Here is a 288358-nt window from a genome sequence, read left to right as displayed (position 1 = left end):
GATGCAGAAATACTTTGCACACTGCCTCTAAGTTAAGCCTGACTGCTTTTGCCAAGCTACCAGAGGGTGAGCAAAGGTTAATTTAGGGTTTGCCTGTGCCTAACGTGGGATATTGGCTGCATCTTGAATAAGCGTAGCTCTCCAGTCAACCAACCACCCAATCTCTAACAGGTTCTGTATATACAACATAATTTCAAAGCATCATATGCAAGTAGGAGCTGGATAATTCAGTTATACTGAGCAAATAAATATTTTGACAACATTGAATGAACACCTACTATGTAATTGTGAGAAATTGGGTTGTTGGTTGAGTGGGGTCTTGAAGCAACAGCCACAATCTCTGTCAGGGTGAACCACTCTAAATTAACCTGTGGTTAACCCTATGGTAGATTGGCACAAAACTAACTTAGAGGCAATGCGTAATGTATGGATGCAGCACACAAACAGTAATAATTTACAAACAACAGAATATAGCTCCCACACCAATTTAGAATAAATTTGAATACAATATTTGACACTAAATTATAAAAATCCAAGTGGAAACTGAGTTATGAATTTTTAAAGTTTAAGGTAAAAACTAGCACCGAAAAGATCAAAGCGCCAACTGCAGGAGACTGGGTTAAAGTCATAAAATATAGCCGACCGTGATGAAGTGTGGGTTGGCTACAAAAAGTAGATTGGGCCCAGTTGGCGCTTACCTTCAGAATTGGAAGGAATTTGGAAGAAAATGTTCTGGGAAGGTAAAGTTCAGAAGGGCAAGGCAGAAGGCGGTGTCGAGAAAGAGATGCTGTCCTCAGAGATCTGCTGGATGAAGCCAAGGTCAAGACTTCTTTGTTTGGACTTAGTCACTTTTTGGGAATTTGAAAACCCCCAGCAGGATGAGGTTGGAGATTGTAGCCAATGAGAGTTCCATGAGGACAAATACCCCTTTGGTGAAGGACTGCTGAACAGATTTGCTTCTGTGAAAAGAATGTAGCAGGAGCTGCTGTTATGTCAGGCCGACTGGCGATTCACCTTGGGTGGATATACGGGCAGGTTGATCCTGGTCTCCACTCGGTTCTCAGATCAGTTTTCAGCCAAAAAAGTCCCAAGTTTTGAATTTTGGCTATCCGGGCACCTTTAGTCCTAACATCACCAAGAGTCCAGAGCTACAAGGCCACCACTTGGGTAGTTAGGACTTATTCAGGCTGGGTCCAGATGCAGGTTGCAGATGGTTGGAGCCTTCTCTGTCCCTGAGGCTTTAATGAAGATGCTGTCCAACTAGCTTTGGAGTCACTCTGGTAATCCTGGATTCAGCAGTAGAAAAGGGCTCCAACTGCACAGCAGGCCTCAGAGGATTTAATGCAGATTTCAAGCAGCAAAGCATTCCTTCCAGGTGCAGCAATGCAATCTTCTGATGAATTCAGCAGGCCACAGCAGCAGACAGTCCTCTGAGGGTCCTTCCACAGGTCCAAAAAGTGAACTGAAGAGTGGGTCTGAGGTGCCTTTTTAGGTCGAGCGTTAGCGTTCGGCCTCCTGTATACTTTTAAGTATACTATACTGTGAGTTCCAGCATTTTCATTTGCTAGTTGGAGTGTCCTTCAAAAATCCTTGCTTGCTAGTGGTCAGTTCTGCCTCTTTGTCCTGCCTTTTTTCACTTTGGCAGCATTTGCTTGTTTCACTTCAACACTGTGGGTACTTGTTCAGTCCCTCCTCCCCACGAGCTTCCTTTGCAAACACAATAAAAACAGAGGCGGGCTTTTCCAGGGCCAGCTTGCTCTTCACTCACTGTTTTTTTAATGTTGTGTAAACATGATTCTGTTTCTCGTGCATATTTTTAAAAGGTCACAGTAAAACACAATCCATGTGTTTATGCGAGTTGAGCTGTAAAGCTTACATTTGCTTCGCTTCAAACAAGGCTGTAAATCAAGCTGTCACATTTTCTCTCTGTGGAGCTAGTGTGCCTGCATGCAGACCCTGGTGGTGGGAGAGAGGGCGGATGCCCGCTTGTTTCTTTTGTGTCTCTCCGCGCTCATGGTGGCCATGGCACTTTGAATCGGCTCGCGCTGCCGTCCCCCAGCACCTCGCGCCCGTTCCGAAGTTTCCTGTTTGTGTCTGCTTAGCCCCATCTCCCCTCCCATTCCGTTGCTTGTTATTTATACCCACTCTCTTTAAATGCAACTTGCTTCTGTACACTTTCAGTCACTGTAGACCTGTTATCACTCTCCTGAAAGTGTTTTTCCTCCATAACTAGTAGGAGCACCCAATATCTCTCTGAGTCATTCACGGAGAAGAGGCTGTATTTTCAAATATGGGGGCCATATAAGCTGAATGGGTGTTACGAGTATCGACAGCTCATAGGTAAGTCCATTCCGACAATAAGCAACATTGAGATCACACTACATCACTTTACAGCGCATTGGAATACACATGTGTTCTGCAGATGACAGGCACCGATCTTGCAGTGGCGCCTCCTGGGACTTTTAGTCCAGCCCTTTCTATTTCCAAAAGATTTTAATTCTGGCACGCTTTGTGTGACGCTATCGGCTTCTCTGGAAGTTCCTGTAGGTTCGCGTTTGTAACCGGTGGCAGTGTCATCATTCATAGGCTGTATCAGGTCAGTCTTTTTTCCACACCACCATGTGTGTCATGCTCTGTTTTTAATGTTAGATTCTTTTTTCGGTCGTGCACCCCAAATACATCTTTCACAATCTTTATCGGGGTCCCAGTCTCATCAGCCTACGTCGTTCTTACCAGAGGCCCGCGCCTTCCTGTGGCCTCCTTCTGCATCTTAGTGACTATTTTCATAACCTGACAGAGGGCTGGCCTTGCACCCAGAGTCATGCCCTGCTCCCCGCAGACTATGTGTTACGTAGTGTCTGCTGTTGGGAGGAACGTGACGAGTGTCAATTCTTTTTGCAACCTGCCACCGTCCCCTCTGTGTGGCTTCTGGTCTCTTTCTTGTTAGCCATTTCGCTCAGTTGACTCTTTGAAAGTTGTTTTGTGGCGTGCACTGGGCAGCCTTCATGTGCCTCGCCTCGGTTGTACTTTGTTTCAGTCTATTATGTTATTTTACAACCACCAGGACACTTTCTCCACCTTGTACCTTTGGATGCTTCATTGTCTTATTGCACATGCTTACCTGTCCTTATCACCAAATAAAATCCTCGTTTTACCAAACACAGTTTCTGTTGTGTTGTTTCTCACCTATAATTAAAGCATAGCCATTAGTTGATTAGGCGGCTAAAGATACTCTTTTACGGTGGTCTCATCTGGGACAGCAGAGAATTTTGGGCAGTGATGTAAAAATTCATGACTCGGTTTCAGGGCAAAAGCGGATCAGTTTGTGGAAGTCAAGCAGTATTACAAAGTAAACATTGGACACAGATACGGGTCAAACTACATTTGTGTTTTTGGTTTGTTCCCAGTGGTAATTCCTCACTCTAGGCCCTTTAGACAGTGCTGCAGCTGTGACTCTTGTCACAGTGGAAAATCCTCATTCTACGTCTTCTAGACAATGAGCAGCTGCTTCTCTGTTCCCATCGGTAACTCCCTCATTCTAAGTCCTCTGGGCAGTACTGCAGCTGTGTGTCTGTTTCTAGTGGTAATTCTCCATTCTTTGTCCCCTAGACAGTGCTGCGGCTGCTTCTCTGGTCCCATTGGTAATTCCTCCATTCTAAGTCCTCTAGACAGTTCTGCAGCTGTGTCTCTGTTCATCCATCCACTACACTTCAAACCAAAACACATAGGTAAAAACATTGTCATTTACAGTGCCAATAGCTCTGACTCTCACAAATGCGAGACCTATTGCATTGCAAATGCTTGTTTATACCTGTTGCCTCCTTTAAAGCAGAAGAGGTTTTTAGAGAATTCCAATTGAAGTACTTGAATTTTCCTGACTGGCTCCAAGCCGGCTGCATGAACAATCCAGGGCTGCTAAGTCCTTTGTGTGAAGGCAGAACACAGCCTGTTCAGCTGTAAGTGGGACTGTGTTCAGCTCCTCCTCTCCATACTGCAGTTGATGGCCCATCAACCACACCAAATCCCTCTATTGTGTGGCTGTTTGGGACAAATAAAAAAGTCTACCTGTCAGCTATACCCAGTCACAGGAAAAGGCTGCAGGCACCAGGAAGGAAAATACCAACTTTGAAAGTGGCATTTTCAAAATTGTGACTTAAAATCTGACTTTACCATTAAAGCTGATTTTTAATTTCAATTTCTCAGACACCAAATGTGAAATGCTCACCTGTTCCCAATCAAAAGCTAGCACTAATTAAATATAATAAGGCAACCCAATGTTATCCTATGGGAGAGGTAGGCCTCACAATAGTGAAAAACGAATTTAGGAGTCCAACCTTTTAATTATATACACCATGCCCTATGAGCTACATAGGGCCTACATCAAGGATGACTTATATGTAATAGTAGGGGAGTTTAAAGCTTGGCAAGGGGGTTCTAGTGCTAAGTTAAATTGGCAATTTAAAACTGCATTCAGGCTGAAATGGCATACCTGGCACATGTTTTAAGGTGCTACTTAGGTGGGTGGCAAAATAAGTGCTGCAGGTCCATGGCATGAGCTCTTCTTGGACTCACATTGGTTCTTCATTTGTAGGTTGAACGTAAGCGTACGACCTCTTGTAAACTTTTAAGTATACTTCTTCTGTGGGCTTCTAGCTATTTCATTTGTTAGTTTCGGTGTCATTTAAAAATCCTTGCAAGCTAGTGGTCAGTCATTGCTCTTTGTCCCTCCTTCTTCTGTGTGGGAGCAGGGACCAACTACTCTGTAATTATGATTTGTCCTGCTTATCTGGTCTGAAGGGGACATTTTTTTTTACTTTGTTTCCTGCTCCTGTCCAAGGAAGCTTCCTTTTTCATTTGCAGAACATTCTTCCTCTGAGCTTACCTGTAAACAAGGCTATAAATCAGGCTGTTATTTTGATCACATTTAGGCCCTCATTGCAACCCTGGTGGTAAATCCCGCTTACCATCGTGCTGACGGCTGTCAAGATACCGTGGCCGCCGTGGAAATCCGCTACAGGTATTACGACCCACATCTAGAAATCCGCCACAATACAGACACCCACACAAGTCCGCCACACCAAAGGTCCGTGATAAACTGGATATAGCAAAACCCACACCGTCACACCAACAGAACTACGCCCACACTATCACGACCCACGAATCAACACGGCGGTTTGTCAACCGCGGTAATCCATTGGCGGTACACACCACCACGCTCAAAATACACACACAATAACAAAGCAACACCACAATGGACAATTCAAACTACACACACCTGATACCCATACACACACCACACCCACACACCACTATAAAACACACACACATTACCCACAACCCCTTACAACGACATGTTCGGAAGAAGCCCAGAGAGAGAGAATAGCAAACACAACACCAGCATCCACAGGCACACAACACCATCACTCATACAACATCCATGCACCTCAAACAACACACACCAACACATCCCCCCACACATCACAACAGACAGCACCTCACACATCACCCACACTACATCATAGCACCTCAAAAACACCCCAGGTTCTCTGAGGAGGAGCTCAGGGCCATGGCGGAGGAAATCATCCGGGTAGAGCGACAGCTATTCGGATCACAGGTGCAGCAGACATCCATTGCAAGGAGATGGAGCTATGGCGGATAATTGTCGACAGGGTCAACGCAGTGGGACAGCATCGAAGAACCAGGGATGACATCAGGAAGAGGTGGAACGACCTATGGGGGAAGGTGTGTTCCGTGGTATCCAGACACCAGGTAGCAGTACAGAGGACTGGCAGTGGACCCCCACCTCCTCCGCCACAACTAACAACATGGGAGGAGCAGGTCTTGGCAATAATGCATCCTGAGGGCCTTGCAGGAGTAGCAGGAGGACTGGACTCTGGTAAGTCATATCTTTACTACTATATCCCCCATCCCTACCTGCATGCCATCACAAACTCATACCCCTACCCTCACACCCATCACGCCAACACCCCACAGATACCCCACTATCACAACCCACACATCCCAATCCCAAGGCCTGCATGTCACACCAATGCATGGACATCCATCACCAAAGCATGTCCATTACAGATACTCAGAGAGGTCCCAAATCACCATTCACACGAGGCCAAAGACAATTAGCCAACCACAGGAGTAGAAGTTAACTCACACATTGGACCAGAGGGCACACACAGATTCAATAACTATGCATTTACCCCCCAACAGGACTCCTACCCAATGTCACGGGACAGGAGGTGCCAGACATATCCAGTCCCCCCACAGAAGAGGCCCACAGTGATGACAGCAGCTCTGCACGCCTGGATCTAGAGGGCCAGCCCGGCCCATCAGGGACCTCAGGACAGTCGGTTCCCCTGCCACTGTCACAAACAACCACAGAACCTCCTCCCTTAGGAAACACCCCCACAGCACCCACCCAGCGGGCCCATGCCACTGTCCCCAGGACACGTCAAGCAGCAGTGTGTCCACCACTACAGGGACACCAGACAAACCCACTAACCCAAGACAATCAGGGACCTGGGGTCAGTGGGCACACGGTTCAGGGGACAGAGGCACAGGACAACAGGGAAGCTGGGAGGACTGCTGTGCGACGGGGGAAGACAGGCCCAGGGAACCCACTCTCTACGAGGCACTCTCCAACATCATGGGAACATACCATCATTCCCAGGAGACCATGGGCACGGTACTGGCCAAGTTTCAGGAGACCAAGCAGCTGCAGAAGGAACACTACCTGGGGATCAGGGAGGACTTGAAGTTCATTAACAATACCCCGGTCACTACTGCAGGGGTGCTGGCAGACACGACCAACACAAGAGGGACACAGTGGCACACCAACGGGTCCCTGACACTAGCCTGAACGATGAACAGCCCTCCACCTCCGCCAGCGCCAGTGGACAGGTGGTCCTACCTCAGGAACAACAGGCCACCAGCACTCCACCCTCTGCAGAAGGAGAACCACCCAGCAAACGGTCCCTGCGATCCAGGCACAAGACAGAGAACATTGCCAAGACACCCATCAGGAAATAGGACTCTCCTGATAGTCACTCTTCTGTCCCACTCTGTTACCCTGTCCACTTTCAACTGCCATTACTCCACTTCCTATGCCCCCTTAGAGAATGCACCTGTGATGCCAATAGACTGGACTCTACCATGGACATTCCTCCACCATCACCCCAGCCCACTGCACAGCCCCCTCCACTTATTAGCACAGAAATAAACACCCTTGAATCACAAATCAATCTGGAGTCAGTCTGTACTTTCACAAATGTGTTATTGCAAACGTTCAGAAAAATAGCAATGTCAATGTTCATTTTCACATACCAATGTTAGACAGTTGTTGGGCAGCAGTAAACATAGCAGAAGGCAGAAAGGGGTACACAGATCTGTAAAATGGAAAGCCAAAGTGAACTGTCAGGGTCCATACACAGAGGCATAAATGCAGAATCATGCAATGTCCTACAGTAGTCTGGTATGAGAGGAGCAGTGCCATTCTCTTACCTGTGTCTCACTGGAAGTATTGCATGATGATGTTGTTTTGGTTGTCAATATCTTCTTCTTCTGCATCCTCTTCTTTACTGTCCACAGGCTCCACAGCTGCCACAAGACCAACATCAGGCCCATCCTCCTGCAGTAAAGGCACATGGCGTCGCAAAGCCAGGTTGTGCAACATACAGCATGCCACGATGATCTGGCACACCTTCTTGGGTGAGTAGTATAGGGAGCCACATGTCAGATGGAGGCACCGGAACCTGGCCTTCAGGAGGCCGAAAGTACGCTCAATTTTCCTCCTAGTCCACCCATGTGCCTCATTGTAGCGTTCCTCTGCCCTTGTCCTGGTATTCCTCACTAGGGTCAGTAGTCATGACAGGTTGGGGGTAACCAGAGTCACCTGCAAATATAGAGGGACAACTGTGAGACATACACTAACCATGAGGGACTCTACCATAGCCAGACACCTATGTAATCTGTGTTGGGACCTTGGGCTCACCTATTAGCCACACCCGTGCCTCTGGAGTTGGCCCATCACATAAGAGATGCTGCTATTCCTCGAAATGTAATCGTCATGCACTGAGCCAGGATACTTGGCATTCACATGGGAGATGTACTGGTCTGCCAAACACACCATCTGCACGTTCATTGAATGGTAGCTTTTGCGGTTTCCGTACACCTGTTCATTCCTGCGGGGGGAGGGGAGGACAAATGTCACATATGTACCATCAATGGCACCAATGATGTTGGGGATTTGTCCCAGGGCATAGAAGTCACCTTTCACTATGGGCAAATCCTCCACCTGGGGGAATACGATGTAGCTGCGCATGTGTTTCAGCAGGGCAGACAGCACTCTGGACAACACGTTAGAGAACATTGGCCGTGACATCCCTGATGCCATGGCCACTGTTGTTTGAAAGGACCCACTGGCCAGGAAATGGAGTACTGACAGGACCTGCACTAGAGGGGGGATTCCTGTGGGATGGCGGATAGCTGACATCAGTTCTGGCTCCAACTGGGCACACAGTTCATGGATTGTGGCACAATCAAGTCTGTAGGTGATGATGATGTGTCTGTCTTCCACTGTCGACAGGTCCACCAGGGGTCTGTATACCGGAGGATGATGTCATCTCATCATCTGCCCCAGTGGACGTGGCCTATGGAGGAGAAGGGTGAGCAGAGGGCCATACACCACATAAGTTTCACAAGGGTGTTTATAACAAATGTGATGTAATCTGTGTTTAGCGCTGTATGTCCGTATTCCTGCACAAAACTGCTGTGACGCAGTTAGTTGGCCTGCCATGTGGCCACCTGAAATGATGGCTGCCCGAACTGTAAGGAGGGACAAGGGGAAATGAGGTAACTGCGCTGGCGTTGTACACCGTCGCAGTAGGCGGATGAAGACCGCAGCGCAATTCAGCATTGGTTATCATTGGGCCCTATGGGTTCCAGGAGCCAATGACAATGAGCGCCGGCAGTGACGGTACAGCGCCCACCAGAAGAAGGGTATTTGGTGTGCCATCGCCAAGGAAGTGCAGACCCTGGGGGTCTACTATAGACGGAGCACCCACTGCCGCAAAAGATGGGAGGACCTGCGCCCCTGGACCAAGAAGACGACGGAGGCCCAACGTGGAAGGGGTGCCCATCGCACCATGACCCCCATGATGTACCGGATCCTGGCAGCGGCATATCCAGAGTTGGATGGGCGCTTGAGGGCATCACAGCAGCCACAAGGTGGTGAGTACTGTCTCATGCAGCTGACTCTGCGCGCTTCATGAGGTTTCTGGGTGTGGGAAGAGGGCTGTGGGTTCCCCTAGGGCGGGGCAAGCGTGCCAAGGTAGATCCATTGTTAGGCAAGCTCAGTGCCAGTCCAACCCCAAAAGTGGTAGTGGCCCTCTACACCTAGTCAGGCTCCTGTGGGTTCCAGGTGTGCATCAAATGGGTATAGGCACAGTCCACCATGGGCATGTGATTTTCCCCTGACCTGTGCATGGCCTAGTGCATAGGGCTGCTCCCTGTGTGTTGTGTCCGCCAACGGTGGTGTTGTTGCAGGCATTGACCATGTCTCTCCTCTGTCTCCCCCCCCATTTTGTTTTGTCACCCTGTCCTTGTGTGCATTAGCATCATCTGGCGGAGGAGCAGTGGCATCGGAGCAGGAGTGAGCTGCAACCCACATGGGCCTGGAGGGTGAATATACGGAGTCAGAAGGCAACAGTAGGACAGAGGGCGAGGGGAGCTCCATGACGGGGACAGGAGGAGACACCAGCGACAGCGACTCCTCCTCTGATGGGAGCTTCCTTGCGGTGGCAGGCACCTCTGTGCCCACCACAACAACAGGTACAGCCGCCACCCCCCCTACCAGCACCGCCCTCCCAGCAGCCCCTCATCGAGTTTCCCATACCTGCTCACCCAGGAGGGGGGGCTTCTCCTTCATTCCAGGCCCCCCAGGCCCTGCACCAGTCAGCCCTGCTGCCCTCAGTGAGGAGACTATTGACCTCCTGAGATCCCTCACTGTTGGGCAAGCAGCCATTTTGAATGCCATCCAGGGTGTCGAGAGGCAGTTGCAGCAAACAAATGCATACATGGAGGGCATTCGTTCCGGCGTGGCGGCCCAACAGAGAGCATTTCAGGCTCTGGCCTCAGCACTGATGGCAGCCATTGTCCCTGTGTCCAGCCTTCCCCCTCCAACTTCCACTACCCAGACCCAATCCCCTCTACCTCATCCTACCCCAAGCACACCATCAGACCAGCATGCACACTCATCAGCACACAAAAGTGGCTCAGGCAAACATAAGCACCACACATCCCACAGGTACTCACACAAGCACAGACACACCAACATCCACTGCCTCCACTATCTCCCCCTCCTCCATGTCCTCCACCTCCCTCCCAGTCTCATCTCCACTCACATCTGCATGCACTACATCCTCAGCCACTACCTCCATCACCAGCACGCCCATCACCACACACCGCTCACGTGCAATCACCACCCCCACTACCATTCACACGTCCCCTGTGTCCTCTCCCAGTGTGTCTGTGAGCCCTCCTCCCAAAGTACACAAACGCCTCACACACACACTCAATAGCCATCCACCTCACAACAACCTCCAGCCCATGCACCCTCACCTAAATTTAGCAGACGTACACCTCCTACAACCACTACCTCTTCCTCCACTCCCAAACCCCCTCCATCTTCCCGTCCTAGTGTGTCTCAAAAACTTTTCCTCGCTAACTTTGACCTCTTCCCTACACTCCCCGTCCTTCCCCAGGGCCAGGATGTCCAGATCCCAGCCCAGCACCTCAGCCACGACATCCTCCAGCCCTGTGGTCCCTGAAAGTCCTGGAACATCGTGGGCCGCACCCATCAGAGATCACCCTATTCCACCACCTGCCAAGGTGAAGAAGGGGACAACATGCCGTAAGGACATGCCGCACCAACCAAGCAGCAAGGCCTCCTCCAAGACACAAGAGGATAGTGCCAAGGTCCCAGCAGCGACTGCCAAGGTGGGGAAGGGAAACAAGGCTAAAGGGAAGACAGCTCAGGGCACGGAGCCTCAGGATGAGGGACTGGTGACACCCCTTCTGCAAGTCAGAACAGCAACCTGTACTATGGTGGACACCGCCACAACCACCTCCACCTGCACCGCCACCTGCACCGCCACCTGCACCACCACCTGCACCGCCACCTGCACGCCTGCTGCCTCTGCTCCAGTCCCCAGCATCATTCCCAGTGGGCAGCTGCCCGAGGAAGCAGGAGACATCTTGGTGTCTCCCTCCACAGGTGCTGACAGATGCACCACCGCCAGCATGTCCGCTGCTGACACTGCTGCAACCACCGCCACCTGCCCCGCGATGTACTCAGACTGTGCCACCACAGCCGACATGGACATCATCCCCAGTGGGCAGTCGTCCGATGCTGCAGGAGATGTCCAGGACTCTGCACAGCGTACATGAGGCACCACAACCAGCACTGGCAGTACCAGCAGTTGGCAGGCTGAGTTGCCACAGGGTGGAGTGTGTCTCTGCCTCCATGGAGTATCATGCTACCTGTTCCCAGGAAATCTCGTGGCTCTGACACCCATGTGCGTGAATGGGAACTGCCACACACCATGTGAAGCACTCTGGGCACAAAGCCCCCTCCAGAACCAGTGGAGAACAGCATCCACTCACCCAGTTCTTGGCAGGATGAAGCACTCTGGGCACTAAGCTCCCTCCAGAACCAGTGGAGAACAGCATCCACTCACCCAGTCCTTGGCAGGATGAAGCACGCGGGGCACTAAGCCCCCTCCAGAACCAGTGGAGAACAGCATCCATTCACCCAGTCCTTGGCAGGATGAAGCACTCTGGGTACTAAGCCCCCTCCAGAACCAGTGGAGAACAGCATCCACTACCCCAGTCCTTGGCAGGATGAAGCACACTGGGCACTAAGCCCTCTCCATAACCAGTGGAGAACAGCAGCCACTCACCCAGTCCTTGGCAGGATGAAGCACTCTGGGCACTAAGCCCCCTCCAGGACCAGTGGAGAAAAGGATCCACTAAAGAGACTGTGACTTTGCACTCCCAGGACCAATCAGTGGGCAAACCACCCACTTGAGAGACTTGTGAGACTGTGGCTTTGCACTCCCCAGGACCAAGCAGTGGGCAAACCACCCACTTGAGAGACTTGTGAGACTGTGGCTTTGCACTCCCCTGGACCAAACAGTGGCAAAACCACCCACTTGAGAGACTTGTGAGACTGTGGCTTTGCACTCCCCAGGACCAATCAGTGGGCAAACCACCCACTTGAGAGTCTTATGAGACTGTGGCTTTGCACTCCCCAGGACCAAACAGTGGGCAAACCACCCACTCGAGAGACTGTGGCTTTGCACTCCCCAGGACCAATCAGTGGGCAAACCACCCACTTGAGAGACTTTTAAGACTGTGGCTTTGCACTCCCCAGGACCAATCAGTGGGCAAACCACCCACTTGAGAGACTTGTGAGACTATGGCTTTGCACTCCCTAGGACCAAACAGTGGGCATGGAGTCCCCTCGTGGAGCAGTGGAGTTGTCCCTTCATCCGGCTGAGGTGCCCCCGTCCCCTTCCCCCTGAGGTGCCTGTTTTTATTCGACCTGATGCCCCAGCAGTGTTCTCTCCGTCTAGAGGCAGGTATCATGTATGAGCTTCGCCCATGCACTTTGGGACCACTGGTCCACGGACAATGAATGGATGACTATCCGGACCTGTGCAGTTGCGGTACATATTTGCATATACTGATCTGTTACGGACCTGTTTCCATATCTGAATTTTAGATGATTACACTCGTTACAATCATTTCCTTTTGTCCTTGCGTTCTTCCAGAGGGTTACCGGGTGTATTTGTAATGTTGCAGCATGTATTTGTGTGTATGGTGTTGTCGGTGAGGGTGGGGGTATTGCATGTTGCGTGTGTATGTCACTCTCTTTTTCCTCCCCCCACCCCTGTGTACTAGGTGCAGTACTCACCGTGGTCGTCGCCACCGTCTTTGCTGCTCCTGGTAGAAGAGGAAGTAAACCAACATTGGTAGCACCTGTAACTCAGGCTCCATGGTGTCCTGGTTCCTCATCTTTGGTTGTCGAGTGGTGAGTGGTTTCCGTTCCAAGTCCTGTTTCCGCTGTGCTTTTGATGGTGTTGGTACCGCCCCAGAAAAGGTGGCGGATTGGTGCCTTGTAATGCAGTGGGCAGTACATTGTCTTCCGCCTGTCTGTTGGTGGTAACCGCTGCGGTGTTTGTTGCTACCGCCATGGCGGTCGGAGTGTTAAAGTGGCTGTCTCTGTTGGCGGTTTCCGCCATGGTCGTGATTCAATTTTTTTTTACCGCCGGCCTGTTGTTGGTATTACCGCCGCTTTAACACCGACCGCCAGGGTTGTAATGAGGGCCTTAGTCTTTGGAGGTTCTCTGCACCCTCTCTCTGCTGCCTGGCTCCCGCCCTTCCCTGGCTTGGATTTCTTTTACCAAGTGTGTCTGCCTGTGTGCTGAGAGCAAGGGCAGAGGATCGCTTTAATTGCTTATAGCCTAGGCACCCAGCTCTACCAGGGCTCCGCAATCCTTAGACACAGTACCCACTTCTGCTCCATATTGGGATCCCACTCATAGCTCCATCAGTGCACCTCAGTTCACACACTCCAAGCTCTCAGCCGTGCCAGTGCCAGGAACCCCACACACACTGTCTGCCACAGCACCTTTTTCTTGCAGTCAGTACACTCTGCTTCTCCAGTACTGGGTCCTCCGGCGCAGCTCCATCAGTGCGCCACAGTTCACACCCTCCAAGCCCTCAGCCGTGCTACTGCCAGGAACCCCACAGATGCTGCCTGACAGAGCGTCTCAGTTCTTTCAGTCAGTACACTCTGCTGCTTCAGTACTGGGACCTTGGGCACAGATCCATCAGTGCACCGAGGTTCACACAAACCAAGCCCTCAGCCGTGCCAGTGCCAGGAACCCCACACACGCTGTCTGCCAGAGCACCTCAGTTCTTGGAGTCAGTACACACTACTGTTCCAGTACTTGGACCTCGGGCGCAGCTCCATCAGTGCACCTCAGTTCACTCACTACAAGCCGTGCCAGTGCCAGAACCCCACACATGCGACCGCCAAAGCACCTCAGTTCTTACAATCAATAAGGGATTCCTCGCATCTGTGGTTCAGAGGCAATCCCACTCCCATACTGGTCCCCACTCGCAGCTTCAAGAGGGCACCTCCAGGCTAACACTCGGCAACACTGGCACGCCAATACTAGGTTCCGCACATAGCTCCATTAACATACCTCACATGACCTTGGGTGCCTGTTACTGTTCCAGCCTGCAGCCCACATACAACTCTGTCAGTGCACCTGAACCCAAACCTGCAGCGCTCCATTATTCCAATACCTGGAATTACATGGCCCTCCATTTCTCATTCCTCAACCGCTGCCTTTCTGGTATTCCAGTACTGGGCCGGGACAGAGCTCTCGCTATACCCCCAACCCTGATCTGAAGCGCCCCAATATTACTGTATTGGGTACACATACAACTCTGCTAATGCCCCTCCTGCTGTTCTGCAGTGGACCCTGCTGTTCCACACTCTGACTTCTGTTTGAGGATGTTGGGGGGGCCAATTAAATTTATTCTTAGATGCCATCTTTTATTGGGAGGGTCTGTTTCACCTATCTCACTCTATTTTTTCTTAATGTTTTCTTTCTCCCCCAATTTTCTCTTTCTAGCTCTTAAAATTCACATGTTAACAGTTTTGTTCTTTCTTTCAGCTGTTTATTTCTACTCCTCTCCTTTTTATTTCCCTCTTTCTCTTGCTGCCTCCCTTCAAAATCGCAAAAACTTGGTTATTTCTTTCCTTGTTTCGTTCCTCTTTTTTTTCTTCATCAGGCGTTCATTCTTTCACTATGTCTTTCTCTTCCCTTCATTCTTTCTTTGTCTTTTTTATTTGCTCTTTCCTTTGACTTGGTATGCATCCTTTCAATTTTTTTTTAGATCTTTCTTCCTTCCTTTCTCTGGTGTTTTTATCTGTCATTTCACATTTTACTATAAATCCCTCTCTTTCCCCCTCTGTGTGTGGAAGCCACAAGTTACTTGTAGGGAACTGAAGTGTCAAAGCGGTTTTCCCATTCTCTGTCTGTTGGAAATGTGTCAGTACATAAATGCCCTGGTTCTTTCACTGCTTGTTTCTCTTACCATCTCTCTTTTTTCTCTAATGTTCATTTTTCTCTTTTTTTCACACTTCTTTCATTATTTTTTCCTCTTTATCTTTCGTTCGCTAGCTTTCTCTCCTTTTTTTGTCTCACGTTTTCTCCATTTCTTCTCTTAGTTGTGTTTTCATTTTCTCGTTCTTTCTTTCCCTTCTTTCTTTTATTTCTTTGTGACCCCTTCTCTTTTTTCCTGTTGTCTGTTTTATTTCTTTCACTTATCTTTTTCTGCCCCATCCGCTTTCTCTCCTGAGGCCTAGTTATCAATGGAGCAACAGATGCACTGGCACTGGGGCCCAGAAACCAATGTACCTCACTCAACTCTAATTACTGCTGTATTTTCCTACTGAAATATCAATCAACCATTTTCCTTTCTTACTCCAGGGCCCCATTACTACGCCACTTGTCCTCTCCACCTTTACTGCCAATTCCATCTTTCCTTTCCCTCTGACAAAAGTTTATTTCTGATAAAGGTTTATATGATAATTGTATATGTTTTAAGATAGACGAAGAAGGTAAATGGAAGTGCTTTAGTTAAATGCTGGGCCACTTGAATTATATGGCAGGAAAAGATGAAATTATGAGGCAGGGTTTACCAATTTATGTGGCAAGAAAAGTCCAGTTATGAATTTACAATGCCAATAGATAGAACTCAAAAAAATGCAAGACGTATTGCATTGCAAATGCTTATTAGCTTTATTTTTGCTCAGCTTTGTATTTTACATTTTACACGTTTTAGCTGATGTCGCTCTTAGCTGTTCAATTTTACACATTGAGGCTTGCACAATAGTATTCCAAGAATAGATTTTACATGTTGCTTGTTTCCAGCAAGCCTTTCTCGACATGTAATCTGTACACTCTGTTCAACGCTAAGCATAGCCTGTTTTGAGACAGCTTCTAATATTAAGTCGTATCATTGCACCAGAGCTGTGCCTCTAATACAGTGTGGCTTTGGTTACATAATATGTACACAAAAAGAGAGCAATGGGAGTGTTTGCTAGCCCACACCGCCTCCCTATAGAAATTATATCATCACTAATGGTGTGGGGTAGTAGGAACTGAAGGTCAGACTAGGTCAGTCTTTTTTCAGTGGTGTTGGTAAGGTCACTGTAAATCCTCAGGTCGGGAAGTCATTGCTGGAAAAATGTCCAAGCTAAGGGGTGCTGTGTTGCCTACAGGGGGATGGGGGATTTCCCTTACGGACTAGGTGGTCTCACACACATAATAGTGTCTTGCTTCATCATATGACCACCTAGCCCCACCCAAGTAAGATGATACTACTTGGGCGAACTCAACCTCGTGGTTAAAAGAACCCGAGGAGTGCTAAAATTAAACTGGCTGGATAGTTACATTGATCCAGAAGGGGTGAATACTAAAATTACCAAGCATGTCGCCAATAGCTTCTGCTAATTTTAATGAAGGTGCATGCTGGTAAACCTAAAACTAAAGGGGAAAGGCTCATTGGAGAGTAATGTCTCTTGGAGTCTAAAAGAAAAAGTGGATGACCAACATGTTTCTGCCCTCACTCAGTGCTGGTAGGTCAGGGGCATTCGTCAGGGTCGGAGCACATGCAGTAAGTGGGGTGCTCAAAAAGTGAAAAATTAAAAAAATGTATATGGCCTACCTGAACGGGTAGTTCACAGTGGGGTAGGCCTGTAGTAGATAAGAATAAATGCATCAATAGATCCGCCACTATTAGTTCAGAAGATATATGAGGTGAAAAACGTGGCAAACCACTGCAAAGCACACAGCACAATGTGAACAATTCGTGTCAGGCACTCACACACACATGCAAGTGTGACTTACCCCAGGGTAAGGGGCAATCTACCTCTGGTCTGGCTAGTGCCGGGGGGGTTTTCCCTTGTAGTCACACTCTGGGGAGATAAAGGGTTTAGGAAGGATACAGATGAAGGGTCATAAAATGAAGAGAATGAAGAAAGAAAGCGCAAGACTAAAGGGAAAAATAATAGACCACGAGTGGGAAAAATAAACCACGAGTGGGAAATATAGAAGAGAACGAAGCTTAAGCCAGGGGAAAGGCAAGTGGGAAAAGAGAGGAAAGGAAGAAGGAAGGGAGGGGAAAGAGAAAAAGGGGTAAAAAGGAGAAAAGAAGGAAGAAAGAAGGAAGGGAAGGAAAAGGAAAAAGAAAAAGAGGAAAGAAAAGGGGGAGAAGAAAAAAAGGGGAAAGAAAGAAAAAAAGGGGGAAAAAGAAAGAGAAAAAGAAGGGGTAAGAAGGGGAACAAAGGGCTGCTACAGGGAGGGGAAACAGGGAAATAAAAGGAAAAATAGAAAAAAAATAGAAAAAAATGGCCCCCAAGGGGGCCACACTTACCACTCCAAAGGGAGTACCAAGGGGGGTTACCTACATGCCGGAGCCAGGACGCTCTGGTACTGACTGCATGGTTGGTCTAGAAGATATGTCGACCAAGAGCCAATCGGCGGGGGGCTCCGGGCGGAATCTAATTAAGAAAAAATCATCAGGTGTGACGGGCGTCCTAGTTACGGGACCACGCCCTGGATCCGGCCGCACCCCCTCGGGGGCTGTGCCGGTGTGAAATGCTTTAATACGCCGCCCGATCGTTGAATTGGGCCATCAGTATTGGAACCGCGGGACCGTTGTGCTAGAGAGGCCCGCGGGGTGGATTGTGCCCAGCATTATAGAAGTAACGTGTTTGGAGAGGGCGCCTGCACCGCAATGCGGTTTGCAAAAGCGGTGAGCGCCCTGTGATGACACGTCGTGAGGAGCGCGGCGCGTCCTATGGGCGCACAGGACTCTGGGAATTAGAGTCCCGTGATGCAGTTGTACGGCGTCCGATAGGACTATATGGTACAAGGGGGGTGAAAAAAGGGAAAAGGACAGGGAGGGCACACAGTAGAAAGGGGGGAAAAAAAGGAAAGGAAAGGAGGGGGGGGGAGAAGAAAAGAAGAATACTGGCAAGAAAAGAAAAAGAGAGAGGGAAAAGAAAAGGGGTGGGGGGTTGGGATTTTGGGAAGAGAGGGTGAAAGGACCGAAAGAAGAGAAAAGAGGAAGGAGAGCCAAAGAAAACAGTCGGAAGAGGAAAGGGAGAAAACACGAGAAAGAAGAAAAGAGAAAGAAGATACAATAGAAGGCCTCCACAGGCCTATAAGGGAAAAAGAGGGCAGAAAGAAAAGGAGGGGGAAACAGAGGGGGGCAGGGGAAAGAGGAGGTGGAGAGCACAGGGCAGAGGAGGAGGGAGAACTCATAATAGGGAGAGAGAAAAAAAGGGGGGGCAAAGGGAAGCTGGAGCTAGGATACGGATATGAGGATAAGGAAAGGAAAAGGTGTGAGAGATGAGAGACAATAGCTTCAATGGCAAGGGTTATGAAAATAACTCTGAAATAGATGGACGCTACCCAGGTCAGAGATAGTGACATGGGGTATTGGTAGTGAGATCCCCGATGGGACCTTAGGAGGATTCTCGCATGGGAAAGGGTCGCTGTGGTCTTAGTTCTCATCTTAGAGCTGACCACTGTATATTATCGTTCAATCCTCTAATGTCCGTTTGCAACCTCCATATCCACCTTTGTTCATACAATAAAAGTTTTTGTGTGGCATTAGTTGCTGTTGATTTTAGTTGGTCCAGCACTACCCATTGCATGTGATCAGGGTGGTGATTGCTGGACACATAATGCTCGGTGAGTCTTGTGGCATCTCTCTTGCATCGGATGGTGCTCCTATGCTCGCAGATGCGTGTACCCACTCTTCTTGTCGTCATCCCAATGTATCTTTTATCACAAGGGCATGTGATCATATACACCACGTTTTTGCTGTTGCAGTTCGTGAGTTGTCTAAGTTCCCAGGGTGTCCGAAGTCCCACATCAAGTGTAAGAGTTTTTTTGGTAAATGCGCAGACACTGCAGCTGCCACATGGAAAGTGGCCTTTAGCGGGAGGAAGGTCCCAGAGTGTCCTTTGTTTGTTCGGGGTGAGGTTTACCCGCGGGCGGGTGTGTACAATCATGTCCCGGATACTTGTAGCTTTTCTATAAGCATTCATTGGGGTTTGAAAGGGAAGACCCCCAGATGTGAGGATTTTCCAGTCTTCATTGAGTATCTTTTTTATCACATTGGACGCTGGGTTGAATGTAGTCACACAGATCAAGGGGTCTTTCTTGCTTGTTCTGCTGCTGGGATGCAGCAAAATTTCCCTAGGGCTCACACGAGCACGTTTGTCAGCCCTCCTCAGTAGATGGTCTGGGTACCCTCTGGCTCGAAGTTTGCTTGTGAGCTGCTGGGCATGCTTCTTGTAGTCCGTTAGTTCGGTACAATTTCGCCGAAGGCGGAGATACTGACCTACTGGGAGGTTTTCCCTGAGGGAGCGTGGGTGGAAGCTCTGGAACTGCAGGAGAGTGTTTCGGTCAGTAGGTTTATAAAAAACCTCTGTTATCAAGGAGCCATTTTTTTCGGATATTACTAGGTCAAGAAAGGAGACAGCTGGGTCACCCAGTGTGGCTGTAAATCTCAGAAAGGGGTTCAGGGTGTTTAACCAAGTGATGAAGGAGGTTGCTTCTTCCCTTGTACCTCTCCAGATAATCAGGATGTCATCGATGTATCTTTTCCATAACCTGATCTGGTTGAAGTACGGGTTCTCTTCAGTGAGAACCATTTCTTTCTCAAAGTGATCTACATATAGACATGCTAAGCTAGGTGCGAAAGTGCTCCCCATCGAAGTGCCTTGGATCTGTAAAAAGAAGTTCTTATCGAATTCGAAGAAATTCCTGGTGAGGGCTAAATGGGCTAAGTCCAGGATGAACTCTGGGGGGGTGATGTAATTCCATACACCCCTGTTCAGAAGGTCACTTATCACTTCCAAGGTTGCCTCCTGTGGAATGTTGGTATATAGTGATTCTACATCCAGTGTCATGAGATGTTCTTTGTCTTTGTCAAAATCTAGGGTATCGATAAGGGAGAGCACGTCTGTTGAATCTTTTAGGTATGTGGGAATTTGTTTCACGAATGGTTGGAGGAACCAGTCGCAAAATTGGGATAGTGGTTCCAGGATGGAGCCAATCCCAGAGACAATTGGTCTTCCCGGGGGTGGATGTTTATTTTTGTGGATTTTCGGCAAAATATAGAAGTATGGGGTTTTGTGGTTGGGTTGGATGAGGAAGGCGGCCTCATGTTTGGTGATCCAACCGTTGTTCAAACCCTTCTCGATCAGGAAAGCGATCTCTTCTCTGACCTCCCCTGTCGGGTCCCTTGATAGTCTCTTATAGTGATGGTCATTGTTAAGTAAACGCAGACATTCAGTATTGTACATTACTGTGGACATTATCACTATTGCACCGCCCTTATCCGCTGGTTTAATAGTGATGGAAGAGTCATTGCTCAGGTTGTGGAGGGCTGTAAGTTCTTCGGTGCTAATGTTGTGGAAGATCTCCCTTTGTGTGTTCTGGAGGTCATCGATCTTCCTGCTCACTGATTTTTCGAATGCCAGAACTTCAGGTGGCATCAGTTGGGAGGAGGGAGTGAACCTCGATTTGGGACGTAACCCGGTGTTCCTTTCTCATTCTGTATTGGGTTCGGGGTTCATGAGGAAAAAGATTCTTAGCCTAATCTTGCGAAAAAATTCTGCCAGTTCTATCCTCAGTTTGAAGATGTCGAGTTTTGGGGTAGGGACAAAACCCAGACCTTTTTCTAGGGCTTGGAGTTCGTTGTTACTTAATACTCTTGGACTTAGGTTCACAACGGTAGTGGACCCCTTATTTATGCCCTGCTTGTGCTGGGTGATTCGTCGTCCGTTGGTCCTTCCATCAGGTTCCAACTGACTCCTTTCTTCCTGCCCCTTCCCCGTCCGGGGCCTCTCCCAAAAAAAGGAACATTGGGATAGGACCAGGTGGTTTGTGGCTGGGGATATATAGGGTCTTGGAACTGGTTTGGTGGCCCATAGGGGGAGGGCCAAGCCCAGGGAGGCATATTAAGTAGCGGGGGCGGAGGGCCTGTATATTGTGTGGGCCAATTATTCCGAATATTCCCCCTCCTGCCCCGTCTAGGCCGTGTTGTCTGTGTGCGGCCGGCGTCGGAGTCTGAGCTAGAGTAGCCCCCGGAAGATGTATCGGAGGGCAAAGAGGATTGGACTGCGAAGTCTTCCCTTGAGTAGGGATGTACCCTCTCAAGGGAGAACTTGTCTAAGTCTTTCTGAAATTTGGCAATTTTCCGGTGGGTCAAATACTCTTTAAACTCACTAATGGTCTTGTTAGTTTCCTCTAGTTTCTTCTTAAACGCTGCGACCGTTAGTCCAGTTTTTAGGTTACTTTCTGCCGCTTTGATTTGAAGTACTAGAGCATCTGATAGTCTGGTGGCTGTCTTGATGATTAGAATTAGCCAATCGCGTGTGCATTTCCAGGCTATCAGAGACCAGTCCTTCCTAAATTCTTTGTCCTCTAGGAAGATACGTGGTTCAGTGGTGATAATCAGACCATTTGGTGCAGCATTTTTTCTCAAATATTCGGTTAGGACAGCCCCGTGTAATATTGTTTTCACTTGTGTCCTCTTTAGTTCTATCAGAGTGTCCCAATCCCCTAGTTGGGCTATTGTCTTGGAAAGTGAGGAATCTCCTAAAAGTGAAGGTGCAGCGAGGATGGCCTGAAGCTCCTCCTCGCTAAAGGCAAGCCCTTCAGCCATATTCAAGAAGGGAAGTGAGGATTTCTAATGATCCTGTGCATATGTCGCAGGGTTTAGAAAATAAGTAAATGAAGCTCTCACAGCTAGCTGCTGCGCTCACTATATGTACACAAAAAGAGAGCAATGGGAGTGTTTGCTAGCCCACACCGCCTCCCTATAGAAATTATATCATCACTAATGGTGTGGGGTAGTAGGAACTGAAGGTCAGACTAGGTCAGTCTTTTTTCAGTGGTGTTGGTAAGGTCACTGTAAATCCTCAGGTCGGGAAGTCATTGCTGGAAAAATGTCCAAGCTAAGGGGTGCTGTGTTGCCTACAGGGGGATGGGGATTTCCCTTACGGACTAGGTGGTCTCACACACATAATAGTGTCTTGCTTCATCATATGACCACCTAGCCCCACCCAAGTAAGATGATACTACTTGGGCGGACTCAACCTCGTGGTTAAAAGAACCCGAGGGAGTGCTAAAATTAAACTGGCTGGATAGTTACATTGATCCAGAAGGGGTGAATACTAAAATTACCAAGCATGTCGCCAATAGCTTCTGCTAATTTTAATGAAGGTGCATGCTGGTAAACCTAAAACTAAAGGGGAAAGGCTTGTTGGAGAGTAATGTCTCTTGGAGTCTAAAAGAAAAAGTGGATGACCAACATGTTTCTGCCCTCACTCAGTGCTGGTAGGTCAGGGGCATTCGTCAGGGTCGGAGCACACGCAGTAAGTGGGGTGCTCAAAAAGTGAAAAATTTAAAAAATGTATATGGCCTACCTGAACGGGTAGTTCACAGTGGGGTAGGCCTGTAGTAGATAAGAATAAATGCATCAATAGATCCGCCACTATTAGTTCAGAAGATATATGAGGTGAAAAACGTGGCAAACCACTGCAAAGCACACAGCACAATGTGAACAATTCGTGTCAGGCACTCACACACACATGCAAGTGTGACTTACCCCAGGGTAAGGGGCAATCTACCTCTGGTCTGGCTAGTGCCGGGGGGGTTTTCCCTTGTAGTCACACTCTGGGGAGATAAAGGGTTTAGGAAGGATACAGATGAAGGGTCATAAAATGAAGGGAATGAAGAAAGAAAGCGCAAGACTAAAGGGAAAAATAATAAACCACGAGTGGGAAAAATAAACCACGAGTGGGAAATATAGAAGAGAACGAAGCTTAAGCCAGGGGAAAGGCAAGTGGGAAAAGAGAGGAAAGGAAGAAGGAAGGGAGGGGAAAGAGAAAAAGGGGTAAAAAGGAGAAAAGAAGGAAGAAAGAAGGAAGGGAAGGAAAAGGAAAAAGAAAAAGAGGAAAGAAAAGGGGGAGAAGAAAAAAAGGGGAAAGAAAGAAAAAAAGGGGGAAAAAGAAAGAGAAAAAGAAGGGGTTAGAAGGGGAACAAAGGGCTGCTACAGGGAGGGGAAACAGGGAAATAAAAGGAAAAATAGAAAAAAAATAGAAAAAAATGGCCCCCAAGGGGGCCACACTTACCACTCCAAAAGGAATACCAAGGGGGGTTACCTACATGCCGGAGCCAGGCCGCTCTGGTACTGACTGCATGGTTGGTCTAGAATATATGTGGACCAAGAGCCAATCGGCGGGGGGCTCCGGGCGGAATCTAATTAAGAAAAAATCATCAGGTGTGACGGGCGTCCTAGTTACGGGACCACGCCCTGGATCCGGCCGCACCCCCTCGGGGGCTGTGCCGGTGTGAAATGCTTTAATACGCCACCCGATCGTTGAATTGGGCCATCAGTATTGGAACCGCGGGACCGTTGTGCTAGAGAGGCCCGCGGGGTGGATTGTGCCCAGCATTATAGAAGTAACGTGTTTGGAGAGGGCGCCTGCACCGCAATGCGGTTTGCAAAAGCGGTGAGCGCCCTGTGATGACGCGTCGTGAGGAGCGCGGCGCGTCCTACGGGCGCACGGGACTCTGGGAATTAGAGTCCCGTGATGCAGTTGTACGGCGTCCAATAGGACTATATGGTACAAGGGGGGTGAAAAAAGGGAAAAGGAAAGGGAGGGCACACAGTAGAAAGGGGGGAAAAAAAGGAAAGGAAAGGAGGGGGGGGAGAAGAAAAGAAGAATACTGGCAAGAAAAGAAAAAGAGAGAGGGAAAAGAAAAGGGGGGGGGGGGTTGGGGTTTTGGGAAGAGAGGGTGAAAGGACCGAAAGAAGAGAAAAGAGGAAGGAGAGCCAAAGAAAACAGTCGGAAGAGGAAAGGGAGAAAACACGAGAAAGAAGAAAAGAGAAAGAAGATACAATAGAAGGCCTCCACAGGCCTATAAGGGAAAAAGAGGGCAGAAAGAAAAGGAGGGGGAAACAGAGGGGGGCAGGGGAAAGAGGAGGTGGAGAGCACAGGGCAGAGGAGGAGGGAGAACTCATAATTGGGAGAGAGAAAAAAAGGGGGGGCAAAGGGAAGCTGGAGCTAGGATACGGATATGAGGATAAGGAAAGGAAAAGGTGTGAGAGATGAGAGACAATAGCTTCAATGGCAAGGGTTATGAAAATAACTCTGAAATAGATGGACGCTACCCAGGTCAGAGATAGTGACATGGGGTATTGGTAGTGAGATCCCCGATGGGACCTTAGGAGGATTCTCGCATGGGAAAGGGTCGCTGTGGTCTTAGTTCTCATCTTAGAGCTGACCACTGTATATTATCGTTCAATCCTCTAATGTCCGTTTGCAACCTCCATATCCACCTTTGTTCATACAATAAAAGTTTTTGTGTGGCATTAGTTGCTGTTGATTTTAGTTGGTCCAGCACTACCCATTGCATGTGATCAGGGTGGTGATTGCTGGACACATAATGCTCGGTGAGTCTTGTGGCATCTCTCTTGCATCGGATGGTGCTCCTATGCTCGCAGATGCGTGTACCCACTCTTCTTGTCGTCATCCCAATGTATCTTTTATCACAAGGGCATGTGATCATATACACCACGTTTTTGCTGTTGCAGTTCGTGAGTTGTCTAAGTTCCCAGGGTGTCCGAAGTCCCACATCAAGTGTAAGAGTTTTTTTGGTAAATGCGCAGACACTGCAGCTGCCACATGGAAAGTGGCCTTTAGCGGGAGGAAGGTCCCAGAGTGTCCTTTGTTTGTTCGGGGTGAGGTTTACCCGCGGGCGGGTGTGTACAATCATGTCCCGGATACTTGTAGCTTTTCTATAAGCATTCATTGGGGTTTGAAAGGGAAGACCCCCAGATGTGAGGATTTTCCAGTCTTCATTGAGTATCTTTTTTATCACATTGGACGCTGGGTTGAATGTAGTCACACAGATCAAGGGGTCTTTCTTGCTTGTTCTGCTGCTGGGATGCAGCAAAATTTCCCTAGGGCTCACACGAGCACGTTTGTCAGCCCTCCTCAGTAGATGGTCTGGGTACCCTCTGGCTCGAAGTTTGCTTGTGAGCTGCTGGGCATGCTTCTTGTAGTCCGTTAGTTCGGTACAATTTCGCCGAAGGTGGAGATACTGACCTACTGGGAGGTTTTCCCTGAGGGAGCGTGGGTGGAAGCTCTGGAACTGCAGGAGAGTGTTTCGGTCAGTAGGTTTATAAAAAACCTCTGTTATCAAGGAGCCATTTTTTTCGGATATTACTAGGTCAAGAAAGGAGACAGCTGGGTCACCCAGTGTGGCTGTAAATCTCAGAAAGGGGTTCAGGGTGTTTAACCAAGTGATGAAGGAGGTTGCTTCTTCCCTTGTACCTCTCCAGATAATCAGGATGTCATCGATGTATCTTTTCCATAACCTGATCTGGTTGAAGTACGGGTTCTCTTCAGTGAGAACCATTTCTTTCCCAAAGTGATCTACATATAGACATGCTAAGCTAGGTGCGAAAGTGCTCCCCATCGAAGTGCCTTGGATCTGTAAAAAGAAGTTCTTATCGAATTCGAAGAAATTCCTGGTGAGGGCTAAATGGGCTAAGTCCAGGATGAACTCTGGGGGGGTGATGTAATTCCATACACCCCTGTTCAGAAGGTCACTTATCACTTCCAAGGTTGCCTCCTGTGGAATGTTGGTATATAGTGATTCTACATCCAGTGTCATGAGATGTTCTTTGTCTTTGTCAAAATCTAGGGTATCGATAAGGGAGAGCACGTCTGTTGTATCTTTTAGGTATGTGGGAATTTGTTTCACGAATGGTTGGAGGAACCAGTCGCAAAATTGGGATAGTAGTTCCAGGATGGAGCCAATCCCAGAGACAATTGGTCTTCCCGGGGGTGGATGTTTATTTTTGTGGATTTTCGGCAAAATATAGAAGTATGGGGTTTTGTGGTTGGGTTGGATGAGGAAGGCGGCCTCATGTTTGGTGATCCAACCGTTGTTCAAACCCTTCTCGATCAGGAAAGCGATCTCTTCTCTGACCTCCCCTGTCGGGTCCCTTGATAGTCTCTTATAGTGATGGTCATTGTTTAGTAAACGTAGACATTCAGTATTGTACATTACTGTGGACATTATCACTATTGCACCGCCCTTATCCGCTGGTTTAATGGTGATGGAAGAGTCATTGCTCAGGTTGTGGAGGGCTGTAAGTTCTTCGGTGCTAATGTTGTGGAAGATCTCCCTTTGTGCGTTCTGGAGGTCATCGATCTTCCTGCTCACTGATTTTTCGAATGCCAGAACTTCAGGTGGCATCCGTTGGGAGGAGGGAGTGAACCTCGATTTGGGACGTAACCCGGTGTTCCTTTCTCGTTCTGTATTGGGTTCGGGGTTCATGAGGAAAAAGATTCTTAGCCTAATCTTGCGAAAAAATTCTGCCAGTTCTATCCTCAGTTTGAAGATGTCGAGTTTTGGGGTAGGGACAAAACTCAGACCTTTTTCTAGGGCTTGGAGTTCGTTGTTACTTAATACTCTTGGACTTAGGTTCACAACGGTAGTGGACCCCTTATTTATGCCCTGCTTGTGCTGGGTGATTCGTCGTCCGTTGGTCCTTCCTTCAGGTTCCAACTGACTCCTTTCTTCCTGCCCCTTCCCCGTCCGGGGCCTCTCCCAAAAAAAGGAACATTGGGATAGGACCAGGTGGTTTGTCTACTTGAGTCTACTCAAGGGAAGACTTCGCAGTCCAATCCTCTTTTCCCTCCGATACATCTTCCGGGGGCTACTCTAGCTCAGACTCCGACGCCGGCCGCACACAGACAACACGGCCTAGATGGGGCAGGAGGGGGAATATTCGGAATAATTGGCCCACACAATATACAGGCCCTCCGCCCCCGCTACTTAATATGCCTCCCTGGGCTTGGCCCTCCCCCTATGGGCCACCAAACCAGTTCCAAGCCCCTATATATCCCCAGCCACAAACCACCTGGTCCTATCCCAATGTTCCTTTTTTTGGGAGAGGCCCCGGACGGGGAAGGGGCAGGAAGAAAGGAGTCAGTTGGAACCTGAAGGAAGGACCAACGGACGACGAATCACCCAGCACAAGTAGGGCATAAATAAGGGGTCCACTACCGTTGTGAACCTAAGTCCAAGAGTATTAAGTAACAACGAACTCCAAGCCCTAGAAAAAGGTCTGGCTTTTGTCCCTACCCCAAAACTCGACATCTTCAAACTGAGGATAGAACTGGCAGAATTTTTTCGCAAGATTAGGCTAAGAATCTTTTTCCTCATGAACCCCGAACCCAATACAGAACGAGAAAGGAACACCGGGTTACGTCCCAAATCGAGGTTCACTCCCTCCTCCCAACTGATGCCACCTGAAGTTCTGGCATTCGAAAAATCAGTGAGCAGGAAGATCGATGACCTCCAGAACACACAAAGGGAGAACTTCCACAACATTAGCACCGAAGAACTTACAGCCCTCCACAACCTGAGCAATGACTCTTCCATCACCATTAAACCAGTGGATAAGGGCGGTGCAATAGTGATAATGTCCACAGTAATGTACAATACTGAATGTCTACGTTTACTAAACAATGACCATCACTATAAGAGACTATCAAGGGACCCGACAGGGGAGGTCAGAGAAGAGATCGCTTTCCTGATCGAGAAGGGTTTGAACAACGGTTGGATCACCAAACATGAGGCTGCCTTCCTCATCCAACCCAACCACAAAACCCCATACTTCTATATTTTGCCGAAAATCCACAAAAATAAACATCCACCCCCGGGAAGACCAATTGTCTCTGGGATTGGCTCCATCCTGGAACCACTATCCCAATTTTTGCGACTGGTTCCTCCAACCATTCATGAAACAAATTCCCACATACCTAAAAGATACAACAGACGTGCTCTCCCTTATCGATACCCTAGATTTTGACAAAGACAAAGAACATCTCATGACACTGGATGTAGAATCACTATATACCAACATTCCACAGGAGGCAACCTTGGAAGTGATAAGTGACCTTCTGAACAGGGGTGTATGGAATTACATCACCCCCCCAGAGTTCATCCTGGACTTAGCCCATTTAGCCCTCACCAGGAATTTCTTCGAATTCGATAAGAACTTCTTTTTACAGATCCAAGGCACTTCGATGGGGAGCACTTTCGCACCTAGCTTAGCATGTCTATATGTAGATCACTTTGAGAAAGAAATGGTTCTCACTGAAGAGAACCCGTACTTCAACCAGATCAGGTTATGGAAAAGATACATCGATGACATCCTGATTATCTGGAGAGGTACAAGGGAAGAAGCAACCTCCTTCATCACTTGGTTAAACACCCTGAACCCCTTTCTGAGATTTACAGCCACACTGGGTGACCCAGCTGTCTCCTTTCTTGACCTAGTAATATCCGAAAAAAATGGCTCCTTGATAACAGAGGTTTTTTATAAACCTACTGACCGAAACACTCTCCTGCAGTTCCAGAGCTTCCACCCACGCTCCCTCAGGGAAAACCTCCCAGTAGGTCAGTATCTCCGCCTTCGGCGAAATTGTACCGAACTAACGGACTACAAGAAGCATGCCCAGCAGCTCACAAGCAAACTTCGAGCCAGAGGGTACCCAGACCATCTACTGAGGAGGGCTGACAAACGTGCTCGTGTGAGCCCTAGGGAAATTTTGCTGCATCCCAGCAGCAGAACCAGCAAGAAAGACCCCTTGATCTGTGTGACTACATTCAACCCAGCGTCCAATGTGATAAAAAAGATACTCAATGAAGACTGGAAAATCCTCACATCTGGGGGTCTTCCCTTTCAAACCCCAATGAATGCTTATAGAAAAGCTACAAGTATCCGGGACATGATTGTACACACCCGCCCGCGGGTAAACCTCACCCCGAACAAACAAAGGACACTCTGGGACCTTCCTCCCGCTAAAGGCCACTTTCCATGTGGCAGCTGCAGTGTCTGCGCATTTACCAAAAAAACTCTTACACTTGATGTGGGACTTCGGACACCCTGGGAACTTAGACAACTCACGAACTGCAACAGCAAAAACGTGGTGTATATGATCACATGCCCTTGTGATAAAAGATACATTGGGATGACGACAAGAAGAGTGGGTACACGCATCTGCGAGCATAGGAGCACCATCCGATGCAAGAGAGATGCCACAAGACTCACCGAGCATTATGTGTCCAGCAATCACCACCCTGATCACATGCAATGGGTAGTGCTGGACCAACTAAAATCAACAGCAACTAATGCCACACAAAAACTTTTATTGTATGAACAAAGGTGGATATGGAGGTTGCAAACGGACATTAGAGGATTGAACGATAATATACAGTGGTCAGCTCTAAGATGAGAACTAAGACCACAGCGACCCTTTCCCATGCAAGAATCCTCCTAAGGTCCCATCGGGGATCTCACTACCAATACCCCATGTCACTATCTCTGACCTAGGTAGCGTCCATCTATTTCAGAGTTATTTTCATAACCCTTGCCATTTAAGCTATTGTCTCTCATCTCTCACACCTTTTCCTTTCCTTATCCTCATATCCGTATCCTAGCTCCAGCTTCCCTTTGCCCCCCTTTTTTTCTCTCTCCCTATTATGAGTTCTCCCTCCTCCTCTGCCCTGTGCTCTCCACCTCCTCTTTCCCCTGCCCCCCTCTGTTTCCCCCTCCTTTTCTTTCTGCCCTCTTTTTCCCTTATAGGCCTGTGGAGGCCTTCTATTGTATCTTCTTTCTCTTTTCTTCTTTCTCGTGTTTTCTCCCTTTCCTCTTCCGACTGTTTTCTTTGGCTCTCCTTCCTCTTTTCTCTTCTTTCGGTCCTTTCACCCTCTCTTCCCAAAACCCCAACCCCCCCCCCCCCTTTTCTTTTCCCTCTCTCTTTTTCTTTTCTTGCCAGTATTCTTCTTTTCTTCTCCCCCCCCCTCCTTTCCTTTCCTTTTTTTCCCCCCTTTCTACTGTGTGCCCTCCCTTTCCTTTTCCCTTTTTTCACCCCCTTGTACCATATAGTCCTATCGGACGCCGTACAACTGCATCACGGGACTCTAATTCCCAGAGTCCCGTGCGCCCGTAGGCCGCGCCGCGCTCCTCACGACGCGTCATCACAGGGCGCTCACCGCTTTTGCAAACCGCATTGCGGTGCAGGCGCCCTCTCCAAACACGTTACTTCTATAATGCTGGGCACAATCCACCCCTCGGACCTCTCTAGCACAACGGTCCCGCGGTTCCAATACTGATGGCCCAATTCAACGATCGGGCGGCGTATTAAAGCATTTCACACCGGCACAGCCCCCGAGGGGGTGCGGCCGGATCCAGGGCGTGGTCCCGTAACTAGGACGCCCGTCACACCTGATGATTTTATCTTAATTAGATTCCGCCCGGAGCCCCCCGCCGATTGGCTCTTGGTCCACATATATTCTAGACCAACAATGCAGTCAGTACCAGAGCGGCCTGGCTCCGGCATGTAGGTAACCCCCCTTGGTATTCCCTTTGGAGTGGAAAGTGTGGCCCCCTTGGGGGCCATTTTTTTCTATTTTTTTTCTATTTTTCCTTTTATTTCCCTGTTTCCCCTCCCTGTAGCAGCCCTTTGTTCCCCTTCTTACCCCTTCTTTTTCTCTTTCTTTTTCCCCCTTTTTTTCTTTCTTTCCCCTTTTTCTTTTTTTTTTTTTTTCTTCTCCCCCTTTTCTTTCCTCTTTTTCTTTTTCCTTTTCCTTCCCTTCCTTCTTTCTTCCTTCTTTTCTCCTTTTTACCCCTTTTTCTCTTTCCCCTCCCTTCCTTCTTCCTTTCCTCTCTTTTCCCACTTGCCTTTCCCCTGGCTTAAGCTTCGTTCTCTTCTATATTTCCCACTCGTGGTTTATTTTTCCCACTCGTGGTTTATTATTTTTCCCTTTAGTCTTGCGCTTTCTTTCTTCATTCTCTTCATTTTATGACCCTTCATCTGTATCCTTCCTAAACCCTTTATCTCCCCAGAGTGTGACTACAAGGGAAAACCCCCCCGGCACTAGCCAGACCAGAGGTAGATTGCCCCTTACCCTGGGGTAAGTCACACTTGCATGTGTGTGTGAGTGCCTGACACGAATTGTTCACATTGTGCTGTGTGCTTTGCAGTGGTTTGCCACGTTTTTCACCTCATATATCTTCTGAACTAATAGTGGCGGATCTATTGATGCATTTATTCTTATCTACTACAGGCCTACCCCACTGTGAACTACCCGTTCAGGTAGGCCATATACATTTTTTTAATTTTTCACTTTTTGAGCACCCCACTTACTGCGTGTGCTCCGACCCTGACGAATGCCCCTGACCTACCAGCACTGAGTGAGGGCAGAAACATGTTGGTCATCCACTTTTTCTTTTAGACTCCAAGAGACATTACTCTCCAACGAGCCTTTCCCCTTTAGTTTTAGGTTTACCAGCATGCACCTTCATTAAAATTAGCAGAAGCTATTGGCGACATGCTTGGTAATTTTAGTATTCACCCCTTCTGGATCAATGTAACTATCCAGCCAGTTTAATTTTAGCACTCCCTCAGGTTCTTTTAACCACAAGGTTGAGTCCGCCCAAGTAGTATCATCTTACTTGGGTGGGGCTAGGTGGTCATATGATGAAGCAAGACACTATTATGTGTGTGAGACCACCTAGTCCGTAAGGGAAATCCCCCATCAACCTGTAGGCAACACAGCACCCCTTAGCTTGGACATTTTTCCAGCAATGACTTCCCGACCTGAGGATTTACAGTGACCTTACCAACACCACTGAAAAAAGACTGACCTAGTCTGACCTTCAGTTCCTACTACCCCACACCATTAGTGATGATATAATTTCTATAGGGAGGCGGTGTGGGCTAGCAAACACTCCCATTGCTCTCTTTTTGTGTACATATAGCGAGCGCAGCAGCCAGCTGTGAGAGCTTCATTTACTCATTTTCTAAACCCTGCGACATATGCACAGGATCATTAGAAATCCTCACTTCCCTTCTTGAATATGGCTGAAGGGCTTGCCTTTAGCGAGGAGGAGCTTCAGGCCATCCTCGCTGCACCTTCACTTTTAGGAGATTCCTCACTTTCCAAGACAATAGCCCGACTAGGGGATTGGGACACTCTGATAGAACTAAAGAGGACACAAGTGAAAACAATATTACACGCGGCTGTCCTAACCGAATATTTGAGAAAAAATGCTGCACCAAATGGTCTGATTATCACCACTGAACCACGTATCTTCCTAGAGGACAAAGAATTTAGGAAGGACTGGTCTCTGATAGCCTGGAAATGGACACGCGATTGGCTAATTCTAATCATCAAGACAGCCACCAGACTATCAGATGCTCTAGTACTTCAAATCAAAGCGGCAGAAAGTAACCTAAAAACTGGACTAACGGTCGCAGCGTTTAAGAAGAAACTAGAGGAAACTAACAAGACCATTAGTGAGTTTAAAGAGTATTTGACCCACCGGAAAATTGCCAAATTTCAGAAAGACTTAGACAAGTTCTCCCTTGAGAGGGTACATCCCTAAGCAAGGGAAGACTTCGCAGTCCAATCCTCTTTGCCCTCCGATACATCTTCCGGGGGCTACTCTAGCTCAGACTCCGACGCCGGCCGCACACAGACAACACGGCCTAGACGGGGCAGGAGGGGGAATATTCGGAATAATTGGCCCACACAATATACAGGCCCTCCGCCCCCGCTACTTAATATGCCTCCCTGGGCTTGGCCCTCCCCCTATGGGCCACCAAACCAGTTCCAAGCCCCTATATATCCCCAGCCACAAACCACCTGGTCCTATCCCAATGTTCCTTTTTTTGGGAGAGGCCCCGGACGGGGAAGGGGAAGGGGCAGGAAGAAAGGAGTCAGTTGGAACCTGAAGGAAGGACCAACGGACGACGAATCACCCAGCACAAGCAGGGCATAAATAAGGGGTCCACTACCGTTGTGAACCTAAGTCCAAGAGTATTAAGTAACAACGAACTCCAAGCCCTAGAAAAAGGTCTGGCTTTTGTCCCTACCCCAAAACTCGACATCTTCAAACTGAGGATAGAACTGGCAGAATTTTTTCGCAAGATTAGGCTAAGAATCTTTTTCCTCATGAACCCCGAACCCAATACAGAACGAGAAAGGAACACCGGGTTACGTCCCAAATCGAGGTTCACTCCCTCCTCACAACTGATGCCACCTGAAGTTCTGGCATTCGAAAAATCAGTGAGCAGCAAGATCGATGACCTCCAGAACACACAAAGGGAGATCTTCCACAACATTAGCACCGAAGAACTTACAGCCCTCCACAACCTGAGCAATGACTCTTCCATCACCATTAAACCAGCGGATAAGGGCGGTGCAATAGTGATAATGTCCACAGTAATGTACAATACTGAATGTCTACGTTTACTAAACAATGACCATCACTATAAGAGACTATCAAGGGACCCGACAGGGGAGGTCAGAGAAGAGATCGCTTTCCTGATCGAGAAGGGTTTGAACAACGGTTGGATCACCAAACATGAGGCCGCCTTCCTCATCCAACCCAACCACAAAACCCCATACTTCTATATTTTGCCGAAAATCCACAAAAATAAACATCCACCCCCGGGAAGACCAATTGTCTCTGGGATTGGCTCCATCCTGGAACCACTATCCCAATTTTGCGACTGGTTCCTCCAACCATTCGTGAAACAAATTCCCACATACCTAAAAGATACAACAGACGTGCTCTCCCTTATCGATACCCTAGATTTTGACAAAGACAAAGAACATCTCATGACACTGGATGTAGAATCACTATATACCAACATTCCACAGGAGGCAACCTTGGAAGTGATAAGTGACCTTCTGAACAGGGGTGTATGGAATTACATCACCCCCCCAGAGTTCATCCTGGACTTAGCCCATTTAGCCCTCACCAGGAATTTCTTCGAATTCGATAAGAACTTCTTTTTACAGATCCAAGGCACTTCGATGGGGAGCACTTTCGCACCTAGCTTAGCATGTCTATATGTAGATCACTTTGAGAAAGAAATGGTTCTCACTGAAGAGAACCCGTACTTCAACCAGATCAGGTTATGGAAAAGATACATCGATGACATCCTGATTATCTGGAGAGGTACAAGGGAAGAAGCAACCTCCTTCATCACTTGGTTAAACACCCTGAACCCCTTTCTGAGATTTACAGCCACACTGGGTGACCCAGCTGTCTCCTTTCTTGACCTAGTAATATCCGAAAAAAATGGCTCCTTGATAACAGAGGTTTTTTATAAACCTACTGACCGAAACACTCTCCTGCAGTTCCAGAGCTTCCACCCACGCTCCCTCAGGGAAAACCTCCCAGTAGGTCAGTATCTCCGCCTTCGGCGAAATTGTACCGAACTAACGGACTACAAGAAGCATGCCCAGCAGCTCACAAGCAAACTTCGAGCCAGAGGGTACCCAGACCATCTACTGAGGAGGGCTGACAAACGTGCTCGTGTGAGCCCTAGGGAAATTTTGCTGCATCCCAGCAGCAGAACCAGCAAGAAAGACCCCTTGATCTGTGTGACTACATTCAACCCAGCGTCCAATGTGATAAAAAAGATACTCAATGAAGACTGGAAAATCCTCACATCTGGGGGTCTTCCCTTTCAAACCCCAATGAATGCTTATAGAAAAGCTACAAGTATCCGGGACAGGATTGTACACACCCGCCCGCGGGTAAACCTCACCCCGAACAAACAAAGGACACTCTGGGACCTTCCTCCCGCTAAAGGCCACTTTCCATGTGGCAGCTGCAGTGTCTGCGCATTTACCAAAAAAACTCTTACACTTGATGTGGGACTTCGGACACCCTGGGAACTTAGACAACTCACGAACTGCAACAGCAAAAACGTGGTGTATATGATCACATGCCCTTGTGATAAAAGATACATTGGGATGACGACAAGAAGAGTGGGTACACGCATCTGCGAGCATAGGAGCACCATCCGATGCAAGAGAGATGCCACAAGACTCACCGAGCATTATGTGTCCAGCAATCACCACCCTGATCACATGCAATGGGTAGTGCTGGACCAACTAAAAACAACAGCAACTAATGCCACACAAAAACTTTTATTGTATGAACAAAGGTGGATATGGAGGTTGCAAACGGACATTAGAGGATTGAACGATAATATACAGTGGTCAGCTCTAAGATGAGAACTAAGACCACAGCGACCCTTTCCCATGCGAGAATCCTCCTAAGGTCCCATCGGGGATCTCACTACCAATACCCCATGTCACTATCTCTGACCTGGGTAGCGTCCATCTATTTCAGAGTTATTTTCATAACCCTTGCCATTGAAGCTATTGTCTCTCATCTCTCACACCTTTTCCTTTCCTTATCCTCATATCCGTATCCTAGCTCCAGCTTCCCTTTGCCCCCCTTTTTTTCTCTCTCCCTATTATGAGTTCTCCCTCCTCCTCTGCCCTGTGCTCTCCACCTCCTCTTTCCCCTGCCCCCCTCTGTTTCCCCCTCCTTTTCTTTCTGCCCTCTTTTTCCCTTATAGGCCTGTGGAGGCCTTCTATTGTATCTTCTTTCTCTTTTCTTCTTTCTCGTGTTTTCTCCCTTTCCTCTTCCGACTGTTTTCTTTGGCTCTCCTTCCTCTTTTCTCTTCTTTCGGTCCTTTCACCCTCTCTTCCCAAAACCCCAACCCCCCCCCCCTTTTCTTTTCCCTCTCTCTTTTTCTTTTCTTGCCAGTATTCTTCTTTTCTTCTCCCCCCCCTCCTTTCCTTTCCTTTTTTTCCCCCCTTTCTACTGTGTGCCCTCCCTTTCCTTTTCCCTTTTTTCACCCCCCTTGTACCATATAGTCCTATCGGACGCCGTACAACTGCATCACGGGACTCTAATTCCCAGAGTCCCGTGCGCCCGTAGGACGCGCCGCGCTCCTCACGACGCGTCATCACAGGGCGCTCACCGCTTTTGCAAACCGCATTGCGGTGCAGGCGCCCTCTCCAAACACGTTACTTCTATAATGCTGGGCACAATCCACCCCGCGGGCCTCTCTAGCACAACGGTCCCGCGGTTCCAATACTGATGGCCCAATTCAACGATCGGGCGGCGTATTAAAGCATTTCACACCGGCACAGCCCCCGAGGGGGTGCGGCCGGATCCAGGGCGTGGTCCCGTAACTAGGACGCCCGTCACACCTGATGATTTTTTCTTAATTAGATTCCGCCCGGAGCCCCCCGCCGATTGGCTCTTGGTCCACATATATTCTAGACCAACCATGCAGTCAGTACCAGAGCGGCCTGGCTCCGGCATGTAGGTAACCCCCCTTGGTATTCCCTTTGGAGTGGTAAGTGTGGCCCTTTGTTCCCCTTCTTACCCCTTCTTTTTCTCTTTCTTTTTCCCCCTTTTTTTTTCTTTCTTTCCCCTTTTTTTCTTCTCCCCCTTTTCTTTCCTCTTTTTCTTTTTCCTTTTCCTTCCCTTCCTTCTTTCTTCCTTCTTTTCTCCTTTTTACCCCTTTTTCTCTTTCCCCTCCCTTCCTTCTTCCTTTCCTCTCTTTTCCCACTTGCCTTTCCCCTGGCTTAAGCTTCGTTCTCTTCTATATTTCCCACTCGTGGTTTATTTTTTCCACTTGTGGTTTATTATTTTTCCCTTTAGTCTTGCGCTTTCTTTCTTCATTCTCTTCATTTTATGACCCTTCATCTGTATCCTTCCTAAACCCTTTATCTCCCCAGAGTGTGACTACAAGGGAAAACCCCCCCGGCACTAGCCAGACCAGAGGTAGATTGCCCCTTACCCTGGGGTAAGTCACACTTGCATGTGTGTGTGAGTGCCTGACACGAATTGTTCACATTGTGCTGTGTGCTTTGCAGTGGTTTGCCACGTTTTTCACCTCATATATCTTCTGAACTAATAGTGGCGGATCTATTGATGCATTTATTCTTATCTACTACAGGCCTACCCCACTGTGAACTACCCGTTCAGGTAGGCCATATAATTTTTTTTAATTTTTCACTTTTTGAGCACCCCACTTACTGCGTGTGCTCCGACCCTGACGAATGCCCCTGACCTACCAGCACTGAGTGAGGGCAGAAACATGTTGGTCATCCACTTTTTCTTTTAGACTCCAAGAGACATTACTCTCCAACGAGCCTTTCCCCTTTAGTTTTAGGTTTACCAGCATGCACCTTCATTAAAATTAGCAGAAGCTATTGGCGACATGCTTGGTAATTTTAGTATTCACCCCTTCTGGATCAATGTAACTATCCAGCCAGTTTAATTTTAGCACTCCCTCGGGTTCTTTTAACCACGAGGTTGAGTCCGCCCAAGTAGTATCATCTTACTTGGGTGGGGCTAGGTGGTCATATGATGAAGCAAGACACTATTATGTGTGTGAGACCACCTAGTCCGTAAGGGAAATCCCCCATCCCCCTGTAGGCAACACAGCACCCCTTAGCTTGGACATTTTTCCAGCAATGACTTCCCGACCTGAGGATTTACAGTGACCTTACCAACACCACTGAAAAAAGCTTTGGTTACATAAACCATGCACTGACCAAGAAGGGGCAGAGGAGCACTCCAGCCCTAAGCATCTTGGGATGAATGCTGTGTTTGATATATAGCTCTGCTGACACAGATCTTTAAGTTTCCAGACAAGGATTGTCAGCTGCACTACAGGCTAATTTACTGGTTTAGTTCTCCAGGTATGGGGGGCAGGATAATCTCTTAGATTGGGTGAAGGCAGAGGGTCTGTTCAGTATACTCTCAGTATAGGGCTAGTGATAGGTAGAAATATCTAGAAATCATTTGCTATGGTTGGACTGTTTATTCTTTTCACCGTGTTCACAAGACTGGTAATGTTGCTTTGTTTCATCTGCCTAATTATCGTAGCTCATTCTCTCTGTGCAAGACTACGACTGTTTCAATAAATGTATTGAACACTTATCTCAGATCTCTCTTGTTTTTTGCGTGGACATGTATGAGTGAGGCAACAAAATGGTAAAATATGTTTCAACGATTCCCTGGGGATTAGAGTGTCATGTTCAGGTTGCCACAACTACCTTCCACTCCAGCAAGTTTAGGGGTTTGAGGTGAGGCACTATGAGCTACCCATGATTTGGCCCCACAGCTTCTGATGGTTTGGATGGACTCAGCCACCGCATTCTGAAATTCTGTCATCCTAATACTCAGTCCTATTGTTTTAGTAGGAACAGTATATGACCCACTGCATTTAATTTACACATCTGGGTTTATAATATACCACTCAAAAGGGACTTGTAAGTAAATTATTTATGCCAATCAGGTGTTAGCCAGTTTTGCCATGTTTAAAGGAGAGAGCACAAGCACTTTAGCACTTGTTAACAGTGGTTAAGTTCAGAGAGTCATAGAGCCAACCATGCACCCTGTCCTATGGGCTACCTAGGGCTAACCTTAGGGATGACGTATATGCCATAAAAGGGGAGTGGTCCTATATCCAGGTCAAGCAGCAGTTTAAAACTGCATTCAGGCTGCTATGTCATACCTGGGACTCCAACTTTCACTGAATGTTAAGTCACTGGGATTCACCCAGCACACCAACTTCACACTCAAGGAACACACTACTATAAAACCAAATGACAGCCTAGTACCAGCTCGCTCTTTTACAGAAAAGGAAAGTGTTTCTTCCAGGAAGCAACTTCTGAACTGCCATTCAAGCCCTCATACTAAGGCATTTGTATAATCATAACGTTCTGCTCTCTGGCCTCCCAGACTCCACACTGGCCCCCCTTAAAGGTATCCTACATGTCTCAGTATGTCTCATTCAGAGCGTGAAGAAATATGATCACATCACCACCATCCTTACGAAACTCCGGCTCCCCTTGCTGCCCTGCACCATCTTCAAACCCACTTAAAGCCATCACAACTAGCAACCTGTTTATTTTGCAGACATGCCCAGCATCTCTGATGGTTCGTGGCACACCTACAGCCAGGGTACCATCAAAATGCAGACTGAGAAATGTAAAAAAGAAAAAAAGAAGGCAACAGGCTTTTCCCATCTACGCACCCAGGATCTGTAACAATATCACTGCATCCATCAGGACCACCGCAACACTGTCCAGCTAAAAAGTACCCAAAAACATTAATGTATTTTCCCCACCTAAGGCTTTCACTATGCTAGCACCACTGGTACAGCAACATCTTCCAACAGAATTTAATAGAGGCAGGCACTTAAAATAACACCTTATAGGAAATAATGTTTTTCTGACTTCTTAACCCCTTCGCTGCCAGGCCTTTTCCCCCTCAGGTGCCAGACCTTTTTTAGGCTACTTGGGGCAGTTTGCGCTTAGACCCTCATAACTTGTTGTCTGCACAAGCTAACCATGCTAAATTTGTATCATTTTTTCCCAACATCCTAGGGATTCTAGAGGTACCCAGAGTTTGTGGGTTCCCCTGGAGGAGACCAAGAAATTAGCCAAAATACAGCAAAAAAAAATTTCTAAAAGCAAAATGGGAAAAAGGGCTGTCAAAGAAGGCTTGTGTGTTTTTTCCCTGAAAATGACATCAACAAAGGGTTTGCAGTGCTAAAATTACCATCTTCCCAGCTTTCAGGAACAGACAGACTTCCATCAGAAAACCACATTTTCAGCACAATGTTGGCATTTTACTGAGACATATCCCATTTTTACTATTTTTTGTGCTTTTATCCTCCTTCCAGTTAGTGACAGAAATGGATGTGAAACTAATGCTGGATCCCGGACAGCTAAACATTTCTACAAAGTAGACTATGGGGGTCATTCTAACCCTGGCGGTCCAAGACCGCCAGGGCTAAAATGACGGGGGCACCGGCATTCTGACCGCGGCGGTTTGACCGCGGTCAGAAGTGGAAAACCGGCGGTCTCCCGCCAGTTTTCCGCTGCCCATTTGAATCCTCCATGGCGGCGCAGCGAGCTGCGCCGCCATGGGGATTCTGACAGCCCATACCGCCATCCTGTGGCGGTATGGGTTGTCGTGGGGCCCCCGTAAGAGGGCCCCACAAAGAATTTCACTGTCTGCATTGCAGACAGTGAAATTTGCGATGGGTGCCACTGCACCCGTCGCACCTTCCCACTCCGCCGGCTCCATTCGGAGCCGGCGTCCTCGTGGGAAGGTAGTTTTGCACTGGGCTGGCGGGCGGCCTTTTGGCGGTCGCCCGCCAGCCCAGTGCAAAACCCAGAATACCCTCAGCGTTCTTCCGACCGCGAAGCGGTATTTTGGAGGGGGAAGTCTGGCTTAGAATCACCCCCTAAATTCTTAATTCAGCAAGGGGTAATTTCTGTAGATACTAAAAGGTTTTCCTGCAGAAAATAACAGCTGAAATAAAACAATATTGAAATTGAGGTGAAACAAACAGCCATTTCTCTCCACGTTTTAATCTGTAACTTTTTCCTCTGATGTCAGATTTTCAAAAGCAATATACCATTACATCTGCTGGACTATTCTGGTTGTGGGGATATATAGGGCTTTTAGGTTCATCAAGACTCCTAGGTACCCAGAGACAATAAAGGAGTTGCACCTTCCAATGGGTTTTCATTGTATTCCGGGAATACAGTAATTAATTTGCTGAAATATAAAGAGTGAAAAATAAGTATCAAGGAAACCTTTGTATTTCCAAAATGGGCACAAGATAAGGTGTTGAGAAGCAGTGGTTATTTGCACATTTCTAAAATCCGGGGTCCCCATACTAACATGTGAATTACAGGGCATTTCTCAAATAGACGTCTTTTTTACACACTGTCTTACATTTTGGAAGGAAAAAATGTAGAGAAAGACAAGGGACAATAACACTTGTTCTTCTATTCTGTGTTCCTCCAAGTGTCCTGGTAAAATGGTACCTCACTTGCATGGGTAGGACTAATGCCCGCAACAAGAAACACAACGTGGATACGTCACATTTTTACAATCAAATCTGACGTGTTTTTTGGAAAGTGCCTAGCTGTGGATTTTGTCTTCTAGCTCAGTCGGCACCTAGGGAAACCTACCAAACCTGTGCATTATTTTACAAATAGACACCTAGGGGAATCCAGGATGGGGAGACTTGTGCGGCTCTCACCAGGTTCTGTTACCCAGAATCCTTTGCAAACCTCATAATTTGTCCCCAAAAAAACTTTTCCCTCACATTTGGGTGATAGAAAGTTTTGCAATATGAGTGGAGCCACAAATTTCTTTCCACCCAGCATTCCCCCAAATCCCCCAATAACAATAGTACCTCACTTGTATGGGTAGGCCTAGTGCCCGCGACAGGAAATGCCCCGAAACACAACATGGGCACATCACACTTTCCCAAAGAAAACTGACCTGTTTTTTGCAAAGTGCCTAGCTGTGGATTTTGGCCTCTTGCTCAGCCGGCACCTAGGAAAACCTACCAAACCTGTGCATTTTTGAAAAACAAACCATAGGGGAACCCAGGATGGGGTGACTTGTGGTGCTCTCACAAGGTTCTGTTCCCCAGAATCATTTGCAAACCTCAAAATTTGGCCAAAAAAACACTTTTTCCTCACATTTCGGTGATAGAAAGGTCTGGAATCTAAGAGGAGCCACAAATTTCCTTCCACCCAGCATTCCCCAAAGTCTCCCGATAAAAATGGTACCTCACTTGTGTGGGTAAGCCTAGTGCCGGAGACAAGAAATGCCCCAAAACACTATGCGGACACATCAAAATTATCAAATACAAAACTGTCTCTTTTTACGAGGAGGGGGCACCTACATTTTTGGTCCTGGTCTCAGCAGCCATCTAGGGAAACTTACCAAACCCCAACATTTCTGAAAACTAGACACCCGAGGGAGTCCAGGGAGGTGTGACTTGCGTGGATTCCCCAGTGTTTTTTTACCCAGAATCTTTAGCAAACCTCACATTTAGCTAAAACATCAAAAATTTCCAGCATTTCTGGGTAGGATCACTGCACCGCCACAAATTTCTTACCACCCAACGTTCCCCTCAGTCTCCCGGTAAAAATGATACCTCACTTGTGTAGGTGGGCCAAGTGCATGTAACAGGGAAGAGCCAAAAGCATGTTGAAAATGAGGGGGGACCAATACGGGTCCAAAAGGGCAGTTTGAGAAAAAAAGTTTTTAGGCTGACAAGTGGGGCAGAATTTTTATCGGCATAGATGCAACACGGCTGGGTGGTAGAAATTTTGTGGGTTCCTGCAGATTCTGGAAGATTCCATCACAAATATGTGGGAAAAATGTGTGATTTCAAGCAAAGTTGGAGGTTTTCAGGACATTGTGGGTAAGAAAATGGTGCGGGGGCATGTGAAGCACACCACCCTGGACTCACCCAGATGTTTAGTTTTCAAATGTGTGTAGGTCTCGTAGATTTTAATAGACGGCAGCGTCCCAAAGTCGAAAAAGTGCAGCCCTCACCATTCCAAGTGGGACGATTTTGAGAGTTAGACAAGCTCGCATGGCCCAAATGTAAAACCAAAACCCAAAAAATTCAAATGTCCTCTTGCTTGATGTGGGGTAAGATGTTTTTGTGTGTGTGGGGAGAGCTGAAAGACTGTTACCCCCTTCTGTGGGGCCATACCCATGCCCATACTGGTTGGTAGCCACCAGCCCACTATTGTTTATTTTATTTTTTTAATTCCCTGGCATCTAGTAGGCTTTCTGCACCCCACCCGCGGTGAGTGGATCGGAACAACTTTGTCCCCATTTATTTGGGGTGGGGGTATGGCTATACCCCCACCCTCTTTTTTTAAAATAAATCTTCCCTTGTCTCTGGTAGCCTCTCTGCCCCCCTTGGGGTCAAATGGGCTTTACAAAAATAGGCCGATCTGCCCCAGTGGGTGCAGAAAAAGCCTAATAAACAAATTGCCCCCTGGGGAGTGACCCTTGCCTAAGGGGTTGCTCCCCTTAACAATATAAACAAAACAAAAATCCCTGGTGTCTAGTAGCTTCTGCCCCCGGGGGCAGATCGACTTAATTAATATAGGCTGATCTGACCCAAAGAGGGCAGAAAAGGCCTAATAATAAATTGCCCCCATTGGAGAGCGACCCTTGCCAAAGGGGTCACTCCCCTTATGCCATTTAAAAAAAAAAAAAACTCCCTGGTGTCTAGTGGCATTCCTCATAGTGGCATAGACACTCATAACTAGTGGCACGGATAAAACCCTAATGGGTGTCTGGGCAATCCGCAACAGTTAGTGTGCAGATGATTGGGAACCGGAAGATTAACTCGGATCCCAGGTGACATGGACGTTGAAGAGATAAATAGAATGTCAAACAAGGATAGAAACAGCGCAATGCCTGGTGTGAGGGAGATATATCATGAATGTTGAAGGAATCTGTTAGATAGTAGAAGTTTAACTTCTTTTTTGAAAATGGAAGAGCCAGCGCAGCAGACATTAGAACTACAGAACCAGGCTCTAGCCTCGGCAAGGGCTCCACATCATGTAATCTCCCTGTGCCTACAAAATGAAGATGACTTTGTGTAAATGTCATATTTACCATCATAAGCTATGTCTCTTCCTTCTAGGAAATAAAGCGTGGAGGGCACGGTAGGTTGCATGCAATGTCTCACTGCCAATGAAGAGCTTTGTGTTTAATCTCCTGAATAAAAGCAAAGACCAAGGTTTGCAGTAAACGTGATATATAGACTAATTCTCTTTATTTAGGGATTACTTGCATGACTTTTTATGGGCCATGGGTTCATATATGTACTGGGTTTAAAGAAGCTGTATGTCATCAGTCAGCTAGTGCCCTAGTAAGAGTTCATTCATGGCAATGGAACACAGTCAGCAAATATTACATATCAAATCCCTTTATTCTTGCCTGTTGGGCTAGCTTTGCCTTACTCCTGAGCTAATATAGCTATTCTCAAACACATTTCTGTCTTGAAAGTACAGCAGCCCATAGGTATACACACTAACAGAACAGTTTTCAGCATGAAAATCGTTGTATAGAAGTAAACAGATTTCCCCTCATTTATGCCAGACAAACCCGGACCAAGCTTTGATGTAGACCACGCTTTGATGTAAAACTTGTTCCAGTTATGTTAATAGGTCAGACTTTGCATCAAAACCTATGGGTGTTTGCACTGATCCACCCCTCGACAGCAGCCCCATCATGCAAAGCAAAGGAGCACATATTGTTTTTTGGATGAGAAAAGGGGTTCTTTCCCAAACAAAACACCTTTTGCACTGGATAGTAAATACCATGCACTTGTTTGCATCCCTTTGCATCACTAAAAATCCTTAGTAGATCTAAACCGTTGTCTTTCTTGCCAACCACCATCACCTGCAGACCGATGAGTACTTAAATAGGAAACTCTTTGCAGCCTGGGCATAATGACTATTAGTCTCTATGCAGGCGCTTCCTGTTGGTGCCTTAGGTCAAGCATTTCTCAATATTGTGCTCATGTTAATGTCTGGTTACATATGTCAATTTGAAAGTGGCAGATGTGGGGATGTGTCAAATCTGCGTAGTGTCAGGGCGCAGACGTAAGCGGTAAAGCTTACTCTGTTCTCAGGAATATTACCAGTAGGCCAACTCAATAATGAGGTTATCATGGGGTTATATTTCAGGACAGAGTCGTTTCTAAGCACATATCTGTTTTCCTGAAATAGCTATGCATTATTTACACTACAAAAGTGAATTTTCCTCCACCCCTCCAGGAATAAGAAGGCTTGTTGATACTGCACGAGGGCTCTGCCAAAATCACAGCTGATTGTGTACTAGGCACGTGCATATTTGCTTCAGTTACATTTGGGGAGTGTGATCTCAAATTTCCCAACATAAAAAGCAGTGGGATGTTGAGTGGATGGGTGAGATGATCAAGGTTCGAGATGGACTGCATGGCAAACAGGGTCAGTACTGGTTGGCATTAAGTGGCACAGTGGGCGAAAAACGATGGTTTAGAATGCTACCCCGAGCACCACAGGTTAGACTGTTTGGAAGGGGTTTGCCTACCTGTATTATATCTGAAACCTGAGACTGGCACAACTTCAAAGCCTACTGCTGCTGATAATTTTAAACATGAATTTATAAGCATTAATTGCTCTTCCCTCAATGACAATGCCATCATTCAATAAGCCCCGTATGTACCAATCTTGTAAGAATGTTTGGATTTGTGTCTGTGTGGGATCATGATCTAGAATCTGGTAACACACTGTATCCAATAGCTGGTGTCTAGCTTCAATCAAGTAGTCGTCCACATTTTGTAATACTACATTACCATCATTGTCTGCCTCTTTAATGATGATGTCATGGCGATTGTATAGTGTCCTCATGGCCATGCGCTCATATGGAGAAATATTCTTTGGCAAGAATGTTGCTATCTTGATATATTTTTGGTACCCTCTTTCGAGATCATGGAGAACCGCCTGTTGAAAGACATCAGTACTATTCCCTGGTGTCAATTGGGGGCAGAAAATGGATTTGGGTTTCATATTAGTGATATTTGTGGACCCTGTGTCAATTTCAAGTTCTACAGCTGTGTCTAGTTGGGAACTATGATCAACTTCCATTTCTGATAGATTAGAAAATATGTTGATACCCTAAAGGTCTTGTAGGGACACATATGTCAATTGTGTCTTGGGGTACTCCGGATTTTTTTGAGGTTTGTCATAGAAAAAGGCACATAATTTCCATATGCATATAAATTTGAATACATTGAATACATTGATCTGGGTTTTGGTCATGTCCCATGTTGCCGTAGAGCAAAAAGACATGCACTGTGCTGTTTCCTTACTGGGATACTGACGTTTGATATGCGTAACTGGACCAATATGGATTTCAATCTATTATGTTAACTTTTAACCTTGATATATATTCTGTGCCTGGCTGGTAACCTAATATTTTCTCTTTTTGGACCGACGTGCCATACCATGATAGGCCTATGACGGCCTGTTCTCTTTTTTTCCCTTGCCTTTTTCCTTCCTTTCCTTTTTCCCTCAATATCTTTCCTTTCTTTTGTTCACCCCTCCCCTCCCCTTGGTCTACGTCTTCTTCTTCATTCCTCCTCTCGCTGTGTTTTTTTTACTATGGTTCTTCTTTCTATCATATATGAATTTCTGATTACCTGTTTATCTTTCCTTTTCACTTATCTCAACATTTGTATATTCTTTGTATATATGTGTATTTTCACTGTGTTAGTATTATGGGTTTGGTTTCATTTTCATGTTTGATTTATTGGTACTACATGCCAGTACCGCATGATTATATATGTCGCTCCTGATCACTATAACTGGAGGACATCACTGAATCGGGGCCCTGGGTTTCTAAACCGCAGGAGCCATTGGACCTAGATCATTGTCAGTTTGGTCAGCTACCCTGGGGTTGCGGACACTTACCAAAAATGGTGACTGATGGGATACCATATGGGTGCCTAGGAATTTGGCTATAACCTACATAACTCCATCTGCTTCCCATATATTCCTTTCTGTGGACCCAGGGAAATGGCCCACTTGCTGACATGATACTGACTCTCACGCTTTTGAGTACCCATAAATGTCCATTTTACACATCCTCAAGGTTCTGCGTCGAATACACTAACCTCATCATTGCACTATATCCCTTAGTCCGCCATCTCACTCTACGCTACCTACATCACGGTCTGCAATTTAAACTTGACCAAATACTTATCTCACTTCACGCAGAGGTCATCCTACTATTCATCTGGAAGCCAGAGGAAAACCTTACCCCTGTACTACATGAGATGACACATTTTGCTACACTATCTGACCTTCGGATCAGCTGGTCCAAGTCCTAGCTATTTCCTATTACCCCTGCTACAGGGCATACTCCATGTGAGTACCCACGGACCTGGTGCAAGGACTCAGTTAAATATCTAGGTATCATAAAACATACAGACAAAAACCGAGTGCTACAACTCAACTATGGTCCTGCTGTATACATGATGTAGACATAAATTGATAGGTGGATCCGATTGCCACTGTGAATGGATGGCAGGATTGCAATTATTAACATGGTGGTACTTCCCCACTTTCTTTATCTATTTCTCCACATACCAATAACTCTCAACAACTCGTTCTTTCTTATTCAACGTGGCCTACTATTTAAACTTTTTTGGCCTGGCTGGAGACCACATATAAGTTGGGACACATTAGTGCTCCCCTATGAAAAAGGCAGATTTGGGGTCCCCCATCTTCAGCTTTACTATCTAGCCGCCCAATGTCAATACGATCATCATTGGTATCATGCTCGGCTTCTGTATGCCAAACCTGAGATAGACCTTGGTGTCTCTTATCCTCTATCCTACGAAAAGGGATTCCCCTTGACCCTAAGGCCATTCAAATATTGTCTACCACCTTCTGGGCATGGAGGAATGTCTCCTGGGCGGTATCCTCCTTTATTCACCATCTATGAGGTTGGCTGACAACCCGTGCCTTCCTATTACTTGTAAGACTTTAGTGAAATACATCCTATCAAGATATGGTCTTAACACGTTTGATGACCTTGTTCCAGACAGCCATGCACTACAGCACACCAAAGTCACGTTGCAGTGATCCCACACACATGGATTATTTCATTCTGCATAGTGTCCATGCCATATTAAGGTCCATCGTACCTACATACCCGATTGCTCCAGACGAAATTTCCACCACTGACACTAGTCATCACCGACTCAGACGGTATACGGCTGGCATCCAAAATATATTGAACCTGTATAGCAAAGCTACCAACTTATGATGACAAACTCAGATCAGATTGGGAACGTGGCCTAGGGAGGACCATCACAGATAAGATACAGGTGGCATGTTGTACTCGAACCAGATTGGTGTCTCCTAACCATCGACATAAGCTTATTCAAATAAAATGTTTATGACATGCCTACATTTCCCCTGCTGATCAACACAAATATGATCAAACGTCTACCTCAAACTGTCCTAAATGTCATACTCCTGAAGTGGATTTCATCCATATGGCTTGGATCCTCTGGGGCTGTTCAGCACCAAAATGATCCCAAATACTTGAAATAGAAGTCAACATAGACCCACTGCCAGCTCTGATGGGCTATACCCTAGACCTGCCTAAAAGCACCAGGTGATTTGTCCCCATTGCTCTCCTGCTGGCTAAGCGAGAGGTTGCATTCGTTGGAGTTGACTCCCCCCCTCCACGGCCAAATGGCTCACCAGCATGGCATATTGCAACACCATTAGTGAACTATATGCATCCCTACAACCCCCGAAATACAGGGCCAGAGTTATCGGGCACCAGCTGCGCTCCTGTGTACTGGTCACTGCCCCCAAGTCTCAAGGGTCTTGTGCCGACCGGCAGAACCCCTGCCACCTACCTGAGGTGCTAAATATTGCTTTACCCCAGGCCACATGCCGAGTATACTATCCTTACTTCATACTTCAGTAGAACCAGCACTAGGCACATATAGACTGGCTTCTCGCTTGTACATCTTATCTGCATCATCCCTAACTTGCACTCATGGGAAAGAAAAAAACACCTCGCTGACCTACATGTACAATGATACAGACATTACAGTGATGCGATTATCTTCAGTCACCAATCAAGTAGTGATTTATCCCTTTTAGAAATTTTGATTATATCATCGGTGTGGAACTTGCTTAACTTTCATAGTGCAGAAGGTGTACATGGACTGACCTTTGTCATTACTGTTGACTTAAAGTATGATGTTGATTACGCTCCTTATTGTTGATATTGCTCTATTGTGTGACTCTGTACTTACCTCCCTCTTGGCAAAAATGAATCTCAACAGTTTTTTCAACAACAAAAGCAGCAGATTTATAAGCAATCTAAAAGACATCTTACTGTTTAAGAGACCAAAAAGCTCATGATGTAAATTCTAAAGCTCAAATGAACAAAGAGGACAAATGCATAAATTATACGGAAGACTCATCTGTTGGGGTGGAAAAGTTCCCTGCATGACAATGGATGTGCACTGCTGCCCTAAATGTCGACATTACTGATGTCTGGATCCCCAATGATGATTTTGTTGTCATAGGCAAACACGACTCATGCGTGTGTTCCATAACAGACCTGTCTCACAGATTGCAGTCTTGTTGGACGAGGAGGGGTGCCCAAAGTGCTACCCTCGTAGTGGTAGAAAGCTACTGCCTTCATCAAGAGCTCAGAAGCATGACCACGCTAGTAGTCCATCAGTAACACTGCAATCCCCAACAAATTTGCCTCAGCTGCCTGACTCTGAAACTAGGCTGTGAAATTCCATCAAACAAAAACACATTGTGATATTAAGAATCAGACAAGCACCTTTGAGCACCACACACTCATGCAAAGGCCAGATTCACCTATTTACAGATGTACATGACATAGACACAGGGGAAATAGACTTCCTTTCCGAAAAGGAAATACATAGATCCCAACTCTATGTGCTTTTATTTCAGCTGTTTTCCAGTTAAATACTTTTTCTGTCTCTGTTTAGTTTTTGTAAGCATTGTTCTTCCTTCGGTTGTTCAAAAGATACTTTGCACAAGACACAAAGGGCCTTATTGAGAACACGCTGGACGGGTTACTCCATCACAACAGTGACAGATATCCTGTCCACCAAAATCTAAATCCCACAGAAAATAATGGAATTTAGATTTTGGGGGACATGATATCTGTCACCATTGTGATCCATCAGCTGAGTTCTAAATCAGGCCCAGAGTCACTAAAGTTTATGTTAGGTCATCAATGGATATGATTACAACACAGCTTTGTTTCAAATGCAAGCTGTTAGCTGATGTTGCATCTGTCCTACCAGGGTGACAAATACAGTTTTTAAAAATGAAGGACACAGAGAGAACATCATGTCTACCCCAGACATGCAGAACATTGTTGTGATGGCAGAGGCACACCGGCCCTCACAAGCCTCGAAAAATCATAAAACTGTTACCAGTCCTGCAGGCCTATTAACCTGAAAATCTACTCAACCTAACTGTAATGTATCTGACCTTGGTTTCAAAATGTGTGATTCTAGGCCATGGGTACTCGCAAACATTTTCCCAGGGGCCAAAAAGGTTGGTCTGTGACGTGCATGGGGGCCGCATTGATGTCAGGGCGGTGGCAATCAGGTGGGGTGACTGGGGGATTGGTGGCAAGGTAGGTGTAGGGGAAGCAAAGGATATACATCTAGTGTGTGAAATAAACAACGGGAAACCAGAAAACCTGGAATTAATCCCGGCTTACCCACTTTTCCAAATTTTGTGATCCTAGGCAATTGTTTAGTGTCACTTTCCCTCCTTTTTCTGCATTATCACATTTAAGATGACGTCGAAATACATGATTCATGGTGTGCGCTGCACAAAACCTGCTTCTATGTTTGATTTAATAAACTATAATGTTGTTTATGTTTGATAGGAACCCAGGCCACCCATAAAGTACACATACCAAGTGACTTGCCTCTTTAATTTACTATTGGTGGTGTTCTCAGGGTAAGGGAAATAATTAATGTTTCCAAATTAATGGTGGAAAACTATCACTTTAAAATGAATACATTTCAATGCACTGATCAAATAAATTGTACTAAGGCAAAAAGGTACTGCATGTTAACTAAATACACTTAATTTTGAAGAGACTGTTTTAGTTTTACACTTATGCTGCAAGATGTCTTTAAAAATGAAGGCGTTTCTAAAGTTAAGTGCAGGAGTCCCTAGTTACTTCCTTTCTTTAACACCAATTAAGTTTGAAATAAATGATTGTGTGTGTATTTAATATTTTTGTTAGTGGGAGTAGGGCAAACAGCTGCCCAGTGCACCTGTTGCCCCAGGGGCCGCATGTAAAGGTCAGAGGGGCACCATGAGGCCCGCAGCCTCACTTTAAAATCCCTGTTCTAGGCCAATATTTTATTTTACAGAGCTGCCTTTTTCTTCATTATCACATATGAGAGCTCCTTCAAATTTGCAAGTTCATAATTTCTGCCCCCCAAAAAACTCCTTTGTTCAGTTTAATAGACTAAACTTTTGCTGAATGTTTAATAAAGATCCAGCTTGCATATATGGTAAAAATGACCCGAGACTTTCCTCTTAGTTCATGAATAGCATTGCCATCAGGAAGGGGGAAAGAATGTTTCTCAGATTATGACCTCACTTGCAATAAGTATTTTACCAAAGCATGATGTGATAGCACACTGTCACTTATAAAAAGCACAGTTTTCATTTAATGGGCCACACACTTTCCCACTTAGACGCAGTTTCACTGATAAAAGTATATAAGGTATAGAAAATAACCTCTTAGCCACAAAATGTATAATTTGCTCATCAGCCAAGCAAAGTGTTCGGATTTGTTTTAATCCTATTAAAAGCTTTATTTCATCAAACAGTTACATAAAATGTGCTTTCATAACTACTGAAATATATTTCGAAATGTTTGTACAGTTCAACTAAAAGCACAGAGCCACCAGAGTGTTACAAAAGTGACTCTCTGGCGGCAAGGGCCTTGTAAATCTAGCCCTTAAATGCATCTTTGTTGCTCATGGACTTTCTCGGTGAATAGAACACCTGTTCTTGGCAGCTCCCAAGTAGAGGCTAAAAATAAGTTGCTCTGATAAAATCTGACTCATCATAAGGAGTGGGCAAGTAGACTTCTGGAAGCCTGCGTGACCTGCTGAATACAACAATCGTTCAATCCCTTTAGCTCCATAAGCAGGATAACTAATGTTCGAGCGGACATCTACTTCAGCCAGATGACAAAACCTCCAGGCCCTACATTCAGAATAACCTGTTTGAGAAGACAACCCGGTCACCTTGTAGGGTAGCACATTTCTGAGAATCTCAGCAGACAAATACTTTAGCCTGCACTTGTATAATTTTAAATTGTGACCCCTCTTTTCCAGCCAGAAAGTCACTCCAATCCTTAACAGAAACTTGCCTCACCGTAGCCCTGGTATCCAGTTTCAGTTGAAAGCAAGTAATCACAGTCGCATTTTAGTTCCTGCCATTTTTCTACTTTCGGTTTGCCTTGAAGGGTAGGCTCAGAGAGAAGCTATAAAATGACTGACAAAGAATGCACAGCTCTGAGTGCGGCTATCTTTACTTACCAGTCCGGCGGCTTGTTAGGTGACCGATCAACATTACCCAGCAGAAAGGTAACGTATCCGTGTCATCGCTCTACCACAGGCCAACTCCTGCAAGAAGATGTCGAATGGATGCTGCGTGTTAAAGAAAGCAAGGGACCACTGCGGGCTCTCGTGCTGATTCCCTAAGCCCTGTGGTTTCTAGATTCATTAGGGGCAAAGCAAGGTGTCCTAGGCTGCTGCGACAGGGGAGGGAGCCTAGCGTGATCTCTTTGGCTAAGAGAATACAGTGAACTGCTCTGATCCGATTGATGAAAATACCTGTGCCAGAGACACCTATCAAGGCTTACATTTTATAATGACTCCTCTGCTCATTTTGTGCCCACAGGTGGGAACACAGTTTTCTTTGACAGAAAGTGAGGATGCCCTTGGGAGTGCAGGATACCAACATTTCTCAGTTCTGTTCTCGACTAGCTAGAAGCATTGAAAAGGCTGTAGGACCAAACGTGCTATTGGAGACTCCTGTATTCCAAATTGATTCCAGATAGGATCCTGAAACTTTACAGTGCTGGAATTCCTGCCTCTAACTAACGGCAAATGCTTTGTCTCATGGCCTTCTACAACCAATTGATTTTCCTCACGTGTCCACTTTATATAAGTACTGTTTAGCCGTCACTCTCTTGTGGCTCAGATAACAATAACTAAAACTTCAGTCAGGTGAATGTGGGTACACTTGACTGTGTTGTTTCACCTTATTTAGTCCCTAATAAACATCTGATGCTCCTGACATAGTTGATTAGGTGCTGACGTTTAAACTTTCTCAACAGGCTGCTCTCTACCAATCCCACCATTGATACATCGATGCAGCCTTCAATCAATGGCTACATTGCAAAAGTGGTATGCATGTGTGATGAGTTGTGAAGGTTCAGAGGTCCATAAGAGCATTCTGTTCCTTACGTAGAAGGATTGAGGTGCATGCATCACTCACAAGCATTTCCACTGTGAGGTCCTGCAATTCTCATATTATATGGCTTTCAAGGTTGTTTGTCAGAACCTCTGCCCTATCTGGCACTTGCTGGCCTTAATAGTCAGACCTGCTTGCTGCATGGCCTGAAGCACTTCCCTCTCTCCCAAGTGGAACTATACACAGCTATATTATCCAGATATGCTGCACTGAACTTCTCCAACCCAGACAGGACTCTGTTCACCAAAGGTTGGAAGGTGGCAGTGGCATTCTTTAAACCAAAGGGCATTACTTTAAACTGGTAATGGCCCTCGGGTGTGAGATTGCTGACCTCTCCTTTGCTTCTACAGTGAGGGTAATCTGCCAGTATCCTGAGGTCAAATCAAATGTACTCAGATATCTAGCAGCCCCTAACCTATCAATAAGTTCATCAGCTGTAGGTATAGGGTGAGCATCAGTCTTTCTGACTGCATTCAATCCACTGTAGTCCACACAGAACCTTAATCCCTTCTTTCCCCCCTGGGGATTAGGTTTGGGCACCAGCACCACTGGATTGGCCCATGGGATGCCAGAGGGCTCAATTACCCCCAAATCCAGCATCTTAGCTACCTCAGCCTTAATGCTGTCTCTGACATGTTCAGACAACCTGGACAGTTTATTTTTGACAGGTGGGCTGTCACCAGTGTCAGTGTGGTGCACACACAAATCAGTGACACCTGGGGTCAAAGAGAACAGACCAGCAAACTGCCCCAGCACCTGCTTGCAGTCTCTGTGGTGTTGGTCTGCTAATTTGGGAGAGAGTACCACTCCCTCCACTGATCCATCTTGCATAACACTGGAGAGGAGGTCCGGCACTGGCGCAGTTTCCTCCGCTCCTCCCTCATCTGTAACCAATAACATGGTCATGTCTCCCTTATCATGGTAGGGTTTCAATCTATTGACATGCAGGACCCTTTGAGGGCTCCTGGGGGTGTTAAGGTCTACCAGATAGGTAACCTCGCCCTTCTTTTCAATGATTGGATAGGGCCCAGTCCACTTGTCATGGAGGGCCCTAGGAGCTACAGGCTCCAACACCCATACCAATTGTCCTGGAGTATACTCAGGCATTGCAGCATTCTGAACATACCAGTGTGTCATGAGCTCCCGTGTAGCCTCCAGTTTCCTGCTTGCATTCATTCCACATTGCCTTCAGATAGCTGGACAGGAAGTTTGTGCCCCTATCTGAAACAACCTCTTTGGGAAACCTACTCTGGTGAACACACCAAGCAGGGCCCTAGCCATCACAGGGGCAGCTACTGTTCTGAGAGGTATTGCCTCAGGATATCTTGTGGCATGATCCACTACCTTCAAGATATACTTATTCCCTGAGGCAGTAGGTAGTTCTAGGGGACCAACAATGTCCACCCCCACCCTCCCAAACAGGGTCCCAACCACTGGCAGTGGTATCAAGGGAGCCTTGGGCTTGCCCCCTGTCTTGCCACTAGCCTGACAGGTGACACAGGAGCTACACAACTCCTTTAGCTTCTGAAACATATGAGACCAATAGAAAAGGTTCACCAACCGGTTCCAAGTCTTGCTCTGCCCCAAATGCCCTGCCAAGGGAATACCATGACTCAAAGTCAGGATGAACTGTCTGTACTGCTGGAGCACCACCAACCTCCTGGTGGCCCCCTCCCTGAGGTTTCTGGCCTTAGTATAGAGCAGCCAATCTTCCCAATAGATCCTGTGACATCCACTGCTATCCTCTTTCTCTCGCTTTAAGGCAATCAGCCTCAAGCCCTCAAGGTTGGGACCATCTCTCTGCCCCTGACAAAACTCCTCTCAGGAGGGTCCACTGGCTCCTGTCAGTTCTGCCATGTCTGACCAATCTGGTAGGGATAGAGTCCGATCCTCAGAGGTCAGATCCTCCCCATCAGGGTCAGATTCTTCCTGTACTTCTGGAGTTCCCTGGTCTGGCTCCCCAGACCCAGCACCCTTGTCCATGGAGCCTTGGCCCTTTGTTCCAGGGTCCATGTGTCCAGCATTTTCCTTCTGAGCTGTCTGTGACCTGGTCACAGCACATACCCACTCAGGAGCTCCAATATTCTCATATGGAGCCCTCTCTCCACTTCTGACCACTCAGATGCTTCGAGTTCATTTCCCAGTAAACACTGTACTGGGAGGGCAGATGACACATCTACTTTCTTAGGACCTGTCACACCTCCCCACTCCAAATCCAACTTAGCCATTGGATAGAGTTTGGTCCTGCTATCTGCATAGCTCACCTGGTGAAACTCACCAGGTAGCATTTGCTCTTGAGACACCATTGTATCTCTCACATGGCTCATGTGTCTCTCGGAGCCTCAACCTCAGTCCCATTGATGTTAAGCCTCTCCCTGTAATTGTCTATGCTTGGTGGTAATGTGGCTAGGGTTGCAGGATCCACCCCACCAAAGGATACTAAAGTTGCCTCTGCCACTTCCCTACCCCTCTCTGGGGCACTCTCCACCCCCAGACTTACACTAGCAATCCCTGGGGACTGTCCAACAGTGGAGGGCTTCTTTGTGCAGATAGCATGTCCTCTCTTGTGCCCTGGCTGACCATAGTCAAAGCACTTTCCCACCTTTGAGGAATCAAAGAAACTACCCTTCTTTCCCTGATACCCCGTCCGTTGAAGTTGGATTGGCTCGGAGCCCCCCCTCCTTTCTCAGGTTTTTGTGGGTCTGTGGAGGACTCCTTCTGTTTTTTACCTTCTTTCCCCTGGGAAGGGACCTGTCCTCCTTTCTTCTGGTCAGCCCCCCTGGCGCTGATTGGAAACACTGGTTCTGGCCCACTCATCAGCTGCCTTGACTAGTTCCCTAGGACTAGACCGCTTAGAGTCTACTAGATAATGGCGTAACCTCTCCAGTACACAATGAGTCAAAATGTGTTCCTTCAAAAACAAACTATACAATCCGGCATAAGTGCTCACTTTGTTACCAACAATCCAGCCTTCTAGTGCCCTCTCTGAGGTGTCCAAAAATCCACCCAAGACTGTGTACTCATTTTCTGGGTGTCCCTGAACTTCACCCTGTACTGCTCTGGGGTCAAAACAAATTTCTCAACTAAACATCTCCTCATGTGGGTATAGGATTTAGCCTCCTCCCCTGCAGGGTCAAGAGCCTGTCTCTCCCAGCTACTGGAATCAGTTCCCACAAGAGTGAACCCCACTGCTTGGGGTGGGCCCACAACATCTCAAGGGCCCTTTCAAATGTAGTTATCCATTTGTCAATGTCGTCCCCCTCTATGTACCTGGGTAAAATTCCCTTAGGAAGCTTGGAATCAAACACCCCACCCCTGCGCACCTCAACATCTTCTTCATTGTCACTGCCACCATTTCTCTTTCTTTATTTCTCCTCCCACTGATCCTTAGCTAACTCTAGTTTCTTCTGCTCCAAAGCTATTAAAGCTAATTGGGCCCCAAGCTGTCTCTCTGCAAGGGCTGCAAGGGACAGTGGTGGTTCCTGACTAGGGGCCCCTGTCCTCCTCCCACCATCTGAAGTGACAGACTTGGTACTGGAAGCAATGAAATCTCTAGCCTCCTCATTCTCCTCTGTGATGCAGTTGGAGGGGGCCACTTCCCCCTCCCTTGCCCTCTCTGGGGCTGCTGGCCCAGGCCTTCATGGAACTCACCAACACTGCCTTTCTAATCTTGGTAGTAGCAGGTAGCTCCCTAGCCTTACACAAAACCCTAAGCTCAGTCACATTGAGTTTAATCAATTTAGCCATGTCCAGCTCATTGTATCCCTAGTTTTGGGTCACAACAACTATCAGTCAGTCTTAGAACACATTTTGAAAAATCAAAACAATGGATTAAAAAACAGCTTAGTTTAATTTAAAAAATTCAAACATCAAAAGTTTTGTTCTAAGGCAATCTAGCAGATTTTACTGATCTCAACTTAAACACTGTATGGTGTAACTTGAACACAAGTCCTCATCCACACAGCTGAACACCAAAATGTTGGAAAGAGGGTTATTGGCAGTGGTAAGTATGAACCTACCTGGCAATAAGGCCACTAGCCACATATAGGTTCAGTAAAGGTCTCAGTAAATTAGCCCCTTGCTCAAACCTTGGTAGCTGTAACCGAGCAGGCAGGCCTAACGTAGGAGACAAGAGTGCAAAGCTTTCAAAAACACCAATACAGTAAATAAGTGAGACAAAACACACCATAAAAATCCCACACCAATTTATAAAAATAGGTTATATTTTTATGAGTACGCTCCATACTTCAGGAGGTGTTTTCCTGCAGTCCTCCTGGCAGGTACAAAAGATCCAAAACACAAATCCAAGGGTCTGGAATCTCCTGGTTGGTCCTTGGACCCGGAGATATGGATTTTGTAAAGAATAAACACTTCCTAGTGCTTAGAAACACAAAGCGACAACTTTACCAAAATTCTCTAAACTTCTCCAATCTTGAGCAGGTGTTTCCTGAAGTCCTCCTTGCAGGTACAGAGGGTCCAAAACACAAATCCAAGGGTCGGAATCTCCTGGATGGTCCTTGGAAAGTTGGACCAAAATTCCCACAGTTCACCTGGCCAGATTCTTAAAAGTCCACTGGATGCACTCCAGGCTGGGGACTCTTGCTGGGGATGATGCAGGTGAAGATGTGTTAACATGTAGCTGCAGAGAGTCCACTCCTGAGCCCTTTTTGAAGCAAGGCACCGTCCCAAGGGTTGTAGTACCAGATTGTACAGCAGGCATAGTTCACTCAGAAGTGCAGGCCAAGGGTGCGAAACGAGATTCCAGCAGGGCAGTCCTTCTTTCTCTTGTAGTTTCAGGCAGCAGATCTGAGACACTCTGCACCTCTCACATATTTATTCCCAGCTTCTGGACATCAGGAAGGGGGGCATCCAACCAATAGAATGCAGAGTGACGCCCAGATGCATGACCACTTCCTCCAAAGTGTGGCATATTCCTGTCCCAGAAAGCACCATTCTTCCAAAATCCATGATGTCTGAAATTCCAGCAGAGCAGTAAGAGCTGACTAAATGTGGCTCATTTCCATAGTTCTCCTCCTCCTAATACCTGCAAATTCCTTCCTTAATCCTGGTATCTGGCTGAGGGGTCCGGACAGTGGGGGTTAGGTGGTGTGGCATTCTCTCCTGTCTTTTTCTCCTTTGAGGCTGTATGTTTTATTACCCCTCCCCCTGCTCTGGCATTCCTCTGTAGCCCCTGAGCTGCCCTTCATCAGATAGGCTGTCCCCAGGACAGCCACTTATCACTTAATCAAGCAGCTCTGCTAATCCTGTTAGCACTGACCAATCAGAGGGGACCTTCAGAAGGCTGGATTTTGGCTTACAGAAAGAAAAGCCTTATAACTTATTTTCTGTACAAGTTGTGATAAATTCACCAATGTCAAATTGCTGGATTTATCAAAACAAATCTTTAAAGTCCTCAAATGACTTTCTGCACTTTTCCTAACTATTATTACCATGAAATACAATATAGCAATGATAGCCTCGAAGGGCAATATCTATAATAGGGAAAAAATGAAATTATCAGATTTCCCTAATCAGGGTCTATAAACATCTTTTATAAGGCCCCTGCTTATAGTTACATGACCTCCCTCCCCTTAGGGGAGACCCTGGTGGCACCTAATATGTGGCAATAAGGTAGATCATCACAATTAAAGTGCCCACAGCACCTAAGTCGAATTGGGACACCATTTCCATTTAAATGCAGTCTGCAGAGTCAGGCTGCATTTAAAAATGGCAGAAACCCCCCAGCAGTGCCCACATGCAAAGGGCAGCAATTCTCCTGGGCCTCTACTTACATGCCGTATTATGTACTAGGGTCTTATAGGTAGTTGGCACCCCCTTGTCACATTATGTACTAGGGACTTATAGGGGCTGTCATGAAAATGGTAGGAATTTAACTTTTAAAGACAGGTTGCAAGGCAGGCCTGCATTTAAAAGGACAGGAAGCACACAGCAGTGCACACATGCAAGTGCGGAAATCCTGCTGGGCCTCCAAATCCCCATGCCCTAATTTATACTAGTGGCTTATAGGCAGATTGTACACCCTTGCCCTATTATATACTAGGGACTAACAGGGTCTGTCAGGACAATTGGAAGGGTACCCTAATACCTGGTGTACTCCACTACATGTGTGTGTTTTAACAATGCACAGTCAAAGTCAGTTATCATCAGCACCAGTCAGCAATAAAAAATGGGGGTGAACAGGGCAAAAAGATGACTTTGTAACAGTGTCGGCAACCCGACCCCTCACCCACCTAGATGGGCTGGAGTAACTCTCACTCCAGGGTGGGAAGGTGAAAGCACCACCCCCAGATGCAGTGCGGGAGTAAGGGAAGGGCTTTTTTCATGCAGAAAAAATATTTTACCCACTGAGAATGACATTTAGGGACATATTTACAGGCCCCTAGGACCACCTTGCGCAGCCCTAGTGTAATTTTTTGTTTACACTTAGTCGGTATTTAAGAGGCCTTTCTCATGCACCATATTTACAAAGTGGTGCAATGCTTGCATTGCATCACTTTGTAAACCCTTGCGCCACATTATGCCTACAGTAGGCCTAATGTATGCAAGGAGGGTGTTCCGACACAGGAAGACCTGAAAAAATGGGGCAGTGAAATATACAACATTTCACTGCACCATTTTTCCTTCATTTGTAACGCCTGCCCAGAGCCCCAATTTAAATCAATGGGGCCTCACTGTGCTTTGCTGCACTCACGTCAACATTTTCGACGCTAGTACAGCTAAGTGCCACAATAGCATCAAAATGCTGATGCTATTGTCCTAATGACCGTTGTGGTGCACCGTGTTGTAAACCGTTAGGTGGAACAGAGGCGATGCATGAAAAGCGGCGGATTGGGACCTATGTGCCACTTTCTTGTAAATACGTCCCTTAATGTGCAGAGTCGATCCTCTTTTCTCCTACGTTGAGCTCTCCACTATGGAGAACTCTGCACAGTGAGAATATGAGGCTACAGGAAACGTCCCCCGATTCTCCCAGGAGTATGCCTGCGGACCTATTTCTGGCACAACTTCCCAGGTGTATTCCAGTGAATGTTGGAAAATAGCAAATAGTAAGAAAAACAATTTTTGTGGGTTTCTTTGCAAAAAAGGCCTTTTGTGTTTAATGTCATTAAAAGCCTTGGCAGGAAAGCGAACATCACTGTTCCACCCACCAAACCCAAGAGATTCACTAGATTCTCCACAAATTCCCTACACAATGGGTGCCTTGCATCTGCATCAAGCATTTGAAACTAAGCCCATATAAGTGGAGAGTGCACTGGGCATTAAAGACCAAACCTGTGAATTGGTCGCCGCACTGAGCAGCTGAAGCAAAACCTTCACACAATATGCTGTTCATGCTTCCATGCACAAGCAAGCTACACTGAGAACGTGAGGCTAAACTGGTATATGCGGATGCCGCAGTTGTGTGTATCAGGCTGCACATGGCCATGCCATGGTTCCACTTGGCTCAAGGACGTTCTGAAATGCATGAAGAAGATGAAATGGTCATTTCAGGCTATGCTGACTTGTCACTGGTTGCAGGGCTCTAGGGGATTTTTTTTGCAGACCAGGACATTTTTTATCCCTCATTGTCCTCCACTGTAAAGTTCAGGGAGTTGGTTAGAGGGAAAGGTTCAAATAATTCCCCCCACCTCCATCTCTCCCGGTTTTTATGCCCGTGTACTGACAGATCCAATCCAATTTTTTTAGGATCTCCAAAGACGTTGTAAGTGATTCATTTACATTAACATATCCAATGGGAAAAGCCTGAACGTCTGACTTAAATTCCATGCTTTTAGGTGAAATTTGACTACAATATTTCCAAACACACTGCAGTGATTCCGTTCTGCGTGCAATATTAGACAAGAACCCTCTTCCAGACTGACTTGTTCACTTGGCAAAGGTCCTGGTCTACGTGGCAGTTTGTTTGAGACCTTGGGGTGGATTGCCAATTCAGAAGCTGGAGTGAGCTATACCAAGAGGCGGGAATGTTAACAAAGCAATGCCGATATTAGAATCTTTATAAATATTACATTTGATTCATGGGTGTTTGTTAAATTCACAGAGTAATTTGCTCCACTACCTCCAATTTAGGAACCAATAAGAATGATTTACTAGTGTAAATTATCCTTATGAATTCGTAAAACATGTATTTATTTGCACTTGTACATTGACTTACCCATGTGTAATATTACACCGGTGTATCGTCAGTTTAAATGGGCGGGAACTGGGTGCTCTTGAGCTGGAATGACTTGCAAAGCACCCACAAACCTTACTTTTTCAAACACATTTGCTTCTGATTGGAGGTTCAAACTCTGGATATGTTTGGAGACTGGCTCCTATCATGGGCAGCAGGAATACATTTTTGCACAAGGGGGAAATGTGGGGAACATCACCTAAAGTCGTGGGGTAGTAGAGGAAAACATCTTCCCTCTGTGTTTTAAGTTAGTGCATGCGGTAGCGCTTTTATGCATGCGCACATTTACACGTTCAGACTTTCAGAAATGCAGCACTACTGCTGGGAAACTGCAGGCGTCAGTGCTTATTGGGAGTACCTGTAGAATGTTTTGTGAAAAGAATTGGAAATAAAAAAATATATCTCCTGCAAATGTAGGTGTAAACTTATAGGAGTACATTTATGTTTTTTTTATAGATTCGTAGCTTGAATGTTCAGTACATTTGCAAGATTTTCTCATCAAATTACCTGATGCCCAAATGATGCAAGATAATAAAATGATGGGTTTATTACTTTTCTAGGACTAGCTCTTCTCTTAGAATAGGCATCCCCCTCCCGATTCTCCTGCTCAAATCGCTGACGCAACGCCTATCCTGGTAATGGGAGAGAGGTGGCATTCCTACGCTATGGTGCTTATTAAAGTTTTTGCACAAGAGTTAAAATTGTCAGTCACACAGTTATAGCTCACTTGGGCAGATTTCAATGTTATCATGAAATAACTTCTTTGGCCATCATCCTAAACGGACTGGTAAACCTTGGCTGAGGGTCAACCCCTATGTTATGATTACAGCTATTTAGCAGACTACTGGTTCCTTTTGGGTGGTACTATTCAACTAATCTAACTTAATCTAACATTTTAGAAACACTATTTTGAAAACTAGGCCATACCTAAAGTGAGTGTCCCTTTAGCACTAGGGTGGTTTCAAGAGGACCACTCTACTGTAGACCATTCCTTGGTCCCTTGAGCTATGGCTCTGAGGTCCATTTAAGTAGATGGTAAACTTTGCTGCTGCTTTGTAGTCATGCAGTACACTATCGATTTGGTCGACCGGAATTTGGTTTGGAATAAACCATTACAATATGAAATTCCTCCCCCCTCCTAATGATGCTGCAGATTTTGCACTCTGACAACTAGGTTCAGGTCAATTATGGCGACAATAGTATACTTACATCTAGGATTCTTGTGGAAAATGGGCTTGAAGAAGCCAAAGGACATTCCTCATCCATTATTTTCCAAATATAACGTATCACATCCTTTTGATGTGCCCGTTTCGCCTTAGTGTGAGTACTCTGGAATTTGAAATAGCTCTTGCAGTTTACATAAACAGATCCAGAAGAAGATCTCCTCAAATGGGCCTTTGTTAGATTGTCAGATTGTTAGATGAATTTTGTTGTTTTTAAGATCCTTTTATGGAATTGTCGTTTTTATATGTATTTCTATGGGAACCGTGCTTTAGAAATAAATACATAAACTCGTACATAAATAAGAATAATATGAAACTTAACTTTTAACTTTTATCTTCGCATTTGTAGTTTTTGTTGCTATATATATATATATATATATATATATATATATATATATATACATTTTTATATTTACATTATCAACTCTCCCAGCAAACACGTTGAATGTTGCCAATTAATTTATTTTAGAAGGGGTAGAAAATGTATCACAGTTCAATTATAATTTGTTCTTCCGCGTTACCTACTTTATGAACATACATATAAAGTTTGCAGTGCTGTGCGGGTGGGTATTTTACAAAAATACAAAATTAAGGAACGCCCATCTACCCAGGGAATGCAAGTAACTGAGCCTTGGAAAAGGCAGCAGCAGAGGAAGGAAACAATGTCAAAACCTGTCTATGAATCTCAATATGTCTGTAACTGGGTGCCTGTATCCCCTTAATTACTGGAGGATACCCATGCAGAATGAAAGTGAGTGGCTGCCACCTTAAACGCACCTAGGAACATCTGACTTCAAAACCACAGATTAAACGTAGAACAATGGAAGGCCATAAGCATTTTGTCCTGGAACATTGCTGGAGCCAAAAGTAACATCACATAGGGCTTCACTGTTAGAAATGGGGTCTCTGGTTGGTAGTCAGTTTGCACTCTGTCCAAGCAGGGACCCTCACTCTAGTCAGGGCAATGGAGAAACACACTTAGATAACCCCTGTTTACCCTCTTGGTAGCTTGGCACAAGCAGTCAGGCTTATCTCAGAAGCAATGTGTAAAGTATTTGTACCAACACGCACAGTAATACAGTGAATACACAACTTTATGGACACCACATTAGTTTTGAAAAATAGGTATTATTTATCAAAACCAAACAAGACCACAACAACAAAAATCCAACATGCACAAGTCAAGATATTAATTTTCAAAATACTAAGGGCCTGATTACAACTTTGGAGGAGGTGTTAATCCGTCCCAAATGTGACGGATATACCACCAGCCGTATTACGAGTTCCATAGGATATAATGGACTCGTAATACGGCTGGTGGTAAATCCGTCACTTTACCGTCACTTTTGGGACGGATTAACACCTCCTCCAAAGTTGTAATCAGGCCCTAAGAGTCTTACTCCTTGGAAAACAATGCAAACGTTGACTCCCTGGTTTGTGTAAAAAATAAAGCAGCACGGGTGGGCGTGCATCAGAAAAGTCAGCGATGCGTCGATTCCTTACTCGCAAGTGAGGCCGTGCGCTGTCTCTTTTCTGGTTGGGTATGCGATGCATCGGTTTCTCCCTCGCAAGAGAGTGATGCGTCACTTTCCGGGCAGTGCACCTCGGAGTCGCGTTGACTTGGATGCCCAGGGTCGATGCGTGAGAAAATCCAATTGCACTGTGTTAGAAAGACAAGTTGGGTGGGGTTTGTGTTGTTATCAGCAGCCGCAAGCGGGTGTTGTGTTGTTTCTCCAAGCACAATGCATCGATCTCCCAGCCTCAATGCAGGTGGAGCGTCGATTTCAGCCACAAAGTAGGTGACGCTTCGTTTATCTGCCGCGTTGCAGGTGGTGCATCAAATATTTGCCCGCAAAGAGTTCTGTGCGTGGATTTCAGCTCTTGTTCTGCCATCTTTACCATTCAAGGTCCCAGGGACTAGATAGGGTACCACTTGGCAGGGCAGGAGTATCAGCACAGAGTCCAGGTGCTGGCAGAGGAAGTCTTTGGTGGCCCTGAGACTTCAAAACAGGAGGCAAGCTCAGTTCAAGCCCCTGGATATTCATCTTCAAGCAGGAATGCACAACCAAGTCCAATCTTTGTCTCCTTTCACAGGCAGAAGCAGCAATTGAAGGATATCCCAACAAAGCACTGTCACAGGCAGGTTATCGCATCTCCTCAGCTCTTCAGCTCTTCTCCTTGGTAGAGGTTCCTCTTGGTTCCAGAAGTGATCTAAAAATCTGGGGTTTTGGGTCCGCTACTTACACCCCTTTCTTCCTTCGAAGTAGGCAGACTTCAAAGGAAAGTCTCTGTTGTTTATAAGATCATGCCTTGCCCAGGCCAGGCCCCAGACACACACAAGGGGGTTGGAGACTGCATTGTGTGAGGGCAGGCACATCCCATTCAGGTGTAAGTGACCACTCATCCCTCCACTCTAGCTCAGATGTCTCATCAGGATATGCAGGCTACACCCCAGCTGACTTTGTGTCACTGTCTAGAGGAGATTCACAAACAGCCCAACTGTCAGTCTGACCCAGACAGGGAATCCACAGACAAGCAGAGTCACAGAATGGTTAAAGCAAGAAAATGTCCACTTTCTAAAAGTGGCATTTTCAAACTAAGGGACATATTTATACTCTGTTTGCGCCGAATGTGCGTCAAAAATTTTGACGCACAATCGGCGCAAACCCTACCCCATATTTATACTTTGACGTCCGACCCCGCGGGCGCCAAAGTTCCACCATGTGCGTCATTTTTTGGAAGGGGGAACCAGCCTTGTGTTAATTATATGCAAGGTAGGCGTTCCCTTCCAAAAAATGACTTTAAGGCCTGTGCCCCATATTTATACTCTGACGTCATTTTGACGCACAGGAGGGGGCAGGCCTTAAAAAACAGCGCCCATCCTGATGGGCGCCGTTTTTTAACGCCTGGGTCAGGGCAGGCGTTAAGGGACCTGTGGGCTCAGAAGGAGCCCAGAGGTGCCCTCCCATGCCCCCAGGGACACCCCCTGCCACCCTTGCCCACTCCAGGAGGACACCCAAGCATGGAGGGACCCATCCCAGGGAAGTTGAGGTAAGTTGGGGTAAGTATTTTTTTTCGTTTTTTTTTGTGGCATAGGGGGGCCTGATTTGGGCCCCCCTACATGCCACTATGCCCAATGACCATGCCCAGGGGACATAAGTCCCCTGGGCATGGCCATTGGGCAAGGGGACATGACTCCTGTCTTTGCTAAGACAGGAGTCATGTCAATGGAGGTTGGGCGTAAAAAAAAATGGCGCAAATCGGGTTGAGGCCTAAATTTTGCCTCAGACCTGACTTGCCCCATTTTTTGACGCCCAACCTCCATTTTCCCCTACGCCGGCGCTGCCTGGTGTGAGTCATTTTTTTTGACGCACACCAGTCCGCAGCGCCGGCTAACGTCATTCAATAAATAAGGTGCCCGCATGGCGCTTTGGAATGGCGTTAGCCGGTGGTAAAATTTTTGACGCACAACTGCGTTGGCGCAGTTGTGCGTCAAAAAGTATAAATATGGGCCAAACAATCTAAAAACCAACCTCACTAACAGATGTATTTCAAATTGTGAGTTCAAAGACCCCAAACTCCAAATTTCTGTCTGCTCTCAAAGGGAAACTAAAATGTAAGAATATTTTAAGGCAGTCCCCATGTTAACCTATGAGAAAGATAGACCTTGCAACAGTGAAAAACAAATTTGGCAGTATTTCACTTTTAGGACATGTAAACTCATCAGTACATGTCCCACCTTTAACATAAACTGCACCCTACCTTAGGGGTGCCTTACATGTAAAAAAGGGGAAGGTTTGGGCCTGGCAAGTGGGTACACTTGCCAGATCGAATTGGCAGTTTAAAACTGCACACACAGACAATGCAGTGGCAGGTCTGAGCCGTGTTTACAGGGCTACTATTGTGGGTGGCACAACCAGTGCTGCAGGCCCACTAGTAGCGTTTGATTTACAGGCCCTGGGCACCTCTAGTGCACTTTACTAGGGACTTACTAGGAAATCAAATATACCAATCACGGAAGAACCAATTACACATGCACTTTACACAGGAGCACTTGCGCTGTAGCACTGGTCAGAAGTCGTAAAGTGCCCAGAGTACCCAAAACAGCAAAAACAGAGTCCAGCACACAGTCAAAACATGGGAAGCAGAGACAAAAAAGACAGGGGAGACCACACCAAGGATGCCAGGTCTAACATTCACATTATCAACCAACTGCAACTACGATTTAATTGAATTGCAAGAAACATGGCTTATTGTTCCCATTCACCTAGGGGGTTGCACACTACATCACATCACTGCTTGGAAACCAAATATATCTGGCAGACCGAGTGGAGGCCTAGCAATCTACGTATCGACGGCGCGTTTTGCAACTACAGAGCAATTAGCATTTTCGACTGACGGACTGCAGGCCATCAAATTCAATTTTGCAGACAATTATCGAGCACCGGCCTTTGTTATATTCAATGTTTACGCCCACCCACACAGGGTGCGGAAAGCCCTACTTTTTAAGAAACCTCTGCACGTGAACGCGGAAACAAGGTATGCCCACCCTTGGGATATTCTAGTGACGGATCATTTCAACACTATATAGTTAATCTATACGTCAGACCACGACGAGCAGCTGGCTGCAGAAAAGGCTTTATGGTCAGTCCAGCCCCAAGCCCCTCAGCCACGGAAGCAATCAGACGGCCTGGGCAGGAAACTGGTTGGTACATTGAAGCATCTGGGCATGAGGGTCCTTAATGGGAGAATCATAGATGATACACCACCAAGTTTCTCTCATTATAGCTTGAAGGTGGGTTCAACAATAGACTACACAGTTGTAAACCTTGCTTTGTGGCCTCAATTGAGGTAATTCAAAATTGAAACCACCCTCCAAAGTGAACACTCATGTCAACATGTAGAGCGGAACCTGAATGCCCCAAGATACATGTCAGTCTTGGTAACTCTCAGTAGTCTTGGATCCATCAACTTAAAGCGCCTGTCTTGGTCACAAAACTTACTCCCCAAGATAAGTATCAAGATACCAGCCCTGTACCAATCTACAATATCCTTGCATGCTTCAGCAGTGGAAGTGTGGACAACCTTTCTAATTGCATTATCTTCCCTCAGTTCTTCTCCGAGACCCGTGGTGATGCAAACGCTGCTAGAGTCCCTAAGCCTGTCGATAAAAATCATAAAGTTGAGAAGGAAGTTTCTGAATGAATTTAGAAAAATCAAGAAATCAAATGTTACAGCATCCATGTGCGAAACAATTAAGGAAAAATTACAAATCCCTGATATGGCTTGAAAGCAAAAAGGAGGAGGACAACTATTGGTCAAAACTGCTCTTTAACTCAAAACCAGCTAATTCCAGGGCCTTTTGGGCAATGGTTAACGACATCGATCAGAAGATAAGAGTTATCAACTGTTCATCTATCCCTGAGGAAAAATGGGTAAATCACTTGGCCAACATTAAAGGTGCAAACAAGTTATTGCTACGGCTGCCAGAATTACATAGGTTACAACGCTGAAGCAGTAATGTTAGCGATCAAGAAGGGATGTAGTGTAGGTGTGCCTGGCCCCAATGGCCTACCTCAGGCAGTATTTAAGATAGACCCAGAATACTGGTCCATGCCACTTGAAATCCTTTTCACAGAAGTAGAACCGGGCAGAATAATACCACACACCTGGAGAGGTTCTATTGTTAATCCAATATTTAAAGGGGGCGACTGAGCAAATCCAGCTAACTACAGATTGATCGCCCTAATTGACACAGAGGCAAAGTACTTTGCCTCTCTGAGTACACTTGCCAGGTCAAGTTACCTCTCTGATTCTAGATGACCTGCTTGCTTGGTCTAACTCTAACAATGTAGTACCTCTGAACCAAACCAGCTTCCGGAAGGGGCATGGGACCAGGATAAACATATTACCACTAGGCGACATTGCTAATAAACATGGATGCAGATTAGGTTAGCTGACGGTACAAAACTGACAAGAAGGATTCCAACTCATATTGGTGTGCAACACAGGTGTGTTTTGGCCCGCACCTGTTTAATCTCCTCATGGCTGATCTTTTCACTAAACTGAATGCGTCCAGCTCACACTCCTCGAAGTTGGGAACTTTGACTATATCCCACCTCTCATATGCAGATGACATAGTCTTATTGAGCCACACAAAAGTGGGTCTACTGTGGTTAGTTAACACCTTGGCCAATTTTACAGCAACAAATAAATTAGAAATCAACAATAACAAGTCGAAAACTATGTCCATGGGGTGTACCTTCACCACTGCACTCAATCTTAGATTAGGCAACATAGTATTGGAAGAGATCAGTCATTACAGATATCTGGGCCTTAACATAGATAACAAACTGAACTTTGCAGTGCAAAAACAACATATCACACAGAAATTCAATGCGTTGACATTTGCCTTTTGCTCCCTGGCTAGGAAGCTGAATGGGCCTTCGTACAAACCCCTATTGTCTGTCATGTCTGTGAAACTTTTACCAGCCATAACTTATGGAAGTGCAGGCTTACACGGAAAAGACGCTTTAATTCTTGACTGGTAACAAATAAAAGTCTATAAACACGTTTTTCGTCTCTCCCATACTGCTTCTCCTTCACACGTTAGGCTAGAATTTGGTCTCAAACACCTAGACAGAAAATTCCATACGATTAAGACCTGGCATAAAATCAGGGGGACTAAAACAAGCTGTTTAGTTGCAGCCTTATGGAACTCTGTAGCTAAATACCCAAAGTACGCATACAATGGGTTTCTGCAATGCTCCCTGCAAGAGACTCAAACAACACACTTATGGGACTCTAATATGTCGCACACCTCATTCTGCTGTGCATTAAATAGGGAAGTTAGGCTGTAATCCTTGGTGACAACAAGCATAAGTTTGTTGGCCGATCGCATGCATGGATCGATCTGCACAATTATACCAATCTAGTGCCAGTACAGTATTTATTCTCAACGTTTCCAGTGCACTTGAAACGTCAGTGCAATTGGGCTCCTTGCCGTCTCTAGTGGACCAACCAACATGCAAGAATAGGGGTGGGAAGTTATGCAGGCTATGAGACGCCGGAACAGAGGATATGGTTCATCAACTTTGCATCTGTCCGGCTTTAAGAGAAGCACGTTGCCAACTGTTAAAACCTGTTTTTGTTATGACGCACACAAAGCACTTCACAACACCGGACCAACCTACCTGAACAGCAGACTCAGCTTCTACACCCCCATCCGGCAACTCCGCTCCGCCAACCTCGCCCTCGCCTCCATCCCCTGCATCCGGCGCAGATCCTCCAGCTGCAGATCTTTCTTTTACCTCACCGCCAAGACCTGGAACACCCTCCCGTCTGACCTAAGACAGATCCAGGACCTGCTCACCTTCAGAAGACACCTCAAGACCTGGCTCTTCGAGCAGTAGCAGCACCCCCCTCCCCAGCGCCTTGAAACCCTCACGGGTATGTAGTGTGCTTAATAAATAGACTGATTGACTGATTGATTAATGAGTGGGATTCGCTCCTGTTGGCCGGCAGTTATGAAAGTGTTTGACCTGTCTGAGCCGCATATATTTTGTATACTGGTGAACTTTTTAAGCCTGCAAGCGAAATACCTAACTGGCTGTACATGACTTTCCTAGCCCCCTCTCTTAGATTCCACTGGGCTTTATAATGCTGTTAATGTCAATCACAGAAACTCGATACAGACTCGACAATATTACATTTTAAATTATTTTATTATATTATGAAGACTTAATGATCTCCTCTGCATAAATTGCACTATTTTAGAGAAGCTATGAGAATTTTATGCCTAAACGAATTCCAACTGTACAGCTTTATAACGTCAATAGATGCACACTTGATTTTTCAATGGGTCTAAATCTTGTGGCACGTTAAAACAATTATATACTTATAATAGTGTTAATGGATTACGTAAAGTACTATGAAGAGAGTTTATGAAATCATGTTCCCCCTCTATTTGCACCTTATTTCCTAATGAACTAAAATCTTATAGCACTTTAAGGGGACTTGATATTTACAATAGTTATAACGGTTTTATGTAAAGTGGCAAGTATATGTGTTTTAAGTATGTATCTTGAATGAGACTATGCATTATGTGTCCTGGTTGCTTCCCCACCTTCCTCACATTTTTGCCATCATCTTAATTAATCATTCAAATAAAGGCTTACTACTGCATCCATCTACCTTCATCATCTGTCTTGTGTGAGTCTACAACCAATCCACATTTTTGGGCAACAAGAGTCACTACCCCTTATTTCTTGTTAGGTGCTGGAGAACATAGGGATCCACTAAACCAGTTTTTCTCAAATTACGCTAACTCTTTAGGACCAAGTTTGGTTTCTTGTAATAAGATAACATCAGCTTTGAGTTTATATAGATAGTTTTCAATTTGTTTTGCGTTTAACTGGATTATTGAGCCCTTTAACATTTATCAAGATCACCTTTAAATTCTCATCAATGAGCATAATTTAAGGAGTGCTTTATGAGACGTGGCACCTGGAATGAGGACCTTGATTGTCTATGCTACTGGAAATATTGCCAAACTGTCTATAACTAGTACTAAATCTAACTATGATTGTGCCCACGTCTCCTGAAAGCAAAAACAAATCAGGTAAGCTGGCTAGGATTTTCTTGTGCTGAACTGTTTCCCACTATAGGGTCATTCTTACCTTCAGTGACAGATATTGTGGCAACTAAGACACTAAAAATGATGTTGCAACTCGCTTTTGTCTTTACTACCTCCTGCACTATCCAAAGCAGTCAGACTCCATTTCCAGGTGTACTACAACCTGAGTCTTGAGGTAGGTTTTGTCTAACAGAGTAACTGTTGGGGGAGAAAAGATGCAGGATCATGCCAATGCCCATAATGTGTAATTGATCCCCTTTATCCATGATACAATTGGGAATACCAAGAGATCAAAATTCAACCTCTGTTGTCGGGAGGGTTTTTGTATTGATTTGCGTTGGTAAGCTGTACACATATATGAAGTAATTAACTTTAGGGTTAATTGTTCTATGAACAAGTTCTGTGTAGAAGGACTCACTATTGTGATACATCTCAAAATGGTGTAGCAATTTAAAGTGCCATGTCCCAGGCACAACGCTCATTAACCAGAGTATAAAAATGAATTATTTGTGCTCTTGCAGGCTAAGCTACAGGCAAACTGTGGGGTACTCTTACCCTGCCAGCCAAAGCTACTCTTACTATCCACAATAATTACACTTTTGTGTTGATGTTTTTATCACATACTAAGTATTCGTGTGTTAGACCTGACATGCCTTAGGGTGGTCACCCCTAACGTTTTGCCTGCCTCCCTCCACTTTTTGGACCCTGTTTTGCTGGCTTTTAGACTCTGCGCACTTTACCACTGCTAACCAGTGCTAAAGTGCATATGCTCTCTTCCTTTTTAAACATGGTAACTTTGGATCATACCTGATTGGACTATTTAATCTACTTATAAGTCCCTAGTAATGTGCACTACATGTGCCTAGGGCCTGTAGATTAAATGCTACTAGTGGACCTGCAGCCCTGGTTGTGCCACCCACTTAAGTAGCCCCCTTAACCTTGTCTCAGGCTTGCCATTGCAAGGCCTGTGTGTGCAGTTTCACTGCCACCTCGACTTGGCATTTAAAAGTACTTGCCAAGCCTAGAGCTCCCCTTTTTCTACATATAAGTCACCCTTAATGTGTGCCCTAGGTAACCCCTAGAGCAGGGTGCTGTGTAGGTAAAAGGCAGGACATGTACCTGTGTAGTTATATGTCCTGGTAGTGTAAAACTCCTAAATTCGTTTTTACACTACTGTGAGGCCTGCTCCCTTCATAGGCTAACATTGGGGCTGCCCTCATACACTGTTGAAGTGGCAGCTGCTGATCTGAAAGGAGCAGGAAGGTCATATTTAGTATGGCCAGAATGGTAATACAAAATCCTGCTGACTGGTGAAGTCGGATTTAATATTACTATTCTAGAAATGCCACTTTTAGAAAGTGAGCATTTCTTTGCACTTAAATCTTTCTGTGCCTTACAATCCACGTCTGGCTGGGCTTGGTTGACAGCTCCTTGTGCATTCACTCAGACACACCCCAAACACAGGGTACTCAGCCTCACTTGCATACATCTGCATTTTGAATGGGTCTTCCTGGGCTGGGAGGGTGGAGGGCCTGCTCTCACACAAAGGACTGCCACACCCCCTACTGGGACCCTGGCAGACAGGATCGAACTGAAAGGGGACCTGGTGCACTTCTTAGCCACTCTTTAAATTCTCCCCCACTTCAAAGGCACATTTGGGTATAAAACAGGGCCTCTGCCCTACCTCATCAGACACTTGCTGGAGAAGAAACCTGAACCAGAAACTACATCCTGCCAAGAAGAACTGCCTGGCTGCTCAAAGGACTCACCTGTCTGCTTTCTACAAAGGACTGCTGTCTTGCTGTTGCCCTGCTGCCTTGCTGAACTCTTGTCTGGCTGTGAAAGTGCTCTCCAAGGGCTTGGATAGAGCTTGCCTCCTGTTCCCTGAAGTCTCAGGACCAAAAAGACTTCTCTTTTTCACTTGGATGCTCCGTGCACCGAAAATTTCGACGCACAGCTTGTTCCGGGGCGAGAAAAACGCCGCACACCGACGCTGACCGACGCGACGCTCTTGGGACGACCGAAAATCCGACGCACGGCTTCGCAAGGACAATGCCACCCGACCTCTAGAGGAGAAATCGACGTGACGCCTGCCGTGAGATCGTAATTTCGACGCGCAGCCCCGCAGACCGACGTCTAGAAGAGAAATCGACGCGACGCCTGCCGTGAGATCGTAATTTCGACGCGCAGCCCCGCAGACCGACGCGCAGCCGGAGAACAAGCAGGAAAATCCACACACAGACCCGGGACATCTGGTAATCCCCGCAATCCACAGAAAGAGACTGTCCGCGCGCCGGAAAACGACGCACGACTTCCCCGCGTGGAAAATAACGACACAAGTCTGTGTGTGCTGGGGAGAAATCGACGCGCACACCCTTTTTCCACGCACCTCTTCCTTTGTGGCCCTCTGAGGAGATTTTTCCACTCTAAACCAGGTACCTGTGCTTGAAAGAGACTTTGTTTATATTCTAAAGACTTAAGACACTTTATATCACTTTTCAGTGATATCTCTACAATTTCCCATTGCAACTTTATTCTTTTTTGACCTACAATTATCCTGATAAATATTATATATTTTTCTAAACACTGTGTGGTGTATTTTTGTGGTGCTATATGGTGGTATTGTATGATTTATTGCACAAATACTTTACACATTGCCTTCTAAGTTAAGCCTGACTGCTCGTGCCAAGCTACCAGAGGGTGGGCACAGGATAATCTTGGATTGTGTGTGACTTACCCTGACTAGAGTGAGGGCTTTTGCTTGGACAGGGGGTAACCTGACTGCCAACCAAAAAACCCATTTCTAACATCGTGTCATTACACATCTGACCAGTCTACCTACTCCATAACATTGTGCAGCACAACTTCTGGGTCTCCCAGATCTAAGCTGGGAATGATGTACAACAATTGTTACCCACCACATACAGAATCATTTTGTAAACTGATATAGGAATACTTTAATTTTGACTTCCTCACAGCATTCTTCAGGGCTGCCAAACGTCATTTTTAAAGTATTACATCTAAGAGTTTACTCCTTGGGCAACATTGGGGTTTTAAGACCTCAGATGCAAACCCTCTGTTCTCAAGGTCAATATACTAGGCCCGAATGATTGCTTCCACTATACCCCTACATATCAACCATCTGAGAAATTCTGAGGTGCAATTTACTTGCTGGGTGTCTTGGCCTTGGTATTGAATCTGTTTAACCAAACAGATTAGTCCTCAATTCTTCCTTGAATGTTGTCATAGAACGGGAGGGTATGTGAAATTGTGTTGTTGGTTGAAAGGGTATGAGTCTTTCTCCATCAGCAGCCGCAATTTCTGTCAGGGTGAACCACAAAATGTCACTAAATCAACCTGTGCCTAACTCTCAGGTAGCTAGGCACAAAAGCAATCAGGCTTAACTTAGAGGCAATGTGTAAAGTATTTATGCAGCGCAAAAAATTTTAAAGTGAAAACACAGCACAAGAAAAATCCCACACCAATTTAGATTTAGAAAAATTAAGAAACATGTAATAAATTATTTCACACCAAAACAACAAACCTCCAATAGGCAGAACCCGAGAAAATGCCATTTTAAATATTTACAGTAGCACAAAGTGCCACTCGCGGTTATCTGTTCATGTGAAAGTCACAAGCTCAGGCCAACTGCGATGGAGCATTGGCCGCATACAGAGGCCAGGTTAGTCCCGCTGAAAAAGTTACCATCTAAAGTCCAGCGTGAAGAGCTCAGTTTGGGATGGAGGAGGCAGCGGGGAGCAGGTATGGTCATTGCTGTCATGCATTGATTCTGTTGGGCGACACAGATGGCCATTGCTGATGGCGATTGCTGGAGCTTCGCATTGGCAGTCACCCTGGCTCTCGTTGTTGTAGCATGAAGTTGCTTTCTCATTGCTGGTTGTCACTGGCGGTCGCTGTAGCATGAAGAGTCAGGTTCACCAGAGCTTTGCATTGGCAGTTGACAAAGACGACAAGATCTTAGCACAAATGGGCCCCCCCAGCATTCTTAAGGGCTGCCAAACGTAATTTTTAAAGTGTTACATCTAAGAGTTTACTCCTTGGGCAACATTGGGGTTTTAAGACCTCAGATGCAAACCCTCTGTTCTCAAGCTCAGTATACTAGGCCCGAATGATTGCTTCCACTATACCCCTACATATCAACTATCTGAGAAATTCTGAGGGGCAATTTACTTGCTGGGTGTCTTGGCCTTGGTATTGAATCTGTTTAACCAAACAGATTAGTCCTTAGTTCTTCCTTGAATGTTGTCATAGAACGGGAGGGTATGTGAAATTGTGTTGTTGGTTGAAAGGGTGTGAGTCTTTCTCCATCAGCAGCCACAATTTCTGTCAGGGTGAACCACAAAATGTCACTAAATCAACCTGTGCCTAACTCTCAGGTAGCTTGGCACTCTTAGAGGCAATGTGTAAAGTATTTATGCAGCGCAAAAATGTTTTAAAGTGAAAACACAGCACAAGAAAAATCCCACACCAATTTAGATTTAGAAAAATTAAGAAACATGTAATAAATTATTTCACACCAAAACAACAAACCTCCAATCAGCAGAACCCGAGAAATGCAATTTTAAATATTTACAGTAGCACAAAGTGCCACTCGCGGTTATCTGTTCATGTGAAAGTCACAAGCTCAGGCCAACTGCGATGGAGCATTGGCCGCATACAGAGGCCAGGTTAGTCCCGCTGAAAAAGTTACCATCTAAAGTCCAGCGTGAAGAGCTCAGTTTGCGATGGAGGAGACAGCGGGGAGCAGGTATGGTCATTGCTGTCATGCATTGATTCTGTTGGGCGACGCAGATGGCCATTGCTGGAGCTCCGCATTGGCAGTCACCCTGGCTCTCGTTGTTGTAGCATGAAGTGCAGCTCTCTCATTGCTGGTTGTCACTGGCGGTCGCTGTAGCATGAAGAGTCAGGTTCACCAGAGCTTTGCATTGGCAGTTGACCGAGACGACAAGATCTTAGCACAAATGGGCCCCCTCAAAATCGCAAAGAGACCAAAACTTCAGGATTTCTCCTTTTAGTCTAGGAGGAGCTTAACTGATGCCACAACAAGGGTCCAGGACCTGGGAGGTATCTCTTTGGGATCAGGAATTCCCTCTAGGAGAAGTCAGCAGGGCTCAGGCGGGTCCAGTTGCAGGTTCAGTGCAGCAGGTCAGCTGGGCAGTTGTAGAGAGGCCTGTGGAGCTTCTGGTGTCTCTTTAGCTCAGAACAGGAGGTAATTGGGCTGACACTTGGAACCACTTCAGCCTGGGATGAATGGTGCAAGTCCAGTCTTCCTTCTCAGACATTAGGCTGGCCTCAAGCAGCAGAGCAGTCCTCTTGCAGCAGGGCAGCCCTTCTTCTGTGGTATCCACAGGTCCAGGAGTGTACTGGGGTCTAAGGGTTCCTTTTTAGGGTCAAGCACGCAAGCGCTCTGTCCCTGTTGTAATCTCTCTGTGGGCTTTTAACTCCGCCAATGTCACACCCATCTGTTTGTTTGGTTCGTGGGCATGCCTTTGAAAATTCGATTGATTTCATTAGTGAAAGGCATGCATACGTTATGCCTTTTCCGGTGTTTAGCTCTCCTCGAGCTCACCGGTAAACTACTGAAAACATACGAGGCTACATGTTTTCCATATGGTTTCTAGGCTACTTTTTCTCTTTATCTCGTAGGCAGCACGATCTCGCTGGGCAGTAGTCAAGCGATTTGCATGACATCGACCCTGTTACATGGATAATTGCACTTTTGCCGCTTACATCGATAATTCCACTTTTGCTGGTTACATGGATAGTTACACTTTTGCCGATACGTTTCACTGCAAGCGAACTTCTGTTTCCTTTTGTGTGTCTGCTTTGCCATCATTGTGACCATCAGTTCCCTTATGTGAAACTGTTTTACTTTTCATTTTCAGTTTATGTGGGAAGAAAAGTCAGTTTAGGAGTTAACAGCTAATAGCTCTAACTCATTTTATTTATTACTGAGAAACTACAAATTATACGCATATGGGAACTGGCCGGTCCTTTTCTCCGTTAGCTCCCCTCTCTCTCCCTCTCTCCCTCGGCCTCTCTCGCCTTCTTCCTTGTATCTTTCAGCACTTTTTAGAGGTCAAATGCAGCTGCACTAGAGCAAGGTAATGCCCTGCAATCAGGATGATGAACAATTCAGGTACCCGCACCGAACAGCTGTAAATTGAAGGTCGTGCTTAGTTTCCTCAACTCGCAAAGGGGATTATTAAGTTCCTATTTGTTTGATGTATTCCTGTAACGATCTGCTCATATATTCCGACTTATTTCAGATTATTTTTTGTTTATTTTACTATCTCATGCTTAATTTACATTTCGAGATTCTTTTCAGGGGGGTGGTGGAGTCGCTGAAACTCATGTCCCTGTGTTCACATTCCTTGTTTAAAATATATACATAAAGCATACGCTGTTTTATTAAAGCAGCGCCGTCCCTCGCCTTCTGAGTACATGGGCAAGGGCAGCTCCGTCGTGGCTTGTATAATGTGATGAGTTATTTTTGCCGTCTTCTCAATCCCTGATACTTTATCGATGACAAAGCAAGGTGTGGACAGGGCGATATTAATTATCAATTCAGGTCATTATTAATGGCCCCAAGTAAGCAAGGCAGTATTTCAAGGTGTGTGAAAAAGTCAGGAATGCATATTAACAGAAAACGGGTGGATTGCACCATTTGTGATGTCCCCACACCTTGGCAGGGAAGTACAAAACCCTAAAGGAAACATAATTTATAGTTTTTACATGCCTTTTGTTGTCTCGTCTTATCATTTCACACTTATTGTAACTCTTGCGTTCGTTTATTGTGACAGAGCTGCAACATTCATACCTTTGATTTCTTTGCATGGAACTAAGCTGTCCTTTGTTGTCAATAGTTGCAGATATTTTCTCATATCTCGATGTTCTCTCTATCCTACCATCCTTGCACCTGTATCCTCCACATTGCCTGCAATAATCATGTAATGTATGTAAAAGTTCATCTGTAGGTTTGCCATGTCCCTCCATGTCACAGGGACACCAAGGCCCATATTTATGGGAAAATGATGGGGTACGACACTGCGCCAAAATTGGCAGCGCCATGTGCTGCCATTTTCACAATGCAGTGATGCGCTGTATTTAAGTGAATACGGCGCGCCCCTGTGTTGTCCCCTGCACTGGTGATAAATTTAGCTGCCAACGCAGGCATCCTTGCAACATCGTGCACCATCGTGCAAGGATGTCTGCGTTGAGGGGTGTGCTTGTTTATGTGCAGGAAGGGACACCTTCCCACACATAAACAATTACTAATGGCATTTACCTCTTTCTACGCGTGCTGCAGAATGAATGAGAAATACAAGTATTCCTCGTCATTGTGCCTTGCTAATGCCAACCCTAGGGGTGGCGTTAGATTTTGGCGCTGCCTCAGGTGTAGGAATACTTGTAAATCTGAGGCAGTGTTAAAATGCAATAGGTGTTGCTGTGGCACGCCCACAGCAACATCCATTGCACGCCCCTCTGATGCAGATAACTGTGTCAGAGGGGCCCATATTTACGAGGTGGTGTAACGCCACAAAAATATGGAGCATAGGTTAGTGCCACTGTAGCGTCACATGAAGTGACGCTAGAGTGGCGCTAGGGGCTCATAAATATGCCCCCAAGTTTCTAGTCCTGGGTTCCTTTTCAAGAAACTGAGCTAGTTTGCCAATCTAACTTGGCTCAATGTTGCTGGAACCTTACAGGGGCCCTGCTTGGCATTTATTTTGCAAATTATTATCACATATATTAATGTGATTGATGCTCACATTCTGTAATGGCAATAGACACTGTAAACAGGCATTGACAAAGCAAATTGATCCGGTTTCTTTATCAATGAAAGTTGTTCATTAATTGTCTTGTTTTTGGATGTGTTTCTTGGATTGGTGCCCGGCTGAATAGAATAAGTCAATGGTTGAATGAATGGATGCTAAGTAAGTTCATGGATGGAAGAATGGGTGAATGTGTGAGTGCATGGATGGATGAGTCGTTGAGTTCCTGGGTGAATGAATGGATGAGTGAGTGCATGGATTGAAAAAAAGGGTGTCTGAGTGCATGAAAAGATAGCTGTGCCAAGATAGCAAGTGCCAGTGCCTCACATGTCACAATTAGGTTTTTTTGGACAACGATTAATGAGTTAGTTCCTCTTAGGTGTTATTAATATTGAGTTTCAAGACATCCCAAACACTGGACGCGCTCTGCACTAGCTTTTCCATTCAGTGTTGTTGTCTCTGTTGCAGCGTTCACCAGTGGTTCTTACAGCCTGACATGACAAGCTTTTGAAGCACATTTCTTAAAAATTAAATGATTACTGACAGCAAATAAATGTGCTGTGTGACAGTGGGCTTTGTAGCAAGGGTGGAACGATGCCTTATTGTACATAAAAGTAGAGAGTACATACATAACTTGGTGCTCGTCGCAATCCTCGCAAGACAACAAGATTTCATCAGCAACATTTGGAAACATCATGGCATATGTTTGTATGGTGAATCCCTGTTTGTATTGTTGTGATGGAAGGCTTTTCTGGAAACAAACTGACTTGCCTACCAAAACGTTTCCTGCTCTCTGCCCTATTGGTAGGTCTGAATTGTTCCATATTCCTCATTTGGAGGGCCTATCCATACATGCACTAATCATCAAAACGCCTCCTGCACTCTTGAATTAAATCACCTACTCTGAAAGCATTCTTCACCCTTCCAAAACATTTTCATCACCATTGATTTCAATCAGCTAACCTACCAAAGCCACTTAATTGCACCCCCTCTCCACAATGGAGTCTCAAAAGGTATCCTTTGTGTAGGAAAAGGGCCTCTTTTGGTGTGATCAGTTCTCCAAATTTCTGAATGATGCTGCTTGCTTTTCAACTCTGTAGTGCAGTGGTTCCCAACCTTTTGACTCCTGGGGACATGCACTGAATCACTACTGGACGCTGGGGACTCCTAAGCAATTTGTACAATTTAAATTTCAAACATTTGAACAGTAATTCACAAAAAAATACAAACTAGCACACACCAAACAAATGTTCAAATTACTAAAGATATCATTATTTTGTATTGGAAAAAATATGCAAAAATCAAAACTTTTAATGGGAATGTTGGCGCTGCATCTCGGCGACTAATTTTTCAATGTTTGGTTTTATTTAGGAAAGCTGAATCATCAGGTCGTATTCTACATTTTCAAAGTGATTTCTGTTTTTATTTTTTAGGAACCTAAGATCTGAGAAAGCTTTTTGACATAAATACGTGGTGAGGGAAGGAAGTAAAACCATAAGGGCCTCTCATCTCTTCATTGCCTCTCTGTCACATGTAATTCATTTGTTTTGTGTGTTTAGCACAACAGTACCAGCCGTACTGATGTAAAAATACTCTCTGCTTGAGTGTCTGTGTTTAGCTTGTGAGAGCCTGTGGTAGTGATGTCACTGTACTTTCTGCTTGAATATCTGTGTTCAACATGTCAGAGCCCGCGGTGCAGATGTAACTGTGCTGTCTACTTAGGTGCCTACGTTTAGCACGTGAGGGACACTGGAATTATGCAGCATTGGAGAAAAAGATTATGTGGAAGGTTTATCTAAATCATGGGGCAAGAAAATGCAAAGGTCTAACACATTTTGTGATAGTATCAATTCATTTTTTTGTCATTAGGTTGAGCATAGCATCGCTGCTTTTCTGATGTCTTGGTATCTATGTGGGCTTTTAACCACGGCAACCTCACAACCATCATTATCGCTCGTTCATGGGTTTGCCCTTCAAAAATCCTTTGTTATCATTAGTAAATGCTTTATGTTGGTCCCTCCTTGGGGCAGTTTGGTTACTCCCTTAGCCATCGACCCTGTTTCATGGCTTATTGCACTTTTGCTGATACGTTTGATTGCATGCTAACTTCTTTTTCCTTTTGTATCTCTCCTTCACTCTCACTGTGGCGTGGGCTCGCTTATCTGAAACTGCTTTCCTTTTCAATTTATCTGGGAAAAAAAGTCAGTTACGAGTTTACAACGCTATTAGTTCTAACTCAAGCAAATGCGAGACCCATTGTATTGAAAATGCTTGTTTATACATGGTGCCCCCTTTGAGGTGGAAGAACTTTCTGCAGACTTTCCCCTACAGAAGTGTATGTACCTTCCTGCTTCCCTGGCCTGGCCCCAGTGCGTCTGCAGGCACAATGGGCTGGTGTAGCATTCTTTGTGCTTGAGCTGAGTCAGTATCTTTGAAGTGCAAGTATGACCGGTGATAGCTCCGCCCCTCTCATCAAGTCAGGATGGCTCATCCTGTCAACACCCAGACCCGGAATACACAAAGGCAAACTGCCAACTGCATCTAGTCATATGACCCAGAAAACAGGCTGTAGGTACCAAAGGGTTAGGACAAGAAAATGCCCACTTTCTAAAATTGTAATTTTCAGAATTGTGACTTTAAATCCAACTTTACTGTTAAAGAAAGTTTTAAATTGCAATTCCTCAGACATTCTTACTTGATCCCAAACAAATGTTATTACTTAATAAATATAATAGGGTAACCCAATATTATCCTATGGGAGAAGTAGGCCTCAAAACTATGAAAATCAAATTTGGGTGTTTTTCATTGTCAGAACATGTAGATCTTAAAAGAACATGTCCAACTTTTTCAATACACTCCACCCTACCCAAATGGGTCATTTAGTGCCTACCTTCGGGTGACCTATATGTATTAAAAAGGGAAGTTTAGACCCGGCAAAAAGGTTTATTTTGAAAGGTCGGAATGGCAGTTTAAAACTGCCCACAGGCTGCAATGGCAGACCTAAGACATGTCTAAAAGGCTACTTAAGGGTTTGGCACAATCAGTGCTGCAGGCCCACTAGCAGCCTTTAATTTATCAATCCTGGGTATATGTTATACCACGTATGATAGACTTAAAAGTACATTTAATATTGGTTAGCAGTTGTAAAGTTCACAGAGTCCTAAGGTCAACAAAATTAAATTTAGCAAAACATGAGGTGTGAAGACAAAAGGTTTGGGGATGAATATGATACCTAACTTCAAATTCTGATAATTTGATGAAGATGTTAAGGCTGCGAGGAGACTAACTGGCCTCCTAAGAGGTTAGTCTGAGACTAAACATCATTGTCCATACCAGGGCTATAAATCAAATTATTAACTGCTTTCTTGTCTTTTACATGTTGCTGTATGGAGTAGCGCCACATATCGGAATCAGGCACTGATACTGTGGTTCACCATGTCCAGTTTTCCACACTCTTTTGAATACAAAACTAGCGCCAAAAGAAAGATGTTTTGCCATTAAATTGCTGAAAACGGTCAACTACCTGTAGGGATACTTGACCCATACCTTCCAGAAACACTCAATAATCACTACTCCTTCCCCCCACACATCAGCAAAGGATAACCTTAAGATTAAACTCATAGAAAATAAAACAGACTGCATTTTGCCTACTCCGATCAAAGCTTACAAGCTTCATCCAACTTTCTTCTCCTCTCTCAATGTTTATAGAGAGTATGTGGTCCAGTATCACAATAGGAATTAACCACAGCTGTGGCCTCCTACAACTTTGAGAAGGTTTTCAACTAAGTAGGCCGTAAATAAATGCTTTGCCCAGTAGGGCCAACATAACTCACCTACTGTATTTTACAGTGTTGAGCCAAGAATATTTATGTTTGGCATACTAATGAAGCCACTCCCTGGTCAGGTGGTCCTCTTGTCATGGCTAAACCTTCCTTTTTAATACATATACGTCACCCCTAGGGTAGCCTGTGGACAACCCAGAGGGCAGGGTGCAATGTATTTAGAAAGTAGAACATGTACTTTAAAACTTTACATGTCCTGGTAGTGAAAAACTCCTAGATTTGCTTCTCATTACTGCTAGGACTATCTCTCAAATAGGGTAACATTGGAGTTTCTTTATTTCATTTTAGAAGTGTAATTTCCAAATAGAAAGAGAGCCATTCTTCATGTTTGGTGTCTCTGGAATCACAATTTAAAATCCTAACTTATGGTGAAGTCAGATTTTAAACGCAATTCTGAAAATGCCACTTTTAGAAAGTTGGCATTTTCTTTCCTTTGCCACTGGTACATGCAGCTTGTCTCTGGTCACATGACTGGGTGTAGTCAGCAGTTGTGCTTTGTGTATTCCTTCTCGATAGCCACACACAATGGGAGCTTAGGTGTCACTTGATGAGTCATCCAGCGCAGGATGGGAGGGAGAAGCTGGACACAGACTCACTTGCACCTGAATAGTATGTGCCCTGTCCACACACAAATGACTAGGTGTGAACTGTACTGTCACTCCAGCCAGGAGCCAGGGCAGAGGAGTCAGGGAATTACTTGCACTTTAAAGTCACTGTCTAGAAGTTTCTCCCATATTCCAGGGCATCAAGGTATAAATACTGGACCCCAGACACCACCTCTTCAGTACGCTTCTGGACCAGTGGATACTCTGCCAGATAAATGGAGTGCTCTACTGCTGAAGGACTGCCACTTTGCAGGACTGCCATCTGCTGGACTCCTGCTTTGATGTGCTGACCTGCCGCCTACTGGCCTCTTGCCTCAGTGAAGACCTGCATCGCTGCTGGATAGATCACCTTCGGAACAGTTGCTGCTTGATGCTTGCCAGGAGCAGATGATAGCATCTCTCATTGACAGCAGCCTTGACGACGGCAACGAACCTCCGCATTGCAGCTTCATTGCTCTTGGGAACTCATGTATCGCTTTGTCTGCTCATCACATCTCTGACATCGGCCTCCGCATCACAACCTCTGTCTATGGGGTTGTTGGAAAGTGGATCATTGAGAAGGGCTGGTAGGTACCTACACTAAGCAATAGGCCACAAACCCCCACTAGGTCCTGCTAAGGTCACAGTAAATTAATCCTGGCTCAACCCTTGGTAGCGTGGCCATTAGCAGTTAGGCTTAACTTAGGAGACAGCTGTGTAAAGCATTTAATATCAACAAAACAATAATTAAGTACAGCATAAAACACAATAAAATCCATCTCCAATTTATAAAAATAAAATATATCTGTATCTTTAAAATGACACTAAAATGACAAAAATCCAATATAGGAGATGTGAATTTTTAAAGATTGAGGACCTCATTACGACCCCGGCGGTCGGTGCTATAGTGGAAGTATTACCGCCAACAGGCTGGCAGTACCTACCTCCACTATTATGACATTGCGGGTTTGGCCAAAGCCAAACCGCCAAGTTAACACACTGACTGCCCACGGCGGTAACGACTGCCGGGCTGGAGACTTCATTCTCCAGCCCGACAGCCGTCACTAGGCCACCACCTGCATTTTGACCCCACCCACCGCCATGGTTTCCGCGGTTTCTGTACCTCCACGGAAACCATGGCGGTAGGCACTATCAGTGCCGTGGAATTCCTTCCCTGGTACTGATAGTGGTCTCCCCTTCCCCCTCCCCAGAGTCATCCCCCATCCTCACCCCCACATATACACACATACACGCACATCCATACACAGATTCACACACGCATGCATACATTCATACACACCTACAGCAACACTGACGAACATACATCCAGGCACACACGCACTCACACGACACAACATGCACATACACACACACACTAATGCACACACGCATTACACACACATGCACGCATTCACACACAGTCACACACACCCCCACACACAACACCCCCCACCCCCCTCTCCTGTCGGAGAACTCTACTTACCGGCCTGCAGGGGGTCCTCTGGCAGGAGACGGGACGCTGCGCCGCAGCCAGCAGTAGCGACCTCCAGCAAAACACCGCCAGGCCATATCATGGAACGAGAGTCACTACCCCTTATTTCTTGTTAGGTGCTGGAGAACATAGGGATCCACTAAACCAGTTCTTCTCAAATGAAGCTAACTCTTTAGGACCAAGTTTGGTTTCTTGTAATAAGATAACATCAGCTTTGAGTTTATATAGATAGTTTTCAATTTGTTTTGCGTTTAACTGGATTATTGAGCCCTTTAACATTTATCAAGATCACCTTTAAATTCTCATCAATGAGCGTAATTTAAGGAGTGCTTTATGGGACGTGGCACCTTGAATGAGGACCTTGATTGTCTATGCTACTGGAAACATTGCCAAACTGTCTATAACTAGTACTAAATCTATCTATGATTGTGCCCACATCTCCTGAAAGCAAAAACAAATCATGTAAGCTGGCTAGGATTTTTTTGTGCTGAACTGTTTCCCACTATAGGGTCATTCTTACCTTCAGTGACAGATATTGTGGCAACTAAGACACTAAAAATGATGTTGAAACTCGCTTTTGTCTTTACTACCTCCTGCACTATCCAAAGCAGCCAGACTCCATTTCCAGGTGTACTACAACCTGAGTCTTGAGGTAGGTTTTGTCTAACAGAGTAACTGTTGGGGGAGAAAAGATGCAGGATCATGCCAATGCCCATAATGTGTAATTGATCCCCTTTATCCATGATACAATTGGGAATACCAAGAGATCAAAATTCTACCTCTGTTGCCGGGAGGGTTTTTGTATTGATTTGTGTTGGTAAGCTGTTCACATATATGAAGTAATTAACTTTAGGGCTAATTGTTCTATGAACAGGTTCTGTGTAGAAGGACTCACTATTGGGATACATCTCAAAATGGGGTAGCAATTTAAAGTGCCATGTCCCAGACACAACGCTCAGTAACCAGAGTATCAAAATGAATTAATTGTGCTCTTACAGGCTAAGCTACAGGCAAACTGTGGGGGACTCTTACCCTGCTAGCCAAAGCTACTATTACTATCCACAATAGTTACACTTTTGTATTGATGTTTCTATCACATACTAAGTATTCGAGTCATTACACATCTGACAGTCTACCTACTCCACAACATTGTGCAGCACAACTTCTGGGTCTCCCAGATCTAAGCTGGGAATGATGTACAACAATTGTTACCCACCACATACAGAATCATTTTGTAAACTGATATAGGAATACTTTAATTTTGACTTCCTCACAGCATTCTTAAGGGCTGCCAAACGTCATTTTTAAAGTGTTACATCTAAGAGTTTACTCCTTGGGCAACATTGGGGTTTTAAGACCTCAGATGCAAACCCTCTGTTCTCAAGCTCAATATACTAGGCCCCGAATGATTGCTTCCACTAAACCCCTACATACCAACCATCTGAGAAATTCTGAGGTGCAATTTACTTGCTGGGTGTCTTGGCCCTGGTTTTGAATCTGTTTAACCAAACAGATTAGTCCTCAATTCTTCCTTGAATGTTGTCATAGAACGGGAGGGTATATGAACTTGTGTTGTTGGTTATAAGGGTGTGAGTCTTTCTCCATCAGCAGCCACAATTTCTGTCAGGGTGAACCACAAAATGTCACTAAATCAACCTGTGCCTAACTCTCAGGTAGCTTGGCACAAAAGCAATCAGGCTTAACTTAAAGGCAATGTGTAAAGTATTTATGCAGCGCAAAAATGTTTTAAAGTGAAAACACAGCACAAGAAAAATACCACACTTATTTAGATTTAGAAAAATTAAGAAACATGTAATAAATTATTTCACACCAAAACAACAAACCTCCAATCAGCAGAACCCGAGAAATGCAATTTTAAATATTTACAGTAGCACAAAGTGCCACTCGCGGTTATCTGTTCATGTGAAAGTCACAAGTTCAGGCCAACTGCGATGGAGCATTGGCTGCATACAGAGGCCAGGTTAGTCCCGCTGAAAAAGTTACCATCTAAAGTCCAGCGTGAAGAGCTCAGTTTGCGATGGAGGAGGCAGCGGGGAGCACGTATGGTCATTGCTGTCATGCATTGATTCTGTTGGGCGACGCAGATGGCCATTGCTGGAGCTTCGCATTGGCAGTCACCCTGGCTCTCGTTGTTGTAGCATGAAGTGCAGCTCTCTCATTGCTGGTTGTCACTGGCGGTCGCTGTAGCATGAAGAGTCAGGTTCACCAGAGCTTTGCATTGGCAGTTGACACAGACGACAAGATCTTAGCACAAATGGGCCCCCTCAAAATCGCAAAGAGCCCAAAACTTCAGGATTTCTCCTTTTAGTCTAGGAGGAGCTCAACTAATGCCACAACAAGGGTCCAGGACCTGGGAGGTATCTCTTTGGGATCAGGAATTCACTCTAGGAGAAGTCAGCAGGGCTCAGGCGGTTCCAGTTGCAGGTTCAGTGCAGCAGGTCAGCTGGGCAGTTGCAGAGAGGCCTGTGGAGCTTCTGGTGTCCCTTTAGCTCAGAACAGGAGGTAATTGGGCTGACACTTGGAACCACTTCAGCCTGGGATGAATGGTGCAAGTCCAGTCTTCATTCTCAGAAATTAGGCTGGCCTCAAGCAGCAGAGCAGTCCTCTTGCAGCAGGGCAGCCCTTCTTCTGTAGTATCCACAGGTCCAGGAGTGTACTTAATAGTGGGTCTAAGGGTTCCTTTTTAGGGTTGAGCACGCAAGCGCTCTGTCCCTGTTGTAATCTCTCTGTGGGCTTTTAACTCCACCCCTGTCACACCCATCTGTTTGTTTGGTTTGTGGGCTTGCCTTTTAAAATTTGATTGATTTCATTAGTGAAAGGCATGCATACGTCATGCCTTTTCCGGTGTTTAGCTGTCCTCGAGCTCACCTGGAAACTAATGAAATCATATGAGGCTACATGTTTATCATATGGTTTCTAGGCTCCTTTTTCTCTTTATCCCGTAGGCAGCACGATCTCGCTGGGCAGTAGTCAAGCGCTTTGCATGACATCGACCCTGTTACATGGATAATTGCACTTTTGCTGGTTACATGGATAAATACACTTTTGCCGATGCGTTTCACTGTTTCCTTTAGTGTGTCTGCTTTGCCATCATTGTGACCATCAGTTCCCTTATGTGAAACTGTTTTACTTTTCATTTTCAGTTTATGTGGGAAGAAAAGTCAGTTTAGGAGTTAACAGCTAATAGCTCCAACTCATTTTATTTATTATTGAGAAACTACAAATTATACGCATATGGGAACTGGCCGGTCCTTTTCTCCGTTAGCTCCCCTCTCTCTCCCTTTCTCCCTCGGCCTCTCTCGCCTTCTTCCTTGTATCTTTCAGCACTTTTTATAGGTCAAATGCAGCTGCACTAGAGCAAGGTAATGCCCTGCAATCAGGATGATGAACAATTCAGGTACCGGCACCAAACAACAGTAAATTGAAGGTCGTGCTTAGTTTCCCCAACTCGCAAAGGGGATAATTAAGCCAAGTTCATATTTGTTTGATGTATTCCTGTAACGATGTGCTCATATATTCCGGCTTATTTCAGATTATTTTTTGTTTATTTTCCTATCTCATGCTTAAATTACATTTCGAGATTCTTTTAAGGGGGGTGGTGGAGTCGCTGGAACTTATGTCCCTGTGTTCACATTCCTTGTTTAAAATATATACATAAAGCATACGCTGTTTTATTAAAGCAGCGCCGTCCCTCGCCTTCTGAGTACATGGGCAGGGGCAGCTCCGTCGTGGCTTGTATAATGTGATGAGTTATTTTTGCCGTCTTCTCAATCCCTGATACTTTATCGATGACAAAGCAAGGTGTGGACAGGGCGATATTATCAATTCAGGTCATTATTAATGGCCCCAAGTAAGCAAGGCAGTATTTCAAGGTGTGTGAAAAAGTCAGGAATGCATATTAACAGAAAACGGGTGGATTGCACCATTTGTGATGTCCCCACACCTTGGCAGGGAAGTACACAACCCTAAAGGAAACATAATTTATAGTTTTTACATGCCTTTTGTTGTCTCGTCTTATCATTTCACACTTATTGTAACTCTTGCGTTCGTTTATTGTGACAGAGCTGCAACATTCTTACCTTTAATTTCTTAGCATGGAACTAAGCTGTCCTTTGTTGTCAATAGTTGCAGATATTTTCTCATATCTCGATGTTCTCTCTATCCTACCATCCTTGCACCTGTATCCTCCACATTGCCTGCAATAATCATGTAATGTATGTAAAAGTTCATCTGTAGGTTTGCCATGTCCCTCCATGTCACAGGGACACCAAGGCCCATATTTATGGGAAAATGATGGGGTACGACCCTGCGCCAAAATTGGCAATTTAAGTGAATACGGCGCGCCCCTGTGTTGTCCCCTGCACTGGTGCTAAATTTAGCTGCCAACGCAGGCATCCTTGCAACATCGTGCACCATCGTGCAAGGATGTCTGCGTTGAGGGGTGTGATTGTTTATGTGCAGGAAGGGACACCTTCCCACACATAAACAATTACTAATGGCATTTACCTCTTTCTATGCGTGCTGCAGAATGTATTAAGAATAAAAGTATTCCTCGTCATTGTGCCTTGCTAATGCCACCCCTGGGGGTGGCGTTAGATTTTGGCGCTGCCTCAGGTTTAGGAAGACTTGTAAATCTGAGGCAGCGTTAAAATGCAATAGGTGTTGCTGTGGCACGCCCACAGCAACACCCATTGCACGCCCCTCTGATGCAGATAACTGTGTCAGAGGGGCCCATATTTACAAGGTGGTGTAACGCCACAAAAATATGGGACAGAGGTTGGTGCCACTGTAGCTTCACATGAAGTGACGCTAGAGTGGCGATTCGGGCTCATAAATATGCCCCAAAGTTTCTAGTCCTGGGTTCCTTTTCAAGAAACTGAGCTAGTTTGCCAATCTAACTTGGCTCAATGTTGCTGGAACCTTACAGGGGCCCTGCTTGGCATTTATTTTGCAAATTATTATCACATATATTAATGTGATTGATGCTCACATTCTGTAATGGCAATAGACACTGTAAACAGGCATTGACAAAGCAAATTGATCCGGTTTCTTTATCAATGAAAGTTGTTCATTAATTGTCTTGTTTTTGGATGTGTTTCTTGGATTGGTGCCCGGCTGAATAGAATAAGTCAATGGTTGAATGAATGGATGCTAAGTAAGTTCATGGATGGAAGAATGGGTGAATGTGTGAGTGCATGGATGGATGAGTCGTTGAGTTCCTGGGTGAATGAATGGATGAGTGAGTGCATGGATTGAAAAAAAGGGTGTCTGAGTGCATGAAAAGATAGCTGTGCCAAGATAGCAAGTGCCAGTGCCTCACATGTCACAATTAGGTTTTTTTGGACAACGATTAATGAGTTAGTTCCTCTTAGGTGTTATTAATATTGAGTTTCAAGACATCCCAAACACTGGACGCGCTCTGCACTAGCTTTTCCATTCAGTGTTGTTGTCTCTGTTGCAGCGTTCACCAGTGGTTCTTACAGCCTGACATGACAAGCTTTTGAAGCACATTTCTTAAAAATTAAATGATTACTGACAGCAAATAAATGTGCTGTGTGACAGTGGGCTTTGTAGCAAGGGTGGAACGATGCCTTATTGTACATAAAAGTAGAGAGTACATACATAACTTAGTGCTCGTCGCAATCCTCGCAAGACAACAAGATTTCATCAGCAACATTTGGAAACATCATGGCATATGTTTGTATGGTGAATCCCTGTTTGTATTGTTGTGATGGAAGGCTTTTCTGGAAACAAACTGACTTGCCTACCAAAACGTTTCCTGCTCTCTGCCCTATTGGTAGGTCTGAATTGTTCCATATTCCTCATTTGGAGGGCCTATCCATACATGCACTAATCATCAAAACGCCTCCTGCACTCTTGAATTAAATCACCTACTCTGAAAGCATTCTTCACCCTTCCAAAACATTTTCATCACCATTGATTTCAATCAGCTAACCTACCAAAGCCACTTAATTGCACCCCCTCTCCACAATGGAGTCTCAAAAGGTATCCTTTGTGTAGGAAAAGGGCCTCTTTTGGTGTGATCAGTTCTCCACATTTCTGAATGATGCTGCTTGCTTTTCAACTCTGTAGTGCAGTGGTTCCCAACCTTTTGACTCCTGGGGACATGCACTGAATCACTACTGGACGCTGGGGACTCCTAAGCAATTTGTACAATTTAAATTTCAAACATTTGAACAGTAATTCACAAAAAAATACAAACTAGCACACACCAAACAAATGTTCAAATTACTAAAGATATCATTATTTTGTATTGGAAAAAATATGCAAAAATCAAAACTTTTAATGGGAATGTTGGCGCTGCATCTCGGCGACTAATTTTTCAATGTTTGGTTTTATTTAGGAAAGCTGAATCATCAGGTCGTATTCTACATTTTCAAAGTGATTTCTGTTTTTATTTTTTAGGAACCTAAGATCTGAGAAAGCTTTTTGACATAAATACGTGGTGAGGGAAGGAAGTAAAACCATAAGGGCCTCTCATCTCTTCATTGCCTCTCTGTCACATGTAATTCATTTGTTTTGTGTGTTTAGCACAACAGTACCAGCCGTACTGATGTAAAAATACTCTCTGCTTGAGTGTCTGTGTTTAGCTTGTGAGAGCCTGTGGTAGTGATGTCACTGTACTTTCTGCTTGAATATCTGTGTTCAACATGTCAGAGCCCGCGGTGCAGATGTAACTGTGCTGTCTACTTAGGTGCCTACGTTTAGCACGTGAGGGACACTGGAATTATGCAGCATTGGAGAAAAAGATTATGTGGAAGGTTTATCTAAATCATGGGGCAAGAAAATGCAAAGGTCTAACACATTTTGTGATAGTATCAATTCATTTTTTTGTCATTAGGTTGAGCATAGCATCGCTGCTTTTCTGATGTCTTGGTATCTATGTGGGCTTTTAACCACGACCACCTCACGCCCATCACTATCGCACGTTCATGGGCTTGCCCTTCAAAAATCCTTTGTTATCATTAGTAAATGCTTTATGTTGGTCCCTCCTTGGGGCAGTTTGGTTACTCCCTTAGCCATCGACCCTGTTTCATGGCTTATTGCACTTTTGCTGATACGTTTGATTGCAAGCTAACTTCTTTTTCCTTTTGTATCTCTCCTTCACTCTCACTGTGGCGTGGGCTCGCTTATCTGAAACTGCTTTCCTTTTCAATTTATCTGGGAAAAAAAGTCAGTTACGAGTTTACAACGCTATTAGTTCTAACTCAAGCAAATGCGAGACCCATTGTATTGAAAATGCTTGTTTATACATGGTGCCCCCTTTGAGGTGGAAGAACTTTCTGCAGACTTTCCCCTACAGAAGTGTATGTACCTTCCTGCTTCCCTGGCCTGGCCCCAGTGCGTCTGCAGGCACAATGGGCTGGTGTAGCATTCTTTGTGCTTGAGCTGAGTCAGTATCTTTGAAGTGCAAGTATGACCGGTGATAGCTCCGCCCCTCTCATCAAGTCAGGATGGCTCATCCTGTCAACACCCAGACCCGGAATACACAAAGGCAAACTGCCAACTGCATCTAGTCATATGACCCAGAAAACAGGCTGTAGGTACCAAAGGGTTAGGACAAGAAAATGCCCACTTTCTAAAATTGTAATTTTCAGAATTGTGACTTTAAATCCAACTTTACTGTTAAAGAAAGTTTTAAATTGCAATTCCTCAGACATTCTTACTTGATCCCAAACAAATGTTATTACTTAATAAATATAATAGGGTAACCCAATATTATCCTATGGGAGAAGTAGGCCTCAAAACTATGAAAATCAAATTTGGGTGTTTTTCATTGTCAGAACATGTAGATCTTAAAAGAACATGTCCAACTTTTTCAATACACTCCACCCTACCCAAATGGGTCATTTAGTGCCTACCTTCGGGTGACCTATATGTATTAAAAAGGGAGGTTTAGACCCGGCAAAAAGGTTTATTTTGAAAGGTCGGAATGGCAGTTTAAAACTGCCCACAGGCTGCAATGGCAGACCTAAGACATGTCTAAAAGGCTACTTAAGGGTTTGGCACAATCAGTGCTGCAGGCCCACTAGCAGCCTTTAATTTATCAATCCTGGGTATATGTTATACCACGTATGATAGACTTAAAAGTACATTTAATATTGGTTAGCAGTTGTAAAGTTCACAGAGTCCTAAGGTCAACAAAATTAAATTTAGCAAAACATGAGGTGTGAAGACAAAAGGTTTGGGGATGAATATGATACCTAACTTCAAATTCTGATAATTTGATGAAGATGTTAAGGCTGCGAGGAGACTAACTGGCCTCCTAAGAGGTTAGTCTGAGACTAAACATCATTGTCCATACCAGGGCTATAAATCAAATTATTAACTGCTTTCTTGTCTTTTACATGTTGCTGTATGGAGTAGCGCCACATATCGGAATCAGGCACTGATACTGTGGTTCACCATGTCCAGTTTTCCACACTCTTTTGAATACAAAACTAGCGCCAAAAGAAAGATGTTTTGCCATTAAATTGCTGAAAACGGTCAACTACCTGTAGGGATACTTGACCCATACCTTCCAGAAACACTCAATAATCACTACTCCTTCCCCCCACACATCAGCAAAGGATAACCTTAAGATTAAACTCATAGAAAATAAAACAGACTGCATTTTGCCTACTCCGATCAAAGCTTACAAGCTTCATCCAACTTTCTTCTCCTCTCTCAATGTTTATAGAGAGTATGTGGTCCAGTATCACAATAGGAATTAACCACAGCTGTGGCCTCCTACAACTTTGAGAAGGTTTTCAACTAAGTAGGCCGTAAATAAATGCTTTGCCCAGTAGGGCCAACATAACTCACCTACTGTATTTTACAGTGTTGAGCCAAGAATATTTATGTTTGGCATACTAATGAAGCCACTCCCTGGTCAGGTGGTCCTCTTGTCATGGCTAAACCTTCCTTTTTAATACATATACGTCACCCCTAGGGTAGCCTGTGGACAACCCAGAGGGCAGGGTGCAATGTATTTAGAAAGTAGAACATGTACTTTAAAACTTTACATGTCCTGGTAGTGAAAAACTCCTAGATTTGCTTCTCATTACTGCTAGGACTATCTCTCAAATAGGGTAACATTGGAGTTTCTTTATTTCATTTTAGAAGTGTAATTTCCAAATAGAAAGAGAGCCATTCTTCATGTTTGGTGTCTCTGGAATCACAATTTAAAATCCTAACTTATGGTGAAGTCAGATTTTAAACGCAATTCTGAAAATGCCACTTTTAGAAAGTTGGCATTTTCTTTCCTTTGCCACTGGTACATGCAGCTTGTCTCTGGTCACATGACTGGGTGTAGTCAGCAGTTGTGCTTTGTGTATTCCTTCTCGATAGCCACACACAATGGGAGCTTAGGTGTCACTTGATGAGTCATCCAGCGCAGGATGGGAGGGAGAAGCTGGACACAGACTCACTTGCACCTGAATAGTATGTGCCCTGTCCACACACAAATGACTAGGTGTGAACTGTACTGTCACTCCAGCCAGGAGCCAGGGCAGAGGAGTCAGGGAATTACTTGCACTTTAAAGTCACTGTCTAGAAGTTTCTCCCATATTCCAGGGCATCAAGGTATAAATACTGGACCCCAGACACCACCTCTTCAGTACGCTTCTGGACCAGTGGATACTCTGCCAGATAAATGGAGTGCTCTACTGCTGAAGGACTGCCACTTTGCAGGACTGCCATCTGCTGGACTCCTGCTTTGATGTGCTGACCTGCCGCCTACTGGCCTCTTGCCTCAGTGAAGACCTGCATCGCTGCTGGATAGATCACCTTCGGAACAGTTGCTGCTTGATGCTTGCCAGGAGCAGATGATAGCATCTCTCATTGACAGCAGCCTTGACGACGGCAACGAACCTCCGCATTGCAGCTTCATTGCTCTTGGGAACTCATGTATCGCTTTGTCTGCTCATCACATCTCTGACATCGGCCTCCGCATCACAACCTCTGTCTATGGGGTTGTTGGAAAGTGGATCATTGAGAAGGGCTGGTAGGTACCTACACTAAGCAATAGGCCACAAACCCCCACTAGGTCCTGCTAAGGTCACAGTAAATTAATCCTGGCTCAACCCTTGGTAGCGTGGCCATTAGCAGTTAGGCTTAACTTAGGAGACAGCTGTGTAAAGCATTTAATATCAACAAAACAATAATTAAGTACAGCATAAAACACAATAAAATCCATCTCCAATTTATAAAAATAAAATATATCTGTATCTTTAAAATGACACTAAAATGACAAAAATCCAATATAGGAGATGTGAATTTTTAAAGATTGAGGACCTCATTACGACCCCGGCGGTCGGTGCTATAGTGGAAGTATTACCGCCAACAGGCTGGCAGTACCTACCTCCACTATTATGACATTGGCGGGTTTGGCCAAAGCCAAACCGCCAAGTTAACACACTGACTGCCCACGGCGGTAACGACTGCCGGGCTGGAGACTTCATTCTCCAGCCCGACAGCCGTCACTAGGCCACCACCTGCATTTTGACCCCACCCACCGCCATGGTTTCCGCGGTTTCTGTACCTCCACGGAAACCATGGCGGTAGGCACTATCAGTGCCGTGGAATTCCTTCCCTGGTACTGATAGTGGTCTCCCCTTCCCCCTCCCCAGAGTCATCCCCCATCCTCACCCCCACATATACACACATACACGCACATCCATACACAGATTCACACACGCATGCATACATTCATACACACCTACAGCAACACTGACGAACATACATCCAGGCACACACGCACTCACACGACACAACATGCACATACACACACACACTAATGCACACACGCATTACACACACATGCACGCATTCACACACAGTCACACACACCCCCACACACAACACCCCCCACCCCCCTCTCCTGTCGGAGAACTCTACTTACCGGCCTGCAGGGGGTCCTCTGGCAGGAGACGGGACGCTGCGCCGCAGCCAGCAGTAGCGACCTCCAGCAAAACACCGCCAGGCCATATCATGGAACGAGAGTCACTACCCCTTATTTCTTGTTAGGTGCTGGAGAACATAGGGATCCACTAAACCAGTTCTTCTCAAATGAAGCTAACTCTTTAGGACCAAGTTTGGTTTCTTGTAATAAGATAACATCAGCTTTGAGTTTATATAGATAGTTTTCAATTTGTTTTGCGTTTAACTGGATTATTGAGCCCTTTAACATTTATCAAGATCACCTTTAAATTCTCATCAATGAGCGTAATTTAAGGAGTGCTTTATGGGACGTGGCACCTTGAATGAGGACCTTGATTGTCTATGCTACTGGAAACATTGCCAAACTGTCTATAACTAGTACTAAATCTATCTATGATTGTGCCCACATCTCCTGAAAGCAAAAACAAATCATGTAAGCTGGCTAGGATTTTTTTGTGCTGAACTGTTTCCCACTATAGGGTCATTCTTACCTTCAGTGACAGATATTGTGGCAACTAAGACACTAAAAATGATGTTGAAACTCGCTTTTGTCTTTACTACCTCCTGCACTATCCAAAGCAGCCAGACTCCATTTCCAGGTGTACTACAACCTGAGTCTTGAGGTAGGTTTTGTCTAACAGAGTAACTGTTGGGGGAGAAAAGATGCAGGATCATGCCAATGCCCATAATGTGTAATTGATCCCCTTTATCCATGATACAATTGGGAATACCAAGAGATCAAAATTCTACCTCTGTTGCCGGGAGGGTTTTTGTATTGATTTGTGTTGGTAAGCTGTTCACATATATGAAGTAATTAACTTTAGGGCTAATTGTTCTATGAACAGGTTCTGTGTAGAAGGACTCACTATTGGGATACATCTCAAAATGGGGTAGCAATTTAAAGTGCCATGTCCCAGACACAACGCTCAGTAACCAGAGTATCAAAATGAATTAATTGTGCTCTTACAGGCTAAGCTACAGGCAAACTGTGGGGGACTCTTACCCTGCTAGCCAAAGCTACTATTACTATCCACAATAGTTACACTTTTGTATTGATGTTTCTATCACATACTAAGTATTCGAGTCATTACACATCTGACAGTCTACCTACTCCACAACATTGTGCAGCACAACTTCTGGGTCTCCCAGATCTAAGCTGGGAATGATGTACAACAATTGTTACCCACCACATACAGAATCATTTTGTAAACTGATATAGGAATACTTTAATTTTGACTTCCTCACAGCATTCTTAAGGGCTGCCAAACGTCATTTTTAAAGTGTTACATCTAAGAGTTTACTCCTTGGGCAACATTGGGGTTTTAAGACCTCAGATGCAAACCCTCTGTTCTCAAGCTCAATATACTAGGCCCCGAATGATTGCTTCCACTAAACCCCTACATACCAACCATCTGAGAAATTCTGAGGTGCAATTTACTTGCTGGGTGTCTTGGCCCTGGTTTTGAATCCGTTTAACCAAACAGATTAGTCCTCAATTCTTCCTTGAATGTTGTCATAGAACGGGAGGGTATATGAACTTGTGTTGTTGGTTATAAGGGTGTGAGTCTTTCTCCATCAGCAGCCACAATTTCTGTCAGGGTGAACCACAAAATGTCACTAAATCAACCTGTGCCTAACTCTCAGGTAGCTTGGCACAAAAGCAATCAGGCTTAACTTAAAGGCAATGTGTAAAGTATTTATGCAGCGCAAAAATGTTTTAAAGTGAAAACACAGCACAAGAAAAATACCACACTTATTTAGATTTAGAAAAATTAAGAAACATGTAATAAATTATTTCACACCAAAACAACAAACCTCCAATCAGCAGAACCCGAGAAATGCAATTTTAAATATTTACAGTAGCACAAAGTGCCACTCGCGGTTATCTGTTCATGTGAAAGTCACAAGTTCAGGCCAACTGCGATGGAGCATTGGCTGCATACAGAGGCCAGGTTAGTCCCGCTGAAAAAGTTACCATCTAAAGTCCAGCGTGAAGAGCTCAGACAAGATCTTAGCACAAATGGGCCCCCTCAAAATCGCAAAGAGACCAAAACTTCAGGATTTCTCCTTTTAGTCTAGGAGGAGCTCAACTGATGCCACAACAAGGGTCCAGGACCTGGGAGGTATCTCTTTGGGATCAGGAATTCACTCTAGGAGAAGTCAGCAGGGCTCAGGCGGTTCCAGTTGCAGGTTCAGTGCAGCAGGTCAGCTGGGCAGTTGCAGAGAGGTCTGTGGAGCTTCTGGTGTCCCTTTAGCTCAGAACAGGAGGTAATTGGGCTGACACTTGGAACCACTTCAGCCTGGGATGAATGGTGCAAGTCCAGCCTTCATTCTCAGACATTAGGCTGGCCTCAAGCAGCAGAGCAGTCCTCTTGCAGCAGGGCAGCCCTTCTTCTGTAGTATCCACAGGTCCAGGAGTGTACTTAATAGTGGGTCTAAGGGTTCCTTTTTAGGGTTGAGCACGCAAGCGCTCTGTCCCTGTTGTAATCTCTCTGTGGGCTTTTAACTCCACCCCTGTCACACCCATCTGTTTGTTTGGTTTGTGGGCTTGCCTTTTAAAATTTGATTGATTTCATTAGTGAAAGGCATGCATACGTCATGCCTTTTCCGGTGTTTAGCTGTCCTCGAGCTCACCTGGAAACTAATGAAATCATATGAGGCTACATGTTTTTCATATGGTTTCTAGGCTCCTTTTTCTCTTTATCCCGTAGGCAGCACGATCTCGCTGGGCAGTAGTCAAGCGCTTTGCATGACATCGACCCTGTTACATGGATAATTGCACTTTTGCTGGTTACATGGATAAATACACTTTTGCCGATGCGTTTCACTGTTTCCTTTTGTGTGTCTGCTTTGCCATCATTGTGACCATCAGTTCCCTTATGTGAAACTGTTTTACTTTTCATTTTCAGTTTATGTGGGAAGAAAAGTCAGTTTAGGAGTTAACAGCTAATAGCTCCAACTCATTTTATTTATTACTGAGAAACTACAAATTATACGCATATGGGAACTGGCCGGTCCTTTTCTCCGTTAGCTCCCCTCTCTCTCCCTTTCTCCCTCGGCCTCTCTCGCCTTCTTCCTTGTATCTTTCAGCACTTTTTAGAGGTCAAATGCAGCTGCACTAGAGCAAGGTAATGCCCTGCAATCAGGATGATAAACAATTCAGGTACCCGGCACCAAACAACAGTAAATTGAAGGTCGTGCTTAGTTTCCCCAACTCGCAAAGGGGATAATTAAGCCAAGTTCATATTTGTTTGATGTATTCCTGTAACGATGTGCTCATATATTCCGGTTTATTTCAGATTATTTTTTGTTTATTTTCCTATCTCATGCTTAAATTACATTTCGAGATTCTTTTAAGGGGGGTGGTGGAGTCGCTGGAACTTATGTCCCTGTGTTCACATTCCTTGTTTAAAATATATACATAAAGCATACGCTGTTTTATTAAAGCAGCGCCGTCCCTCGCCTTCTGAGTACATGGGCAAGGGCAGCTCCGTCGTGGCTTGTATAATGTGATGAGTTATTTTTGCCGTCTTCTCAATCCCTGATACTTTATCGATGACAAAGCAAGGTGTGTACAGGGCGATATTATCAATTCAGGTCATTATTAATGGCCCCAAGTAAGCAAGGCAGTATTTCAAGGTGTGTGAAAAAGTCAGGAATGCATATTAACAGAAAACGGGTGGATTGCACCATTTGTGATGTCCCCACACCTTGGCAGGGAAGTACAAAACCCTAAAGGAAACATAATTTATAGTTTTTACATGCCTTTTGTTGTCTCGTCTTATCATTTCACACTTATTGTAACTCTTGCGTTCGTTTATTGTGACAGAGCTGCAACATTCTTACCTTTAATTTCTTAGCATGGAACTAAGCTGTCCTTTGTTGTCAATAGTTGCAGATATTTTCTCATATCTCGATGTTCTCTCTATCCTACCATCCTTGCACCTGTATCCTCCACATTGCCTGCAATAATCATGTAATGTATGTAACAGTTTATCTGTAGGTTTGCCATGTCCCTCCATGTCACAGGGACACCAAGGCCCATATTTATGGGAAAATGATGGGGTACGACCCTGCGCCAAAATTGGCAATTTAAGTGAATACGGCGCGCCCCTGTGTTGTCCCCTGCACTGGTGCTAAATTTAGCTGCCAACGCAGGCATCCTTGCAACATCGTGCACCATCGTGCAAGGATGTCTGCGTTGAGGGGTGTGATTGTTTATGTGCAGGAAGGGACACCTTCCCACACATAAACAATTACTAATGGCATTTACCTCTTTCTATGCGTGCTGCAGAATGAATTAAGAATAAAAGTATTCCTCGTCATTGTGCCTTGCTAATGCCACCCCTGGGGGTGGCGTTAGATTTTGGCGCTGCCTCAGGTTTAGGAAGACTTGTAAATCTGAGGCAGCGTTAAAATGCAATAGGTGTTGCTGTGGCACGCCCACAGCAACACCCATTGCACGCCCCTCTGATGCAGATAACTGTGTCAGAGGGGCCCATATTTACAAGGTGGTGTAACGCCACAAAAATATGGGACAGAGGTTGGTGCCACTGTAGCTTCACATGAAGTGACGCTAGAGTGGCGATTCGGGCTCATAAATATGCCCCAAAGTTTCTAGTCCTGGGTTCCTTTTCAAGAAACTCAGCTAGTTTGCCAATCTAACTTGGCTCAATGTCGCTGGAACCTTACAGAGGCCCTGCTTGGCATTTCTTTTGCAAATTATTATCACATATATTAATGTGATTGATGCTCACATTCTGTAATGGCAATAGACACTGTAAACAGGCATTGACAAAGCAAATTGATTCGGTTTCTTTATCAATGAAAGTTGTTCATTAATTGTCTTGTTTTTGGATGTGTTTCTTGGATTGGTGCCCAGCTGAATGGAATAAGTCAATGGTTGAATGAATGGAAGCTAAGTAAGTTCATGGATGGAAGAATGGGTGAATGTGTGAGTGCATGGATGGATGAGTGGTTGAGTTCCTGGGTAAATGAATGGATGAGTGAGTGCATGGATTGAAAAAAATGGTGTCTGAGTGCATGAAAAGATAGCTGTGTCAAGATAGCAAGTGCCAGTGCCTCGCATGTCACAATTAGGTTTTTTAGGACAACGATTAATGAGTTAGTTCCTCTTAGATGTTATTAATATTGAGTTTCAAGACATCCCAAACACTGGACGCGCTCTGCACTGGCTTTTCCATTCAGTGTTGTTGTCTCTGTTACAGCGTTCACCAGTGGTTCTTACAGCCTGACATGACAAGCTTTTGAAGCACATTTCTTAAAAATTAAGGGGGTCATTCTGACCCCGGCGGTCTAAGACCGCCGGGGCCAGGGTCGGCGGGAGCACCGCCGACAGGCCGGCGGTGCCCCGCAGGGCATTCTGACCGCGGCGGTTCGGCCGTGGTCAGAAGAGGCAAACCGGCAGTCTCCCGCCGGTTTACCGCTGCCCTTAGAATCCCCCATGGCGGCGCAGCTTGCTGCGCCGCCATGGGGGATTCTGACACCCCCTACCGCCATCCTGTTCCTGGCGGTTCGCCCGCCAGGAACAGGATGGCGGTAGGGGGTGCCGCGGGGCCCCTGGGGGCCCCTGCCGTGCCCATGCCAATGGCATGGGCACGGCAGGGGCCCCCGTAAGAGGGCCCGCAAAGTATTTCAGTGTCTGCTAAGCAGACACTGAAATACGCGACGGGTGCAACTGCACCCGTCGCACCCCTGCAACTCCGCCGGCTCAATTCTGAGCCGGCGTCCTCGTTGCAGGGGCATTTCCTCTGGGCCGGCGGGCGCTCTTTTGGAGAGCGCCCGCCGGCCCAGAGGAAATGTCTAAATGGCTGCCGCGGTCTTTTGACCGCGGTGCGGTCATTCAGCGGCGGTACCTTGGCGGACAGCCTCCGCCGTCCGCCAGGGTCATAATCAGGCCCTAAATGATTACTGACAGCAAATAAATGTGCTGTGTGACAGTGGCTTTTCTAGCAAGGGTGGTACGATGCCTTATTGTTCATAAAAGCGGAGAGTATATACATAACTTGGTGCTCGTCGCCATCCTCCCACGACAACAAGATTCCATCAGCAACATTTGAAACGCTGCCTCAGATTTACAAGTATTCCTTGAAAACATCATGGCATGTTTGTTTGGTGAATCTCTGTTTGTATTGTTGTGATGGAAGGTTTTTCTGGAAACAAACTGACTTGCCTACCAAAACGTTTCCTGCTCTCTGCCCTATTGATAGGTCTGAATTGTTTAATATTCCTCATTTGGAGGGCCTATCCATACATGCACTAAATATCAACCTTCAAACCTACAAAATGCATCCTGTACTCTTGAATTAAATCACCTACTCTGAAAGCATTCTTCACCCTTCCAAAACATTTTCATCACTATTGATTTCAATGGGCTAACCTACGAAGCCACTCAATTGCACCCCCTCTCCACAATGGAGTCTCAAACGGTATCCTTTGTGTAGGAAAAGGGCCTCTTTTGGTGTGATCAGTTCTCCAAATTTCTGAATGCTGCTGCTTGCTTTTCAATTCTGTAGTGCACTTGTTCCCAACATTTTGACTCCTGAGGACATGCACTGAATCCCTACTGGACGCTGGGGACCCCTAAGCAATTTGTACAATTTACATTTCAAACATTTGTACAATAATTCACACAAAAAATACAGAGAAGCACACACCAAACAAATGTTCGAATTACTAAAGATATAATTATTTTGTATTGGAAAAAATATGCAAAAATCTAAACTTTTAATGGGAATGTTGGCGCTGCATCTCAGTGACTAATTTTTCAGTGTTTGGTTTTATTTAGGAAAGCTGAATCATCAGGTCGGATTCTACATTTTCAAAGTGATTTCTGTTTTTCTTTTTTAGGTACATAAAATCTGAGAAAGCTTTGTGACATAAATATGTGATGAGGGAAGGAAGTAAAACCATAAGGGCCTCTCATCTCTTCAATGCCTCTCTGTCACATGTAATTCATTTGTTTTGTGTGTTTAGCACAACAGGACCAGCCGTTCTGATCACTGTACTGTCTGCTTCAATATCTGTGTTCAGCATGTCAGAGCCCGCGGTACAGATGTAACTGTGCTGTCTCCTTAGGTGCCTACATTTAGTCCGTGAGGGACGCTGGAATTATGCAGCGTCAGAGGAAAAGATTATGTGGAAGGTTTATCTAAATTATGGGGCAAGAAAATGCAAAGATCTGACACATTTTGTGATAGTATCCATTCATTATTTTGTCATTAGGTTGAGCATAGCATCGCTGCTTTTCCGATGTCTTGGTATCTATGTGGGCTTTTAACCACGGCAACCTCACACCCATCATTATCGCTCGTTCATGGGTTTGCCCTTCAAAAATCCTTTGTTATCATTGGTAAATGCTTTACGTTGGTCCCTCCTTGGGGCAGTTTGGTTACCGCCTTAGCCATCGATCTTGTTTCATGGCTTATTGCACTTTTGCTGATACGTTTGATCACGAGCTAACTTCTTTTTCCTTTGTGTTGCTCCTTCACGCTCACTGCGGGCGTGGGCTCGCTTATGTGAAACTGTTTTCCTTTTCAATTTATCTGGCAAAAAAAGTCAGTTACGAGTTTACAACACTATTAGTTCTAACTCAAGCAAATGCGAGACCCATTGTATTGCAAATGCTTGTTTATACATGGTGCCCTCTATGAGGTGGAAGAACTTTCTGCAGACTTCGCCCTACAGAAGTGTATGTACCTTCCTGCTTCCCTGGCCTGGCCCCAGTGCGTCTGCAGGCACAATGGGCTGGTGTAGCATTCTTTGTGCTTGAGCTGAGTCAGTATCTTTGAAGTGCAAGTATGACCGGTGATAGCTCCGCCCCTCTCATCAAGTCAGGATGGCTCATCCTGTCAACACCCAGACCCGGAATACACAAAGGCAAACTGCCAACTGCATCTAGTCATATGACCCAGCAAACAGGCTGTAGGTACCAAATGGTTAGGACAAGAAAATGCCCACTTTCTAAAATTGTAATTTTCAGAATTATGACTTTAAATCCAACTTTACCTTTAAAGAAGGTTTTAAATTGCAATTCCTCAGGCATTCTTACTTGATCCCAAACAAATGTTATTACTTAATAAATATAATAGGGTAACCCAATATTATCCTATGGGAGAAGTAGGCCTCAAAACTGTGAAAATCGAATTTGGGTGTTTTTCATTGTCAGAACATGTATATTTTAAAAGAACATGTCCAACTTTTTCAATACACTCCACCCTACCCAATGGGTCATTTAGTGCCTACTTTGGGGTGACTTATATGTATTAAAAAGGGAGGTTTAGACCCGGCAAAAAGGTTTATTTTGAAAGATCGGAATGGCAATTTAAAACTGCCCGCAAGCTGCAATGGCAGACCTAAGACATGTATAAAAGGATACTTAGGGGTTTGGCACAATCAGTGCTGCAGGACCACTAGCAGCCTTTAATTTATCAATCCTGGGTATATGTGATACCATGTACGAGAGACTTATAAGTACATTTAATATGGGTTAGCAGTTGTAAAGTGCACAGAGTCCTAAGGTCAACAAAAATAAATTTAGCAAAACATGAGGGGTGAAGACAAAAGGTTTGGAGATGAACTTGCAGGGAGGGCCAGTTCTAACAGAGAATATGATACCTAACTTCAAAGTCTGATAATTTGATGAAGATGTTAAGGCTGCGAGGAGACGAACTGGCCTCCTAAGAGGTTAGTCTGAAACTAAACATCATTGTCCATACCAGGGCTGTACATCAAATTATTAACTGCTTTCTTGTCTTTTACATGTTGCTGTATGGAGTAGTGCCACATATCGGAATCAGGCACTGATACTGAGGTTCACCATGTCCAGTTTTCCACACTGTTTTGAATACAAAACTAGCACCAAAAGAAAGATGTTTTGCCATTAAATTACTGAAGACAGTCAAGTACCTGTAGGGATACTTGACCAATACCTTCCAGAAACACTCAATAATCACTATTCCTTCCCCCCACACATCAGCAAAGTATAAGTTAAAGATTAAACTCAGAGAAAATAACAGACTGCATTTTGCCTACTCTGATCAAAGCTTACAAGCTTCATCTAACTTGCTTCTCCTCTCTCAATGTTTATAGAGAGTATGTGGTCCAGTTTCACAATAGGAATCAACCACAGCTGTCGCCTCCTACAACTTTGAGAAGGTTTTCAACTAAGTAGGCCGGAAATAGATGCTTTGCCCAGTAGGGCCAACATAACTCACCCACTGTATTTTACAGTGTTGAGCCAAGAATATTTATGTTTGGCATACTAATGAAGCCACTCCCTTGTCAAGTGGTCCTCTTGTCATGGCTAAACCTTCCTTTTTAATACATATAGGTCACCGCTAGGGTAGCCTGTGGCCAACCCAAAGGGGAGGGTGCAATGTATTTAGAAAGTGGAACATGTACTTTAAAATTTGACATGTGCTGGTAGTGAAAAACTCCTAAATTTGCTTCTCATTACTGCAAGGACTATCTCTCAAATAGGTTAACAATGGAGTTGCTTTATTTATTTTTATAACTGTAATTTCCAAATGGAAAGAGAGACATTCTTCATGTTTGGTGTCTCTGGAATCACAATTTAAAATCCTAACTTATGGTGAAGTCAGATTTTAAACTGCAATTCTGAAAATGCCACTTTTAGAAAGTTGGCATTTTCTTTCCTTAGCCATTGGTACATGCAGCTTGTCTCTGGTCACAGGACTGGGTGTAGTCAACAGTTGTGCTTTGTGTATTCCTTCTCGGCAGCCACACACAATGGGAGCTTAGGTGTCACTTGATGAGTCATCCAGCGCAGGATGGGAGGGAGAAGCTGGACACAGCCTCACTTGCACCTGAGTAGTCTGTGCCCTGCCCACATACAAATGACTTAACGACCTGTATTGTCACTCCAGCCAGGAGCCAGGGCAGAGGAGTAAGGGAATTACTTGCACTTTGAAGTCACTGTCTAGAAGTTTCTCCCATATTCCAGGGCACCAAGGTATAAATACTGGACCCCAGACACCACCTCTTTAGTACGCTTCTGAACCAGTGGATACTCTGCCAGGAAAATGGAGTGCTGTGCTGCTGAAGGACTGCCACTTTGCTGGACTGCCATCTGCTGGACTCCTGCTTTGATGTGCTGAGCTGCCGCCTACTGACCTTTTGCCTCAGTGAGACCTGCATCGCTGCTGCATCCTGCATCTTGGGTCCGATAGATCACCTTCGGAACAGTTGTTGCTTGCCAGGAGCAGATGATAGCATCTCTCATTGACAGCAGCCTTGACGATGACAAAGAACCTCCGCATTGCAGCTTCATTGCTCTTGGGAATTGATTTATCACTTTGTCTGCTCATTACATCTCTGACATCGGCCTCCGCCTCACAAGCTCTGTCTAGGGGGTTGTTGGAAAGTGGATCATTGGGAAGGGCAGGTAGGTACCTACACTAAGCAATAGGCCACAAACCCCCACTAGGTCCTGTTAAGGTCTCAGTAAATTAATCCTGGCTCAACCCTTGGTAGCTTGGCCATTAGCAGTTAGGCTTAACTTAGGAGACAGCTGTGTAAAGCATTTAATATCAACAAAACAGTAATTAAGTACAGCATAAAACACAATAAAATCCATCTCCAATTTATCAAAATAAAAATATTTTTATCTTTAAAATGGCACTAAAACGACAAAAATCCAATATAGGAGATGTGAATTTTTAAAGATCAAGGCCCTCATTTCGACCATGGCGGTCGGTGCTATAGTGGAGGTATTACAGCCAACAGGCTGGCGGTACCTGCCTCCACTATTATTAGTTAATACAATGACCGCCACAGCGGTAACAACAGCCGGGCTGGAGACTTCAGTCTCCATCCCGGCAGCCGTCACTAGTCCGCCAATGGCATTTTGACCCCGCCCACCGTCATGGTTTCAGTGGTTTCTGTACCTCCACGGAAACCATGGCAGTAGGCACTATCAGTGCCATGGAATTCCTTCCCTGGCACTGATAGGGGTCTCCCCTGCCCCCCTCCCCAGAGTCCTCCCCATCCTCCCTCCCACATGTACACACATATACGCACATACATACACACCCATACACACTCACACATGCATGCATACATTCATACACACTAACAGCAACACTGATAAACATACATCCAGGCACACACGCACTCACACTACACAACATGCACATACACACACTCACTTATGCACACATGCATTACACATGCATGCACGCATTCACACACAGTCACACACACCCCCACAAACACACACAACACCCCCTACCGCCTTTCATGTCATAGAACCCTACTTACCTGCTTGCAGGGGGGTCCTTCGCCAGAAGACGGGACGCGGTGCCGCTGCCAGCTGTAGAGTCCGCCAGCAAAACGCCACCAGGCCGTATCATGGAACATGATATGGTAGGCGGCGTTTTGCTGGTGTGGCGCTGATGCTGGCAGCAGCACCACCTTACTGCCGTCCGCCTCCAGCCTTCTGGTGGAATTCCGGCTACGGTCATAATGGCATGGACGGTCAGTGGCGATGGCGACGTTATGTTTGCGGCCGTCGCCGTGGCGGTTGGCGGCATTTGCTGCCAATGTTGTAATGGGGCCCTACATGTTTTCTAGCGCCTAAAAGCAAATAGAGCCACTCTGGTTGCACTCGACCGAGTCAGAGTCAAAAGTTGAGCCCCACTGTGATGGAGCCCTGCTTAGCTACACTTTTATTTTCAAAAGTTGCTCCAAAATTCTGGATCTTCTTACAGAAGTACTTTTAAGGTCCTTCAATTGTCCACAGCTCACCCCAAGGTTCCAGATGCTCTGAGTTGCTCTTTGGGGGTTAGTACTTCAAATCCCAGAATGCACCTGGTTAAAATCCTTAAATGGCCACTGGTCAACAGGGTTATTTTTGGAGGGCTTGATGCAGGGGATTCTGGCCAGCTCCTTTCTACCTGTAGCTTGCAAGGAGTCCGTCCTGAGGTTGTAAAAGTAAGGCAAAGTCCTTTTCTTGATAAAGCCCAAAGTGTGCACCTGGTGCAGTCCTTTTGAGTACAGTGTCCAGGTGAGGCCAGGGGTCCAGCAGGGCCGTCCTTCTTCTTCTTGTCTTTGTCCACTAGGGATCTGAAGTGTTGGGCAGCTCTGCCATATTTATCCTTGCTCCTGGGGGGGGAAGGCAGGAGGGTGCTCATGTCCAATCATGTGCAGGCCACCACCCTCTGGAGTGACCACTTCCTGGGAAGTGTGGGAAAAAGTAATCCCAGGGAGCAACATTCCTAAAAAAATCCATGACGGCAAAAATTCAATCTTAGAGTTTAGATCTGGCTGAGTCCACCCACTGGTGTGGCTAAGCTTCCCTTAACACACCCCTGTCCAACCAATTGCAGACCTGGTCCACATGCTGTGGTCTTGCCCAAGGCTAGCAAATTACTGGGCTGAGGTGGGGGCGATATTGTTATGTTTGACTGGGAATGATCATTGGCGCACACTGGAACAATGTATATTGGGCTTATATCCCAGACCCAAATCAGCCAAGGTATCCTCTCGTTTTGTGGACCTGTCATTATTACTGGCCAAACGGTTATCAACACGACATTGGAAATCTTCAAGACTCCCTTTGATTCTCCACTGGAGGGGAGGAATTGCCACAGTGAGTTCTGGTGGAGAGTGCGACAATTCGCTGAGACGAATACAGAGGGCATTGCAGATGGCCAATAGCTATAGAATGGGACACTGTACTAGAAAAATTAAGCGCAGGACAGCGAGTAGGACAGTACTTACTAGTGCATCACAATGATCAATTACTATCATCAGATCTATACCACTATTCCACCACATAACCTATAATATTCTATCTAACAGATAATGGGCATATACATATGCCAGGGCTCCAGGTACTGTAGTCAGAAAGTAGCATATAAATAGATAACCCAGAGTACCAGTCCAGTTTCCCTCTGCTACTACGACCATTACAGGAAAGCCTTTCCCATGCCACCACAAATGATCCACATGTATATCAGGCAGTTGTTGGGAGGGAGCGGGGGATATTGAGATTATAGTTGTATTTGGATTTTTTCTCTTTGTTTATATAGTGGAGCACTGAAAAATGTTTATTATGCTATTATTCGAATCATAATGAGATACGTAACCTCTATCACCACCTGAATTAAATTATGAGTTGTGCATCGCTATGTAACTGGAAAATTAAAAATGCAATAAGGTGTCTGTTAAAAAATAAATAAATAAATAACACACACCTTCCCATCCCACTCTTAATTTAGTCAAGGGGCACCTTGTTGTCTGGGGCTGCATGAAATTTCGGGGGGGGGGGCAATTGCTGTCCCAAATGTCCTTTCCTCATTTGAAGTGCAGTTTGGATGCTCTACCCCTCCATCCTATTCTACCATCTGCTGAGGCAGTTCCCCTCCAACCAGATTCTTCCTTTGTTTCAGCCCAGGCCACTGAACACCTCATCAAGGCAGCCTGGCTCAGGCTGCCAGAGGCTGATCAATCAGAGAAGGGCACTGCAGGGCTGAAGTTGGGAACTTTTAGCAACAGTTCTAAAACTATTTCTCTGTTCAAGTTATTTTAAGTTCAACAGTGGTAAGTTGTAGGATTTATTATAACTTTTCATTTGATACAAACTTGCTATATTTAGCTCCTTCTTGTGGAAAATAAGACTTTATTATTTTAAAATAAAGTATCTCCATGTTAACCTATGGAGCCCATGCACTAAAATGGGGAAAAAACGAGTTTGGCTATTTTTCCCTTATCAGGACTTATAAAACATATTTTATAAAGTCCCTGCTTATAGTGACACTGCTCCCAGCCGTGGAGGCACTTAGGGCATACCATAGGGGTGACTTATAGGTAAAAGTAAGGTAGCGTAGGGCTTTGGATGTGCTTTTAATTCCAAAGTCAAATTTGGGGCTAACTTTAATTTAAAAGCAGTCAGCAAGGCAGACCTACTTTTAAAACACCACTGGGCACCACAGCGGTGCACCTATGGATGTATTATCTATACTGGGGCCCCTAGAGCTACATGCCCTACCATATACTAGGGACTTATAGGTCGGTTAGTATAGCAAATTATATTTAGCCTAATTTGAATAATCCATTTTACACAGAGCACTGGCCTGGTTAGCAGTGCCCAGGGCGCAGTCAGAGTTAGTAACCACCAATATCAGTCAAATTGTTTGGGGTGTCCAGAGCAAAAAGTAGGACTTTCCTACAGGGATCTTCAACATTGACGCAACAATACCTTGCACTACAGTCTCACTGCAACTCAGAACTGACGCCTCAACTGCAATACATATCTTTGACGCGGATCCATGCAACCGTTCACGACCAGAATTTAAGGTACTTTGTTCAGCGGGCCTAATTGCGTCCCTGTAGCTGGCCCATGCTCTATCTCGGTTGGCCTGTGTCACGGTCTGGAATTACCCCAAATCTCCAATATAGCTTCTTGCTGCTATTTTTACTTACATTTTCAAAATTCAATTTTTCTAACTCTGTTGTGGGGTCCTTTTGTGGTGTTTTTTTACTGTGTTTTTAAGCGTTGCAGAAATACTTTACACATTGCCTGTAAGTTAAGCCTGACTGTTCTGTGCCAAGATACGAGGTGGCTGAACCCAGGTTAATTAGGGGTTTGATTGTATTTTATCCTGACAAGGATTGTGGTTGCTGCTTGACCGGAGTTCACACCCCAGTCAACCATCAACCCAAATTCTTACAGCCTCTTTTTGACATTATAGTGCCAATTTCTGCTAGAGTGTCAAATCCTGCTTGACAGTTTTGCTGTGTTTTATATATAACACTGGGGGTGCCTTTGAAAGGATGAGAAACAGAATGGTCTCTCAAATTATTGTGGGTACAGTGACAGCCCCAAACTAGTCTTTAGTGTTAGATGTGTGAGGACACTGAGATTACCAATGGACAGTCCTCACACACAGCCCCAGCATTCATAGCCAAGTTTACTGTGACTGAAGACTATTGCCATCTTAAAAATGCCCAACGTGGTAGGGTTGGCCCCAGTAACTTTTACCCAGTTGGTTAGGGTGTACCCATGAGTTATTCCCACCCACTAGCCCTTGCGTCAGGTATGAATGCGGCATGCCCAGACCTCGACTTCAGAACATTCCTGGATCTAAGGAAGATCAGAAGAGGACTGAACCTGCTGCCTGAGACCTGAGAATAGCCTTGAAACCTGGACATGTTCTCCCTCTTGTAACCAGGACAATGAAGGTGACTCCAAGGGACATAAAACCGACCTCTTGTTAATGCTACAGGGACACAACAAGCTACAAGAAGCCTTTTCTGCAATTGTCCAGCTGACCACTGGCAACTGTACCTGGACTAGACCCTGCTATTTGACCGCTGCCTGACAGTATGTGAGTCTCTAAGGGATGAAATATTCTGTTTCCATTTCCTAATAGCGATTGAATTGAAATCACTATTTGGAAATCACATAATGAGATGTACGAAGGAGAATATGTCACTATTAGTGATTCCATCAAATTCTTAACCACAATTAAGACATTTCCTATTTGGAAAATGCACTGATGCGATTTCCAAATAGAAAATCGCAATTAGTAAAAAGTTGCATTTTGGATGCAGAATGATGATGTAAGATCCAGGAAGTTTAGAAATACAGGTGCTGGAAGGAAGGTGCATTCCTGTGTGACTACTGGCAATGACATTTACATATCCCTACAACACCATGTCCAAGGATGATGGGGATAAGGACCTTGGCAGCAGGAAGCGGGACGTTACATTTTCAGGTAAGGAGCTGGATCTGTTGACAAAGGAATGTGTGTCACACATGGATCTGCTGTTTGGCATATCATTGTGTTCTGTACCTTAGGCCCGGAAAAACCACAATTTGGAACAGCATTGTGGAAAAAGTGAACTCTCTTGGTGTCACCCAGAGGACCATACCTGAATTAAGGAAATGCTGGTATGAAATAATATCCCATAAAAAAGAGAAGGTGGCCAGCAGGATGGCTTAGGCTTGTGGCCCAGTTGGTGGCCCCTCTAAACATCCTCCTCCCACTCCAATGGAATCACTTACTGAGGGACAATTGAACCACCTGAAAGTGTGATGGGAGTATTTGACATTGACACCTCCAATCCTACAGTCTGCAGCCAGCGTAAGTTTATTTTCTTGTATAAATTATTCCACAGCATATTGTATGTTAGTCTTCAAGTACAACAGCTTAGCTACAAAAACTCCATTTAGATGTTTACTGCAACATGGTAATGCATTATGGGAGTTGTAGTACAACTCAGTTATATGGTGTACTGTGTGTCGATGTATAAACTACACATATCTATTTTTAATCTTCATGTCAAAAACACATCAATCACATGTTTTACATTACTAAGCAAAAGTGGTTATGATTTATTTACAATAACTATATTCATACATTTCCATAGCACACACCCAGGCTCCGAAACCAAGGAGGATAATGAAGCAATTGACGCAGAAGTGGAAATTGAGGACAGCACAATTGCTACTCCTAAACCCATAAACCAAAGTCCAACTACTAGAAGAGCAAACATTGCACCACTACCAGACTTTGAAGGTTGTGAGGAGCCAACACAAGAAAGCAACAAAACTTCTGTGTGCACAACACACAAAGACAACGTAGAGTCCAACAACCAAAAGTTCAAAAGGATGATGTCTCTGATAACATGTCAGACAGTTCACAATTGTTTGGTCTTCACAGTACCTGCAACGCAAAAAGATTAACACAATGAATAAGCATCTGCATAGCATGTCATGTTCAATGCTGCAATTGCACAAAGGTCAAGAGCGTTGGGTTGCTGCCATGGAGAAGGAGCAACATATGGAAGCTCCAGCACAAGCAGCCCACGGCATCAACATCAATAAATCGATTGGCAGTAGCCACCACTTTTGCCAGGAGAAATGTGAACATTCAAAAGGACATGGGTTACTGCTGGCAAGATGAAGCATGTGGGCTGGTCCAAGTGACCACAGCTCTGGAAAGCATTCAGACACATAACCTGTCTGTCCACAACATATTGCCACCACCTTAAAGTGAAGACCGCTCTAGCCAAGTCCTGCTGAGAAGGTGACCAACACCAGAGGTTGTAAAAAGAAACTTATGTTTGCGCTCAGGTAGTTGATGTTACATTGCTATGTTTGTGTTTGAAAACTTTGTTGCTTTGTTTAAACAATGCATCCTATAAGGATACATTTGTTGAGATACAATTACAATGCATTATTGCAACCTGAATAAAAGATTATCTTTCAGTAATGGAAAACATTACCATCATGTGTGTTGACTATTTCTTAGATGTGGTCCTCATTCTTACCTCAAAAAATAGTTGTTTGTGATCTCTGTGCATCTTGCACGACCCTAGTGATGGTATTTTTGTAATCTGAGTCTGATTCTGTCTCTGTGTTTATGTTGTGAAGACCCTTCCTCATTGCTATGTTGTGTAGAATAGCACATGTGGCAATGATTTTGTAACAGGTCTCGGGTCTGTAAAGTAGTGTCCAACCAGTCTTATGGAGGCATCTGAAACATGATTTTAGTATTCCAAAAGTCCATTGAATTATTGAGCCCTTTGTTTCATGTGCCTTGTACTGCCTTTCACTTCTGGTTCTCTGATTCATGTATGGGGTCAGTATCCAATGTATATGCGCTGTCTCCTAAAATAGTGAGAGAAGAACAAATAATTAGATCATCTTACAAACATGCTATTGAACAATGTATGAATTGAGTTTGTAATCCTCTTACTAAGTACAAGGAATCATGTGCGCTGCCTGGGAATCTGGCTACAAGGTCAGTTATAATGCACGAGGCATCATACAATACCAGAACATTGAGTGTAGGGGTGCTTTTCCTGTTTCTAAAAATGAATTCCTTTGCAGAAGGAGACATATGGCAGTATCTATACCTTCAACACAACAAATAATGTTTGAAAACTGTGCTACCCATTAAAACATTAGTTTTGTGTGTTGTATATCTTGGGGAGTGTTTGGGAAAAAACATCTTTGTTCACTTTGTCAACCATGATGTCCAAAAGCCTATGAAAAAACCTAGAAAATGCACTTTGTGACACTCCCCCAGCCACTGCTATAGCTCCCTGATTATTTCCAGGAGCAAAAAGATGTAGGCAACACAATACCTGCACATGTAGTGGAATTGCATTGCTTCTGACTGTTGGGGTTTGCAGCTGAGGATGTAACTCAACAATTAAATCTAAAATCACCTCACTACCCAGTCTATACTTCTCATCAATGTGTTCAAAGAAGGTGCATTTCACCCTAAATATCCTCTTCTGTCTCCTCCTTGTCTGCCTACCAGTCAATATCCTCATCCTCCTCGCCAAGACATACAGAGCCACCATTTTGAAAAAGCCAAATGCATTTTGGGTAACTTTTTTTATACTTTGCACCTGATTACAACCTGATAAACATTGAATTTCCTAATTGGTCATTTTGCGACTACTTGCAATTAGGAAATCAACATACTGTCATTGATTCACTATTTGACAATACCAATTTGCGATTTCCAATTTTGAAATGTAAAAAGTGCAATTTATATATGATGGAAATCTCAAATTGCACCATCAAAAATGCCTTTTGCACATACCGAAACACTATTTTCCATTTCCTAATGACCTGAAATCGTGATTCGCACTGTTAGGAAATCCAAATTGGCTTCATACATATGGTCCTAAGCGCCTACCCTAAGGCATTACATGTATACTCCTGTGGTGGATTGTGACTTAAAGCACTGATTTAGATAATGGTGAACGGGTTGCTCCATCACAACAATGGCAGATATCCCGTCCGTCAAATCTAAATCCCATGGAATTTAAGGGGATTTAGATTTTGGAGGACAGGATATTATCACCATTGTGATGGAGTAACCTGTCTGCCAATATCTAAATGAGGCCCTAAGTCAGAAGGCAAAAATCTTTGACCAGGAAGAACCAGGTTGGTGCGTCCGATGCACGCACTATTGCAGCAAGCAGCAAATGGCGCCTAGATACCAGTCTACAAAAACCACTGACTATCATTGGTACTGCAAGCTTCTTGGTGCTATTTCTACTTAAAACTCGGTTCCCATTATCTGATTTTGGTCACTTATGTGACATTGTGTTTATTAAATTTGACTTTCGTTTTTTAATTCAGTTTGGGACTTTTCTACTTCTGCATTTTAACTGTATTATTGTTTTGGTACTGCATAACTACCTCACACATTGCCCTAAATTCAGTCTGTCTGGTCTTTGCCATGGCTACCAGGGATTTGAGGCCAGGTTAGTTTCCTGACTTTAAAGGTTCCCCCTGGCAAGAGTTGTGATATTCCTTGAAGTGGGGAGTAGACCAACCCAAATAATAATCTCTTTTTTTTACAAATACCCTTTATTAAAAAAATACATATAAAACAAAACTATGGTATAAACCATATATGCTATTGTGCAGAGTATAGTATGCAATTTATTACCTAAGTTGGGGAGTAAAGGATCACCCTCACACGCAACAATGGTAATAAATAGCATATTGCACCATGTACATCTGCTTAATTCACAAGTTATGGTGTGCAGCCGCATTGCCCTCACCATGTTCAGAGCACCGTTAGCCAATGGCTTGTAAGAAACTTCTACACAGAGTAGAGCATAACCTCGGACACGCCATTGTTTTGTTTCAATTTTGTGTTTGTGTTGACCCAACCATAACTAACTTTTAACTACAAACACATATCTATTCCTCACATGTTAATGGGCATGTGTCCCACCCTTTTTTTTGCCACAAAGTATTTTTTTATAAGACACATTTCTGTTTGTGCACATTCCTAGAAATGTCAATTTGTTGCTCAAAACCACAAAGAAAAATTCAAAGGAGTGACGTGAAAATGTTTCTTTGCATTATGAAAACAAAAATATGTGTGACAAACTACCTGTTGGGGTTTTTGTTTTGTGGTTTCAACTACATGCTCTGCTTGCACTTCCTACTAGTTCAAACAGACATCAAAGCAGCACTTTTAAGGTGTATGACGTAGCTCTTGTACACGGTGCTTAATTTGCAAATGAATGGGTGCCGGTGCCCAAAGCTCCTTTCAGAAGCCCCCGGCCAGAACAAATAAATGTTGGTGTGCCAGAACCCAAGACTGCACAGCCTTAAAACCGCCTCATGCCTCTTTAATTCACTCCCAAACACTCCCTGCTCCTTTATCTCAGTCATGCTTGTTCCTGATCTCTTTTTCTGTGACTTTTTTCCATCTTTCTCTTCCTTTGTTTTTCTGTTGTGTGTTTTTCCCTCTCTTTAAAATCTGTAAATCTCTGATGCAGAAAAATAAGTGCCGGTTCCCAGAAAATGAGTGCCGGTGCCCCCCACTGTCAACTACCAGTTCAAATTAAGCACTGCTTGTGCAAGGCAAAAAGAGTAACTGAGGTGCATTGTAAGACACACGCCACACAAGAACAAAATGAAATAGTTATGCGGCGGCCTTGATTTGTTACGTTTGACTGTTAAGTGTCGGTCTGGTCCAGAGGGAATCTAGAAATGTTTTGGTACATTACTAATGGAAGAGAAAATGGTGAAAGGAGTGAATATGCCTGGAGTAAAATAATTTACCATCCTAAAACCCCCAAGTTAAAGAATAGCTGAGTAAGGTTGGTCTTGGGAGGGAGTGTGTTTTGAGGACTTGGTTGTCCTCGTGACAGATTCCAGTCCTGTTATCAACTAGTGTTTTGAGCACATTACAACATAAGGTACATGTCTTGCTTAATTCTTTGCATGTGGATAGGTGAGGGACTAGTCTACTTTTTGGCAGGGTACAAGGGACTCATGGCCTTGACCTTTGACAGCGACCTTGGATAGCCGTAGGCATGTGGGGAGGCCTGATTCAGGGCAGCCAGTACTTACAATTACCCTTGAGTTATAATCAAAACTGGTGTTTGAGGGGGGTAAAGGCATTGGAACATTTTTGACACTAGTGCCTTTTTTTTTGCAAAGTATTTTTTGTCTCACTAGGTATTTGTTCAGCAGTGGTAAAGTGCACAGAGTGCTAAGGCCAACAAAAACAAATTCAGCAAAACAAGAGGGGTGAACGCAAAAAAGTTTAGGGGTGACCCTGCAGAGGTCCAAATCCAACAGAGTCTTATACCTAACTTTCCAAGTCTAATAATTCGCTGAAGGTGATAAGGTTACGGAAGGACTAACTGGCCTCCTAGGAGGTCAGTCTAAGCCTAACCATCATTCTCCATCACAGGCTGGACGTCAAAATATTAACTGCTTTCTTGCCTTTTACAAATTGCTGTATGCAGAAGCACCCCAAATCTGATTCAGGCACTGTTACTGTGGTTCACCAGCCTCAGTTTCCCACACTCTTTCCAACACAGAACTTGAACCGAAAGAAATATAAGCTATCTGGTACCAGTCACACGTGTGGATAAGTTAACCATTGGTATTTCCTCACGCAATATGATAATTCATTAATCAAACACATTTTTACATTTTTTTCATATATCGAATCACTTCTTTAATCAATTTCACCACGTGTTTGCAGTGCATCACGTGTGTTTATTACGTAAGTACATGCAAACATATAAGTATATGCAGACGTACTTTCATTAATTTTATCTCATAATATATGATATGTACCCTGTTATTTCTATGATTTTACTAATTTATATGTGACATCTTTTCCTGTATTTTAGCATGAATTCTGGACCTTTTTAGGAGTAAATTGAGACCGCATAAGCTAATTTTAATTGTAATTGTAAGGATTTTATTGAAATATTTTATACGTTAGCTGATTATCAGACTTTTATAGTATCTTGAATAATTGTTATTATGAATTATGATGAGTTATTGCGATTCCAATGGATTTATACAATCATGTAAAACTGTTTTTTTCTTTTAATTTTAAATGGTCCAAATTCTTTGGACCGAATGTATTTAAATAAATAAATTGTCTTTCTTGTTGCAATTATTTTTATTAGCTATTTATTGTGGGTAGCCGTAACAAACCATTTATATATAAGGTCCTGAGGAGGAACTCACATTCTTGTGACATTAGAAATGGAAACCTCAATGTTGTGGCACTTCTCTCCTGTTAATTATTCGAGCCCTGGACTGATGGATTCACACAAAGAACTAATTCCAGTCAACAAGAGAGTGGACCGTAAATGCAGTATTTTATGATGGTTTAATGGACTGATGGCTGAGTGCGCATGATTAAACTATGCTGAGTTTTATATTCTTGTTGCATTCAACAATATAAGCATTTTTCTTGTATTTCTGTTGTGTATGCGTGTTTTCTATTGTAGAGATTAACTAGACTGATCAGTTCTATTGAGATTTTGATTCCATCTGTTTAATAATTAGGTGGGGCATAAAATGATCCCCTTAACCAGCACTTTACCTTTTAGATTGCTGATACCCAGGCTCCCCAGGGGCTATTGGGCTGCACATCCCTTTTATGGTGATACAAATCTGAGTTAGGCATTGATACTAAAATTCACCAGCCCCACTTTTCCACATTGTTTTCAATATTTTCAGCACAAAACTAGAACCAATTGAAAGATCTTTAGCTATTGAATTGCTGAAGATGGGCAGGTAGGTATCTGTAGGGTTACTTGTCCCATGCCTTCTGGAAACACTCAATAATCACTATTCACTTCCCCCAACCAATCCCTAAAGGATGAGCTTAATATTAAACTCATACCTCATAGAACAGACTGCCTTTACCTACTTTGATCAAAGGTAACAAGCTTCATCCAACTTGTCTCTCCCCTCTCGATGTTTATAGATTGTATGTGTCCTGGTTTCACAACAGGAATCAACCACCGCTTTGACCTTCTACAACCCTGAGAAGGTTTTGCACTAAGTAGGCTGGTGGTAGATGCTTTGCCCAGTAGGTTTATGGCTTCCGTCTGGTGTATTTATTCGTAACTCACCTACTGTATCTTACAGCCTTGAGCCCAGACCTTTTACAATTCGCCTAGTAGTGGAGCCACTCTTTTCTGGATTTCACCTAAATACTGGCAATTCTATACACAAACTTGCTGTTCACTACTCTTGCTTCACCGTAACCTATTTATTTCATCGTATGCCGATGAGATGCTCTCATATATCACAAATCCTGCTATTTTGCCAAATTTTGTACTTGACCTTTTTTGCCCAGTAATGAATGGGACACAAATCTTTTCCACAAAAAGCAACGGCTCGGTTCACTAATACTAGGTGTGCAACTTCAGTGTGCTGTAGGGCTTCAAATTCCATGTCCCGTGCCTCCCTTGAGTAAAGTCGCGTGTTTGAATGCCCCCCTGCGAGCCACGAGTTATTCTCACATTGGCAACTTTAATCTGCAGACGGGAGTAGCCTTTGAGACGTGTTGAGAACAATAATGTACACAGTTACCGTTCCACACAAAACAACACGTAACATTTGTAACATTGTATGGCGCTAAAACAAAATGGTAATGTCGGGAACTCAACAGTAAATACGACCCAGCAGACCGTAAAAGATGTCTACCAAGAGCCACAAACCCGGCCAGCACGCTGGTCAGATCAACCCATCGCACAGCCCGCTCGCGCTACAGGCCAGCCCATCCCTGGGCACTGCCGTCAAGAGGTGCCCGAGTGCTACACAGCCATCAACGTCTGCCCGCATGCCTGCAGCGGGTGGTAGAGGGCTTGTTTTTAACGCTCATGTGATGACATATAACTTTATGTGATGTCATCAAGAACAAACCTTGCGTCACTTCCCGAGATATCTACAAAGGGAGAGTGCACGCATGCTGCAATAGGAATTAAGGAAGGGAATATCTCACCTATCTTTAGGGTGTTAAAATGGCTGCCGCCGGAAACGGAATTAAAAATATCAGGAGATAAGCAAACAAGATGGAGAATCTATAGTGGCCTCTGTGCGGTGCCAGTTACAGCTGGTGGTGATTGCACAGACTCAGTGCCTAATTTGTAAATAAAGAAGTGCCGGTGCTCAAAGCCCTTCTCTTAAACACGAGACTGCTGTAATTAAATCTGCCAGCGCTGAATACTGAGGCAGCGTAATCATGAAGCCATCTCCGGCCTCTTCAATCCATTTACGCCCACCCCTCCCCCTTCAGCTCATCCTGCAACTTTCTACTTTCTCCCTTTATGACGCTTTTTAGGTTTTCCTTCTTCCGTCTTTCCCATATGTGTTTTTTGCTCGCAGCAAATGCTGGAGACAGAAGAATAAGCCCCGACCCTTAAAAATAAGTGCTGGTGCTCAGCACCGGAAACAACAAGCACAAATTAAGCACTGCACAGACTCGAACCCGGGGGGCCCTTCGCACCGGCACATGCCTGTATCTAATCATTTGCGGCATTGCACATCGGCCTCGCTTTCAGGCTGGTATTTCCTTTAATCGTTTATGACAAAAACGACCTTGAATTCCTTTGATAGATTACAAGGATATAAACATTCTTACTGGCATAACCACAGGTCACGATCTTACACTGCAACCCACACAAGAGCTTAGGTCATAGCGTATCAAAACAGAAATACACAGCGCCGAAGTAATTTGAGGAATCTTGAATGAAAGAAAATGACTCATGCTCTTCCGAAAACAAGTATATGCAAGGCCACTATGTCTGGGATTAGTGTGTTTATTGTGTGCAGTTTAATCACAGTAAAGGCGGGCAAGAAGCACAAGGCAGACCGTATTGAAGCTTCCATGCATTCTGTGATAGCCCAGTGGTCTTTATGATGTCTTAAGCGTGTGTCCTACAAATATATATGAAACTGTGTCACACAGACAGTGGTTAATCTGATGGACAGCATTTGTTGTTATTGCCACACAGGTAGGCACGAATGGCACCCTGCTAGAGACCGCCATGGGTGTACCTGTGCAAGAGGGGCTTATCTCTAAGAGTGCTAAAAATGGTGAATTCAAACAGAAAATGTGAGCCACTAAAGGCACTGTAATACTTGGAACTTATCCCACACTCACGGGGTTCTGCTTCAATTACTGTACAAGTGATCTTACAAGAGTTTGGTCTGCACTGCATACCCCACAATATGCAATGTCTGTCTAGAATGGCCCTGTCTGAGGGCCTGTGATACACCTGAGGGCCTTCTCAAAACTGGACTGGAGAAACATTCTCGAGGCTTGCATGCCTGCCTGTGCCAGCACATAAATTATCACGAGCAAAAGGTCGATACACTCATTAATATGTGCACCAAGTAGTCATGTTTTATGTGGTATTTCACATACACAAGGGGTCCATGGAAGATCCTGGTGGGAAACCCAGTAGAAAGATTACAAATGATTTTCGCCATCGCTCACACAATACTGCAGGTATGTACCCGTTACAGCTTGGTAAGGAGCAATGAGTGCTTTGTGTTTCTAAGGTGTGCACTCTTCAGTTTTTGTGATGTTGACAATATACTACATGTGCTACAGTAAAAGGGCCATGCTTGGAACCAAGAACATAACTCCTTTCTGGCCTGTGTGCAGGTGCCAACAAATAAGCCTAGGTAATATTGAAGTCTGAACATCAGGGCTAACTATGTTGTGAGCAGAATATTGGGGACAAAACATCAAAGAGGTAAATGCATGATGGGAGGTAGGAATTTACTATGCTTTTTTAAACTCTGTTTTATTGAGTTTTCAACTTTTTATAACTAGAGTTGAAATTAGATAAAGATGCAACATCAACAATCATGTATTTACATCATTGCATTAAGTACAGATCACTGCCATAAGACTAAATACGCTTCAACAACGAAAAGTAAAATAATACTCTGGAGCTACACCACAAGCATGCTGCCTTTAATATCACCCACTGAACTTAATGTGTCTCCAGGTATGAGAAGTCTAAAGAAGTTCAAGTGGTTCCACCAGGATCCTCAAACCTTGGTGTATCTCTATGGACAACCCTTCACTTTGGATACTGACTCTTCAGCAATGGAGCAGCTGCCCCGGATTTACTATTCTTAACTCCTCATCTACATACCTTGCAGATATATATATTAACAAGGTAAGTATGCCAGGAATTAGGTATAGAAAATATATACAAACTTAACTTTCAATATTTTAACCTTCGATATTCTAGTCATGGTATTATGACCCTTTGATTTTCTGTATTCAATATTCCCGATCCACACTGTGCCAATAGAGACCCAATACTTCCCACAGGTGGGGGACCGCAGCGAGGCCAGTCATATCTCAACCAGACATACAATTACTCACCCTCCATATGGCAAATTATACAAGAAGAACCCAATGCAAGCCGATTTTCTTGTGTTTAGAGAATATAACATTCTCCGGCCGTATTTGATACAATTCACAAACACGACAAATGTTTTGTTTTTCCATATAAATACGGCAAGAAGTAAAGTACTGCATAGTAGCCTCATGGCCATATCTAATAAATACATTCTCCTATCAAATATTGCATAACTAATACATGAATACATTAATTTAGTTCAAATTAAGGAGTCATGCTTGACCACCCTCAGGCCCCTTGTGGTGTTGACTGATTTAATTGACTTGACTTAATTGACTTGGACCCAGGGCAAGACCCTGCCGGTCTCTCCATAAGTTGTCTTCTACAAGGCGAACTCACTTGCCCCCTCAGGACAGCGGGACAGCGGGAGCTTGGGCCAGCATAACAGCTGTACCCCCAAACAACCATGCCAGAGCTACCCAATACAGGGATTCCCCCTGGCACCCACTGGGAGGTGGGACTTGGCCAACTGGGGCCATATCTTGGTCCCTATACCAGCCCACCATCCCCCGTATCCCCAGGGCCGTGTGATGGAGTACCCCGGCTGGCTATGGACAATCGCGGTAGCGGGCGTCCCCAACCTTCCAGTAGTGACCGCAGTACCCCTGCCCCGGATTGAGCTAAATGCTTAAACAATCCAATTCCATCCCGAATTCGCCTACACATATTCTTGATGCCAATGTTGTCTACCAGTCTTTTAGTGGCCAAACATGACTCCTCCTCCGCCACAGGCCTGGATGGTTTCCTGACCAACCAGGCCTCCCCCAGATTCTGTTAGTGGGACTGCAGCTGATGCCATCACGGGCTTCCAAACATCCTTACTGCCCCCCAGGCTAATCAAAAAATGAACCTTATCCCCTTTGAAGGACAACTGTTCCACTGTCATAGTTGGCCTGCCGGAGGCGGGCCCCACTTTGGGCCTCCCCCCAACCACACCCTGGGATGACCAGAGACCATGCAAATTGTGGAGTGATGTAGCTCCTTGTCCGTGACCCCATGGGCCAAAATGGCGTACCATATTCCAACAGAGACCTCCCTACACTTCCCACTTAGAAGAGAAAAGGTCTGCTTTTCCACACTGTCTGTCACCCTGGTTCTGGGCAGAAGTTGACTTCGATTGCTAATGGCAGCCTGACCAAGGATCAATGCACTGGAGGTAGCCACGTGACCTAAAGATTGGATTTCAAACAAGATAAAATAAATATCAGTAGACATATAAAAAACTGTGCGAGTCAATTGCAGTTAGATCATTTTAGGTAAGCTCTGTTTTCCGGGAATGAGGAGATGACCTTTTCCCACACCTAACAGTGGGTGGGCTAAGTGAGTGCTAACAATGATTGAAGACCAGGTGTCTCTAGGCGGTGGCTTGTGGGGAACTAGCCGCCCCAAGCCACCCGAAAAAGCTGCTCCCCTGTGTGTTTACCAGCCTATCCAAACTAGCACATGTTTACACGACTCCTGTGCACATGCCCTCAAGTGGTCAATACCAAGATTCCTACAATATTCCCTAGCTCTGAATAATTGTCAGGTAGTTTTTATTACAAGGGTGGCATTTGAGGATGACGGACCCCTGGAGCCAACTGGTCGCCCCTCCTAGATTCTTCAGCTGCACTCATGCTGTACCAGCCAATTTATAAAACCATAACCACTAAGGAACCCCGCTGGATTGCAACCATATTTGGCCAATATTTAAAACTCCCCCAACAGGACTTGACGTTTAAGCAAGGGTTTCTCTGCGACCTAGTGGGTTTTGCGAAGTGGTATGATGGATCACCCACTCACACCTTCTTCCCTGGAGTCCCGCTATCGCTAGAAATGCCTGTATTATGTTACAAATACACTTTGTGGGCCTGCCCAGTACCCCGACCTGAAGTGACCTAGCCCTCGATCAATCTGAATCAGGGAGGCTGTCATAATAAATACACTAGGTGTTATGGGGCTTCTGCTATCGAATCCTTAGGCCCTTAAAGGCTGTTGAGGCCCCCACCCCTTGATCCAGCAGTTATACATTTATAGTATTGGCTCTATGTTCCCAGAAATAGTGAATGTACTTTCCTCTGGTTTGAGTTGTAACCTCCCAGACCAACAAAAACTGCAATGAGATGTCTGCATAAAAAGGGGGGTGCTCCATAATAAACTCTCTGAGAATTGGACCCACACTTCGGCATTAACTGTCTTACAGTTTGCACAGTGTTGAAAGGCCCGAGGATACACGGCATTATAAAGCATTTGAAACAATGCCACTTTCATTTATTCTAATGGGTTAGCTGATAATGTCAGGGAGCGTGAGGATGACCATGCCTAACCCTAGCTAGGCAAATGCAGTGAGAGCATACTTTCAGTGGCCCCGATCGCGTGGATTATGTCGAAACAGCTTAATAAAAGCTGGTGAGGAATTCGCACGCCTTTGACTCATCTCTAGAGTGCTTACTTATATCTCGCCATGAATACTCACCCACTGCCAGAACTAACCCAGACGTCCAGAAGTGATGTGAAAGGACTTGTATGCTGCACTTCAAAAGTATTGAGACACAACATGTGCGAAAAAGAATACTCTTATAGCAAGGAAGACCAAGTTAAAATGTAATATAAACACTGACTGTATCACAGCCTGTGGATTATTTCAAGGATCCTGAAAAGAAGTGACACAAACTTGTCTTCCACCAAGGTAGGTTCTGGGCGAGTTGAAGCCCTACCAAAAAAAAAACAACAGCCGAACGTGGCTGTTTGTTGATCTACAAGAGAAGAGATGTCATCAGACATAATTCAAACGCAAACGAGCACACTCAATGGGACGGCATGCACCGCCATCAGAAGTGAAACACTACGAAACAACTTTGTGACCCGCGCCATGAAACATGCAACCTTCCGATCTGAAGACAGATGTGCTAGCGTTGCTACACAAGGTCAGCTGCATCATAAACCCACATGCATGAGAGAAGAGCACACCCAGCGCCAACCTAACCCAAGACCCTTCCTAGCGCCGCACATGGATCTATACACAGGACACCCTAGTGGCAGCAAGTGCTCAAGGCCTAGTCCACACAACACAACGATGGACACCTAGGAACAATCAGCACCGCGTATGAATCATTGAACGGTCTCTGAGCGGTGGAATGGTGTTCAGCCGTCCTCACATGCGAGGCGAGCCTTCATTTTAGTCAAATAGGTTTCAATCAATGCGACACCTCCTGTCAGTTATTCGCCAATAGTCAGGATGTCTCGACTGGTGCTTCTGTGGACAAAAGCCATCAGTGAACCAGTGTTTTTGTGACGTTTAAAGCCCTAGCAAATAATTGATGATTGTGTTACCACTACTGTATCATACTTTGCTCCATCGTAGCGCCTTGAAGTCTTGGCACTGTGCAAGACTCTGTACAAACATTTTTTGGGACTCAACTAATAGGACTCTGAGTCCTCATCACACTAACTGTAATTAAAGGCGAGTCATACATCACCCCCCCCCCCCCCCACCTCGCTGTCTGTTTTCATTACCTTCTCCTCGAATATTGGGTTTAACAGAGCTTAATTTGTGCTTATTGTTTCTTATTTTTGAGGGCCGGCGCTTATTCTTCTGCCTCAAGCATTTGCTGCGAGCAAAGGACACATATGCGAAAGACGGAGGAAGAGAAAACAAAAAATAAGTCACAAAGGTAGAAAGCAGGCAGCTGCCAGCGTGAGCTGTGAAGGGGCAAGGAGTGGCTGTAAAATGGATTAAAGAAGCCAGAGATGGCCTCAGGCTTACACTGCCTCAGAAGTAACGGCAAAGGCAAGGCACATACTGGCCAAGTAGGAGACAGTAAATACGAGTGACAAAGGACCCAACGCATAGCCAACCCTCAGTATGCTGTGCTCGCCCACTTAATTGCAGCAGACCCGCGTTTAAGAGGAGAGCTTTTTGGCACAGGCACGTTTTTATTTACAAATTGAGCACTGGGTGTTTAAGCGCCTGTCCGCTCCTGCCACTCACGGGGCTGCCTCTCTGTCAACATATTTTAAGTGCATTGGCTGAATTCAAACCCCTGTAAACAGGTAGCCTGCTGCACCAAAGGCACTAGACCTTGCCACACTCGGATAGACGGACGCGATCTGACAAACATCGGCATCCATTTGTTCTGACTAGCCCTGGGGGAGAGGGAAAGGGGGCATCTCTAACCTGCCAAAGCCTTTCCCCAGGGCCACTCAGGAAAACAAAGAGAGTGAACGCAAAAAGAAAAACAAACGGGATGGCCCCCTGTGCAGCCTCCACAAGAACACAAGAGGCTGTGAAAAAGAAAGGAAGAAAATCTGAGAGGACATCTGCGCAGTGGCCGAGCCGCTGTGGCGGGAACACCTCCACTCAAGCACTGCCCGATACATCTCTATACACAACACTTGCCCAAAATCAATGACGCCGTGTAGAGCCCAACTGCCCCCCACCGCTAACCAACGCCACCCCAAGTGGACGACCGAAGGAGGGGCACGCAGAACAGCGGAGCACTGAGTGATGCAGGCCAAAACAACATCAGACTATTACAGTACCATGTCGGGACCTGCAAGCAGAAAAATATCTATCTACCAACCCAATTTCCGGTCAACAAAAAAGTCCTTGGCATTGAGAAAATCTGAAAAGTAGTCACACCTTTCACCCCTGGCGACAAACAAAAACATTCACCACACAGGGATAAACCCAACCACCAACACCCGTAAAGCAGGGCGTCCACGGGGAAAAAATACACCAAGACCTCACTGCGACAAAGACCAGACACTAACACAATCCGTTCCTACAGCAAGTCAACCACTGTCTGAGGCAGCTGCACCCGAATGGGAACAAACCAAAGCCGTACACAAGAACGGCTAGTGTTTGCGGCTTACCCAAGATTCGTCCCAACAGATGCGTCCCTTGAAATTAATCTGAATTGCAATTTGTGATCAAAATGTCCCTTGTTTTACAGACTAGAATCAGGAAGCCTGGACACCTCTCAAGAGCAATGGAGTAACGGCGAGAGCCGATTCCCCACCGATCTCACTCCCCCACACTGCGGCACTCTGAGTCTAACAGTCGCCCAGGCATGCCACAAAACAGAAAAACATCGCTCTGACCCCCCCCCCAGGGTAGACCGCCGCCACCCACCCCCCATCAGCTCCAAAGCACACTGCGAGACACCTCCAACTCCACTCGGCCGCCTCCACACCAAGGTCTCCGACATGGCAACAGGCACCACCTCCCGCAAGAGAAGGGGAAAAACATCCCTCGCCCATCGCCGCACCAGGAGCCCCAGGGAGGCGACCCCCCCCCCCCAACAGGCCCATGGAGGGCCTCAGAAAAAACGGAGGGAAAAAGAGGAGCACTCCGTTGCTCGTAAGACAAAAACAGGTGGGCGATCGTCAGGGGATGGGGGCCCAGGCAGCGATGTGTAACCTGGTGACCTTGGCCTGGTACTTAACATGCGCTGCCCCCTGACGATCGCCCGGGCGACCCCGCCACTGATGTGAGCAACCAATGGTTGCTCACTGTGGGCGATAGGAAAATTCAAAAAGTGGCCACAGTTGGACCCTGCCTTTCACCGGTCCAATCCGGCCCACAACTGTCTTCGGTGCCTGTGACCTGGCGGCTTCGCCCCTTGTCCAGTATCTTCAAACTACCAGCGTATGGTACACCAGTATACAGTCTTGGCCTTTCATCTGACAAACAATGCATGCAGGGAGCTGCAGTCCTAATAAACCTCAGCTGATACAATTAGACTGATGCTCTAAATTATGAATGCTAGAAAAAGGAAATTTTAGATTTAAGTCATTCCTCATGATATGGAGTCATCTGGTAATATTATTCCAGCCAGCCTTTGGTGGCCACTGCAAGACCAAATCACATAAAATCTAGTATATTATTCGCATGTGCCAACTTTCATTCACCATAACCATTCAAGGAGGGCCCAGGAAGAGTAAGAGGGCGCAAAGCACAAACAGTATATGAAGTAAAGTAGTCCACTGCACTTACAAAAGAATGCCTGCCACATGCTAACTGGTGAAAAACAATTACACGTAATTGGTTGTCAAATCTCACCCTACAATAACTGTCTGTCTGTCTCTCTCTGTGGATTAACCCTGTGGAAGGGCATCTAAAAAAAATGTTTTTGTTTGATTGAGCAAAAGATGCAAGGCTTCCAAAGACTATGGTGGAATGAAGGTGAGGCAGCAGGGAGTACACAATAAGCTTTGACATGGAGAATATTCATGGCATAAAAAGTACAGATTCTTCTTAGTTCCCAAGCACAGCTATAAACAATTCCATGTCAGCACTATGTCTCATTCCTGCCGTAAAAGAATAACTCTCATCATGACAGTAGATGACCACACCACTGATCATGCGCATGCTCCTACTTGTCACACCGACGGTACACATTAGAGTTAAGTTTGTAAAAAGCCACATATGTGTCATGTGCTGCCCTATACAAACCCTCAGAGCACTATTCTCTACTTTTTTACAGTAGGTGTCTGTATTTTTAAAATTCCAATTGTTGTTTCCATGATTTTAGCTCTGGGTCTTAACAGTGCAGCCTTCAAGCAAACTAGTTGTGACCAGTATGCATTGAGTTGGCTTTGGGTCAACACATTTCAACCACTGGCTTTCTTTGACCAGCCTCTTTCAACTATAACCTTGAGCCATTATCAATTAAGTTTTGGCTCAAACCTGTGGATTATTAATCTTGCAGTTAATTCTGCAGGCCGTTTGGGTGGATCCATTGGCCTCCAATTGACTGCAGAATCTGTGCCCTTTCTGTGCACTCTCCTGGCTTCCTCACATGTGTCTCGCGCTAGTGTATCTATTCTTCATGCATGAGCACATTAAACCCACTTGGGTAGGCCAGGCGAATGATTGGCCAATGATGGCTCCACCGGTGGAATTAATCAGCACTGTATTGGTTTTTAAACTGGGCTGGAAGAGGGAGCAGTCCCTCTATGTTTGAAAAAACACTGCAGATGAAACATTAATCTGCAGTGAGTTTTTCAACACAGAGAGACTGCTCCCTCTTCCAGCCCTGTTTAAACCACTCCAGTGCAGTGCATACCCCTCATCGCCCTTATATAAGTATGTAAGGACACTGAGTGGTATGGACTGGAGTGGATACTCCTTGGTGCCCTTACATACTTATGTAAGGGCACTAAGGGATATGCACTCCACTGCACTGCAGTGCATACCCCTCAGTGCCCTTACACACTCAGTGCCATTACAAAAGTATGTAAGGGCACCAAGGGGTATACACTGCATTGCAATGCATACACCTTGTTGGCCTTAGCTAAGTGTGTAAGGATGCTGAGTGGTATGCACCAGAGTTGATACCCCTCAGTGCCCTTTCATACTTAGGTATGGGCACCAAGGTGTGTGCAATGCGTGGCAGTGCAGTGCTGTGCATACCCCTTGTTGCCCTTCCAGAAGTGGGTATGTATGTACATAGTTATGTAAGGGCACTGAGAGGCATGCACCGCACATTGGCCACTGTTGCTACAGAATGGGTAGAGGCGGAGGAGCCAGTAGATTAACAGGGAGAGTCGAGCCAGTATTGGCAAAGGGTGGGGCTTGGCTCTAAAAATAGGTCCACGAGCTGAGACATGAAACTATTTGGCGTGCAAATCATGCAAGGAACAATCTGTAAATAAATAGGACAGTCGCTTAAAAAGAGTATTTCTTTAACATGCAGATGTATTTCACATAAATCTTGGCTCAAACCTGAGGATTATTAATCTTGCAGTTAATTCTGCAGGCAGTTTGGGTGGATCCTTTGGCCTCCAATTGACTGCAGGATCTGTGCCCTTTCTGTACAGTCTGCTGGCTTCCTCACATGTGTCTCGCGCTAGTGTATCTATTCACATTAAACCCACTTGGATAGGCCTGGCCAATGATTGGCCAATGATGGCTCCAACGGTGGAATTAATCAGCACTGTATTGGTTTTTAAACTTGGCTGGAAAATGTTTGAAAAAACACTTCAGATGAAACTCTTCCAGCCCTGTTTAAACCACTCCAGTGCAGTGCATACCCCTCATTGCCCTTATATAAGTATGTAAGGACACTGAGTGGTAACATGCAGATGTATTTCACATAAGTAATTGAGATTATATCAATGCAATAAGAGGCATTTATTAAAAGTGATAGTTTTGAAACATGAACTTACAAATATTCATGTCTCCCCCTGCCCTGACATCAATGCTGCTAGTGAAGTCAGTGGCTATTCAGCTGTCATTTTTAACTCATATGTGGCCTAGATAGCTAATTAAACTCAAAAGAATTCTATGGAGCTCTGTATGAAGCTGGCTCTGTATATACTATCTCAAAGTGAGAGATAGTATGCATAGAGTCCAGGTGTTCCCCAAGAGGCTTGACAGAGGCAATAGTAGATAATACTAATGCTCTATTTGTAGTAGTGTGGTTGAGCAGTTAGGCTTATCAGAGGGTAGTGTTAAGCATTTGTTATACACACACAGGCAATAAATGAGAACACACACTCAAAGACTTAACTCCAGGCCGATAGGTTTTTATATGAAAAAATATTATTTTCTTAATTTATTTTAGAACCACAAGATTGCAAATTCAAGTAAGTACATAAATTGTAAGGTACTTGGCAAAGGTAAATATAGAACTTTGGATAAAAACAGTAATGTAAACAGTTTGGCATAAAATGGCAATAAGCTATTTTAAAAGTGGACACTCCAAAATTCAACAGTTCCTGGGGGAGGTAAAGGTTAGTTTGTCAGGTAAGTAAAGCACTTACAAGTTCAGTCTCCGGGGCATAGTCAGCCCAACGTTGGGGGTTCAAGTCAACCCCAAACACCCAGCACCAACAACACAGGGCCGGTCAGGAGGTCAAAGAGGGGCCCAAATAGCATAGGCGCCTATGGAGACTAAGGGGTGCTCTGGTTCCAGTCTGCTAGCAGGTGAGTACCTGCGTCCTCGGGGAGCAGATCAGGGGGTTTCGTAGAGCACCGGGGGTCCCAAACAGGCACACAAAATACACCCTCTGCGGCACAGGGGCAGCCGGGTGCAGTGTGTGAACAAGGCGTTGGGTTTTGTGTTGAAATCAATGAAGGGACCCGGGGGTCACTCTGGCGATGCAGGCAGGGCACAGGGGGGCTTCTCGGGCCAGCCACCAACAGGACATAGATAAGGGCCGCCTGCTGGTCACTCCTGCACCGGTAGTTGGTTCCTCTCTGGCCTGGGGGCTGCGGGTGCAGTGCTTCTTCCAGGCATCAGGTTCTTTGTTACCGGGCAGTCACGGTCAGGGAATCCTCTGGATTCTCTCTGCAGGCATCGCTGTGGGGGTGCAGGGAGGTTGTCTCACAGTGGTTACGTCGTAGGAGTCACCTGGGGGTCCTCGCTGCAGTGTTGTTATCACTGGACACTAGCCGGGTGCATCAGGTGCAGAGTGTTGGGGACTCACGCTTCAGGAGTGAGGTGAGAGTCCCTTTAAAGATCGTTTCTTCTTGGTTGTTTTGGACAGAGCCGCTGTCCAGGGGAGTTTCTTGGTCCTTTGGGTTGCAGAGCGGTCCTCTGAGTCAGCACAGGTCGCTGGTCCTGCTGGATGCGTCTTTGTTGCAGGTCCTTTGAATCTGGAGAAAGGCCAGTAGGGCTGGGGCCAAAGCAGTTGCTGTCTCCTTCTTCTCTGTGTGGTTTTCATATCAGCAGTCCTTATTCTTGTTAAGGTCGTCTCTCAGTGGCAGGCTGGCATAGACCAGCCAGTCCTGCACTGAATGATTGGGTACAGTAGAGGGGGCATCTCTAAGACGCCCTCTGTGTGCATTTTTTAATAAATACAGCACTGGCATCAGTGTGGGTTTATTATTCTGAGATACCAAACTTCCCAGTGTTCAGTGTAGCCATTATGGAACAGTGGAGTTCCTTTTGACAAACTCCCAGACCATATACTTAATATGACCACACTGTACTTACAATGTCTAAGAATGGACTTATACACTGTAGGGGCATATTGTCCATGCAGCTATACCCTCACCTGTGGTATAGTGCACCCTGCCTTAGGGCTTTAAGGCCTGCTAGAGGGGGGACTAACCTATGCCACAGGCAGCATTTTGTGTGCATGGTATCCTGAGAAGGGTTGCCAAGTAGACTTTGGCTTTTTCTCCCCACCAACACACACAATCTTCAATGGCAGTGTGCATGTGTTAGGTGAGGTGTCCCTTAGGGTGGCATAACACATGCTGCATCCCTTAGGGACCTTCCCTGGTCACAGGGCCCTTGATACCACTGGCACCTTTTACAAGGGACTTATCTGTGTGCCAGGGGTGTGCCAATTGTGGAAACAATGGTACATTTTTAATGAAAGAACACTGGTGCTGGGGCCTGGTTAGCAGGGTCCCAGCACACTCTCAGTCAAGTCAGCATCAATATCAGGCAAAATGTGTGGGGGTCGTAGTTGCAACAATGAGCCATTTTCTTAAAAGCTCACTTCCTGAACTCACACTTTTGAAGGTACTCTCAGTTGTGATAATGAAGAAAAAGGAGGCTCAGTGAAATAAGCTCAGTAAATTAAAATATTTCCCTAGGATCACACACAATGTGTTAAAGTGGGTAAGCCAGGATGGACTACAGATTTTATTTTTCCCTTGCCCGTTTTACATCAAAGGTCACTGCTCTGTCAACAGTTCTTGGTGCATGGAGTTAGAATTTGGGGGCAGGCAGACACCACATGTAAACTGAACTTGTTTTAGTCTCAATGGTCCAAGAGGACCTTGAGATTTCAGTAGCTTGCTCACCTCTAAAACTGGGCCTGGGATTGCAGAGTGACCTCCAGAGATGTGTGTGTTGCATAGGCAGGATCGAGGACATGCATCCAATTGCTCCACTGGCCAGCACTCACTTCAATCAATCAATCAGCATTTATACAGCACGGCTAAACACCCAGAGGGTATTCAGGCCCTTGCAAGTCTCGGAGGCTTATTCAGGTCTTGAGGGCCATTTGGAATTCCGGAAGTGAGGTGATGGTCCAGAGATGCACGGAAAGGTTGTTCCAGGTTTTTGTTGCGATGTGAGAGAAGGAGTGTCCTCCACTTCTTCTTCAATACATGCGTTGAGTATGGGCAAGTAAAGGGGAGGCAGAGCATAGTCTTCTCGATGGTTGGTGGAAGTTCAGACTGTTTTTAATGTACACAGGTCCTTGGTTCTGTAGAGCCTTGTCTGCTTGGGTCAGCAGCAGGAATTGGTATCCCTTCTATAGAGCCAGTGGAGTTGCCTGAGGTGGGGAGTGATGTGGGTTCGTCGGTGAAGGCTGAGGATGCGTCTGAAGTCTCTATAGGAGGTGTGCAGCAATTTCTATGTAGAGGGCGTTGCAATTCAACTGGTATTGAGGGCCTGTGTCATGTGCATTTCATGTGTAGGGGTAGCCACTTGAAGATCTTACGTAACATGCACAAAGTGAGAAAGCAGTTGGAGGAAAAGGCGTTGATCTGTGGTGACCTTGTTTTCAATGATGATTCAGTGGATTCTGCCAAGGTTGGAGTGAGTGGGTGTGGGTCCTAGGCCTGATGGCATAATGGAGTCGTTACATATGTTGCTTCTGTTTTGGTGTGCCACCTGCAGGGCTTTAAATGATGAGGTAGCAATTCAAAATGTTGAAGTAGGTCATTATTGGGTCCTAAATTCATGCGCCTAACAGGCAAAAACAATGCTTTGGTTGCCAACAACAACTGTAGAAAGCCTTAGGATAATCCATAAAAGTGATGCATCTTGCATTTCCTAAGAGTATTTATTTTTTCTTCAGCTTGGTTTTGAAGCAGGGGAGTACACTCTGATTCTAGCCGAGGGTCCAGGACTGTGGGGTACCTCCTGGGAATCAGGACTGACTCCATAAGGTTAGGCTTTGCTTTTAGTTGTGTGTCTGTTGTTGTGTTATATGTCTGGATACAATTACATGCAACTCATGGAGAGGCACCCAAACACTGACCAGGAGGTATGTTTATAAAGCACAGGATATCATTTTCCATGTTTAAATTCACAACCTTAATTACGTGGGTCAAGCCTCTTGGAAAGCTTCTAAGGTTACATTTCTTTCATAATGCCCTTTTAGAGACTCCACAGCTTTTTCATCCCAATAAAATCACTGGCTGACTGGAATGATGACCACTGTGATCCAAACAATGCACAGATTTGGAGCTTCACGTCCTTCCAGGTCTTACATGCGGTGCTTGCACACTTGAGACATACAGCAATTGAAATCAGCTTTACGTTTATGCATTCCCCTCTACAGCACTGATGTTCTCTCTTTAAATCCCCTTGTGTATGTGAGAAGTATCAGCTGTAGTAACTACATGTCCTGTTGGGTCGTAACAAAATCCAGCTTTGTTCATTGTCACCACATTCAAGATGAGTCTTCAAAGGTTCCAGCACCACACTCTACATTTTCCTTAGTCTCTGCCTGGAATGTCACCTATCTGTCTTTGAGGGGCATTGGGGCCAGTGCCTTTGGTGATTCCAAATCTGCTATCAAAACTGCAGCACAAACAGGTACACTTTACTGAGAGTTCATTAGCATGCCAACAATTAGTTTTTACACCGCCTTTTATTGTGCCATTCTGAAGCACTGTAAATAATGAATGTTCTGATATACTGGAGCACATGGTTAACACAATTATCGGAGTCATAGTTATATGTGTGACCTAAGAACTGGAACATGCATGTCAACATGATATACATCTTTCTGTGATTGTTCACTGCTATTCTTTCTGCTATAAGCTTCTCTTACAGTCAGCAGCGGCCAGGTTGCAGTGTCATATTAAAGACATTTTCAGAATAGAATCTACTGAAACTATGATATGATACCTAAGCACACATAAGACAACTCTCAGGCATAGTGCAATGGCAGTGTCCTTCAACACACACACCCACAAACATAGAACCTGATTTAGAGTTTGGCAGATGGGTTACTCAGTCACAAATGCGGCAGATATCCCAGCCGCGATATTACAAGTACAATAGTTCCAATGGCACTTGTAATGTGGCAGGTGGGATATCCATCACAAGCTCAGGGTGACCAATGAAGTGCGGGTTGGATACAGGGACCATGTACATCCTAACAAGAAGTTTACTTTCTCAGAGTCCAGAGCCTCAGCAACAGCATTGCATTAGTGGGGGCCACAAGGAGATAATTATCGGCATGACAAGCAGTCATCACTTGAGCTTCATGTTGTTGGGAGACCTGGGGTGAGGGCTCGCTGTTTGGCATGAAGTTTGTCACTGTTGGAACTTCACGTTGCGGGGGACGTGCCAATCATTGCTAATGCAAGGAGATGGCACTCAGTTGTGACAAGCCCAAACCTTCAGCTTGGTTTTGATGCAGGTAGTTTACACTCTGATTTCAGCCAAGGGTCCATGAACTGGAGTGTGCCTCTTACAGATCAGTACTGACTCCAGAGGCCAGCTGTTGGGTTTAGGAAAGTCTAGGTGGTGCTGGTCAGCTGGGCAGTTGAAGGGGAGGCAACTGGAACCTTGTTGTGTCCTTGTAACTTAAACAGGTGGTCACCCAACTCACCTTAGACATCAATTGGAGTGAAGCCTCTTCATTTATTTTGCTAGGGTTACTCAAAACCTATTTTATACCGTCACCGACTATTTTCTACCACCTGCATTTCAGTGCACGCACACTACTAAATACTACATATTAATTTATATTTCAGGCAGATGGAAATACCTTTCATGACATTCTAAAATCACATTCCCTCCCTAGTGGTTCATGATCCTCCTAATAATAGTAACCCCCACTTATACCAGTTGCAAGGTCACAATATAAGTGAGTGGCACTATAAAAAAGCAGGCCTAATGGCTTTGTGAGGGGCGTACCACATGTATAAGGGAAGCCTATTGGCTTTGTAAAGGGCTCACCATAGTAAAGCATAAGGCAAACCAATTAGCTTTGTCAAGGGGACCACCACATCAAGCAAACGTATCTCATATGAGGTTGAATGAAATACCACTGTCGCCTCGGTATGGGATAATACCTCTTTCTTGAGGTTACTCTCGTGTCCCTACTGCCAGTTTGAAGGACCCTAGGATATCAATAAAAATATGTGGGATGCTTCATCATTGGTCAACCACCACTCAGCAAAGAATCCTCTAATGGCGGCTGGGCCCTCCGATGCACCGATAGTGCTTGCCGGGAAGAAGAGGTAAAAGAAGATCAGCATTAAAAATCCAGCTCATCTCTGTAGGAGGCTGTTCTGGCTTGTAGTGGGTAACAGAGGTACTTACACCTTGTGCAGGTCCAGTTATCGCTTATTAGTGTAGAATAGGTGTTTCTAGCAGCTTAGGCTGATAGAAGGTAGCTATGGTAAAGCAGCTTAGGCTGAACTAGGAGACATGTAAAGCTCCTACTATACCACTAGTGTCATATGCACAATCTCATAAGAAAACACAATACACAGAGTTACTAAAAAGAAAGGTACTTTATTTTTATGACAATATGCCAAAAGTATCTCAGTGAGTACCCTCAGTATGAGGATAAGTTACATACACAAGATATGTGTACACAAACCAAAATTAGGTAAGTAATAGCAAGAAAAGTAATGCAAACAGTGTAGAATTACAATAGATTGCAATAGGAGCACATAGGTATAGGGGCAACACAAACCATATACTCCAAAGGTGGAATGCGAACCACAAATGGACCCCAGACCTATGTGAGCTTGTAGAGGGTCGCTGGGACTGTAAGAAAACAGTGAGGGTTAGAAAAATAGCCCACCCCAAGACCCTGAAAAATAGGTGTAAAGTGCACCTACTACCTCAGAGAGCACAGAAGTCATGATGGGGGGATTCTGCAGGAAGAACAAACGCCAGCAATGCAACAACAGTGGATTTCCAGACCTGAGTACCTGTAAGACAAGGAGACCAAGTCCAATAGTCGCGACAGTGTTGAGAGTGGGCAGGAGCCCAGGAAATGCCATCTGAGGGTGCAAGGAAGCTGCCACTGGTTGGAAGAAGCTTGGAGTTCTGCAAGAAAGAAGAGGAATATGATCTTCTCCTTTGGAGGATGGATGTCCCACGTCGCGATGAAGCTTGCAGAGGTGTTCCCATGCAGAAAAACCGCAAACAAGCCTTGCTAGCTAAAAGGGTCTTGGTAGAGGTTTTTGGGTGCTGCTGTAGCCCAGGAGGGACCAGGATTTCGCCATTTGGAGGAGGAGACAGAGGGGGCACCCAGCAACTCAAGGAGCCCTCACAGAAGCAGGCAGCACCCGCAGAAGTACCTGAACAAGCACTTGGAAGGATAGTGAACCAGAGTCCAAGCGAAGTCACAAAAGGGAGTCCCACGACGCCGGAGGACAACTCAGAAGGTTGTGCACTGCAGGAAGGAGTGCCAGGGACCCAGGCTTGGCTGTGCACAAAGGAAATCCTGGAAGAGTGCACAGGAGCTGGAGCAGCTGCAAATCACGCAGTACCCAGCAATGCAGTCTAGCGTGGGGAGGCAAGGACTTACCTCCACCAAACTTGGACTGAAGAGTCACTGGACTGTGGGAGTCACTTGGACAGAGTTGCTGAGTTCCAGGGACCATGCTCGTTAGGATGAGAGGGGACCCAGAGGACCACCTTTGCAGTCTTTTGGTGTCTGCGTTAGCAGGGGGAAGATTCCGTCGACCCACGGGAGATTTCTTTGGAGATTCTGGTGCAGGGTGAAGGCAGGCTACCCCCAGAGCATTCACCACCTGGAAACAGTCGAGAAAGCCGGCATGATGAGGCGCTACAATGTTGCTAGTAGTCGTCTGGCTACTTTGTTGCGGTTTTGCAGGCGTCCTGAGCAGTCAGCGGTCGATCCTTTGGTAGAAGGTGACGACGGAGATGCAGAGGAACTCTGGTGAGCTCTTGCATTTGTTATCTGGTGAAATACCCAAAGCAGAGACCCTAAATAGCCAGAAAAGGAGGTTTGGCTACCTAGGAAGGAGGATTGGCTACCAAGAGAGGTAAGAGCCTGTCAGAAGGAGCCTCTGACGTCACCTGCTGGCACTGGCCACTCAGAGCAGTCCAGTGTGCTACAGACACCTCTGTTTCCAAGTTGGCAGAGGTCTGGGACACACAGGAGGAGCTATGGGCACCTCCCCTGGGAGGTGCAGGTCAGGGGAGTGGTCACTCCATTTTCCTTTGTCCAGTTTTGCGCCAGAGCAGGGCTGGGGGATCCCTAAACCGGTGTAGACTGGCTTATGCAGAGATGGGCACCATCTGTGCCCATCAAAGCATTTCCAGAGGCTGGGGGAGACTACTCCTCCCAGCCTTCACACCTATTTCCAAAGGGAGAGGGTGTTACACCCTCTCTCAGAGGAAATCCTTTGTTCTGCCTTCCTGGGCCAGGGCTGCCTAGACCCGAGGAGGGCAGAAACCTGTCTGAGGGGTTGGCAGCAGCTGCAGTGGAGACCCCGGAAAGGCAGTTTGGCAGTACCCGGGTTCTGTGCTAGAGACCCAGGGTATCATGGAATTGTCCCCCCAATGCCAGAATGGCATTGGGGTGACAATTCCATGATATTAGACATGTTACATGGCCATTTTCAGAGTTACCATTGTGACGCTGTACATAGGTAGTGACCTATGTACAGTGCACGTGTGTAATGGTGTCCCCGCACTCACAAAGTTCAGGGAATTTGCCTGGAACGATGTGGGGGCACCTTGGCTAGTGCCAGGGTGCCCACACACTAAGTAACTTTGCACCCAACCTTCACCAGGTGAAGGTTAGACATATAGGTGACTTAGAAGTTACTTAAGTGCAGTGGTAAATTGCTGTGAAATAACGTGGACGTTATTTCACGCAGGCTGCAGTGGCAGGCCTGTGTAAGAATTGTCAGAGCTCCCTATGGGTGGCAAAAGAAATGGTGCAGCACATAGAGATCTCCTGGAACCCCAATACCCTGGGTACCTCAGTACCATATACTAGGGAATTATATGGATGTACCAGTATGCCAATGTAAATTGGTAAATTTGGTCACTAGCCTGTTAGTGACAAATTTGGAAAGCAGAGAGAGCATAACCACTGAGGTTCTGGTTAGAAGAGCCTCAGTGAGACAGTTAGGCATCACACAGGGAACACATACAGGGCACATTCTTATGAGCACTGGGGCCCTGCCTGGCAGGGTCCCAGTGACACATTGACTAAAACAACATATATACAGTGAAATATGGGGGTAACATGCCAGGCAAGATGGTACTTTCCTACAGTCTCTCTATGGATATTCCTCTTTGTTAGGTGAGTGGTGAGGAGAAGGTTAAAAGGGATGTGGGATATATAAGAAGCTATTATTGGTCTTACATCTGATCAAGTTGACATGTTTCAGCCCTCCTGTGGTCCAAAAAGGGTTTGAGGCTTTCTTCAGGACCGGAATCCTATTTGATGGATCCCGGTCTTTAAACCTATACCTCCAACATATATGCAATAACAGTGTGAATTTTCTTCTGGGGAGCGATTTAGCATTCAGAAGGTCCCATACTATGGGATTTTCAAACATTATGAAGGAATCAACGAAGGGAGCCTTGTGGTCACACACTCATCAAATGTCTCATTCAGTTTCCCAACCTATTACGTGATTGTATTCCTTCTGATAAAGGGGACCCCAGAATATAGGAATAATAACTATATATTGCAAAACACTGTCATGCTATAGCATCAGTAACCATGTTTAAACACAATCATTATTGTTACCTTAAAGCATTGCAATGTTTATCCAAAGTCACTGTTAGTAATATATTTCAAATAAATCAGTGAAAATCTATATATTGTTAATCTGTGTCTTTCTTTTAAACACGTACACCACCTAAAATTCAGCCATATGCCCAAACTCTAGAGTTCCCTATATTCTAGAGCTGTACAGCAAAACCTCAAGCTCTGCAGCACATTTAAAACATGAAAACCTCTCCTGATGCCATGGATTTGATGACCTAGGAGACTAATGAGTAGTTTTTAAAATTGACTTGGGGGCTGCTGCAACTCCTGCAGTTCCCTCATTATGCTTCTTTGCAGAAACAAAACATGTAAAGATGCCTTCGCTGGGCATTATGGGGTGCTCCCTTGCCAAAGCAGTGACTAATAGGAGAGCTGGTCTCCCGCTGTGTTTGAAGTCTTATGACTTTGCTTTTTTGTTTTGTTTGTCTAAATGGGTGCCCCGGTGCCACCCTTGGCACCTACAGCCACCACAGTCATTGTGGGATGTGGCAGGAGGTCCAAGGACCCAGTGGTCCCAGTCAGCTCCCCACATATAGCTCCTGTTCCGTACAGGAGCTGTCACACACATTTCTGCTCTTGCTGCAACAAGCAAGTTTATTTGCTGATTCTAGTACATATTGATGCTATCTGGTAATACCTATGTACTCAATGAAAGCAAAAGCCACTTCAACTCCTATTATGGCCAGTGGCTTTGCTCTTTGGCATACACCCTCTTTTACTAACAAATCTTATAACCTCATGGGGGAGGGAGTATGAATTAATACATGCCCTTTACTTTACAAAGTTCATCAGGCTAGCAGCTGAATGATTTCCCTCCCCCCATTGCCTACAAACCCCAAATGGAGCAACTCTGTGTTTAGTTTTCTGCACTGGTATATTTGCCTTCATTGGCTTGCTACTCGTGCTATCCACATGCATCCTGTGCATCAAATCACATAGTTGTAATATCTTTGTCTTAAATAGGAAAAGTTGTAATAAATTAAAGAAACTTTATTTAACTCTACTCAATCGGTTCAAAGGAGATGAAGGAGTTTTACAATGAAGGTGTTGACCAGAGCATTATTTTGGACTGTGAACATTTATTCCTCAAACATTCTTATTCCACTGTTTTGTTGATCAAAAGATCTATCAAACAAAGGAAAAGTAATGTATAAACCCTAAAGTCCTTGAACTAGAAAAAATGTTATTAGTTGGACAGAGGGAAATCTTCAGGTTTAGTGAAATAGTGCAGGGCAATACAGTGTAAATTGCTAGCATTATCAAGACTGGGGTGTGCCTTAAAATTAATGCCCTTCAAAAGCTCTGACGATGTTTATCTGAGTTTTAATGTGGTCTTTACCAGGTCAATGAGTCGTACGAGACAGGGGAATTACTAAAGCACATTAGAAATGACTAAGACATTAGCTCAGATAGACATGCTCAATAACTAATACACTTCTCTTTTTTAAAGATCATGGACAAAGAGGCAACATTGCAGGTCCTCTAATGTGAAACTTGTAAGTACACACAGGTGGCATATGGATGCTTCTTTTGAACCTCCAAGGTGAAGAGGCTTTGCAGGCTTAAAATATCATTCTGCATAGCAGTACTTGTCGTTCATGAAATAATGGAGACAATAAACTCAATACTCTCTAAAAGCATCAACACCTGCTCCTTGGATGAATGAAGGCCTAAAATGTTTTATAACAACTAATTTCGACAAACCTGTCAGAAACCAAATAATGCTCTTAATAACATGTGGCTACAGAGGCACAACAGTATGCATAAACCTACATCAAAAAGGTAAAGAAATGCACTACTCACACAGCAAATTCAATGCGAAATGCCAAGCGAAGGAATTCCAAAGTCCTAAAAGTAGTCGAAAACACTATTTATCATTCGTAAAAATTCTGCCACAAAATGGTGACTCGCTATACCACCAAAGCAGACATCTTGGGAGCGTATCTGACAAATATGAGAAACAGCTGTTGCTCGGAGATGCCACATAAAAAAACAGTCCGGAAAAGAATGCATGCATCTGTCATCCATCTGAGAAGTAATAATTAAATAGTTTCTTAGTAAGTTTTCCAGCAGGTTGCAATGTGGATCCACACCCACACAAATATTGATGACATTTGTAGTATCAACATTAGCAACTAAAATGAATATAATCAATAATTATGAATACTTCCTGTGATGCTATTAATGGAGTTTGACCAATGACTTTGTGTTTCACCACTGCGCATATTAGTTGCTCAATGTTCACCAGTAGCACATTATGGGGGTCATTCTGACCCTGGCGGTCATGGACGGCCAGGGCCAACGACCGCGGAAGCACCGCCAACAGGCTGGCGGTGCTTCCGGGGGCATTCTGACCGCGGCGGTAAAACCGCGGTCAGAAACGGGAAACCGGCGGTGTCCCGCTGGTTTCCCGCTGCCCCAGGGAATCCTCCATGGCGGCGCTGCTTGCAGCGCCGCCATGGGGATTCCGACTCCCTTACCGCCATCCTGTTCCTGCCGGTTTTTACCGCCAGGAACAGGATGGCGGTAACGGGTGTCGTGGGGCCCCTGGGGACCCCTGCAGTGCCAATGCCACTGGCATGGGCACTGCAGGGGCCCCCTAACAGGGCCCCACATTGATTTTCAGTGTCTGCTTGGCAGACACTGAAAATAGCGACGGGTGCAACTGCACCCGTCGCACCCCTTCCACTCTCGTGGAAGGGGGTTTCCCGCTGGGCGGGCAGGCGGCCTTCTGGCTGTCGCCCGCCGGCCCAGCGGGAAACTCAGAATGACCGCTGCGGTCTTTTGACTGCGGTACAGTCTTCTGGCGGTTCCCGCTTGACGGGCGGCGACAGCCGCCCGCCAAAGTAAGAATCAGCCCCTATATGTTTTGTTCAGCCTAGCCGCCTATTGGCTTTGACATGACATTAGCCATTATTTTCTGTATTCAGTTTAGCCGCCTATTGGCTTTGACATTGCATTAGCCATTACTTTCTATATTCTGCCTATTGGCTTTGACATGCTGTATTCAGTTCAGCTGCCTATTGGCTTTGACATGATATTAGACATTGCATTTTGTATTCAGCTCAGCTGCCTATTGGCTTTGACATGATATTAGACATTGCATTTCGTATTCAGCTCAGCTGCCTATTGGCTTTGACATGATATTAGACCTTACATTTTGTATTCAGCTCAGCTGCCTATTGGCTTTGACATGACATTAGACATTACATTTGATATTTAGGTTAGCTGCCTATTGCCTTTAACGTGGAGTTAGACATTGCAGTTGAGAATCCAAGCTGTGTTTTTCCACAAGATGAACCAAGCTGTTTTCTTTGCACAGCAGACTAGACATGATAAGAGAGAGTACATTTGGTGTTTTCCTTTCTGCTCAGGCTTGGGAAGAGGAGGAGTCTATGAGATCTGGCCAGTCTCCAAAGGCATGCGTAGTTTTCCCAGGTCTCAGAGGAGGGGGCACGCTTTTGTAGGGATGACTCGGGCTACAGAGAATTAGATTCTTTTCTGCCTGACTTCGGACTGGAACTTGGTGCCAGTTGCCAGTCTCCCGTGTGGGTAGATAATCTCTTTCTCGCAGTTGACCGGAGTCATCAACTTGCAGACCCCAGAAAGATGAAGCTGTAAATAGTTTCTCACACGGTGAAGTATTTGTTTTGCTTTGCATTCAATATCTTATCAATATCTTATATATATAACCTGCTGTGTACATTGCAACTGAGAAGAACTGAGATATATTTTGTTTTCATTGCTGCGACGTGTGCTTGAAATCTATTAATTCGTCTCTCACGAACTTGTGGGTGGGGAAGAATTAACAACATTAAAGGTCTTCTTTGAACTCAGAAGTGCATTGAGATAAGAAGGAAAGCAGAACACTTCCTCAGGACAATAATGAATTATACATGCATTAGTCAAGAATAACAGCCTGGACTCCGGAAACCCTAATAAATACATGACAATTTTCATAGGCTAGTCCTTGACAAACAAATTAAAAAATCAGCATTTCTACAAATCCCTCAATTTCCCTTAGACAACTATGTTCACTCAGATTACAAACAGAATTCTGCCCAGGAAGACGGAAGTAACCTGCCCTAGTTGTCATATGGGATGACCTGAAAAGCACAGATGAAAAATACAGCATTCTTTTTTGGTATTTCCAGGTGGCCATCACTACAGTTCACAATGAAATCTTAATTCTCTGACTTAAAGAAACTGATAATGGTCGTACAATTCTTGCTGAGCATGGCAATATGAGATATGCCTTTCTTCTGCTTGATATGTCACAAAGTAAAAACAGGAGTTGACCTCTGCTTCAATATACACATGAAACCACTGCCAGAACTCAGCAATAATTTTGATCTTGCCTGCTACATTTATGTAGACAACACACAAATAAAACTCAAAAATACCTTCAAAGCTGCAGACCATTGGTGACATGGAACTACCTTAAATTAAATGCACTGAGAACCGTGATGTTCACTTATAGACAATGGAAAAGTTAAGCTTCATTAAAGTTCTGACCAGATAAAATAGGGCTGCCCCTAAAAATATATTTTTTAAACAATGCAAAAACGTTGCATTCTCATTAATCGCCCACTTGACAAACTAACCAAGTCAGGTTTCTACACTATTTGGATACATTTCACCCATCTTGAGTTTCCCTAAAAGGTTCACACAACAACATCACTCATCCTCTCAAAAACTATTTACGTAAAGGAACATATTACAGATTCCCAATATCAACCATGAGAGGATACCTGAGAATTTAGTCCTGAGCTGCAAGATTATTTCTACACGCACAGACACACGAATATATCTCCACTGTCGTAAAGGGTCTCCTCTAAATACAGGTTGAAAAAATATCTCCATTAAACTATTATGTATCACTCACAAGGCAATAAAATATAACACTCCCAATCTCCAGGTAAAAATAAAAAAAATACTCCTGACCTGACATTCTTGATGTGGTATTCCTCCAAATGTTTATTAATCTTGTTGGTTTTAGGATTGTAGATTTTACCACTGCTATCCAGTGCTAAAGTGCTTGTGCTCTCTTCTTCAGACATCGTGAAATTGGACTACCCCTAACTGGCACATCTAATTTACTTGTAAGTCCCTGTACCCAGGCCCTATAAATTGTATGCTATTGATTACTACTATTAGGCAGCAATACTTATTGTATATTTGTATAGTAGACTTATCAACCTGTAGTTCAGTTTTAAACCACCCTTTCAACATGGCAAAATATACCCTTTGCCAGACCTAAACCTTCCTTTTTAATACTTTTAAGTCACCCACAAATTAGGCCTTAAAGGCTCATAGGGCAGAGTGCATTTTATTTAACTGGTAGAATGTGTGTACAAGTTTTACATGTCCTGGCAGTAAAAAACTCCAAAATTCATTTTCACTGTTGTAAGCCCTATCTCTCTCATTGGCTTACCTTGGGTTACCTTGTTAAATTTAATAAGTGCTAACTTTAGATTGGGAGCAGATATAAATATGTTGTTTACACTCAAATGGATGATAATGTTTTTTTTATTAGCAGTAATGTATATTGTTTGATTAATAAAAATCATTACAAAATAACACAAGCTAAAAACTGCATTATGCTATTGAGACATTTACAATGAACAAATGTAGGATAGCAAAATCATTAGCTTATGCGACTTGAGAACACACCATATTGATTAATCATTTGAAACTAATGACCAAAAACATGATTATGCTAAGTATGATTAGGGAAATAAACTTTGTACAATCACAGTGATTACACCACTATATACCTTAGTGCCAGAGGGGATACACTTAGCCACATTTTGAAGTGATGGTCCAGCATACTCAGGTTCCTTACCATTGTAATTTAAAATCCTCTTTAATGCGGAAGTTGGATTTTACATTGCAGTTCTAGAGATATGATTTTTAGAAAGTTGACACTCTTGTCCTAACCAAGTGTGCCTTCTGCCAGTGTCCTGCGTCACATGACTGTGAATTGCTTTTGAGGTTTGTGTCTTGCTTCCAGACAGTGGACAGGATTGACCATGCTCGCAGGATGACTGAGGAGGTGATGTACCCAGCCCCACTTACACTTCAAAGGGCGTTGCCTACAGCACACACAAGGAACCTGACACCAGGCCTGCCCTGCCTTTTGTCACCACAGGCACTTTGGAGTCTTCACCTGGTAAAGGAAAAGAACTTTACAGAATCAATTTTGGAGGTAGGTCATGAAATCAACCTTCACCAGGTATAAATATTTGACCTCAAGAGCCACTTATCAGAACACTCCTGGACCTGTGTAAGATTCAGATGAAGGACTGCCCTACTGCCAGAGGACTGTCCTGCTGCTTGAAGGACTGCCCTGCTGTATGAAGAAAGAAGAATGGATCTGCTTACTTTGTTCCCAGGCTACTCAGAGTGACTTCAGATGTCAGTTGGCTGACCGCCTGTGTGAGCTACTGGGACACAACATGCTTCAGTGGTCTCCTGGCAACTGTCTATCAGACCAGCTGCATCTGGTCCTGTCTGGACATGCATAAGCCCTGCAACTGGCCAGTCCTGGACTGAGTCCTGATCTCCAAGAGGTGTCCCCCAAGTTCTGAACCTTTGGCTGGCATCAGCTGAAGATCTTCCAAGAAAAACGCGTGAAACATGGGCCAGTAGTGACTTTTGTGGTTCATCCTGACAAGAATTGTTGTTGTTATCAAACTGGGGCTTTCACCGGCCTAAACCAATAACTCAATTTCTTACACCAATCATTCCAGACTATCACCACAATTAATGATTCAGCTTTGCAAATAAAGATTGTGGCATGAATTTCTCTGTACAAGTGGCAAAGTTGTGCCTTCTCATCCTAGCAAACATAAGACCCAGAGACAACCATCAGGAATGTAGAAGAATGGCTAATACCTGTATTTTCCCTATCTGGCCATTACAGACACCCAGACATATCATCTTCCGAAAAACAGAATACCCAATGGGAGCAGAAGCTTCAGTGAAGTTGCCAATGTGCTATGCAAGAATGCAAGATCACAATCAATCTTACCCGCCCACAGAGCTTTCTCTTCCAAGCCCTGTAGAATCAAATGTGCAGGTCAAAGTGCTATCAAATACCCAAATACTCCTGTTTTTTACCACCACCTACTCATGGTCGCATGGAATTCTGTAAACATCCATCCATTATATTGCATAAGGCCAGAGCAAAATAAAAATAACTTTGATTATGCCCATCAAATACCTACCATCCTCTGCATGCCCTGCTCACTCATTCAACTCCTGTTCAAAATTGCATGTAATTATTCGACTCTTAATTAAAAATGAATGCACTCTAACCAACTTGTCTATATGTATGTCTGTGAATCACCCATATCTCTACCCACACAACTCCTTCCTTTTTAGAATATGGTAATCACATGCCAGAAAACTATCAATACCCTAATCCTTTGTCTAAAAATATGTATTCACTATGCAATACCCTAAAATGTATTTAAATGGACACATCATTTACACTAATTTGCCCACCCCCTGCACCTCCACTGCTAGCGGTCACATCAAATTTCCTTTCATTCTGGTACAAACTAACTGAAGAAGAATATTGAAGGGTTGCTTTTGCGAACACAAGACTAACCCCACTAGCCAAAAACCAGTAACTTAGGGCCAGATGTAGCAAAGGGTTTTACCCATTCTGTGTCTATGGGAAAATATGTTTGTACATATGGCCCTTAGTCACTATCCTTAGGCACAGAAGTAGTGTTCAGCTCACCATAATGGGCTTCAATGCCTTGGCAGGGGTAGCAAGTGCTATATAACTGCAATCACAATACAATACAACAATATATAGAATACAGGTAGTCATCGAGGGACATGGCAGTGAGTCTTCAGACCTTGTGAAGAGACCAAGGTATCATTAGTGAATGTGCACCTGTCTAATATAGATTTGATGGATGGAGGAGGAACAATATGGTGCCTTCAACACTGTCTACCACAATATATTGTTTCAAAGAGTGGGCAAGGCATTGGGGTGTTAGGGGTGTCTACAAGAGGGTTTTGAACTTTCCTGTGACAATGAATGGCTTGAACATGCATAGGTGGCATGTCTTCTACCTCCAAAATAGTCAAGCACGAAATATCACAAGCATCCTGTCTTTTGTCAATACCACTGAATAAGTACATTATTCCCTTGCTGGATTTATTGATGGTATCACAAGTTTTATTTCACAACAACAATTACACTTTGGCAAGCTACAAGAAGGAAGCAAGTATCATCACTTACCAAGGATGAACAAAAAAGCTGGAAATAAAGTTTGATAACAAGAACAAAAAGTATTGAAACTACAACAAACACAGGGCTAGTGTGATGCCATTAGACTAATTAAAGTAGTGTAACACAGCTTTGGAGGGAACCTCTAAATTAACAGCAAAAGGTTGAAGACCTTACATACGATGAGAGGTAGATTTACAAAGGTGATACAACCTAGAAATCATGTTTGACTTGTTAGAAGAGTTCTAAGCTGGATGCAGTTCCAAGAAAGAATGTAGCTCAGGTCCGTCACGTAAAGGTGTTAACGGCTCAGCACCAGACTTTCCCAAGAATGATAGAAGATTACAAAATTGATGTCTTAAAGAAAAAATATTCTGAAACATAAGAAGGTACCAAAAGCAAGTGCTGGGGGTAGACGTTTCCCTAAAGAATGAAAATTTCTAAGGAACAATTTGCCTGAGTCCTGTTGTCTATGTTCAAATTTGGTCTCCTTTTCGATGAACACTTGATGCTTCTAGGGAGCAAAGCACCTCATGAGTAATAATGATGAACAATGATGGCAATGATTAATAAAGAGTTTGATGATGATTGTTATATTAGAACATTAGAACGTTGGCAGCTCCATTGAAAACAATGGAGTGCTCTGGGCTTTTACTGACGAGTAAAAGCCCGCAGCGCCAACATTCCAATCTTCTTTGTTCCCAGCAGCAGCTGTGAACAAAGCCTCACGGAGCCTGAGGGGATTTTAATCCCCTCCAGTTCCGTGAAGCCTTTGTTTTATTTAGGAGAATATTCTGCCTTCTAATGGCAGAATGTTCTAATAGCCTTAGAACCCGCCATAGCGGGCTCTACACGCTATTAAAGGCCCTCTCCCTTGTTAAAGGCCCGAGCCTTTGGCTCGGGCCTTTAACGCGGGAGCGGGCCTTTAATAGCCGGTAGAGCCCACTACGGTGGGTTCTAAGGCTATATTAGAACATTAGAATGTTGGGAGCTCCATTGAAAACAATGGAGTGCTCCGGGCTTCTGAATGGCCGGTAGAAGCCCGGAGCGCCAATATTACAATGTTTTTGTTCACAGCTGTTAATGTGAACAAAAGCCTCCCAGAGCCCGAGGGGATTTCAATCCCTTCGGGCTCGTGAGGCCTTTGTTTTAATTATTAGAACATTCTGCCCTCTAGTGGCAGAATGTTTAAATAGCCTTTTAGACCTTTGTAGCTGGGCTATACCGGTATTAAAGTCCCGCTAAATTGTTAAAGGCCCCCGTCTTGAAGTCGGGCCTTTAATAGCTGGTATAGCCGACTACAGGGGGCTATAATGCTATAGTACTGCATTCTGAGATATGTAGGACAAGTGAATGTGAAGCCCAAGGCTCTTCCGCACAGCCTTTGGTATCCCTTCCCAATACTAGGATCCTAGTTGTTGCTCCATTTTTTGTGATTGTTGCTACCTCCTACATATAGGAGGAAATTATTTCATGATGTAATCGTGATAGGTATGTGAGCTGAAGCATAGACATTACTCCATCCTAAAAAAGAAAATGGCTATGCATAAATAAACCAATTCTGTCTACCAAGTAGAATGAAAAAAAAAAGTAACTAGGACCTTGAGGGTAGGGTGACTAAAAAACAACTGGTATTAAACACTGCTAACCCTAGTGATAATAATTCGTGCACACTGGAAGTGAATTGGTAACTTATTGGCAGATTTTGTACATTCTAATAATATGATATTTTTCCTTACTATCACAATCAATATGTGATTATGTGCAGATTCCTACATAATCATTCCGTATATAGTTCCAAACCATATACAAACTCTGGGGGACATTTTGAGTTTGGCAGATGTCAAACTCTGTCTGCCAAACGCCCGACAGAGTGGCCGCCGCCTACGCAGTGACCTCCCCGTTGAAGTTATTAAGGGTTGGTCGGTGGGCAGAAACCTAAGAGTATGTCTGCTGAACTAGCAGGAAACAGGCTGCAGCATTCTCTCCGACTCGTAATCGAGCCAGCAGCAATGCTGAAGCCAGTAGGGTGCACCAGCACCCTCACAATGTTCACTGTCTCCAAAGCAAACATTGAACATTGCAAGACTGCTGGACAGAGGGCCCCCCTGCCCTTTTTCTCTGCCACCCTTTCATGGTGTTGTTACTGCCATGAAAAGGCTGGCGGAGAATGAGGTCGTAACCCCCAGGGCAGTGCTGCTTGCAGTGCTGGCCTGGCAGATTAGCATCTCCACCACCGCCAGACCGCTGGGATCCAAGATCCTGGCAGAGCTGGTGGTTCCCTGGCAGTGGGACCGCCAGGGTTGTTATGTGGCGGTCAGACCGCCACCGCTAGTGTGATGACTGTAAGACTGCAACACTCATAATCAGCCCCGCTATGTCTCATCACTATACTCTAAAATAACAGTGATGATGAGGAAGTATGTGGCTACATTTACAAGAAACCTAGGAGCACCACAGTGTTGCATTTTCTACAACAACAGTTGGAATGTTTCCTTTGTTCGCTATACCTTACTAATCCTTCAGCCATACCTCCTGCAGCACTGTGGGGTGCCAGTATTGCCATAAGCCTCAGGAGATATGAGTGGATGTGAGGGGAATTACCGAGCTGGAGCCAAACTATTTAAAACTGGGGAGTTGATGTTGTGCTAATGCCTCAGATCATAGATAACAAGCTGAAGAGATGCACTGTTCTGTGGCAAAGAGGGAACAGTTTTTTCTTTAATTAGGACTTAGCAGAAGCAGAGCCTGCATGTGCAGAGCAGTGTGACAGCAACTTATACCAAGGTGCGTGGATCAGTGCGAGTGATAAAGCATAACAGAAGATTATTCCAAATCACAAAACTACTTGTGTACCATAATTTCAAGTCCTAGAAGTGAAAAACTCCAAAAGTAATTTTTCACTATTGTAAGGTCATTCTTTCCCATTGGCTAACCCTGGGTTATCTTATTGCATTTAATAAGTGCTAACTTTAGATTGGGATCTGATAGAGATACGCTGTTTAAACTCATGGCAATTGTAATTTAAAATGATCTTTAATGGTAAAGTGGGATTTTAAATTACAGTTCTAAAAATGCACTTTTAGGAAGTTCATATATTGAAGCACTGGCTCAATGATCAATAATGTCACTGTCAATTCCAAATGCATCAAGTAGTTACTTTTATTACTTTCATAGTTTTACTTCAAAAACATCAGTGACAATGCAGTGGGTGTTTAGTGAGAAATGTTATTGGTGCTCTCATAGAAGTTAGACACACATGGGACAATCAGTGATCAATTCCATACAGGATCATTCTGCAAGTGCTTTGTTATAGATTGAGGAAGTAACAGTTTCTGAAGTCCAGGAAAATTGAGTGAACCCCAGTGACATCTAAAAGGTAAGCATTCACAATTTATAGGCCTCCAAGTCAATGAAAACTCATCCAGGTTCTCTTTAGCGTGCACCATCATTCAGGCACATGAGAACAATTCAGAAAATGTCCAAAGATGTGTTATGGAACTCTTTCCTAATTTTCGTTGGTAATGTTTATGGATGCTTAACATACTAACCTTCCCTCCCCCTTACCAACACCCCTCAAAGCTGGACACAGGTCTAGCCATCTACTCCCTCAACTCTGCTCCATTGTAAAAGCCCCCTTTGCACCGTTTGCCTTCTCAACACTATTTTTATCTTAATCTGAAATCTGTGTTGTCCAATATAGCTTGTCATCTGTGTCTCTAGGGGTACTCGCAACCCTCATATGTTTATATACCCCAAGATTTTCTGTGTTAATAAAATTGTGCTATATAAACATCCTCCATGAATAGATAAACTGAGGCAAGGGAAGTAGATGCTATGTGGCCTATGTTACAATAGATTCCTTAAGGATTTACTCCCGGTTGAAAAGTATATATCGACAACCACCTCATAAATGAACAGTGAGAGGTTCTTAGCCCCTTTTGCCTCTTGAGATACCCCTCTTCTGTGTTCTAGGCTTCCTGTGCTGGATCTCAAGAATAGTTTCAAGGCAAGTGAAGTATACTCAAACTTTGGCCATGGGATTGTTCCCCAGCTGTATCATACGATTTAAGGGAAATTTCATTAGAGGTTTACAAATTCACATGGGTGTAGATTTACTAATTTGTGAAAACACAAATATTTCATAGGTTTTGGCTGGAATCTAGTGCAAGTCAGTTTTCCAGTCATACTCCATGAAACTCTTTGTGAATTTGTCACTGTAACTATGCTGATGCATTTCTGTACACACACTTTAGATAGTACACAACTATGCATGGACAAATTCAATTTTATTAGTCAAATGGCATTGTCCCCACACTAACAGTAGTTTCCCCATGTAGAATTGATTCCCCTACACCTCCATCCACTTCCAATCCTGTTAAGAGGATTAGCTCAGGCCAGGAGCAAATCTCTAACATTTTCCAAGGTGGGAATTGTATGTAGGGAAGCTATAGAATGACTCCAAACAAGTATGGGTATTTGAGTAAATAAATCTTCACTGCATTCCAATGTTGGAATATTCACCGCCCGGATTAGCCCTGATACCCGATTAAAACCCATGAAATTCCCAGTGTGAGCAGATCCTTTCACAAGTGAAAAGCCAACCTTTCTGCATTCCAAACAGTTTTACACTAAAAGAAAAGTTGATACATGACCAGATAGCTCTACGAATCTAGTCCTCTGTTCTTTAAATAGACCCCTGTACATATTCTAGCCTTTACATGTGTACAATGTATTTGAAAATATGAGTAATAAATATTCAAGTATTAAATACTTAGGGACCGATTCACAAGGGTATAGTTAGACCAAAAGTCTAAGACTAAGAGCCTGATTACGAGGATGCCGGTTGGAAGACTGCCAACCTCGAGGGGGCTGTCAGACAAGCGCGGCTGAGGTGGTCGGACCGCCACATTACAAGGTTGCCAGGCAAACCCACCTACCTACCGCCATCCCCGTCAGGATCTCAGATGCCAATGGGCAGACAGCGATGCAAGTTGTAATCAGCCAAGGCGACTCTGAACTCAGGGCCACCCCTCTGATTAAAACCTTATTCTCCGCTAGCCTTTTCATAGCAGGCGGAGAACAAGTGCAGGGGTACCCCTGCCCAGCACCCTTCCAGGGTGCTGGTGCCCTCTGCGTGCAGCAGCATTTCCGCCGGCTCTAATATGAACCTCTGACAATACTGCTGCACCTTTCCGACTGGGCTGACCGGGAGAAATCATGGTGTCACCCGGTCAGTCTAGTGGGAAAGTCGTAATAGGGCCGGCGGGGAGGTCGCCAGCATTGCGTTGACCTCCTAATCAGCCCCTAAAATCTGACTTTACGGCTTTTCGGTATTCACAAAGGTAAATCTAACTTAGACCAAAAATCTAACTTAGACCAAAATTCCAACTTTACTATTTTTCAGTATTCACAAGGGCAAATATAGACTAAAGTCTAACTTTACTAGTGGTAAAGTTAGTTTATTGGTCTAAGTTGGACTTTTGGTCTAACTGTACCTTTTTGAATACCGAAAAACAGTAAAGTTTGACTTTTGGCCTAAGTCAGATGTTTGGTCTAACTTTGCCTTTGTAATTATCAAATAGAAGTAAAGTTTGACCTTTGATCTAACGTTACCTTTGTGAACCAATCTCTATATGTGAAAGGACTTCAGAAACCAAGACTTTGGCATATGTGCCAGAAGATCTCCAGCGATCAAACGATGTTCAGGAATTACCTTCCTATAATTCAACTGCAGCTCAAGATACATTACACTGATTTGGACTTCATTTCAGATTTCTTCCCAGGAATAATACATATTTAAGACAATCCAGCTTGTGAGACTTTAGGGACCCAAAGACAGAAAGCCTTCCACACAAAGGACAGGTGTTATTATATCATGTATCATTATTTTAATGTTCTATTTGAGCACCGGTGCACTTACAGCAAAGCAAGCTAATTTCACATGGTATGATCATTTGAAAATGTTCAGGCTTCAGACAGCAGTATTGATGCTATACCAGTACTGCCATATAGTAGCTTTATTAATGTAGATAATGAAGGTCTATACATACATCAAAGAGAACAGCCACAGCTGTAAGTGCCACCCAGTACGAAGAAACTAAATATACAAAATATTAATATTCATACAAAAGTAATTAATACATTAATCCAATCATCAGCTTCCTAGTCTCTGAGAATAAATACATTTTGCTATCACACTTAAAGTTTTCACTTAGGTTACATAGGAGAATTTCCCTCAAAGATCCAGTAATTCTTATGAAGAAAACTATATTTTCACAAAATATCAGTTGCTAATTTTTAGCAAATACATATTTTGTCTCCAGATATCAGCTGAATATTTTAATCAAATACTCATCTACTTGCACCACTGATGGGATATCACTTTTACGCCCTTTAACCAACATTGAATGCCATCATATTGCATTTATTTCCACTACCACCATTATGCCTGGGATAACAAGAATGATGTAAAGAATTCTCCTAATATGGTAAAGAATCAGAACTTCCTCCAGGGCCACCACTTCAACACAAGCCATTAAGAAATGCCTTGAAGTGTACCTCAAGAATCTGTGATCTGTGCTATCCTACTTGTTGCTCAACTTTTACCCCACTCCAGTTAAACACCTGCTATGCAGACCTTCACAGGTATGCAAATGACAAAAAGTTTTTAGTTAACATCTAGATCGAAGTCCTGCTTTCTTGCCCCACAATTGGATGCCATTTAATGGTGCATAAATGGCAACTGATGTAATCTGTTTTATGTTTCAATACAAACTATTACCATATTGTAACGCAAGGTATTGTGTTAAAATATCAATGGTTAAAATATTGTTATTTAACCCCTTCTCTGCCATGCCTTTTCCCCCTCAGGTGCCAGGCCTTTTTTTGGCTATTTGGGGCAGTTCGCATTTAGACCCTCATAACTTTTTTGCCCACATAAGCTACCCACACCAAATTTACGTCCTTTTTTTCCAACATCCTAGGTATTCCAGAGGTACCCAGAGTTTGTAGGTTCCCCTGAAGGAGACCAATAAATCAGCCAAAATACAGCGAAAATGTCTTTTTGAAAAAAACAAAAGTGAAAATAGGGCTGCAGAAGAAGGCTTGTGTTTTTTTCCCTGAAGATGCCATCAAGAAAGGGTTTGCGGTGCTAAAATAACCAGCTTCCCAGCGTTCAGGAACAGGCAGACTTGAATCAGAAAACCAATTTTCTAACATAATTTTGTCATTTTACTGGGACATACCACATTTTTACGATTTTTGGTGCTTCCAGCTTCCTTACAGTTAGTGACAGAAATGAGTGTGAAACCAGTGCTGGATCCCAGAAAGCTAACCATTTCTGAAAAGTAGACAAAATTCTGAATTTCACAATGGGCAATTTGCGTAGACCCTACAAGGGTTTCCTATAGAAAATAACAGCTGAAATAAAAAAATATTAAAATTGAGGTGAAAAAAACAGACATTTTTCTCCACGTTTTACTCTGTAACTTTTTCCTGCGATGTCAGATTATTCAAAGCACTATACCGTTACATCTGCTGGACTCTTCTGGTTGTGGGGATATATAGGGCTTGTATGTTCATCAAGAACCCTTGGTACCCAGAGCCAATAAATGAGCTGCACCTTACAATGGGTTTTCATTCTATACCGGGAATACTGCAATTCATTTGTTGAAATATAAAGAGTGAAAAATAAGTATCAAGAAAACCTTTGTATTTCCAAAATGGGCACAAGATAAGGTGTTGAGAAGCAGTGGTTATTTGCACATCTCTGAATTCCGGGATGCCCATACTAGCATGTGAATTAAAGGGCATTTCTCAAATAGACGTCTTTTTTACACACTATCTTATATTTGGAAGGAAATAATGTAGAGAAAGACAAGAGGCAATAACACTTGTTTTGCTATTCTGTGTTCCCCCAAGCATCTTGATAAAAATGGTACCTCACTTGCATGGGTAGGCCTAATGCTCGCGACAGGAAACGCAACATGGACACATCATATTTTTACATCGAAATCTGATGTGTTTTTTGCAAAGTGCCTAGCTGTAGACTTTGGCCTCTGGCTCTGCCGGCACCTAGGGAAACCTACCAAACCTGCACATTTTTTAAACCTAGACACATAGGGGAATCCAAGATGGGGTGACTTATGGGGCTGTCACCAGGTTCTGTTACCCAGAATCCTTTGCAACCCTCAAAATTTGCCCCAAAAAAACACTTTTTACTCACATTTCGGTGACAGAAAGTTCTGGAATCTGAGGGGAGCCACAAATTTCCTTCCACCCAGCGTACCCACAAGTCTCCCAATAAAAATGATACCTCACTTGTGTGGGTAGGCATAGTGTTTGTGACAGGAAATGCCCCAAAACACAACGTGGACACATCACATTTTCCCAAAGAAAACAGAGCTGTTTTTTGCAAAGTGCCTACGTGTGGATTTTGCGCCTCTGGCTCTGCCGGCACCTAGGGAAACCTACCAAACCTGCACATTTTTCAAACTAGACACCTAGGGGAATCCAAGATGGGGTGACTTGTGGGGCTCTCACCAGGTTCTGGTACCTAGAATCCTTTGCAAACCTCAAAATTTGGCTAAAAAAACACTTTTTCCTCACATTTTGGTGACAGAAAGTTCTGGAATCTGAGAGGAGCTACCAATTTCCTTCCAACGAGCGTTCCCCGAAGTCTCCCGATAAAAATGATACCTCACTTGTGTGGGCAGGCCTTGTGTTCGCAACAGGAAATGCCCCAAAACACTATCTGGACACATCAAAATTATCAAATACAAAAGTACCTGTTTTTGCGGGGAGGGGCACCTGCGTTTTTGGTCCTGGGCTCTGCAGCCATCTAGGGAAACCTACCAAACCCAGACATTTCTGTGAACTAGACACCGAGGGAGTCCAGGGAGGTGTGACTTGCGTGGATCCCCTAATGTTTTCTTACCCAGAATCCTCAACAAACCTCAAATTTAGCTAAAAAATCTAATTTTTCCCACATTTCTGTGTGGGATCACCGCACCGAGACAAATTTCCTACCACCCAACATTCCCCTCAGTCTCCCGGTAAAAATGATATCTCACTTGTGTAGGTGGGCCAAGTGCTTGTGGCAGTGAAGAGCCCAAAACTTGTCGAACTTGAGGTGGAACCTAAGTGGGTCCAAAAGGACAGTTTGAAAAAAAACATTTTTAGGCTGACAAGTGCAGCAGAATTTTTATCGGTATAGTTGAGACAATGCTGGGTGGTAGGAATTTTGTGGATTCCTGCAGATTCCGGAAGGTTCCATCACAACAATGTGGGAAAAATGTGTGATTTGCAGCGAAGTTGCAGGTTTGCAGGGCATTGTGGGTAAGGAAATGGTGTGGGGTGCGTGTGAAGCACACCACCCTGGAATCAACCAGATGTTTAGTTTTCAGATGTGTCTAGGTCTTGTGGATTATTCTACATGGCAGCGTCTCAAAGTTAAAAAAATGTGCAGCCCTCACCATTCCAAGTGAGACGATTTTGAGAGTTATCAAGCTCTCATGGCCCAAATGTAAAACAAAAACCAAAAATAATCAAATGTCCTCTTGCTTGCCATGGGATAAGATGTTTTAGTGTGCGGGGGATAGCTGAAAGACTGTTAGCCCCTTCAGTTCAGGTGGGGGCATAACCAGGCCCATACTGGTCGGTAGCCACCACCCCACTATTATTTTTAATTTTTTTAATTCCCTGGCATCTAGTAGACTTTCTGTACCCCAGAACAACTTTGGCCCCATTTATTTGGGGTGGGGGTATGGCCATAACCCCAACCTCTTATTTTGAAAAAAGAATCTCCTCTGATCTCTGGTGGGCTTTCTGCCCCCCTTGGGGGCAGATGGGCCTTCCAAAAATGGGCCAATCTGCCCCCAAGGAGGCAGTTATGGCCAACAGTAATGTGCCCCCATTGGGAGCTACCCTTGCCCAAGGGACTGACCCCAAACAAAACACACACATACATACACACACACCAATCTACGGTGTCTAGAGGTTTCTGCCCCCCTTGGTGGGTGAAATGGCCTAAATACAATTTGCCCTCCAAGGTAGCGACCATTGTCTAAGGGGTCGCTCCTCATACATAAAAACATAAATTAAATAAAAAAACATATATATCCCTGGTGTCTAGAGGTTTCTTCCCCCCCTGGGTGCAGATCCGCCTAATTATATTAGACCGATCTGCCTCCGGGGGGGGCAGAAAAGGCCTAAAAATATTTTGCCCTGCCTCCGGGGAGCGGCCCTTGCCAAAGGGGCTGCTCCCCTTATGCGTTAGTATAAAAAAAAAAAAAATCCCTTGTGTCTTGTGGTTTCTTCCCCCAGGGGGTCAGAAATGTCCTAAAAATAATTTGGCCCCGGGAGCGGCCCTTTCCTAAGGGGTCGCTCCCCAAAGCATAACAAAATAAAAATGAACAAAAAAAATTATCCCTGGTGCCTAGTGGTTTTCTGCCCCTCGGGGCAGATCTGCCTAATTATATTAGGCTGATCTGCCCCCAGGGGCGGCAGAAATGGCCTCAAAATAATTTGGCACCCTGAAGGCGGCCTTTGCCCAAGGGGCCACTCAGCTTATACGCAAGTATGAATAAAAATAAATAATCCCTGGTGTCTAGTGGTTTCTGCCCCCACTGGGGGCAGAAATGGCCTAAAATAGTTTGGCCCCCAGGGAGCGACCCTTGCCTAAGGGGTTGCTCCCTACACATAAAAAAAGAAAAGAAATTAAAACAAATTATCCCTGGTGTCTAGTGGTTTTCTGCCCCCTTGGGGGGGGTGGCAGAAATGGCCTAAAAATAATTTTGCCCCCTGGGGAGCGGCCCTTGCCCAAGGGGCCGCTCCCCTTATGCGCAAGTATGAACACATTTTTTTTAGCCCTGGTGTCTAGTGGTTTTCTGCCCCCTTGGGGGTGTGGCAGAAATGGCCTAAAAATAATTTGCCCCCCCACCGGGGAGTGACACTTGCCCAAGGGGCCGCTCCCCTTATTGAAATTTACAACAACAAAAAAATCCCTGGTGTTTTGTGGGCATTTCTGCTGCCTGATCGCGATCGGGCACCAGAAATGCTGTGAGAGACAAGAAAGGAAAGGTCTTTCCTTTCCTTTCTTGTCTCTCCTACCCCACCTCCCAGTTGGAAGAGAAATGCAGAAGCATTTCTCTTCCGGGATCAAGTTGGAAGCACACTTCCAGCGCGATCCGAGGTGACCTCTGATGAGGTCAGTGCTCGATTTGCACACTGATGTCATCAGACGTCACTGGGGTGGTGGGGGGGTGTCGGGGGTGGAAGAGGAAGCTATTCCCCTTCCATCCCCGACTGGGGGTGTGGGAGGGAGGCCCACGGGGAAGCGCTACTGCTCCTCCCAGTGGACCGGGTGCAGGACGAGCTGGTCTTGTCACAGGCACACGGGAACCCAGTGCCTGGACGAGACCAGCACACCCCAGACACCCTAGGGGTTAATACTTAAAAATTGAGCAACAAAAATATTGACAACCAAAATATTGTCAATAAAAGTACATATTGACCACAACAGAACAAAATATAATATTTACAAAAATAACGTTGTTTCCAAACATATGGCATACAATATTGTGAACTAACTACATCTAAAACATTACCTTTAATATCTAAAATATATAACATTTCATAAAAATAAAATATTGAATATTTTTCCATATCAATGATTTAAACTTCTAAATAAACAAATATCCTAAAGCAAATAATATATTATTTGAAAGGAAATTTTTAAAGAGCTTAGGAAATTATTAAAGATGTAACTACATTTTTTAAAGATTTTTACACTTACTTGCAATACATTTTCTATTTAAGTTGTAAATATTTGTCCAAATCTATCAATGTTAAAATCCACAATTTAAAAAATATTATTAACAATATTCCAAATCATTTCATTGCATTTAATAATGTCAGACTAGATTATTTTGCAATAAATTAAATCATTTGCAATACAAAGATTTTAAAAATGTTTCACAAATATAAGAAATAGTTATCAAAATGTTAATGTTAAATAAACAGTGAAAATTCATCAAATGAAAGTTCTAATTTAAGAATCAAATTTTAAATTTATAACTATATTTAGAGAACATAAATTCCTGTTTAGTAACCTACCTTTGATACCAATAATAGTTTAAAGGAAAATATACTTTATTCATGTTTGTTCTAGCAACTTCACACACATTGAATAAAACACAAAAATTAAGGATTTCAAATTTGTTGTTCTAACTCCAGTCGGACAAACATTGTGGAAAATGTATGTATTACAAAGGGCCAGATGTATTTTGATAATTCCAATCCTACAAACATTAGGTAAAGTATATTGGAGTCAGTCCAATTCATGATTCTAACTTTGTGAATATTGGGGAAGATATAAACCTTTTTGATAAAAAATCCATGTTAAAGTTCTTAGCTTTACACATTCTGACAAAGTGGCCATTGTGAACACAAATTCTGCACTCTTTGCCTATGGCATAGCGTATATGATACAGACTTCTACACATGCTACAAACTTTGCAAAAAGACTTGGCAGCAGCACTGTTTTTTGGAACTTTTAAGTGTACTTTTCTTTGATATTGTAGTGACTTCACCCACTGCTGGGTGACTCTTGACCTCCTTCTTTCACTTCCTTTTTGTCAATTTCAAGCATACAGTAATCCGATTCCTCTATCAGTTTGGCAACTTCTATGGCATCCTTTAACAACGGGTTTCTTATGGCCCAGAGTCTTTCTTGAATCTTCCTATTTCTACATTGTGCAATTGGTCTCTAGTCATTTCATCCGTCACTGCCCAGAATTTACACATCATGGAACAACTCCCTTTAAAGTGTTACAAATTCATCAATGAACTCTCCTTCTCTTTGGGGTTGTGTTTAAATCCTACAAACATTTGGTAAAGTACATTGGGGTGAGTCCAATTTATGATTCTAACTCCAACTTTGTAAATATTGGATAAATATATAAATATATATAAATCTTGCTGTTAAAAAATCCATCTTTTTGTGTATTTAATTGTACCTGTTATGCTGTGAATCTATCTGGCTGGCATCCGCCTCCAATACTTCCTCAAGTAAACTTTTCCATAGCTGATGCATCTTGACTTGTCTGCAAACCAGTCCTCAGGTTCCTTGCATTGCCAGATGTTTTCCAGTACTCTTGGCCGATTACCAGCACTTCCTTACTAAGAACCTGCTAAGTCCTGGACCAGGGTGATTCCGTCTTGTATTAAATGTCTTCTATATCCTTTTATCTAGGCAGCACTAGTAGCTAATGTTCAAACAGATGATAGTTTGAAGAATCACCAGCACCTGTGAAGATGATATCAAACCAATAAAGACACCTCCAGTGTTTCACTAACTTTACCCCTGTAATCCTCAATTGAGAGTGTGTACTTTAATCTTCTGTCTTGTAAGAAATTGGGCTATTATTTGAGAGGTGTGGGAAGGCCCACTCAAATATTGAATACATTCCTTATCAGGGCAAACCACAAAAGTCACTAAATAATCCTGTGCTTAACCCTGTGGTAGCTTGGCACTAATACAGTCATGTTTTACCCCGTGGTTGCCAAGGACGTAATGACTACATCCTTGGCTGCGGCGCTGAGGTGCCAAGGACGTAACCGTTTCGTCCTGGGACCAGCTCATGGGGGGAGCGCTGGCGCTACCCACACAAACCTCCCATGCACCCCTGAGGGCAGGGATGGAAGAGGAATCGCTTCCCCTTTCACCCTGACCCCCCATCGAATGACGTCAGCACGCGATCACAGGCTGACATCATCAGAGACAGACGTACGCGCTGGAAGTCACTTGCTTCCAGAGAGTTGAGAAGAAGAAGGTGAGCTTCTTCTCCGGCCAGGAGGGGGGCTTGCAAAGAAAGAGGCATTGGGGGAAAGGAAAGTGTTTTCCTTTCCCTCGATGTCTCTTTCAGCATTCCTGCTGCACAATCGCGATTTCGTAGGACAGCAGGAATGCCCACTAGATACCAGGGATTTCTTTTTTTTTTTATTTCATGTGGTGGGGAGTGGACCCATAGGCAAGGGTCGCTCCCCTTAAGGTGGCATATTGGTTATCGGCAGATCGGTCTCATTTTTTTAGGCCGATTTGCCCCCAATAGGGGCAGAAGCCACTGGAAGCCAGGGATTGTTTTGTGTGTGCTTTTTTTGTGGGGGGGCAGCCCCTTGGGCAAGGGTCACCCCCCAAAGGGGGCAATGCACTGTTGGGCTGTTCTGCCCCAGCCTATTTTTTTTAGGCCCATCTCCCCCAAGGGGGGCAGAATCCACTTAGCGCCAGGGATCTTGTTTGTGTGTGTGTTTTGTGTGGGGGGGCGGCCCCTTGGGCAAGGGTCGCCCCCTAAACGGACAATATATTTTATGCCAATTCTGCCCCCCATATTGCCTATCGGCCTATTTTTTTTCGGACCATCTGCCTTGAAGTAAGAAAATGTTGGGGGATCCACGAAAGCCACACCTCCCTGAACTCCTCCCTGACACCTCCAGGTGTCTAGTTTTCAAAAATGTCTGGGTTTGGTAGGTTTCCCTAGATGACTGCCGCACCTGGGACCAAAAACGCAGGTGCCCCCCTGTCAGACCTGACAGGCTTGGGGTAGTCACCCCTAACTTTTTGCCTCCCTCCCTCCATCTTTCTGACCCTGTCTTGGCTGGCTTTCGGACTACTAATCAGTGCTGAAGTGCATATGCTCTTTCCCTAAAACATGGTAACATTGGTACACACCCAATTGGCATGTTTTCTCTACTTGTAAGTCCCTAGTAAAGTGCACTAAATGTGCCCAGGGACTTTAGATTGAATGCTACTAGTGGGCCTGCAGCACTAGTTGTGCAACTCACATAAGTAGCCCCTAACCATGTCTCAGGCCCACCATTGCAAGGCCTGTGTGTGAAGTCTCACTGTCACTTCGACTTGGCATTTAAAAGTACTTGCCAAGCCTTAAACTCCCCTTTTTCTATATATAAGTCACCCCTAAGGTAGGCCCTAGGTAACCCATAGGGCAGGGTGCTGTGTAGGTAAAAGGCAGGATATATACATGTGAGGTTCATAGGTCCTAGTAGTGGAAAACTCCCAAATTTGTTTTCCACTGCTTTGAGGCCTGCTCCTTTCATAGGCTAACATTAGGTCTACCCTCATACACTGCTTGAGTGGTGGATTCTGATTAGAAAAGAGTAAACAGGTCATATTTAGTATGGCCAGAATGTTAATACAAAATCCTGCTGACTGGTGAAGTTGGAGTTACTATTTTAGAAATGCCACTTCTAGAAAGTGATCATTTCTCTGCACTTAAAATCCTTCTGTGCCTTACAGCCTGTCTCCACTCCACATCTGGGCAGGGCTGGTTGACAGCTCCCTTGTGCATTGTACCCAGACTACCACAAGCACAGGATGCTCTGTCACACTTGCACACATCTGCATACTAAATGGGACTTCCTGGGCAGGAAGGGTAGAGGGCCTGACACTTACATTTCAAGGGACAGTGACCTGCCCCCACACAAAGGACTGCCACACCCTAATGGGACCCTGACAGACAGAGTTGTACTGAAAGGGGACCTTGTGTACTTCAAAACCACTCTTTGAAGTCTCCCCCACTTCAAAGGCACTTGTGGGTATATAAACTGGGTCCCTGACCCTACCAACTCAGACACTTCCTGGGAAAGAAACTCTGAACTAGAACCTGCAACCTGCCAAGAGGAGCTGCCTTGCTGCCCAAAGGACTTACCTGGACTGCTTTGCTGTTGAGGACTGCTGCCTTGCTGTTGCCCTGCTGCCTTGCTGACCTCTGGCTCTGCTGAGAAGTGCTCTCTAAGGGCTTGGATTGAGCTTGCCTCCTGTTTCCTGAAGTCTCAGGGCCAAAAAGACTTCATCTCTGCAAATAAATCCTTGTGCGACCAAAATTGATGCACAGCCTGCTGGAATCGACGCACAGCCTGGCCAGCAGTGAGAAAATCACTGCATCGCCGAACTAGAATGACTCAGCCCGGCTCCTCGAATGGAGATCGATGCAGCGTCAGCGTTAGGACCAGAACTTTGACGCACAGCCCACTGGATCAACGCATCGCCGAGCCAGAACAACGTAGCCGGATTTCTTGTGAGAGGAATCAATGCAGTGCCTGCCGTGCGGTAGACACTCCAACGCATCACCCACCAGATCAACGCAGCACCTGTGACTTCACCCTGCACGCCCAGGATTTCCATGCATCATCCCTGGGCGCCAAAAAGACCCTGCATCGTGGGCTCCATGCGTGTACTTTTTGATGCATACCAGGTACTTTGTTCTGCAAGAGATACTTGTTACTATTTAAAGACTCAAAACTCATCTTATCAGTGCAAAAATGATATTTCAACTTATAGTTATCAAATCTTGATCATTGTGACCTTAATTCACTCAGATAAATATTCTATATTTTTCTAAACCTGTGTGGTGTATTTTTATTGTGTTTTTACTGTGTTATTGCATGATTTATTGCACAAATACTTTACACATTGCCTTCTAAGTTCAGCCTGACTGCTCAGTGCCAAGCTACCAGAGGGTAGGCACAGGATAATTTGGATTGTGTGTGACTTACCCTGACTAGAGTGATAGTTCTTACTTGGACATAGGGTAACCTGACTGCCAACCAAAGCCCCCATTTTTAACATTAGTGATCAGTGGTAAGGATAGGACTTGCATTTGTGCAGTAACATACAATCGTTATGTGTACACTACCTACCCACTGTTGAACGTCAACTTGATTTTTTCCTTTTTTCTGCAATTTTATTTTTCTGCTTGCCAGTTTAATCAAATCCTCATACAACATGTCTCTGGTTGGGTCTCAAGCAGGAGCTGGAGAGTTTGACCAAGCCAAGCTGGAGGCATACACTGTTAGCCAGCTAAAAGGGTTCTGCAAGGGGATGGGAGTATCTACCCGGGGTGCCTCCAGGAAGGAGTACCAAAAGGCACTGATGGTCTGGGCAGAAACAAGAGGAGTTTGAGGTAGAGGAGCTAGAGGATGGCCCCTCAGAGGATTTGCCAGCAGCAGTGGGGGATGTTACCCCTGGAATTGTGCCCCCTGCTAAACCAGGAAGCAGTGACTCTAGCCATGGCCTGACCGCAGAGGAAAGGAGGGAGGAGAAATAATTTTAACTGCAATTAACAAGATTAAGGCTGGAGGAAAAAAGAGCAGAAAGAGGCAGAGGAGAGCTAAGGCTGAAGCTGAGAGAGAAACCAAACAAGCTGAGGCTGAAAGAGCTTTGGCTGAAAAGAAACTAATGTTGGCTCATGAACTGAGTCTCAAAGAGCTGGATATCAAGGATAGGCAGTCTGAGTCCAGCAGTAATGGTGGCAGCATACATGCAGGACCTGCTGGAAAAAGGAAGGTTCGTATACCCAAATATGTGGTGCCAAGTTATGTGGTGGGAGATGACATTGATAAGTGTTTGGCTGCTTATTAAGTTGCACTAAGGGCTCATGGGGTTCCTGAAGAGCAATGGGGGGCAGGTTTGTGGGGATATATGCCAGTTGTGGGGAGGGACAGAATTCTCACATTAGACCCAAAGGATCAGAGCATATACTCGCTCATGGAAACCACTTTACTTGCCAAGTTTGGGCTGACACCTGAGAAGTACCATCAGAGGTTCCGGGACAGCACCAAACTTTCAACACAGACTTGGGCAGACTTTTTTGATTAATCAAGTAAGGCACTGAATGGATGGGTGCGGGGCAGTAAATTACATGATTATGGGGGTCATTATGACCCCGGCGGTCAGAGTTAATGTGGCAGTAAGTACAGCCAACAGGCTGGTGGTACTTACCATTATATTATGATATTGGGGGGTTGGCTGAAGCCAATCCACCAATATACCACTCCAAACACCACAGCAGTAACATCTGCCGGGCTGGAGATATCCATCTCCAGCCAGGGGGCTGCCATTGTTCCGCCTGTGGAATTATGACCCCGTCTACCGCCATGGTTTCCGTGGCGTTCATAACACTACAAAAACCATGGTGGTAGGCCATATAAGTGATAGGGAATTCCTTCCCTGTCACTGATAGGGGTCTACCCCCTTCCTCTCCAGTTACCCCCACCCCCCTTCCTCTCCAAACCACCCCACCCCCCACATTCATGCCCCCTTCACACACACACACACACATACACACACCCATTCCCACATGCTTACACGCATGCATACATCCATTCACACACATCCGCACACACTTTCAAACATACATGCAGACATGCATTTACATAACACAACATACACGCACTCACACCTCCATACATGCACACACGCATTCAACACACAGACACACACCTGCATCCACGCACACACAAACATTCACACACCCCCACACCCCAACACAACACCCTCACCCCCCTCCTCTGTCAGAGACCCGACTTGCCTGTATCCAGGGAGTCCTCCGATAGGAGATGGGGCGCTGCTACCGCCAGCAGTGCCCGCCAGCAGAACACCGCCAGGCCGTATTATTGGTCATAATACGTCTGGCAGCGGTCTACTGGCGTGGCGATGCTGGTGGCAGCAGCGCCACCTTACTGCCATCCGCCGGCATGGCCACCTCTGGATTTCTGCCATTCTTGTGGTGGAAATCCGGCTGTGGTCATAATACGGCGGACAACTGGTAGCTGCGGCGGAGGTCTTTTGGCGGCTGTCTCCGCGGCTGTAGGCGGTTTTTACTGCCAAAGCTGAAATGAGGGCCTATGTGGGATTGTATAATTTGATCCTGAGAAAGCATATGCTCAGTGTTTGCTTTACAGAGTTGCACCAGCACCTAGCTGACAGTAAGCTGACTGATCCTAGAAAGCTTGCTGAGGCGGCATACCTCTGGACTAGCACCACAGTGTCCAAAAAGGTATCTGAGGGGGACACCCACAAAGGTGGTCAGGGTTCCCATCAGAAGAAAGAGGGGGGAGAAAAACTTAAACATAATTTCCAGGGGGGTGGTGGTAACAAGTCCCAGCCTGACTCTGAAAAGAAGCCAGGGTTCCTTGATAAAAAGAAAAGGACGTTTGTACCCAAATACTTAGAATGTTTCAAACATGGTCACTACAAGGGCGACTCAAAGTGTCCAGTGAGGGCACAGCCCCCCATTGGAGGGCAGACACCTGGGTTGGCTAGCATAGCACTCAGAGAGGAGGTAGTTCCAGATAGTTTTGTGGAGCAGATAGAGGTAACCCTAGTGTCCCTGGAAGATGAGGACATGGTGCCAAAAGGCCACATGCCTGCCAATACTTCCAAGTATAGGCAGTGGGTCACCATTAATGGACAAACAGTGGAGGCTCTGCGTGACACAGGAGCCAGCATGACTACGGTCAGGGGTCAGCTGATGTCAGCAGAGCAGGTCATCCCCAATACATTCCACCAGGTCAAAGTCATTGACAATCGTGAGAGTCACCTACCAGTGGCTCTCGTTCCCTCTTGAGCAGGGGGGTCACTGTTACTCTGAAAGTAGCTGTGAGTCCTGCCATGCCTGTAGATTGTCTGTTAGGCAAAGACCTTGAGCATACTATCTGGAAGGAGGTGGAGCTCAGGTCTCACCTGGAGATGTTAGGTTTGCCTGAATGGGTCTGCATGACCACACAGTCTATGGCCGCCCGGGAAGGGAGTCAAGGGCGTCTGGAGCCTGGAACAATGGCCCAGACAGTTGCAAAATTAAGGACAAGGAGTGCAGGAAACCGGTCCCAGATGTTCCCACGGTGGTTGACAGGGTCCCAGAGGAGGAGGCCCTTGAGCCAACTGGGGAGGGCATTGCCACCCTAGTTAACCGGCCTGAGCTTGCTCACTGGCAAGTAGAGAGTGAGCCAACCAGGGAGGAGTTCTCCAAAGCGCAGAAGGAGTGCCCCACTCTTGAGGGTTTAAGGCAACAGGCAGCAGATCAGGCAGCAGGTGAAGCCTCTGTTGATCACCATATAGATTGGGAGAATGATCTCCTTTACAGTGAGCCTAAGGTGCCAGAAGCTGGTGGTGGTGCCCCAATGCTATCAGGCCTTTCTACTGGGTTTGGCTCACCACATCCCTCTGACGTGACATTTGGGGCAAGACAAGACCTTCGCCAGGTTTGTCACCCACATTTATTGGCCCCAAATGTGGGTGGCCTCAGATGCTATCTGTAGGTCATGCCCAACCTGCAGGCTAGTGGGAAGACAGGGAAAAGGCTCAAGGCCCCCCTAATCCCACTCCCTGTCATTGGCACCCCCATTGAAAGGGTGGGCATCGACCTCATTGGTCCCTTGGACCACAAAACAGCCCTCGGCAACAGGTTTACCCTGGTTTTGGTGGACCATGCCACCCGCTATCCAGAGGTGATCCCTCTAAAGACAGTGATTGCACCGGTGTTGACCAGAGCTCTGATGGGGATATTTACCAGTGTGGGATTCCCAAAGAAGATTGTGTCTGACAAAGCCACAAACTTCATTTCTGCATACATGAAGTCCATGTTGGATGCATGTGGGGTGACCTACCTGTTTACCACCCCTTACCATCCTCAATCCAATGGTCTTGTGGAAAGATTCAACAAGACTTAAAAAGGCATGATCAAGGCCTACCTGAGGCTATGAGACATAAGTGGGACGTACTGTTGCCATGCCTTCTCTTTGATTATAGAGAGGTGCCCTAGAAAGGGGTGGGTTTCAGCCCCTTTGAACTTCTCTATGGGTACCTTGTCAGGGGACCCCTAAGCATTGTGAAAGAGGGGTGGTCGAAAGCTTCCCGGAAACCCCGCCAGGATGTGGTCAGTAACACATGCTGGCCCTCTGAAACCAGATGCAACGCTTCTAGAAACAGGCCAAGAGCAACCTCGAGGCCAGTCAAGAAGTGATGAAGCAATGGTATGACCAGAAGGCCACCCTGGTAGAATTCTCACCTGGAGTCAAAGTTTGGGTAATGGAGCCAGTAGAGCCGAGAGCTCTCCAGGACTGCTGGACTGGCCCATTCGAGATCAAGGAGCGAGAGGGGGAGGCCACTTACTTAATGGACCTCAGTTCCCCTAGAAAACCCCTAAGGGACAGAACAGACTGAAGCCTCATTTTGAGAGGGCAGAAGTCAGCATGCTTCTGGTGACAGATGGCGGTATGGAAGAGGAGAGTGAGCCTCTCCCTGACCTCTTTTCTGCCAAGGAAGGTGATGGATCAGTGGAGGGTGTCAATCTCTCTGTCTCCCTGACCCTAGATCAGAGAGGAGACTGTTGTGAGTTATTGGAGCAGTTCTCTTCCCTGTTTTCTCTCACCCCTGGACTCACACACTTGTGGGTTCATGATATTGACACAGGAGACAGTCCCCCTGTAAAGAATAAAATTTACAGAGTGTCAGATAAGGTGAGGTCCAGAATCAAGGATAAAGTTGCCAAGATGCTGGCTCTTGGGGTATTGAGAAGTCCAGCAGTCCCTGGGCCAGCCCAGTGGTATTGGTTCCTAAGGCTGCTGCTCCCATTGCCAAGCCAGAGATTAGGTTCTGCGTAGACTACTGGGGTCTCATCTCTGTCATAAAGACAGATGCTCATCCCATCCCCCAAGCTGATGAGCTCTTGGACAGGCTAGTTGCTGCCAAGTTCCTCAGTACCTTTGACCTCACGTCAGGGTACTGGCAGATCACCTTGACTAAGGGGCAAAAGAGAGATCCACTTTTTCTACTCCTGAGGGCCATTACCGGTTCCGGGTAATGCCCGTTAGACTGAAAAATGCCCCCGCTATCTTCCAACGGTTAGTTAACTGGGTCCTAGCTGGCAAGGATGCCTTCTGCGCAGCCTACATAGACATCGCCGGCTGTAGTTCCAGCTGGGAGGAAAACCTGCTCCACCTCAAGGAGGTGCTTCAGGCCCTGCCACATGCAGGCCTGACCATCAAGGCCACTAAATGCCAGACTGGGCAGGGTTCTGTGGTGTGCTTGGGACACCTAGTAGGTGGTGCCAAGGTGCAGCCTCTCCAGGCCAAGATTGAAACCATCACGGCATGGCAACCACCTAAAACCCAGACAGAGGTGAGAGCTTTCTTAGGTTTCACCGGATACTACAGAAGATTTGTTACAGGTTATGCTACCATAGTGGCCCCCTTAACAGAACTCACATCCAAGAAACAATCTAGGTTGGTAAATTGGACAGAGGCTTGCCAGAAAGCCTTTGACTCCCTAAAGGAAGCCATGTTCCTATCCCCGTGCTCAAGACACCTGACTTCTCCAGAGAATTAATTGTGCACGCAGATGCTTCAGAGCATGGCATGGGGCAGACCTAGCACAGCTGAATGAGGAGGGTCTAGACCAACCAGTAGTCTTTATTAGCAGAAGACTATTACCACGGGAACAGAGGTGAGCGCTTTTGAAAGAGAAGAATTTGATGTGGTGTGGGCACTGAAGAAGCTGAGACCATACCTGTTTGGGACTCACTTCCTGGTTCAGACAGACCAAAGGCCCCTCAGATGGCTCATGCAAATGAGGGGTGAGAATCCTAAACTCTTGAGGTGGTCCATTTCTCTACAGGAGATGGACTTTATGGTGGAGCATCGCCCGGGGATTCACCACGCCAATGCTAATGGTCTCTCCAGATACTTCTACCTTAGCGATGAGAGCTCCCAAGGGGTTGAGTAGCTCCCCCCACTTTCAGCTGGGGGGGACATATATCAGACCTGACAGCCTTAGAGTGGTGACCTCTAAATTTTTGCCTGCCTCCCGCCATCCTTTTGGCCCTGTTTTTGCTGGCTTTACAACACTGTGCACTTTACCACTGCTAATCAGTGCTATAGTGCATATGCTCTCTCCCTAAAACATGGTAAGATTGGTACACACTCAATTGGCATGTTTGGTCTACTTGCAAGTCCCTAGTAAAGTGTACTACATGTGCCCAGGGCCTTTCGATTGAATGCTACTAGTAGGCCTGCAGCACTGGTTGTGCCACCCACATAAGTAGCCCCTAAACATGTCTCAGGCCTGCCATTGCAAGGCCTGTGTGTGCAGTTTCACTGCCACTTCAACTTGGCATTTGAAAGTACTTGCCAAGCCTTAAGCTCCCCTTTTTCTACATATACGTCACCCCTAAGGTAGGCCGTAGGTAACCCATAGAGCAGGGTGCTGTGTAGGTAAAGGGAAGGACATATACATGTGAGTTTTATATGTCCTGGTAGTGGAAAACTCCTAAATTTGTTTTCCAATGCTGTGAGGCCTGCTCCTTTCGTTGGCTAACATTAGGACTACCCTCATATACTGTTTGAGTGGTTGATTCTGATTAGAAAGGAGTAGACTGGTCATATTTAGTATGGCCAGAATGGTGATACAAAATCCTGCTGACTGGTGAAGTTTGATTTTAGATTATTATTTTAGAAATGCCACTTCTAGAAAAAGCATTTCTCTGCACTGAAAATCCTTCTGTGCATTACAGCCTGTCTTCAATCCACGCCTGGGCTGGGCTGGTTGACAGCTCCCTTGTGCATTGTACCCAGACAACCACAAACACAGGATGCGGAGTCCCACTTGCACACATCTGCATACTGAATAAGTCTTCCTGGGCTGGAAGGGTGGATGGCCTGACACTTACATTTCAAAGGACAGTGTCCTGCCCCACATAAAGACTGCCACACCCTGTACTGGGACCCTGGAAGACAGAGTTGTACTGAAAGGGGACCCTGTGCACTTCACAACCACTCTTTCAAGTCTACCCCACTTCAAAGGTTTCTTTTGGGTATATAATCTGGGTCCTTGACCCTACCAACTCAGACACTTCCTGGGAAAGAAACTCTGAACCAGAACCTGCACCTGCCAAGAGGAGCTGCCTGGCTGCCCAAAGGACTCACCTGGACTGCTTTGCTGTGAAGGACTGCTGCCTTGCTGTTGCCCTGCTGCCTTGTTGACCTCTGGCTCTGCTGAGAAGTGCTCTCCAAGGGCTTGGGTTGAGATTTCCTCCTATTTCTCAGGGCTCAAAAGACTTCGGCCCTCATTATGAACACGGCAGTCGAAACCGCCGTGTTCATGCTGGTGGTCAAACCACTGACCGCCAGCGTCCCAGGATCCCCGCCGGTCGTATAATGTACATTCCTGTGGGCCTGCCTGCCGGGACATTGACGGTGGCTCCAATGCATCTGTGGGGCGGGTGCAGCTGCACTCGTCGCGCAGATCACTGCCCGAAAATCTGGCAGTGACCTGCACGATGGGGCACTGCACAGGGGCCTCTGCGCTGCCCATGCCAGGGAAAGGCTGGAGGTTGAGGAATCATTATACGAGGGGCAGCACCGCTGCCATGTCGGATAATGATTCCAACTGCCGCCTGGCTGCCTGACGGAGGCAGCCTGGCGGTGAGTGAGGGCCGCCGATAGTGGCCCTCATGGTGTTCATAATGTGGTGGTTCGGCCTGCCATGCCGGCTGAAGGGTTTACCCACCACCGCCGGCATGGCGGGCCACACCGCCATGTTCAAAATGACTACCTTCATCTCTGCAAAGAAATCCTTATGCGGCCAAAATCGAAGCATAGCCTACCTGAATCAACGCACAGCCTGCCCAGCAGTGAGAAAATCACTGCATCGCTGAACTGGAATGACTCAGCCCAACTCCCCGAGTGGAGATCGACGCAGCGCCAGCATTGCGACCAGAACTTCGACGCACAGCCCACTGGATCAACGAATCGCAAAGCAGGACCGAGGCAGCCCGACTTCCTGCAAGAGGAATAGACACAGCAGTTGCCGTGTGGTAGAAACTCCGCCGCATCCCCCACCGGATCGCCCTGCACACCCAGGATTTCCACGCATCGTGTCTGAGCGCCAAAAACACCCCGTATCGGAAAGAGGACTCAAGCCTGCACACCGGAAATCCTTGCTCCTTGGAAAAGAATTGACACATCATCTATGCGCACCCCGAAATCCAACAAACACCCTTCATTTTCCACGCATCTCCTCCTCTGCGGTCTCCATGCTTGTCATTTTTGACGTATACCAGGTACTTTGTTCTGCAAGAGACACTTGTTACTATTTAAAGACTTAAAACTCATCTTATCATTGCAAACGTGATATTTCAACTTATATTTATCAAATCCTGGTCATTTGTACTTACATTCAATCAGATAAATATTCTATATTTTTCTAAAACTGTGTGGTGTATTTGTCTGGTGTTTTTACGGTGTTATTGCATGATTTATTGCACAAATTCTTTACACACTACCTTCTAAGTTAAGCCTGACTGCTCAATGCCAAGCTACCACATGTAGGGCACTATATAATTTGGACTGTGTGTGACTTACCTTGACTAGAGTGAGGGTCCTTGCTTGGACAGGATGTAACCTGACTACCAACCAAAGACCCCATTTCTAACACCCCCCTGCAAAAACAGGTAGTTTAGTAATCATTTTGATGTGTCCATGTTGTGTTTTGGTGTATTTTCTGTCATGGGCACTAGGCCTACCCACAAAAGTGAGGTACCATTTTTATCGGGAGTCTTGGGGGAATACTCAGTGGAAGGACATTTGTGGCTCTTCTTAGATTACGGAACTTTCCATCACCGAAATGTGAGGAAAAAGTGTTTTCTTTGCCACAGTTTGAGGTTTGCAAAGGATTCTGGGTAACAGAACATGGTGAGAGCCCAACAAGTCACTGCATTCTGAATTCCCCTAAGTGTCTAGTTTTCAGAAATGTCCAGGTTTGCTACGTTTTCCTAGGTGCTGGCTGAGCTAGAGGCCAAAATCCACAGCTAGGCACTTTGCAAAAAACAGGTCAGTTTTCTTTGGGAAAATGTGACGTGTCCATGTTGTGTTTTGGGGCATTTCCTGTTGCGGGTAGCAGGCCTACCCACACAAGTGAGGTACCATTTTTATGGGGAGACGTGGGGGAACACTGGGTAGAAGGAAGTTTGTGTTCACAAAAAAAGGGGAGGTGTGTGAAAACAGGGGAAAAGAAAGGCGTTCAAGGACTTAGTAAGGCAAAATATTCAACTGCGGTGCACTCACAGGGGAACACCCAAACCCCTAACAAGTTTAACAAGTAATCAGAGAAAGATACAAAAAATATGTGTGAGGCACTCACTTAGAAGAGGTAAAAACTATAATATAGTAATATGTAAGAAAAATAAATGCCACAGTCACTTCACAGATTAAACAATGTTGCTGAGAGTCCACAAAGGAAAGAATACGTATACAGCTCTTGATAATATATTCCAGTCCTTGTAATTTACTCACAAAGTGCTCTGTATTCCGTAGACTGGTGGAACTTCTTCAGTTGAATACATCAGGTTCATATGATGAAACAAACAAACTCTCCAGTACACCGTTGATAAAGTTCTTTCAACTGAGCAAACAGCCAACAAGTGTTTCATCCTAAGGGGAATACCCCAATGACTTCCTCAGGGCTGAAATCTCATCAAAACAGAACACTTGAAATAGATAGTATAGTATACAATTGTGTAGAAACCCACACCAATAGAAACTGTAAGTGAAAAACCACAAGACAAATAGTGGACGCCAAAGAATAGGAGACCTCCAATGTGAAAAAGGATTAACAGAACATCTACACCTTAATTGTAGTGACCAGATATAGTAATGGTCACTAACACCCAAAAAGCAAACCAAGTGAATCTCTAATAGTCACGTATGCGATAAGTTAAGAATGCAGAGTCACAAAAAAGCACATTAAGTAGTAAAAGTGAAAAATACCAAATCCAACCAAAGTGTGTTGTGATAAATATCACATTCAGGTAGATGTTAAAAGTAGAAGCCATATACATCATACGATCACAATCAATAACAACAAGGTTACACATAAATTATTTGTAAATAATTAAACATGTAAATCAAATTAATAATAGCAGATTAATCGCCCAAAAAATATTCCAATTCCCTTTCAGAACTGAGGCCCTCTTCTACAGTTTTCAGTCGCATTATCCATATTGCCTCTATTCTACGTAGAGTAAGTTCACTATTGCCTCCTCTATGGTCCCTCGGAACATGTTCAAAACCAAAACATTCTAAAGTTTTATGATTATCTTGTGAATCACAGACCATGATGTGCGCTACTGCAGGATATCTCTCATCTCCATTTGTTAATGCCCTAGCATGTTCACCAATACGAGTGCATTTACAAATTATAATAAAGATGACAAAGGAAGTGTTACAATCAATTGCTGACTTGATCCTAAAGACATGGTCCATCATTGTAGAAAACTCTTTTGTGCCATGACAAGCCCATCGGCATACTCCACATTGACCACATTTGAAGAAGCCTTCCCTATGCGTAGATAGCCAAGTTTTTATAGGTTTCACCACTGGGAAACTGAGAATATTTCTCAAAGATCTTCCCTTGCGATATGTAATAACTGCTTTGTCTGATATGAAGTTCCTTAGGGTCTCATCCTGATACAAAATATTCCAGTGTGTGTTGAAAATTCTTCTAAGAGCCAAAGACACATTGGTATAGTCTGAAGCCAATCTCACCTTTTCTGTATCACTACTAGGTTTGCACTGACTCCTATATTTCAATGTGTGACTTCTAGCAATCTCACCATAAGGTATTGACACAATCTGATGTTTCAGATGTGCACTTGCAGCATGCAGAATAGAGTTACAAGCCGTAGCTTTACAAAATAATCTACTATGTATCTTGTTGTTTCAATAAAGAGTTCCACATCTAAAAACTAAATTGCCTTGGAGCTATAATGATAAGTTAACTTGATATTCATAATATTTGAATTTAAATTCTACACTCACTGTCCAAATCACGAGGCAATTGTCTATGTAGAGTCCCCAGTACAATATATATGTTTGCCATTGTCTTGAGTCCGGACCCCAGACCCATCTGTCTTCAAACCACCCCATAAAAAGATTTGCGTATGAGGGGGAGAATCTGGAACCCATCTCCACCCCCTGTTTCTGTCGGAACCATTCTTTATTAAAAAGGAAAAAGTTATTAGCAAGGATTATGTTAATCATTTTGATTAGCATTCCTGTGTGCTCCCAAAGACTCGCCGACCTCCTATTAAGAACATTTTGTAATGCTTGTTGACCCAGATCATGATTAATACAAGTGTATAATGAAACAATATCCAATTTAACTAACAGCATGTTACTCTCCCATTCCACATCGCTCAAAATGTAAGAATATGTGTTGTGCTCTTAATGAAAGATGGGAGATTATAGACAAAAGGTTGAAGAAAAAGATCCACATACTCAGAGAGTTTCTCAGTTGGTCCTGATATACCAGACACAATAGGTCGTCCTGGTGGAAATGGTAGTTTCTTATGAATCTTAGGCAATGTATAAAGACAAGGGAACCTCAGATGATCTACCCTGAGATATAGGTATTCATCTTTTTTAAGTAATTCTTGCTGATACCATGTCATTAATTTGCTATTTATTTTATTAGTCAGACCAGAAATCGGCTTGTATGTGATATGTTCATAACATAAGGCGCCATTCAATTGCAATGTAATCTCATTATCATAATCCAATTTATTCATAATCACAACGTTCCCACAAAGAAAGTTTGTGGCTCCCCAAAGATTCCAGAACTTTTCATCACTGAAATGTGAGGAAAAGGTGTTTTTTTTTTGCCAAATTTTGATTTTGCAAAGGATTCTGGTTAACATAACCTGGTGAGAGCCCCACAAGTCACCCCATTATTAATTCCCTGATGTGTCTACTTTTTAGAAATGTCCAGGCTTGCTAGATTTTCCTAGGTGCCGGCTGAGCTAGAGGCCAAAATCCACAGCTAGGCACTTTGCAAAAGACAGGCCAGTTTTCTTTGGGAAAATGTGATGTGTCCATGTTGTGTTTTGGGGAATTTCCTGTCGTAGGGACCAGGTCTACCTACACAAGTGAGGTACCATTTTTATCGGGAAACTTGGGGGAATTCTAGGTAGAAGGAAGTTTGTAGCTCCACTCAGATTTCAGAACTTTCTGTCACCGAAATTTGAGGAAAAAGTGTTTTATTGCCAAATTTTGAGTTTTTCAAAGGATTCTGGGTAACAGAACCTGGTGAGAGCCCCACAAGTCACCCCATTCTGAATTCCCCTAGGTGTCTAGTTTTTAAACATGCACAGTTTTGGTAGGTTTCTCTAGGCGCCGGCTGAGCTAGAGGCCAAAATCCACAGCTAGGCACTTTCCAAAAAACACATCAGATTTCAAATCAAATCAAATCATTAACATTTATAAAGCGCGCTACTCACCCGTGCGGGTCTCAAGGCGCTGGGGAAAAGGGGGGGTTACTGCTGCTCGAAAAGCCAGGTTTTTAGGAGTCTCCGGAATGCGGAGTGGTCCTGGGTGGTCCTGAGGCTGGTGGGGAGGGAGTTCCAGGTCTTGGCCGCCAGGAAGGAGAAAGATCTCCCACCCGCCGTGGAGCGGCGGATGCGAGGGACGGCAGCGAGCGCGAGGCCAGAGGAACGGAGGAGGTAGGTGGGGGCGTAGAAGCTGAGGCGTCGGTTGAGGTATTCCGGTCCCTTGTTGTGGAGGGCTTTGTGTGCGTGGGTGAGAAGTCAAAAGGTGATCCTTTTGTTGACTGGGAGCCAATGCAGGTGTCTCAGGTGTGCGGAGATGTGGCTGTTGCGGGGTACGTCAAGGATGAGGCGGGCCGAGGCGTTTTGAATGCGTTGCAGGCGATTTTGGAGTTTGGCTGTGGTCCCAGCGTAGAGGGTGTTGCCGTAGTCCAGGCGGCTCGTGACGAGGGCGTGGGTCACGGTTTTTCTATTGTCGGCGGGGATCCAGCGGAAGATCTTGCGGAGCACGCGGAGGGTGAGGAAGCAGGCGGAGGACACGGCGTTGACTTGCTTGGTCATGGTGAGAAGAGGGTCCAAGATGAAGCCGAGGTTGCGGGCGTGGTCTGTGGGGGTCGGTGCGGTGCCAAGGGCCGTGGGCCACCAGGAGTCGTCCCAGGCGGACGGGGTGTTGCCGAGGATGAGGACTTCCGTTTTTTCAGAGTTCAGCTTTAGGCGGCTGAGCCTCATCCAATCTGCGACATCCTTCATACCCTCTTGTAGGTTGGTCTTGGCGCTGGCGGGGTCCTTGGTGAGGGAGAGGATAAGTTGGGTGTCGTCGGCGTAGGAGGTGATGATGATGTCGTGCTTGCGTACGATGTTGGCGAGGGGGCTCATGTAGACATTGAAGAGTGTCGGGCTGAGCAATGAGCCTTGAGATACGCCGCAGATGATCTCGGTGGGGTCTGAGCAAAACGGAGGGAGGTAAACTCTTTGGGAACGGTTTGGGAGGAAGGAGGCGATCCAGTCCAGGGCCTGGCCTTGGATCCCGGTGGAGCGGAGGCGGGTGATTAGGGTGCGGTGACAGACGGTGTCGAAGGCAGCCGAGAGGTCGAGGAGGATGAGGGTGACTGTTTCACCGTTGTCCATCAGGGTTCTGATGTCGTCTGTGACTGAGATGAGGGCGGTTTCCGTGCTGTGGTTGGTTCGGAATCCGGTTTGTGAAGGGTCGAGCAGGTTGTTGTTTTCCAGGAAGGTGGTCAGCTGTTTGTTGACGGTCTTCTCTATTACCTTGGCTGGGAAAGGCAGGAGAGAGATGGGGCGGAAGTTTTTCAGGTTGCTCGGGTCAGCCAAAGGTTTCTTTAGTAGGGCGTTGACTTCGGCGTGTTTCCAGCATTCGGGGAAGGTAGCAGAAGAAAAAGAAGAGTTGATGACGGCCTGGAGGTGCGGGGCGATGATGTCGTCGGCTTTCAATGTAAAAATCTGATGTGTCCATGTTGCGTTTCCTGTCGCGGGCATTAGGCCTGCCCATGCAAGTGAGGTACCATTTGTACTGAGAGACTTGGGGGAACACAGAATATAAGAACAAGTGTTATTGCCCCTTGTCTTTTTCTACATTTTTTCCTTCCAAATGTAAGACAGTGTGTAAAAAACACAATTTTTTGAGCAATGCCCTGTAATTCACATGCTAGTATGGGGACCCTGGAATTCAGAGATGTGCAAATAACCATTGCTTCTCAACATCTTATCTTGTGCCCATTTTGGAAATACAAAGGTTTCCTCAATACCTATTTTTCAATCTTTATATTTCACCAAATGATTTGCTATATTCCCAGAATACAATGAAAACCCATTTAAAGGTGCAGCTCTTTTATTGGCTTTGGGTACCTAGGGTTCTTGATGAACCTACAAGCCCTATTTATACCCACAACCATAAGTGTCCAGCAAAAATAACGGTATATTGCTTTTGAAAATCTGACTTAGCAGGAAAAAGTTACAGAGTAAAACGTGGAGAGAAATTGCGGGCTTTTTTCACCTCAATTTCAATATTGTTTTATTTCAGCTGTTATTTTTTGTAGGAAGAGCTTGTATGATCTACAGAAATTACCCCTTGCTGGATTCAGAATTTTGTTTACTTTTCAGAAATCTTTAGGTGTCCAGGATCCAGCATTGGTTTCACACCCATTTCTGTCACTAACTGGAAGGAGGCTAAAAGCACAATAAATAGTAAAAATGGGGTATGTCCTAGTAAAATGCCAAAATTGTGTTACAAAATGTTGTTTTCTGATTCTAGTCTGCCTGTTCCTGAAAGCTGGGAAGATGGTGATTGTAGCACTGCAATACCCAAAAGAGAGTATTAAGTACACCCTTTACAAGTGATTCTAAGCATACTGAATAAGTGTGACCCAAGACTTAGTCAGTTAGGTGGAATAGGGTTAGAGACTCACAACTCAATACAACATTCACCATTTATTAAATCAGGTCTAACCAGTATTTTGTCTTAGAATAAGATAAGCACTGCAATCTACTTATAACACATACTAGAAATCTAATAATATAGGTGAATGTATCAACAATCTAAGCAAGGAACTCAGAAATCCGTGGTCATAATTAATTGAATATTTCCAGTGATTATGGGTATTTCCTATCTCAGTGTCTTACTACTCAGTATCTAAAGATATCCCAGTGCACTGTGGCATTTTTAGTACATATGTAAATCTTTCTTCTAGATGGTATCCCTCTCACTCTCAGTACATTCCTCCCTGTTTCCTGGCTGTGAAAGTCTGAATTGGCCACTAAGAATTTTCTCAGTAGTTCACTTGCTTCTGGTATCCCACCCCTTGATGTATTAAATACACTCTTTGGTGCATTTGTTTCTCATCTAATGCATGCATGAAGACTGTCATCCTTTGACAGCAACCATGCTCAAAGCCACAGAGAAATCTCCAGGATTGATGTACCAATGCCAGAGGTGATGCCCAGTATTGCAGAGATTCAGGCTAGCTCTTGCCATCGTCTGGTGATTGTTCAGCAATTAGGTTCAGCCATAGGAGACCAAAGAGTCCACGGAGTCTGACTATTTCTTCAGGACAAAAGACAAGAGTTCTGTAGGAGTCCATGAGGTGTACAGGGGGTGATAGGTCGTCTGCAAAGGTGATTTAGGATCGGGAGGGAACTTTTCACCCATGTCTTGGTCTTTTAGTACTTTATTTGGTGCTGAATGACGAATCTCAAAATGTTGGACATGCCGCCAGGCATCTTGGTCACCATGACTTGCAGATGTTAGGCACATGTCAATCCAGTCCATCTTCCCAGCTCTCTCCTCAGGTCTGTGAAACTGAGAGTATACTACAGTTCATGGCAAGACCCAGACGGCTGGTAGTTTAGTAGGGACAGAACAGCAAGGAAGAACCTTATTACTCTTTGGTTTCATGCGTGGTGCTTTAGTCCTACATGCACAGTATCCTCCTCTTAGTCCCTGGGATAAGGGTTGCTCTACTAGACAGTGAAATGCTCTTGTTACACATCCAGAACCAACTATCTTCTCCATGGATACTTCTTCCCTGAAGCCTATTCCAAGCGGCTTCTACTAGTAAGATGTCAGCAGGACTACAATAGCTATTACTGATCTAGTGAGGAACTGTCAATCAGAGATCCCAGTCTAGCACATTGTTGTGAATTGCCAATCTGGTTGTGAGACTTCCTGGCATACTGGCTTGGAGGACCTACCCCACACTGTTAATAGGCTAACAGACTAGAGTGTCATTCACTAAGGCCCGGTGTGTTTTGTGTTTGGTAAGGTTTCAGGGGAGTGTGTCTCTGTTCAGCTATATTTCTTTCTACTGCTGGTTTTCAGGCAAAAGAGTGGAGCCTGGTGTTACCTGGTGTTGCCTAGTGGCATTGAGACAGTCACATAAATGAGCCAGGCCTTCCATACTTAGCCAGTCCACAAAACTGTACACAGCATTCCTTAGTAGAAAAGTGAAGCAGGAAAAGGGTAGTGGTTGGTCTTCCGGTGTCCTTTTACAGGAGACGTTTCTACTTCAAATGACTTTTTTGCTAAGGGGTTCTATAATTCATATACCTGTCTGGCAGGCCAGCTCCACCATTTAGGTTGTATGCCATATACACAGAGGATATCCTGCCTCACTAGAGTCAAACAATGCAAACACACCTCACATAAACACACATTCCACCACATCTTTACAGAGCAATCATATGTGTACCATCCATTTCCTACGTGGGCAGAGCAAAGGGGTAGTCTGAGAGAAACCATTAGATCCTGTTTTTTAAATGAGAGCCAACTAGACAACTCTTCCAATGAAGGTAACAAGTAAAGAGGCCTGTTCCTACAGCTATAATAGTTTGCTGCCTCCAGTGTAAGTTCTTCTGAAAGGTCAGAAGTCACTCTGACTTAGTGTGTCCCTCCATACAACACTGCCTTGGTCAGGGACTCAACGTATTTTCTATAGGTCCTCAGAGTACATGTATGTATAATTAATGTGTGATCTGAGTTGAAAAATCACAAATGAGCAGAAACTTACTATACAAGGGATACAGAAAAAGGCTGCATTCTCAATTCATCCCTGCAGGCGACATTCCCATTCCAGCAGAGGGACAGCCCCATTTAGGCTAAGATGGCCCCACCTTTGTGAAGGTGACTAACATAAGAGCAGGGCCACAATGAGGCCAGAGATAGTCATAAATAGATCATGTGCCCAAAATAGGTCAGTGGGGCAATCATTTTACCAGGGCTGTTTTAACAGTATTGTGTACTATATGGGGTGCTGCTTAGGCCAGGGCCACTATTATGGTATGATAGCTATGATTATGCTCAGAATGGTCACCCTATGTCAGCAATGGCCACATTCAAGTAACGTTCATGATTATGTCAGTGACTGGCTGAGGAAATCTCCCAGCCCAGGCTGAACTTGATAGATCAGAAGCCTTGATAGTCCTAGAGGCAGCGCTCCCATTCTTTGCTTCAGTCTGCCCATCAGGGTGGGATTGGCCTAGAAGACAATCAGGCATTGCCCGCTGGGCTGGTCTGACTGATCAGTGGGTGGGGCCACTTTTCTGGCAGTTTCTGGGCCAGTTTTATGGCCTAGTGAGCTGATTTTAATTGTTGGTTTCCCTGATATTACCACACACATTGCCTGCAACATACACATGTGCATGCAGTCTCCCATTCCTTGCAAAACACCTATACAGTGAGTCTATACAAGTTCAAAATTGGCTTAGTTTGCAAATGTGGGCCACATTTGTAGGTATCTGATTTGGTAAGGAGGGACACTTTTATTTTGGTTTCCCAGACTCTTTTTAGGGTTGAGTGCGCAAAGCGCTCTGTCCCTGGTGTAATCTGTCTGTGGGCTTTTAACCACGCCCATGTTATGCCCATCAGTTTGGTTGGTTCCTGGGCTTGCCTTTTAAAATGTGCTTGATTTAATTAGTGAAAAGCATGCATATGTCATGCCTTTTCCGGTGTTCAGTCCTCCTCGAGCGCACCGACCAACTACTGAAAACATATGAGGCTCGATGTTTTTGGTATGGTTTCTGGACTATTTATTTTTATTTCGTAGGCAGCGCGACCTGGCTGAGCAGTAATTGAGGGCTTTGCATGACATCGACCCTGTTACATGGATAATTGCACTTTTGCTGGTTACATGGATAATTGCACTTTTTCCGGTACGTTTCCTTTTGAGTGTCTGCTTCGCGCTCATGGCCGCCGTCAGCTCGCTTATGTGAAACTCTTTTACTTTTCAGTTTATGTGGCAAGTAAAGTCCGGTTAGGAGTTTAAAACTCTAATAGCTCTAACTCGAGCAAATGGGAGACCCATTGCATTGCAAATGCTTGTGTGTCCTCCTGGAGCCAGAGCAGACCTCTGGCTCCCCTATCCTGTTGACTTGTTGCCCCCCCACCTCATGATGTGCGCTTCATCAAAGGCACATGACAGGTAGTTTCGTAAAAGCAATACAAATTTTATTTGCAAATTGGCTGCTCCCCACTATCGTAAACGAAATTGAAAGATAAGGCATGTTTTTTGTTATTTATAGACCACGGAGTAATAAAATGTTGAGAGGACGTTTCCAGATTTTAATCTGGGGGTCAAACAAATTAGTGCCTTGTGCGTCCTAGGTGGCTAGCGCATGTCCAGACGTGGGTCCCTTGCTTGCTGCGCCACTGGATTCAAGCTAGCCTGGCTGATGGAGGGTGATGCCCTGAAACCGGTTCCAGGATGCTTGAATCCTGTCCCGGGAGGACCTGGCTTGGCATTTCAGGCTGAACTGCTCCCAAAGGGAGCAGGGTCAAGACTGATTTGCATATACCTGGGTCCAAACTGGGTTGACCTGGCAAGCAAATTAATGATGGGTTAAACCCAGATCTATGACTGCAGTGAGTATTTAAAAAGTTTCAACACTCCTATCATTTTATTTTGAGATATTGTCACACAAACACGCCCCTATGCCAGTTTACTCTGTTTGTAATTGGCCCGGGGACATAAAGCACTTTGCACGAAAATGCCATATCTGTGTATTAAGCAACAGTAGCACTGAGCTGATGCAATCTGCTGGAGATCACATAGTTAGTCAGATGGGAGGGGGGAGCTAAGATTTAGTGCGCAGTTTCTCCTAATTGGAAGAACCTCTCCCTCGTTTAACTCCTTTCCAGTGTTCTGCAGACGGTCCCCGCGTGACCCTTCCCCAAAAAGGGCTGCGCAAAGCCGCCCAATAAGGATGTTTCCATCACGTTGCGCAGTTGTTTTCCAGAATTGGAGGCTCTCGCCGTGTGAACTTCTTCAACATGTTGGGGTTGAGGCAAGTTTACTCATAGTTGAGGATTCCATTCTAAGCAGACTGTTACATTTTAATTGGGTAAAAACAACGAGTGTTTAGCAGTGCTTAGAAACGGCAGTAGTGCTTGTGAGGACTATATAAAATATCTTGGTGTGAAGATCGGGCATTTTTATTATCTGAAGTTGTCTTGGGGAGACATGTAGGTGCCGGCGCTTACATAGCTTCAGGCGCTGTACATCGGATGAAGGCCAGGGGTAGGGGCGGATAGGGAATTCCATTCATCTAGTGGGGGTTTAGCTATTTGCATTACGTTTGCCAAACATTTTTATAATAAAAAATGAGCCCTGGAGCACAGGGTTCAGAGTTTTACGGAGTGTTAGGGCTGCGATTATTTTACGTCCAGCGCGCCCACGGCTAGACAGCATACCCTGCGCCAGGATACGTCGCTGCTGCCAGGGGCGTAGGAGACAATACATTTCTTGGGGTGGGGGGGGGGGGGAAGGGCGTCGGGGAGGGGTGGATGGACAGCGACAGCCTTGGGGACTTCTCAATTAACCATATACAAATCGCCCATTATTTGCAGAACGAGGCTCCGATAAATTTACACAATCATATGATTTGGACTTGAAATAAGGAGAAAGGAAGGCATGTTGTCAGTTTGAAAGTATGTTTTATTGTTATTTACATTCACAAAGTATTTACACCAAATGTGAAAAAATGCATCTTCATTCACCAAGCAAATAAAGGCAGGAGGGAGAAAAGGAAGAACATACTTTTTGTGCCCCACACGGATCATGTCTCTCACCTCATGCAAATTGAAACCGCACTAGAGATATCAAAAGCGATCAGGCACAATATTTGTAAACTGTGCTCTGAAACGTAATTCTAATAACACGTCTACTCCTCTGTGCGATCTTGGGCAGTCCAGCTCCACATCACGCAATCCAAAATCTGGTAAGTAAACAGCTAGAAAAGTAGTGCAAACACTGTAGAACACAATAGGATGCAATAGGCCTAGGGGCAACACAAACCATATACTCTGAAAGTGGAATGCAAACCACCGAGGGACCCCAGGCCTAGTGTAGTGTGTAGAGGGTCGCTGGGAGTGGAAGAAAACACTAAGGGTGTCCAAGATACCCCACCCCAAGACCCTGAAAAGTAGGAGTAAAGTGACCCTACTTCCCCAGAAACATAGGAGATTCTGCAAAGACAACAACTGACTGCAAAGCACTGAAGACGGGTTCCGGGACCTGAGGACCTGTAAAGGAAGAGGACCAAGTCCAAAAGTCACTAAAGTGTCCTGGGATGGCAGGAGCCCACTAAACCCTGGATGAAGGTGCAAAAGGGCTGCCTCCGGGTAGAAGAAGCCAAAGATTCTGCAACAACATAGGTGCCAGGAACTTGTCCTTTGCACAGAAGATGGCCCACGGCGTGCCTGAGGATGCAGAGTTGTTTCCATGCAGAAAGAACACAAACAAGCCTTGCTAGCTGCAAAGGTCGCAGTTGAAAAAAAAGGGTGCTGCCCGGGCCCAGGAAGGACCAGGAGGTCGCCACTTGGATGAGGAGACAAAGGGGGCACTCAGCAACACAGAGAGCCCACACAGAAGCAGGCAGCACCCGCAGAAGCACTTGAACAGGCATTCAAGAAATCTGAGCACGGCGGTCATCTCAGCACTACAAAGGAGGATCCCACGAAGCCAGAGATCAACTCAGCGAGTTAAGCAATGCAGGACGGGGTGCTGGGGACCTGGGCTGTGCTGTGCACAAAGGAATCCTTGCAAGAGTGCACAGAAGCTCTAGCAGCTGCAGTTCATGCAGTACACAGGATTACTGTCGGGCGTGGGGAGGCAAGGACTTACCTGCACCAAATTTGGACAGAAGGAACACTGGACTGTCGGGGTCACTTGGATCCAGCTCCTGTGTTCCAGGGACCACGCTTCTCACGATGATAGGGGACCCAGAGGACCGGTGAAGCAGAAGTTTGGTGCCTGCGGTAGCAGGGGGAAGACTCCGTCAACCCACAGGATATTTCTTCTTGGCTTCCAGTGCAGGGTGAAGGCAGACAGCCCTCAGAGCATGCACCACCAGGAAACAGTTGAGAAAGCCGGCAGGATTAGGCGTTACAATGTCGCTGGTAGTCTTCTTGCTACTTTCTTGCAGTTTTGCAGGCGTCCTGAAGTAGTCAGCGGTCGATCCTTGGCAGAAGTCGAAGAGGGAGATGCAAAGGAACTCTGGGGAGCTCTTGCATTCGTTATCTGAAGAGAAGCCCACAGGAGACACCCTAAATAGCCCTCAGAGGAGGATACATTTTTTTCTAGTTTACGCGTCAAGAATTTTCAATTCTATTAAGGACACGGAGGCGAGGATTATGCTTACTCTTTTTTTAATGATAAATCACAGCAGCCAATCAAATGACAATAAATGAAAAAACTACATATCCCATGGTGCTATAGTCCAGTATCACATGCACCAATCACTCTCTGTGACCTATCCCATAACATGCATGAACCCAAACGTGTTATCCTCTTTCTTTGCGAAATCAATAGCCATGAAACTTCTGCACCGAAATGTCCTTACGAACTGAAGAACTCTAAATCTTTCAGTCACCTCCAACATAACCGATCTCCAGAGAAAACTGGAAGTTGAACAACTTTCTAAGAGCCAACAGAAAAATATCTTCTCCAATATCCATCACTCAGATAATCAAGCATTTTTGTGATCTGAACCTAAAACATAATAATAAAAGGTAATATCCTATAATGTTGGCATAGTTAAACAAATATAAACAACCTTATTCAATAACCCAGGGTGTGCACAATAATACAATCTGTAAGAGTTTTTCATTTATGAACATTCAATAACATGTAGAACAAACATCTACGGGGGAATAATCCTTGCCTCCGTGTCCTTAATAGAATTGAAAATTCTTGACGCGTAACCTAGAAATGTTTTATTCTATTTCAGGACCGGAGTCTCGGATTATGCTCGTTCAAAGCTGATCAATAACAACAGAAGCAACATCAACTACTGGTTTATGATAGAATACCTTAAAAGTAGACTCAGAAGACCAATCTGCTGCTTTCATAATGTCCTCTAGTCTCAAACCCATATCAAATGTGTTTGATGCCATAGCTCCTCTAACACAGTGAGCTCCAAAAAGATTTATATCTCTACCCGCCTCACTCATGACCCATCTCATCCACCTGGCAAGAGTGGCTGAGGAGACAGGTTTAAAGGGTTTCTGTAAGGAAATAAGTAATTGACCATTTACATTCTGTCTAACCTCTTCAGTGACTGCTTCATAATCTTTTAAGCATTGAACTACACATAATTTAGAATTATCTGGAAATTTAGGATACGTTACTGACCTGCAATTTGTCTTCGTTCTTTTGGTAATGTTAAATGAAACTCCGTCTGGAGAATATACCTGCGAGATCTAAGGCCTTGACATCTGAGACTCTCTTACAAGATATCAGGAAAAGTAACATAGTTAATTTTGCAGAAATCTATTTATGGGACAAATACCTATTGGACGGCCAGTTCTCTAGAAACTTCAAAATAATACTCACATCCCACAAGTTAGAATATTTAGCCTGTGGGGGGTTGGACAAACGAATACCTCTCAAAAGTTTACATACTAATGGATGTTCCCCCACTAGTTTACCATCCACATTAGTATGAACAGCTGAAATGGCAGATCTAAAATTGTTGATGGTCCTGTAAGCCAAACCTGAAGAAGCTAATTCAGCAAGAAAGTTAATAATCAATTCAATGCCCGATTCCACGGGATTACAATTTCTTCCACTGCACCAACTATTCCATCTACGCCAGGCTGGCGAATATCTTTTGTGAGTGCTAGGGGCCAAAGCTTGTTTGATAAAATCCGTAGCTTGTTGCGAAAGGCCTGAGGGATCCCATCTGAACCGGAAACTAACCACACCATCAACGTCAACTTCCCTGAAAGTATCAGTGGATATTGACGGCCCTCCTGGTTCTATAGGAGATTCAGACGAGGAGGAATGAGAAGAGGATGGGAACACGTTGTAGAGCAATTGGGAACCAGGGTTGTGACCTCCAACATGGTGTCACTAGAATCAAATCTGTTTTCTGTCTCTGTATTTGAGCTAAGACTCTGGGTATTAATAGAAAAGGAGGAAACGCATAACCCTGAAACAGGAACCAATCCTGAAGGAAAGCATCTGTTGCTAGAGCAAGAGGGTCTGGACGCCAACTGAAGAATTTCGGCATCTGAGTATTGAGACGGGAAGAGGTCCACATTGCAAGGACCCCATTCTTTGATCATCTGGGAAAAATAACTGGATCCAGTTTCCACTCACTAGAATCCGTCAGGTATCTGGAGTTCCAGTCCGCAATAGTGTTCAGAGTCCCCGGAAAGTACCCCGCTAACACTATTAATTGATGTTTCAAGCAATAATGCCAAAATTATTTGGCTATCTCCACTAGAAGACTGGATCTCGTCCCTCCCAGTTTGTTGACATAAGGTACCGCTGAAATATTGTCCATTCGCAGTAGTATGCAACAATTCGTCTTTTGAGGTGAAAGGCTCTTTATAGCAAACAAGCCTGCTAGTAGTTCCAGGCAGTTGATATGAAGGGAGCTTTCCGTCTGTGACCATCTGCCTCCTGTCACTAGGGATCCGCAACGGGCTCCCCAACCCCATTGACTGGCATCCGATTCGATCACTACCTCTGGGTGCGACCCAAAGATGGCTCTCCCATTCCAAGCCTCCATGTGTTGCAACCACCAATGAATTTTCTCTCTGACTTCTGCCATCAAGGGGATCAACTCGGAATAGCTCAGACCCTGCTGTAGGTGTCTTATCTTTAATCTCTGCAGAGCACGATAGTGTAAGGGGGCTGGGAAAATTGCCTGAATAGAGGAGGTCAACAGACCCACTAATCTGGCAATGGTTCTTAGAGAGATAAATGTGTTTGCTAATGCTGCTCTCAATTTCCTCTTGATATTGCAAAGTTTTGCTGATGGCAGAACCAGGAGAGCTCGGACTGAGTCTATCCTAAAGCCCAGAAACTCTATCACCTGAGATGGATTCAATGATGACTTCTGCGCATTGATCAGGAAACCCAAATCCTGTAATAAATTGATGGTCCAGTCCAGGTGTGTCAGGAGAGAGCGAGGATCCTGAGCCATCAATAAAATGTCGTCCAGATATATGATCAGTCTGACCCCCTTGATTCTCAACGATTCTACAACTAGTCTCAACAGTTTCGTGAAACACCAGGGGGCTGATGACAGGCCAAACGGGAGTGCTTTGAACTCCAAACAATGGCCTTTCCACAGAAACTGAAGAAATCTTCTGTGAGGGGAAAAGATTGGAACTGATAGAAAAGCGTCTTTTAGGTCCAGTCGGACCATCCAATCTCCTTCTGATAGAATGTCTCTCAACATGTGGATTCCTTCCATCTTGAAATGTCTGTAAACAATCCAAGAATTGAAATCTTTCAGATTGAGAACTAGACGATGACCTCCCCCTTTTTTATCGACCTCAAAAATAGGACTGCAAAATCCGGAGGGGTGAGGAACAGAAAACTCTACCGCTCCTTTGTCTATCAAGGACTGTACCTCTGCGTCTATAAAAGTCTGAACGTCGAGGGAAAAATTCATTTGAATAGGGGAAGTGAATTGGATTGGAGTTCTGACAAACTCTAGATGGAACCCAGAGACCATCTGACAAATCCAGGGATCCCCAGAGATCTTCTTCCAGTTGTCCAAGAATAGACCCACTCTGCCCCCAAGAAGAACTTGAGTGTGATGAATAATGTTTACCTGAGTAGCCAGCATCTTGGATGGCTCCTTGTTGACTCCTGCGCTGCCCTCTGCGGAATCTGGGGCGGTTACTTCTGGTGCGGGTGGGGTAAAAGGTAGGTTCGGTTTGTTCTCCATACCATCCACACCTGCCTCTGGGGTAATAGTTTTGGGGACTAGAATAGGATCCTCTGCCGGGCATTCGTCCACGAAAACGACCGGCCCTGACAAAAAGCCCCCTTCTGAAAACATTTTTTAATAGACATCTGGGCTTTATCGAGGGAAGAAAAAGTAGAACAGAATTTTGCCAACTCTTTGATGAATGACGAGCCGAATAACATTCCGTCAGCTGCAGGACCAGATTCCAAAGTCGCTAGGTCCACTCATTTTGGGTCAATGCGCATAAGAATAGACTTCCTGCGCTCTGAGGATATGGCAAAATTGGTGTTACCCAATTGGCAAATGGCTCTCTGAGTCCAGCCCCTTAAAGTATCTGTGTCAACAGGGGTCCCTGACTCTTTTGTATTAACTGCCATATCCAAGATCTTAGTCAGAGGTCCCGATAAATCAAGGAGTTTGTTTTGACAGAGTCCCCATGACCTATCCAAACCTTTTTTAGGGTCTTTAGCAAATTTTTTCATAAATGTTACCATTGTAGGATCAATCTCAGGAGTATTTGATACCTTATTGTCTAAATCTGGTCTAGGGCATTCAGCTCAGAGACGAGCGCGGACTTCTTTATCGAAACTCTTCCTGAGATTAGAATGTACATATTGCGCTACCTCAGTCGAAGGAAGCCAGTTGGAAGATCTGGGGTGAATAAGTTCAGTTGGATCAAAATTCAAGACTTGTGACGCAGGAGACTGTTTCCTGATTTTCTTACTGGGTCCTGGGATATCTGAGTCATCAGAATCACTGAAAGAGTCTTTATCAGAGGATGACGACAATAACTGGGTGTCTTTCTTAGAGCTATAATTATGTTCTGTCGCCCTTTTCTTGCGAATCTTTTCAATGTCCGCATGAGGATCTATAGATTGGGATTTGGCGTCTTCATTAGCCTTAGATCTTGTTCTTTGCTTAGCAGAATCTTCCCCCAAAGGAGGGGTATTTTGGTTAGACAACCAGCCTTGCAATTGGGCATATTTGAAAAGCTGTCCTGAAAAGGGGCCCAAAGCTCTAACCAAGGTATCGTTTACAGATTGTTGTACTCTAGTATCCAAAGCTTCTACCAAATTAACCTCTAGCTGGTTGCTAGAATCATCAGGGAAGTATTCTGCCTCTGGATCTTCCCATTGAGCCATATTGCTCTGAATTCTGTTTTCTCAGAAATATATATCAAATAGGGGGAGCGGAAAAAAACCCTAGCAGGCACTAATAAGTACAGGCCCAATAAGGTGTGGAGGGAGCTGCTTGCGGCCACTCTAGGCAGAGCCTAATTTATTTTACAACCCAGGTGTCGAGCACACAGGGCGTCTGGGAGCATGAAGAGTTAGAAATAGCTCTTTCTAATAAACGCGCTGATCAGAGCTGCACTCCGTAACCTGGGAGCTAAAAATAGCTCACTTTGAGACGCGCGCTGAAAAGGAACACGAGCCGCTCTCCAGAAGTCTGAAAACTCAGAGATCGGCTCGTAAATCAGCACATGCGCGCGTCTATAAAATAAAAGACAGACTACGCACTACGCGCGTAGTCGCTCCCGCTCCCACTCCACCAATGACATAAAAACGGGCACAAATAAGTGACAAATTCTGACTAAAAATAAGCACAACAATCAAGTAATGCGAGAGGAATCGTGTCGCGGTAAAAACACAATTACATGCATACAATAAATGTAACATTTATCACAATTCACACAACAGAAAAAAGGAAATACTACTTATCTGCTGCGAAGCAGCAAAGAAAGATGATATGACATTTGGGTTCATGCATGTTATGGGATAGGTCACAGACAGTGATTGGTGCATGTGATATTGGACTATAGCACCATGGGATATGTAGTTTTTTCGTTTATTGTCATTTGATTGGCTGCTGTGATTTATCAGTAAAGAAAGAGTAAGCATAATCCGAGCCTCCGGTCCTGAAATAGAATTGGCTACCAAGAGAGGTAAGCACCTATCAGGAGGGGTCTCTGATGTCACCTGCTGGCACTGGCCACTCAGAGGTCCCCATTGTGCCCTCACACCTCTGCATTCAAGATGGAGGAGCTCTGGGCACCACCCCTGGGGTGGTGATGGACAGGGGAGTGGTCACTCCCTTTTCCTTTTTCCAGTTTCGCAGGGGCTGGGGGATCCCTGAACCGGTATAGACTGGCTTATGCAAGGAGGGCACTATCTGTGCCCTTCAAGGCATTTCCAGAGGCTGGGGGAGGCTACTCCTCCCCAGCCCTTTACACCTATTTCCAAAGGGAGAGGGTATAACACAATCTCTGAGAGGAAATTCTTTGTTCTGCCTTCCTGGGACTGGGCTGCCCAGACCCCAGGAGGGCAGAAGCCTGTCTGTGGGTTGGCAGCAGCAGTAGCTGCAGTGAAAACCCCAGAGAGCTGGTTTGGCAGTACCCGGGGTCCATGCTGGAGCCCTGGGGATGCATGGGATTGACACTCACATAGCAGATTTGGCATGGGGGGACAATTCCATGATCTTAGACATGTTACATGGCCATATTCGGAGTTACCATTGTGAAGCTACACATAGGTATTGACCTATATGTAGGGCACGTGTGTAATGGTGTCCCCGCACTCACAAAGACCGGGGAAATTGCCCTGAACTATGTGAGGGTACCTTGGCTAGTGCCAGGGTGCCCTCACACTTAGTAACTTTGCACCTAGCCTTCACTAAGTGAAGGCTAGACATATAGGTGACTTATAAGTTACTTAAGTGCAGTGTAAAATGGTTGTGAAATAACATGTGCGTTATTTCACTCAGTTTGCAGTGGCAGCTTGTGTAAAGATTTGTCTGTGCTCCCTGTGGGTGGCAAAAGAAATGCTGCAGCCCATAGGGATCTCATGGAACCCCAATACCATTGTGTACCTAGGTACCAAATACTAGGGAATTATAAGGGTTTTCCAGTGTGCCAATTAGAATTGGTAAAAATAGTCACTAGCCTGCAGTAACCATTTTAAAGCAGAGAGAGAGCATAAGCACTGAGGTTCTGGTTAGCAGAGCCTCAGTGACACAGTTAGGCACTACACAGGGAACACATATAGGCCACAAACTTATGAGCACTGGGGTCCTGGTTAGCAGGGTCCCGGTGAGACAGGCAAAAACAAACTGACACACAAGTAAAAATGGGGGTAACATGCCAGGCAAGATGGTACTTTCCTACACTGGTCGGGAGAAATAGTCAGGATATAAAAACTAACACAGTGATTGTGGTTGTCTGTAATAATAAGACTCTACTTCTTCCCAAAGGAGACCTCCTTTATAATATTAGAAAAAATCCAATTGAGAAAAAAACAACAGTAACCTAAACCCATGATTTTAGGTTTGCATGTAGCTCCTTGATGCCAGTAAATCGATCACTGTGCCATATTAGAAGGCTTTCAGCTTATAAATTGGCAGTTACAAAATGATCTTAGTATCAAAAGCAGTAGCCCTCTTGCCTATCTTAATGAAATACAAATCTGTGATCTGCATGTGCCACAATGCGCTTTGTAGTGGGCACATTAACCCTCTAATCTACGAGGCAAAGATGTGACTGGACCAAACACAGAACTCTCTCAGAATTGTGTGAAGCACTAGAGTTATCTTACTGCAATTATAAACCTCTCAGAATTATTCGGCAGACAACGACCTCTGTTACGAATTAAGTAATCTAAAACAGAATTACTGTCACATGGGCCCTTGTTGCCAATTTATCTGAAACAGATATTTTATTTTAAAGTAAGGACCATAATTATGACCCATTTTGCGTCGCTCTTGCACAACGTGGTGCAAGAGCAAAGAAACCGGTAAGTCAGTTTTGTGAAGCCACACAGCCACTTTGCGTGGCTTTGAATGGCTTAAACAATCTGGAGGTATGCAACGTAGAGCAAATCGCTGTGTTGCGTTACTCTGCCCAAGGGAGGCATTCCATGGGCGCTGCGTGGGTGTTCTCACGCAACTCCCATGTTTTTTTTTAGACATTTCCACATTTGACAAACCTGGTAACCCTGGGAATGCAACTAAACGATGCGCCTCCCCACGAGAGGCGTAATGAGGGAAATGTTTTTATTTCTCCTCGTTTTTTCCTCTGTGTGTGAGGAATGTGGCACACATAGGAAGAGGTAAAAGCCTCAAGATTGTTTTTGTGCAGGAAGGTGCCCTTTCCTGCACAACAACAATCTTGCCTATGTGCCTGCATTGGCACTAGGCTGAAAAAATGGCACCAGGGCAAGGAAAAAGGACAGGAATGCACCATAAATATGGCACATTACAGCCCTTTCCCTGAAGCCCTTGCTGTGCTGACTTTGCGGCTCTGCACCACAAAAGACACAAATATGCCCCAAAATGTACAAATTAATTGCAAGACTGTTTTTTCAACCTTCACCCCTTCTGCCCTCATCACCTGTATTCTCTAACAGCTGGTTCTCTAATGTATGGGTTTCCAGAGTAAGTTATATCCAGGGCCACTGGAATGATGCGATTGTGCGGCTGCGGCGATTTTTGAATAATTACAGATTTACTGCATTTGCCACATAGTCCATCATCTGCTGCATAATCTGCAGATTTTAACAAAAAAATATTGCTTCTAGCTCAATGGTTCAAAAGTTAATAAAAGTGCAGCGACACGTGTTGCCAGGCAGTGAAAGGCCCATTGCAAAACTGTACTGGTCACCTTTCTGTTGCTTATAAGCTACGTTTAGGTATTGAAACCGCAGTAATGATGTGCAACCAATGACCAGTGTTATGAAGTTCAAAAATGTTGAAATAATGAAGTAATATCGTTGCAAAATGTGCCGCATTATGCCGCATAATTTACTTAACCCTGCCGCGTAATTTGACCTTCTCATGCTACATAATTCTAGTGGCCCTGGTTATATCCACGTCTAGCGCCGCTTCCAACTGTAGATCCACCTCTCTGCCACAGCCTGCCCTGCTCTCTGGTCAATGCCATGTCTCGGTTTGAGTGGCGGTGTCGACTCTGCACCAATAAGTAATATAACTTAATGTATTGGTTAGAGTGAGTTAGTCGCTGAGATTTTACGGAGGCGGAGGAAATGGAAGAACGAGTCACTTTGGGGGCGTGGCCCCGCTATAAAAAGACAAGGCGCCTTCCCTCCGCTGCATTGCTACAGGTGGATAGAAGAGGAGAAGCAGCAGCTCTGAGAGTCTCACACACGGTTGGTTCTGTGCCCAGCTTTCTGCCCTCTTGCCAAGCCCCAGACCGCCCTTCGCCCATGAGAACATTTCGCCCACTCCCCCAAAAGTAACCGTCGGAGCAGGGGCTCGAGGGGAGCAGCGCGGCCTGTCGGAGCCACGAACTGAGCCCGCTCGGCTGGCACCGGGCTGAGCCCGCTCGGCTGGCACCGGACTGAGCCCGCTCGGCTGGCACCGGACTGTGCAGGAATCCGCAGCCACGACGAGGCACAGGTAGGGCAGCCTTGCCGTCGCCACTGCAGAGCGCACCGAGGTGACTCCGGGGTCCCTGGGGCCTCCCCGCGCGCGCAGCCCGGGCGCTGGGTGGATGCGGGTGGCATCCCTCTGCACCCTCGATGACGGGGCCCTGAGGGGCCCTGAGCTTCTCGGGTTACTGTGGGGGCGCGAGGGACGTATGCTGCGTCTGCAGGTGGACGCATGGGTGGATCCCACTGCTGCCTCACTGGTGGAGAAGTGAGGGGATGTGTTCACCGGGGGTTGGGCGGTGACCTTCAGCTTTCAGGTGAAATCCGACAGACACTTCACCGCACACGACTGAAACACTTGTACCCAACTATATACCACAGAAAAAATGTTTTAATTCACCCCCCGGCTGTTGGCGTTGCTTCCCCATGGGTGGCATGCACTGCTCCTTGACTGGCACACTATTAAGGATGGTCGCTCTCCTCTTGAGACGTGAGCTATTGATGGCGCTCAGCCGTCCAGCGCCTCCTCTGTCACACGCGCTGTCAGATGTTAGATGGCCGCAGGCAGCGCCACCGCCCTCGGTCAGCGCCTAGAGGTGACTCGTCTCGCGGTAAAGGCGGGCAACCCCCGAAAGCTCGAGCCAGGCGCTGGCACAGCTCTAGGATCCTCGGCGCAAAGCGAAACAACCTTTTTATAAAGAGGCAGTGTGGCCCTCCATGGCGTTTTCTTCATAATTTTGGATTTGTCGCATAATTTATCAATTTATGCATACTCTTAAGATTTTAACAAAAGTAAAAATTGTGAATAGTAAAAAAGTAAAATTGCTAATAGTAAAGTTACTAGTTGTAACGTGCACAAGAAAAAAACGAACGAATAATGTCAGAAAACGTGACACGGAATGGCGCATAATTTGGCTTTTATTGTCACATAATTTAATTGATAATTTAATTGACCCTCGCACATAATTTGGTAGTCTCCGCTGCTTAAATCCAGGGCCTATAATATTGCTCCACCCATAAGAAGAATCTAGGCGACAAACAAGGTACACATGACCACTGACATGCCTTTTAGTTTAAACGTGGTCATGACCGAGGCAGGAAGGTTTCGCAAAGCTCGTTTAAAAACTCTCCCTTTTCATCCATACTCATCGACGACGGGGGTGTGATCTGGTGTGTGAAGGTGAAATATTCCATGTGCTAACTAAAGTATTGTTTTGACTTTTTGGAATGAGGATGTTTATTTGCCAACTGTCCGCGCGCCACAGGGAATATCGAAAACGTAATTGACAGATGAGGCGCGTTCATTGTTACCCAGTGGGTACTTATTTATAGTCCTCGAAATCATAAAAGGTTGATATGTCATTTCCAGATTTTAATCCGCGGCCTGGGAGGTCAAAGACTCCCCCTAAAACACGAAACATGCGAAATGGGCGACAGTAGCACGGGCTGATGCAATCTGCTGGAGGTCACAGGGTTAGTGGCGGGAGATGTGATTTAGCACGCAGTGTTTCCTCATTGGAGGAACCACTCCCTCGTTTAACTCCTTTCCTATGTTCTGCAGACGGTCCCCGAGCGACCCCTTCCCCGAAAAGGGCTGAGCGAAGCCGCCCAATAAGGATGTTTCCATCACATTGCGCAGTTTTTTTCCTATTAGAATTGGGGGCTCTCTCCGTATGAACTTCTTCAACATGTTGGGGTTCAGGGAAGTTCACCCGTAGCTGAGGATTCCATTCTAAGCAGATGGTTACATTTTAAGTGGGTAATAGTAACGCGTGTTTGACAGTGTTTAGAAACGGCGGAAGTGCGTTATGAGGAGCTATATAAAATATGTTGGTGTGAAGATGGGACTTTTTTATTGTCTGAAGTTGTCTTGGGGTGACATGTAGGTGTCGGCGCTTACATACGGCGCCATATCTCGGATGAACGGCGAGGTGGATAACTGGGAATTCTGTTCATCTAGTGGGGTTTAGCTATTTGTACTACGTTTGACACATATTTTCATAATAAAAAAATGCGCCCTGGGGCACAGGGTTCTGAGTTTTACCGAGAGTTAGAGCTGCCAGTGGTTAATTTGTAAATAAAAACGTGCCGGTGCCCAAAGCCCTCCTCTTAAACACGCAGCTGCTGCAAATAAATGTGCAAACACGGAATACTGAGGCAGCGTAACCCTAAAGCCATCTCCGGCCTCTAATGCATTTACAGCCACTCCCTGCCCCTTCGCTCACTCTTGCAGATTTCTGCTTTCTCTCCTTGTGACTATTTTTCTTTTTTCTATTTCTCCGTCTTCCGCCTTCCTTCCGCGAGCAAAATGTGTATTTTGCTCGCAGTAAATGCTTGAGGCTGAAGAATAAGACCCGGCCCTCAAAAATAAGTGCCGGGGCACCGCACCGGAAACAACAAGCACAAATTAAGCACTGCAGCTTCTGTTATTTTGCAGCCAGTGCGCCCGCGGCTAGCCAGCATACCCTGCGACAGGTCCATACGTCGCTGCTGCGCCCTCTGTTGGCGGGGTCGGGTGGTGGCTTTACAGAGGATAACGAGGCAATAATCTATCCATCTATTCGGCCTGTTGGGAATGCTGTCACATGGCATCATTTTGATACTTCCCTACTATCTCGATTCGTAGTCGCTGTGATTTGTGGCAGTTACTTTATACGCGATTACGGGGATTATTGATAAACTGGGAAAGGTTTATTTACATTAAATAGAGGTTACAGTCATGTTCTCTTCTTCTTCATCTTGGCAGTGTCCCATGGAACAGAGTATAGTACTGGGCGTGTGTGTTGTACAGGGCAGTATTAGCCGAGTATCGCTCAGCGAGTTAACAGTTGCCGCTGACACATGCGGTTAGGGCAGCGTATCTGTCCACGTAGGTAATTAAAAGGTCGCGTAGGGTGCGAGCCAATTCTGATTAACAAAATAAACGAATGTAGCAAAAATGAAACTTGAGGCCAGCGAGTGTACGGTTGTAGCGCCACCTACCGGCAGTGATCGTATAACGAGTTCCCACCCCGGCCAAGCTAACCTGTCGTGCCGCATACCACGCTCGGTGCAGTGAGTGGCATGGACCTAGTTTTGGCGTGCCTGGGTAACAATTTTTGAAAACTGCGTCGAGTCTGATCGTATGAGAAATTCCGTGGGGCTGCATCTAGACCCTAGCGTCCGGTGAAGTAGGTAAATATTGTGGAAATTGTCTGGGAAATAGGCATTGTGCATTTATTTTTGGCGAATATGTGGATTGAACCATTTACGTGGCTTCACTGGATTACATAACCTAACGAAAGATTCGAAAAACCTGCTTGGATCCAGCGAAACACGTGTCACCTGATGAATTGGGATGAACTGCACCAAATAAATCAGAATGGGTTGGGAAGGGATTTTGCAATGCAATATATAGGATATATATGATTTGACCACTTGAAAGTTTATTATGTAACTGCGCATAATTGGGATTACATTTCTGCAATGCTTTATTTTGAGTATGCAAATAAAATTCAGTTATAAATTAGTTGCCGTGTAAAACAATCCCGTGAAGGTGGATGGATTAGAATTCTTTAATGCCAGCATTTCTTACGGTTCTAGATTGGAGTGGCGCCCATTCCCCTTTAAAACACTGATTTTAAAAACATTATCTGCGAGGAGAAGTTATGGAGGGGGTTTCCCAAAAATCTGAATAGTCGCAAACATTTCAGTCCTACCTTTAGTAACCTTTACATTGAAGCGGATTTCCGGCCGCGTCCAGGCTGCTCAGACGACAGAACCGGTCTGGCTTCATTCCCGCCCGCAAAGGGGAACCTTGGTGGGCGGACTGAGTCGGTCAATGTATTTTTTTGTCATTGCCATCTGTACACCATGCAAAAACCACTAAAAAGAACTGTACATTTATAGAAAAAAAAATATGAAAAGACAGACCAATTTTATATTTTTCACATTCTGCTTGTATGCAAGTAAGACGCGTAATATTTTGTTGCTGTCAGGGTAGATGTTACGATGTTATATTATGTCGTTTTGGGTCTTTTTTTGGTCATTTCATTTTCTGTTTCCTTGTGGCAGGTTTATCTAACTATTCAGCCTGAAAACACGAGTCACCCTTATCAGTGGACCCGCCCCCTGGGCGTCATTTGATGTCTCAGTTTTGGTGCGGCTGTTTTCTTGCAAAACATTTGTTGGGATCAGGGCGTCACTCCCCCCCCCCCCAATTCAACTTCGCACCGCACCTTCCGGTAATCTGTTCTGTCTTTTGCTGCCCATTATTATGCTGTAAGAGAACAGCACTGTGAAATCACATTCCGCATGGTGGGTTCTCGCAGCAATGGAATGAGATCTCACCTCGGTGGCCATTTGTGCTGTAAGACAACATCTCTGATATTATAACTCGGAGGGTGAGTTTTCACAGTAGTGGCCAGTCAGTACCACAGCATTGATATTCCTAACAGCGGTGACCACTGACGCTGTAAAACAACAGCACTGTGATAATTACAGTCAGCACGGGGACATCTGGCAGCAGTGCCCCACTGTGCATAAGGCCACAGCACTGCGATACTCCTAACAGCAGTGGCCATTGGTGCTGTAAAACCACAGCACTGTGATACTCATAGCAGTGACCACTGGTGCTGAAAACCACAGCGCTGATAATCCTAACAGCAGTGACCATTGGTGCTGAAAACCACAGCACTGATAATCCTAACAGCAGTGGCCATTGGTTGGTGTTGTAAAACGACAGCACTGTGATACTCACAGCAGTGACCATTGGTGCTGAAAACCACAGCACTGATAATCCTAACAGCAGCGACCATTGGTGCTGTAAAAGCACAGCACTGATAATCCTAACGGCAGCGACCATTGGTGCTGTAAAACCACAGCACTGATAATCCTAACAGCAGCGACCATTGGTGCTGTAAAACCACAGCACTGATAATCCTAACAGCAGTGGCCATTGGTGCTGTAAAACCACAGCACTGTGATACTCTCCGCAAACACACACTCACCTGCAAGCACACACCATACATTAAAAAGCACTTTTTTTAACTAACCTGAGCTTCCAGGGAAGAATGTAACCCAGCTAATTATACTCCATTTTGTATTACTCTAACAATGAGTAATGAAATAGTATTCACTGATAACTGATAGTGTACTAAAAACACTGAGAGAAAACAGAATGAGCCGCAACCCACGTCCATAAGGACGAGCTGCCCTTGTGTTCTTGGCACTGGTTTTGCCACCTGTGAGGCCAGGGGTCGCAAAGACGGTGCCAGGGCTCGCAAAGGGCAAGCCAGGAGACGCAACTGCGACCCCTGCTGACCCCTAAATTACGTCCACGAATTCCCGCTTATGGGTCCACGCATATTTGTCTCAAACCATTTCTTTGTTTTTGTATCAAGTGCACTGCTTTTTCTCAAAATATCGCGTGGTAAGAATATTGTTAGCAAAAATATTGTCTTACAGAAATGTTGTCCTAAGTATTGTTTACGAAAATATTGCACAATTGTGTGTGGATTTTCTATCAATTCCAGTGGGTATAACTTTTGTAGGCTACATTTAAGACACAATAGCTCTCCCTGACACGGTTGGCAGTGCCCACAGAGGGCAGGCAGGAACCTGAGCAGAACGCCTGGTGCACAGGGGCTCAGAGGACCAAGGATGGCTCCTGCCTGCATTCTGGCCCGTGCCAAGATCCAAGCTTAACAGAGGAGATAGGTGGACTAGGCATTGTCCCATTCTCACTCACTGCCAATATGGGCATACAAAATTTGGGTATAACAAAATGCAAATGCTCAACCTAACTTTAGTAGTGCATGCCCTGCTAAAAGTTTATTATACAAGCTGAAGCAGGGCTGGAGTCATGAAGGGTGGCCTCACAAATTGGGAAGTTAGTCAGAGTCAGCCTTTACATTGTAAACCAGGCCATTGGAATTATGTGATTGTGCTGCCAAGGTGATTTTCGCATGATTATAGATTTACTGCCTTTGCAACAGGCCCGCAACCGCACGTTTTGGAAACATCTCGCCAGATGTCATCCGCAACTGAAAATTGTGCTAGGGGGCATCAGATCTTGCTTGCACTTGCCGATTTACCATCTTGGAGCCTTGCACATAAACAAATTCTACCATGTGGCGATTGGGAAATTTTGTTGGAACTTCATGTTACAAGTGTAACAGGCAGTCTGCAAAATTGCACTGACAGAGTGGAATATTTCACCCACCCATAGTTAACGACGGTTAATGTATCATGATGTAGTGTTCTTCTAAGAGGTAAGACTTTCCTAAATGAAGAACTATATTGTGCTGTAAAAATAGTTATTGGTTTAACTGCACACAAGACACACATCGGACGGTTCTGTGGAGCATACACAGACCATTGCATCTTACAGGATAACCAAGATTTGAATACATTACCTTCAATAAAACTCAACATTCGTTCAAAGTGGTCAGATTCTGTGCCAAGACTGTATTCATAGAAATGAATGGGAAAACCTACCTTCCCTGTACAAAGCATCTCTGGGCCCAGATTTCTACTTAGCAACAGTGTTCACCACACCGACTTTAGGAAGCTCGATGTTCAGCCAGACAGATACCACAGAAGATGTCTTGAGTCTAACACACGAGAACAGCATCACTGCTCCCTGTGCTAAGAACTCATCAAGACCAACAGACTATGGCAGTGGTTCCCAAGCTTTTGATTTATGTGGACCCCCATTTTAACATTAATAGAACCCAAGGACCCCCACTGAATCATCATTGGAATCCGGGGACCCCCGTCTGAGTCATTACTGGAAGCTGGGGACCTAATTTGTCAATATTTGTTAATATTTTTTAATTTTCTAAGCAGTTGCGGACCCCCTTTTGAGGGTTCGCGGACCCCCAGGGGTCCCCGGACCACAGGTTGGGAACCACTGGACTAGGGAATAAAGGGGTGTGGCCAGATTGGAAACACCCTGCCATACTCACGGTGCTCGAGTGAGGCTGTGGACACACTTTGATCACTTGGTTGCTTGAGTGACGGTGCTGCACATACCATGTCCAGTCAGTCAAAAATATTGTTTATTTAGAGTGTTTTTTAAACAGCATAAAACTCCACAAAAATTAGTTGTCGTAAATACGTATGTAAACAACTCCACGTCATAAAACGTATATAAACAATTACAATCTTCTCATATAATTCATGAAAACATAATCGTCCTATGTGTGAATACAATCCTATCCTAGGTTTATCCAGGAAACACAGGCATTCCCACATAAAGAAATAAAAAACAACTTAAAAATGGCGGAGCGTCTAATAATCCAATCAGAGCCTTTTAACGGAAACCATAAACTCCCTAGGCCACAAGAAGCATCCAGAAAACGCATATGTAAAAAGTGCCAATTTACGATTACGAGTGCCATATTTAACAAAAAAACGGTCTTAAAAGGGTCTGAACGTTTAACCAATTCAATAGATTATTTAAATGATAGTATTTTGCACTGAAGCCACAGGTACATTTGCCGGACACAGCCACCAGCGCCATCTTTGCCCTCTCACTGCTGTGACACGGATTAATACCGCACATTTGGTCGCTTTAGTGATGGCGCTCGACGTATCCTGATCACGTGGTCACCTGGGATAGCGCTGTTTGCGAAGATTGAAAACAGCACGTGAAAGGCCTCCCCAGAAGAGTGGAAACATGGGAGGGCCCGGCCTCAGCCTTTCGATTGGATTGGTGAATTGTCGGAAGCCAGTGGTATTACAGGATACACACCAGACAGACTACACAAGGGTACACCAAAAGCGCCTTCAAGTAGTGCCGCGTGACCGGACCCCTCAGATCACTGGCAGGCCAGGAGGCTGCCATGAACAAGTCCAGTACACGGCCACTTTGTCAGTACCTTCCAGATAACTCCGAGGCTTGTGGCATGTGCCTCGGTCAGTGGGCAACATTCACAGGAGGGTTGTGGACAGTTCTGGTTTGTGGGGGTGAAATGAGGGAGATTACAAGGGAGTGAAAAGGCCGGAGTATAACACCCAGCGTTTATCCCTTTCTAAAGACTAGTGTGCGAATCCGGGCGAGCAAAATGATGGCTAAAACGCTCGCCACTGGCAGCTGCAGTCTCGCAAAGTTACAAACTTTCACCTCTCCATCCTTCCGAGCAATGTACGATGAATACCAAAAAGTTGGCTAGAAGTAACATCTTGAGCACCTAGACACCTGGATGTCATTCAGGGGTCGCGGCGCGAGCCTGGCACTGCCTTTATGACCTCTGGCCTCAAACGTGGCAAAGGTCAGATCCTAGAACACAGGGAAGCTCGGTTGAGGCTCCACTTTCCTAGTTGTCAATTTTTTTACACGAATAGTTAATACTACTATTCATTATTGGTGTACTAGAATAGACTACTCTTTGAATATGGCACTATCTGCAACTAAGGTAAGTACAAATGCCTTTAAATGTATGTTATACGCATGCTTGTGGCCGAGAGAGTGTCTATGTGAGAGTGTAAGAATGTGGGTGCGTGAGTCAAAGCATGTGATGTCACTTCCGCTACCCCTGGCATTTTTGAGAATTGACGCCCATGCTTAGACATGCAAAAGTGCTTCATGAAGCGCTCTAGAGATAAATAAGTAATTATTGCTGCCAGTCAACCTCAGGTATGCAGCTGAGGCGCTGCGGGGGGTCTCCGTATGACCGAACCCCTTCATAGCTGTAGTTTTGTCGATGTTTGTGCAACTACGGACTCCTGCAATTTCTGTTTGAAACGATGTCCAGTGTGCCCGTGTAACCCTTCTGTTGATGCAAGCCACACAATTGTGAAAGCGGATGTGAGCTTCTAGGCACATGTGATCTAGACCTGCGAACTGTCTGTAATTCAAGAACAGGGACTGAGTCATTACAACCGACACTGCTCGGAAAGCGGACAAACAGCTGAAGCCAGGGGAGGTCACGGCCAGGGTGTAACACAGGGCCCCGCAGCCCCTGCTGCGTGAAGCCATCCCCTCCCACGAAGACTGAGCCTTGGGATACACAAGCCTCAGGCGCTTCACCATGTTCTGCAAGGGGGCCCCATCATTTTGTGTCACCACTGGCCACAAATGAGCTCGTCCCACAAGCTTACCCCCGAAGCATAATGTCATTAACAAAACAAGACAAGGGCTATTATGTTCAACATAAATATACATAGTTGAAGAACTATAGCATAATACACCCTCATTCAACACCTTAAATGTTTATAAAAACAAACCACAACCCGGAGCACCACAGCAGACACGTACACTAACTGAAGAAAACAAACTTCAGTCTGGAATGCGGTGTTTAATTTGTGCTTTTTGTTTCCGGTGCCACTTTAACTGAGTATAGAAACAAACAGCAGCACCGAGTATCATTCATAGCACCTACACAAACTGCAAGAGAACAAACTCCATCACTGAGTGCCATACCCACCCACCACTTGTTACCTACACTAGTTACGCAAGACAAACTCCAGCACCGAGTGTCGTACGGGTGCAGAAATCTCACCCACCATTTTACGTCTACATTGTGTGTCCCGTGGCATCTGTAGTATTGCGTTCCAGGACGGCGCGTGAAACGTACGACCTTCTCGGCTCCTGGAAGGACCTAACGAGTACCTTTCATCGTAAATCCACGCGATCGCTTATCCAGGAGTCCATTTCTGTAACACTTCGGCCTCCGGGAACCCGCTACTGTTAAATAAACAAGATGCGCGTCTCCGAGCAACGCTTTCGGTACCGTGAACCGCTAACCAATCAGAAGCGCTTACAGCAGTCAGCAGCCCTCTCCCGCGGGCGCAGTAATTGTTCCAGATTTTGTTTTGATACACCAGATCTCCTTTCTACATAATATTCTTTCAGTAGTTTTGATCATTTTGAGTCATCACCGAAAGAACAAGGAAACATTAGTGTGCAAAAACGAACCTAAAAGTATTTATACCACATTATGTTTTTAGACGCACCATAATTGTTTTCAAAGGTTGTGCGTTCGAGACACTTCAATTCCGCTGCCCAACGCATTAAAATAAATAAAATGTTAAAGCTTTTTTTTTTTAAATGTTCATCTTTCTCTTAAATCTGGGTGTAAATTCTTCGATTTTGCTGACGGGATTCCCCTTTCTGTTCGCAGACATTTCATTTCCTGTAACTGTCATCTCATTTTAACAGATCATTGGTACTGTTTTTACTGTAATTGTAGGAATTCAGACCCACCTCTCCTTGACACTGTTTTGGAAGCATATTTGTGATTGGGTCATCCATGAGCTCGCTTTGTGTATTAAAAAACAACGCCTTTCCTGTAGTAATCTTTTCGGTATTTTGTATTTCCGGAAAACAACTTCAGAACTGCTATTCAAGCCTCAATGCGCTTGAATCCGGGTGGTGCCGACGCCCTTCCCATGGTCTCGCCGGGCTTGGATGCCTTTTGGCAGACTGGACCAACAGAAGGACGGCATACGTATTTTAGGCTGCATCATGGCAATCTCTGTGTAAAGCTAGTGTAATTTAACAGAGCATTTTATTTATCTTTATTTAAAGTGCTACCGACCGCTATCCTGTGGCCTCAGAGCTTTGGGATGTGTTAGTATTTGGTAATACCCGGAGCTGTATCCCAGGTGGTCCACCAGGGAATGATGGGTCACTTTAGCGTGGATGGAGGGGCCGTACAGACGCCTCCTTGAAAAGCCCATTTCCCTAGAGGCGGTCCAGTCGGCTATAGCTGGGCTCCCTACGTGCAAAGCACCAGGTGGGCACAGGTGCCCGGCTGAGTTTTATAAACGTTACAAGGTGTTACTGGCCCTGCAGAACCTGCAGGTGTACAATAAAGCAGTCAAGCAGGGACCCCCCCCCCCTACAATAAGGGAAGCTATCCTAACCAAGTTACTTAAACCCAGCAAAGTAGCCAGATAACCCTGCTTGTATCTACCACTATCACTTATAAATCCAGATACCAAGATCCTGGCCAAAATATTGCCCAACACTCACTCTTCTCATGCCTGTTCTGGTCCTCCCAGACCAGATGGCACTTATAGCGGGCAGGTCTGCGGCACACAATGTGCAGACCCTGTTCGCTTGGTGGCACCAGTTCAACCCCACGCAAGAGGCGGTTGCAGTTTTCTTGGATGCCAGCAAAGCTTTGGACCCTCTTGAGTGGCCATGCCTCTTTGTGGTATGGAGGGGGCTAGGCACAGCAATTTATTCACAGGATTAAATTATTACATCCCCTCCCCAGACCTGCCAACTGAATTGAAAATTACACCATGTGAGAAGGGGAGGGAGCCTTGGAGGGGGCGGTGCCTTGTGCTGAGAAGCACATTAAGGGCCTCATTACGAGTGTGGCGGAAGGAATTACTCCATCACAAACAGGATGGATATCCCTCCGCCGTTTTACAAGGTCCATAGGATATAATGGAACTTGTAGAAAGGGCAGAGGGATATGTGTCATGTTTATGACGGAGTAATCCCCCATACTAAACTCGTAATGAGGCCCTAAGTGGCACTTGTTCCCCACCCTGGTCCCATATGTTCTCCTAAAAAAAATAAAAAAAAACGCATAAGTTGCTGGGCTTGTTCGTTTCCTGGGGTGTTTTCACACCCATTAATGAATGTCTACAATTCAGAGCCTCCAAAAACGAGCTGAAAACCACTGTTTACTTCGGTTTTCAGCACATTTTCTTGCCACCATGTGATATTGGCTCCTCGCTGGGCAGTGCTTAATTTGTAAAAAAAAACGTGCCGGTGCCCAAAGCCCTCCTCTTAAACACACGGCTGCTGCAATTAATTGTGCAACCTGAGGCAGTGTAATCCTGAAGCCATCTCGGGCCTCTTCAATCCGTTTACAGACACTCCCTGCCCCTTCAGCTTACTCTTGCAGCTTTCTCCCTTTGTGACACTTTTTCATTTTTCTCTCCGTCCGTCTTTCCCATATCTGTCCTTTTGCTCGCAGTAAATGCTTGAGGCAATGAAATAAGCACCAGCCCTCAAAAATAAGTGCCGGTGCTCAGCATCACAAACAACAAGCACAAATTAAGCACTGTCACTGGGTAACCACGTAAAGGAAGTCGATATTGTGTGTTGCACAGTGGCAACATGTGAGTTGGAAGGTCTGCCACCCGACTACTCGTTATTGCATGTGAGGGCTCTTATCGGAGTCCTTCCCCATTTCACAGGGCACCAGACATGGCTGTCTGCTGTCTCCTATTGTCTATGCCGTGGCCTCGGAGCCTTTGGCCTCTGCCATGTGGCAACTAGTGGCAGAGGGGTTTAGCATTACACCCTCCTAAAATCCCCCCAGGACCTCGTAGTGTCCCTGTATGCAGACAACATTAGGCAGTCCTTGACAGGATTGGCCTGTTTCGGTATAACACCCCCACCATATATGACAGACGTTGCAGTTGAGATGTACATTGCTTATCGCCAACCACTTGTGATGCTGCTGGTCAGCCCCCCCCCTCCCCCCGCAGCTGGGTTTGAATAGACACAATTACCAGCACTCGGCTAGCTTGGACTGAGATCAGTAAAAGACTACAGATGCCCATACTTTACTCTCCTTCGCAGTCCCTGACCCAGTTCCCGCTCCCATCACTCCCCTCTAATGTCGCACTCCTACATCGCTCATGGATGTGAGGCCTGGCCATACTGGGGGACCTCTTCCCCATGGGGTGTTATCTAGACTGTCTGACCTAAGTCTCTGAGGCCGACCCAACCCCACTTGATATCTTGATTTATGATCTCAAATATGCTCTGTTCAGGGCGTATTATCTCATCTTTCTCTGAAAGCCCCCAGCATCAGCTGCATTTCCCATGTTTCTAACTGCTGCCTCAGTGAGGCATATGGTGACCAACCTATCATCCTTCATTGAGATGGAGACCCCACCACCACATCTTAGAGCTAGGGAGCCAATGGGAATCATATCCTGGGGACTCACTGCTGTGCCTTTAACAGGTGAACTCTCTCCTTAGGGACGCTTACAACCTACTCACTTTAAATATCTCGCCCAGCTGTACCAAACCCCTCAATAACTGTTTGCGCACCAGTTCAGGCCACACTCACGATGAGCCTGACATGGGGCTCGGAGGCCGGGTTTCTGCACCTTGCCTGGCATTGCCAAGTGATAGCTGAATATTGGAGGGGGTTGAAAGGGTTTTTATCAGAAATGTTGGGAGCCACCCTGAGCTTAAAACCTTTGAGATACAGGCGCTTGTGGCTTCCCAGTCATTGCACTGTGGGCCCAGATTGGTGTTTGGGTGGGTACGACGAGACTTAGGCGGCGGGTCTGGTCTGGCATAAAAGGCAAGTGAGGTACACCTGTGTGTGAATTTTTATATTATTGATAGCCACGTGTTCGCTGTTTGTCTCTTGCCACTGGTGCACATAGCCTTGTCCTATGCAACCTAAAGAGCCCTGCTATGCTCTTTGCATCTTGTCAGTTTTTCTTCTATATTTGTCTTGTTGATTTTGCCTTCGGCCTCACATTGGGCATCTGTTGATGTTATATAATAAAAAAACGCCAATAAATACAATACTAGAATTTTGAAAAAAAGCTGAAGGTAATGATGGGGGCATGCTGGTCTGGGGTGAGGGCCAACTAAGGATGAATACGCTGATGCTCACTCAAATATCCAAATACAAGAGAGAACAAGTCGGTCTTTAAAGATTTTATGAACTTGACAAAGTCACCCTCCAGTGTTAGTTGCAGTGTAGCATTATTCAACACCACTTCGGGCCTCGTTTAGATTTTGTCAGACAAGTTACTCCGTCCCAACTTTGACGGATATCCCGTCCTAAATCTAAATCCCATTGGATATAACAGGATTTAGATGTAAGCGGACAGGATATCCATCTCCGTCGTGATGTGGCAACTGGTCCGCCAATATCTAACTCAGGTTCTTAATCTCCTGTATGTAGTCTGAGTAGTCAAGTGTCTTCTATTTGTCCTCTTGAGGTTTAGTTGGTAAAGTACCAAACATTTTTTTTGGTAGTTTGGTGTCTAGCTGCGGAGTACCTTTTGTATGAGGCAGAACATTTTGAGTGTTGCTTTTCCTTTTACTGACAGACAGTGAAGGGATTTACAACCTGAGGGGCGTGGTCATATTATTGGAAGGAAAATGGCAGGTGGGATGAATAGTTTAGAACTCTGGACTTTTGAAAGAGGTGTGTTGGAGATGCCTGTTCATAAACTGTTGTAGGTGTCCAGGCTGGACCTGGGTATGGCGAACATTTCATAAGAGCAGTGGAACAACAGTAGAACTACTGATAACAGGTGTAGATTGTGGGTGAGAGCACACTTACTCGGGGTAGCTAGTAGTTCACTATATAATTTTACTCCCAGTTTACAAGCTTTAGCATCAGGGGTTGGAAGAGATTGTAATTTCCCCAGGGCAAGCTATAAGAAAAGGGACAGTATGGGCAGGGCCTAAGATCAGATTTTCAGGTTTACCACTGTAGAGATAAACAGTAATGGTCGTGGCCTTCAGAATTATGTGGCAAAGGAAGATAGAATTACGTAACATGGTTGACTAAACTATGCAGAAAGAGACAGCAAGTTACGTAGCCCAGAGCTGCACATTTTGTGATAGTAGGCCCATTCTGTTTTTAACAATAATTTCAACAGTTTTGTCATTATACATACTAACCTGTCTGGGGAAAAGTTTTACCTCCTTAGTAAAGTGTAACACCTTAATATGACAATCCGCAACTGAAAGCGACTTGTTAACCATTGAAAGAAGGTCTTACACTGCATAGCACCACGTGTGGTACTTTGTTTTAGCAATTTTTGGAACAGAATTTAAACAATTTGTTAAAGTGGAAAAATCATAAAGCAGGTGCTGAAATATATGACACATATGGTAGATCCACAATTTAGTGAAACATTGTAGCCTCAAGCAAGAAAACTCTACTCAAGCAGAAATCCTAATCATTGTCAGGGCGAAGTCACAAGCAAACCCTAAATTAACCTGTCCTCAACCTCTGCTAGTTTGGCACAGAGCAATCAGGCTTAATGTAGAGGCAACACGTAAGGAATCTGCAACACTTCAAACAGAAAATACACCACAAAAGGACCCCCACTAAATCTAGAGAAATAGATCATTCTTCAATGACTAAAAATAGACCAATCAGTAGAACCATATATATATGAAGGTTTAAAAATGTCTGCGTATATAGTGTCAGAAAGCACAAATAACCAACTGTGGCTGGCTATCTGGGACAAGGGTCAAAGTTCAGGCTGAATGCGATGGAGTGTGGGCTGGCAACTCAGACCCAGTGAGGCCTGATGAACTAGGGTGCCCTAAATCCTGGTTTGCAGAGCATTATAGGTCCTGCACTGAGGATGTATTTTGCAGCAGAGAAGATGCGTCAGTCAGAGGCAATTGAAGCTGTGATGCGAGGTCCTGCATCTTCATCAGGGATCCCGTTGACAGGGGCTTGAGACACAAAGTCCAGTGTTGGGGATGCGTTGTGGAGTCTAGGTGATGCGTTGGTTCTAAGGAGCTGTGGAGCTTCATTGCAAGAACCTGCATCATCTTCGAGGCTGCCACGGATAAGAGATTAGCAATGCCAAGGGTCTACATCAGGAAAGCTTCACATAGGCATAGGCAACAGTTGTGATTAAGGCTGCAGTGATGATGTGGAGCCATTTGCATCTGAACCACCACAGCAGAGTGATGAGTCAATTATGTTCAGGTTTGCGCCACACAGCAGAGGAGATGTGTGGGTTCTGCTGGGTCCACAGATGGGCTAGCAGAGTACCTTCAGGCCCTCTTTCAGGAGTCCTGGATTAGGGTGGCACCATTTGGCAGGGCAAGACCCACAGACGGCAGGGTCTAGCGGCTGGGTTCAAGGTTGTTGGAGCCTTCTGTCCCTGAGGCTCCAGTCAGGAGGCCAGACCACTAGCCCTTGGAGTCACTTCGGAGTCCTGGGTTCAGTGATGCAGACGGGACACAGCTTACTCAAGTGTAAATAGGGCTGTGCCCACCCCCATCATCCCATCCTGCCAGTGATAGCCCATCCAGGCACATTTAAGATCTTTATTGTGTGTGGCTGTCTAGGAAGAATACACAAAACCCAACTGTCAGCTACACACAGTCATACAACCCGGAGGCAAGCTACAGCCACTAAATGGCTAAGGCAGGAAAATGACAACTTTCTAAAAGTGGCATTTTCAAAATTGTAATTTGAATGACGACATTACCATAAGAGAGGGTTTCTCATTACACTTCCAAAAACACCAAAATATGTACTGATGACTTGCTCCCATTTAAAAATTATCACTTATTAAACGTAATAAGGTACGTCCAATTTTATTCTATGGCAGATGCAGGCCTTGAGGAGTGAAAAACACATTTTAGGGTTTTTCCCTATCAGGACATTTAAAACCTAAAAGTACATGTCAACCTCTTAACAAGACTGCACCCTACCCTCTCGGTTGTCCAGGGCCTACTCTAGAGATGACATATATGTATTAAAAAGGAAGGTTGGACCTGGCTGAAGGTTTACTTTGCCAGGTCAAAATGTCAGTTTAAGCTGATCTCAAATGCTGCAATGGCAGGCCTGAAACATGTTTAAAGGGCTACTTAAGTGGGTGGCTCAATCTGTGCTGCAGGTCCACTAGTAGTATTTAATTTACGGGCCAAATGAACATGTAGCACCACTTTACTGGAGACTTAAATTAAATATACCAGTTCGGGATAAGCCAATGTAACCATGTTTCAAGGAATGAGACCATGCACATTAGCCATGGTTAGAAGTAGTGAAGTGCACAGTCATAAGGCCAACAAAAATGAGATCAGCAAAAAACAGGAGAAGAAAAGGCAAGGAAGACCACCTGAGGCTGTCAGGTCAATATAGCAGAATCGCATAAGTCAATTGGTCCTCACCATGGTGTACTCGCACAAGGTAATGTGATAAATTGTGGGCGATTACAGGTCCATCATCCTGAAAGGAAACTGACATCCATGTGAATCGTGTGGTAATCTAAGACGATCGCAAGTGGTGGGCACATGTAAACATGAAATAGCATGGGTGACAAGATGGAGTGATGGGGGGGATACCACATCTGATGATTGCTATTACAGAGAGAAATGGGCCCAGTTTGACATGAGGGGAGTGGTTTTGCAAAATGAACACAAATCTTGTAAGCATAGTTCTCCTGGCATAGGTTCAAGTGGGTAATGTTTTAATTAGCACCTGATGTTCTTATGGCATTAAAAGCAGCAGGGAGGTCCAACAGGATCAACATACACAGGTGGCAATGATCACATGGTTTAACCCTTTCGGGGCCACGTACATAATGATTACGTCCGGTGGCACAGTGTTCCTGTGCCACGGACATAACCATGGGCCTCCCACCCACCCCTCCAGGGCAGGGATGGCAGGGGAGGTGCTTTCCCTGCCGACCCTCCCAGTGAGTTCTGACGTCAGTGCGCGATTGCGCTCTGACCTCATCAGAGGTCACCCCCCATTCCAGCGCGATCGGAAGAGAAACGCTTATGTTTCTCTTCCGATCGGGGGGTTGGGGAGAATGGAGAGGTATCGGAGGAAAGGAAAGGTTTTTCCTTTCCTCCGATGTCTCTCTGAGCATTTCTGCAGCACAATTGCATAGCGATTGTGCTGCAGAAATGCCCACTAAACAACAGAGAATTTTTTGGTTTTTGGTTATCAATGAAGGGGAGCGACCTGGTGGGCATTTTTTTAGGCCTTTTCTGCTCCCCTTGGGGGCAGATCGGCAAATTTTAATAATGCCAATCTGCCCCCAAGGGGGGCAGAAACCACTAGACACCTGTGATTTTTTTTTTTTACGCCAATTTCACGCAAGGTAAAGGTCGCTCCCCTGGTGGGGCATTTTTTAAAGTCCTTTTCTGCCCCCAAGGGAAACCACTAGGCACCAGGCATCATCTTTAAAAAAAGGTTTAACAGGCAGAGAGCGGCCCCTTAGGCAAAGGTCACTCGCCTGGGGGTCAATTTTGTTTTAGGCCATTTCTGCCCACCTTAGGGGCAGATCAGCCTATTGTTATTAGGCCAATCTGCCCCAAGGGGGGCAGAAACCACTACACACCAGTTTTTTTTTTTTTTTTAATGAAACTGACATGAGGAGAGCGACCGCTTGGGCAAGGGTTGTTCCCAAGGGGAGCAATTATGTGGTAGGTCATTTCTGCCCCCCTTGGGGGCAGATCAGACTATTTTTATTCGGCCCATCTGTCCCCAAAGAGGGCAGAAACCATTTAGGCACTAGGGATCGGTGTGTGTGTGTTTTGTTTGGAGGGGCAGCCCCTTGGGCTAAGGTCAGTCCCCATGGGGGCACATTATTGATGGCCATTTCGGTCCCACTGGGGGCAGATCGGCCTATTTTTATTAGGCCCATCTGCCACCAAAGCAGAAACCATTTAGGCACCAGGGATTGGTGTGTGTTTTGTTTGGAGGGACAGCCCCTTGTGCTAGGGTCACTCCTCATGGGGGCCTACTGGATACCAGGGAATTAAAAAAATAAATATTTGGGGCTGCCAACCAGTATGGGCACGGTTATGCCCCCACCCGCCTCCCCAACTGAAGGGGGTAACAGTCTTTCAGCCCTCCCTGCAAACTAAAGCATGTAAGAGGACATTCGATTATTTATGGTTTTATTTTTACATTTAGGCCAAGACAGCTTGGCTAACTCCCAATATTGCCCCACTTGGAATGGTGAGCGGATGCACTGTTTGGACTGTGGGACGCTGCCACCTAGATAAATCTACCAGCCCCAGACACATCTGAAAACGAAACAACTGGATGAATCCAGGGTGGTGTGCTTCACATGCGCCTCACACCATTTTCTTAGCCACAATGCCTTGCAAACCTCCAACTTTGCTTGAAATCACTAATGTTCCCTACATTTTTGTGATGGAACCTTCAGGAATCCACAAAATTCCTACTACCTAGCATTGTCACATCTATACCGATACAAATTCTGCCCCACTTGTCAGCCTAAAAATGCTTCTTCCAAATTGCCCCTTTTGGACCCACTTTGGTTCCTTCTCAATTTCAACATGTTTTTGGCCCTTCCCTGTCACAGGTTCTTGGCCCACCTACACAAGTGAGGTATCGTTTTTATCAGGAGACCAAGGGCAAAGTTGGGTGGTAGGAAATTTGTGCCAGTTCAGTGATCCCACACAGACATGTAAGGAAAATATGATTTTTTTATCTAAATTTGAGGTTTGCAGGGGATTCTGGGTAAGGAAACACTAGGGAATCCACACAAGTCACACTTTCCTAGACTCCCTCAGGTGTCTAGTTTCCAGAAATGTCTGTTTTTTTTAGGTTTCCCTAGATGGCTGCTGAGCCCAGGACCAAAAACGCAGGTGCCCCCCCATGCAAAAACAGGTAGTTTTGTAATAGAGAATTTTGATTTGTCCATGTTCTGCTTTGGACCCTTCCCTGTCATGGGCACTAGGCCTACCCACACAAGTGAGGTACAGTTTTTATTGGGAGACTTGTAAAGAAGTTTGTCACTCCCCTCAGATTGCAGAGCTTTTGCATCACCGAAATGTGAGGAAACAGTGTTTTTTGCCATATTTTGAGGTTTGCAAAGGATTCTGGGTAAGAGAACTTGGTGGAAGCCCCACAAGTCACCCCATTCTGGATTCCCCTCAGTGTCTACCTTTCAGACATATATAGGCTTGCTAGGTTTCCCTAAGTGCTGGCTGAGCTAGAGGCCAAAATCCATAGCGTGGCTCTTTGCAAAAAACATGTCTGTTTTCTCTGGGAAAATGTGATGTGTCCAAGTTGTGGTTTGGGGCATTTCCTGCCATGGGCACTAGGCCTACCCACACAAGCCCACTTCGAGTGAGGAATGCTGGGTGGTAGGATGTTTAGGGCTTCCCTCAGATTTCAGAACTTTCCATCAATTAAATTTGAGGAAAACTTTTTTCTTTTTTGGGGCAAATTTTGAGGTTTGCAAAGGATTCTGGGTAACATAACCTGGTTAGAGCCCCACAAGCCACCCTGTTCTAGATTCCTCTAGGTGTCTAGTTTTCAGACATGTATAGGTTTGTTAGGTTTTCCTAGGTGCTGGCTGAGATAGAGCCCAAAATCCACAGCTAGGCACTTTACAAAAAACACGTCAGATTTCAATGTAAAAATGTGATGTGTCTGTGTTGCGTTTTGGGGTGTTTCCTGTCAGGGGAACTAGGCCTACCCACAGAAGTGAGGTACCAGTTTTTTTATCAGGAGACGTGGGGAAACACAGAATGGAAGAGCAAGTGTTACTGCCCCTGGTCTTTCTCTATATTTTCTCCTTCCAAATGTAAGACAGTGTGTAAGAAAGAAGTCTATTTGAGAAATGCCCTGTAATGCACATGCTAGTATGGGGACCCCCAAATTCGAGATGTGCAAATAACCACTGCTTCTCAACACCTTATCTTGTTCACATTTTGGAAATACAAAGGTCTCATGTTACCTGTTTTTCACTCTTCTGTTTTACCAAATAGATTGCTGTAAACCCAGTATACAATGAAAACCCATTGCAAGGTGCAGCTTGTTTATTGGCCCTGGGTGCCTAGGGTTCTTGATGAATCTATAAGCCCTATATATCCCGCAACCAGAAGAGTCCAGCAGATCTAACAGTATATTGCTTTAAAAAATCTGCCATAGCTGGAAAAAGTTACAGAAGAAAGCATGGAGAGAAATGGTTGTTTTTTCATCTCAATTTCAATATTTTCTTTTTTTTATCTGTTATTTTCTGTAGGAAAACCTTGAAGGATCTACACAAATAACCCCTTGCTGATTTTTGTCTATTTTACAGAAATATTTAGCTGTCCAAGATCCACCATTGGTTTCACACCCATTTCTGTCACTAACTGGAAAGAGACTGAAAGCACAAAAAATAGTAAACACGGGGTAAGTCCCACTAAAATGCCAAAATTGTGTTTAAAAAATTTGGTTTTCCGATTCAAGTCTGCCATTTCCTGAAAGCAGGGAAGATGGTAATTTTAGCACCACAGACCCTTTGTTGAGGCCCTTTTCAGGGGAAAAAACACATGCTTTCTTCTACAGCACTTTTTCCCCATTTTTCCCCAAACCCCCCCATTTTAGCTGTATTGTGGCTAATTTCTTGTTCTCTTCCACAAACTCCGGGTACATTTAGAAACCCTGGGATGTTGGGTAAACAAAGGCACAAAAGTGGCGTGGATAGCTTATGTGGACAAAAAGTTATGAGGGCCTAAGCGCAAACTGCCCCAAATAGCCAATAAAAGGCCTGGCACCTGGGGGGGGGGTCGACTTTAGAAAGTAGGCATTTTCTTGCTTAAACCATTCTGTGACTCTGCCTGTTTGTGGATTCCCTGTCTGGGCCAGTTTGACAGTTGGGCTGTTTGCACCTCTCTCTAGACAGTAACACAAAGGGGGCTGGGGTGTAGCCTGCATATCCTGATGACCCATCTGTGCTAGGAGGGAGGGGAGTAGTGGTCACTTATACCTGAAAGGGCTGTGCCTGCCCTCACACAATGCAATCTCCAACCCTCTGGTGTGTGTCTGGGGCCTGGCCTGGGCAAGGCAGGATTTCACAAACAAAAGAGACTTTCGTTTGAAGTAAGCCTACTTCAAAGACCCAAATCCCAAAACCACAGACTTTAGATCACTTCTGGACATCAAGAAGAACCGCTGCCAGGAGAAGAGCTGAAGAGCTGCCCTGTCTGTGGCTGGGCTTTGTGGAGCTATCCTACAGTTGCTGCTTCTGCCCGGTGAAAGGGGACAAAGACTGGACTTTGTTGTACATTCCTGCTTGTGAAGAAATCTCCAGGGGCTTGTCCTGAACTTGCCTCCTGTTGTTGAAGTCTCAGGGCCATCAAAGACTTCCCCTGCCAGCACCTGGACTCTCTGCTGAGACTCCTGCCCTGCCAAATGGTGCCCTATCCAGTTACTGGGGCCTTGACAGGTCAAGCTGGCAGACCAAGATTGACAATCCACGCACAGACGGCTGTGTGGGGCAAATAGACGCACCTTCCGTGACCCGGCTGAAAAACGACGCTCCGCTGGCTTTGCAGCAGAAATCAACGCTCCAGCTGCATCGTGGCTGGAAGATCGACGCACGCAGCTGGAGAAATGACGCGCAACACCCGCTGACAGAGATTGATAACGTCGCAACCCACATAGGGCAGTTTTGCTGATACCGTGTGGCAGGAATTTCAATGCAAACCCCAATGGGCGCAGAAAAACGACGCAACGTCTGCCCGGACCTGAGTGCTTGCCCGGATGGACGCATCGATCTCCTGCGGCGAGGAAAAACGACACACGCCGACCCAAGCTGAGGAGGAGAAACTACGCACTGGCTCGCTTGCGAGTGAGAAATCGACGCATCGCTAGCCTTTTTCGACACACACTCGCCCATGCATGTTATTTTGACACTATCCACGTACTTTTCTACGCTACAAGTGTTTTTACTGTTTTCTCAAGGATGTAAGTCTCTTTGGCTTTTAAAATTAATAACTCAACTTGTGCATGTTGGATTTTTGTCATTTTGTTCTTGTTTTGTTTAGATAAATATTTTCTATTTTTCTAAACCTGTGTTGTAGTGTTTTCACTGAGTTACTGTGTGTGTTGGTACAAATACTTTACACCTAGACTCTGAAGTTACGCCTGCCTGCTTGTGCGAAGCTCCCAAGGGGGTGAGTAGGGGTTAACTAAGGGTGATTCTCCTTTACCCTGACTAGAGTGAGGGTCCTTGCTTAAACGGCGGGTAACCTGACTGCCAACCAAAGACCCCATTTCTAACATTATATGAGTGATCTCTGTACACTAACTGGGTATGAAACCTAATTAAAATACATTCAGAATATCAATTACCTTCACAGGGCCAATTTTCACACTAATTATTGCTTGTGATTTTTTTTCAAAATAAACAAGTGTTTACTTAAAATATCACATTTCACATGTTTAACATGTACATGAATGAACTTAATATTTGATTAGTGCATACAAAAATACAATGAGAACATGCAACTTACCTTCAGATACAAAGGAAAACCACAATAATGGTAGTTGTCTATTCACTATACAATTATGTATTACATGGAGTGCATTATTTATCCCTTGACATCAATGGACGTTTTGCTTCTTTTACTGGGAGTAGCTTTGAAAGGTTCACTTACTGTCCAGATCTATGGCTAATTGTGCTATGAATCAAGAGGTCTTCCTTGACAGAAGTATCGCTTTTAAATAGAAGAATGCCATTAGTGACCCAGAGGGGAATAACGTACTGAGACCTCTCAAGCTGGTAGGACTTTATTACCAGCCAACTTTGTTTAATTGAGGCAATTGGACTTTCTTATACCTATCTATGCCACTGATATTGCTGCTTGAATTACCTTGATATCCATACTATGCAAATGTACATTCATTTCTATATTGCTTGTAGTTGGTGAGGATCATCAATATCATGCTCTGCACTACATTTTCTTTTTATAGGACTGTGTCCTTAAACAATCACTACTTTTTTCAAAGAAAAATATCATCATGCATTTTCTCTCTGAAAGAAAATCGTCATAGCATTAAATGTGATCAGTGGGTTCAAGCTGATTTCTGTAGGCCTTGGTTCTGAAAATCGTAACAGAAATTAGCACATTTATTGTATGTATTTTGCCACCAACACATATCTCTCTCTTCTTTACTGCAGATCACTCTAAATCTAGGATCCAATCAGGCTGCCTGTTATGAAGTCGTTTCTGATGGAGAAGGACCTAATGTCTCCTGTGATTTCCAAGGCTAGATCATGTGCCAGATCATCACCAGGCAACCAGTCACTCCAACTGAGTATAGAAGAAACCGGTGGGCCAGAGCGTATGTCTGTAGAAGAATCAGGAAGTCACTATACATCCCTCCCATCTGACTTGTATGGCTTCTGTGACATTCATAAAAGAAAAGTACCCCCCAACCTAAAAAAGTCTGAACCTCAATTCTCTGTACCTTCTAAGATGACAAATGATGTAGACCCACAAGAATCCCCTAGCCAATATTTGGAAATAGAAGAAGGGCCTTTCAAAGCACTGAGTTATGAAGAGGAGGCAAAACAAGGAATAGTAGAAGACGTTCCAACACAAGAAACACATCTTTTCCCGGCAGAAATAATTAACGACCATAAAGAAAAGAAGAAAAAGAGAAGACGGAGAAGGAAATCAGTGGAGAAGACTGTGGAACAGTTTTTCTACAAGAGTGTCCTGCAGCTGCAGGTTATGTTGTTGGCGGTTCTTCAGTTTTCCCCTAAAATGCCATCTGGTGAGTACAGTGCTTCTTTCTTCCCATAATGCAATGCTGATGCAAAATATAGAGAATGATATGAGAAAATGGCAGCAGAATCGAGGATGTACTTTCATTTCCATAACCTCCCAGATGATCTGATGGCCTTGACCTGTTCTTGCCTTATTACTTAGTTAAGCAAGTAAACATATAGAGCAATAACATCTCAATTGGTTACTTTTCTGGTATTTTGACTGGCACAGAATTTATTTTTGGCACGAATAGTAGCAAGTTTGCATACTGCTGATGAGGGAGATATTGTTGCTCAGACAGTTAAGACACTGTTGCCCGGATTTATTATTTCCTACTGCAGTGCAGCACAGCAGAGAAAGCAACACAGAGCCATATGTATTACAAGTGGTCTGCTGATGCTGTCATCCCCTGCACTGGTGCACACAAAAATCTGTTTAGCGCTACATACAGCCTTTTGACCATGGTAAAGAGCTAAATGTACACTGTCTAGCATAGGATTAGTGCTGGAAGCATACTGTCCAGTACCAAGTCCTATGTCAAGACAAGCTCTAACTTTAATGAATACAAGAGCAACCCAGAATGTTCACATGAACCTTGGATAAATTCAAGGAATAACACACATTCACATGAAACTCACTTGAAAAAATGTTTACATTCAAGCAGAAATTCTGCCTCTGAATTAATCGGAAAAGGATACTCAAATAGAGATCGTTGTCAAATCTGTCAAAAAAAATTCTCGGTTTTACACATAGCAACCAGAACTCAGATGTGTTAATAATCATCGAAGCATAAGAAGTTTTCCATAGTCATCGCAAAAAACACAATAGTGAAGACAGTGCACCCAAGTGAAAAGAACACAGCAAAACCCAATCACTGTTATTTCATCAGTCAGTGGTGTATCATATAAAAAGACAACCGTCATACAAAATTTGAAATCAATACACATAAAGAAAATCCTCTTATTGAGATAAAGACGAATAAGGTCTGTCTTGTTTCCTGCCAATGACTGTCTTTTCTGAATAATTCAGAGGCAGAATTTCTGCTTGAATTTAAACTTTTTTCAAGTGAGTTTTACGTGAATGTGTACTTTTGGTTAGACAAGCTCTAACGCATCCCACGTCCTGGATGTGTGCTGTGCACTGCGGTACACATGCTAAGTGAGGGTTGTTTGGAGAAATTAAAACATTCTTCTTTTTAAGATCTGCTTCAAACAGACTTTATTGTTTGATGCAAACCTCAGAATATTTTAGTAGAATTTGCATCAACAACCAGAGGTCCATGGGTTTAACGATCCGCCCAAGTCACACACCAGTAATGCCTTCTTGGTGCAAAGTGATACAAAACGGTACTTGCACTGGGAAAAGGGCATGTTAGCATGACAAAATTCCTTTTGCACTGGAAAGGTAGTACCCTTGAACAAGTTGCTTTGCATCTCCACACCCAGAACAAAGACCTACAAAATCTGGACATTTTAATATTGTAACCTTTGTTTTTATTCAGTGAATTTCTAGGATTTTTTAAAGCAAAGTAATATTTAATTATCATACATTAAACCAACTGCTGGCATGCAAGGCCATACAGCCAACCTCCCGCATGAGCCAACCCCATGATGCGCACAACCTTCAGTGTGTGAGTGGGTGTGTGAGTGGCTGTATGGTTGAGTGACTGGGTGTGCCTGGTTGAGTGTTTGAATGGCTGTATGAGTGCATGTGTGTAGCTGTGTGGGTCTATGAGTGGGTGTGCTAGTGGTTTTGTGGGTGTAGGTGTGTGAGTTTTTTGGATGTGCTAGTGGATGTGTGAGTGGCTGTGTAGGTCTGTGACTGGGTGTGGTAGTGGTTTTGTTGGTCTATGAGTGTGTGAATGTGTGAGTGAGTCTGAGTAGGTGTATTGTTTTTTTTATTGTTTTTTATTGCAGTCTGGATCCGTGGGTCCCTTGTGGATTCACATGTGGGGCCACCCTAGGCACCAATGAGGATCCATGGGTCTTTGCTCATCCCCAAAAACTTGTATGGGCAATTTCTTGCCCATGCAGGGCCCCTCGGAGAACTCTCCATCAGTCCCATTGGGTCAAGATACCTCTCTCCAGAGCGTTTATATGCTACTTAATATTTATTCCCCCACTTTCCCTCCCCCAGGAACCTTGTTCAAATTCACAAAATGGTAGGCGCAACGTTCTCTCACTTTGCCAGCCAATCATTACAATGCTGTTTGCACGTGGATCCACATGTCTAGATAAACATACATCTTTTTTCTTTAATAACCCCAAAACTACTGAATAGATTTATACCAAAATACAAAATTATCTTTCAAGGCCAGGTATCCCCAACCCGTTGATCACAAGCTACCAGTAGCCCCCAGACACCGTTATAGTAGCTCAGGGCCTTCTGTTTATTTTTAAATAGGCATGTGGTCATATTTTCCTTTAAAAGTTAAGGGAAGACTGTTTATTTTGCATTATTATCATTAGGCTGCAGATAGCAGGGCGTGACAATGAGCAGTGCTTAGTCAGACTTATGACCTAGGCTCAGGATGGGGCACAGAGGTGTAGAACTTAGGCACTGAGGTAGTCAACTCATAAAAGTCCTTGTCAACTCAGTATTGGAGGTGAGTACAAAATGACGTTTCTCAGTGGTATTCATTGGGAGAAAATTCAAATGTAAAGTTACCTCAATGATTAAGTTAACTCTTCAGTTTAATGTTCTCCCATTTCACTATCACATCTACAAACAGCAGGCCTCTTGCTCCCACTGACCAGTACACACTGTGCCTTAAGTATAACTGAAATAGTCATTTTTTAAATGGGAGAAATTTATAGTGCATACAACATTCTTGCAGAACATTTTTCTGCACTTTAAGGCCCATACTTATACTTTTTTAGTGCCGCATTTGCACCTCTTTTTGAGGCAAAAGCGGCGCAAATGCGGCACTAAAAAAGTATAATATGGGCCTAAATTTCTCCCATTAAAGAAAATATGGTCGTATGTTTGTGTTGTACATGTAATGGTGCTACATATGGCAACAGGTGTGTCCTATGCCATAAATACATACAACACAGGTCCTCAGTCACCCATACACATATATCCCATTCATAAACACACATTCATATCCTCAAAGGCCATGCTGTCACTGACACAAATGGCAGTACTTTCGTAGTGCCCATAATCAAAGTATTTTGTTCAAACCATAGTATTTGGCTTGATGGACAATAGGCTTAAAGTCAGTGAAGTAGTGCGTGGCGGTGTCTGGCAACAATGCACAAGTTGTTTAGCCTTTAGTACCTGTCCATGATTAGCTCATCAAACAGAAAAGTTTGGACGAAGATCTAACACTCTGCCAAATTTGGTGTAATTCTTTCCAGAGATTCAGACTTTGGTTGTGCCTATAGACTTAAGAAGTACTACTGCAGAAACTGCTTAAGAAAATTACATTAATTTGGCATGAAGCTAGCTCTTGGTCCAGGAAGCATGGTTTTTGTGGTTTGGTGTAAATCCATTCAGCAGTTTTTGAGAAATGAAGGTGGAAAAATATTTGTATATCTGAACGGTTGCTCTTAAGGAACATCATTTAAAAAAAAAAATAGAATGTTCTCATCGGCCCAGGGAGTTTTTTTTTTTGTTGCTTTGGCCAATTCACTCCCACAGGCATTATGAAGGTAAAAAATGTTACTGGTTGGGGGTGCACAAATAAAAAAAGGAAGTGGCGCCCGGGACCAAAACCAAACAAAACATTGGCTGTATTTGCTGCAATATCACAGGAATCACGGCAAACAAAATAAATAAATTGCAAAGGGGGCATCAGGGAGGCCCTCCTCCCCAAGCCCATTTTGTACTCATAGGACCCCATCCCTGGGTTCCTTAATTTAAGCTGGGGGCACGCGGTCTTCCTCCCCGGGCCTTTTCAGGCCCCAGGGACCCCTTGCCTCAAGGCCAACTTCATAAAAAAAGGGTAGGGGAACCACACACACACCCTCCCTGAGCCTTCATAGGCCCAGGGACTCCAGCCCCTTGCCCGTGTCATTTTAAAGGAGAGAGGAGTTACATGGCTCCCCTCCCTGAGCCATCTCATTCCCTATAGACCCCATCCCCTGGGGCTAGCTTAATTACTCTATCCCGAGGAGCTCATCCACAGGACAGAGTAGTTTCCTTGCCAGTGTCAGTGCAGGCTGGGAAACATGTTTGCTCCTGGCAGGCGGGTGCAAACATGGCTTACTTCCCTGCCTGAAGCATCGTGGACCGGGAAGGCATACCTGCTTCCTGCTAGTAGGAGTTTAAAAATGCTTCAGCCGGGTGGGAGCAGACTTGCATTTCCCTGCCCTCACTCCTTCGCGGAGCAGGCATAAATAACTACTTCTTCCAAATGGAAGCAATGCCAACTTCTGCACTATGCGGGGAGCATAAACAAGTGGTTTGTGGGTGCCGTGGGTGAAATAGAAGGCTGAGGACATGTTCTATAACACCATAAAGGCAAGTCAAGTGCATACATAGCCCTTAACTACCACACTCCCCTATTGAAAATATCTGGCCGAACATGCCCCTTCCATATTAATATTCTTTTGTCCTAGGGGATGGGTTCATCGGGCCCATTTGGGCTCAGGGAGTGGGGCCACATGCCCCTTCACCTAGAAAAATTGTTTTTGGCCCCGGGGGACAGGACCCCTTAAGGCTCAGGGAGGGTTCCATGCACCATCTTCCCTATAGTTAATTTCTGGTAGTGCTCCCCCTCTTCTACTGTAAATTATTTTGACCCCAAGGGTTTGGGTTCCAGGTGCCAGTAGTGGCTACTTGCGCCCCTCCCCTAGCAGGGAGCTAGCTGTTTGCAAGGGGTTGCCCACAGGGGTTGGCTTTATGTTTGCTAATATAATATTACTTTACATTGAAGAATCCTAGAAATTCTCTGAAAATTATGTATCTTAAAGAACTTGGAAACTCACTTTAAAAAACAAAGGCAAAGTGATGCTATAGATATGTGAAAATGCCAGTACCAAAATAACATTTTTAACTTAAAAACAAAAACACAAATTTGTTAACTCTAAATTGCGCCCTGCCATGCACTTTTTAAAACCTCACATATTAAATCACTGATGACATGTTCTATAACACCATAAAGGCAAGTCAAGTGCATACATAGCCCTTAACTACCACACTCCCCTATTGAAAATATCTGGCCGAACAGTACCACCCTGTATGAACCAGACCTAGATGTACCTTTATTGTGGGCAATACTCCCAAGATAGCACTTGCCACTGAGGTCTGTCTCAAAGCTCATTTTTTGATTAGGGTCTCAGTAGGTTTGATGGCAACTAGCCATTTCTGCACCCACAGAAATTGTGCTTGAAATCCGGGACTCTCATCCTCTTTTAGCTGTGTGGCACCTTAAAAATGCAGGCTGAAAGATACACCCAAGCAGCCAAAAGAAAAATGGTGAGGTTACAACATTCCTGTAGGCTGATCAGAGATGTGATTGACATTGTCCAAAGCCAGTCGCTGAAGGATCCTGAGCCAATGTGTATAGTATACATTTTTTGAAAAACAAAATATCTTGGCTTACATCAGAGCTAAAAAGATGGAATTGGATAAGTTACAAATGCTGGACCTACAGCCACTTGTGTATTTGGCATGCCACAAGCATCTGGCGTGTGGAATTGCTTTACTGATGGAAAATTAAACACATATGTACAGCGTAACCTCACCTGCTGAAGAAATAATCTTGTTTTCTTGCTTCTTTGTGCGTGGCACTGAAGAAGTTGGCCATCTCGGAGTATAGAACGGTGGAGCAAGTGTACAGGGGCATAGCTTGGTCAGTAAGATTGGGTGGGGTGTGAGCTTCAGATTTTCCAAACAATCACTTTGGCATAATGCATGCATGAGAAGTGGAGCATGATGGGAGCTTAAGAGTCAGTGGAAAGGGAGAGAAGTGTGGATTGTCAGGTGTACTGAAAACAAAATATTTTGTAAACTAACCAACCCTTTTTTTAAACTTCGGAGAGGAGAGAGTGTGTGTATGTGTTTTGTGTACATGTAAAAATCTCAGGTGAAATATGACAGACAACTCACCATACCCACCTGAACGCTCCTGCACCCAACTATTTACTAGAAAATACATTCATAAGGGGGGGTATAGCACCCCAAATTCCCCCGCCCCCGGTAACTACGCCCCTTGAAGTGTAGGCAGAGAGACGCTAGGGGTTAGATGTATGTAGTTTAATGTTTGTGATTTCTTAATAGCGAATCTTAGTGATTCGCCATAAGGAAATCGCAAACTGCAATGTATCATAGTGTGTTCGACACTGTCAGCGAATCGCAGTGGGTCGCAAATGGGCCTGCCTCATCAATATTGATGTTGCAGGTCGCAATTTGCGACCCATTGTGAATGGCTACAGTCACAGGGATGGCGGCCTGCTGGGGTCAGCAGACCACCATGTCTGTGATTGATTTTAAAGAAAGCAATCTTTTTTATTTTGTAACACAGCCTCTTTCCCTTAAAGGAAGACGGGATGCATTACAAAAAGAAAACTGAAAAGTTTTCTTCATTTTTTAAGAGTAGGCAGTGATCCCCCTCATTCCCTCCCGTTTGCGAATGGCAGTAACTACGAATGTTTTGCAACCGCATTCCCGGTCTCAAAACATTTTTACATCCCCGTGCTACTCACTATTAGGAAGATATGCCCTTGGCACCCTATTTTGCAAGTTGTTAATAGGTTACCAACTCGTAAAATAGGGATGGTACGTGGCAAAAAGCCTTTTACCCATTGGGCCGTTTGCGACTGGTAAAATAACTTAACACATCTGGCCGTAGATTATGCTATAAGCACATGGTTTACATCCGCAAGAATTTCAGACAAGGTTGAGGCAGCTGGAGCTGTTGACAGTTGCTCCTAACAAGTGTCTCACAGCGCCCTGAAGTGACCACTGCGCGATGTAGGCACTTGTAAAAGACTGAAACAAAAAGAAACTAGCTGGCGTCAGGTTTGACAGACCGATCTCCCATCTTTGTGCCAGTTGTATCCAACAGTACTGGACCGTTTATATCTAAAATACTCTACTGTTCCCATAAAAGTCCAACGGAGAACCTCAAAGCCCCCTTGTAAAGTTGCTCGCCAACAACTACCTGTTAGCGGCCAGCCATTTAAGATGCGTGTGCTGCCCCCGACCTATCCCGAAATTATGCTCAGTTTAAGTTGAGACATGCCAAGATGAGGCCTGGCTTGCAGGTTTTAGAGATGCACGTAACTCTATTCAGTTAGAAAATACAAATAAAACAAATTGAGAGGTATTTGGTACTTTGAGGACCTAGATATTTGACGCTGAGGGTTTCACTTTTAGATCGAAATTGACAAACCACTACGAAGAGTGCACACTGCAGTAAATCAGTTCTTTGTACAGCAACACTTAACATGCTCTTTAATTTGTGAATAAAGTGACAGAAGAGACCTTCGGATACTAAAATGCAGCTAAATGACCACATAGGCAAATTCTCTTGTTTACTGAATGCTGTAGCGAAAAGGTACATGGGTAGCAGAGATAGAAATTGCATTTTATAATGACAAACAAACAAGAAACTACAAATCACTGCTTTAAAGTCTGTTTTTAATGGCAGTGTTACATCTGCATCCTGTGCAACTAGCTGTCACGCATAGGTTCTTCTGTTCTTTGAGTACCACGTCATTATTCCCACCCACTGACATTCCATTACTGTCAGTCCTTAATTTGTAAATAAAAACCTGCAAGTGCCCAGAGCTCTCCTCTTAAACACGCGGCTGCTGCATTTAAATGTGCGTGCACGGAATACTGAGGCAGCGTAATCCGGAAGCTATCTCGGGCCCCTTTATTTAAAGCCACTCCCTGCCCCTTCAGCTCACTCTTGCAGCTTTCTGCTTTCTCCAATTGGGACGCTTTTTCGTTTTTGTCTTCCTCCGTCTTTCCCATATGTGTCTTTTGCTCACAGTAAGAGCTTGAGGCAGAAGGATAAGTGCCGGCTCTGAAAAATAAGTGCCGGTGCTCAGCATCGGAAACAACAAACACAAATTAAGGACTGATTACTGTATAGGGGTGTTGGGCCCTTCCTTGCATTCAGTGGTTTCTAACATTTGTCATGCTGTCAAAGTTCACCGCCAAGGTCCAACCATATGTCCAGACCAGGTGTGTCCAGACTAGGTCCAGAAGGACCAGAGGCATACCAGAATTCTTGGGTAACCACTGACTATGGAAATGAACTCAATTTCGAGTACTTGTATGTTACTGTATCTAATATAGAAACCCTGAAACTCTGGGCTGAGTCTGGCCTTCCTTGGCTTATGTTGGAGAACCTTCCTCTCGATTTAGCTTTTCAAGACATCCTGCTATCATTCATACCAGATGGGCGTCCACAGTCCATGAAGGAAGTCCAGAACTGCAGTTTCTGCCACCGTATTGACTACACTTTCTTCCAAATTCTTATATGTGGGACATTAAAGAGGATTTGGTTTTTTTTTGGTTAAAGAAATTGTGTCTTTCACTTGGAATTTTTTTTATTGGCTTCTTTCTTTTGTACTGCAAATGCCCCTTGCCTGTTTCTTCTCTAGACATAATCTCCAACAAAACATCTTACCACAGCCACCAGTAAAGGATCAAAGAATAGTGAAGGGCAAAACGGCATACGTTTTGAAAGATTATGGGCCGCATTACGACCCTAACGGCCGGCGGTAAGCTGGCAGTAACACCGCCAACAGGCTGGCGATGTTCCGCCAGCTATTATGACCGTGGCGCAATAGCCACGGCCATACCGCCGGCCCTTCCACTATACCGCCAGGCTTCCACCTGGCAGTCATAATCCCCATGGCAGCGGTGCAAGCACGGCTGCCCTGGGGATTATGAGTCCCCGACCGCCAGCCTGGCCATGGCGGTAAACACCGCCATGGAAAGGCTGGCGGTAAGGGGTACTTGGGTTGCCCCTGCACTGCCCATGCAGTTTGCATGGGCAGTGCTGGGGCCCCTATGCACAGCCCCATCGCGCATTTCACTGCCAATGCGCAACGGCTGCTACTGCACCCACTGCACATCAGCATTGCCGCCGGCTCTATTACGAGCCGGCAGCAATGTTGATGTGACTTTTCCGCTGGGCCAGCGTGCAGTAACACTTTTACCGTCTGCTGGCCCAGCGGAAAAGTCCAAATAGAGAGCTAGAAATACCGCCAGCCCTGGCAGTATACTGGCACCCACAGCTTTGGCGGTCTTCCGTGAAGACCGCCGAAGTTGTAATGAGGGCCTATGTAGTCTGGAGACCTCGGCCAGTTCGTGAGGTTGCCAGTCAAGAATTCTCTACAGCTAAAATGAGAAGTGTCCCCTGCCTGCGCTACCAGAGACACTCATGCCATCACCCTATTCCAGTTAACTGCAGGACCGAGGAATGCTGCAAATTAAAACTCTTCCTCATACTGTTTTTCTTTAAATTAATTGTTTACATCGTCTATACAGGCATGCAAGCCCTCAACGCCAAAAGTGTGTTTGTTTTTTAAAAGCGAAACAAGAGCATACATTTTCTGAAGTGCTGAATGAATTCATAATCTCTAATGTTCTTCTGTGTTTTGCACATATCTTAATTTTCATAGGATTAAAGGTTTTCGGGACAAGAAATCTCTTTGAAGTCGTGAGTGGTGTGTTCCTGAACCTGTTTAGAGGCCGCGCCCTTGGCTGGGCAGGTAAGTTGCGCAATATGAATTATTGATTGAATACTGCTTCAGGAAGTCAGCTTGCTTTGTACCTGGTGCCAGGAAGTCTGCCAACCCTCCCCATTATGATAATTCTCATTTGGTTTGTTCACAAATTAACACACAATAACCAAAAGAAACCATATAACATAGATCAGTACAATTTGTTTGCTTCAAGATACATTCAGATACCCGAAAGTGTCCAACTCCCCAGCAGTGTCCCCACATATCTACCTTCTTCCAGAGGCTTCGAAATGTTATAGTTGAATGATGGAATAGCTGCCACTGCTTTATTTTTGAATTCACAGTAGCTGTTTGCGCTTAGCTCACTGAGTCACTGTGCTGACTATAATTGTGCTTTTCTAATCTTACTTACAGCCTTAAAACCAGTGGCTTCAAGAGTTTGATTTAAAGTCACCGAGGTCCGACAGTGTTTCTCTAGTGAGTGTTGGCCCTTGGCAGTCGGGCATCTAATTATTCAATTTGAAAATATACTGGCTACATGTCAAAACATCTACAGATCTATATTTTGGAAAGCCATCAGACACCAAAGTGTTCTGGGATTGGACAGTTCCAGCTTAAAACCCCAAAAGATGACCTTGCTTTTTCCTCATGAAACACAAAAGTTATTGACGATTGTAGGAAAGCTCAACAGAGCAAAGATGGTCCCATGTCATCAGACACGCATGGAATATAACGCACAAGTTCTGCATTCTAACGCTTCTTTTCTCCATTGGTTGTAGGGCGTGTGGCATTCATCCTGTTCTTACTGAACTTCCAGAGTACCTCTGGTGAGTGTTCCTTGCATCTCTCTGACATGTACCATTAATTATGATCAGTGTATGTATTTCACTATATGAATGGCATAAATGTAAGTTTTCATCCACTTGCATCTTCCATGTTTTTCCTAGTCCCTTCCTTAACGTATCTGCTGATTGCAGCACGAAGCTCTGTTAATTCTGATACCACCATTGGCGCACCACCTTAACTTGTCACTTTCCCAATAGAGCAATCAAAAGTGATCCAGGTAATGATCGGAGGCATTCCAATCCCCAATAAAGGGGTGGCAAGGTTGAGGCTTCTGATGGTACTGTTGGTGACCACCAGGCTTGAGTCAATCTTGATAGCTTTCCTACTGTCCTCATACAATACAGATGTGACATGTGTAGCAATGTAGTGTTTATGTATGTTTCTAATAATTGTGAATCTCCTCACAAACGTTTTCTGTCAGAAATACTCGGTGATAAACCACAGACCTCCAGGCTTAAAACGTAACTAACAGAAGGATCACTGCTAATTTCTATTGGCACTTGATGCTAATTTTGGTACCAGTGGGACATTTCCAGACCAGTAATAAGTGAACAACTTTCAGGAATAGATAACTCTTGGGTTACATTGAAGAGTGGCTTTGCAAGGGTTAGTTTTTCTTATCTTTGTAGGATAATGAAGAAATGGGTTTATCTCACTTGTTCCACTGTGTTACTAGTTCCACTGTGGTACCAGTGACATCCCACTATGCTTGCGTAAAAAGACTGATTGCATTATAGAATTTTTGTGCTGCAGTTATTTCCAGGTTACAGATAACTGCATAATCCAGGTGTTTTCCAGGATGACTTGGCAGGCATTGCTGGATCGGTTGGATGGTCTTCGATGTAAAGCCATCTAGGTCATTCAGGACACAATTCAAGTCAGTGGACTCAGTAGCTTTGATATAATTCAACGGACCCCTTTCTAAACCGATAGTGCAAAGGACAGAATAAAAAAGTGTGTAAGCTTATTCATGAGAAAAGCAGAAACTGATGTGGATCTGCTTGCTATCCCTTTTCTAATCTCAAACCTAAAACATGGCAGTCTTCTATTAGCTGCAAAGCTGTTTAGAAACAGTAAGGACCATATTTATACTTTTTTAGCGATGCATTTGTGCGGCTTTTTGATGCAAAAACGGCGCAAACTTGCAAAATACAATTGTGTTTTGTAAGTTTGCACCGTTTTTGCATCAAAAAGTTGCGCAAATGCAGCGCAAAAAAAGTGTAAATATGGGCCTAAACCTTTCTAATGGATTTAGGATGTTTAAGAAAAATGGAAGGGCAGGATTGGGAGAGTTTAGAGTTCTAAGATGTATCAGTTGCCTCAACCTATAGCCTTTGGTTGATTGCAAAATATTTGCACAGGAGATTTTGAGAAACAAACATTGTGTTGAGCTACAAGTATACGTGGGAGGCACTGAGTAAAGGATTGTCCTCGACTGGAAAACTTACCACTATACTTTTTTTTCTGGAGTGCAATCTCTTCCAATGGTGGTTATCTCATTGCAGTGCCTGAAGGGGCCACTCAATTCCAGTCACTCTGAGCAGAACCTTACAAAGATTATTCTTGAGGGAGAACAAACCATGAACATTGTGTTTTTTGACCAGGAATATCCAATTTTAGTAACCACTATAGCAGCCTGTGTGGACCTCTCAGTAGCTTTCATTGCCCCCTCAACACAGACAATCAGAACCAGTTGTTTTAAAACCACCCTTCCTGAAGTGAGTAGCAGCATTGACCACCTAAAGTTGAATTGTTTGAAAAGTATTCCGTCCCTGTCACCAACTAAAACCAATAAAGAATTTCAAAAACCAACCTATGCACGAATATGTCGGTTTTTAAAATTCGGAATCATTGTTGTGGAAATTTGACCTATCTCATTATTGGTAATGAGGTAGGTCGCAAATTGTGACTGTAAAGAAATGGCTCCCTGTTGCAGTTACCCCCCACTTTTTGCCTGATACTGATGCTGACTTGACTGAGAAGTGTGCTGGGACCCTGCTAACCAGGCCTCAGCACCAGTGTTCCTTCACCTAAAATGTACCATTGTATCCACAATTGGCACACCCTGGCATTCAGATAAGTCCCTTGTAACTGGTACTTCTAGTACCAAGGGCCCTGATGCCAAGGAAGGTCTCTAAGGGCTGCAGCATGTCTTATGCCACCCTAGAGACCCCTCACTCAGCACAGACACACTGCTTACAAGCCTGTGTGTGCTAGTGAGAACAAAATGAGTAAGTCGACATGGCACTCCCCTCAGGGTGCCATGCCAGCCTCTCACTGCCTATGCAGTATAGGTAAGACACCCCTCTAGCAGGCCTTACAGCCCTAAGGCAGGGTGCACTATACCATAGGTGAGGGTACCAGTGCATGAGCACTGTGCCCCTACAGTGTCTAAACAAAACCTTAGACATTGTAAGTGCAGGGTAGCCATAAGAGTATATGGTCTGGGAGTCTGTCAAACACGAACTCCACAGCACCATAATGGCTACACTGAAAACTGGGAAGTTTGGTATCAAACTTCTCAGCACAATAAATGCACACTGATGCCAGTGTACATTTTATTGTAAAATACACCACAGAGGGCACCTTAGAGGTGCCCCCTGAAACTTAACCGACTATCAGTGTAGGCTGACTAGTTTTAGCAGCCTGCCACAAACCGAGACATGTTGCTGGCCCCATGGGGAGAGTGCCTTTGTCACTCTGAGGCCAGTAACAAAGCCTGCACTGGGTGGAGATGCTAACACCTCTCCCAGGCAGGAATTGTCACACCTGGCGGTGAGCCTCAAAGGCTCACCTCCTTTGTGCCAACCCAGCAGGACACTCCAGCTAGTGGAGTTGCCCGCCCCCTCCGGCCAGGCCCCACTTTTGGCGGCAAGGCCGGAGAAAATAATGAGAATAACAAGGAGGAGTCACTGGCCAGTCAGGACAGCCCCTAAGGTGTCCTGAGCTGAGGTGACTCTAACTTTTAGAAATCCTCCATCTTGCAGATGGAGGATTCCCCCAATAGGGTTAGGATTGTGACCCCCTCCCCTTGGGAGGAGGCACAAAGAGGGTGTACCCACCCTCAGGGCTAGTAGCCATTGGCTACTAACCCCCCAGACCTAAACACGCCCTTAAATTTAGTATTTAAGGGCTACCCTGAACCCTAGAAAATTAGATTCCTGCAACTACAAGAAGAAGGACTGCCCAGCTGAAAACCCCTGCAGCGGAAGACCAGAAGACGACAACTGCCTTGGCTCCAGAAACTCACCGGCCTGTCTCCTGCCTTCCAAAGATCCTGCTCCAGCGACGCCTTCCAAAGGGACCAGCGACCTCGACATCCTCTGAGGACTGCCCCTGCTTCGAAAAGACAAGAAACTCCCGAGGACAGCGGACCTGCTCCAAGAAAAGCTGCAACTTTGTTTCCAGCAACTTTAAAGAACCCTGCAAGCTCCCCGCAAGAAGCGTGAGACTTGCAACACTGCACCCGGCGACCCCGACTCGGCTGGTGGAGATCCGACACCTCAGGAGGGACCCCAGGACTACTCTGATACTGTGAGTACCAAAACCTGTCCCCCCTGAGCCCCCACAGCGCCGCCTGCAGAGGGAATCCCGAGGCTTCCCCTGACCGCGACTCTTTGAACCTAAAGTCCCGACGCCTGGGAGAGACCCTGCACCCGCAGCCCCCAGGACCTGAAGGACCGGACTTTCACTGGAGGAGTGACCCCCAGGAGTCCCTCTCCCTCGCCCAAGTGGAGGTTTCCCCGAGGAATCCCCCCCTTGCCTGCCTGCAGCGCTGAAGAGATCCCGAGATCTCTCATAGACTAACATTGCGAACCCGACGCTTGTTTCTACACTGCACCCGGCCGCCCCCGCGCCGCTGAGGGTGAAATTTCTGTGTGGACTTGTGTCCCCCCCCGGTGCCCTACAAAACCCCCCTGGTCTGCCCTCCGAAGACGCGGGTACTTACCTGCAAGCAGACCGGAACCGGGGCACCCCCTTCTCTCCATTCTAGCCTATGTGTTTTGGGCACCACTTTGAACTCTGCACCTGACCGGCCCTGAGCTGCTGGTGTGGTGACTTTGGGGTTGCTCTGAACCCCCAACGGTGGGCTACCTTGGACCAAGAACTGAACCCTGTAAGTGTCCTACTTACCTGGTAAAACTAACAAAAACTTACCTCCCCCAGGAACTGTGAAAATTGCACTGTGTCCACTTTTAAAACAGCTATTTGTCAATAACTTGAAAAGTATACATGCAATTTTGATGATGTGAAGTTCCTAAAGTACTTACCTGCAATACCTTTCGAATGAGATATTACATGTAGAATTTGAACCTGTGGTTCCTAAAATAAACTAAGAAAAGATATTTTTCTATATAAAAACCTATTGGCTGGATTTGTCTCTGAGTGTGTGTACCTCATTTATTGTCTATGTGTATGTACAACAAATGCTTAACACTACTCCTTGGATAAGCCTACTGCTCGACCACACTACCACAAAATAGAGCATTAGTATTATCTATTTTTACCACTATTTTACCTCTAAGGGGAACCCTTGGACTCTGTGCATGCTATTCCTTACTTTGAAATAGCACATACAGAGCCAACTTCCTACATTGGTGGATCAGCGGTGGGGTACAAGACTTTGCATTTGCTGGACTACTCAGCCAATACCTGATCACACGACAAATTCCAAAATTGTCATTAGAAATTGATTTTTGCAATTTGAAAAGTTTTCTAAATTCTTAAAAGACCTGCTAGGGCCTTGTGTTAGATCCTGTTTAGCATTTCTTTTAGAGTTTAAAAGTTTGTAAAAGTTTGAATTAGATTCTAGAACCAGTTGTAGATTCTTAAAAAGTATTCCAACTTTTAGAAGCAAAATGTCTAGCACAGATGTGACTGTGGTGGAACTCGACACCACACCTTACCTCCATCTTAAGATGAGGGAGCTAAGGTCACTCTGTAAAATAAAGAAAATAACAATGGGCCCCAAACCTACCAAAATACAGCTCCAGGAGCTTTTGGCAGAGTTTGAAAAGGCCAACCCCTCTGAGGGTGGCAACTCAGAGGAAGAGGATAGTGACTTGGAGGACAATTCCCCCCTACCAGTCCTATCTAGGGAGAACAGGGTCCCTCAAACCCTGACTCCAAAAATAATAGTCAGAGATGCTGGTTCCCTCACAGGAGAGACCAACACCTCTGAAATCACTGAGGATAACCCCAGTGAAGAGGACATCCAGTTAGCCAGGATGGCCAAAAGATTGGCTTTGGAAAAGCAGCTCCTAGCCATAGAAAGGGAAAGAAAAGAGATGGGCCTAGGTCCCATCGATGGTGGCAGCAACTTAAATAGGGTCAGAGATTCTCCTGACATCCTAAAAATCCCCAAAGGGATTGTAACAAAATATGAAGATGGTGATGACATCACCAAATGGTTCACAGCTTTTGAGAGGGCTTGTGTAACCAGAAAAGTAAACAGATCTCACTGGGGTGCTCTCCTTTGGGAAATGTTCACTGGAAAGTGTAGGGATAGACTCCTCACACTCTCTGGAAAAGATGCAGAATCTTATGACCTCATGAAGGGTACCCTGATTGAGGGCTTTGGATTCTCCACTGAGGAGTATAGAATTAGATTCAGGGGGGCTCAAAAATCCTCGAGCCAGACCTGGGTTGATTTTGTAGACTACTCAGTAAAAACACTAGATGGTTGGTTGACTGGAAATGAAGTGTGTGACTATGTTGGGCTTTATAATTTGTTTATGAAAGAACACATTTTAAGTAACTGCTTCAATGAAAAGTTGCATCAGTATCTGGTAGACCTAGGTCCAATTTCTCCCCAAGAATTGGGAAAGAAGGCAGACCACTGGGTCAAGACTAGGGTAACCAAAACTTCCACTGGGGGTGACCAAAAGAAAGGGGTTACAAAAACTCCCCAGGAGAAAGTGGGTGACACTAGAAACAAAGAAAAAGAGTCCTCTGTAGGCCCCCAAAAACCAGAACAGGTGGGTGGGCCCCAAGACACACCCCAAAACAAAGGTGGGTACCAGGGTAAGAACTGGGATGCCACTAAGGCATGGTGCCACAACTGTAAACAGTCTGGGCACCACACCAAGGACACTTCTTGTCCCAAAAACAAACCCCAGAACAAAATTCCAGGGGTAACCAGTGTAGCCATGGGAGATGACTCCTCAGATGAGGAGGTCTTCATAGCCTTCAACTGGAAACAGGGCCCAACAGGTGAGTTGGAGATTCCAGAGGGAAGTAGACACTTCCACCACCTACTGGTGAATGGAATCCCAACCACTGCCCTGAGAGACACTTGTGCCAGTCACACTATTGTGCATGACAGGCTGGTGCTCTCAAACCAGTACATCCCAGGTGAGACTGCCAGGGTAAGAGTTAGCCTAGACAGGGTCACTAAGAGGCCTGTGGCTTTAGTACCCATAGAAGTGGGTGGCACTCTTAGCTGGAGAAGGGTAGTAGTCAGTACAGACCTCCCCCTTGATTGTCTCCTTGGAAATGACTACCCAGAGGTTAGTCAGAGCCCAAGAGAGGAACTGGTCCAGTGCCAGTCCTCTCCCAAGGATTCTGGAAGTCCTGCCTCTGCAGTAAATGCAAGCAGACCCCAGAAGAAGAAGAAAAGAAAACAGAGTAGGAAGGGTGGACAACCTTTAGCCAAGGTTACAGCAAGCCAAGGAGATTCTGCTCCAGTAGGGGAGAACTCCAAAAATGGCCCTGATAAAGTCCAACCTGACCCACAAGAAGTCCTGGCTAGTCAGGCAACTGTTAAACCTGAGTGGGTGGCTCCTCAGCTAACAGAAGAAAGAGTGGAAGAAGGGTGTTTACTACAAGATGTAGTAACCCCCCACTCTAATACAGCAGACAGGCAACCTGAACCCAAAGAAGCCTGTAACTTAGCCCCTTCCCTTTTAGGTGAAGAGCTAAAGGTGTGGTTCTGGGCACTGACAGCTGTCAGTGGCCTCTGCTGGGTGTTAGCCTTTATGGCTGCACTATCCTTGGCATGGTGGTCTGACCCCATGCCAAATAACAAGTTAGGCCCCCTGACCCTGTTGGTCATGGTGGGGTTACTCCAGCTCTGGGTAACCTCTTTGGGTAAGCTAGGGGTGACCCTGGCTAAGATAAGATTAGCAGAGGTGGATACCTCTGACCTCAAAATAGAGAGAATGGGTGAAGACATAAAAAGCACAGACAAGAGGCAGTTCAGACTAGGTCCTATCACTGTGGAAGTGGGTCAGTTCCCCAGAGGGAATGACCTGAACAGGAGGATGTAAGGCAGAGTAGGCCCTGCAACAAACCAGCCATTTCCTCTACTCTTCCTCGCCTGACAGACTAGGAAGACTCTTCCAGCGTTGGCTGAGTCTCCTGGCCTGTGGGCTGGGGGGGGCTTGTGTAAAGAAATGGCTCCCTGTTGCAGTTACCCCCCACTTTTTGCCTGATACTGATGCTGACTTGACTGAGAAGTGTGCTGGGACCCTGCTAACCAGGCCCCAGCACCAGTGTTCCTTCACCTAAAATGTACCATTGTATCCACAATTGGCACACCCTGGCATTCAGATAAGTCCCTTGTAACTGGTACTTCTAGTACCAAGGGCCCTGATGCCAAGGAAGGTCTCTAAGGGCTGCAGCATGTCTTATGCCACCCTAGAGACCCCTCACTCAGCACAGACACACTGCTTACAAGCCTGTGTGTGCTAGTGAGAACAAAATGAGTAAGTCGACATGGCACTCCCCTCAGGGTGCCATGCCAGCCTCTCACTGCCTATGCAGTATAGGTAAGACACCCCTCTAGCAGGCCTTACAGCCCTAAGGCAGGGTGCACTATACCATAGGTGAGGGTACCAGTGCATGAGCACTGTGCCCCTACAGTGTCTAAACAAAACCTTAGACATTGTAAGTGCAGGGTAGCCATAAGAGTATATGGTCTGGGAGTCTGTCAAACACGAACTCCACAGCACCATAATGGCTACACTGAAAACTGGGAAGTTTGGTATCAAACTTCTCAGCACAATAAATGCACACTGATGCCAGTGTACATTTTATTGTAAAATACACCACAGAGGGCACCTTAGAGGTGCCCCCTGAAACTTAACCGACTATCAGTGTAGGCTGACTAGTTTTAGCAGCCTGCCACAAACCGAGACATGTTGCTGGCCCCATGGGGAGAGTGCCTTTGTCACTCTGAGGCCAGTAACAAAGCCTGCACTGGGTGGAGATGCTAACACCTCTCCCAGGCAGGAATTGTCACACCTGGCGGTGAGCCTCAAAGGCTCACCTCCTTTGTGCCAACCCAGCAGGACACTCCAGCTAGTGGAGTTGCCCGCCCCCTCCGGCCAGGCCCCACTTTTGGCGGCAAGGCCGGAGAAAATAATGAGAATAACAAGGAGGAGTCACTGGCCAGTCAGGACAGCCCCTAAGGTGTCCTGAGCTGAGGTGACTCTAACTTTTAGAAATCCTCCATCTTGCAGATGGAGGATTCCCCCAATAGGGTTAGGATTGTGACCCCCTCCCCTTGGGAGGAGGCACAAAGAGGGTGTACCCACCCTCAGGGCTAGTAGCCATTGGCTACTAACCCCCCAGACCTAAACACGCCCTTAAATTTAGTATTTAAGGGCTACCCTGAACCCTAGAAAATTAGATTCCTGCAACTACAAGAAGAAGGACTGCCCAGCTGAAAACCCCTGCAGCGGAAGACCAGAAGACGACAACTGCCTTGGCTCCAGAAACTCACCGGCCTGTCTCCTGCCTTCCAAAGATCCTGCTCCAGCGACGCCTTCCAAAGGGACCAGCGACCTCGACATCCTCTGAGGACTGCCCCTGCTTCGAAAAGACAAGAAACTCCCGAGGACAGCGGACCTGCTCCAAGAAAAGCTGCAACTTTGTTTCCAGCAACTTTAAAGAACCCTGCAAGCTCCCCGCAAGAAGCGTGAGACTTGCAACACTGCACCCGGCGACCCCGACTCGGCTGGTGGAGATCCGACACCTCAGGAGGGACCCCAGGACTACTCTGATACTGTGAGTACCAAAACCTGTCCCCCCTGAGCCCCCACAGCGCCGCCTGCAGAGGGAATCCCGAGGCTTCCCCTGACCGCAACTCTTTGAACCTAAAGTCCCGACGCCTGGGAGAGACCCTGCACCCGCAGCCCCCAGGACCTGAAGGACCGGACTTTCACTGGAGGAGTGACCCCCAGGAGTCCCTCTCCCTCGCCCAAGTGGAGGTTTCCCCGAGGAATCCCCCCCTTGCCTGCCTGCAGCGCTGAAGAGATCCCGAGATCTCTCATAGACTAACATTGCGAACCCGACGCTTGTTTCTACACTGCACCCGGCCGCCCCCGCGCCGCTGAGGGTGAAATTTCTGTGTGGACTTGTGTCCCCCCCCGGTGCCCTACAAAACCCCCCTGGTCTGCCCTCCGAAGACGCGGGTACTTACCTGCAAGCAGACCGGAACCGGGGCACCCCCTTCTCTCCATTCTAGCCTATGTGTTTTGGGCACCACTTTGAACTCTGCACCTGACCGGCCCTGAGCTGCTGGTGTGGTGACTTTGGGGTTGCTCTGAACCCCCAACGGTGGGCTACCTTGGACCAAGAACTGAACCCTGTAAGTGTCCTACTTACCTGGTAAAACTAACAAAAACTTACCTCCCCCAGGAACTGTGAAAATTGCACTGTGTCCACTTTTAAAACAGCTATTTGTCAATAACTTGAAAAGTATACATGCAATTTTGATGATGTGAAGTTCCTAAAGTACTTACCTGCAATACCTTTCGAATGAGATATTACATGTAGAATTTGAACCTGTGGTTCCTAAAATAAACTAAGAAAAGATATTTTTCTATATAAAAACCTATTGGCTGGATTTGTCTCTGAGTGTGTGTACCTCATTTATTGTCTATGTGTATGTACAACAAATGCTTAACACTACTCCTTGGATAAGCCTACTGCTCGACCACACTACCACAAAATAGAGCATTAGTATTATCTATTTTTACCACTATTTTACCTCTAAGGGGAACCCTTGGACTCTGTGCATGCTATTCCTTACTTTGAAATAGCACATACAGAGCCAACTTCCTACAGTGACTCACTATGATTGGAGGCCATCAGGGGGATAATGGCCTTTTATGATTGTAGGAGGCTGGCCTGGCTTGTAGTGGGTACCAATGGTACTTACACCTTGTGCCAGGTCCAGTTATTCCTTATTAGTATAGTGTAGTAGTGTTCTAGCAGCTTAGACTGATAAAGGTAGCTATAGCAGAGCAGCCAAGGCTGAACTAGGAGATATGCAAAGCTCATACATTACCACTTACATCATAAAGGTACTATATCATAAAGACAATACTCATAGTTACTAAAAATAAAGGTACTTTATTTAAGTGACAATGTGCCAAAAATATCTCAGAGGATATACTCCCTTAAGAGGTAAGTAACATACACAAAATATACACAACTAACCAAATCAGGTAAGTAAAACAGTCAGAAAGTAGTGCAAACACTGTAGAATACAATAGGATGCACTAGTCCTAGGGGCAACACAAACCATATACTAAAAGTGGAATGCGAACCACGAATGGACCCCTAGACTAGTGTAGTGTGTAGAGGGTCGCTGGGAGTGTAAAAACACTAAGGGTGTAAAAGATACCCCACCCAAGACCCTGGAAAGCAGGAGTAAAGTACTACTATTTCCCCGAAACACTCAAAAGTCGTGATAAAGGATTTTGCAAAGACCACAACAGACTGCAAAGCACTGAAGACGGATTCCTGGCCCAGAGGTCTGCAAAAGAAGGGGACCAAGTCCAAGAGTCGCAAAAGTGTCCGGGGGAGCAGGAGCCCACAAAACCCCAGATGAAGGTGCAAAATGGCTGCCTCCGGTTGGAAGAAGCTGCAGGTTTTGCAACAACGAAAGGAGGTAGGAAGTTCTTCTTCGTGCAGAAGATGTCCCACGGTGCGCTGGAGGATGCAGAGTTGTTTCCTTGGTAAAATACCACAAACAAGCCTTGCTAGGTGCAAGAGTTGCGGTTGGAGAAAAAGGGTGCTGCCTGGGCCCAGAAAGGACCAGGATGTCGCCACTTGGGAGAGGAGACAGAGGGGGCCCTCAGCGTAGTAGAGAAACAAGCACAAGCAGGAAACACCCACAGAAGTCCGTGAACCCGGGTTCAAGAAGTCTGAACATGGCGGTCGTCTCAACACTGCAAAGAGAGGTCCCACGACACCGGACATCAACTCGGGGAGCTGAACATCACAGGACAGAGTGCTGGGGACCTATACTCGCCTGTGCATGCAGGATTTCTTGGAAAAGTGCACAGAAGCCCTTGTAGCTGCAGTTCACGCAGTGCACAGGATTACTGTCTGGAGAGGGAAGGCAAGGACTTACCTCCTCCAAATTTGGACAGTTGGACCCCTGGGTCACTTGGGTCCACCACCTGTGTTCCAGGGGCCACACTCGTCAGAATGAAAGGGGACCCAGAGTACCGGTGAAGCTGAAGTTTGGTGCCTGCTGAAGCAGAGGGAAGATTCTGTCGACCCACAAGAGATTTCTTCGTGGCTTCCAGTGCAGGGTGAAGGCAAACAGCCCCCAGAGCATGCACCACCAGGAAACAGTCGAGAAAGCCGGCAGGATTAGGCGCTACAATGTCGCTGGTAGTCTTCTTGCTACTTTGTTGCAGTTTTGCAGGCGTCCTGGAGCAGTCAGCGGCCGATCCTTGGCAGAAGTCGAAGAGGGAAGTGCAGAGGAGTCCTGCCGGATTCTTGCAAGTAGTTATCTGAGCAAAAGCCCACTTGAGGAGGATTGGCCACCTAGTCAGGTAAGAACCTACCAGGAGGGGTCTCTGACGTCACCTGCTGGTACTGGCTACTCAGAGGCCTCCAGAGTGCCCTTACACCTCTGGGAACAAGATGGCAGAGGTCTGGGACACTCTGGAGGAGCTCTGGGCACCACCCCTGGGGTGGTGATGGACAGGGGAGTGGTCACTCCCCTTTGACTAGTTTCATGCCAGAGCAGGGACTGGGGGTTCCCTAAACCGGTGTAGACTGGCTTATGCAAGGAGGGCACCATCTGTGCCTTTCAAAGCATTTCCAGAGGCTGGGAGAGGCTACCCCTCCCCAGCCTTTAACACCTATTTCCAAAGAGAGGGTGTAACACCCTGCTCTCAGAGGAAATACTTTGTTCTGCCTTCCTGGGACTGGCCTGCCCAGACCCCAGGAGGGCAGAACCCTGTCTGTGGGGTGGCAGCAGCTGTAGCTGCGGAGTAAACCCCAGAGAGCTGGTTTAGCAGTACCGGGGGTCCATAGTGGAGCCCCCAGGAGGCATGGAATTGGCTCCCCAATACCAAATTTGGCATGGGGGGGGGACAATTCCATGATCTTAGACATGTTACATGGCCATGTTCGGAGTTACCATTGTGAGGCTACATATAGATATTGACCTATATATAGTGCACACGTGTAATGGTGAACCCGCACTCACAAAGTCTGGGGAAATGTCCCTGAACTATGTGAGGTCACCTTTGCTAGTGCAAGGGTGCCCTCACACTTAGTAACTTTGCACCTAACCATCAGCAAGTGAAGGTTAGACATATACGTGTCTTATAAGTTACTTAAGTGCAGTGAAAATGGCTGTGACATAACGTGTGTGTTATTTCACTCAGGCTGCAATGGCAGTCCTGTGTAAAGGTTTGTCTGAGCTCCCTATGGGTGGCAAAAGAAATGCTGCAGCCCATAGGGGTCTCCTGGAACCCCAATATCCTGGGTACCTAAGAACCATATACTAGGGAATTATAAGGGTGTTCCAGTATACCAATTGAAATTGGTAAAAGTGGTCTCTAGCCTATAGTGACAAATTTAAAGGCAGAGAGAGCATGAGCACTGAAGTTCTGATTAGCAGAGCCTCAGTGACAGTTAGGCACCACACAGGTGACACATTTAGGCCACAAGTCTGAGCACTGGGGTCCTGGCTAGCAGGATCCCAGCGAGACAGGCAAAAACATACTTACATTCATGTAAAAATGGGGGTAACATGCCAAGAGAGATGGTACTTTCCTACAATGATCAGCAGAGCGCACTATCTCTGATTTTTTAAATACAAGTCCTTTTTTCTTAAAGGAGTGGGAGGCATTTTTTTTTTTTACGTGTATTTTTTACAAACGTTCCTTTTGAGGATTAGTTTTGGTTCCCTGGACCACTGCCTCCTCCCCGACAAACTGTTTATTCACAAAGGAGATGGGATCCTGATTGGAACCCTTCCCTTTTGAGAATTCATTTTCACCCAAAATTCAGGAGACTGTAACTTTTTATTTTACGCGTCCATATTTTTGATGCAAAATGGTGACACGCACCATATCAATTCAGCATTTGGAAGGGGGAAAGGACACCTACAATACTTCCCTTCCCAATACAGAAGTGTATGGTGTTGAAGTTGCATGCTAAGAGCCATAACATTTACTGACTCCTAAAAAAAGGATTCTTGCATAAGAAAAAACTGTTTTGTGGATGCAAACTTCAAATGAAAGAGTTTGTGACTAAAATGTTTAATACGTCTGGCACTTTATTCCTTATTTAAATCACCTCTTGTCTGTAATCTAAATAGTTTTTTATACTTTCCACATTAATCATACCACTTCATCCCTTTTTGTTTTGCACCGGTGTACCGAGGTGTAACTTTGGCGACTACTTGGTTGAGAATATGTATGAGGCTGCCCTTGCAAGTGTGAAAGAGAATCCATAAGTGCGAGAAGCCTCTAATGGGACTTTGTGTACGAGTCTTTGAAGATGCTAATCGTGTGTTTGCATGCTCTTTACAACGTCTTGTGGTTTGATCATCAAGTGCTCTTTGTGTTTATAAACCTATTCCTTCGATATGCTGGCAGGCCAGCGAAAGCGATCCTAATTGCTATCCCCATTATTTCATGTATTCATATTTTATCTCCTAAGGCCTCAAAATGTGCCAACATATGTTCACCGGCACCACCGCTATTGACTGTCCCATCACCCTTCTGAATCTCAAAAGCCCATCTCAGTCAGTCTGTAACTTGAAGGAACTCGCTCGTTGTCCGGAGCGGACAGACTGCACCCACAGTATATCTCTGTGTTTGTGGAACGATTACTCAATGATGATCTACTACTTGGAGAAAGATACTGGACCTTACTCCCTGGAGCATGGGGTGATAACAGATGGTGCGGAAACATTTAACCTTGGAAATGAAGGTAAGCACTGTATTTGCAAGCTTACTTTTCTGGTGGACCATAGCATGACCTTCATCACCCTTGGGTTCTCCTTTAACCCTCCTAACCTCTGCTCTACACCCTGGAAAGAGAGTGCTAAGCCACTGGCAAATCCACTGACTCCTTCCCTTTCCTGGACCAGAGTTGAGTGGCTACAATACCAAGGGGGGAGGGGGCCTTATAGTATATCACACTGATGGTAGAGAGATATAGACAACCTGAAGTATGGTCTGTGCAAAACATGAGAGCTGATTCTGAACCAAGTAAATCATTGCCTCGGCCCAGCTCATTGCGGAGGGATTGAAACAAGGCACCAGGGGCCAGATGTAGGAAACTGTTTGCGACTCGCAAACGGCAAAATTTGCCGTTTGCGAGTCGCAAAACGCAGTTTCCTATGCAGAAATGCATTTTGCGAGTCGGAACCGACTCGCAAAATGCATTTCCGACTCGCAAATAGGAAGGGGTGTTCCCTTCCTATTTGCGACTCGCAGTGGGATGCAATACCATTTGCGACCGCGTACGCGGTCGCAAATGGCATCGCAGTTACCATCCACTTCAAGTGGATGGTAACCCACTCGCAAATTGGAAGGGGTCCCCATGGGACCCCTTCCAGTTTGTGACTGGACCCAAAAATATTTTTTCAGGGCAGGGAGTGGTCCAAGGGACCACTCCCTGCCCTGACAAAATACCGAAACTAAAGGTTTCGGTTTTTTTTAAGTGCAGCTCGTTTTCCTGTAAGGAAAACGGGCTACACTTAAAAAAAAAAAAACTGCTTTATTTACAAGCAGTCACGAACATGGAGGTATGCTGACGTCAGCAGGCCTCCATGTTAGCGAGTGCCTATACTCGCTATGGGGCCGCAATTTGCGACCCACCTCATGAATATTCATGAGGTGGGTCATTGCGACCCCATAGCGAGTTGCAGTCGGTGTCTGAGACACCGTACTGCATACCAATTTGCGAGGTGCAAAGTGCGAGTCGCATGGACTCGCACTTTGCACCTCGCAAATTTTAATATTGCTACATCTGGCCCCCTATGCTTTCCCAATCAGTCTAATCAGATGTAAGAAGTCAGTTTTGTTCTCTCAATAATACCCTCGATTTTGGTATTCTATCCAATATGGGGAATTGGATGTATGAGTCGCTGCATATCTTTTCAGATACCAATCATGCACATGACTGAACATAATCTTTGTTTTTAATTTTTTCAATTAATTTTCATGTTTGATGAAGGAAAGGTACAACCAAATAAAGCAGCACATTTGATAAGTACATTCAGTCACTGTCTGGATTAGTTTCTTGTGCTGTGACTGCTTCCTGCTGTTATCACTCTGACATCAAGTTGTCACACTTGGTTGAGGGGGGGTGTTAAAAGATGCAGTGGGTTTATATTGGGCTCCTGCCAGCACCTCTGCACATCGATCAGTTGTGGACTTCTGTGGTTGCATTTCTGGTATCGCAGATATATTATTAGTCATTGCTGTCATTGCATACTGGGTTTGGGGTTTTGCATGTGAATAGCATGTGAATTCTGTTTTGGATGATGTGAAATTGTGGGTTATGTATTTAGAGGGAGTATACCCCATCTACATAATAGCACAAAATCTTGCTAGGTCAAAATAGTTTAAATGAGAAAACATTAGTCCGTAAACAAATAATACAAATTCACCAGATAGGGTAAAATGCTAATAAGTTTAATAAACAGGTTTAGGTAAAAAGTGAATTAAAGAAACCAGAGCTTTGAAGGGTTACATTTTAATGGCCAAAAGCTGCAGAGAAACACACGCATTGGCAAAGCCAATAGGTATCGCCTTAAAAGAAGAGTGCTGAATTATTGGTTGCGCCACTACTTGTTGACATTTGCATGAGTGCCTCTAAATGTAATTTTCAATGTACTGTTCTAAAATGACCATTGGCCGTGTTTGAAATGATATTTAAAATGCCAGAATGCTGCCTGTTCCAACTCCATCTTGGAATTGTTTATTGACGTGAATCATTTGACCAAGGGGTATAACGTTTGATGACCTATTACACCACTTAAAACACTGACTTGAGTAGCTTTCATGCAGCCTTTTTAATCTGAAATGACATTTTATGGCTCTGAGTTGCTTGCATACCATGATATTTGTAAGAAAGGCGTTCAGGAGAGTAAACACTTATTTGGAAGCAGAAAGGGACGTTTGTGGCACAGTTTAGATCAACATACCTGCTATGTCTTTGTATTGCTTACACGTGACATTTATGAGTCACGTGCTGCTGCTAAATGGACATATAGTATAAGGACAGTGATAAAGAGGAAGGAGAGGACATGTGACATGCATATGGACAATTTCAGAAATATTTGGGGAGAGAAAGAATGAAAAATTAAAAAAGAGAGAAACTACAGGGCTCAGAAAGAAGGCAGAACATCTGTTTGAAGCACTCCGAAGACGACTTCCATTCCACAGACCTTAGTAATGTTTAAATCACAGTATAATACTTGCAGAATGTAAATGTTTTTAATTCTAAATCGCTCCAAAATTTTCGTTAATTGCTCATTCATCTGATACGGCTAAGGAGCATTGTTAAAACCAACAGGTCTGGCCTGTCTTTCGGGTATGTTGATTAGTGTTATATGCCTGGATACAGTAACAGAAAAATCACAGGCACACAAATGTTAGTCACAGCTATGAATTACTCGTGAGGGGGTGTCACTTGAGGTGCCACACATTCAACAGAAGAATGGCCCTCATTCATACACTGAAACCATAGAAATGTTACACGAAAGCAATCTAAAAACGTGGCAGCTGTGATAACACTAATACCATTAACAATATCACATTAATAATCTTTGTCAATGTCCACTTGGGGGTGCTGGAGATTGTGTGTGTTTTAATGTATTGTCATATCATCTTGTTTGTACACTAATTTTAATTGTGGGTTACATTTATTGTGGCCATTACGCATCACACCCCAAATGCATGTGCTTCGACTTGTGGCAAGCTACTTCCATAGACGAAAAAAGGTGGATGTTGTCAATATGCAACTAGATAGGGCCGGGATCAGAGCCCGCTTCTCCGATGACCACTTGTAGTGTATTGTATTGTATTGTATATGGTATTATGATGTAGTGGTTATTGTCAGAAAGTCCCTTTTTTAGCATGGTTACCCCCACTTCTTGCCTGTTGTCAGTGTGCTTAGTCTGCTTTCACTGGGATTCTGCTAACCAGGACCCCAGTGATTGTGCTGTCTCCTCTTAAATTGGTTACCTTGGCACCCTTTACACCCAACAATTAGAATACTGATGTACCCCTGTAAGCCCCTAGTATATGGCGCTTAGGTACCCAGGGCATTGGTACACTAGGGGTCCCCCATGGGCTGCAGCATGTATTATGCCACTCATGGGAGCCCATGCAAACTGTGTCTGCAAGACTGCCATTACAGCCTGCGTGAAAAGGTGCATGCACCCTTTCACTGTTGGTCCTGTAAGTCACCCTTATGGTAGGCCCTTCCAGCCCTAAGGGTATGGTGCCAGTCCTTGTGTGTGAGGGTACCCCTGCAAGAGCAGAGGTGCCCCTACAAACTCCAATTCCAATTCCCTGGACTTCGTAAGTGCGGGTAAGCCATTTTAGCTATGTACTGACCATAGGTCACTACCCAAGGTCCAGCTACATAATGGTAACTCCAAACCTAGGTATATTTGGTATCAAACATGTCAGAATCATATCCCAATACTGATGCCAGTATTGGTGGCATGATTCCATGCACTCTGGGGGCTCCTTAGAGGATCCCCAGTATTGTTCCTACCAATCTTCCAGTGTCTGCGAGCAGCCCACACTGCGTAGCCCCTCGGACACTACACAAAGGAAAGGAGAGTGACCTCTCCCCTGTCCATCACCACCCCGGAGTGGTGCCCAGAGCTCCTCCAGGTGACCACTTGATTCTGCAATCTTGAAATCAAGATGGGCAAAGGCCCCTGGGAGCATCTGACTGGTCAGGTTAGACAGATGACATTAGTGACCCTACCTCTGATAGGTGGTCATCTTGCAAAGTGACCAAACCCCTTTTAGGGCTATTTAGTGACTCCCTTGTAGGGGGATCCCCAGATTTGGCGTGCAGCAGGACTCCTCTGCAACAACATCTTCTGCTCCTGGCCACTGGAACCGCTGCTGGACTCCACAGGAACTGAACAAGACTGCAACAAAGAGACAACTTCTCCTTGCAACATTGTTTCCGCTGCTCCTGTCAGCACTTTGCAACATTTCCACAGCTGTGCATCCTCTGGGGTCAGCAAGACTTCAGCTGCACCAAAGAAGCAAGAAGGAATCTACCTTGGAGTGAAGGATTCACCCCACTGCACCTGCAGGCACCTAAGGCAATGACATCCAGATGCTGAGATCTGCTGTCCTCTGGATCTGTGAAAATTATCCAACACAGGTGGTGGTTCTGAGGGGTCCTCTGGATCCTCTCTGCCTTTTGTCCAACTTGGGAAATGGCGAGTCCTTGCCTTTTCTTCTAAGACAGACAGAATCCCTGTGCACCACGACTGTTGCAGCACCGAAGGCTTGTTAACTCCTGCTCCGAGGGATCCTCAGGCTCTAAGTAGCCCGACCCCCAGCACTCCACCTCTGCAAGGACAGTCTCCTCTCTGCTGCTCCAGCGACATGGGAATTTTCTTCAGGTGTGCTGCCTGGGCCTCACTGTGACTTATTGTGCCTACTTCTGCTGGCTCTCCTGTCTTCTTTGGGTCAGCCGAGAGCCCCCTTCAAGGGCCAAGTCCCCAGGACCTTGCTGGACCTCTCCATCTTTGCAATTATCCAACAGCTCCAGTTGCATTTGCTTGTTTTTGTTGGTGGTCCTCCTGACCACTGACCCATTTGCAATCCGGCGACCGTCGAGGGACAGCTCCTAGGCAACTTCAGGGACTCCTCTGCAGCTGGCCTTCACCCACCACCGTCGACCCCGATCTTCACCGACAGAAGGGTGGCCGTTGCATCCTGCCCCACCTGGACACTCCTGTGTGAACTGGACTCTGTCCCCTTCTTTTGCAGGTCCTCTTCATCCAGAATCCACCATTTGGTTCCACTGACCTGGTCCTGTTCTTGCATTGTTCCAATTCCAAGTCCCCATGTTAGCCTATGGGACGACCAGGTAACTTACCCCTGCACTCTTGGTTGCTGAGGGTCTTCCAGATACTTACCTCTTGATGTTCCATACTCTCCAAGCCCATGGCATTCCATTATTTTAGGATATTGTTTGCCCCCCCCTATAGGGCCCATGCTATTTCTTGCTTTTTCTACTGTTTTATGCTATTTCCTAGGACTTACATTTGTATATTCTGGGTGTATTTGCCTCCAGAAAAGGGGGGATTGCCTATTGCATTCTAGTTCAGTGTTCCTATAATGAAGTACCTTTATTTGTGCAACACTGTGTGGTTCTTTTCAGGTGTGATACGTTACTGAGTGACTACTGTGGTATTGCAAGTGGTGTATGTAGGATAAGTTGACCTTTTGCATGCATGTTAGAAAGGTGGGCGAGGATTCCAGCAACAACATTCAGTTATTGCAGGGATCCGAGCGGACCGGTCGCTGTACGTAGTGGGTTAATTATACTTTTCAATAATTCATCAATTACCAATCTGTCACCCTGAACCACGTGTCACTACACCACATCAGTCATTCCCTCATGAGAGCTGTAGTTGATCAGGTATAGATAGAACTTAAGGCACTAGGTAGGTTTCTGTATATTAGACCTATGTTTCCAGGTGAAACAAATTCTGCTCATAAATAAATAACCAGCTGAAGCTAATACCACCCTATAAGATGTGAAAACAAGCGGTAAAGCCATGGACGTCAAATCTCCAAAATCTCCAAAATGCAAGGGGCAGCAGAAGTGACATCAAATGCTCTTTGACTTCCACTTTCACTCACACACATACTTACATATACACATAAATTCACACTTACATACGCGCTCACATAAACACACTCTCACCCAAAAGCAAGCACACAATATACATTAAAATGTTCCATATTCCAGCTAATAGCTAATTGTATTCCATTTTTATTACTCTAATAGTGAATAATATGTTATAGTGTCATAAAGATTTGAAAGAAAACAAAGTGGAGCCCCAACTGATGTCCATAGGGACGAGCTGCCACTTTGTTTCTGGCACTGAATTTGCCACCTCTGAGGCTATGGGTCGCAAAGACAGTGCCAGCGGTTGGAAGGGGCAAGCTGTGACCCCTAAATGACTCGAGCAAACGCGAGACCCGTTGCATTGAAAATGGTTGTTGTTATTGAAGCCGAGTCGAGGCCTCGACTCGGCTTCAATAACAAAAACCATTTTCAATGCAACGGGTCTCGCATTTGCTCGAGTTAGAGCTATTAGAGTTGTAAACTCCTAACTGGACTTTTCTTGCCACACAAATTAAAAGAAAAAAATTTAAAATGCAGTGCTGGCTCAGGTATATTGTGACGCAGGGCTTTACAAATTAACGTATTGGGCCCAATGCGACAGTTTGTAAATATGGAGCAGTGTAGTGCATTGCCTGCACCGCCGCTGCATTAAAAAAAGACGCGGCGACGTAAGGGGCTTGTAAATGACCCTCCATGGGCAACCCTAAAATGTAAATTAAGCCATCATGATCGATACCACCAGCTATCTGGCTGATGAGCTTGCAACCTCAGTTAGCTCTTGCCCCCTTCCACCCACAGCCAGGACACCTTCAGACTAGAGATAATCAAATGTGGAAAAAAAAGACAGAAAACAGACCTTTTGAATCTACAGTTCCTGGATCTTAACCACATCCCCATATTCATCAGCATCACCCAAGCCCCTCAAATTCAGACAAAGGGCAGAAACCTACTTCAGCAAAGAACATTGTTTTTCAATGCCTCTGGAAAAAACCCTTAAACTCGCAGTACTTTGCAGCTCCCTTCCTCTTTAGAAACACTGTGATTGTTTTCTGAGCCATTTGCTCTGTGCAGTGCTGTACAGCCTCTGGCTAGGTTCGTACTGTATAAGTAGAAACACATATTTTGATGGGTAGAAGCAGACATGCTTCTGTAAGTAAAAATACCAAGGGGGCAAGTAATTGGCAGATATACACTATGTAGAGAATGTGAAACATAATATAACATTACAAACGGTATCAATTTGGCTCTCAATCAAAGAGTGAATCAAGAGGAAAATCTAAGCCAGGATTTACGAAGATTTTGCTTCGGGTTTGCGTCACTTTTTTGGAGCATCCCCGATGCAAAATCTATTTTGGGATTTACAAATCAACGCAAAACCCGATTTGTATGGCTGACAAAAAAAAGTAACGCAAGGCAGCACAAGGCACTTTCTTTCGTTAACTTGCACAAGGCAGGCATTACACTTGTGGAGCATAGCCATTCCTGCTAATCCACCCATGTGTTTGACATAAACCCATATTTGAAAAGACTTGTGCACCTAAGTTCGCACTGAAATGTAATGCATAGCTGGCGTAACGAGGAGAAATATTTGTATTTCTCCTCTTTACCTCCTCTTTGCATGTGTGCTGTATTTTGCTGCACACGTACAAAGAGGAATAAACCTCAAAGGATAGTTTTTGTGCAGTAACTTACAACTTCCTTCACAAAAACGATCCTGACCTTAATGCAGGCACGGCGCAAGGGTGCCTGCAATAGCGCTAGGTTGCCAGAAGTGCACTAACGCTATGAGAGAGCAGAAGTGCACCATAACTTAGTAGATATGGAGAATTTTTGCTCTCTCCTATTGACGCAGTGCAGGAACTTCTTGTTGGGCTCTGTTGCGTCAAAGTTTAGTAAATCTGGGCCCTAGGCTTAATCAGAGGGATTTTTTTTTCTAGAAAACAGACATAATTAATTGCTGAAAAAACATACTGAATACCACAATGTCAGGAAGGGACTGTCTGACATTCAAGTAGACTACCATGAATAACAGCACTTCTTAACTTGGACAGTTTTGTGAACTGAACAGAAACCTTAGGATTTCCAACCACTGAGATGTTGACATAATATTGGGTATGGTGAAGAAACTGAACAATGCACTGAGATTCCAAGCTGATATATTTACAAAGGTTTTCCCACCCTTGCCGATTGCTAGAGGACATCACTGCTACAGAAGTATTAGAACTGCAATCCAGGTGAAAGCCTCTCCTAAGTTTTGACAGTAACCAGGTTCTAATAACTTTTCATGGTACTTGTTATATCTTTAATAGGAATAAGATTTCTTAACACATACATAATTGATCATCACTACCTTTCTCCCTCAACTGTAGACTGCAAGGAGTATTCTACCAACCCTGCTCAAACAAGCAGAAAAGATCCTCCGCATGGTAAGCAATTCCATATGTTCAACTATTCATATAGTCAATATTCAATCATCCTTTTCATCGGTTACTAATGCTGAACTAAACGACTCCTATGCCTCCCATTCCAACTTTTAAAATACTGAAAATGGTTTCAGTGAGCAGATAATTTCCCCAACCTGGAGGGCTATACTAGGTAATCACCTTAGCAATGAGCTACAAGATCCGCCCAGTCTGGCTAACCACCAAGCCCTACTCTAGGAAGGAACAAAATGAGTAAACACTCAAAACTGCTATCACCAGCTCAATGGAGTCTCCTGTAAAGGTCTTCAGAGCAAAGGGGCATGTTTCCTCAGGCTTTCATTCTCTGCCACATGGTTCAATCTGAGACCTCATTGAGTAGCCTTCACCAGCTAATCTTCCACTAAGTTGAAAAACTCCTCACTTCTCAAATCTCTGTGTTTCCACCAAATAAACCAACACGTAGTAGGGATCACCGTTCCAACAGTCCCAGGCTATCTTTGAATTGGGAGAAGACGAAATAAACCCTTTGAAGCTTTAACAGTGGTGTTATCGCCTGGGAGGACGATAGCCTCGCGAGAGATCTCCTGCGTGCTGTCAGCCCCAAAGAGATGCCTATACTTGTGTTGTTCATGCATAAAATGAGTGTAGTTAGCTGCAGACTGGCTATCAATACTAGTCTGCAGATCCAGGGATATGCCTCTTAGCTACATCCTTGCTTTATGTGTCTTAGTATGTGCCTGCCTGCTCTTTACTATTCCCAAATAAAATCTTTGCGGAGAATAACTTACATCCATGAATCTGTACTGCAGGCACCATCACTACCTTGGCTTCACCCAGTGGGAGACCTCATGCTTAGACATGTGGTTGTGATGACTGAAGACTCCGCCCACCTTTCCAATTCATGGAAGAGATGGACATCAGGAACACAAAGTCTTGATATGGCTTTATAGGGGTGACCCATAAACCAAGCCTACTCTTTATTACAAACTTTGGTTCACCCCAGCACTCCATTTTCACTGTTTTAACTTCACTGGTTGTCATGAACCTCACTTCCACAATCACACATTTGAAGAACAAAGTGCCTTTTCTAAATCTCACTTGGCCTCTCTAATGCATTAATAGCCTCTGTTGTCCTTTACAGTCTGATTACTAGTCATCCGTCCACTCCTGGTCTCTACCCCCAGGAGATTTGCTGTGACCATTCTGGTTCTTCTCACTTCTGCTCTTTGAAGGACACTGCTTTGCACTTTAGTCAATACATTTTCTTCCTTGATACATATAAATAGAATACCCCTGGCCTTATAGAAATCAATGTTGACTGTTTATTCATTCATGAAACTTATTTCACTGTACCTCTCATTACTTTCCTCCTGATTTCTATTCCTCAAACATCTCATTTATACAGTGGTTTAATTGACTCCAGCACCTTTATATCAACCCTCCCACCATGTGCCACCTGGGTGAAAGTGCTAGGCCTATAGCTGTCTCCTCTCACCTGTTAGTAGTGTCTATATTCTATGCTCCCCTCCCAGTTGATGGACATTTTACACTATTGGCTAAGCAGCTTGTCTGCAGCCCTAATAACATGGGCAACTCACAGTGCACCCACCAGGACCACACAAGTGATTTAATTGTGTGTCTCATTGCTTCCATTCTAATAATAAAAACTCGTCTTACATTGGTCATGTCACTCTGTTCTTCAGCTGCTGCACCTAAAGCCAGCCTACTTGTCACTATCAGGGGCTTAGATATCCGCAGTGCACAGCTGCAATGACATCAAGACCCATAGGTGTGATGGCCATCCACGCCCCAGTCTAACTTGCTTTTAATACCCAAACGAAGTGCAGACTAGGACATATTCTTTGTATGCACTGGGACTTAGAGCTCGCTAGCTACGCCACTGATCGCTAAAAAGTACCCACGACCCCCACTCAGCAACTGATTGTTCCATTGGTATCCCCACCATTGCAAATCCCAGCACCAAATATGTAAACTCATATTTCACCTAAATATTGTGTACCCTCCATAGCATAATGCCATAGGGGAAAAGTTTGCTCCAGGAGTAAAGTATTATCTAAAGCAGGGAAGGCAAATGGTGGAAACATCAGGCCGATAGCAATAAGTGCTTTTACAAAGCAAATATTAGGAACTTCAATAAAAATTTGTTCAGGACCACTGCTTTGGAAAAACTGCCAGCTCTAAATTCCGATCTAAAAGGTATTTTAACATGTGAAACAAATGTCTAGTGTTTCCATAACTGTTGTCTTAAATGTTGTATTGTATTGCATTTCCTTTGCTAAGGCTTAGTATTGTTTAGTATGGACTCTGGATTAGAATGTGTGGATTGCTCTACATGTTCCATCTGTATCCTGGGCTGAGATGATTCTTTAGTTCTAGATTGCCTCACTGAGAATCCTTGTCTAGACATCATTGATATTGTTCCTGTCCTTAATTTATCTGCACCCTTTACTTTAATCTTTCACAAAGCTGATATATTGCCCCTAATGTCCACCTGCAACTTTTTGACTCTGTCCATCCTTGGCCAGACCTGTGGATGGTTGGAGGGAAGTTGCTCACATCTTCGCTTCCATTAGATCTGGTTGCATCCTCTAAGGAGACGGCTCCATGCGATCTTGAGAAACAGATAGTTATTGTTGTGTTTAGGAAGCCTTCACGTCATCCAGTGGTTATTCTTTTCACTTTTCTCCCATCATTTGTAATTGCCTGATTGCGGCTATTGTGGGCTTTCAATGATCCATGTCAGTCCTGTGCCACTGGCACCCAACTTCAAACTTCTGAAACCCAAAGCATAAGCATTTTGGTTGTGTGTGGCTTCCAAATCTTGGAGATGTGCTTTAGTAAACCTCCACCGTTTTCAGAAATGGGTAACTATTCAAGGAAAGATGTTACAAAAACAGGATGTTATTGAGGTAGTTCCATAAAGTCAAGTAAGTTAGACTTCCATGATCTGGTTTTGGTTGACACAGCTAGACACAAGGTCAAATTACTTAAATCTTTTTTATATTCAAATTCAGCCATGGGTATATGAAGATGTTTTTAAAAATGTGGCATTATGGGATGGGAATATGTATCTAAAGTCCATACTGTAAACTCTGGTATATCATAAAAGATACAGCCCATGTAGCATTACCTCTTTGTACCATCTGCCAACTTAGTATTGACATGGCAATTATAATATAACTGGTAAAATGATAAAATATAGTTGGCTATTTTACCCTGGCACCCTTCAATGTCTGGTGATTATCCAGGTGGCAAAAACTATTATCAGTGTTCTAATATTTGCAATGGTTAATTTTTCCATTTTAAATCACATCACTTCCTTTAGTCAGTCTTTTAAGCAGTGCTTAATATGTGTTTGTTGTTTCCAGTGCTTAGCACCAGCACTTATTTTTGAGGGCCGGCGCTTAGTCTTCTGCCTCAAGCATTTGCTGCGAGCAAAAGACACGTTTGGGAAAGACGGAGGAAGGGAAAAACGAAAAAGCGTCCTGGTGAGAGAGAGCAGAAAGCTGCAGGTGTGAGCTGAAGGGGCAGGGAGTGGCTGTAAATGGATTGAAGAGGTCAGAGATGGCATCGGGATTACGCTGCCTCAGTATTCCGTGTTCGCACATTTAATTGCAGCAGCCCTGTGTTTAAGAGGAGGGCTTTGAGCACCGGACCTTTTATTTACAAATTAAGCACTGCTTTTAGGACAACTCCTCTTAAATTTCTGCTTGTCACATGGCCTGAGAGACAGTACCTAGCGGAGATTTGGTCATTTGGGTATGCTATAAAATGAAGCCAGGCAGTCAGGCTAAAAAAGATGTTATAGATAAGAGCCGTGGAGGAAGGAGTGTAGAGGCACTTTTTACTGTCATGATACATCTGGTCAAATACACATCTAAGTCATTTCTCCCACTTTACCACTTAGGTGCTTTTACCATGACTTTCCTTCTGTGCCGAAAGGTGTTCACATTTTGTAGTATATATATATATGTTCGATGGCATGTGTAGCTGCAGATACACATGCTGTGCACTGTTCCTGCCATCTAGTGTTGGGCTCGGAGTGTTACAAGTTGTTTTTCTTCGAAGAAGTCTTTCGAATCATGGGACCAAGTGACTCCTCCCTTTCGGCTCCATTGCGCATGGGCATCGACTCCATCTTAGATTGTTTTCTTTCCACCACTGGGTTCAGACGTGTTCCTCTTCGCTCCGTGATTCGAATTGGGAAAGTAATAAAATCATCGAAAAACCGTCGGTATTGTTGCGTTCGGGAAAGAACTTCTATTGATACATCGGCACTGACGAGACAACTGCTTCGGTGGCCCTTCGGGGCTTCCGCGCCCAGCCAAGGCCTGGTCGGCACGACCACACCCATCGTCAAAGCCTCATGGACCGGACCGCCCTCCGTTTCTGTCCGACGTGCCACGCAAAGTATCCATACACAGACGAGCATTGGGTCTGTAATCTGTGTCTGTCACCGGAACACAGAGAGGATACTTGCGAGGCTTGCAAGGACTTTCTGTCGAAAAAGACCTTAAGAGATCGGAGGGTGAGACGCTTGAAGATGGCGTCAAAATCGTCACAACATCTCGACGTTGAAGAGGAGGAGATGGCTATCTCCATCCAAGGATCAGAATCGGATGACTCCGACGGAGACCGACCGCCGACAGCGGGCCAAAAAGTGAGTACGACCCATAAAAAAAGCGGTGACCAAGCAACACCTTCGGCACTGAAGAAGGCCAAGATCGTGCTGAAGTCTAATGACTTGAGTCGAGAAACCGGCGTTCAAAAAAGTCGACATCGCCTGGTCGAATCCACTAAGCCTCGAAAGAGCCTTTCGGAGGCGAGGCCAACCGTCACCATGGGCATTTCGGTGCCAAGAAAACCGGCTTCGGAGCCGAAAAATACCTCTTATACAGAGGAACATGGGCTCTCCAAGCAACTGAAGGAGAGGCACAGGTTTGAAGAGGAGTTGGATATTGAAGAGTTTGATCAAAATCAAGCAAGAATACAGATCCATAAGGATACTGGAAGGATTCAAACTGCCCCTCCTCTCAAATTTAAGAGAAAGTTGGCTTTTTATCCACAGACAGAGAGTGAAACTGTTCAGCCAAGAGCGTCATACCAAAGCCTGCCTATGCTACCAGGCATGCTTAAACATGCACAGCAAGTGTTTCAAGAGCCGGTGAAGGGAAGAGCCATCACTCCGAGGGTGGAAAAAAAGTACAAACCACTCCGTCGGACCCAGTCTTCATTACGCAGCAGCTCCCACCAGACTCTGTAGTGGTTGGTGCCGCAAGGAAACGTGCAAACTCGCAATCATCAGGAGATGCACCACCACCTGATAAAGAAAGTGGCAAGTTTGACACAGTGGGGAAAAGAGTGGCGTCGCAAGTGGCCAACCAGTGGCGTATTGCAAATTCACAGGCCCTACTTGCTCGTTACGACCCAGCCCACTGGGATGAAATGAGTGACATCATTCAGCATCAACCAAAAGATTTTCAGAAATGGGCTCAACAAGTGGTAGAGGAAGGGCAAACCATCTCTAACAACCAGATTCGTTCGGCACTGGACTCTGCTGACACCGCCGCAAGAACTGTAAAAACGGCTGTCATAATCAGGAGACATGCTTGGTTACAAAGCTCAGGATTCAAACCTGAGATACAGCAGGCAGTGTTAATTATGCCGTTTAATCAGCAGCAACTGTTTGGGCCGGAAGTGGACACAGCCATCGAAAAAATGAAGAAGGACACTGACACGGCCAAAGCCATGGGCGCTCTACTCGTCCCAGTATAGAGGGACATTTAGAAAACCACAATTTAGGGGAGGTTTTTGACAGCAACCTTCAGAGACATCCACCTCTCAGGAAAAACCCACCTACCAGTCCCAATACCAGAGAGCGGGGTTTCGTGGATCATTCAGGGGACAATTCCCAAGATCAAGGGGAAAGTTTCAGCCTACCAAGCAGAACCCCAGTAACAAACAGTGACTCCAATGTCACACTTCCCCAACACACATCACCAGTAGGGGGAAGATGAACACACTGCCACAAACATTGGTCAGACATAACCACGGACACATGGGTTCTATCAATTATCCAACATGGTTACTGCATAGAGTTCACACATTTCCCTCCAGATGTTCCCCCAAGAGCGCACAAATTGTCGGCACAACATCTAGACCTGTTACAAATAGAGGTGCAAGCACTAATGACAAAACAAGCCATAGAACTAGTACCTCACCACCAAAAAGGAACAGGGGTTTACTCCCTATATTTCCTTATTCTCAAAAAAGACAAAACACTAAGACCAATTTTAGATCTCAGGACATTAAACCTATTCATCAAATCAGAACATTTCCACATGGTCACACTACAAGATGTAGTTCCCTTACTAAAACATGGAGAATACATGGCAACACTGGATCTAAAAGATGCGTATTTCCATATACCCATCCATCTCACAGGAAATACCTCCGATTTGTCATACAGGGCAAACATTACCAATTCAAGGTACTGCCCTTCGGGATAACAACAGCGCCCAGAGTATTTACAAAATGCCTTGCTGTACTAGCAGCTCATATAAGGAGACATCACATGCACGTATTCCCATATCTCGACGATTGGCTAATAAAAGCCAACACTCAACACCGGTGTCAAAATCACACGCAGTGTGTAATAGATACCCTACACAAACTAGGCTTTTTAATAAATTACCAAAAATCTCACTTGCAACCATCCCAACTACAACAATACCTGGGAGTAACACTCAACACACAAAGAGCAATTGCCACTCCAAGCCCACAGAGAGTTCAATCTTTTCAAACTATGGTGTCAAACATACAACGAAATCACCAGTACACAGTCAGATTTGTCATGAAACTACTAGGCATGATGGCCTCATGTATCGCTATTGTCCCAAACGCACGGCTACACATGCGGCCCTTACAGCAGTGCCTAGCAAAACAATGGACGCAGGCACAGGGTCGACTTCAGGATCTAGTGTTGATAGACCGCCAAACACACTTTTTGCTTCATTGGTGGAACCCTGTAAATTTAAACAAAGGGCAGCCATTTAAAGACCCGGTGCCTCTCGCCATTATCACAACAGATGCTTCCATGATTGGGTGGGGAGCACACCTCAACAATCACAATATACAAGGACAATGGGACAATCAACAAAAACAACTACACATAAATCACTTACAACTACTAGCGGTCTACCTAGCACTAAAAGCTTTTCAACCCCTTCTAGTCCACAAACACATTCTTGTCAAGACAGAAAATATGACAACAATGTACTATCTAAACGAACAGGGGGGGTCACACTCGTCACAACTATGCCTCCTAGCACAAAAAATTTGGCATTGGGCAATTCACAACAACATTCGTCTGATAGCGCAATATATACCAGGCATTCACAATCAGTTAGCCGACAATCTCAGTCGAGATCACCAGCAAACTCACGAGTGGGAAATACATCCCCATATTCTACAAGATTACTTCTACCGGTGGGAACACCAGACATAGATCTGTTTGCAACAAAACAAAATGCCAAAACTTTGCATCCAGGTACCCACACCCTCAGTCCAAGGGCAATGCTCTATGGATCAATTTGTCAGGGATATTTGCTTACGCTTTTACCCCTCTCCCGCTCATTCCTTTTCTGGTCAACAAACTGAGTCAAAACTAACTCAAACTAAGACTCATAGCACCAACGTGGGCTCGCCAACCATGGTACACCACACTGTTGAACTTCTCAGTAGTACGTCACATCAAACTCCCAAACAGACCAGATCTGTTAACACAACACAAACAACAGATCAGACACCCCAATCCAGCATCGCTCAACCTAGCAATCTGGCTCCTGAAGTCTTAGAATTTGGCTATCTAAACCTTTCAAATGAGTGTATGGAAGTCATTAAACAGGCAAGAAAGCCGACAACAAGGCATTGTTATGCTAATAAATGGAAAAGGTTTGTTTTCTACTGCCAAGCAAACCAAATCACACCGTTAGATGCCTCCATACAAAACATTGTGAGTTACTTACTACACCTACAAAAAGCAAATCTCGCTTTTTCTTCCATCAAAATTAATCTTACTGCAATCTCTGCTTACCTGCACATTAAACATACAAAGTCACTTTTTAGAATCCCAGTTATTAAAGCCTTTATGGAGGGACTAAAAAGGATCATACCTCCAAGAACCCCACCAGTACCATCGTGGAATCTTAATATTGTACTTACACGACTCGTGGGCCCACCTTTTGAACACATGCATTCCTGCCAAATCCAATTCTTGACTTGGAAGGTAGCATATCTAACAGCCAACACTTCACTACGAAGAGTTAGCGAAATACAGGCGTTCACTTTTGAAGAATCATTTATACTAGTACACAAGCATAAAGGGGTTCTCCGCACAAATCCAAAATTTCTGCCAAAAGTCATTTCACCGTTTCATCTAAACCAAACTGTAGAGCTCCCAGTCTTCTTCCCACAGCCAGACTCAGTAGCAGAAAGAGCACTTCATACATTAGACATAAAGAGAGCGCTAATGTATTACATAGACAGAACAAAATCATTTAATAAAACTAAGCAATTGTTCGTTGCTTTCCAAAAAACCCATGCTGGTAACCCTATATCCAAACAGGGCATAACCAGATGGATAGTCAAATGCATACAGACCTGTTGCCTCAAAGCTAAAAGAGAGTTACCCATTACACCAAAGGCACACTCCACTAGAAAGAAAAGAGCAACAATGGCCTTTCTAGGTAACATACCAATAACAGAGATTTGTAAGGCAGCCTCTTGGTCTACACCTCATACGTTTACCAAACATTACTGTGTAGATGTGTTAGCAACACAACAAGCCACAGTAGGACAGGCTGTACTAAGAACATTATTTCAAACAAATTCAACTCCTACAGGCTGACCACCTCTTTGGGGAGGATTACTGCTTTGTAGTCTATGCACAGCATGTGTATCTGTAGCTACACATGCCATCGAACTGAAAATGTCACTTACCCAGTGTACATCTGTTCGTGGCATGTTCCGCTGCAGATTCACATGCAGCCTCCCACCTCCCCAGGAGCCTGTAGCCGTTTAAGTTGCAATTAAAAATTGTATATATGTAAATAAACATTCCTTTAGCACAAACTATGTACATACATATCTATTCTATTGCATGGACATTTTTAGTATTCTCATTCTACCACTCCTACCTCACCCTATGCGGGAAAACAATCTAAGATGGAGTCGATGCCCATGCGCAATTGAGCTGAAAGGGAGGAGTCACTCGGTCCTGTGACTCTAAAAGACTTCTTAGAAGAAAAACAACTTGTAACACTCCAAGCCCAACACTAGATGGCAGGAACAGTGCACAGCATGTGAATCTGCAGCGGAACATGCCATGAACAGATGTACACTGGGTAAGTGATATTTTCCATATATAACCTTAAACTTTGTTTTATCTGTTCCTGAGTTTCAGTGACTACCAAAACCGATCCAACACCACTACCAGGCGATGGTAAGTTTTTGAGCAGATATGAAATATAATTTTGCAAATGAACTGTTGTGTATTTTTCTGTCTGTTCTTCTTTACTAAATCATCAATAAATATTTTGTTTAGTTTCTCGCATTTATGAACCAAGTGAATTATTAAAAATGTACAACATGTAGACATTATACTACTATGTTGAGGTTTTGTGCCTATTGCCAACTATATAAACTCTCTTTCTCGTTTATGGGTGTGCAGTACATTTTTCTTTTCAGCAAAGTGAAAAGGTTATTATAGTAAGTGATATATAAAGATGTCCAAGCCACAGTTAATGCTATTGCGATATTCTGCCAGTGATATCTTTTTACCCTAAAATAGAGTTATAAATGTTATGTTTCTAGAAATTAATGAATGAGTTGTCCGAACTACATTGTCAGCTAATCTGGAGAATTCTTTCAAAGTATTTTGTGTTCTTATCCTGAAGTATTTTATTTCAGGGAAGAGAGATTCCTCATATCATCACTTTCAAGGATTTTTAGTAGAGTATGCTGGTTCACACCATTTATTGTGGTAGAAATGGCTAAAGGAGATCAGGGAATAATTTGCACAGAGTAAATACATAATACAAGTTCCACGTAGTGCATCAGATGAGAGGTGGAAAAATGTACTTGTGGCACATTTGGTAAATGCCCTCAGGATTATCCTACCAAAATATTGTAGATGAAATAGAATCCTACAAACATTTTGTGGCTAAAATATTGAGTACCAAATTATTATGATGGCACTTATGTATAGACAGGAATGTTTGATATAGTTTACATATATGTACCTCAACAATATATACCCTCAAGGTATATGAATGTGGAGTTAATAGTACCTCTATATTTACGTATGGACTTGCCTTCACAAAATGTTGGTTGTTGATATTTATTTAGGGAACGATATTTTTATAGGATAATAATTCTTTTCTCGGTATTCATACATACACCCCCTTCAAAGGGGGCAAAAGCCAACAATTGAGACGGTTTGGTGCCTGAAAGAATCATCAACACTGTATTGGGGCTTCAGTCTCGTCATAGCCGAGCATAATCATTTGAGGAAAGAACAGCCAAAATGGATATTATGGCTCCTCAGTGGGGGCTTCCAGGGGCTCAGGAACTGACTGGCACATGAACTCAGGACGAAAAGCAAGAGCCAACCAGTGAGGGTCAGGGGTTTGGGTGAGATGTTAATAAACCATAGTGTAAATCCCTCAATGGCAGTAGTCAGCTTAGGCTGAGAAGAGACGTAGAAACATGATGGTCTCTCATTGGCAATGACGAGCACAGGCCAGGAATATGTTTCAGCTAAAATATATCATGTGGAGGGAGCAAGGTAAGGGGCAGGGACCTAGAGAGGAGAACCACTTTGCACGTGGGAAGGACTCAAGGCATCAACTCAAACTGAAGACTTCATGAGCTTGCGGAGTTCAGTTTACAGACAGGGATGCCTCAAAGCCAGGAATCTGCAAAGATTGAAGGAGAATGTATTAAACATACGACCAGTATGTGTGCAGTCCTAGGCAAACTGACAAAACCTTAACAGGACGACGAAGGGTCAACAAATCAGTTCTCAGTTCACTTCAAAGCTGAGAATCACAGGAAGAAACAGCAGTGTGACAAAAAGCACTGGACAGATCAGACAAGGCATCAGTGAACAGCAGGGAAGGGCTTGGTGGCGGCTACCGTGGAAGAACCAAGGGAAGCCGATAGTCCAAAACATTGCCCAAAAATAGTAGGAATGGAGACAACTGTAGACATCGAAACTGGGCAGTACCAGAGCTATTACCTCGAAGGAAATAAAAAGCATCCACTGCTCTTGATGAAAAAAAAGTTAGCAGTTCAGGATCAAATATCTTGAGACTCAGATAGTGATTGGAGAATATGCACTGGTTTCGATTAATGCAGTTTTTTTATTAAATCTTAAATCTTTGAGCTTCTGGCTTTTAGTCTAGGAAATTCTAAGAGTGACACAAGGAAGATGTTAGAGATGGTAACAGCACTTTTGGGGCCTCATTTACAAAGGCATTGCACCACCGGAACATCACGTTTTCTGGTATTCCAGTGGCGCAGTGCCCTGTTCCATATTTACATAGCCAAGTTAAGCTACTTTCTAAATACGCCTTGTAAATACGGCCACTTTACATGCATCACTTTGAGTGAAAGGGTTGTGCAATGGGTGTTGTTGCGGGTGTTCCACCACAACACCCATTTCATTTTGACGCTGCCTCGGATTTATGAGAAATCATAAACCTAAGGCAGAGCCAAAAACTAACAATCAGGGGTGGTTTTAGAGTGGTGCAACAAGGAGAAATACTTTTATTTCTCCTCATTTTTGCTTTTTCTGTGTGTGCTGTATTCTGCAGCACACATAGAAGGAGCAAATCACCATTAAGGATCGTTAATGTGCAGGAAGGTATTCCTTCCTGCACATAAACAATTATTAAATAATGACAATTTTTTACTTCTATGTGTGCTGCATTTTGCATAGTGCAAGGGTGCCTGCGTTGGTTCTCGTTCTAGGCAGCTAATTTTATTTAGCGTATGTGCTAGGGAAAACACAGGGTTTTGCCGTATTGTAGTAAATAAAGCGCATCCCTGTGTTTCTGAAATGGCGCACCGCTGCAAAATTTACTGCTGGGCTGCACCACTTTTTTGTATATGAGGCCCTTGGTCCCTTAGGCATTCTGCAACAGCTGGTTAAGGTCGATACCTCCCGTCAATGGCATCTTTGATTCCAGCTTCCATAAAAAAAAAAGCACTCAGTCCGGATGGTGGCATAAAGCCGGTAAGTGAATATAAAGTACAAGAGGCACTCATTATAACATGAAAAATAATAGTACTCATGAGTCAGTTTACATAGGCAATGTTTTGTCATATATTTCTGAAAATTAATAGGATTATTTCCAACATAATCCCCAATTACAGTATCACTGTCCAAATCCAAATAGTAGAATTAATTGATCTGTTGTTCGAAGATTGCTATGATCCAAAGTCCAAGTCCAGATTTCTCTAATCAAAGTTCAAGCGATGAAATTTGATTTTCTGTGAAAGTAGTGTACATCCAATTTTGTGATCTGGGGATATATTATTCAAATATTACTAATATATTGACTGCACTTTCCTTATATATTACTGATTTTCTTTAAAACTATTTACTAATCTTCACTGTAGATGGTTTGTTGTTTTACACTCATTGCTAATAACACATAAAATTCTAATTTCGGTTGGTATTTGAATTTTATTTACGACATCTCATTTTAATATGAGCACTCCTATTAGGGTATATATTACAATGCTCTCTCCAGGTCTATATTTAATAGTTTACTATTGGAGATATAATCATTTGAAGATAGTCGGTATATAAGGTAGTTCCTCTCTTTTTTTGACCATTGTTATAGGTCTTTGTGAGACTCCCTCCAAGATGGCCGCCAGTATTGTAGTCTTTTCTTTATGGTTACTTTTTACATTCCTGTCTGGAAGATGTGATTCACTCTAAAGATGGCCGCCATAACTCTTGGTTCTTCTTTTATTTTTATTTCAGTTTTGATACTTTATCCCTCCAAGATGGCCGCCAATATTGTAGTCCTTTCTTTATGGTTACTTTTTACATTTCTGTTTGGAAGATGTGATTCACTCTAAAGATGGCCGCCATAACTCTTGGTCCTTCTTTTATTTTTATTTCAGTTTTGATACTTTATCCCTCCAAGATGGCCGCCAATATTGTAGTCCTTTCTTTATGGTTACTTTTTACATTTCTGTTTGGAAGATGTGATTCACTCTAAAGATGGCCGCCATAATTCTTGGTCCTTCTTTTATTTTTATTTCGTCTGTGGTCTCATATAAGGGACCCAGACATGAACACTCGAGTTTTGATACTTCATCGATACACACGTGTACTCGCGCTTCACGTTTTGACTCATTGGAAGGTGGATTGATATAACTGATATCAGGTAAGCTACATGCTTTAGGTATAAGTTTATTCAAGATTTCAGGATAGGACATAGTAGTAATGCTTTTTTTTTTTTTTTTAAAAGGGACTCAGGAGAGAAATATGATTAAGATATACTTATATACTTGGCCTATTTTATTTATATTGGAGGAATTTATTTAATAGGGTATGTTAATTTTGATAAGAACTCTGATTAGATAAAGATGGGATTTTAGGGTTCACTATGGTTCTGATTTGTTTCTTGATATTGGTTTGGTTGGACATGCATGATAGTTATATTTAAATATTTTTACATAGCAGATAAGTTGCTTAACGGAATTATTCTGGGATTCGCTTGTAAGGAATACTTATGATATGGGACGCATCTACATATATGTTTAGGTAAGAGCATGGCTCATTTGCACATGTTTTTAGTAGCAAGGGACATCACTAGGGTACGGGGTCAGCTCATATTCAGTAAATAAGAGCAATTTAAGTAAGTTTAATTTTTTTGATACTTATTCACTAATTCTTATATCCTAACACCATGTTCACCTTTCACTCAAGAATGGGTGACATAGTATCTAATAATAATATATGATGTTTGATACCTAAGGGTATGATATTCTCACATTTTGGGAATTAAGGTGCACTGAGAACTAACATATGTCTGCATCCCACCATTGTGTTCACATTTTATTCCACAACTTTTCCATTAACTTTTATATTCCTTTCATATATTTTCTTCACTCCTTTTTTTCATTTTCTCATATATTTATTTCATGTCCATACACTGGTGGAGGTCTCTCCTTTTTAATTAGGAAATATGGATACACATATAATAATAGGTACCTATATAATTTACAGCCCTGATGAAGTCATTGGGAAACTCCCGGACGAAACACGTGTTGGCTATCAATTTGGATGCGGCTGCTAAAATTTAAATAATAAGCTATATCATCCTTTGAAGAATATGATTGAACCTTGATTTGAGAAAATCTGGACTGGCTATCAATTTGGATACGGCTGCTAAAGTTTAAATAATAAGCTATATCATCTTTTGAAGAATATGATTGAACTTTGATTAGAGAAATCTGTACTTGGACTTTGGATCATAGCAATCTTGGAACAACAGATCAATTAATTCTACTATTTGGATTTGGACAGTGATACTGTAATTGGGGATTATGTTGGAAATAATCCTATTAATTTTCAGAAATATATGACAAAACATTGCCTATGTATACTGACTCATGAGTACTATTATTTTTCATGTTATAATGAGTGCCTCTTGTACTTTATATTTGCAATAGTGCTTTTAGCATCTATCAAGACCTTTTGGGTGTGGTCTTTCAAGAGTGCACCATTTCGAGATTCGACATTCTTCGTTGATATTCACCTCGCTACCCAGAGCGCCTATATTTCTCCCAGTACAATATACCCACACGTAGTTAGAGTATAAAGCTGGTAAGTGGCCCGATTTTTCAGGGAAAACAAGGTGCAGAGAGAATATTTTGGTGGAAGTAGTAGGGAGAGTGAGTTAGTGGTGGTGCTCACTGCCTTATTAACTACTTGCACTGGTAGTTCCCTTCCACTGAGTAGCCACAAAAGGAGCAAATGAGATCTCACACAAATGTCACTGATGTTCTGTATGGCCTTTGCCATAAAAGAAACAAATGCAGATGTAGGCGTGGCTGGCAGTGGCTCCCACTTCTTCTTTTCATACCTCCGGTAAGACTACCCTGTCCAACAGGTAGGCTAACGATGTAGTGACTGGGCTAATCAGGGGAGATAACAATGATTGGCGTTAATAAAATGTAATTCATTGCATGTTGGCAGAAAATGATCAGGGTGTATAAAGCGCTCAAGTCTTCATATGAACAGATTGCTGGTGCAAACTCAGCAGTGTGGCTCATTCCTGGTAGCCTTTTTTTGACCTATGTGGCTCAGAGGGCACCCGAGAACTGGCTATCCAGATCACAGTGGCCTCTGTATGTGGTAGGCCACATGCATACTGGTGGCTTCACACCACTTATCAAGCTTCATCTTTGCCTGCCAGTATCCATCGAAGAACATTGCCTCACCATCTCTGGTCCCCTGCCATCTGTTGGCTTCAACTCTGTTATCATTCAAAGGCAGCTGCTGGTGGTTAGTCTGTTTTCCTTTCCATCGACTAGCGTGCTGCCATTTGTCGCTACTGCTTGCCCACAAGTATTTTACTATACCATATCCAGCATATCCGTGAGGGTTGAGTGGGTGTTAACAGGAATGGAAATCAAAGCTTCAGTGGGTAGTAGTAGTTTGGGTACCACAAACCATCATCGCTCCTGCTGCCTTCGGACCAGTCCTGTCAAATGTCTTGTATATCTAGAAATCAACTCTGGAGATGCTTTACTGTATACATGAGCCCATCTGGGACAACATATACTATTTCCTACTAGGGCCATGGCCACACTTTGGAAGAAAGATCGTTGCTAACAATTCTTGTAAGGGCTTCAAGATGTCATGAAGAACAGCTTAACTGAACTATTTCAGCCATAGAATAGTGTTGTCAAAGCCCGGGTGTTGTGATCAACGAAGAATCGTCCACACGATGTAAGTAATAAACTACGTGTTTATTTCTCCAGGATACAGAGCCACCTCCGAAGCGTGCTGACAGCCGCCCCCAACCGCCGTCTTCACCGCTGTCCTCCCCGTCATCTCCCCACATTCCAGCATCGCGTCATTCTCCCTTGAGCCACGCATTCCACCACAATACCCTCGAAGACCGCATACCAGGTTCCATACATAACATACCATCTCCCCTTTTTTTTTTTTTTTCTTACAAAAAAAAAAAAATACAGAGAATAATAAAACGAATTGTCCCCAAAACAAACAAACACGAAAGGTACAACAAAATTGAACGAAATTAGTGCTCAGGTCTTAGTTTCCATGGTAAAAATCTTTCACGGGAAGATCTGCGTGGAAAATCTACCAACCCATCTGAAGCAGACTTATGAGAATCCACTTTATGTGAATCTTGGGCATATAAATTAGAATTCCCACCATAGCTCCTTTCTCCATCCTCACTGTTATCACGCTCACCACAAGCACCCGAAGCCGAACCTTCAGAAAGTTTTACAACTTTGGATAGATTCCACCAACGACCAACACCAACCATAACTGCATTCCCACAAACTTTTCTCACTCTGACTGGATTACCAAAACAAACATCACCTTTTTTAACAGCCACGCTTTTCTTTATACGCACCCAGTCTCCAGGACTAACAATACACAACTTGGTGGCTTTAATAGTATCAAATCTTCTTTTCATGCGCTCTTGTCCTGACCTCACGTTTTCCCATTCAACCACACTCATACCTCCACTTGATGCTTTGTTTTTCAAATTACTCGCTAACCATGACGGGAAAAGGACAGTATTAGGTTTTCGACCTCTTAGTGCCTCAAAGGGTGAAATATTAGTTAATGAATGGGGTGTGGAACGATATACCCACAACATGGTGCTCACAGCCTTAGTAACGTCATAATTATTGCATCTAGCCCATTTTATACAGTCACCAACCACTCTATTAATCCTTTCAACCAAACCATTAGTTTGGGGGTGATATAAAGAACTCTTCAAATGTCTAATACCAGATTGTTTTAAGAAATCTTCCATCTCAGAACTCACAAACTGTACACCATTGTCCGAGATAATAGTTTCTGGAAAGCCCTCATGCATAAACACTTCTTTAAGAAACATAACAGCATTGAAGGCTGAAGGTACAGCACAAAAGCGAACTTCAGGCCATCTACTGTGATAATCCATAAGAACAAAAGCATACCGTAAATTGTGGGGAAGGAAATTAAACGGCCCAACCATGTCTATTCCCACCTTAGACCACGGTCTTTCAGGCACTTCAATGGGATGTAAAGGTGGCGTACGTACTTTCAGATCCTTTTCCGCAGAATTGCAAACCACACACCTTTTGACCACAGCATCCACCTCTTTATCCATGGAAGGCCACCAATAACTTTCCCTCAATCTCCTCTTGGTCATTGTCGCTCCAAAGTGTCCTTCATGTGCCAACTCTATCAGACCCGAACGTATGTCATAGGGAGGAATACATCTCTCACCCCTCAAAAGAATCTGATCTTCTATTGAAATTTCACTCGCAACTTTACAAAATGGTTGTAGTGGTACAGCAACATTCTTTTCTCTCGGCCACCCATTGATGACAAATTCTCTAACTTGGACCAAAACTGGATCCTTCCGAAAGGCCTCCTCCCAATCAGCTTTGCTAAAGGCTTTGGACGCTGGAAGATCCACAGTGGCAATAAAACAATCGTCTCTATCATCTTCAGAGTCAAAATCATCAAGAGTCGTTATAGGAAACCTAGATAGAAAATCCGCTCTCACATTGAATTTCCCAGGCAAAAATTTAACCTCCACATCATATTGTAACAATTTAGTGGTAAGGCGGGCAATGCATGGTGTAGTATAGTTGGTTTTATCTCCACTGATAATGTAAAGTAGAGGCTTCTGATCTGTCACAATAACAAACCTTCTGCCCCATATATAACTCCTAAACTTTTCACTAGCCCAGACACAAGCCAATAACTCCTTCTCTATTACTGAGTAATTCAACTCAGCTTCTCTCAATACCCTAGAGGCATAACTGATGGTGGCTTCACCATGTTCAGTGTCCTGGACAAGGACAGCACCCAAACCGTACTTACTGGCGTCAACCATAATTTTACACCTTAATGCTGGATCATATGGACATAATGCCTTAGCATTAATCATTTCAGATTTTACCAAATCAAACGTGTCCTGACACTCCGCGTCCCACATAAATTCAACACTTTTCTTCAACATATTGGATAAAGATTTCATTTTGGAGGCATAATTTGGAATAAACCTAGAATAAAATTCGCACAACCCAACAAAAGAGTAAAGCTCATCCTTGTTCTTTGGCGGAAGACACTCTCGAATAGCATCCACCAACCCAGGTCTCGGTTTGACTCCTTCCGAAGAAACAACATGTCCCAAAAATTCAATCTCTTTTTTCCAAAATTCACACTTGTCCTCTTTAACAACCACCCCATTCTCCTCAAACATCTGTAAAACAAACTTCAGCACTGTGTCATGTTCAAATAGCTGTTTGGCAAAAATCAACACATCATCCTGAAATACCAGGACCCCGTCAATATCTTTAAGGAGATGTGACATGATACGTTGGAAGACTGAAGCCGCCGAGGCCAGACCAAAAGGCATCCTACGAAATTGAAAAGTACCAAAAGGTGTGTTAAAAGCCGTAAAATGTCTGGAATCTTCATCAAGGACAACTTGGTGATACGCCAACGCTAAATCAATTTTAGAAAACCATACTGCCCCATTCAATTTCTCAAGCAAATCATTGATTCTGGGAAGCGGGAAGGAGTCGACCCAAATCTCTTTGTTGAGACTCCTCAAATCAACACACAAACGCATCTCGCCATTGCGTTTGCATGCAACGACAATAGGAGATAACCATAAACTAGACTCAGTCGGCTCAATTACACCAGACAACTGTAGTTTCTCTAATTCTGACTTAAGGTCACCCCTCAAACTGAAAGGTATTGCTCTTAATCTGTGCTTAATGGGTATGGCGTCACATTTAATTTTGATACTATGTTTAAAACCTTTGATACACCCTAATTTGTTCTCAAATACACAAGGGAACATCTTATGGAGAGTCGACAAATCGAAATCACTATGGTCTTTAACTACCATCACTTGTTCCGAAGTACCCGGTCTCAGTACCATACCAAATAAACCTTGGTGGAACCACCCTAAAATATTAAGACCCTTGACCGCCACTTATATCTTTCCACAAATTTTGCGCCCCTTGAACTCCAACACATCATCGATGAAACCCTCCAACTCAATCCTCCTTCCCTCATAGGAAACTGGAGCTCTGTCAGGAGGAAACAGTTTCCTAGTACCCCACGTTTTCTGAAACAGGTCTGAGGTTATCATTGTGATGCGTGCACCAGAATCCACCAGAAGATGGAGTGTTTTACCCCCGCCGCGAATATCCACATACGGATCCACACACTCCTCCGGATCTCCTGAAAGAATTTGTTCATCTGTGACAACCACAATCATGTCACAAAATTCATTCTCCAAACATTGAAAAGACATTTCTTTGTCATCACATACACTGCTGATTTTAGCATTCTTATTTCCAGGATTCTGACACACCCTGGCAAAGTGTCCTGTCCTGCCACATTTGTGACACACCACATTCCTGGCAGGACAGCCTATAGAGTCTTTTGGATGTGGAAGATTCCCACATCTGAAACATATATTGCTACGTTTGAAAAATTGATTATTGCTGGTCCTAAGATCTTTGCGAGAAGAAACAACATTGACACAAGCTTTCTCTTCTTCTTTGCGTTGAGCCGAAAGTTCCTTAAGAAAGGCTTGAGCCAGTTCAATGCTCTTCGCTTGCTTAATTACATCAGCAAGCGACGGATCGCCCATGGTAAGAAGTCTTTGTTGGATGTGTTTGTCAAAACAATTCCCTATGAGCTGGTCTCTGACCAGCTGATCACGGAATGTACCAAATTGACATTGTGCACACAATTTACGGAGAGCGCTGACAAATTCATCAATTGATTCACTCTGTAGTTGGACTCTCTTGAACAATTTGTGGCGTAGTACTACAAGATTCGGCAGTTTATCAAATCTCAGTATAAGCTTTTTTACTGTCTCTTGATATTCGTCCAGTTCTTCTCCATCCATCACTTCGACATCGGGAAGATGTTTCAAAGTCTCATGGCCTTCAAAACCCAATGAGTGTAGTAATAGAAACTTTTTCCTCTCTGGTCTAAATCGTGAAGCTCCAATAGCTCCTAAATATGTTTCAAACGCATCAAACCATTGAGGCCAAGACACCGGTGGTTCACCAGGCGTGTCAAGAAATGGAGGAGGGGCAGACACAGATTGCATAGCGTTCAAGAATGATAAAACTTGCTGCCAATCAAAAATTGGTATAAAAGATTATAAACACGTACAGGCGCAGAGAAGCAGTCACTGAAAAGTTTGTTTCACACAAATAGTCTGTTCCCGATAACCAGGTTGCTAGGTAACGTGCTTGAACAGACTCATCCGGAAAATCTCCGACAGAGAGAGTGTGCACGCGCACACCTTGCTCGTGCTTATACAGAGACGTGAGGCAGTTCTAGCGCTGAACACGCGGAGAGCTCGAGTCGCGCGCAGGCTGCCCTCAGAGGGGGCCGCACGACCAAATTTCGAAAAGAAAGGCACACTAGGATGTTCGCTGCATCGGAATGATTCTCACCTTAATGGGAGAAGAGACGTTAGCAGATGGTGCAGTGTCCAGCACTAAAATGGCCCAAAACCGTGCGTGGGTTCCGAGGTGGCTCGTCATGTACCGCTCGTCACCAAAATTATGTTGTGATCAACGAAGAATCGTCCACACGATGTAAGTAATAAATTACGTGTTTATTTCTCCAGGATACAGAGCCACCTCCGAAGCGTGCTGACAACCGCCCCCAACCGCCGTCTTCACCGCCGTCCTCCCCGTCATCTCCCCACATTCCAGCATCGCGTCATTCTCCCACGAGCCCCGCATTCCACCACAATACCCTCGAAGACCGCATACCAGGTTCCATACATAACACCGGGCCTGTTGTTTCTGCTCAAATCACCAAGGCCAACCCTCGGGGAAAGGAGGCCGGAGTCCTAGACGTTTGGTACCTTTTGTCTCCACTCCCAGTACTTGCCATCCAGCTTACCACCACATATGCTGGGTAGTAGGATACAAGTATTAGCAGTGGCAGTTGCAGATAAGGATGTAACACAGCAGAGTCCCCCTCTAGGATGTCCCTCTTTGCTGAGATATTCAATTTCATTTGCATTGAGACATTTACTATGTCTCAGAATAGGGATGAGTTCTCGCCACTGGCCGAAACCAACCACTCTGCTTCTTGAATTTACAAGTCTTACTTCATCTTTTGTTGAGTGTATTTAATCTTTCTGTTTTTTTCAGTCACTCTTCTAAAGTAAATACTTGAGCGCTAGACAGATGGCAGAAACAAGGGCAGCCTGGTGACATTAAGATGTCTCAGAGAGGCCTGCGGTACAGAGCACGGGCGCATATTGGCTGGTGGTGTTTGTTTTTAAGCCACTGTTAGGTGGTCCAACAGGCAAGCGCTTTGTGCACGTTCTATGTTGCTAGTATTTTCAAAATACTTCATATTTGCTCCTGTGCCTTTAAGAAAACAGGGCATTTTCTTAAATGTAAAGCTGTCCCTGGTGTCCTCATTCCGCGCTACTTCTGTATGTTCTGAAGCAGGTCTGATTTTGAAACTATATCCAACTTGCTTTCTTTCCTACAGAGACCTCTACTGTGGACCCTGGTATCATTGCTGGCATCGCAGCTGTGATATTTCTGGCAGCTGTTTGTAGCATCACCTGGTGGTGGCGGTGTCGCAGGAGGTAAGGCTGGAAAGCAAATCAAAAGCTGAAATCAGAGCGTGGAAATGGAGTGATTGACGTGTTGAGTTGCGCTTTATTTGTTGAGACTAAGGTATGCCTATGCTTCAGAACCCTACAACATAACCCATAACTCCTAAAAGTACAGATCGCAAACCTTGAGGAGAAGGAGGCTTCAAGACAGCAGAGAGAGGCCAAGGAGGAGCCCCAGATCTTGGCAATAGGCACGGTAAGACCTTGCCCCAAGACTGCCATAATGACACGAAGACGTAAACCTAGACATAATGACGTCAGGGGCGATTTTACACGTTGCTTTGCGCATTGAAATGTTTAAAGAGAACATTTTTACAGACTTGAAGCCGGCGAAGGGGTGGATAGGTGGAAGAGGCGCGGTTCCCTACTAAAGATACCATTGGCTAGGGTTGCAGAACCCCCCTTTGCATTGTTTTAAAGTGGCGTAAACCCTAAACCACTGCTCGTCTTAATGTCACGCCCGGAAAATGAGTGAGTAAGGTTAAGGGGGCGGGCCCTTGTCCTTTTATGCCTTGTGTTTTTCTTCATCCATTGGGTCCTCTGACAGCCCTCTAATACCTGGGTGGAGCCCTCAAGCCAGAAATTGCTTACTTAAAAGTGGTGGGGGGCACGCAGAGGTATTTAACAATGTTGCATATATATTTTTAACTTTAATACCATTAGTCAGAACACGAGGAGCCTAGTCCAGGTGTTTAAGATAATTCTATGCTTTGGATTTTTTGGACAAATCATTACACTCTCGAAAATCAATAGTTTACAGACATGTAGCTATTTTGTATTTTCAATCATAGAAAATCATAAATGTTTACATCATCCATGACCGAATCGCGAAGCCTTGCTAGACTAGCAGGCAGGAGGCGAGAACTGCAAACTGAGATGAATCTGCCACATTTAACTACCTCTATCCTTCTGAAAATTGTGACAGCAGTTCACTCGCTCAATTTACTAGTGTAAATCAAAATGCCATGCACAGGATGCACAAAAATGTCACCTCCGCGTTGAACAAAATTCTCCCTCTAAAATAAATAAGAAGTGAAACTGGAGAGAGGTGCGCTGATAAGAAATAGTTCTAAGATCTGAAAAAGCTAAACTCGAAATTCAGCAGAAAGCTCATGTGAGCAAGTATTGGCCTGAAACTCGAAACCGACTGACTGCCTTTACCTGCATCATTGATGTGGAGCCGGCGAGGGCAGCTGATGAGCCCAAAAGGTATAAAACTGTGATACCTCCCTCATTCACTCACGTCGGAGATCCTCATCGCAGGCAGATCTACCAGTTCCCTGATCTTTGCCTAATCCAAAGCACGCTTGAAAAGTGTTGAGCAAACCATCTTTCTCTGCCAAGTCCTTTAACTGTTGGAAAACTACTCTTTTCAGTGTTCCTGCAAAAAAAAAAAAAAAAAAAATCTAGTCTTCCTAAAGTTTACCTGTAAAAAAAAAAATTACTCTTTTCATAGTTTTTGTGTTACAAAATTACCCTTCCTAAAGTTTTGTAATAACAGGGAAAAGGGAAGTGGGGCTGAAAATATATTTGCATTGAATAATGGCTTTTTCAGTAAAGGGTTAGTTTATTGCTTTATTCAGCTTGCCTGGCGTTTAAGCAGTGGTACGTAAATGATAAAAAATTGTATTTTAAAGTCTGTAGACTTACAGCAGCTACAATGCCATCTCATTTAGTAAGAAAGGTATCTAGTGGGAGCTGCATTAAGGGAAACTGGTGTATTTTAAAGGCAGGAGGCTGTCCCCTCGTTGCCGCAACGCTCTGCTGGGCATTGCCTGCATCACCCCCACTGGTAATACTGCACTCCCATTAAACATAGAGTCCTCTCAATTTCAAAATAATAATCATGACAATAACTACAGGTACTGTGTCTTTGGAGATATGAAGGGGTTACCCCCTAAAATATGACATGCCTGGTTTACCCCTGGTAATATCTCTGTCCTTAGGGTTACCATGTGAAACTGTCACCACAACACAAGTTTTTCACTCATTGGAATCAATTTTGCAAATCATTATATTCATCTGATTGCTTTAGTTGACACTAACCGCGATTGTAATCCCCCAATGCACTGTTCTGTGACTGAAATACGAGGAAACATGTCATGCTTGCTGTGGCGTGTAGTTATGTGGTAACCAGTAATTGTTTACCCCGTGCCCTTGATTCAGGAACAGATGGAGCCACACTACCTCAAGTAAATCTTACAGTATGGTGGAAAGGTGCTGTCTGCTCCCCTATACATCATGGCGTCCTGTGGATATGTTCTGGTCGTCTTGTACCTATTTGATTTAAAAACATATAGTGAAATACCTTCGCTGAAATGTCCCTTCCATAATGTTAGCTTAGGTCATCAGGCTTAGGGTGTCACCAGCAGTGTTGGGTGATTTTCTGTTCATTCCAAAGAAGATGATCAGGGTATGAATCCATAAATTCTGCTGATCCATATCTTCCTACTACAGATGAAAAATCTGCGTGTAATCTCACAGCCAGCCATGAACCGATGTGAGACTAATGGCCCGCCCACCCCGGCAGATATGAAGTAGTGATGGGATGAGTGGGCAGGAACAGGGGAGAGTAATTGTCATTCAGAAGAGTCTAACCATGGAGGCATATGGTGATTAGATGATGACAGCCAATCATAATTGCTGAAAAATTGACAAATCATTTTAAAGTTGAATTTAAATGAAAATGAATTTGAATTAAAATTGAATGTAATACATCTTGTTTTATCATTCCCTAGGAGTCCGAGAAAGAAGAAATCTACGAAATGGTGAGTCTTGACTCAAACAGCCTGTTTCTATGATTGCACTGAGGATCGGCTTCATAATAAGTTCATCATTCTTTGATCACTAGTTATCACAGAGGGGCAGGAGGAGAAGGTCAGCTATGGTAACCAAGAATGACATCATTAAGGTGGAGGGGCACTTACTGATGTGACTGCAGCTGTGTGTGGTACAGTGGAGGAGAAGATGATGCCAGAGGAATGGACCAGTAACATGGGCAGCAACACTGTATATCAGGGAAGGGTGGTGGGAGGAAATATAGTATTTGTAACCATCAGCATGAAATGTCGCAAGAATTGTGTCCATTTAGATCCCAATACGGCTTAGAAGGAAAGCACCTTACGTTGTATTAACAGATTTTAATGGAATTGGAACTATAGCAGCAGATTTTCTATTTTCAGTAGATTTAGGAAGTTGTACAATACAGTTTTCATGATATTTACGTGCATTAGGAGATCATTTATTCTAAATGTTGAGATGGTGTCTCCTAAGCAATGATTCGCTGCATGTTTATGAACATTGCTAAACACATTCTCATTGCAGCTCGTAGAAGGATGTCCTATCATGTATCTCCTGAATCCATGGTTAGGAGACTGTCCTTGCAGGCGGTAACAACCTCCAAAGAGGTGGTGAAGTCAAGGGAAGGATTTAAGAGGCAGAAGGGAAGGAGAGGAGGAAAATGGAAAATGGTCAGAAGGAAGGCAGGCAAAAGAGGAAACACGAGGATTAATGTCTCACTTTTGCCACAAACAAGTTCTCGCTTGTCCTCAATCTGAGCTACGAAGACAATATAAAGCAATTAGAAAGCTTAGGGGCAGACGGGTTCCTTTATCACAACAGTGATGGATAGCCTGTCCGGCAAATTATAAATCCCATAGTATATAATGGGATTGATGTCAGCGGAAGAGCCATCCATCACTGTTGTGATGGAGTAACCCGTCTGCCGAAATCCAAATCGGGCCCTGATTTAGATTTGGGTGGACGGGTTACTCCATAACAACAGTAACAGATATCCCGTCTGCCTAAATGTACATCCCATAAGATATAATGGGATTTATGTTTCAGCCGATGGGCCATCCGTCGTCACCTTTGTGACAGGGTAACCCATCTGATGATATCTAAGTCCGGCCCTTAGTCATTTACAGTGGGCTACACTGAGGATACCTTATTGACCTTTTACCACGAGAGGCCACATTTGAATCGCTACATGGTTCTATGCAGTAATTGAACCCCAAAACATTACTTTCCCATTCTGGCAAAGGTAATGCTGAATGGAGGACTAATGGGATCTGCTTCTCTCTTTTCAGCTCTCCGACTCCATACTCATCCGGTAATAGTGCAGGATCCAGCACAGATTCTGTTGTATAGATGTCATCTAAACCTACATCCAATGACCCGTGAAGATAAACTTCCAGTGGCCTCATGCCGGCCTCCTGGGAAAGCGATCAACACTTCTTCTATACCCTAAAACTCACGCCTTCCTGCGCTTCTGCTGAGGACTCTTTCTCCAAGAAAAGTATGAGTTCTGACTTTTTGCACCAATGACTTCTCCATTACTGACTTGCGCGTTCTGATCCTTGGGTTAGCAGTGGATGCTTATCAAGAGGACCTGTGGGTTGCATATTGTTAATGTCTTCAGTCATACAGATATTCATTTCCTAGGCAACCTTGATTTATGGTTATAAAACTGTGAAGTGTCTCTGTTTGACTATGTGAATCATTTATTCTTGGCAGCACAAGTGTTCCTTTCCAGCTTCTTTCCAGCTGCTTTTGTAAAACATGCCTTTGTGTGGTAAGGTTATCTCATTCAGCGTGGTTCAAAAGGCATTATTGTGTACCACCCAAATGACAGGATGGTGGCAGTGCCAAGGGGTGTTTTCTATAGAGTTTGTGATGAAAATATTTGTCATAGTTTGGAATTAAGTGCCAGTGTGAAGTTTTTATCTTGAGTGATCCAAATCTCTATTTGTTTTGTATATTGCTTAATACACTGGCACAAATCCTGATTCTAATTAGTATTCAAAACCTGTTAGATGACTGAAGAAAGCCTCAAGAAGGAGTACCTGGTATAGGATCAAAGAGTCTTCCCAAGTATCGAAACTGTGATGAGAACCCAGGTTTCCTCAATCCAGATTCAACATTCCACCCACCGGCCAACATCCTACACAGCCCTACTGTAGTGCAGTAGTAGCCAAACTAAAAATATTGTTTCTGTTTTTGTCTGCAAACTGTTCAGGTGCAGCAGCCCTGGTGAAAATGTGTGATCTTGGGCAAGTCCATGGATAGTAACGGATTCCATTGGGCAGGGAGACGGTTGGTGCATTGATCCTTCTGTGGTTAACAATATTCAGTTTACATTCTATTTTATCAAACCACATCCATCAACGCTGTCATGTGTTTTATTGGCTCACAGTTAATCTATACATAATTTCTTAATAATGAAGGACACCTATTGCAAATAAAATTAAAAAAACAAAAATAACAGATCTGAGACAACATATAAGACTGACCACAGACTGAGACTTTTGTACGAGATTCGAAAATGAAATTTCTCAATATCTATTGTACAAAACAATTTCAGGCATGCCCGTCTTTGTTGTGGATTTGTTTATATGTGGATTGGTGCGCCACACCATCCATGTCTGTTTTTTTCTTTTCTATGGCAATAAGATAACGTTTATCAAATTGAATGTGTATTGAGCATTGTTTCCTCAACAGAGGACAATTAAAGGGCAGAGAATGTCATCACCAGCATATGATGGAGTGGATCTGACACAATTGCTGAATACAAAAGGCCTTTTGGTAAAAAGATACTCTTGGGGTTCTCAATTCTAAGTGTCTCTAAACATTTTTTACTACTTTGTGGTAGGACCTGTTCATTTATGCACCTGTTGGAGTCGGTTACATGGCCACATAGTATGTTTTAATGTGAAGGATTGTGTTAGCACTATTTGTTTTTTTTAAATCAATAGGGCAACAATATTTTCATTAAAAGATAATATTCCTACATCGTTTTAATCAAATGAATCATACAGAATTGTTTTACTAAAGTTGATTACTTTGGCATTCATTTTTAATCAAAACATAACCATATTGACATTGTCATGGAGAGCATTATAGAGGGATTGCTTGTAGTGAAAGAAAATATGGTGATGTCTGTGCTATCTATATCATAAATACATATATATTAAATAAAAATAATTTTAAACAGGTTAATATTGTGGTCCTTATTTCTTAGAGCAAGACATCATTAGTTATTGGATGTGCTTTAGCCAGTCCAGCCATCACATCTAGAAATATTTTGAACAAAACAGAGTAATGGCCTCCACACTTGTGGTGACGGTTGTATCTCCGCACTACAGCCGGTCCGACTGCCACATTAAAACCCTGGCGGACGGACCCGTCAGGGGACCGCCATCCCTACCAGGAACATTGTTCACAACAGGCTGATGGCAGTGTAAGTTGTACTCAGCCGTGGCAGCACTGAACTCGGCTCCGCCGTGCTGATTACAACTCAGCTTTCCGCCAGCCTTTCTGATGCAGTCGCCCTGCCATGGAAAGGCTGGCAGAAAGCCAGTGCCGGGGGCCAATGTGGGGCCCAAGCAGGAGCTCCCCTGCCAAGCACCATCTGAATCCGCACTGAAAGCAGACATTGCACATTCAGATGGTGCTAATGTGCTTTGGTATTGGGCCTTGGCTCACTTAAGGGAGTCTAGACCAACATCGTACCACTATTCCTGCCGGTCAGCCCAGCAGGAATGCATAATTCAATGTTGCCACGGTCTGCCCGGCATGAACATTATAGTACGCTTGGGGGGAACACCACTGGTATGACAGCGACGTCCTCCCTGTGAGTTTGCCGGTTGCCTCGTCCGACCGCCAAACTCATAATGAGGTCCTAAGTCTTGAAGCTATGGGAGCAGGATAAATTGAAGTCAATATTGCCTGTTTCTTAGCTGCATTCATTCACTTCCAAACATTTGGGTGGAGGTAGTAGCCATCTTTGAAAGACAGGCAGCACATGATAGCTTTCTCACCAACCCAACTGGCATCATATTTGGTCGAGGTTTGTTACCTGGTGTAACAGTGGAACTACTTCAAGAACACATAAAATTCCAGGGCATTCAGTGAAGATTTGGGTCTTATAAGATTATCATGAACCTGCCACCAACTCTTCTTCTGATTCAGAAATACCCTTATTGGGACATGTGTTTACAAAATCCAAAGTAAAGGTCATTACAGATTTAACAGTGGAGAGAAAATGTCCAGAAGAAAAGAAATGCCCTCTTATATTAAACAAAAAAGTAGGAAATAACCCATATAAGCTCCAGGACACAGTTTAAAGTTTTGAAATGTATGGTGACAATTGAGAGAATCGAACATAAATTTCAAACGTTGGTCTTAGAAGCGAGTGTGCAGCCACTCTATTGCCACAGAGCTTTTGACTCTAGCGGTAAAGAGAGGAACATGATATGACACTCAACATCTCTCCCGTGCACATAGCTTATTAACGGATTCACTTCTGACCATATCTGTAACCGGAATGCTGTTATCATATCTCCCTCTGCTACTGCAGGCTAATGCAGACCGATAGTTATCCAACCTGCTTCTATTAGGAGTCATTATTTGTTCTACTGTTAAAATCAATGTAAAATCAATATATCTTGGATTACCAACAGAACACGTCACTACTTTATCTTAAGGCAACCTACCTCTCCAAACACAAGCAAGTGACTTGGGGGTTCTTTTAGAGTTTATTGGAAGGGGTCAAGAACTCTCAGTTTTGTAACTAGAAACCCTTAGCACTGGCTTGCAAGAACCTTTGGCGCTGTCACTGAGCGAGAGCAAAAAGGTAACATACAGAGCCCCCTCAGCCATGATTTGCAGTATGGCTATGAAAAGTTTGGTGGATGTGGCTTTTCCTATGGGTGCCAAGTGAGAGAAATTCTGCCGCAGACAGGCACAACTACCTGGAGGCACTTGAGAGTGGCATTGCTTGCAAAAGGGGAACAACTTAGAATGATGTGCTTTGGCCTGGTGGGGTAGTTACTGCTTACTTTGATCTATGGTGGAGGGAAGGATAGTCGGTTGAGGGATGGTTTTGCCTGATGACAGAGGCCAGCAGCGGCCTAATTATATAGTATGTGCCAGGTGATGACATGTTTGCTCCCGCGCTAGTACGACTCCGATGTACCAGGGGATGGGGATGGTATGCTACCAGAATATCAAGTTTTAAATACAGTGCTACCTAAATATCATAGTGCAAATATCGATCACCAAAACATTGATAAGATAAGGATAGAGAAGTAAATAAATGTTTACTGTACTTAACGTTTGATGTACATGTACATTTTCCTTTTTTTAACAAACTTGGGGCCTCATTACGAGGCTGTAGCGGCACACATCGCCACTGGAGAGTCACTTTTTTTTTTTACGCTCTGGTGACGAATTGTGCCAGCCCATATTTACAAGGCAACGCAAAGCCACCTTGTGTGGATTTCCATGGTCTTGTAAATATGGACCCCTTTCATGCATAACACTGTGTGAAAAAGGCGTTACATGAGTGTGCTGTGGATGTTCCCATGCAACCCCAGTATAATCGACGGACTCTGATGGTTTCCCAGATTTACAAGTCTGGGCATGTGCCAGACTCCTACATCACCTCGGGGGTGGCGTTAAAGTTGTGCAATGGGGAGAAATAACATTATTTCTCTGCGTTTTTTTCTCTTTCAATGTTTGCTGTATTTTACAGCACACATAGAAAGAGGAAAATGCCATTAATGATTGTTTATTTGCAGGAAGGTGTCCTTTCCTGCAGATAAACATTCATGCCTGCAACGCAGGCACCCTTGCACCATGGTGCAAGGGTGCCTGCATTAGTGCATGGCAGCAATTTGTGCACCAACGCGGAGGACAAGGCCAGGAAAGCTTTGTATCTTATAAATACAGCACATTTCTTCCTTTTTGTTTTGATGCAGGGCGACGCAGCAAGACGGCACAAACTTAGTAAATGAGGCCCTCAGTGCTCACTTTCCCTTTGGCTTGCTAGTGCAGCTGTGTGAAATCTGTAATACATACATAATAGCAGGTCCTGTTATCTTTGAAGGAGCGCGACCTCCGACAACTGCACCTTCATTGTTTTATATTGTACTTGCAATCATACAGCATTTCTTACCTCCGGGGAGGTACTGAGGCGCATTGTGGACAGGTACCATGCATTCCACGAGGGCAACAGTGCTTGGGGTGTCCTAGCAACTCTTCTGCCTTTTCATGTGGTAAGGACTCCATTCCTATTGGTGCATTAAAAGACGAGGTGTTCACATTAGCGAGTCACATTTTTGCATACAAAGGACCACTGTCGCACTTCTGGACAGGCTACGGTTGACAAGCTGAATGAGAAATGTCTGTCACTAAAACACACAAATGTGCTTGCTCTCCGTTTGCTGTGTGCCCCAGCAGCTGCGTGTGTGCTACAGCTTTACAGACACACCCAAGAGAGGCCATACCTCACTATATTATCTGTGCATTTATTTACTCTTTTTTAACATAGCACTATTTACTCACTGTAGTCTTTTTGTGATTGCCTCCTGATATGCTACATTCAGGTGTCACATTATGTCCTTGTTCAATAGTAAATTAATGGCCTTTAGCACTGTGTCAAGGCCATCACCCCTACCCAAATCTACCCAAATCTACCTAATAGTTCCCAAACCCTGGCAAACAGTTTGGGAAACATTGAGGTAATTAACCGTATGCTAGTTTAAACAAATTGAACAAAAACATCTGGCTCACCCCAACCTCCCATGGACTTTCAACCTAAACAAAATTTAATGAGGCAGGGCAGATGATGTGGGCAACAGTCTTGCACCTAATGTCAGAATGTGAGGTACCCACAACTTGTCTGTAGTCTCATAGCACTAGAGTGTATGCCTGGGCCTTAACATTGATCTCAGAACTGGGAGCCTGGACCACAAGTCAAAGATAATAAAAGAGGAGGATGAAATCAATATCAAATGGGAGATCCATAGCAACTGATTCAAAGGGTTATTGCTAGGAACTGGATAAATAAGGAAGAGAAAAACAAGGTGGGACAGTTCCAGTTCACCAAGATTATTGTAAGGTATTGCATACCTGGCGAGTTGTCTGCAGACAGAAGAGAAACAGAAGAGGCACTGTCAATTGGTTGGACAGGCAGCACCCACCCACCTTGGTAATGGTCTGCTGCTCGTGCTCGTGAATGGTGAGCAGGGGCAGGACCCCTTGCAAGGTTGTGCAAGGCAATTGCCCACTTTGTCCATTTCTTAAAATGGTTTTGAAATTGAGCAAAAGCCAAACTAGTGATCTGGGTTATCCCTAAGCGTCAGGTAGACATAGAATCTTCAAAATATTTGGGATGTAAATTGCACAAACAAAATATATAATTTTTAAAATGTAATTAGAGTTTATTTAACATATGGCACTGTTTTCCCCTTTATATACAATTAGACCTCATATTGAGCTGAGAACCAGTTACCTTTCGATACCTAGTGATTAATATCTACCATTTTCCCACTGATTTGCAGGATGGAAATCTCGGCAGACAGTCACGGTCCCTCCCAGTCCAGTTTGCTTTTTGGTCTTCTCTTCTGCTTTCTGTAGTGGGCCACATGGCACTAGTGAATATAGTGTGCTACTCTGATGATAGTATTATTCTGCAAACATTCCACTGCTTGTCCTTTTTCAAACATGCCACACATCTGATTTGGTCACTGGGGTGCCATTGGGTAGCTCTTTCCACCCTAAAGCTACCTGTAACTGCAGATGGGTGAGGCATTCTGGACTTAGAGCGATATTATTCAGCTGCAGAGGTCCAATGGGTGGCTCGCTAGCTTTCTGCCTGCCTCTCTGCATGAGATGGGGTTTATCCGTAAAGACTTTTAAGGAGGGCTTACTGCACTGCTCATTGCTTCCTACTGACCATTCTACGGATCAACATCCGGGGTTATCATGCACAGCTTTCTCTTGCCTTGCTAGAACCTGTAAACTCACTGACACAAAGAAACTCTGTGCTCCTGCACTATCTTTGCAAAGCCTTCCCACTCACACAGGACGGCTGTGGTCAGAGCATCTCCATCAGTGGCTTGCTGCAGGTGTCGAACCTGTAAACTCACTGACACAAAGAAACTCTGTGCTCCTGCACTATCTTTGCAAAGCCTTCCCACTCACACAGGACGGCTGTGGTCAGAGCATCTCCATCAGTGGCTTGCTGCAGGTGTCTTATAATTGGAGGATTTGTTTCTGGACGGTGAGCTACTAAATTTCCAAACCCTTGTGGCAGTCTACCATCTTCACTCCGGTCAACTCCATACTTACTTAAAATAACCTTAAACAATCGTTAAATGCCCTATTTCATATCTGCCACCTAGCACTATCCCTACATGAGGTGTGCCAGAAGCTCTACACCATAGGGACCAGTGGCAAACTAATAGAATGGGTGTACAGACCTTTCCTGCAACTTTGAGACCACTCCAGATCTTCTTGTCATACTACCTGGGTGATTGATGTGGCCAAACCTCTGCAAGATACGGACTGCATAAAATACTGGACTTTCCCCACAAACTATTCCTCGGCTGTCACTTTAAGTAGATTCATAGAGCTTTCTTGGGAATGCATTCCACCTGTTGCTTGCCATTGACTTTGTGGTTTGTAACTCACATTTCGTTGCTTTCAATTTGCTGGCTTTATTTGTTTTAGGCTATGCAGCCTGAGTTCGTCCATTCCCTTGCCCAAACCTTATTTACAGTATCCTTCCAAATGCTCCCTTTCTGTAAAAAGGCCTGTAAATCTTGTTCTTATCTCATCACATTTGCTGTGCATTCAAAGAACAAGGTCAAATGTCAAGCTCTGTCTTTGGTGGGAACTTAGGTGGTCATTATGACTTTGGTGGTCCTGTACTGCCACACCTGCAGTTGCAGTCAGACCACCGACACTGTGGCGGTACAGGACCGCCAAATATTGATCAATTCACTGCCTGTACTCCCCAACCCTGCTTACACCACACATACTTCTCCCAACGCCCGCATACACACATTCACACAAGCACACAGACACGTGCGCAAACACACGCACACAAACATACACAACACCCGCCCCCCTAAATTCACATACACACACACAACACTCAACACCCCCCCACTCCACTGTCAGTCAATCACCTTGCGTGGTGGTTGCGGTGCTTGTCCGGGAGGAAATGGGGTCCATGGCACTTGCTCTGCCGCCAGCGCCCCACCAACACAAAACCGCCACGCCATTTACAATGTTGGGGTGGGGTCAGAGCAAGCTCCACTAGACCCCTGACCACCAGTATGACTGCTAGTGGCTTCCCCGCTAAATAGTGGCAGAGAGTAGCCAGCAGCCATAATATGGCGATCTGAAGACCACCAACACTGGCGGTCATATGGCGGGCGTAACTTCGACAGTCTACGAAATAGACTGCCGAAGTCATAATGAGGGCCTTAGTGTTTACTTTTCTTTCCCTGATTTCAAAGTGAGAGGATATATGTAACAATTGTTCTGGATACCGGGGTTAGGAAAGAGTTTTTTCTATCACATGACAACATTTAAATAAACTTCAGAACATATCAGAATTAGGAGTACAAACGAAGCACATTTTTGTTAATTCTGAAGTGTGCTGGAAACAAAGACTTTTATATGATTAAAACAAATCATTGCATTAGGTGATACAATTTCCACATATCGTCTGTGCACTGTGTAATTTTATTTGAAAAACTATGTTTGTGCAATGTAATGGTCATTTCAATAAAAAATGTGTTGTTTGTAATGGCAGTGTTTTACCACACCATGCATACTCCACTCTGCTCTGCACCACTCCACACTACTGCACCCTATTCTGCATCACTCCACCTTACACCACTCCATGCCACTGCAGTTTTTGATACTTCAAACTACGCCTCTCTACTCTATACCACTGTACTCAATGCCAGTGCATTTTACGCCTCCCTACACCACGGCGCTCTGCGCCTCTGCACGCTATACCACTCCAGTCTCGGCAACACAAATCTAGTCCGCACAACTCCACTCTATGCCACTCTGCAACACTGCACTGGACGCCACTGCACTCTATGCTAATACACTCTATACTAATGCACTTTGCTCTGTTACACTCAACTCTATGCCCCTGCACTCTACACCAATACACTGTATGTCACTCTAATCTACTCTATACCACTGCATTCTATGCCACGGCACTCTACATCACTTTATGCCATCACACTATATGCCACTGCACTCTACCCTGCACCTCTCCGCCCTATGCAACTTCACTCTACTGTGAAACAATCTACTTTACTCCACAGCACTCTGTACCACTGCATTCTGTGCCACTGCACTCTACCCCACACCTCTCAACTCTATGCCCCTGCACTCTACATCAATACACTGTACGTCACTCTAATCTACTCTATGCCACGACACTCTACACCACTTTACTCTATGCCATCACACTCTATGCAACTCCACTCTACCCTGCACCTCTCCACTCTACTCTACTTCACGGCTGTGAAACAATCTACTTTACACCACTGCATTCTATGCCACTGCACTCTACTCTGAAACAATCTATTCTACACCACTGCACTTTATGCCACTCTGCCCCACTGCACTCCAAACCACTGCACTCTACTTCAATGTACTCTAAATAACTGCACTATACACCAATACACTCTGACACTACTCTGCAACACTGCACTGCACTTGCTGCTACTATACACCACTCTACTCTGTACTACTGCATTCTGCACCAATGCACTCTATCCACTGCACTCGATACTATTCTACTCTGCATAGCTCAAATCTACGTCACTGCACTTTACAGCACTATACTCAGCTCTGCACAATGCTACACTACTCCACTCTGCACCACTCTATGCCACTCGAGTTTACTCTGCCCTCTATGCCACTGCACCACTCTCCACTACTGTACTCTCTGCCACTCTATTGTAAACCACTCTACTCAACTGCACTCTATGTCACTCTACTCTGCCCCATGCCACTGCATTGTAAACCACTGCACTCTACGCCAATGCACTCAAAACAACTGCACTGTACCCCACTGCATTCCACTCTACACCACTGTGCTCTATGCCACTCTACTCCACTCTACACCACTATGCCACTAACTTT

General features: G+C 44.8%; 1 protein-coding gene and 1 long non-coding RNA gene across 7 annotated transcripts; one reads left to right on the top strand and one right to left on the bottom strand.

The window, feature by feature from the left end:
• Window positions 1–111912: 111912 nt before the first annotated feature.
• Window positions 111913–204877, bottom strand: LOC138246458 (uncharacterized). The gene is made up of 3 exons (XR_011194292.1): window positions 204667–204877; window positions 113063–113402; window positions 111913–112455 (listed from the first exon to the last, which is right to left on the bottom strand). It is a non-coding gene; the product is annotated as an uncharacterized lncRNA (long non-coding RNA).
• Window positions 194890–280393, top strand: LOC138246457 (uncharacterized). 6 transcript variants are annotated; one of them, XM_069201082.1, is made up of 11 exons: window positions 194890–195205; window positions 215929–216023; window positions 218797–219395; window positions 228976–229065; window positions 229818–229865; window positions 243805–244077; window positions 252363–252419; window positions 261895–261939; window positions 274267–274366; window positions 277135–277164; window positions 278485–280393. In XM_069201082.1, exons 3-11 carry the CDS (start codon window positions 218834–218836, stop codon window positions 278543–278545), a joined length of 1266 nt encoding a protein of 421 aa, XP_069057183.1. In that variant the 5' UTR covers window positions 194890–195205; window positions 215929–216023; window positions 218797–218833; the 3' UTR covers window positions 278546–280393. The 6 variants fall into 6 exon arrangements, with proteins under 6 accessions (XP_069057183.1, XP_069057186.1, XP_069057181.1 ...); XM_069201083.1 differs by having other exon boundaries at window positions 194936–194955; XM_069201085.1 differs by lacking the exon at window positions 215929–216023 and having other exon boundaries at window positions 261901–261939.
• The last annotated feature ends 7965 nt before the right edge of the window (window positions 280394–288358 follow it).

The sequence above is a fragment of the Pleurodeles waltl genome, chromosome 7 (genome assembly GCF_031143425.1).
Source record: "Pleurodeles waltl isolate 20211129_DDA chromosome 7, aPleWal1.hap1.20221129, whole genome shotgun sequence".
In the NCBI taxonomy this organism is placed as follows: domain Eukaryota; kingdom Metazoa; phylum Chordata; class Amphibia; order Caudata; family Salamandridae; genus Pleurodeles; species Pleurodeles waltl.
Note: the sequence above shows the minus strand (reverse complement) of the source record. Positions and strands in the feature narration are given on the sequence as shown.

Excerpts from the sequence above, each read along its gene's own strand:
- LOC138246457 (XM_069201080.1), top strand. The coding sequence starts at position 218,834 with ATGAAGTCGTTTCTGATGGAGAAGGACCTAATGTCTCCTGTGATTTCC. Across the intron at positions 244,078-252,362 it reads ATTTAACCTTGGAAATGAAG|ACTGCAAGGAGTATTCTACC; the intron begins GTAAGCACTGTA and ends CCTCAACTGTAG. Across the intron at positions 274,367-277,134 it reads TGGTGGCGGTGTCGCAGGAG|GAGTCCGAGAAAGAAGAAAT; the intron begins GTAAGGCTGGAA and ends ATCATTCCCTAG.